Here is a 256,096-nt window from a genome sequence, read left to right as displayed (position 1 = left end):
CCTCGCTACCGCCCATGCCTAGTAACATGACCCATTGCGCCCTTTCTGTGAACCCAACATTCCTGCCATCCTAGATGTCTTCCATTTCCCCAAGGCCCAGATTCTGGCACCACTCAGTCCCTGCCTTTGTGTGCACTGACAGTCCCTCTACCTGTAATACTCTGCTCTCTTGAGTGTATTTATGATTGTGACTGAAAGTCTTCCATGAAACCTCTGACCTAGATGATCTGCTATTGCTCCCCCTGTCAGCTAAAGACCGGGGTGGGGGGTGCTAAGTGGCCATGTTTGAATCTTCTGCATCCTCCCCCCACCCCCACCCTGGCCCTCCTACTGACCCCTAGCCCAGCCAGGCTAACATCTGGCCCACCAGTCTGTCCTGAGCATTGAAGTAAGACCCAGGATGAGAGTCTACAGTGGGCCTGATGAAGGTGGTACTGTGGTCAGCCTAGGTGACAAAGGAGCAGAGAAGCTGAGAATGGAGCAGATGGGTAGAGAGGCCAGAAGAGAAAAGGCCATAGGGCACCAGAGAGGACCCAAGACTTTCCCAGATGGCTTCTGTCCCTTCCCTGGTAGGAAAGTCTTGTAGTAAGCCCCTTTCCATCAGTCTGCCTTGAGTAGGTTCTGCCTTGTGCCATTGCCAGCTCCCTGACCCAAACCCCATCCTCCCAAGTTTGGCTTTCCTCCCCTGTGTGGCCTCCAATCTTGGCAGCACCTGGCCTGTGTCAAGAGGACGTGGGCCCCTCTCAAGCATCACTCTTTGAGGAAGTGGCCTAATACCAACATTTCTGTGGTGCCAGCAGCAGGGGCGCCACCGTGTGGCAATTATGACAAGCACAGTTCACAGTGGCTCTGCTGCTGGCTCAGAATGATGTGATTATTGATGGACGTTCTAGGATTTACCTAGAGGAGAACACAGGCAACACCCTTTTTGAACTTGGCCACAGCAACTTCTTGCAAGATACATCTATGAAGGCAAGGGAAACAAAAGCAAAGATGAATTATTGGGACTTCATCAAGATATAAAGCTTCTGCAGAGCAAAAGAAACAGTCAACAAAACTAAAAGACAACCTACAGAATGGGAGAAGATATTTGCAAATGACATATCAGATAAAGGGCTAGTATCAAATATCTATAAAGAACTTAATTAAGCTCAACAGCAAAGAAACAATCCAATCATGAAATGGGCAAAAGACATGGAGAAATTTCACTAAAGAAAACATAGACACGGCCAACAAGCACATGAGAAAATACTCTGCATCACTTGCCATCAGGGAAATACAAATCAAAACCACAATGAGATACCACCTCACACCAGTGAGAATGGGAACAATTAACAAGACAGGAAACAACATATTTTGGAGAGGATGTGGAGAAAGAGGAACCCTCTTGCACTGTTGGTGGGAATGTGAACTGGTGCAGCCACTCTGGAAAACTGTGTGTGGGTCCCTCAAAGAATTAAAAATAGATCTGCCCTACGACCCACCAATTGCACTGCTGGGGATTTACCCCAAAGATACAGATGCAGTGAAACGCCAGGACACCTGCCTCCCAATGTTTATAGCAGCAAAGTCCACAATAGCCAAACTGTGGAAAGAGCCTTGGTGTCCATTGAAAGATGAATGAATAAAGAAGATGTGGTCTAGGGGATCCCTGGGTGGCTCAACGGTTTAGTGCCCACCTTCGGCCCCGGGTTTGATCCTGGAGTCCTGGGATTGAGTCCTGCATCGGGCTCCCTGCAGGGAGCCTGCTTCTCCCTCTGCCTGTGTCTCTGCCTCTCTCTCTCTCTCTCTGTGTCTCTCATGAATAAATAAATAAAATATTTTTTTAAAAAAAGAAGATGTGGTCTATATATACAATGGAATATTACTCAGCCATTAGAAACGACGAATACCCCCCATTTACTTCAACGTGGATGGAACTGGAGGGTATTATGCTGAGTGAAATAAGTCAATCGGAGAAGGACAAACATTATATGGTCTCATTCATTTGAGGAATAAAAAAAATAGTGAAAGGGAATAAAGGGGAAAGGAGAGAAAATGAGTGAAAATATCAGTGAGTGTGACAGAACATGAGAGACTCCTAACTCTGGGAAATGAATAAAGGGTGGTGGAAAGGGAGGTGGGTGGGGGGTTGGGGTGACTGGGTGACGGGCACTGAGGGGGGCACTTGACGGGATGAGCACTGGGTGTTATGCTATATGTTGGCAAATCGAACTCCAATAAAAATATACCAAAAATGTTATATGATTTATATTTTTCAGATTTACTCACAAAGTGAGAATTTGCTAGCATTCACGCTCACCAGGTGGGTATATCACACTAAACACTATTCTAGGTGCTTTGTTATTACTCTTCACAACTGCTTTATGCCACAGATGCTTTTACTCTCATTCAACAGATGGGGGAACTGAGGCACAGAGAGGTAAAGTAATTTGCCCAGAGTCATGGCTAGTCAGCGGCTAAACCAGAGTGAGAACCCAGAGTCCAAGTTCTTTACCACTATGTTACACTGCCTCTTATTTTTTTCTTAAAGATTTTATTTTTAAGTCATCTCTGCACCCAATGTGGGGCTCAAACTCATAACCCTGAGATCAAGAGTTGTACATTCCACCAACTGAACTAGCCAGGTGCCCCCACTACCTCCTAGTGATAGTTTTCTATTGTCCCATTTCCCATTCAAATAATCCAAATGTCCATAAAACCAACCAGCCAGTAGCTTACCAGACTCATAGTAAGTCACTCTCAGCTTGTCTCTATGACTGGAAGCTGAGTGCAGGAAGGAACCTGTCTGACTCATCTCCACATTCTCAGTTCCTGACACAGAAGACACAGTCAACATTTGATGCACCCTCTAGAGATAAGAAACTGCTGACATACTTTATAAGTTTCTGTTTATTTTCATTATTCCCATGGCAAATTCTGACACCTCTCTTCCTGGATACTGCAACAAAAGTCTTTGAATTATTACATATAAACATCCCACACAGTCTACCCCAGGGCAGGTTTTGGAGGGAAAGAAATGGGCTTCCTTGTGGACCATAAGTTTATCACAAGCCCACAATTTGGTGGCAAGGATGTGAACAAAGCTCATAAAATACCACATTGTACTGTGGAAAGCTAAAACTTCCTTATCTAGACTCCCTTGGAGCTCGTATTCTGGGTAGGAATTAGAATGCACTAACTGGAAGCAATGTGGAAGAGAAGATGAGGTGGGGACCCATCTTCTGGCTACCTTTGAGCAATGTGGGCCTTTTTCCCCCAGGATGGTCCAGTGCTCAGTTTTTAACTTTCTGAGTATGTATAGGCACATTCATAGTTGATGGTGGTGACTTTCTGATCCTGGATCACAACCACATTACTGTGTTCCTAAAGCCAACAGCTTCTTGAACCACCTCTTAATTCTCTACTTTCTAGACAGTGGTGGAAATAGAGGCTCCTCTGGCAAGGCAGTTTTCGTTTTTGTTTTTATTTTTTTAAATGTTATTTATTTATTTTAAAGATTTTATTCATTTATTCATGAGAGACACAGAGAGGTAGAGACACAGGCAGAGGGAGAAGCAGGCTCCATGCAGGGAGCCTGATGTGGGACTTGATCCCCAGACTCTGGAATCACGCCCTGAGCCAAAGGCAGATGTGCAACCACTGAGCCACCCAGCAGTCCCTGTTTTTATTTTTTAAATATTTTATTTATTTATTTGAGATAGAGAAAGAGAGAGAGAGAGAGCACAAGTGGGGGCAGTGGGAGGAGCAGAAGGAGCAGCAGACTCCCTGCTGAGTAGGGAGCCTGTTGCAAGGTTCCATTGCAGAACCCCAGGGTCATAACCTGAGCTGAAGGCAGACACCCAACTGATGGAGCCACTCAGGCACCCCTGTTTTTTTTATTTTTTATTTTTTATTTTTTTATTTTTATTTTTTTTAATATTTTATTTATCCATTCATGATAGACATAGAGGGAGAGAGGCAGAAATACAGGTAGAGGGAGAAGCAGGCTTCATGCAGGGAGCCCGACGTGGGACTTGATCCCGGGTCTCCAGGATCGTGACCCCGGCCAAAGGCAGGCGCTAAACCGCTGAGCCACCCAGGGATCCCCTGTTTTTTTTTTTTTTTAAGAGAGAGAGAGAGAGAGACTAGAAGGGAAGAGGGGGAGAGAGAATCTTAAGCAGACTGCATGCCCAGTGCAGAGCCTGACATGGGCTCAATCTCACAACCCTGAGATCACGACCTGAGCGAAACCAAGAGTCTATGCTTAACCGACTGAGCCGCTAGTGCCCCTGGCAGGCTAGCTTTGTAGCATTCTCAGAGTCATTCCTTGCATATCCAATCCACAACTGCTTCTCCAGTCCTTCTAACGGTATTATAATTGCTGGATTCCCTAAATTAAATTCTATTAAATTCCTTTCTGTTTAAACTACCAGAATAGTATCTGTTTCCTGTGCAGGTGCCTGATCGGTATCCTTTTTGTTCCTTTCTTTGTTAATTTCACAAGTGTTTCTTGAAAATAAGGCACAGAGGAGGCAGTGCGGTGGGTGCTCCTGCCAGTGAAATGGTAGACACAGCTCCAGCCCTCCCAGAGGCTCAGCCTGTGCTAGTCTCCCAAGCTGCGTGGTCCCACCACACTGGGGCACTGTGTTCAGGTTAGCTCTGAAGAGGACACCGTTGATTCTCTACTCAGATTGCTTCCCGTCCCGCTTACTGGATCCGTCCTTCTAGGCCCAGCACCTGCAGCCTCCTTAGGAGGATTGGAGTTTTGTCAGCTGCAGGAGTGGAGAGCTGATTTTCGGCCTCCCCTCCAGCTCCAGAGCAGCCCATACCAATGATGTCCTGTGCAGGAGTGTGAAAGCCCACTTCCCTCAAGGACAAACTCACACCCTGGAGACCTCTGTTGGGATAGGCTGAGACTGAGACTTTGCTGGAAATCCCATTCTTGCTTGTTTCTGCCCCTTCCCTGACCTGCTTCCCCTACACCCTTCCCAGTTCTCCTGGAGCACTTCAGTAGCATGCTGAGGCTTGCTTTCCGGTATGCTTTGGCAGAACCTGACCAAAGACAGCACATTCATTTAAAGGGGCATCGAAAAATAAAATAAAATAAAGGGGCATCAACTGACAGACTAAAGTGGCCAGTGGGGTCTTCGATCATCAGACTGTGTGAATAGACAAGGCCTGGAGAGAAACAACTGAGGAGCTACTTGCCCATTGTTCCGGAACATCTGAAGTGCAGGCCTGTGCAAAAGCAGGCGGGAAGTGGGAGGTGCCTCCGGAAGCCAGAACCGCCCTGTGGTGGCTAATTTTATGTCTACTTGGCAAGGCCATCATGACCAGTGACTTAGTCAAACATCAGTCTAAATGTTGCTGTGAAGATATTTTTAAAGATGTGATTAACATTTAAATTGGTGGACTTTGAGTAAAGTAGATGATCCCACATGATTTGGGTGGGCTTTGTCCAATCAATTGAAGGCTAGAAAGAGACTGAGGTCCCCTGAAGAGGAAAATTCTGCCTTTGGATTGCCTTTGGGCTCAAGGTTGCAACATCGACTCTGCCCTGGGTCTCCAGCCTGACGATCTGCCCTGCAGATTTTGGACTTGCCAGCCCCCAAGTCTCTATCTCTAGATGCTTAGATCTAGCATTCTCTCTCTTTCTCTGGCTCTGGCTCTCTCCAGTCTTCTCTCTCTATCTCTTTCTCTCTGCGCGCAAACACACACACACACACACACACACACGCACACATAACATGGGAGTTAGGGACACTGACCTCTGTGTAGTAAAAAATCCACATATAACTTTGGACTTCCCCAAATTATAACTAACTTGCTGTTGACTGGAAACCTTACCAATAACATACATAGAAGAGAAAAGAAAACATTACCAAGAAAATCATAAGGAAGGGACACTTGGGTGGCTTAGCGGTTGAGCGTCTGCCTTCTGCTCCTGGAGTGATCCCAGAGTCCTGGGACTGAGACCGGTATTGGGCTCCCTGCAGGGAGCCTGCTTTTCCCTCTGCTCTGCCTGTCTCTCTGTGTCTTTCTTGAATAAATAAATAAAATCTTTTAAAAAGATTAAAGATAGGGCGCCGGGTGGCTCAATTGGTTAAGCGTCTGCTTTTGGCTCTGGTCATGATCTTTGGCTCCTGGTTCAGCGGGGAGTCTGCTTCTCCTTCTCCCTCTGCCTCTCCCCCTCACTGGTGCTCTCGCCCACTCTCAAATAAATAAATAAAAATCTTTTTAGGGAGGAACACCTGGGTGGCTCAGCGGTTGGGTGCCTGCCTTTGGCTCAGGTCGTGATCCTGGGATCCAGGATCGAGTCCCCCATTGGGCTCCCTGTGAGGAGCCTGCTTCTCCCTCTGCCTCTCTCTCTCTCAGTCTGTGTCTCTCATGAATAAATAAAGAAATCTAAAAAAAAAAAAATTTTTTTTTTTAAAAGACAGAGAGACAGAGACAGACACAGGCAGAGGGAGAAGCAGGTTCCATGCAGGGAGCCCGATGTGGGACTCAATCCTGGGACTCCAGGATCACACCCAGGGCGGAAGGCAGGGGCTAAACCGCTGAGCCACCCAGGGATCCCCCTAAAAAAAAATCCTTAAAAAAAACAAAAACCTTTAAAAAATTAGCATCTCAAAAGAAAAAAAGCGTTCAAAGAAAATAATTGAGAAACCCGATGGTCCCGAAGATTGGGCAAACTAGCTCTGCCCGGGCACAGGGGAGAGCACTGGACAGACTGAGGAATGAAGTGGGGGGGGGGCGAGGCGGCCAGCCATTCAGTGCCATTGGTGGGCCAGAGGGCGGCTTTAGGCTCCCCATGCCATCCAGCAACCTTCTCTAGTCACCCAAAGAATAGCAGGAATCAAGATCATATGCAAAGAAGGGAAGACTACTAATTGGTCAAGTACTTTCTGCTACTGTGATCATCTGCTACTGTGTGTCCCCAGGCTGGGACTGTGTGGGTTTATTCACATCGTATCCTCCATGCTTGGCACAATTCTGGGCATGTAGTGGCCATTCCCTCCTGCCAGCGTCAGCACTCCACATTCTTTTTTTTTTTTTTTAATTTTTATTTATTTATGATAGTCACACACACAGAGAGAGAGAGAGGCAGAGACATAGGCAGAGGGAGGCTCCATGCACCGGGAGCCCGACGTGGGATTCGAGCCCGGGTCTCCAGGATCGCGCCCTGGGCCAAAGGCAGGCGCCAAACCGCTGCGCCACCCAGGGATCCCAGCACTCCACCTTCTGGAAGAGATGGTTTTTGCCTCGGCTGCCATAACAAAGTGCTACAGATGTGGTGGCTTCAACCACAGAAACGTATTTTCTCCAAGGTCTCGTGGTGTGACCAGGTTGGTGCCTTCTGAGACCACCGTCCACGGCTGCTAGGTGGCCACCCTTGTAGCCGGGGCGCAGGGGTGTGAGAACACGCAGCTCCAGGGCTCCCAGATAGACCAGGCTTGGCCACTCACTGCTGACGGAATCCAAAGGCAGAGAGGTGAAACAGGAAAGGCGTTTGTTTCCATAAGAGCAACAAGGGGGATGTGGGACCAGTGTCTCTTAAGACTGTCTCCAAAGTGCGAATGATACCTCCAGGTTTCTAGAAGGACAATGTAGGATGAAGGTAGATGGGCCCGCGCTGCATCCTGTGGGCAAGTGAAGGACAAATCTGAGAGTCAGTCACGGGCAGGGTCTTGTGGGCTCAGGGCAGTCCTTGTTGCTTGAGGGGGGTAGTTTCTGTTTTCATCACTGGGTGCTTTGCCCCTCAGGGTCTTCCACCTTCGGGGATCAACCATCCGGAAAGAAGAGCCCAACTAGCAAGTTCATGGTCAAAATGGAGGCAGTAGATGTCCTGTTTCATCTCCTTCTGGGGTCTTCACATGGTCTTCCCTCTGTGTGTGTCTGTATCCTAATCTCCTCCTCCTCTTTTATTTTTTATTTTTTTTAAAGATTTTATTTATTTATCATGAGAAACACACACACAAAGAGAGAGAGAGGCAGAGACACAGGCAGAGGGAGAAGCAGGCTCCATGCACGGAGCCTGATGCGGGACTCAATCCCGGGACTCCAGAATCATGCCCTGGGCCAAAGGCAGGTACAAAACCACTGAGCCACCCAGAGATTCCCTCTTTTTTTTTTTTTTTTTTTTAAAGTGATTTGTCCACCCAATGTGGGACTTGAATTTACAACCCTGAGATCAAGAGTCACATGCTCCACCAACTGAGCCAGCCAGGCGACCCTCCTATTATCCTCTTCTAATAAGGACACCAGTCAGATTGGATTAGGGGCACGCTAATGACTTTATTTTGACTTAATTATTTCTTTAAGGATCCTTTATCCAAATACAACAACATTCCAAGGTACTGGGAATTAGCCATTTCAACACATAAATTTTGGGGGGACACAGTTTAGCCCCAGCAGATGGGCTACATCCCAATCCCATTTCCCACCTTGGCTGGTGGACTCCAGCCTATCAGGGCTAGTATGGATCTGGGGTGCAGGTAATGTCCTTTTGGGAATGTAGGTGAGGCTTGGTGGGGAGAGGTCCTGAGTCTTTGATGCAAAATGGTGGTGGTTTTATGAAAGCACGGGGAGACAGGACGGGTGGGCAGGAAGAGCTGCTGCCTCAGGGTTGTTTTTTTTTTTCTTTTTTTCCTCAGGGTTGTGAGGGGTGGCTAAGAGAGCCTGCCGTGGGACTCGATCCAGGGTCTCCAGATCACGCTCTGAGCTGCAGGCTGCGCTAAACCGCTGCACCACCAGGGCTGCCCAGAAAAGGAGGTTTTAAAAGAACTTTTGTATGCTAAAGAGGACCTACAAGATACTGGAGGCCTGGCCATTGTCAAGGTTGTTTTTCCTTCTAGTAAAGTATTAACATTTAAGATAGTTGGGAGCTTCCTTCTGAAAGTTAGGCTGTTTTTTTTTTTTTTTTAATTTTATTTATTTATTCATGAGACACACACACACACACACACACACACACAGAGGCAGAGACACAGGCAGAGAGAGAAGCAGGCTCCATGCAGGGAGCCTGACACAGGACTCGAATCCGTGTCTCCAGGATTAGGCCCTGGGCTGGAGGCGGCCCTAAACTGCAGAGCTACCCAGGTTGCCCTGAAAGTTAGGTTGTTGATAAGAATTCTTTTTTCTTGTAAATCACTAAGACATTTTGTAAACCGAGAGAGACTCCTGTCTTTAGGACTATAATCTCTATAAGTTAACTATTTGTTTTTCCTTGCCTTAGCTTTAGGGCAGCCTGGAGTGCCTGAGGAATGTCACAGGTATCCCACCTGGGGGTGGGGGTTGTAGGGTGTCAGCTTCTGCTTTGTCCTCAGCTAGCTTCCGCTCCCTCATCATGGAGATCGTCATAATGCAAAAACAATTCCCCTCTGTGTCCCAAGGTTTATGGTCTTACCTGGTCACTGGGTCACCTTCACCCTTCCCTGAAGTCTGGTCCCTTGCTCCATGGAGAACCTGCTATCCTGTCCTGGTCCATACATGCCTATCCCCACCCCGTCACATACTCCAGAATCTGCCTTTGGCTTCTTATGTACCATCAAGTTCTATTTTCACCCTGGACACTGGGACTGCTCCAGATTGACACTGGCCCCGATTACAGCCTGGTTGCGGAGGGAAGCTCCGTTCTTCTCTATTTCTCCTGTCCTGTCCCTGCTCTGAGGCCAACAGTAGACACTATCTTATCCCAAGCTACAGTTGATCATAATGCCCATCTCCCAGATGAAAATGCCCCATTTTCATCTGTCCAAAGCCTGTTTGTTCTAGAGACAGGCTGGTTCTAGATCGTGAGGGATTTTGTGCCATAAATCAAGGTCATATTCCCAGCAGCCTGTGCAAGTGGCATCTGTTTGTATCTCAGCTAAATTGAAACATAGTGACGCCACCCTTCTGTGCCACAGGGGCGGCTCCCCGCCCTGCAAACCAGTTTGTCATCACCTCAGCAAAGCCCACAGATCCACATAAACCATCTGGAGTGGGGAAGACAAGTGGAAAACAGCTGAAATGTCTGGGCAGTCACAAACACTGTGTCAAGGGTTATGTGTAACCACGGAAAAATAATCACTGTGCAGTGTCAGGTGTGTGGGTGTACAATCAGAACTCCTATATTAGGAATATAGCAACATCGTGAAGTACGCCCACCGAGATGTTAGTGACTATTTCTGCATGATGCGTTCATGGAAGGTTTGAATTCTTTTTATCCATATGAGGGGTGGTGGTCAGGGCCAGTTTGGGTCTAAATGGGACTCGGGTGGCTGAGTTAGTTAAGCGTGTGATTTTGGCTCAAGTCATGATCTCAGGGTCCTGGGATAGAGCCCTAAGTCGGGCTCCCTACTCAGTGGGGAGTCTGCTTCTCCTCTCCCTCTGCTCTTCCCCCAGCTTGTGCTCTCTCTCCCTCTCAAATAAATAAATAAAATCTTAAAAAAAAAATGAGATTCACATAGTCCATTTGCGCTGGCCTAGTGACTCATAGGACTTGGAGCCAGAAGGCTAATTTCATGTTACCCTCGGGAACTACAGTTCTGTACTACTGTCCTACCAGCTTGGATTCGAATCATCAATTTTGATGTGTGTAGGGGGTTTCCCCCACACCACCACCAATTCTCCAACACCAGCTAGGTCTTCTATAGTTCAACTCATTTCATCTTTTTTAAAGATTTATTTATTTATTATTCATGAGACACACGGAGAGAAGCAGAGGGAGAAGCAGGCTCCCTGTAGGGAGCCTGATGTGGGACTTGATCTGAGCACCCTGGGATCATGACCTGAGCCAAAGGCAGACGCTCAACCATTGAGCCACCCAGGTGTCCCAGTTCAACTCAATTCTGACACTGTCTACCTAGAGACAGCACCAGATCCCACAGGGTAAGGCTCACTCCCACAAGACAGCCCCCACTTCAGATGCCAATTGCAAGTCCAGATTGTTACCTGTGCTTCTGGCCATTTGGCTGTGAATCAGAGGTTCCCATGAGCCCCTCCTTAGGCTTGCTTAATCTGCAAGAGCGGCTCACGGTGGTGTTCTCACTAAATGGCTGGCTTATTACAAAAAATATTAAAAGCTATGTATCAACAGCCAGATGAAGAGATACATAGAGTGAGATCCAGAGCACAGTGCCTTCTGTCGCTGGAGTGGTTGGGGCCACACACAGTGGCACATAGAAACCTTTGGGTCCACCATCCTGGAAGCTCTCTGAACACCTGCCTTTTGGGTTTTTATGATTTTCTTTTCTTTTAAGATTTGATTTATTTACTTGAGAGAGTGCGAGAGAGCACAGAGGTTGAAGGAGAAGCAGACTCTCCACTGAGCAAAGTCCAACACAGGGCTCTATTCTAGGACTCCAGGATCACGATCAGAGCCAAAGGCAGCTGCTTAACCAGCTGAGCCATCCAAGCACCCATGACTTTATTTTCTTATATAAGATTCAGTACATAGGCTGGATTGATTAAATCATTGGCCGTTGGTGACTGAATTTCCAACGTCTCCTCTTTGGGGGGGGTAATTAGAGGGTGGGACTCCCACCCCTCTCTTTGTGGTCTATTCCCCTGGCAACCAATGCCTACCTGTCTTGAGGGGATTTCCCAAAGTCCTCTTATTAACATAAGCTCAGCTGTGGTTGAAAGGGGCTTGTTATGAATGACAAGACACCCATTTCACCTTTATGGTTCTTTTTTTTTTTTTTTTTTTTGCAGAATGGATTTTTAAAAAATTTTTTTTAATTTTATTTATTTATGATAGTCACATAGAGAGAGAGAGAGGCAGAGACATAGGCAGAGGGAGAAGCAGGCTCCATGCACCGGGAGCCTGACGTGGGATTCGATCCGGGGTCTCCAGGATCACGCCCTGGGCCAAAGGCAGGCGCCAAACCACTGCGCCACCCAGGGATCCCACCTTTATGGTTCTGAAGTGATCTCAGGAACTGAGGACTAGAGACCAAATATTCAACCAAAAGATGCTCCCATCGCCTTTGTTGTTCAGGAAATCCCAAGGGTTTGGGATGCTGTGAGCTGAATCCTGGGCCAGATATATATATAAGATTTCTTATAAATCTCAATATAGTGATGAAGTTTTGGAATATAGGTGAGGTCCGGAGCTGATGACCAAGAAATGATTCTTTTTTATTTTATTTTATTTTATTTTATTTTATTTTATTTTATTTATTTATGATAGGCACACAGTGAGAGAGAGAGGCAGAGACATAGGCAGAGGGAGAAGCAGGCTCCATGCATTGGGAGCCTGACGTGGGATTCGATCCCGGGTCTCCAGGATCATGCCCTGGGCCAAAGGCAGGCGCCAAACCGCTGCGCCACCCAGGGATCCCCAAGAAATGATTCTTGAGACATCTTTGGTGCAAAATGGTGGTTTTGTGCTTGGTTTTGTTAAAGCACTGGGACAGGATCTGTGGGCAGGAAGAGCTGCTGCCCCAGGCCTGTGGGGGGTGGCTGATTATATACCTGGGAGTTGGGAGGGGTTTGGGGATAGGTCCTCTCTAAGGAATTTTGGAAGCAAAGTTTCCAGGACCTTGAGGGGGCTAGCTATTGTTGGGGCAAGGTCATTTTTACCATCTAATAAAACCCGAGTCATGAGACCCTTCAGATGTGTATCCGTGAGCCATATGCTTGGGGGATGATCGCCAACAAGTATCTTGGGGGGTAGAGATAAAGGAAATTTCTAAAGGAATTTTTATATGTTAAAGTAGACAGAGGATCCTGGGGGTCGGGCTGAGATTGCCTTTTGCTCTTAGCAAAGTATTAACATTGAGGCATTTGAGTCCATAGAGGAGTAGAGGAATGTCCCTCTGCCTGTTTCAAGGACTTGTCAATGTGCTGCCCCAGGCTTGTGCTTTGTCCTCTGCTAGTCCTCTGTTCCCCCATCAATAGGAACCTTCTGAAAATTTATAAATTCTGATAGAACAACAACAATAGCTAACCTTCATAGGGTCCTTTCAAAGGGCCAGGTATTTGGCAAGCAGTTTGCTTTGATTTTGATACATAGGCACCATTGGTATTCCCACCTTACAGATAAGGAAACTGAGTCCAGGAGAGCTTAAGTAACTCATCACATGTCACACAGTGTGACGAACCCAGCTTTTATTAATTAATTAATTAAAAAATATTTCTTTATTAAGTGATCTCTATGCCCAACATGAGGCTTGAACTCATGACTACAAGATCAAAAGTCACATGCTCCCCCAGCTGAGCCAGCCAGGCGCCCCAAGAACCCAGCTTTTAACTCCTTCCCATGTCCACTCTTCGAAGTTCCCTGGGATATTAGGAATAACAGCCCTCAATTTTTCCAGGAGAGAAGCCAGGCCATTGCCCCACTGGCGTTCAGACAGGCCTCAGTGGTTGACAAACTGTGCCACTCGAACTTGAACCCAGGTGGGAGGTCCCCAGCAGGATCTTGAGGGTGTGGGCTGGGGTCAGGGACATGAGCGAGGATCACTAATGTCACAGTCACTCCATCTGTATCCATGGGTGGTACCACCCAGAGGAAAGGCCCCCAGCAGGCAGCAGTTCCAGCTTTTTTTCCTGTTGTATGAAACTTCTAAAAATGACAAAAGTGATACACGCCTCTCATAGGGATGCAGAGCAATGGAGAGAGAAGAGACGTCATCATCCTCCCTCTCCTTGCTCATCTGTCCTCTACCCGGGGAGGCCAGGTTGCTGCCTCCACTCTGTTCTCCATGTTCCAACAAACCTAGAACACACACTTGGAGGGCTTTAAATATATATATATTTAAATGAACATGGCATTTTATATATATATATATATAAATCTTTGCTCAGTTTTTTTGTTCGTTTGGTTTTTGGTTTTGTTTTTAACAAAAGTGGGATCATCCTGTCCCCAGTGCTCTGCAACATTCGGCTTTCATTCATTTTTTTTTTTAATTTTTATTTATTTATGATAGTCTCACAGAGAGAGAGAGAGAGAGGCAGAGACACAGGCAGAGGGAGAAGCAGGCTCCATGCACCGGGAGCCCGATGTGGGATTCGATCCCGGGTCTCCAGGATCGCGCCCTGGGCCAAAGGCAGGCGCCAAACCGCTGCGCCACCCAGGGATCCCTCGGCTTTCATTCATATGAGGATCTCAATCATCCCTCCAGATTAAGGGATAGTCCAGTCTCCTTATTCGCGGTAGTCAACTGGATAAAGTTGTGGAGAGCACTGAGTTAGCAAATGCTGCATCCTTGCTCCTAGGGCAAAAGAGGGTGAGGTTCCTGTGAGCCTCTGGTCACAACAGCTTTATCGATTGAATCAATACATAACTACATAAGCTCGTTTTATGTGTGTTTCTACCTAAAGACAGCTTATTTAATAGATATTGCTGGTTCATTAACTTTGAACTCTGGGTCAGCAGCACAATGACTCATGCCTGAAGGAAGCGTATCTATCCTGTATTTGCTCTGTAAGGCACATCTTAGTCTTGGGCTTAGCAACACCAGATAGCACATTAGCACCATGCTTGGGGGCATTTTAAACAGCAAAATCACATATAAAGAGCATAAAAATAGGAAAAATGTGGCTCCTAGTAAACTGCCAAAAAAGACACTTGTTTGTGGTGTGAGAACTGAAGCAAGAAGGCAGAGTGTCTGTCACCTTGTTTCCTGGTGGCCATACCACTGGAAAGGAGTAGATTTCCTTCTCTCTTCTGGGAGGCTGTGGCTAGAGACCCTGAGGATATAAAGGTCCCTAAAGAGCGGCAGACCTTGCAGCACAGCCGAGTGGAGGTCTTGGAAGGAAACGAGATTGGATCCTGGCTCCATCTGTCCAAGCTATGTGACCTCAAGCAAATCATACTGGATCTCCCTGGGCCTCAGTGTCCTCATCTCTAGAATGGGAGAGTAATGGCCTCCCAGGAAGTTTGTGCACTTGAGTCACTGTGATATGTACTAATTCCCTACTCACAGGAGGCTGTGGTTGTGTGCCCACCTGCCCTGAGCTGGCTGGCCTGGCAGCAGGGCAGGTAACATCAGGATAGGGCCAGAGAAGATGACCAAGTAAATGCCTTATCTTCCTTTGGCCCAACCTCCTGAATGCAGTGTTCCAAGACAGATATTCTGCTTGACATTGAGAAGAATGGTCTATATTGAAGTCCCTCTGCCCCTGGGTGGGGACAGTCACAGCCAGGCCAGGCCTCAGCTCACTCCAGTGTACAGAGGTGGGTTTGGGGCAAGGGCTTTGCCCCCCAGACCAACCCAACAGCCCCTTTATTTACAGAGGGGAAGGTCAGTCACTCAGAATTCTTTTGGCCACAAGCACCAGAAACCTGATTCAAGCCAATTTTGGCAGACAAAGAGGGAATTTATTGGCTCTTATTGTCAAGCTGCAGCAAGAGAAGGGACAACAGGAACCCGATGTCATTGAGGTCTTGTCCAGCCCTTCTCTTTCCTGTCTGAAGATCAGACCAGCTTTCTCCACATCCTAAGTGCATGGCTGTAGCAGCTCTAATTGTACATTCACCAGATTTGAGACCTGGCCCCCTCTTCTAGCTATGGTTTAAAACAAATCCCAAGCAGAGAATGATGGGCGCCTTGTTTGGATCACCTGCTGCTCTTAGGTGCAACCAGAGTGGCACCTGCAACTCTTTTCAGGCCACCTATGGGAGGCAGAGGTGCATATCGGGGTGGGTGGGGAGCAGTGATATAGGCCTGCCCAAGTAATCACAGTGACCTGAGTGCCCCTGCCCCTGAATGTGTCAACTATAGATGTGGATAGTATTTATTTATTTTTTAAAGATTTATTTATTTATTTATGATAGAGAGAGAGAGACAGAGAGAGAGAGGGAGGGAGGCAGAGACACAGGAGGAGGGAGAAGCAGGCTCCATGCCAGGAGCCCGACGTGGGACTGGATCCCAGGACTCCAGGATTGCGCCGTGGGCCAAAGGCAGGCCCTAAACCGATGAGCCTCCTAGGGATCCCTGTGGATAGTATTTAGAGATGGAAAAATCACTGTTTTTTAAAAGTTTTTATTTATTTATTCATGAGAGACACAGGGAGAGGCAGAGACTAGGCAGAGGGAGAAGCAGGCTCCCTAAGGGGAGCCTGATGCGGCACTTGATCCCCAGACCCTGGGATCATGACCTGAGCCAAAGATAGATGCTCAACCACTGAACCACCTGAGTGCCCCTCATTTTTTCTTTCTTGAATAATATTTTAGCTTAATATTCAAATATACATTATTTTTGAAGAGGTAAGAAGTTCACAACTCACAATTCAAAAGCTGCAACAGAACTGAACTAAGAAGTCTATGTCGTCATCCCCTGGAAGCATCATGGTGCCAGCTCTTTGCATTTCTGGGGAGAGATGGAGACTTGGTGCTCCCTTTAGGACTTCCAGGGTGGAGGCGAGGCCACAGGTTGGCTGAGAGCCAGCCTTTGCTGCACCCATCTGACCCTGGGGTCGCACCTTCCCTGATGGACCCAGCCTCCCCTGCCCAACCCTGGGCTCCCAGCTAAGCCCTGGGGAAGACCCTTCTGAACCACTGCCATTCCTGATCAGAGCTGGAGTGTGTCAGCAGCTACCACAGGTCCTCCCTCCTCTCTTGGCCCCCACCTGCTGGATCTTAGATTCCCCATCTCCAGGTCTCTTCATAGCCCATCAAACCCAGAACTGGTAGAAGGCTAGAGAACCTTGACTGGGTGGGCTGCATCTGCCCTCTGTCAGGTATGGGTTATAGAGGGGACCCAACACGTGCTCACGCCCTCATAAGATACTGAGTAAGGATGAATCAGAACAGCCAATTACACCAACTTATAGTTGAGGGGTGAGGAGCCCCATGTTGGCAGGTCAAGGGAGCCATTATGTTTTCTCTGACCCTTGCATAGGGACTCAGTCCTCTTTGGGTCCCTGCCTCTCAAGCACTAGTCACAGTTCAACGGGCTTTGCTCACATCTGGGGGCTATGGAGGTTCTCTGCAAACCCAGAGAGGGAGAGCTGACCCATGTCTTCTCTTCCTGTGGACTCCTGCAGTAATATGTCTTGCCCAGGCCTCCTGACACTGGGCGTACCCCTTGTCTGGAGCCACCAGGCTTCACTGGCAGGGTTCCCAGCTTCCTCTTTCTATCTGGTCCAAGCCTGACTTCCTGCCGGCCCATGCCCTCTGCTTTCCAAGATGCTGCTGGTCCCTGAGCTGAGGGGGTACTTGTCCCAGGCCCTGGTGCTCAGCAGCTCCTCTGTTTGGCCTCTTGATTCCTGGGAGTAGGGGGGAAGGTGGGGTGGTAGCTTGCTGGCAATTTTAAGGGGTAGCCAGACTCTGCAGGATCCTAATCTCTGGGAGCCCTCAGAAATGGATGGAGAATTTGGCCAGAAACATCAATAGAGCACTTTTTGCCTTCAGACTGTGCCTGGTGCCGGAGGTCCAGGGTGATGAAGAAGCAGCCCATTCCCTCAGTGCTGGGAGCCATGCACATGCTCCCAGGTCCTGGGCCAGGCAGAAGATGACACATGTCATAGTAGAGGTGCAAATACAATGGTCCAGGCTTGTCTGCTAGATCTTGTCTGCTGGAACGTGGCCTCCATTCCCATGCTCTTCTCTGTTTCCCAGAGAATTACAGGGGGTAGAAGGCTAAGAACTACACTTCCCACATGCCCTTGCAGCTGGGGTTCTGGTTGGGATTTATTTATTTTTTTAAAGATTTTATTCATTTATTCACGAGACACACACACACACAGAGAGAGAGAGAGAGAGAGAGAGAAAGAGGCAGAGACACAGGCAGAGGGAGAAGCAGGCTCCATGCAGGGAGCTCAATGCGGGACTCAATCCTGGGACTTCAAGATCACACCCTGAGCGGAAGGCAGACACCCAACCACTGAGCCACCCAGGGATTCCCCTGGTTGGGATTTATATTTTGCCTATGAGAGATACACAGGAGAGATTTCAAAGGTCACAGGAGGCAGGAACCATCTTTCTGTGGTATTGGCACAGACCAGCAAGCTCTGGCTGACAAGACTTGTCACAGCCCAACTGAGTGTGTCACCCTCCAGTCACCCGCTTTGCATTGTGGTGGCAGGAAAAGTGGTAGCCGTGGCAACAGCAGCCTCCTTTCCTCCAGAATCTGGCTCCAGATCACAGCTGTGGTGGTGGTGTGACCTTGAAGCAAGTCACCTGCTGGCGGCTGCCCCTCCAGCCCTCCCAACCATCCTTACCCACGTGAGTAAAGCCCTGTGTCACATCTCTTTTTGCTTTTCAAAACAACCAGACTGTTTCCTAGTTCCTGCTCTGAAATCTGAATGATACGACAGCTGTGGAGGTGAAAAACTTCATTGCCACTGGGCAGAGTCATTGGTTCACACAGTACATATGGAGTGGGCACCTTCTCTGTGAGGGCACTGTGCTATGTGCTGGGGTATAGAAGAAACAAGATGTGGCCCCTGCCTTCAGGGGGCCCATGGTTGGCAGGAAGGAGACATGAGATCCATACCACAGGGTGATGGGAGTCCAGAGGAGGGTCCTGGCATCAAGCAATTTTGGTTTCAGAAAGTAGAGACCTTTCCAGAATTGTAATATGAAAGAGACTTAGAACAGGAAATTAGATACCTAAAACTTTTTGGAAGGGCTGGAGGATGGTCTCCTGGCTGGGCCTTCAGAACAACTTCTAGAACTGGCCCTCTAGCAAAGCGACCACCTCTGCCACAGTCATGGCCATGCCTGGAACTGCAGACTCTGCTTCCATACAGTTCTCCAAGCAATGTGGGGAGAGCAGGCATGGATGCAGTGGTGGTTCTAGTGGCCCTGGGCATTTTGTCTTCACAGATAAAAATGGCCATGGTCCCTTTTCACACTTCCTGAAAGAGGATGCGATCAGGATGCTTTGTCACCATCAAGTTTGGATCACCCCTATTGGCTGAGCCCACTTCATTGACATTCAGTCTGGTCTCTCAGACCTGGTTGATTTATGGCTACACTGGCTCAGGTACCTGCCCGGGTCCAGCCAGTGTGGCTAGGATAGCACAGCCAGGTTCCTGAGGAGTGTGGTGTAGCAGGCCCTGGTGAGCCTCTTGGCAGGACCCCAAAGCTGCTGACCCTACCAGATGCCAACCTGAGCTCAAACGGTAATGATGATGTGGTCACTACTAACCTCTACCACCTGAAAGTCTTTCTGGAACAAAGCAGGGAATAAATAAATAACTAGACCAATCCAAACTGAATGATACTTTACAGTTCCCAAACCTGTTCATCATTTTCCCTGAAGGGTAAAAGGCAGCATCTTCTCCTGAAATCATGACAGTTAAATGCCAAAGCAAGGTAGCTACTTTCTTCCAGATACAGGATGTTGAAATGTTCCTCTCCCTACACGCAAACGCCTGTTGTCGGAGTCTGGCTCTCATTTTACTCCATGTGAATGGATGACTTAATCCTTTTTTTTGTTCCTGGGATAGGATTCGGTCTGTTCCGTTTTAACAGGAGAGCAAGACTATTTCTATGAAGGTTCTTGGTGCTTAGAGTTTTAGCCCAATGTACTCCTTAAAGGAAATGTCTCTGCAGAGAGAGTGATGCCTTTCTTTTCATGTTACAGCCTATGTTTTGAGCTTAAAATCTTTTGGACAATTTGCAAGAAATCTAATTACCAAAAAAAAAAAAAAATTATATAAATAAAGAAACCTATTTACCCCTCCAGTGGGCCATGCCATGTTCATCCCAACAGAGGGTGTTGCTCTGCAGGCTGGGATCTAATAGGTAAGGACATGGGATTTGCAATTTTGCAGCTGGCAAAACAGGCCACACGGCCCTAGCCAGGGCTCGGAGCCCATGGAGGTCTCATCTCTCAGGAACTTAGGGTTTTGTCCTTCTGTCTAGAAAGATATGGGACACCTGGGCAGCTCAGTGGTTGAGTGTCTGCCTTTGGTTCAGGTCGTGATCCAGGAGCCTGGGATTGAGTCCTGCATCAGGCTCCCCACAGGGAGCCTGCTTCTCCCTCTGCCTGTGTCTCTGCCTCTCTCTCTCCCTCTGAATAAATAAATAAATAAATAAATCTTAAAAACAACAACAACAACAACAAAGAAAGACAGATTAAGCTGATGGCATGGCCGGCAAGATGGGTCCCTGTGTGCAAGCTCCACTCTTATGGGGACTTTTTTTCAGTAGTTTGTATGAATGGCCACATCAGAAATTGACACCTGTTTACTATGTGAAATATGTGTAAATATGCAAAAGTGTGTAAGAGAAGGCGGTACAGTACCTTTTGCCTTTCTGGTGACATACAAATGTGGATTGAAATTCCTGAGGCTGATTAACATCAAACTTTTGCAAATGAAATTGTCTTATTGATTTAGAACTTTATCTGAAACTAAGAGTCATCAACTATCTCCATTCTAACTACTGTTCATACAGTTTCATTCTTCTTTTTTTTTTTTTTCAGTTTCATTCTTCTGATGGAGGAATTTATTTTCAGGTTTTCAGGTATGGATTTTTGTAAACTGGTTGAATTTCTTACTGGTATTTGTTATTTTAAGATTTCATATGTTAAGTTGGGCAGCTCCGGTGGCTCAGCGGTTTAGCATGGCCTTCAGCCCAGGGCTTGATCCTGGAGACCAGGGATCGAGTCCCACGTCAGGCTCCCTGCATGGAGCCTGCTTCTCCCTCTGCCTGCGTCTCTGCCTGTCTCTCTCTGTGTCTCATGAATAAATAAATACAATCTTAAAAAAAAAGATTTTATACATTAAGATATGTGAAATAGTCAATGTGTATTTGATATATCAATATGGTAATATGTAGTAGTATATATTATTATTTTTTAAAGATTATTTTTTCATTTATTCATAGAGACACAGAGAGAGAGAGAGAGAGAGAGAGAGGCAGAGACACAGGCAGAGGGAGAAGCAGGCTCCATGCAGAGAGCCTGACATGGGACTGGATCCCAGGTCTCCAGGATCACGCCCTGGGCTGCAGGTGGCGCTAAACTGCTGTGCCACCCGGGCTGCCCCTGTAGTAGTATATATTAAAATTATATTTATAATGTGATAGTTTTCAATTTATGGTAGAAATATACCAAGTTTTCTTTTATTTTTATGTTTATTTTTTTAAGATTTTATTTTTTAATTGAGAGAGAGGAGAGAGCACAAGTAGGAGGAGAGGCAGAGGGAGAGGGAGAGGGAGAAGCAGACTCCCCGCTGAGTAGGGAGCCCAACTGCAGGGCTCATCCCAGGACCTAGGATCACAGCCTGAGCTCCTGGCCTGAGCTCCTGACCCAGCTCCTCATCCAAGCTGGAGGCAGTTAACCGACTAAGCCATCCAGGTGCCCTTCAAGTTTTCTTTTAAAATACTTACCTGTGTCAGAGACACCACCGGTATCATAAATAGTGGGGGAGCTAAGGTGGAATCATAAGGGTTTGCAAACTACAAACTGCAGAGCACTTTGCAAGTTAAGAATCTTATGCATAGTCTTGTCTCCTCTCAGGGAAATTCACTTCAGTGGAATTTAGAAAAAGACATGAAATAAAAAGCTCACTCATTTGTTCAGCAAATATTTAACAAGCACTTAATCAGTGAGAGCTCTTTCCATCACAAGTGACAGAAAATCCAACCCAAACTAGCTAAAGCAAAAAGAGGCTCTTGCCATTGGAAATTTCAACATTCACGGCTATTAGATGATATGAAGGAAATAACTGTTCATTTCTTGGTGGAATGCCTGATTGGCTCAGCTCAGTTAATAAGCCCCGTGTCTGGCTCCAGGGACAGAGAGCTCCTCAGCCGTTGGCCAGAAGCCAGAGAGGGACACTGGCGGTGGGGACAACAAGCATCTGCTTCTGTGTGCCAAGTTCCATGCTAGGAACAGAAAAATGGATAGGGCACAGTCTCTTCCTGTCAGGGAACTTCTCATCCACAAAAACAATGGTTCTCGTTTTCATCAATTTCCTTTTTTCCTGCCTTAGACTACACAGGTCTGACATAATCAAATATCCACCTGAACTACAAAGCTTAATGTGAAAATAGCCTATTAACTCTCTCTCTTTTTAAGATTTTACCTATTTGAGAGAGAGAGAGAGAGAGACTGAGCAGGGGTAGGAGGGCGGGGGGGGGGGGAGAGAGAGAGAGAGAATCCCCAGTAGACTGCACTGAGCACAGAGCCTGACATGTGGGCTCGATCCTAGGACCCTAAGATGATGACCCAAGCTGAAACCAAGACTCAGATGCTCAACCAACTGAGCCACCTGGGCGCCAGCCTATTAACTCTCATCCCGAATTTCATATACATGCCAGTTTGATCCCATATGTGGTAGATGGAGACCCAGCATGGCATGAGCTGACCCCCCCAAATGAGCCCTCCCTTGCCCTTATATTTCTGCTAGAAACAGCTCAAAAGAGATTGGTGCCTGCTGCCTTCTGAAGCCAGGTCAGGCAGGTCTGGTTATTTCAGGGACAAATGCCCCGGAGGTGCTCAGCCCAGGCACAGCTTTTGTAGAGATGCTGACACAGAATAATCATACCTTACTTTTTTTTTTTTAAGATTTTATTTATCTATTCATGAGAGAGAGGCAGAGAGAGAGAGAGGCAGAGACACAGGCAGAAGGAGAAGCAGGCTCCATGCAGGGAGTCCGATAAAGGACTCGATCTGGAACTCCAGGATCATGCCCTGGGCTTAAGGCAGGTGGTAAACCACTGAGCCACCCAGGCGTCCCTATACCTTACATTTTGTGAGCAATTACTCTGAGTCAGGCATTGTTCTCAATACTTTTTTTTTTTTTTGTTGTTTTGTTTTAAGATTTTGAAAGACACAAGAGAGGCAGAGACATAGGCAGAGGGAGAAGCAGTCTCCTGTAGGGAGCCTGGGATCACCACTCAAGCCAAAGGCAGATGCTCAACCACTGAGCCACCCAGGTGTCCCTCCTTGCTGAAGATTTTAATTCTGGGGTGAGGGCACAGAGACTGGCCTGAACCCGCCTTGTGATGGGACAGGCATCTTGATCGACGACATTTCCTGGCACTGAACCTAAGGGGAGGGTTGTTCTACCAGGGGATACCAGGCAGACCCAAGGAACAGTATCCCCTGGAAATGCCATTTGGTTAGGCCAGGGGTCTGTTCTTAGCTTTTTGTGTGTGTCATAGACACCTTCCTAGAATAATGTTTTTAAATGCATAAGAGACAGGATTACAAAGGAATGCAAAGATGATGAAATATTAGAATAGGTTAATATGCATTTTTTAAGATTTATTTATTCATGACAGACACAGACTGAGAGACAGGCAGAGTCACAGGCAGAGGGAGAAGCAGGCTCCATACAGGGAGCCCAATGCAGGACTCCATCCCAGATTCCGGGATCATGCCCTGAGCTGAAGGCCCAACCGCTGAGCCACCCAGGCGTCCTGGTAATATGCATTTTTTAATTAACTCATTAAATGACAAGCTCTAGCAGTGACCTAGTGATATGGTTATTTTGAAGTACAGATGAGGATAAACAGTATTTTGAAAAATCTGCAGCAACTGGAATGTGTTATGAAAATATCTGTGATTGCTATTGAGAACAAAGTCTCAGGTACTGCTACTAGGACCGTGGCTGGTCATCTAACCTCACCAGTGAAGGAGAAGCTAAATTTCGGTAGCAGATTACGAGAAATAATGCAAGCATTTTCCTCACTCAGGGACTCCCTGATTTAAGCTGAGATCCTCTCTTGGCATCTTGCAAAAATGTGAACAGTATAAGATTAAGTGGAAAAAAAACCCAACCAAAACCAAAACCAAACCCAACAACAGATTACAATACAGTGGATTTGCAGTTGATTGTATTTTCCCCCCCAGGAGAAAATCAAACATTTGTGTGTTTATGAAATACACCCAGAACGGTTTATGAAAAATATTTCATACTTCAAAATAAAGAAAGGGGAGATATATGGAGAAACCAAGCCTCAGCATTGCCTTCCCAAGCCTTGGCCTGGGGCTTCCCAGGGCCTCTTTGGGGGCCACAGCGTGGGGGGCCGGCGCGAGGAGGGTGTTTGCCTGGGTATCTCCCCACCCTACCCTTGAACAATACCGAAGTCAGTTTGTCAAATAAGTTCAGGGTGTCCTGACACACGCATAGGCTGGAAGGTGGGGAATGATTTTCAGCGAGGCCTGAATTTGGTCCATAATCAGCGCTGTGAACTCAGGTCGACCTCAAATCTCTCTTGATCTCAAATCCGCGCAGCTGGGTCTCCGGGCTCCAACCTCCAGGCTCTTGTTATTCACATGGGCCTTATTCCACCAGGTACTTTACCGTCTATCAACCTCGGACCAAGGAGCACGGAAAGCAGAGCTGCTGCGGCCCCTGGAGCAAGAGGAGGTGGATGGAGAGCGGCAGGAGACCGCAGAGACTGGAAGGCTCCGCAGGCGGGGGCTTGCGACCAATGCTGATTCGGGTTCCAGGAAAGAGAGCACGTTGTCCCATCAGGATTGCCCAGGATGGAGACAGGGAGCACGGGGCGGGGCAGGACGCGGCTCCCTTCCAGTTGCGAACCCTTGTCATTCCCACGTACCAACCGATTGTAAAGTGGGATTTCCGTAAAAGACGCCCCTCGCCCTCCTGGCTCCTCCCCCTGCGTCGGGGGTACGATTTAGAAACGAGCCCCCGCGCCAGGAACACAGTTGAACAACTTCGCTGGGGCGTGTAGAGCCGCAGCAGTTACTTCCGAGGATCGGGGTAGTCCCAGGTCTTTTGTGGGGTGGAAACAGACGTTAACATTTCCTAGGTCCCGACGCTAACCTTCCTAAGGAGGACTGAACCAAAAATTGTAGGCAGACTCCCTTGCGACCGCGGCAGGACTCGAACCTGCAATCTTCTGATCCGAAGTCAGACGCCTTATCCATTAGGCCACGCGGCCGCCCGACGCCTAGTCCTCTTCGGGCAATCTGAAAAGTAGCATGACCGCCCACCGGCTTGCCTGGGACCAATCCACTTGTTGCTTGGGCAGGGGGGAGTTTGGACTTTGGCTCTCAGAGTTCCGTAGGGAGAACCCACCCGGAAGTTCCCCTCTCCCCCCTGCGGCCGGACCGGTCCACTTGCGGCCCTCCTATTGGTCGCGCCGGGAGTCTCCCGCCTGCCTCTCGGTAGCCGCGGGACCGAGCGGGGCGCAGACGGGAAGTTGCGGCTGCCAGCGAGGCGCACTGGTCGGCTGGAGGCCACACGCCACCCCGAGGCTGCGTAGGCCGCGCGGAGAGGGACGCCGCGCGGTCGGCCTGGGGTCGGGAGCCGCGGCCCGGGAAGCACCGGACGGACCGAGGTTTCCGGCGGGTCGGCCCGGGGAAGTGGAGGCGGGGGAAGCCGGGTCGCCGAGCGGCGGCGCGGCCCCTCCCTCTCCAGTCAGGGAGCGAGGCCCGGAGCTGGGCGGAGGCTTGTCCCAGGGCGCACCGCGGCGCCGCGGGGCTCGGGCTCGGGCTCGGGCACGGCCGGGCGCGCGGGGGCTGCGGGGAGCCCGAAGCCGCGGGGCCGCCACCGGGGGTGGGTGGGGGCCCGGGGGGCCGGCGGCCCGCCCTGCGGTTTCGGATCCGGGCCTGGCACCTGGCGGCGTAGGCCCTCGGGGCCGCGCCGGTCGCCGTCATGGCAGCCACCGTCTGCCGGGCGTTCGCCGGGGGTCGGGTCTCGCGACTTGTTCGCCCTGAGTCCCTCGGACAGCGGTCTCGTGTGACAGGTAGAATCCGTACCCCCATTTCACGGAGCAGGAGACTGGGGCCTTAGGGAGCTCGCCCAAGGTCACGCATCTCCTAACAGCCGGAGCCGGGATTCAAACCCGCCGCCGCGCCTCCTCCCGGACCATCGCTCTTAACCGTGCTTCCCCCCCTCCCCGCCCGCCGCCAAGTTCACTGATGAACCTGCTTGCACCTCCGTGTCCTCAGGAGGGCTCTTGGTAATTGCCGTGGTTGTCCGATGCTCCACGGAGAACCTGCCCCTAAAGCGCCTGGCACGCTGCCTGGGACGCAGTCAGTGCCGGAGGAGCGAGGGCTTAGCACGGAATGCGGGCCGCACGCGTAAGAAATAACACTTGCTGTCGTCTGTCTCCTTCAGAATTTGTGGGTGGAAGGCAGGCATGGTCAGACCCATTTCACTGACTGGAAAACAGAGACAGGACGTGTCTCCCTCCACGTCTTTCGGCCAGTAAAAGCAGCCAAGCTGGAGCCCAAAGCCAGGTGTCCTGACTCCCAGCGGGGGGCTTCCTGCACCCACCATGAGCCGCCTGCTCTGGAAGAGGGTGGCCGGCGCCACCACCGTCGCGCCAGGGTCAGTGCCAGCTCCGGGGCGCTGGGTCTCCAGCTCCGGCCCCGCCCCCGTCCCCAGCGACGGGCCGCCGCCGCCGCCGCCGCCGCCGCCGCAGCAGCAGCAGCAGCAGCCGCAGCCAGCGCGGTCCTCGGAGGGCGGGCAGCTGCGGCACAACCCCTTGCACATCCAGATGCTCTCGAGAGGGCTTCACGAGCAAATCTTCGGGAGCGGCGGGGAGACGCCCGGCGAGGCCGCCGTGCGCCGCAGCATCGAGCACCTGCAGAGGCACGGGCTCTGGGGGCAGCCGGCCACGCCCTTGCCGGACGTGGAGCTGCGCCTGCCGCCCCTCTACGGGGGCAGCCTGGACCAGCACTTCCGCCTCCTGGCCCAGAAGCAGAGCCTGCCCTACCTGGAGGCGGCCAACTCGTTATTGCGGGCCCAGCCGCCCCCGCGGCCCCTGAGCTGGGCCTGGGTGGAGGGCTGGACCCGGTACGGCCCCGCGGGGGAGGCCGTACCCGTGGCCATCCCCGAGGAGCGGGCCCTGGTGTTCGACGTGGAGGTCTGCTTGGCAGAGGGAACTTGCCCCACATTGGCGGTGGCCATATCCCCCTCGGCCTGGTGAGTAGGGGCTGGGCGCTGGGGACTTCACATGTGCAGGAGGTGGGTGGGGGGTGTCCCAGCTTAGTAGTTCCGTTCAGTGAATTTTACTGAGCTCCCAGTCTGTGCTACTCGGGTGCTCTCCTAGGGACTGCGGATTCTGTGGTGAAGTCCAGTAAAATAGGCTTGACCTCAGGTTTCACAGAGCTTACTTTTTGGCGGAAAGACACAGGCAGTAAACAAATATCCAAGCACAAGTCAGGTGGCGAAAGGGGCTGTGTGGAGAACAACAGTAGGTTGTTCTTGGGACTGTGGTGGGAGACCACTCGAGGTCACCTTGATTTGGTGCTTTCCCCCCTCCCCTAAATGCTTCCTGAGAAGTTAGTCCAAGGCATTTGAACAGTGTCTCTATTTGGGAATGCTGTTGATTATTGTGGGCAGAGAAACATCCCTTTCCTGGGGCTGTCCCTGATGTTATGAGACATTTAGCCTCCCCAGCCGCTCTCGTAAACGCTGGACCAAGTATCTCCCCAGTGTCGCCAAACACACTCCCACCCCGAGGTAGCATTCCCCCACACCTAGCCTATTGCCCCCAGTTGAGAACCATTGCTTCCTGCCCCCAGCCTCCCAGATGCATTTTGGTCCCAAACAGGTGTATCCAAATCTCTCTCTCTCCTTTTTAAATAACTTTCTAAGTGCTACCCACGTTTCTTTTTCAAACAATGATGGCAGTCCTGTTTCTCCCCTTTTTTTATTCTTCATTCCAGGATTAAAATACTATTTACAACCTTAATGCTTTCAGGCATGGCCAGCACAAAAGTTAGCAGTTTCTTTAATCCTATTGGAAGCTACATCTTTGTAAAGAAAGCTGCGAAATGTTAAATATGCAGTTGAAAATGGTGAAAACATGGCTAAATAGATAAGGTAGGCATTAATGGCTGCAAAGAGCAAAACCAGGTTCCGCATTGATTTAGTTCCAGTTGAGATGAGAATCTCCGTGCTTACTTTGTAACTTGATGGTCAAAACAGAGGGAGTACCAGCCACCGATTGAGAAGGTGAAGCAGGCTGTGGTGGCTGAGGGAAAATTAGGAGACCAGTGACAAGAAAGCCTTGTATTTTGATCTCTTGGTCATTCTTGGCCATTTTACCTGAAGTCCACCTTTTCTCTTCCTCCTCCTCCCTCTCCCTGTCCTCCTCTCATCCTCATTCCATTCTCACCGGTATGGGGGGTGGCGCTGTTCAGTATATGCCTGGTGGCACAGGGACCTTCTCCTGGGGAGCCTGATTGTGTAGGGGGGTGTGCAGGGTACCGGATGGGGCCATCAGAGCAGTCCGCTGTGAGCTTGGGCACGTCCCTGCCATGGCTGTGTAACCTTAAGTTCCAGGCCAGCCCAAGATTTCAGGGCTGCAGTGGAGGGTTCAGCTTCCCAAAGGCTGTGGCTGAGGACTTTGGTTGTCACCCTAGGGGACATCGCACAGGGGCCAGCATTTGTCTGAGATTCACAGGATGAGCGTAGAGTTTTGATGGCATTGATCTGGTTCCTCTTAAACGTACTGAAGGTGTTTGCACATTGGCTTCTTTTATCACAAATGTGTAGTGAGATGGCTCTCATGCGCAGCTGTAGACCTGGATCTTGCCACCAGTCTAGCCTTTTATTGCACCTAGAGTTCCTGTCGTCACCATAGCCTCAAATATTTGACATCTTCAGGCCTCTTCTACAGTGTTGTTTTTAAGGGCTCTAAATGGGGAGGATGTTTCAACTTGAGTCCTTGAGTGTATCGCCACCACTTGGAGTGTGGGTTAGATTTTAGCAGGTTTAAAACGAGGAACCCCTTTTTGCCGGTAGCCCCCTTCCCTGCAGAAACCACTGTCTGTTGAAACTGGAGGCAGATGCCCCCCCACCCCCTGCCAGGGTTGCCTGGAGCTCTGTGCACAGCTGTGAGGGCCCCATGTGGCCCCGGCGCTCATTTGATGCTGAGTGGCTCTGACCTTTTGGCATCACCTGTGATTTACAGTGGGCTTTGGCTCGGCAGCCATTTCCCCATGCTCAGCCTTGTGAATCTTGGGCACCCTCCAGCCTTTCCCTGCGTCAGGGTCCGGCACCCACAGGCAGTGCTCCTACTCTGCCCTCAGTCCACCCATTATGTGGGCAGGTGGTCGTCCAGTCCAGTCCCCTCCAGTCCTAACACTTGCCCTTGGCTCCCCCATGGGGGGCTCAGGCCCAGCACCTGCTCCGAGGTGCAGGACATTCTCTTGGGCCTTTGGAATCTCTCCAGCTGTTAGATGATTCATCCTGTACGTGTGTGGCATTTGTCTTTTTTTTTTCTATTGCTACCCCCCCCACCCCCCCAATTTGCCACTTGTAATCGTCTCTTTTACTGGCATTTTGAATGCCTACTGTTTTGTGCTTATGGACCTGAGGAGTTGACCGTGCTTGGAAACGGCACAGACTTTGTGAGTGCCGGACCTCACACACACCTTGGTGGCCCAGGCCCTGGTGCCCTTGTAGGACATCCAGTACCGTGGCATTTAGCTCCATCTGTATCTGTGGATGCGAAAAGTAAAGGAGTTTTTCTGGCCTCCCCCCACACACCCGCAGCCGCTCTCTAGCTCTGTGAGGGTCGGGAGTACCCCCCTGGTCTTGCCTACATCCCAGCTGCTAGCATGGGAGCTGACTTGCGACGGTACGTGTGCTGTGGGTGTCGTGGAGCGGAAGTGTCATGCCTCCTGCCGAACTTGCTGCCTTTCGCCCCCCTCAGGTATTCCTGGTGCAGCCGGCGGCTGGTGGAAGAGCGTTACTCTTGGACCAGCCAGCTGTCGCCGGCTGACCTCATTCCTCTGGAGGTCCCTGCCAGCGCAGGCGGCCCCACCCAGCGTGATTGGCAGGAGCAGTTAGTTGTGGGGCACAACGTTTGCTTTGATCGAGCCCATATCAGGGAGCAGTACCTGATCCAGGTGAGGTTCCTGGGGCTGGGATAGCTTCTGGTAGGGGATGGCCTAGCTCTGACCTCAGTGGCTAGGGAAGGCGTTGCTTTTCCTGGCCAGGTCTCCTGTGTCTCTATAGTGGCTGTGGGGCCTCCTGCTGGCCAGCCCTGCCCCTGGTCCCTGGGCCCAGCTGTTCATTCCCCTGGACTTGCCTGGTACGGGACCTGAGTGGTCTCAGAGTGCGAGTAACCCTGCTGTCTGTGTGGTGTTTGAGAGTTAGCATGGGTCTTTGGAGAGTCTGGCCACATGGCCTGGGCTCATGGCCTGGGCTCACGTCCTGCTTCTGCCAGGGACAAAGTGGTGTGAGTGCCTTCATGTTCCTGAGCCTCAGTTTCCTTATTTGTAAAGCATGCTTGTGGCATTCTTAATATTACAAGAAGTGCTCTTCTATCTAGTCCTCACAACTACCGCAGCAGAGAAGCAGGGCAGGTGTGAGCAGCCTTAGCGTATAGCTTCAGGTCAGCCTTACCGATCTGAGCAGGAGCTGCAGTTTGTGAGCTGCAGGCTGGGGCTGGGGGCTAAGTCTGGGAGCTCAGATGGCCTCGATTTGGCTACCCTGTTCCCAAGGCAGCCCTCAGAGCTGTTGCTGGATGCTGGGAAGGACTAGTGTGTTGGAATTGAGCCAGGCCTGTACCTTCAGGGGTAGCTGGGATTTGGGAGGGCAAGCCTGTCATGGCTGGAGGGGAAGCATGGGTAAGCATGAGGGGATAGTTTTAGTGTTGGAAGGCTGTGTGATGGGAGGGGGCTGAGGTGGGTTTGGGGGGGGGTGACGGCACCAAAGCAGGGCTGAGTGGCTTCAGCTGCAGCCTCTGTCCTCAGGGCTCCCGCATGCGCTTCCTGGACACCATGAGCATGCACATGGCCATCTCAGGGCTCAGCGGCTTCCAGCGCAGTCTGTGGATGGCAGCCAAGCAGGGCAAGCGCAAGGCCCGCCACCCCACACAGCGAGGCCAGAAGTCCCAAAACAAAGCCAGTGGCCCGGTGGTGAGTGCTTACTGTGGGGGGCTGGAGCCGGGCGCTTGGGACTGTCTCACCTGCCTGTCTGTCCCAGGGCTGAGCTAATCTGCTGTATTCCTTGGTCTGTCCCCCGCCAGATCTCCTCCTGGGACTGGCTGGATATCAGCAGTGTCAATAATCTGGCAGATGTGCACAGCCTCTATGTGGGGGGGCCTCCCTTAGAGAAGGAGCCTCGAGAACTGTTCGTCAAGGGTAGCATGAAGGACATCCGTGAGAACTTCCAGGTATAGTGCTGGGGAGGGACTCTGGGGAGGTGAGTGGGAGCAGACCTAGCTGACCCCGGGGAGTATAGCGGCAATACCTGACCCTGAGACCGGCGATGGTAGTGGGACAACTGCCCACCCAGCGCCTTCCTGTCACCTGTGCCAGGCTCTGATGCAGTACTGTGCCCAGGACGTGTGGGCTACCTATGAGATTTTCCAGCAGCAGCTACCGCTCTTCTTGGAGAGGTGAGGGGGAGCCCCTGGGGGAACCCCTGGGGGTTGGCAGTGTCCTAGTATCTGGTCCTCTGTCAGAAGGTGGTACTGGGTCTTTCTCAGCCTATGGACCTTAGCCTTTCTGGGTTGAAAGAACAGAGCCATTCTGTATAGTGGTGGCCACCTGGGTCCTGGACTCTGGTTTTCTAGAGGCCCTGGAGGGGGGAGCCAAGGGCTGTGGTTATGTTCCATGTGTGTGTTCCCGGGTGATTCAGCACCCTCTCTCTATGTACCCAGATCCTGGTCATGTTTGTTAGTGAGTCACTCTTGTGGTGTGGTCAGTCACAAGTATCCCCTAGACCAAGTTTGAATCTTGACTGTCCTCCCTCACTCTTTTGCCCTTGGGTAAGTCACTTGGTTTGTCAGAGCCTCAGTGTTTTTGTCTGTGAAGCAAATAATACTTGACCACTCTGGTAGTGAGGTTTGTCTGTGACCTAGCACAGTGCCTGGCACATGGTCGTTACTCAGGAGAGGGCACCCGTTTTCATTTTCACTCCTAACTCCTAATAGGAGTAACTCCTATTTCTCCTGGGGACGGGATGGTACTTTAGATACTTTATAGATAAAGGAACTGAGGCTCAGAGAAGCGGAGCCACTTACTCAGCCAGTGTCTCACGGCTCCAAAGTCGTTGATCTGGGGTCAAGCTGTGGTTGAGACCCTGGTCTCCCTTCAGAGCTATGTCACATGGGTAGTTAGGTTGAGGCTTGCTAGACGGGCTCAGGGATTGGGCCAGAACCTTGCTTTCTGTGGTCATTTATGACCACCCTGGTGTTTGTCCCCCCCCCCCCAGGTGTCCCCACCCGGTGACTCTGGCTGGCATGTTGGAGATGGGGGTCTCCTACCTGCCTGTCAACCAGAACTGGGAGCGGTACCTGGCAGAGGCACAGAACACCTATGAGGAACTCCAGTGGGAGATGAAGAAGTCGCTGATGGACCTGGCCAATGATGCCTGCCAGCTGCTCTCAGGGGAGAGGTAGCCAGGCCTTGGGAGTGTGGGAGCTAGGTGAGTACGGGCAGGCCAGAGGCCTGCCTCTGGATTGGCCTAAAGCTTCTCTGGTGGACTGGCTCTGCAGGTACAAGGAGGACCCCTGGCTCTGGGATCTGGAGTGGGACCTGCAAGAGTTTAAGCAGAAGAAGGCAAAGAAGGTGAAGAGGAAGGAGCCAACTGCAGCCAGCAAGTTGCCCATCGAGAGGGCTGGGGACCCCAAGGATCAGGAAGGTGGGGAGCATGGGCGGGAGGTGGGGTGGGGATGGTCCTTGGGAAGGTTGGAAGGGATCTCTCCAGCCTTCAGAGATGAGTCGGCTGGGAAGGTCTTCCTGAGAGACCCTTCTTCTGATTGTCATGCCTACTGTGTGCAGACCCTGGCCCTCCCAGTGAGGAGGAGGAGGTTCAGCGAGATGTCACGGCCCGCGCCTGCTTGGAGCACCTGAAGGGGACTGCAGAGAGCCTGCCAAAGCGGCCCCAGCACCTTCCCGGACACCCTGGGTGAGCCCTAGCTCCTCATATATGTAGAGTCTACTCTTCCCCTGCCTTAGGGCTTCTCTGTCACTGGTGTGTGTGTGGCCCTTACTGACCTGCTGCTGTTCGTTCTGTCTTCCAGTCACTTGCTCACTCTGACCCCTGGCTCCCTGGTCTCAGTACAACTGCACTGAGCACCTGCTGTGTGCTCGGCCCACCACCACCACCACCTCTGGGGGTGCAGATAGGAACATAGCTCCTTTCTAGGAGCTGCTGCTCCCTGGGAGGAGCTAGGCGTGAAGACCAAGCAGTGCAGCTGGCCTTCATATTCATGATGAGAAGGAAGAGTGAGCAGTGTTGAGGCAGTACCTAAGTTTGCCTGGGGAAGTCAGGGATGGCTTCCTTAAGGGAGGGGATTTTTTTTATTTTTTATTTTTTATTTTTTATTTTATTCGATCCCGGGTCTCCAGGATCGCGCCCTGGGCCAAAGGCAGGCGCCAAACTGCTGCGCCATCCAGGGATCCCAGGGAGGGGATTTTTTTTATTTGAGCCTCATAGACTGGCAGAGATGAGAAAATAGGGGCAGCCAGGGTTAAGAACAGGGTGTGGACTTGGCACTTGCAGGATCCTGAGAGTGAGGTCTCCTTAAGCTGTGTGCTTCAGGTGCCTCCCTTGGCTCCCCCTCGGGTTGGCCCTGGTGAACAGCATGTGAGAGATGGAGCTCTGAAGGCCCTGCTGTGTCCCTGGAGCAGCGGTGTGGCACTGTCTCCTGGCCAGTTACCCTGTGTGGACTGGAGCTGGGGAAGGAGCCCGGTGCTGGGACATCCTTGTAGGTCCTTGGCTTCTGATGAGGCCAGTGGGCCTGACCTAGGATGTTCCTTTTCAGATACTTGAATTATTCTAGGGGAGCTCATGGGGATTATGGGTGTACGCCCGAGGGAGGGGCCTGTGGCTATAGGCTGAGGTTACTGGAAAGCCTTGGGGCTTTAAAGGGTGGACAGGTGGGTCAGGTCATGGGAGAGAGAACCTGGCTTGTGGTCACATGCTGTCCATCCCCAACACTGTGACACTGCTCTCCTCTGGCGGGGCATAGGTGGTACCGGAAGCTCTGCCCCCGGCTAGATGACCCTGCATGGACCCCGGGCCCCAGTCTCCTCAGCCTGCAGATGCGGGTCACTCCAAAACTCATGGCGATGACCTGGGATGGCTTCCCTCTGCACTACTCGGAGCGGCATGGCTGGGGATACCTGGTGCCCGGGCGGCGGGACAACCTGGCTCAGGCACCAGCGGAAACCGCCCCAGCCTCAGCTGGGGTGGCCTGCCCGTACAGGTGAGGCTCAGGCTCAGGGAAGGAAGGGGTGGATCTAGGGCCCCCTCCCCTTGCTGGAAAACCCAAGCCCAGCTCTGGTTAGTGGAAGAGTTAGGGTCTGAGAGTTCTGGTGGGCGTCTTTTTTTTACCTTTGGGTCTCAGAGCCCTCCGCTTGGGTCCACTGGCACAGCTGCCTTCACAGGACTGTTGCAGAGCGGGGGCTGTCAGGGGCAGCCGGGGATATGGGCTGTCTTTCTTTTTTGTGTGTGATTGATTGAGCACTAGTTATATTCTGTGATTGGAAACCTTTTGTAGTGCTCTCTCATTTGTTTCCAGGCAGCCACGTGACATAGAATGGCTATCCCCATTTTAGAGTTGGCAAAATAAAGGCCTAGGGAAATCCTTTGACTTGTCTGAGATTCTAAACCTCAGGCTTTTGACAGGCAGGTGTGGGGGACAAGCCATGGCACTTGACGTGGCCCAGGTTGGGAGCCCTGGCTCTGCAGGATAGCCTGAGTCACCTGTGGGGCCCTTGGGGACAGAAGGGGCTGGAGCCTAGTGGGGACGGCTGCACAGCCTCCAGAGCTTTCCCAGGGAAGGCAACAGCTGAGCTGGTGAGGAGCTTAGATTTGGGTCAGAGCAGCCCCTGCATCCTCACCTGCCACCGCGTGGTGTTTTACTTGTGATTTGTCACTCCCTGTCTGAAAACCAGGGGAGAGCACTGCGCACCTCTGCCTCAGAGCTGGTTCTGAGGCCTAAGCAAAGGGAATTGTGCAAGGCCCCAGTGAGCTCCCTGGCCCGGAGTGGGCCCCCAGTAATCAGGGGCTGCTGCTGCTGTTCTCTGCCCAGAGCCATCGAGTCCCTGTACAGGAAGCACTGTCTTGAACAGGGGAAGCGGCAGCCGGAGCCCCAGCAGGCAGGCCTGGCGGAGGAGTTCCTGCTCACCGACGGCAGCGCCGTATGGCAGACGGTGAGGGCAGCCCGAACCTGGGCTCTAGAGTCTCTGCTCCCTCCCAAGGATGGGGGGCCTCATGGGTGTGGGTGGTAACCCAAGGGCACTGGGTGGCTCCCCCTGGGCCGGCTGTCTGCGTGTGGTGGGTGGAGCTGGGCCAGCCAGTCCCCCTACTTTACTTCCTGTGTACCTGAGCCCATCCAGGTGGAAGAACTGGGCTGCATGGAAGCGGAGGTGGAGGCGGAAGCTGAGGTGGAGGCCAGGGTGGAGCGCTGCGGAAGGGCAGGCCTCAGTCAGCCCCTGGCTCTGGTGAGCAGGGCTTCTGCTCTGGGGTTCTCTGGCTCTTGTGCCCAGGTAGCTCTCTCCTGCCAGAGAGTTGCCAAGGTCCTGGGCAGGGGGTGGAGGCTTGGGGGTGGAAGGCAGCATGCATGTTGCTGCCTTCCCTTTGGGTGGCTCTGTATTTGTTGGAGTCCAAGGAGGGAGCCTGAGGCCATCCTGCCATTTCTCAGCACGCTGTTGGCCACTTCAGGCCCATTTCCCACACCCTACCCCATGGCCCTCGCTGAATGCAGGTGCTGGAGCAGGGCCTCATCTAGGTGTGTGGCCCCCACAGACTGCTGCTGGTGGCCCCAGAGCCAGCCAGCCAGCCTATCACCATGGCAACGGACCTTACAACGATGTGGACATCCCTGGCTGCTGGTTCTTCAAGCTGCCTCACAAGGTATGTGTCCTGACTCATGCCTGTCCCATGCTGCCCTGTGTCTCAAGCCCCCAGGCCCCAGAGTGACTCAGCCCAGAACCACCCTTGCACGGGATCAACATGCGTAGTGGAACAGGGTGTGCTCCTAGGCAGTTCTCTAGGACTCCTCCACCAGGCCTGCCTGCTGGGGCCCCATCTTTCCCAGTCTTTGCCTCCTGGAAATGGGGTAGTGAGGGGTGTGGTGGTGCGATTAAATGACGGGGCCTGTCGGTGTCTGACACCACTACACGATGGGCTCTGTCCACCACCCATGACAGTCTGTTGCTCGGGTCACCTGTGGTTCCAAAGCAGATGACCTTCCTGCTGGTGTGTCCTCAGAGGGTCACTAGTAGGCTGACACTGCTTCACTCGCCTCACTTCATTGCTTTATGGGAGGCGTTGTATCCGCTCATGTCAGGGTAAGAAGAGTGAATACAGTATATGAGAGATTTAGAGAGAGAGGAGCCAAGTTCACTAACTTATTACAGTTTACTGTTACAGTTCTCTTTACTAGATAGTAATAATTTATCATAGATACACATAAGGATCAGCACTCTCTGCACTTGGAGGCATCTGTGGGAATGTGGAAACACCCACCCTCCACCCCCGTGTATGTCTCTGTGCTGCATGTGTGTTGCAGTCAGAGGTGTGCCCAGACTGCTCTGCTCAAGGTTCTGGGCTCAGTGTGGGCAGAGCTGAGGAGCATGGGGCACCAGGGGGCTCCCTGGCCAGGGGTCTGCGCCAGCTTCCAGCCCCTGATGCTTTTGCCCTTTGCAGGATGGTAGCGGCTGCAATGTGGGCAGCCCTTTCGCCAAGGACTTCCTGCCCAAGATGGAGGATGGCACCCTGCAGGCCGGCCCAGGAGGTGCCAGTGGGCCCCGTGCCTTAGAGATCAACAAAATGATTTCTTTCTGGAGGAACGCCCATAAACGAATCAGGTGGGCTGCTGTGGGAGGGCAGAAATGGGACCCCTTTCCTGCACCTCTCCCACCCAGGGCCCCCCGACCCCATCTGTGCTGTACTAGAGGGACAAGCCTGTCCAGTCTGGCTGCCTGTGGTTCTGGTGTCATGTGACTGTGGGCAAGTCCCTCCGTGGCCTCTGTTTCCATGTCTGTGTGGAAAATGGTGCGGTAGGGCCCAGATATGGCGTAGCTGCTGAAGACCTGATGTGGCTGAGGAGCATAGGGGGCTGCCGGCCTGGGAGCTAGGGTTCCCCCTGCAGGGCTGGCACTGGGGGGCCGTGGCTCCAGCAGCATGCATGCTGCTGCCAGAAGGGCGCTGCCGTCACCGCTGAGGTCCACTCCACGTGTGGCCGAGGCGCTCATGGCAGGGCTGAGGTCAGATGCCTCACAAGCACTATAGTGCAGAAGCTATTGGATGGCGTATGACCCTGGATGGCAGATTCTGGGGCCCCAGGCCTTGGCCGTGTCACAGCCCACCCTGGTTAAAGTCAGTGGGAAGAGCGTGAGGCTGGGCCAGGAGGGAGCACAGTAGCCCCGAGTTGGGTGTGGGGGTGGATTCTGCTCCTTGGGGCTGCTCTGAGCCTTAGTTCCATCTGTCCCCACAGTTCCCAGATGGTGGTATGGCTTCCCAGGTCGGCTCTGCCCCGTGCTGTGACCAGGTATGGGCTGCCTAGTGATTGTGGGGACAGGAGAACTGAGCAGGGTGGGACATAGGACCAAAGCTGCCAGGACTCATGTGTCCTGCCCCCGGCCAGGCACCCAGACTACGACGAGGAAGGCCGCTATGGGGCCATCTTGCCGCAGGTGGTGACCGCTGGCACCATCACCCGCCGGGCTGTGGAGCCGACGTGGCTCACCGCCAGCAATGCCCGGGTACGTGCCCTCTGCACCTCCGATCCCTGTTCTTCCTCTCCTCTGTCTCTAGAAACTTGGGTGTGGAGGGCTTTCCATGAGGAGCAGGAAAAGGAACCTAAGATCAGGGGCAGGCAGGACTCAGGCCAGAAGTAGCTCTGCTACTTGTCCATTCCTTCAGCCGACTGGATCTGGGCCCCCCTCATTGACAGACATTGAGGAGGCACGAGGGGTGTGCGGCTGTGGTGGAGTGGAGGTGGGGTCCAGAGCCAGGCAGGTGTGGAGGGAGGAGTGGTTTCCTCCTGCCACCAGGCAGCCGTCCCGGGGTTTCGGGCAGTGCTTGGCAGTTCCTGGACCCCAGCCCCCCTCAGGAGAGGCCCAGTGCTCTCAGTCCAGTCTGGCTTCAGGGAATGCGGGGGCGGGAGTCTCCCTGGGGTGTCTGGGTAGGGCCTGACCTCCCTCTTCTGCAGCCTGACCGAGTAGGCAGCGAGTTGAAGGCCATGGTGCAGGCCCCACCTGGCTATGTCTTCGTGGGCGCCGACGTGGACTCGCAGGAGCTGTGGATCGCAGCCGTGCTGGGAGATGCCCACTTTGCTGGCATGCATGGTGAGCAGGGGCCAGGGCTGGGCCAAAGCAGTGGCCACGTTGCTGGCAGCGTGTTCCCGAGCTGCTTTTCTCAAGCCAGTCTTCCCCCACCGCCCCACAGGCTGCACGGCCTTTGGCTGGATGACCCTGCAGGGCAGGAAGAGCAGGGGCACCGATCTGCACAGTAAGACAGCTGCGACCGTGGGCATCAGCCGTGAGCACGCCAAGATCTTCAACTATGGCCGCATCTACGGGGCGGGGCAGCCATTCGCTGAGCGCCTGCTGATGCAGTTCAACCATCGGCTCACACGGCAGGAGGCGGCTGAGAAGGCCCAGCAGATGTACGCCGTCACCAAGGGCCTTCGCCGGTGAGGGTCCCTCCCCCCATCCATAGCACCCTCTGCGTGTTCTGCTCCCTGTAACAAGGGCCCCTCTCCCTCTAGATCTCTGACCTGGCTCCAGGATGCTGGTCCTGGGGTTGTGGAAATTCCTTACTTAATTATCTTAAACAGTTTCTCTCACAATTAAGGCTGCACCTTGACATTGCCACCAAGCTAGCAGGTCAACAGCTGCAGTGGTGCGGCGCTGTGAACACGCTTGCAGGGAACACATGAGGGCAGGGGCAGGGGTGGGACGGTAGTGTCAGCAGCAGGTAGCCGCCAACCCCAGAGACCTGGGACTGACTTTGCTGTAGGAGGATGCCTGGGCCTGCTCCGGCCTCTTTGTCCTGGGAGTACCACCTTGTGGGCTCCTAAGCAGCCGTGAGGGAGGGAGGTGCATGTCTACCTTCCATGGGGATGCTGTGCAGTGGCTGTGTTTGCTTAGCTGGCCTCCTCGAGGGAGACTAAGGGGGGGTGGTAGCTGAGCGAGGGTGCAGTGGTAGGTGTGGGGGACTGTGTGCTGGGGGCAGGCAGGGGAGAGCCGTGAGGACAGGGGAGGTTGGGCCTTGGTTGGAGGCCTCTGAAGGGGTTCCAGGGGAGTCTGGACGGAGGGCGCAGGTCGTGGGGAAGCCCTGGTGCAGCTCTGAAGGGGGTACACCGGGGCTGTGAGGCTGCACCGGAGCTGGGAACCGATGTGTCCGCCCGACCCAGCTGTATGTTGTCTTCCCCAAGTGCCCATTCCCTTCAGGGAGTAGCCCATAGCCTACCGTCCCTCCCTTCTGGGCTGGGAGCTCTTTTGTGCCTCCTGAGCTAAAACGTGCCTGTGGGGCACCAGGCAGTTCCGTGTCTGGGGGTCAGGACGGTAGTAACCCTGCTGGCTCTCGTGTTGGGGGTATGGCGTTTACTGGGCTACGGAGGCATAGCCCACAGAAGCCTGGGGTCCTGTCTGCTGTCTGGGCTTCGCCTCTTCCTGGCAAGTCACTTGGCTTCCTGCAGCCTATTCCCTCTTGGGAACGGAGCCTCCGGGGATGGTCATGAGTACTGGGCTAAAGCACTACCACGGGAGTGACGGTGGTGACACTGCCCCCAGGTATCGGCTGTCGGAGGAGGGTGAGTGGCTGGTGAGGGAATTGGACCTCCCCGTGGACAGGACTGAAGATGGCTGGGTTTCCCTGCAGGATCTGCGCAAGATCCAGAGAGAAGCTTCGAGGAAGTGAGAGCCTTCTGTGTATTAAAGATGGAGGGAGGGTCTGGGCTGGTCCCTGGAGAGCTGGGATGCTTTGTTCTTCACTCTGAGAAGCTGAAAGGCAAAGCTTGCCTCCCCCTGCTTTTTTGTTTTGGTCTCCAGGTCACGTTGGAAGAAGTGGGAGGTGGCTGCCGAGCGAGCGTGGAGGGGGGGCACAGAATCAGAAATGTTCAATAAGCTGGAGAGCATTGCCATGTCTGACACCCCATGTACCCCGGTGCTGGGCTGCCGCATCAGCCGCGCCCTGGAGCCCTCGGCTGTCCAGGGGGAGGTAGATTGCTCTCCTTGGAGGGGGGAGATGGGTCACAGGGAAGGGCAGGGCTCCCTTACCTCCCAGCCCTCCACACTGCCCAGAGTGAGCCAGGGTGTGGCAAAATCCCTAACCTGTGCCCCCTTCGCCCCCAAGTTTATGACCAGCCGTGTGAACTGGGTGGTGCAGAGCTCTGCCGTGGACTATTTACACCTCATGCTCGTGGCCATGAAGTGGCTGTTTGAGGAATTTGCCATTGACGGGCGCTTCTGCATCAGCATCCACGATGAGGTCCGCTACCTGGTGCGAGAGGAGGACCGCTACCGCGCAGCCCTGGCCCTGCAGATCACCAACCTCCTGACCAGGTAGGTGGGGGCCTGTGGCCGCTTGGGCCTTTGGACCAGGCTGAGCATGCTCTTTGCGTTTTCATCTTCCTAGGAATGAGTGTTTCTTTTTCTATTGCTCGTTGAAAAAATTTTCAAAAAGACAGGCTTCAACTTTAAAATTTCTCGGGTTTGAAAAGATCATAAACCCAGACTAGATGAGAGGTAGTGAGGAGGTCAGGTGTCCCAAGAGTAGCTGCCGTCTTGTACTCCCCTAGATGCATACCTTTGTTTTGAAAATCAAATGGAAAAAAAAAAAACGAGATTTTTTTTAAATCCCTAAGTTCCCTAAGTGCCAAAATTTTGTAATTCAGACTACCACCAGAAGACGTTGTGAATGAGAAAATTCATAGTAAAGTTCCTAATTTACATGTTTGAATTCAGTAATTACAGTTCTGTGTGAGTCTGCCATCTAGAACTAGTTTGGGAAGCAGATCTCTCCTAATGGGTAGACGAGGTCCCTCTCCATCTTCCCCTGGGGGGTCGTGCCTGACAAAGCTAACAGAGTCCTTGGGCCACTCGATATTCAAATACACAAAAAGTCAAATGTTTTACATCAATAGTGTACTGAACTGCAGGACAAGAGGTGTGTCTGGAGTCTCTCACTGCATTTTGGTGTGCCAGGGGGACGGGGAAGTGCCGGGCCGCGCCTGAGAGGAGGTCGGGTCTCTTGCAGGTGCATGTTCGCCTACAAGCTGGGTCTCAATGACCTACCCCAGTCCGTCGCCTTTTTCAGCACAGTCGATATTGACCAGTGCCTCAGGAAGGAAGTGACCATGGATTGTAAAACCCCTTCCAACCCAACTGGGATGGAAAGGAGATACGGGATTCCCCAGGGTGAGCTCCACACATCTGTTGATTGTGCATGGAATGTATGGTGGATGGGCTGTTCAGTGGACAGTGCCCCAGGTCCAAAGAGAACGTAATCACATGGAGGAAGAAACCAGGACTCAAGTATTCCCTCTGTACTGTTTATTATTCCTTCTTCAACCACAGCAGAAACATATTTTAAGATTTCTTGTTTAAGGCTAAAGTGCATTCTTAGGTGAGAACTGTGCAATGAATATCAAACAAGTAAAGCAGAAAGATACATTTAAAAAGAAAATAAGCTTAGACAAACTTATTTATACAGAAAACGGACAGTCCCAAACATAGCATTACCGTCCCTGACAGGTCCTCTGCTTGCTCGCTCCCGGACACGGGTTCCAGTCCTGGAGGAAGCGTCCTAACCCCTCTACACTGTCTTTCAGGTGAAGCGCTGGATATTTACCAGATAATTGACCTCACCAAAGGCTCCTTGGAACAGTGAAGCCAGCCTGGACCCTAGCTCTGCCTGGAGGTGCCCTGTATTTGCTCCCGTGGAGCTTCATCGGGACGGTGTGGGCTCCCACACCCAGGCTTTGCGCTGTGCTTGTGCAGAAGGGCTTGCGGGAGGTCAGCCCTCCTCGGTAGCAGGACCTGCCTAGAACGGACTGCCTCCGAGTGAAGGTGCAGTGGAGCTCCTGGGTTCAGAGCCAAGATGCCACTGCTGGTGCAGGCTGTAGGACAAGGGGGTACTGCTGCTTGTTGGGTAAAAAAGAAAGCAGAAGCCCCAAAGTTCACATTAACTCAGGCATTTCATTTCTTTTTTCCTTTTCTTCTTGGCTGGTTCTTTGTTCTGTCCCTCGTGCTCTGATGCAGTGCCCTAGCGGGGGAGAGAAGCAATGCTCAAATGTGATAAGCCTGCTCAGAGGCAGTGGAAATAAAAATCCTTTATCTTCTCATCTAAGCCTGTGGTAGTCCTGCTTTCTCCCCCTTCCCACTCCTAGGTCATTCCGTCTGGATGAAGAGGACCGCCTCCCAAGTGGCCGAGCAGCAGCACTATGGCCTTTCCTGGGAGGGGGCAAGGAGGGAGAGGACAGCTGCCTCTGTGTAGTTGAGCCCCTTGACAGCTCTGTGACAGGCCAGGTGCCTTATGGCCTGGAATGTGATCATTCGAAGCACAAAGGTTCGGAATGTTTGAGAAGCCAGACATGAGGGTGTCTCACGTAAACTTCACTGACTTCCATCTCAGACAAACCCGAGCTCCCTGGCTCTCCTGCTGCAGCCATACAGCTAAAGGGTGGCAGGGAAAGGAACTGAACTGGTTTTGGAGCTGTAACTCTGGGGCTAGTAATTTCCTAATAGTTCAGAAGGTCACGGGGGAAGACCCACAGTAAGAACTGGTGTCCTTGCCCCCTTTCTAGAAAGGTCTACCCCAAATGTGCACCACTCTGGGTGACTTCTGTGACAGGCCTTGGTTCTGGCCATGCCTGACCGTCTCAGCCTTCTCCATGCTGCTCCCAGCCAGGCTTTGCCATCAGGCAGGAGAGGGGTCAGCTTCGAAGCAGGCACTGACCTCGTTGTCATCTTCGTCCTCTCGAAGAACCACATCCAGGATGTTTCCCTTAATCTTGAAGTCCCTTGAGGTGCTGAGCTTCATGTGCTGCATCAGGTTCACCTAGGACAGAATCGCAGGTGTGGGCACGTTTCCCTCTGGCTAGGACAGGCCCTTCAGCCTCTCCGCCAGGCATGCACACCCTCCTGACCTGGTTTTCCTAGTTCCTACATGATGTCTGGATTCAGGTCATCAGGTCACAAACAGAGAACAGGGTTCTAGTTTCTTCCCCAGTTCCCCAGAGGCAGTTGTGTTGCCTCTGGGCTGGGACCCCGCCCAGGTAAATGGAAATAGTAACAAAGAACAGCAGGTTTACCTTGGACTTCTTTGAAAGGTGGATGAGGAATTTTTCATACTGTTCAATGGCGAAGATGAGATTAGGGATTGGCTTGGTTTCCCGAAGGACTCGGGCCTATGGGGCAAAGAGGAGAAAACCTAAGTTTCAGGTTCAAGGGTTTTTGGAGTTGTCCTCTGAAGCATTTAGTAGCCTTCCAAGCAAAGGGGGATTCCCTATGTTCCAATACTCTAGGATTTCTGGCAGTCAAATCTCAAAGGACCATAAGGATGGCCCTGAATCCGGTTTGTAATTTCTCAGTATTTAGTGTTTATAGGCTGGCTGACAGAGAAGGACCATATCGAGGATGTGAGGGAAAAAAGGGATGGGAATGACATTATCTTGGAGAGAATTGTGTATGTGAACATTTAAATTTGTGTGTTCCTCTTGCCTCTGTCGTATTCTACAGTATAAATCCACTTATTTTAAATTTTTTTTAAGTTTATTTTTCTAATAAATGCATTTATATAGCCGGTTTCGCCAGTCCACTTAGTGTGCATCTGAGGCCTTGCTAGGCCCATCCTGTACACAGGCCTTAGTCTCCACTCCCTGCAAGCAGAACTGGAAAGTGCACCAGGGCAGCTCCTGAAATCCAGTGGTTATTGCCAAGCTGCCGAGACTGGACAGCCACCTTTGCCAGCAGCGTCCTAGAACACCCTGGTCCCTGCTCTTGCCTCACCTCTTCCATGTCCTCTCAGGAGCATCTTCTGGGCTCATTAACTTTTCCTAAAACAATTCCTTCCCAATGAGAATCCTAAGTCATTTTTAAAGAAAGCTTAAGATCATCAGGTGCTTACTGAAAACTGTGTGGTTTTTGGTTCAGAGGAGAAAGATGTTCCCTCTGAACACAAAACCTGTGAGCAGAGAAGCAGCTCCCCCACTTCTGTAAAATCACAGTTGCGATTACAGTGCACACGTGCCACAGTTTACCCATCGACACTGCACGGCTTAGTGGTCAGTACACAGAGTTGTGCAACCACCACTCTGATCAAAGGACATTTTCGTTACCTCAGAGGAATCTCGGACCATTTCAGCAGGCACCCCCCAGCCGCTGAGCCACGCTGTTTCTAGCTCTGCCTGTCCCAGGCCCCTTCTATAAATGGAATCCTGCTGCACGTGGGCTCTGTGTGATCAGCCTCTGTCCCTGCCGTTTCCACAGCTCCCCGGGGCTGCTGTGCGAGCAGCGGCTGCTTACCATGGCCGTGGCAACAGCCGGGGCTTTCCCCTTCTTCTCTCCTGTACATGTTAGGCTCTGACTCTTGTTCTAAAAACACAGAAACAAATTCTCTCATTCCTGAAGATGCTGTTGGTAATGTTCTAAAAAGGGGATTGCAGCAGAATATGGGGGCTTGTAAAGGAATCAAGTCTGCGTGAAGAGAACGGACGGCAGATGCTGGAAGATGGAAAACACTCTGACATTTATGATCCTCAGATGTTCTGGGGTTTTTGCTGGAGGGAGGTTTACAGTCTTGGTCTTAAAAACTAGCACATAGGGAGGGGGCAGTTGGATGGCTCAGTGGTTCAGCATCTGCCTTTGGCTCCGGTCATGATCCCAGGGTCCTGGGATTGAGTTCTGCATCGGGCTCCCCGTAGGGATCCTGCTTCTCCCTCTGCCTGGGTCTCTGCGTCTCTCATGAATAAATTTAAAAAATCTTAAAAAGAACTAGCGTATGGAAGGCGGGACTGACTGTTCTTATACCAGAACAGCCAAGGGACTGGCGAGGTCCAGAGATGGTCACAGTGGGGACGGTCAGGATGGTGGCAGGAATAGTGATTTCCCAACTGGCAGTTGGCTCAGAGGGTTTCCATAAAGGAGAGGAAGCCAGAGAGTGCTCCCAGGGCCTGCTATCTTCTCACTTAAAGGCAGACACCAGACAGGTCTTGTGTGCCAGGTGGTTATGTACTTGAGAAAGGTTTATAGGTCATAGGAACACGTCCCTATGTTGTAACTATTGCAGACTAAAGAGCTCCTGGAGAAAGAATAAAGGGAACCAAGGATAAGGCAGATGAGAGTCAAGACCCGTGCCACAGGAGGGCTACACAAAATACAGGAGACTACCTGGAGGGATGTGCTGTGCCTGCTAGGAATGAACACACCTGCCCCATGGGACAGGTAAGAGGATCAAAAACAGAGACCTGGAAATAGGGAGAACTGTACCACTGCAACCATGTGAGTGGCAGGAGGCTTAGTCCACGTGGCACGTTTTGGAAACTGAGAAATGACAGGGATTCCAGAGGGCCTGGTGTGAAGAAGTCTACTACTAGCCAGGCTGGAGGGTGGGGCCCTTTTAAGAGAGGGTCAGGGAGGCACCGTAGAACCCGTGTGACCAAATGGGAAGCGAGATGTCTCCAGAGGTGGGACCCACGATGGAACCCTGCTGAAACTCCTTAAAGCACTCCCTATCCACTGCGGGGACTGCCCATTCCTGCTGGGTCAGGAGGGCTAGAATCCTAGCCAGAAGAGGCATCTTGGACAGGTGCACAGCTCTGAGCAGGATGCTAAGGGTTTGAAAGTACCAGTTTTCATTGCTTTCTTCCCATTGAGAGCCAAGGCTGGGGTGGGAGTGATGGTGGTGGTGGTGAAGGGGCTCTAAGAGAATAAATAGCTCTCTGAAAGATGTGACAAATGCAATCCTGGTTTCTAGATAAGAACTGTAATTAATGGAACCATTCATTAGTCTTTTAGGGTTGCTCGTGAAGCACATTTCACAGAGAACAAGGTCTGTGCACAACACATAGGCGGAAAGCAAGTAGGGCATTGCTATAAAAGTGGTTATAATCGATTGCTTTAACAAGTGGTTCTAGACTCTTGGCCCAGGTTAACCCATTAGTGCACATCTGATTGATTCCTTGACAATCAGTAACTGCCCTGCAATCCTCTTCACTTCAGGGACTAAGGGACCTCGGGAGACCATGTGTTTTCATGCGTTTAAGCCAGAGGTTCTCAACTGGGGGTGATTTTGCCCTTTTGGGACATTTAGTAATTTCTAGAGACGTTTTTGAATGTCTGCTACTGGGGCCGCTACTGGCATTTAGTAGGTGGAGGCCAGCAATGCTGCTAAATGTTCCAGAATGCACAGAAGAGGCCCCAAGTCAAGGAATTATCTGGCTCAAGAGATGTCAATAATGCAGGGGCCTAAAATCCCTGGTTTAAGCCAACGGTAACAGTGTCTCAGGTATCACAAGAACCTGGTGGTATTTGCGACCAGAGGATATTTAAAATTTCTCCTAATCCTAAAAGACCCTACTACCTTATTTAGGAGAACTTCATTAATTTGTCTGGCAGAAACAGCCCACATGCCCTCCGCTCCTTGAAAGGGCTGCTACTCCCACATACACTGTGCCATCTGGCCCATGGGCTCGCTGCTACTTTACTCACACACCAAAGGATGGCCAATGGCATGAATTTAGAATCACCCAGAAATGAACTAAGTCACAGCTCAAGCATGCGTGTTCCTTCCCTGCTCCAAATGCAAGCCTATCAAACACTTTCTCCAAATTAAGAAAAACTTTTTTTCTTTGTATAATTAAAGATTTCTTTGCTGCAAAAACCTCAAGCCTTGGCTTGGTCCCAAGTGGGTGCCTTTAGCTTATGGTAAGTAGGAAAGAATCTGCCTGGACGCTGGGCTCAAGGGGTCAGGCAGTCCCCTAGGGACACAAGAAGTCCTTCCCTACCGGAAGATCTATTGGGATATTGACTCTGAATCGCTTACCTGTATGTAAGAAATGAAAGAATAGCACAGGGGGGTCAGATGAGAACCGGACAGTTTCACCTGCAGCAAAAGAGAAGGAAATCAATTTAACTGTAGGAACAGAAGGCTTCCCCCATTCCTAGGAAAGGAATTTTCAACTCACCAGCTTTTCCATATTTTTCAGAATTCCTCCGGAGCTCTGACATACCTGCAGATACTAAGATACCAAAGATTCCCAGATTTAGCCTAGGTCCTCTAAGAGCATCACGACATCTACAGGTGAGTCAGTGAGCTAGGGGAGTGGGATCTGCAGCTGACAGGAGGGGGGAAAAGGAAACAAGCGCACACACGTTTATGGGGAATCCTAGCCACAAAGCTTCCTCTGCCCCTCCTCAAAGCTCCTGAGCCTCCTAGACAACAGGCAATGAAGGGTTTCTGTTTCTGACTGGTTCAGCTTACTGCTTTAAAAATCCTTCAGGCTGATGGCCCCTGCATCTAAAAAAACCAATGACTTTGCTGTCTTTTCCTTTAAACAATGACAGTAAAGAGAAGAGGCTTTTAGTATTTCCACTACAGAATTTTAGGAGCCACATCATGTGGCCAGAGCTGTACCTTCTCAGAGATGGCTGCACTGCTGTTTGGGGACATCACACGGTAGTCTACCATCTTTCTTGGGCTGTCTATGCATTTTTTTAAAAATAATTTTATAGTTTTTTTATAGTTTTATAGTTTTTATAGTTTTTTTATAGTTTAATGTATTTTAATAGCAAACTTACAGGAACAGCACAGAAGACAGACAACATTAAAAACATGTACTTGCATGTAGGACAACTCAGTTAGAAAAGTATAGTGAATGGATGGAATCTACTGTATGATAAAAATGCTACAAACACCATTTAGCTGCCATCAATAAGAAATTTACTTGTTTTAAAAAAATCCAAATGCTGGCATTGTTCAGAAAAATTTAACAGGTTTATTTATAATTGTTATAAAGTTGAACTGCTGAAACGTGTTCACTGAAACATTTTGACTTGCATTAATGCTTTATGTCCCCACATTTTTATTAAAAATTCACACACAAATGAAAATGGAAAAACTGCCAATACCTGATTTCTGTCCCCTATTTTTCCACTTGCAATCATATACTTAGGTATCTTTTGACCCCATGGAAAAAAAAATATCTAACGTTCAGAGAACTACCAATAACAGGAAGAAGAGAAAAAAAAAGATGGATCACTGCAAGAATCAGAACTAAGTCACTTAGTTCTCATCATCACCTTCTGAATGTCTGCTGAGGACTAAAAACACTGCAAGAGCAGAGGTCCTTGTTAATAGACACCAGGGAGCATTAGCTCAAACTCAGGGCAGCGTATGCCTTGTATTTAAAAAAGAAAAAACAAAAACACCTTTCTCCCACCCAAGTACCTGACCTGTAATAAGGCATCTAACACTGACTTTTTTTTTTTTTTAATATATATTTTTTAATTTTTTATTTATTTATGATAGCCACAGAGAGAGAGAGAGAGGCGCAGAGACACAGGCAGAGGGAGAAGCAGGCTCCATGCACCGGGAGCCCGACGTGGGATTCGATCCCCGGTCTCCAGGATCGCGCCCTGGGCCAAAGGCAGGCGCCAAACCGCTGCGCCACCCAGGGATCCCTAACACTGACTTGTTAAAGAACAAAAGGAGGACTAAACACCTCTTTAGTGCCCAGACTGGTTTGAAATAGTGTAATTAAGGGACACCCGGGTGGCTCAGGGGTTGAGTGTCTGCCTTCGGCTCAGGTTGTGATCCCAGGATCCAGGATTGAGTTCCACATTGGGCTCCTTGCAGGGAGCCTGCTTCTCCCTCTGCCCGTGTCTCTGTCTCTGTCTCTCTCATAAAAAAAAAAAAAAAAAAAAAAAAGGTAGTGTAATTTTGTGTGCAATAAGGAGTTGGACTGAATTCTATAGCTGTAGATTAGATTAAGTCTCAGAAGCATTGAAGGAGGTATTCACCATCAATTAGATGCCATATACTTACACACACACACCTGTAAGTGTAATCCTCTTCACTTCAAGAAGTGAAACACATAAAGAAGCCAAACACATAAAGAAGCCCCCCCTTCCCCCCCCCCCCCACCCAACGCCAAGGCGTCTACAAGCAGATTTAGAATTATGCCATCAACTTGGTTTTTTTCTGGCCTGTTGAGACATCTGCCACCTACTGACCAAACCAGAATCAAACCACAACTTGCCCAGGTGGTAGAGCTCTATGCAGGGGCGTTCCACAGCAGTAAGCTGCTGCCCTGGCCTAGTCTCCAGCTGGCTAGGGCAGCACAGCAGCAGTGACTCAGGTCATCTCTGATACTCACGTATCTGACAAGTGCCGTGAGAATGGTGTACATTTTGCAAAGGTCCTTTAACAAGATGTCCACGCAGCTGCCCGATGGCAGGGCTGTCTGCACCAGCTCATGGAAAAATGTAAGCAGAGTTCCCAGCTGCATGATGATGGCTTTCTCCACGGGATGATTTGGTAGGGTTGCCTGAGAAGAGGCTTCTTCTGAAAGGAAATGAAATTGGTACATTCAAACCCACTGACCTTATTTCCTAGTTAAAGTGAAGAAGATTTAGAAATCAGCTATCCATGATTAAATGGAAACCTGTAGGGACAACGAGCATGCAATTCATCGTGCAGAGTGAATCGATAGCCATTCTATCATAAGTCACACTATGATCTGCTTTTTTTCCATCACACTGGAAATCTGGCTCAAACTGAGAAACAAATTGAGCTGCACTTCTATGCAGCAGTCCAATTTGGATTTTGGTGGGCTCTCTCTTACCATAATCCTTGGGATTCTACCCCGAATGCATCTTACCTGATAAAATTTCTTGGCTCACTTGTCCCTTAAGCTTGGTGATCAGCCAGTCTACTTCTTCCAGGACTTTCTCAGCCTGACTCAGAACAAGTAACTGTGAAAGAAAAGAAGGCCTGGCATGGCTCCTGTGCACAGCTACAGGACATGCACAGCTAAACGTAACAAGCATGGCGACCTGCGAGCAGGTAACAGGCCTCAGGACTTGAGCCACAACCATTTACTCTTTACGTGGAACGAAATGGAAGGAATGGCAAGGCGGCTTCCCATGGCTTGGGGTTCCACACTTACACAAACAGTAGGGGCAGCTGTTCTCAAATTCACCATCGCAAAGTGGTTTGTTTTCTCCACCTCTATATCCTAAGGAGGCAGAGAGAGATGTGATTGCAGTAAGGCTGGCCCCAGGCTCCTATCCCCACTCGGAGAGTTGTGGCGACAGCTGTGGTACCTACCTGGTCTATGTCTCCAAGATGCCCATGGATATCCTGGGACAAGTCACGCAGCAAGGTGACAGGACTCTTGTACAAAACATGGAGGCTGAAGAGCAAATTCATCAAACCCTTGCAAAATGAGGCATCCTCTAACGGTGGGAAGGAAAGAAAATTAAAAGGTTAAGTTCTAACCCTGTCAGTCTTCAAGGTACAAGATGCCAAACCAGAAACACAGCTTGCCACATCCTATATATACTATCCCAGTGCTGGACACAGTCCACCTAAGGCAGCTCTCCCACAAAGGTGCATCTGTCCACAGGCACAAAGAAAGCAGAGGTTTCCTGTTATTCACCAGTCACTATCACTGGGAACTAGCACCCAGATAAAGAAACACAACACTACCAACACCCCAGAAATCCCCTTCTACCTCACTCGCCCCAGCAAGGAATCTGCTATCTTGACTTCTACCATCACATCTAGTTGTGTCCGATTTTGAACTTTATCTAAATGGAATCATGCAGGAAGTACTCTTTATGTGTTTGGCTTCTTTGGTCCCACAACATGTTTGTGCAATTCCTGCATGTTGTGTGTTGGTGCTTTACCATTCTCACTGCTGCTCAGTGTTCCACTATGTGTGCACACTGTCACTCCCTCGCCCCCTCCACTGCTGACAGACACGTGAGTCTGTCTCTGCCTGCAGAATTTGTCCCTTGTGTCCCCATGGTGGTACTGCTGGATGTAACTGGACGCTGCCAAGTCTTCCAGGGTGGCTACATCGTGGCCTTCACCCGGTGGTGAATGAGAGGGCCAACTGCTCTGCACTTGGTATTTCAGCTTTTTCATTTTGGTCACTCTGGTGACTAGGTAATGAGTACCTTTCCATCTTTAAATGCTATTTGATAATGATGATTTTACATAAAGCCTACAGGGAAACAAGGAAGGAAACTTACCCCAGCTGTTCTCCTTACAAATCTTCAATGTCCAGGATAACATCTGCACAAACTGGAGATATCACAGGTATTAAAGAAACATGTGAAGAGACAGACAGAGCTCAGTGTTCAGATTACAAGAGCTCTAGACCTTTCCAATTCTTATCACCTGCCCAAACATGTGCTTGGATCTAAAGTGGTCATTTACTAAGATCAGCATTAAAAATAGGTCCAAAATTATGAGAATTACTGGTCCTTCTCTCCTAATATAATACCATATGACTCAATTCTCAAAGTTCACAGCCTCATTAAGGACTGAAGGTCCTGTCATTTGGGTTCTTGTCCCAAGCTTCCTCTCCCCTCCTGACCACAGCCTGGGGTTGATGAGCCTCTTCCTTTTCCATGCCTCACACTCTCCACAACTGCCGTATCTGTAAGAAGATCAGTCTAATGGAGATCCCTGAATCAGCTTCTAGGAGCCAAAAGGCCAGAGGTTAGAAAGGAGTAGGGAAAAAAAGGAAAGGCAAACAACCAGCTGGAGTTTTCTCAGGTAAGGATAGGAGGCCTAAGGTCTTGGTGGCAGCGTCCTGCGCTGCAGATACCTGTTCCAGCTCAGCGCTTTGGCAGTTCCTTGGGACAGGTTTTCAGCTACAAAGGCAATGAGAGGTAGTATGCCTAAGTAAAGAGTGACAAGTAAAAACTCAAATTTTGATCTACTGGGGTAAAAAATAAATTCAGAAGCTAATTCTGAAAGGTCTCTGTGAACGATATAAAAAGGTCTTTATAATACGGTGTTAAATGTAATAAGCAGGATGCAAACAGACTTCTGGGTGAAGACGGACAACAGGGTTGGGAATAAAGATCTATATTTGTTTTTGCTTCTGTAGGAATAAAGAACTCTTGAGGGATACACCAGAAACTAAAAAAAGGTTATTCACTTATTTGGGGAAAAGACTTGAACAGGTGGAGGTGGACAGTTAAAGGTGGGGGACTACTCACTGCAAAACTAATAATTTCCAGTTTTCAAATCATAGGACTTTATTACCCACTCAAAACCAGATTTTAAAAAATTGGAAAGAGATTATCTGAAGTTATGGGGATGGTGGGTGATGAGTTTTGAATTAAAAAACTTTCCTGTCTATATGAGCCTTTTAAATCTGCCTATTTTCCCTCAGATCTCCCAGGCCCCATTTCCCTGTGGCTGTCTCCTTGCTAGTGCTCTGTTTGCTGCAGCAGTAGCAGCACAAAAATGACAAGCAGAAAGTAAGGTGGGGAGGAGCAGCGTGGTGCTAAGACAAAGGGAGTAGCCAGCAAGGGGGGCTTTGTTTGGGCTGCCGGGATCTCCAATAGGAAGCTCAGGCTTGCTTTTCAGCACTGGGACACACTGCCATTCTCCCAGGCTACTAGCTCTTCCTGAAGAGAGGGCTCACACAAGGAGCCAGTCTTCCTCACAGATCAGGAAGCAGATGTGGTAGGAGCACACGGCCCTAGGCATCAAGGATGTTCTTTGTCATCCTCTGAGGAAATCACCCCTGAACAGAACAGACCCACAAAATGCAGCCCTTCTCTTCTGTGTGTGAACGCTCATGGGGTCCACATTCCTACACATGTGTGCACACTGACATGCATATTCACACAACCCATCCCACGGAGTTGTTTCTGCTTTGGGACTGTAGACATGCTTTCTGACTTAACCACCTTTTGTTGAATTTCTCCCAAACTCCATACCAGCTACCCTTGCTAAGAAAGTCAAAACTGCTCGATGTCAGCTACCTTCATGATAATGAATACACTTTCATGTTAGAAAGGAGCAAACACCAAGAGTGAGTAAACATACAAGCTTAGAAGGTTGGATGCACCAAAGATAAACATGATTTTTTTTTTCTATAGTGCTTACTGCTGACAAGGGTCAGGGCAATAGCCAAACAAAAAGCAGTATGTTTTTGTTCTGTATGGCTGCAGATAATTATGTCATGGTAGAAACGCTATGTAAGAAAAGGAATACTACCCAGATCTTATATTACTTAAAAATGAATTTGAAAGAAGACATTGAAAAAAAAAAAAAAAGAAAGAAAGAAGACATTGAGATATATACAGTTGATTCTTAAAAAATGCAGGGGCAAAAAAAAAAAGCAGGGGCTGGGGGCGCTGACCCCTGGCCAAGCCAAAAATCCATGTAGAATTTCCTGACTCATGAAAAACATAACTACTAACAGCCCCCTGCTGACCAGAAACCGGACTGATGGTATAGTCGATCAATGCTTATTTTGTATGTTTTAGGTACTACATACTGTATTTTTACAATAAAGTAGGCTAGAGAAAAGCAAGGTTATTGAGAAAATCATAAGGAGAAAATACATTTACAGTTCTGTACCGTATTAGGAACAGTCCATGTATAAGGGAACCAACAATCCATGTATAAGGGAACCACACAGTTCAACCCTGTGAGGCAACACTCCTGGCCTTCTGAGGGCTGCTGGTGGGACTGAGCTGGGGCTTCTACCTGAGGGGAGGATGGCTCCAGCAGCCTGGACAAGTTGGAGAGAACAGTGACGAGGAGGAGGGCTTCTTTGCTGTCAAAGTCTTCCTCTTGGCTAAGTAAATTCAACAAACACCTCTGGGAAAAAAAGGAACACAGAGACATCAGCAGGTATGTTCCTGTCATGGAGCAGAGACATATAGCCAGAGATTCCTAAGGCTGGGACAGAAAGGATTCAAAGCTACCAAAATTCAGAGCACAAAATCTGAAAATAAACCTGGATTGAACAAGCAGTTTCCTACCCCGTTCCTGACCACAAATCCAAGTGTCCTCTTGAGAACTGTGGACTCTAACTTCTTGCCAAACATGTTAGGAATGAATACTGCACCCACTCTTGAGGGTAGCTCATGACATCCTGAGGCCTGTCTACTGACCTCCGATTTAGCTCCAGCCCCAGCCCCGCCTGCACACCTTCCCCGATTCCCTTGCCCAATTCCTCTCTCACCACCTGAAATACTCTTCTATTTTGTGTGCCAGCTTCTTCCCCATTCTGTAAGCTCCCCAAGGATAGGGATTTTGTTTCTTTTGTTTCCTGCTACATCCCCAACACCTAGAACAGTCCCTAGCACAGAGCAGAAACTTTAAAAAAAATTATGTGTTAAATACAGAAATCCTCTGTGACAGAAAATCCTGATACTGTGACAACTACTGATTAGAAATGAACAGGCTGGGACGCCTGGGTGGCTTAGCGGTTGACCATCTGCCTTTGGCTCAGGGCGCGATCCTGGAGTCCTGGGATTGAGTCCTGCATTGGGTTCCCTGTGAGGTGTCTCCCTCTGCCTGTGTCTCTCATGAATAAATAAATAAAATCCTTAAAAAAAAAAAAAAGAAAAAAAAAAGAAAAAAGAAAAAAACAGGATTCACTGTCCAGTCTGTGCAGTTTGACTAAGTCAAATATACCACGCACAGAAACAAAGACACACTCCATACCTTAATGGGCTCCTGGCTATCTCTTCATATCGATTCAAACAGTAATTCTTGGAGGCAACAGTGCTGCAGGTTGGGGTGGCTTTCACACCCATCCTCCCCAGAATCCTTTTTTAAAAAATATTTTATTTATTCATTCATGAGACACAGGGAGGGAGAGGCAGAGACACAGGCAGAGGGAGAAGCAGGCTCCCTATAGGGAACCCGATGTGGGATTCCATCCCAGGATCCCGGGACCACGACCTGAGCTGAAGACAGACACTCAACTACTGAGCCATCCAGGTGTCCCCTTCCCCAGAATCCTTTTACAGGCGTTACCTTCCACTCAGCAGAGTTATGTCCTGTGGCTTAGATGATGACCCAGAAGAAATCCTGTCCTACTTGCGTTCTGTCTGCCCATTCCCACCAGCTGGCCCAGCTAACAGTCCCTCTGCAGGGGCCCTCAGGCAAGCAGAGCGTTTTGCCAAGGCTACTTACCTGAAACTGCCGGATCTGGAATGCTGCTCTGTGACTGACGCTGCCTTCCGCCTCTTCTCCCTCATTATCTGTGACATCTAGGAAAGGGAAAAGAATGTGTTCTTTGAAATGGACCGACTCACTATGCTTTTTTGGCTTTTTAATATTAAACTAAAATTTTAGAATGCCAAAAAAAGGTCTGGGGGCAGAATTAAATATATTCCTAACATTCTGCAATTTCTTAGCACTATCTTCCAATTTCCAGTCACTATTTGTGGTCATGTGTAAAATCCAGTAAATGCTAATTCTGAATCCACTAGATGTCACTCATTAGCAACACTGGGACCTGCTCTCAGATGTCGTGTGGTAGATTAGTAAATAGAATCAAGAGGTTTGGTTAAGAATAAGAAACCCAGATGAAGCCAATTTATTCAAAACTGAAAAGCTCACCCAGAGCCCTGAGAAAGTGGTGAATCTTGGGCTGATAGAACTGTTGCACAGCACTGAATATCTTCTGCAAACCCTCCAAGCACAACAGTGAGATGCTCTTTCCTTTTTCTTTCTTTCCCAAATCTTCCACTGAAGTAGGAATGGAAGTATATCTCCAAAGTAAGACCCTGAAAAGAAGAAATGTGATTATTTATTAAAAGATTTTATTTTGTAAGTAATCTTTACACCTAACACGGGGATGGAACTCAAGACCTCAAGATCCAGAGTTGTACACTCTACTGACTGAGGCAGCCAGGTGCCACAGAAAAGTAATTTTATTAACGTCAGGTTCACTGAGGTAAAATTTTATATATTGTAAAATTCACACCTTCCCCTATTCCCTTGCCCCATTCCTCTCTCACCACCTGAAATACTCTTCTATTTTGTGTGCTGGCCTCTTCCCCATTCTGTAAGCTCCCCAAGGATAGGGATTTTGTTTCTTTTGTTTCTTCCCCGAAGAAACTGTCCCATTCAGACAGAACGCAAGTAGGACAGGAAACTTCCCCGAAGAACTGAACATGTACAGTTCAATAAATTTTAACAAACTTATACAATCGTGTAATCATCCCCATAATCAAGATATTTCTATCATCCCAAAAGTTCTCCTACATTGCTCTGTAAGTTAGTTCTCTCCCGATTTTCCAATCACTGATCTGATTCTCTCCCTATGGTTATATTATTTACAAAATAGTATATAAAAATGGTAGCATTCAGTATGTAGCCTTCTGAATCTAGCTGTTAATTTAGCATATGCTTCTGAGATTCCCCTCTGTTGCTACATGTATGGTAGATAATCTCATTTTATTGCTAAGTAGAATATTTCATTGTATAGATGTACCAGTTTCTCCATTCAACTGGATATGGATGTTTGGTTTCCAAATTTTGCTATTACAGATAAAGAGGCAATCAAAAACCTTTATTTATTTATTTATTTATTTATTTATTTATTTATTTATTAATCAAAAACCTTTATATGGATATATGCTTTCATTTCTTTTGGGTAAACATCTAAGAGTGGAATCTGTAGATAATATGGTAGGTGTGTGCTTAACTTTTGAAGAAAATGCCAAACTGTTTTCTCAAGTGGTTGTACTGTTTTACATTCCCATTGTGTATAAGAGTTCAAATTTCTACACATCCACATTTTGGTATTGTCAGCCTTTTTTAAAAAGAATATTTGCTTATTTTTAAAAGTTTCTAGTTATCTCTATGCCTAGAACTCACAATCCCAGAGTTCAAGAGTCATACGCTCTTCTAACTGAGCCAGACAGAGGTGCCAAGTATCATCAGTCTTTTTACTTTCAGGTATTCTAATAAATATTCAGTGATATCTCATTGTGATTTAATTTGCATTTACCTAAGAACTAATTATCCTATCCTTTTGTGTCCTTATCAGCCATCTATTGGTCAAGTATCTGTTCAAATATCTTACTCATTTTTAAATTTGGTTGTTTGCTGTTTTAAATTTAATTAAGCTTGAGTGTTCTTTATATACTCTGGTTACCAGTCCTTCATCAGGCATGTGCTTTGCAAGTATTTCCTCATCTATGGCTTGTCTTTTTAATCTCCTTAAAGCGTTTTCCAAAGAGCAGAGTTAAACGTTTTTTTTTTTAAATATAGCTTGTGCTTCTGGTACTCTAAGAAATCTTTACCTAAAACATGATCACAGAAATTTTTCTAGTTTCCTGTAGATATTTTACAATTTTTGGCTTTATTATTTTGTTTTTTTTAAGATTTTATTTATTCATGAAAGACACACTGGGAGAGGCAGAGACACAGACAGAGGGAGAAGCAGGCTCCCTGCAGGGAGCCCGATGTGGGACCTGATCCTGGGAACCAAGTTTTGGTTTTACATTTTTGTCTTTGACCCATTTCAAATTAATTTTTTGTTTATGACATGTAGAGTGAATAAAGGTTCATTTTTTCCCCACATAGTCAACTGTTCCAAAACCATTAAATTATCTCTTTTGTAAAAAATCAAATGACCATATTTGTGTAATCTATTTCTGATCTATTCTGCTCCAATGATTCTGCCAATACCACGCTATCTTAAATAAAGTAACTTTATCATCTGACTTGACAGTGTGAATCCTCTTTAAGTCCTCTTTGTTTTTATTTCAAACTTGTTTAATTATTCTAGGTCCTTGTCCTTTACTTTTCCACAAAAATTCTAGAATCATCTTGTCAATTACTAAAGTAAAGCTTGATAGGATTTTGATTGAAACTGTGTTGAGGGTGCCTGGGTGGCTCAGTCAGGTGAGCATCTGCCTTTGGCTCAGGTCATTATCCCGGAGAGTCAGGATCAAGCCCTGTGTTGGGCTCTGTGCTCAGTGGGGAGTCTGCTTCTCTTTCTCATTTATTCATTCATTCATAAACAAATAAATAAAATCTTTAAAAACAAAAAGAGAAACTATTGAATCTATGGGTTGATATGCGAAGAATTCACACCTTGACGATACTGAATCTTCTCTTCTGTGGACACTGGGTACCTTTACATTTACTTGGGTCTTCTTTGATTGCTCTAATGTTCTGAGTTTTCATCACATAAATCTTACATGTTAGACTTATTGCAGGGAAGTTCGTATTTTATGATGCTACAGTAAATGGTTCTGTTTTTAAAGTTCTTCCAATTGTTCACTGCTAGCATGTACATGAAAACACAATTTAAAAAATACTGTCCTTGTTTTCTGTAGACAATTATAATATCCCCAAAGACACTTATTTTTTCCTTCCCAATTTGGATGCTGTTTACTTTTTTTTTCCTGTCTTACTGCTTTGGCTACAACCTCTAGTATGTTGTTGAAGAGCAGTGGTGAGAGCACAGGGAGGGAAAGCATTCAGTCCACTTAATCATTAAGTATGGTGCTGACTATAGGTTTTTTGTGGATTCCCCTTATTGGATTGATCAAGTTCTTTTTATTTTTTTAAAAATTTATTTATTCATGAGAGAGAGAGAGAGAAAGAGACAGAGAGAGACTGAGAGAGAGAGAGAGAGAGAGGCAGAGACACAGGCTCCATGCAGGGAGCCTGATGTGGGACTTGATCCTGGGTCTCCAGGATCACACCCTGGGCTGAAGGTGGCACTATACCGCTGAGCCACCCGGGCTGCCCGATAAAGTTCTTTTATTTCTACTTTGCTAAGACATTTGATCATAAATTTATGTCAAATTTTCTGCATCTTTTAAGATGATTATAGGGTGTTTCCTTTTTCTTTTTAAGATTTTTATTTATTTGTTCATGAGAGATACAGAGAGAAGCAGGCTTCATGCAGGGAGCCTGACGCGGGACTCAATCTCAGGTCACCAGGATCACACCCTGGGCCAAAGGCAGGCGCCAAACTGCTGAGCCACCCAGGCGTCCCCCTAAGGTGTTTGCTTTAATCTGTTGATACATGCTGAATTATATTGACTGATTTACAAATTTTGAGCCAATTTTGCATTCTTGAGAAAATATTCCACTCAACTCCATCATCCTTCTTACAAACTGCTGGGCTCAATTTGCTAATATTTTTAATATCTATATTCATAAGGGAAATTGGTTAGTAGTCATCTTATCATGTCTTTGACTGGGTTTGGCATTAGGGTAATGCTGGCCTCATAAAACGATTTAGGACATGTCCTTCCTATTCTATCTTCTGGGATAATTTACATACATTAGTATTCTTATTTTTAGGGGGGTGGCAGAGAGAGAGGGAGAGGGACAATCTTAAGCAGGCTACATGACCAGCGCAGAGCCTGACACTTGATCCTAAGACCCTGAAATGACCTCACCTGAAATCAAGAGTCAGATGCTTAACCAATTGAGCCACCCAGGCGCCCTGGTATATTATTTCATCCTTAAATGTTTGGTAGAATTCACCAGTAATTCATCTAGGTATGGAGCTTTCTTTGAGGCAAAATTTTGAACTACAAATTAAATTTCTTCTTTTTAAAAAAATTTTAATTTTAAGCAATCTCTCTACCCAACATGGGGCTTGAATTTACAACCCCCATGATCAAGAGTCAATGCTCCACTGACTAGCCAGCCAGATGCTCCTCAATTTCTTTAAAGAGTCACAAGATTATTCAGGTTGCCTATTTCTTCTTGAGTTTCAAAACCTTTGTCAAATTTAAGTAATCCAGTTTATTGGCATAAAGTTGCTAACATTCTATTATTATCAATTTTTATAGACTGTAGAATTAGTAGTGATTATCTCCTCTTCCTCATATCTGGTATCAGTACTTTGTGTCTTCACTCTTTTCCTCATCAGTCTGGCTACAATTTATTGCATTTCTTGATTTCCAAGAATCAGCTTCTGGTTTTATTCTTTTTTCTCTGTTGTTTCTTTTTTCAATGATTTTATTTTGTCTTTATAACTTCCTCCTGCTCACCTTCATCTTAATCTTTTCTTAATGTGGAAGCTTTGAGATTTTTTTTCTTATATAACCATTGACAGTTATAAATTTCCTAAGCATTGATTTACCTGGATCATACAAATTTTGAAATGCAGTGTGTTCAGTTTCATTCTGTTCCAGGTATTTTCTGATTTCTAACTTCCTCTTGGACTATGGGTTATTTAGAATGCATCTAATTTCCAAATCTACAAGGATAATCCAGTTGTTTAAAAAAATATATTACAAAATAAAAATATTTTTGTTACTGCTTTCTTGTTTAATTCTGTTGTGCTCAGGGGCATCTAGGTGGCTCAGTCAGTTAAGCATTCAACTTGTGATTATGGCTCAGGTCATGATCTCAGAGTCAAGAGATTGAGCCCCATGCTGGACTCCATGCTAGGCGAGGAGTCTGCTCCAGATGCTCTTTCTCCTCGCTCTCCCTCTGCCCCTCTCACCTGTGCTCTCTCTAAACTAAATAAATAAATCTTTAAAAACAATTCTGCTGTGCTCAGAGAACATACTGATTTCTATTCTAAAAATGTGTTCAGTTTGTTTTATGGCCCCAAATATGGTCAATTTTGATGAATACACCATGTGCACATGAAAAAATGTGCATTTTGAAACTGTTGCTAAATTTTGTATAAATATCATTTAAATCAAGCTGGATGACAGTGTGGCTCAAGTCTTCCATGTCTTCTTGGTTTTCTACCTACCAGTTCTCTACTGATTTTTGAGAGAGGATGAACCACTTTTTTATTTCTCCTTCAGTTCTATAGGTTTTTGCTTCAAGTATTTTGGTGCTTTGTTGTTAGGTGCTTATTCATTTATTTATTTATTTAAAGATTTTATTCATTTATTCATGAGGGACAGAGAGAGAGAGAGAATGAGAATGAGAATGAGGGGCAGGGACACAGGCAGAGGGAGAAGCAGGCTCCATGCAAGGAGTATGACGCGGGACTCGATCCCAGGACTCCAGGATAACACCCTGGGCTGAAGGCAGCCACCAAACCATGGAGCCACCAGGGATCCCCAGTGCATACACATTTGAAGTTGTTATGTCTACTTGCTGATGAACTGGTCATTATGTAATATCCCTCTTTATTCCTGGTAATAGAATAACATTTTCTATGTGGCTAATATTCCACATCAAAGCAGGACAAGAAAAAAAGGCTCAATATTAATGATTGTACTTTTACTGTAAAGGCATTTCCAACTTCAAACTGCCTTCATTTCTACCCCCAAATTTCCCCTCTTAGAGATTCCACAGCAAGTGGAACAGGTTTCTGAGGGTGAGAGTGACTTACCGAGTTATATCACAGAGATTCTGAAAGATCTTCTCAGGGTTTTGACCATCAGGGCCACTCACATGTCCGGTTTCCTTTAGCTGCTGTACCTTTTGTAGAGCTACACTCACTGCATAGCGCATAAACTCATTGCTGGACCTTAGAACAGACAGGCTCTCTTCGTGGCTTTGGGTACTATCCCTAGAGAGAGAGAGAGAGAGAGAGAGAGAGAGAGAGGGAAAGAAGAGATTCTCCTATTGCTACTGGGATCTGGAATTAGGTTTTCTAGGGACTGTTTAGAAGAGCAGGACCTATGAAGCTCTTAATGACAGACCCCAGGCAGCACATCCAGTCACAGCAATAACTGCCCTTCTACAACCCTCATTCTCTATGTGACCTCATTTTATTCCCTCCCCCAATCCCTTTGCTTTGGTAAGACTTAAATTTCAGTCTTAGTTTCCCATGTTTTTTGTTGTTGTTCCTCCTTTGTTTTTTCAATTCAGGTTTTTCTTTCTTCTCTTTTTATACTGTTATAGTAGCTAGAACTTAGGCAGATTTTCCTATAATGCCTTATTGCAAGCCATTCCTATCTTTTCTTCAGTAGTCCATTGTTTCTGAATTTTCCATTAATAATTCAAGATAGTTCTTGAGTGCCTACCTAGAATTATCCAGATTTTTTTTTTAAGATTCTATTTATTCATGAGACACACACACACACACACATGCAGAGAGAGAAGCAGGCTCCATACAGGGAGCTCGATATGGGACTCAATCCCGGGACTCCAGGATTATGCCTCGAGTCGAAGGCAGATGCTTACTGCTGAGCCACTCAGGTGTCCCAAATTATCCGACTTTCATTTCAAGAAACCTACAAACCTCTTACTTATTATATATACATTAAGCATTGTGAATAAAGGGATCCCTGGGTGGCGCAGCGGTTTGGTGCCTGCCTTTGGCCCAGGGCGCGATCCTGGAGACCCGGGATCGAATCCCACGTCGGGCTCCCGGTGCATGGAGCCTGCTTCTGCCTCTGCCTGTGTCTCTGCCTCTCTCTCTCTCTGTGTGAGTATCATAAATAAATAAAAATTAAAAAAAAAAAAAAAGAATTGTGAATCCAAACTAGATAATACTAGTTTATTATAGAAGCTGGTAGCTGTTAATACCTTTATTGCACAAACATCTTTAAGCACTCCATCACAAACTTACCTGAAAAGAGCAGTGAGAAGATCAGATACAAATTTCATGGACAAAAAACTATCCATTTTGTTGGCTGTTTTAGCTTTGCCTTTACCAGCTTTTTCATTAAGGATGTCAGAGAGTTTCTTGTAACACATAAATAAGCTCAGAACCTCCTCAAACTTATTCTTACTGTATAAAAAGAAAAAGAGACCACTAAGGACAAGCATCAGAATATTGTGGTTTACTTTCACACCCAATAATAAAGATATCAATGTTTCTTTAGATGTTCTATTCTAAACACAAGATTATAAATGAATAAATCTGCATTAATTTCCAGATCACTCTAATCCATCTGAGTTACTTTTTTTCTCCCTTATTTATACCAGTCAATGCAGAGCACAAAAGCTCAAAACTACCAACCAAACAAAATTTCCCTACTGAAACCAGAACTTCTTGAGTTCAGGGTCTGGGAATTTTGAATAAATGAAAGCATGCTACTCCTGTGGCAAATGTTTGGTGCTCTCTGGTAGAAAGAATATAATCTGGTAGACTAGATATTCATCTAAGAGGCAGTGTCATGACCTGTGGTATGTTCACTGCCTAGTACAGTTAGAATTAAAAACAAAACAAAAAAATAAAAATAAAAAATGGAGTATTCATCAAATTGCAAGGAGAGTAGTAGCAATACCTTACCTAAAATTACTTATGGAGAAATTGTATTCTATTAGAACCTCACAAATTCCCATCACAAGAGAAGCACAGATATTATTTTTGATGCCAACACCACTGTTCTGAGAAAAATCTGCTGATTTATCCTAAAAGACACAAGATAAAAATTAATGAGCTACTGGGAGTCAGTAGAGCAAGCAACTCTTGATCTCAGGGTTGTGAGTCTGAGCTTCACAATGGGTGCAGAGATTACTTAAAAATGAAATCTTGAAAGCAAAACAAAACACCCTCCCCCATGAGGTATTAACAACCTCTATCATTCTATACAACTGAGATTTAGCAATTACCAATTCAAAGTCCTCTAGTTCACTCTTAATCATTCTACTAGTAACAGATTCCAACATATCCTCTAAGTCTTGGTAGAACCCTTCTTCCTCCTCTTCTTCCTGCTGTAGGGGCATCACTCTACTCTTATACCAGACCAAACAGTGCTGGACACAACACAGCAGATAATCCTGTAGAAGAAAACAGTAAACATTTTTGAGGGCTTAAGGGGTAACCTATGAGGCTGTTGATAATCAACAAATAATTCTTATCTATAAGGCTAAATAAATTAAGTTATTCATTACCATTACAAATTAAGTCAACCTGAAATAACAAAACTGGAAAAAATGAATTGAACCAACAAAAGCATTCTTTCCTGACCTTTCCCAGAAACTGGCTTTGTAAGTACTGGACAACATTAGAATGCAACATCAGAATGTATTACTTCTGACCTAATAAAAATACCACAGAGCCAGGTTGTGAAGTTAAATCCTTTCTGACTCCTCAGTCCCAGATGCTGTTCTAAAGGTAGGGGTTTATGTCGAGGGAATCTTTGGGAGACCAATAGAGCATCTCCACCTCTAGGCACAAGAAGGGCTATTTATGAAAGCAGAATCTGACAACTTAAAGACCATTTCCCTATCCCCTTCATGAGCTCTAGTTACTTGGGGTAGTGAATTTTAAATTTTTATCTTTTCTCCATTTTTCTGAGGCTAGAGCACAAGAACAGAAAAACACCTGTCCTAGTTGCCCTGAAGATTCAAGAGTGCTCGGTATATATCATATACTCCCTCTAGACTAATTAAGTAGGTTCCCTGGTTCGTCTGCTACCAGGTGACCTTCCTTCCCCATTCCAAAGTATATTTTTACTTATTTTTGTAAAAATTTTATTTATTTATTCATGAGAGACACACACACACAGAGAGAGAGAGAGAGAGAGAGAGAGAGGCAGAGACACAGGCAGAGGGAGAAGCAGAATCCACACAGGGAGCCCAATGCAGGACTTGATCCTGGGACTCCAGGATCATATCCTGGGCCGGAAGCAGGCACTAAATCGCTGAGCCACCCAGGCGTCCCCCAAAGTATATTTTAGTATATTATGTAGCCAAAGAGCCATAAATGGGAGACAAATGATCCTTGGAGGAAGTCATGGATGCCTTGATTTAGTAAAGTGCTGACACGGAGATACTTTTAATAGATCCAACATAATGATTGGCCAGAAAAGACAAGGAGGGAAGATTTAAGAGTAAAATTTCATTGGGAGAACCAGAAGAGTGCTTTCAGGAAATATCTCTCTTCCTGAAGACTAACTCTATCAACAGGGTTGATGTTTTTACTTAACAGTAAAAATAATGGTTTTAGGAGGAATAAAGTCTCACCAGTGGTTCTTGTAGAGAGATCCGATCTCCTTGGGTCAAAATACAAGCTTCTAACTTCAGAGGCGGCAGCACATCAGGTTCTGGCTCATAAAACTGTTTTAACTATGTATGGTAAAGAGAAAAAGACACCAGTGCTCATGAATGCTTTTTACTTCTTTAACTGGTCAAACTAATAGCGCCTTTAATGTCTTATGTCTTCTAGGACATATGTCTCAAGTGTCCAAAGAACAATGCAACAAAATTTGTGTTGTTTGGGCTCACACACATCTTTTACCCTTGCTTCAGATATCATGTTGAGCTCTTTCCTACTCCAATTTTATTAACTCTCCCACAAAACATCATACTCTCTCATACCAATTCCTAAACTTGTACAAGTAATCAGCCTTTCCAGTATAGCTTGATGGTTAACAATATACAGGATTCAGAGTCAGAATGGCTGAGTCCAAGTCCCAGTATGACCACTTATTAATAATTCTGATAAAGGCATCCATGCCTTGGTTCCTCATCTGTGATAGAAGATTATTAGTATTATAAACATCTAAGGCTGCATAAGGATTAAACATGTCAATATATATAAAGTGCTAAAAACACTACTTAGCACAAAATAGAGCTCAAGAAATGTTAGCGATTACTTTTTTTTTTTTTTTTTACTTTTAGCATCTGAACAATTTTACTGGTCCACATACTAACCTGAGTTGAGAAGCACTGCTCTATGCATTCAATCACAATTTTTTTATGCTTGTTAAGTGTGTGAATGTTGATGAGCTGATTATTACAGTTTGAAAGGTCCACTATACTTAATAGGATATAAATTTCATATAGGATCATATAGGATCCGCCTGAGGCCCAATGGAAAGCTTTTGATAAATAGTATAGGACCTTCCAATAATTTCTACACATCTGAGATCTTAACTTCAAATGTAGCTTCTTCAGCAGAATTATAACAAAGCAATGGCATACAAAAGGGGAAGAAGAAGAGAAAAAGAACTTCCATTTTTAGCAAAGTGGTGGACAAGGGGTCTAGAGAAACTCTCCTGGTAGAGAACAATTTTAAAAATGCATTAAAAAATTTAAAAACATAGCTAAGACAATGGGAAAGTAAGAAAAGTCTTCAAATATCTCATTATATTAGAAAATGTTATAAAGCATGAATCTAGCAACTACACGAGCAAATGAACTCTGAAGCCAGTGTTTATTCTGGCAGCATCTGCCAATCCTGGAGGCCTAAAGCTACAGTTGTAGAGCTCATGGACCTGAAGATAAAGCCTAAGGCCCTCATGGGGTGAAGGCTGAATCAGAGAACCTCACACAAAGCTGGACTTCTCAAAAGGAGATACACTTTATGGATAAACCTAAAAAAAAAATCTATTACATGGAGAAAACTAAAAGGGATATGTATCAAAATAAGCCTTGACTTTAAGTAGAAGAGGAAAAAAGCGTCTCCTGGGAATTTAGAACCATAAGCTAATCTCCAAATGTAATTTGGGCTAGAATTCACATCACTTGTGTGGCCTAAAGAATCAAAAGCCAATAATTTAAAGTTTAGATTAAAGAAATAGCATGTATCTTCCAAACAAGGGAAGAGAAGGAAGAGAAATAATTAGATCATTTCAAATTTTACACAAACTAGAAAAAGTGGGAATATTCCCCAGTCATTTTTTAAATTTTTTTAAAGATTTTTTTATTCATGAGAGAGAGAGAGAGAGAGAGAGAGAGAGAGAGATAGGCAGAAGGAGAAGCAGGCTGTGGGGAGCCCGATGTGGGACTTGATTCCAGGACCCTGGGATCACACCCTGAGCCAAAGGCAGATGTTCAATCACTGAGCCACCCAGGCGTCCCACCCCAATCATTTTAAGTCACATTAATCATCATTTAGCTCATATTAAGCCAAGAAGTTGAGTATGAGAAATAAAAACTATAGGTTGTTCTCTCTTACAAACATATACATAAAAATTCTAAATGAAATATCAGTAAACTGAATCCAACAATGTACAAAAGGTAATATATCATAATCACTTGGGTTTATCTCAGGAGTGCAATGTTGGCTTAGAAGATCAAATAATACAACTCACCACAGTTAACACATTAAAGGAGAAAAATCATATAGTTGCCTCTCAATAGATACAAAAGTGCATTTGCTAAAATTGAAGACACATCCATAAGTAAAACAGATCTAAGATGGCAGAAGAAGGGATAAGTAACCTGAAGACAGGGAAAATATCAAATCTGAAAGGTAAAAAATACTGAAGAAAAAATGAATCAAATCGCAAAGATCTGCAGGAAAAAAATCAGGCACTCCAATATATGTACAACTGAAGTCCCCGAATGAAAGCAGTGAGGGGGGGAAATTGATGAGATAATGATAATTTCTAAAATTTGGTGAAAAGCATCAATTTAGAGTTTTATGAAGTTTAATAAACTCAAAATAGAAACACAAAGACAATCCCATGTAAACATACAGTCAAACCCTTAAAACCCTAAGACAAGGAGAAAAATCTTGAAAGGAGCAAGAGAAAAATGACATAGAAAAAACAGAAAACAAAGACACAATAATTGGTTCACTCAGGAATCAGCAACTTGAGAAACAATGAAACCAGAAGACAATGGAATGACATACTTAAAGTACCAAAAGAAAAAGCTATCAACTAAGAATTCTGTATTCAGTGAAACTATCCTTCAAAAATGAAGGCAAAAAGATATAGCTCTATAGAGATGAAAACTGAGAAGTCACTGGCAGCAGACCTATACAACAGACATACTAAAAAAAGGCTCCTCAGGCTGAAGAGAAGTTATTGAAGATGGTAAACCTGAACCCACAGGAATGAAGAGCATTGGCAATGGTAAAAAGTTGGTATATATGAGAGACTGTGTCTGTACACTTTTTTCTTTTCTTAATTTCTATGGAAGACATACATATAACTATTTAAAACAAACGTAACACTGGCTTGCTGGGATGTAACATGTATGACAATATCATAAAGGCGGGAGGATGGATCAAAGTTCCTATATTTTACTGGAAGTACCTCAGTATTAACCTAAATATATAGTGATCAATTAAAAATGCATACTATAATCTCTAGAGCAAATTAAAAGTACAACAAAAGAGGCACATGGGTGGCTCAGTGATTGAGTGCCCAACTCCTGGTTTCAGCTTAGGTCATGATCTCATGGGTCATGGGTGGTGCCCCATGTCTGGCTCTGTGCTCAGTAGGGAGTCTGGTTGAAGATTCCCTCCCTCTGCCCTTCCCCCAACTTGTTTTCTCATTCTTGCTCTCTCTCTAAAGTAAATAAATAAATATTTAAAATAAAAAAAAATACAAAAAATACAGTTAAAGTCAATAAAGGAATTAAGTAACAAAACAGCAGACCTAAATCCAACCATAACAATAATTACATTAAATGTGAATTGACTAGACATTCCCATTCAAAGGAGGGTGTCATATTGGATTAAAAATGTTAAGATCTCTGTTTTCACTTCTTTTGGGCAGATACCTGAAGTGGAAATGCTGGATCAAATGGTAATTCTGCTTAATTTTTTTAAAGAATTGCCATACTTTTTCTCATAGTAGCTGTACCATTTACCACCATTAATGCACTAGGGTTCCAATTTCTGTATACACACACCACCACTTATTATTTTTCACTTGATTGTAGCCATCCTAATGGGTATGAAGTTGCATCTCATTGTGGCTATATTATTTGCTTTTCCCTAATGATTAGTGATGTTGAGCATCTTTTCATGTGTTTATTGGCTATTTGTGTGTGTATATACATACACTTACATATATATGTATATATATATATATTTTCGATGAATGTCTATTCAAGCCCATTTTTTTCTATGCCCATTTTTTAACTGGGTTGTTTTTTGTTGAGTTGTAGGAGTTCTATATATTTGCTAGATATTGATCTCTTATCATATATATGATTTGTAAATATTTTCTCCCACTCTGTGGAGAGTGCTTTTTGCACAAAAGTTTTTAATTTTAATGAGGACAATTTCTTTCTTTTTTCTTTTATTACCTGTTCTTCTGGTTAATGTCCAAGAAATCGTTAAAAAATCCAATGTCATGAACCCCTTCCCTTGTATTTTAGGAGGTTTATAATTTTGCTCTTAATGTTTTGGTCTTTGATCCATACTCAGTTAATTTTGTACACCGTGTAAGTTAAGAATCCAAATTCATTTTCAGAATGTGAACATCCAGTTTTCACAACATCATTTGTTGAAAAGATTCTCCTTGTTTTTAATCTAGTGCTTTTTAATGAAGCTTTTCATGCTTGGGATCTTGAGCCAGGAAGACGTGAGTTCATATTCCAGCTTTGCCACTTCCTAACTATGTGACCTTGGACAAATGAAATTACTTAACCTTTCAGAATCTAAAATGGAGGTAACAATTTTTAGTTCACATAGTTTTGTAAGATCAAATAAGATCACCCACATAAAGTGTTTCATAAACACTTGGCTCTCTCTATAATAGAGTAGGTATTGTTATTTTCAGTACATAATAGCATAGCATCATGAGCTCTGTTGGGAAGTTAACCAAGATGTCACCAGTTTACTCATGACCAGACCTGGGGGATCAGAGGTCCTCACCATTCCCTCCCCTGTCCTTGGAATGTGAGTTCTGCTTGCTTTCCCTGCTCCCAGAGGCTGCTCCAAGGACATGGCCTTGAGATGGTGATGTGGTGCTGAGAACACCTACACAGTCTATGTGATTGAACCCAGTTAAGGCCTTTATTTAACCTTTTACAATGTAGCAGATGAGTGTGGAGATGCACTAATCTTGCTGCTGTCCAAGACAAGTTCCTTTGCTTCTTTTTTTTGTTTTTTTTGTTTTTTTTTTTTTTTTGTTCCTTTGCTTCTTAAAACTGCTACCTACCAACCTGGAGTGGCCTGCCTCTTTTGCTGGTGTCTCCCTGCCCTATGAGTTTCAGATTATACATGGGAAGCTCTGACAGGGTTATGAACAGACAAACTCTCAATATATAAAAAGATTCAAACAGTATATAGTAAAATATTATTTAACTGTAAAAGGGAATGAAGTATTGACAGATGCTACAACATGGATAAATCATGAAAACATTAAGTGGAAGACATCAGGCACAAAAGACCACATATTTATGATTCCATTTATATGAAGTGTCCGCAACAAGGAAATCTATTAAGACAGAAAGAGATTAGTGGCTGCTTAGGGCTAGGTGGGTAGGAGAACGATGAGAAAATTAGGGGGTGGTAGCAGAGGGGTGTAAAGCTTCTGAGGTGATAAAATGTTCTAAAATTGCCTCTGTGTCCATTAAAGATGAATGGATAAAGAAGATGTGGTATATGTATACAATGGAATATTACTCAGCCATTAGAAATGACAAATATACACCATTTGCTTCGACATGGATGGAACTGGAGGGTATTATGCTGAGTGAAATAAGTCAATCGGAGAAGGACAAACATTATATGGTCTCATTCATTTGGGGAATATAAAAAATAGTGAAAGTGAATAAAGGGGAAAGGAGAAAAAATGAGTGAAAATATCAGTGAGGGTGACAGAACTTGAGAGACTCCTAACTCTGGGAAACGAACAAGGGGTGGTGGAAAGGGGGGTGGGTGGGGGATTGGGGTGACTCAGTGACAGGCACTGAGGTGGGCACTTGACGGGATGAGCACTGGGTGTTATGCTATATGTTGGCAAATTGAACGCCAATAAAAAACAAATAAATTTTTAAAAATGTTCTAAAATTGGCTGTGGTGATGATCTTGTACAACTCTGAATACACTAAAAACCAAATTAGTTGTACACTTTAAATGGGTGAATCATATGGTATGTAAATTATATCTCAATAAAGCAATTTAAAAAAAGATTCAAACAATGCTTAATGAATAAATGTTCATGGTAAAAGGTCTTATTTATGCCAGATATTCTACAGCTGAATTCTTTTCATAGTGATAATCCTGTGAAATATTTCTTAATTAAAAAATCTTATTTTAAACTAAAAAGTACAGAAAATAACCTATAGACACCCATGCATCTGTAACCCAGATTTAACATGCCTATTTTGCTATATTTACTTTAGATCTCTCTCTTTTTTAAAAATATTTTATCTATTTATTCATGAGAGACACAGATAGAGGCAGAGACACAGGCAGAGGGAGAAGCAGGCTCCATGCAGGGAGCCTGATGTGGGACTCCATCCCGGAACTCCAGGATCATGCCCTGAGCCGAAGGCAGATGCTCAACCGCTGAGTCACCCAGGCATCCCCAGATCCCTCTTTTCTTTTAGAAGTAAAACAGACAGACACAGCTGATAGCCCTTATACAAATGGTTCTTTAAAAGGTTCTTCTGGGGAGCCTAGGTGGCTCAGTTGGTTAAGTGTCTGCCTTTGGCTCAGGTCATGATCCCAGGGTCCTAGAATCGAGCCCCACATGGGCCTCCGTGCTTAGCAGGAGCCTACTTCTCCATCTCCCAGCTACTCTTGCTCCCTCTTGCTATCTTCCTCTCTCTCAGGTAAATAAATTAAAATCTCTGCTCAGCAGGGAGTCTGCTTCTTCCTCTCCCTCTTCTGCTCATGCTCTTTCTCTCACTCTCAAATAAGTAAAATCTTTAAAAATTTTTTTCAAAAATTTTTGAAACCCTTCTGACCTAGGGTGCACACCTTAACTGGGAGGATAACTTAAGATGATGGCAAGAGGGTGGACAGGTAAGTGGTAATAAAAATAAAACAGCAGGATAGCATACCCAGGTTATGTTCCCAATGCACCAACCACGATATTATTTGGGAATTAGTTTATATTTTGAAAAGTCTGGAAAATGTCAATCATCTCTCCATGCCTTATTATCTGTTCTTTATATCCATAAAATAATAAAAATATATTACCTGTGAAAGTAGAGTCTGCATGATTGAATTAGCCAGCTGAGAGTTCCTTCGAAGGACATCATAGAACCCCTAAGAGGAAACAAACAATAAGCTCTTTAACAGATATACTAGTGATTTGAAAAATCATAACTTTAAAACAATACTCTCTCTTTACCCTACTCTCAATTCTTTGGAAAAGACTAAGACCATATTTGCAGAGGAAGAAATAAATCAGGAAGTTTAGGTTATTTCCATAAGAACTAAAAAGAGATCTCTGATCACTGAGAACTAGATTAATAAACTGACCATAACTGTTACAATTTTTAAACAATAGGTCACTTCTGGCTTTGGAGTACTTTGCTCCTTTACAGTTAAGAATGTCTCAGGCCTCATTCTTTTCTCTCATCCTCCATTAACAACCTTCCCTTCTAAGACATTCTGTCCACTTAGTTTCCAGTGCTTCAAAAGTGTCTCCTGGCCCAAAGCACCCTAATGTAAAGGACAATGATAGTTCTTCCCATCCAAAATTTCCCAGTCATAGTTTAAAACTATTGAAATTAAAGGGCACCTGGGTGGCTCAGTTGTTTAAGCATCCCACTCTTGATTTGGGCTCAGGTCATGATCTCAGGGACATGAGATAAAGCCCCATGTCAGGCTCCACACTGGGCACAAAACCTGCTTAAGATCTCTCTCCCTTTTGCTTTGCCCCTTTGCTCCCCCAACCATTAAAATAATCTTAAAAAATATTTTTCTCTATTTTTAAAATTTCCTACAAAAAGCCTGAAAAGTTCAGCGCCTGGCAACTACTGTAGCTCAATAAATGCTATTTTAAGAATGCTGAATGAAAGTATTATAAAAGCTGCTCTTTTTCTTAAATTTATTTTTAAAAAATATTTTACGTATTTGAGAGCGAGCAAGAAAGCACAAACAGGGAGAGAGAGCAGCAGAGGGAGAGGGAGAAGCGGATTCCCCACTGAGTAGAGCCTGACACGGGGCTTGATTCCAGGAGCCGAAGGCAGATGCTTAACCGGCTTAGCCATCCAGGAACCCTAATATAATAGCTGCTCTTTGAAATGACTTCCATTTAGTATACTTGCTAGATTATCTGCTATTCTCCATCTATATATGAAACGTTGTGTTTTGAAGTACATGGTCTATTAAATGTCTGAAATGGTAGTGTATCCTCCCTGATGGCATACTTTAGTCCCACTGGCTGGAATTATATACTAATCACAAATCAGTAGTTATATTTGCCTGACTCATTCTTGCTAATTGTACTGGTCATTATGAGATTTAATCAGGCATCCTGTAAATTGTTAAAAATCAAACACAAAAAGAAAAAGAAGCTGATTTATAAAAACTAGGTTAAATGTTTTGGAAGGAATAAGTAAGTTTCTAAAACCAGTTTCTAAAAAACAAAAAAATAAAAAATAAAACCAGTTTCTGATAAATTAAGGGTAAGAAAATTATAAAAAATTAGGGAAAAAACCCTAAACTTATCTAAGACTGTATCTGAAGTATCTTGTATTTCTCTCACTTTAGGTAAACAAAACCTTGAAATTATAGTCAATAAATTAAGGTTCTGGTTTGAGAGACAGGAAGTTCTAAATGACAGACTCATAATCAAAAAAACAAACAAAAAAAGGTTTGGCCCCACACAATGTACCAGTATATTTAAATATTTCAAATTAAGGGGCATCTAGGTGACTCAGTTATTTAAGCAGCTGCCTTTGGCTCACGTCATGATCTGGGGGTACCTGCGATCCAATCCCACATTGGGCTCCCTGCTGAGTGGGGAGTCTGCTTCTCCCTCTCCCCCTTCCCCTGCTCATGGTCTCTCTCTCAAATAAATAAATCTTAAAAAAATATTTCAAATTAAATTAAAACAAAACATTCAAGTTGTTTCAAATATTCTTTATGATTCCTCACCTTTAACAACCTTTTGGCTAACCATCACAAACTACCAATCTTAACTGCATCAAATAGGAGTGAACTATACTTTTATAATCAGAAAAAATTTATTAAAATAGAAATGGATTATTAGTTGCATTCCTTCCGCTCCTGACTTACCTCATAAAGCATGAGTCGAACATCAGCCTGCTGGCCTAAGCATCTCCTCAAACTATCTATGATCTCGAGGCAAAATGTTTCATTGGCAACAGAATTGTAACGGCTATGAACATCCACATGGACCTGAAAGGAAAAAAGGCCAGTTCTTATGTATTCTGCCAAATCAATTTTCATAAAGGAGTTAAAATGAGCCTATGTTCTTGGTCAAAGAATCTTAGACTTAGCTTTCCCCACATGCCAAAATCCAGGACTGGGGCTGACATTACAATCATCATGAGGCTATGAGAAGTGTCACTCTTATTCTGGTTTGAGATAAGAATTTTCAAGTATTTTAACAACATTAACTTTTCTCCAACCCTTAAGGTCTTCCTTGACAATGTCAGTTGCTGAAGAAGGCACACAGATGATTTCATACCAGTAGAATCCGGGAGTCATAATATACTTGATTTTACTTGAAAGGCCTAAGATGCTTCTCTTAAAGGTCTTCAGAATCTAGTTTTTGTATCTATAAATTCCTGGTTTAGAAGGTTTAGAAGTGGGTAATTTTTAGTTTAGAAATGACAAGACATTTAGTTTAGAAATGGACAAGACAAAGAATAATAGCCCTTGTTTGATTTACATCATAAATCCAACAACTGTAGACCAAGATGCCTAACCCTTACTACAGGCCTGTCCATGAGGTAGTTCAAACTGAGCAAATTCCCGCTCTGCCCATAGCTGTTTGTATCACCCTGGGCAAGTTATTTAACCTTCCTGGGCCTTAGTCTCCTCATCCTTAAGATGGGAACACTGATAACAATACACTAAGATTCCATGCTCCTAATATTTAATGTCCCATAAGTTATAAACAAAAGTTTTGTATAATTACACTAGATCAATAAAGGGTTCCTGATAGGGGTGCCTGGGTGGCTCAGTTGGTTGAGTGTCTGCCCCAGGCTTGGATTGTGATTCTGGAGTCCTGGGACTGAGCCCCAAGTTGTGCTCCCTGCTCAGTGGGGAGTTGGCTTGTCCCACTGCCCACCCCCAGCTCGTGCTCACTCTCTCTCAAATAAATAAGATCTCAAAAAAAAAAAAAAAAAAAAAAAAAAAAAAGATTCCTGATAAAGTCTGGATTACCAAAAAATTGTAAAAAGTTTTTTTTTAAGATCTATCTATCTATCTATCTATCTATCTATCTATCTATCTATCTGACAGAGAAAGAGAGGGAGTACAGAGGGAGTGGGAGAAGCAGACTCCCTGGTAAGCAGAGCCTGACACAAGGCTTGATCCCAGGACCCTGAGATCATGACTTGAGCTGAAGGCAGACATTTAACCACCTACTGTAAAAAGTTTTATTTTCTCAGATTACTGGGCTTAACAGAAGTTCATGTGCAAAGTAAATAAACTATTAAAAATGAGGATAATAATAGCATCTAGATTCAGACTCTCAGTTTCAGGATCATTTGTACAACCAGAACAGGAGGGAAAAAGCACAGCTTACACATCATCAACTCCTGCACCGAAGCACACTACAGTGCTGTGTGAACAATCTGTGGTGCCATGTGTTACAATGCTTACCTGGCTAACACCGATGGACTGACTGCATTGAGAGGACGACAAGCTGCCTAGAACCTTAAAGTTCTTCAGGAGCAGCAAAAAGCCTGCAACTGCAGATTTTCGGGCATCAAGCTGGCTAGCTCAGGGACAGAAAGAGTAGTTAACAAATAGTACTAAGTTCACAGGAACAGGCTTCTGCATCAGAAAAATCCAGTTGGTTCTGTACAGGGAAGGAATAAGCCATGAAGCACAGAGCAAAATAAAATGAATTTATGTACTCAAAATAAGCCATCAGCTGTTCCTGGCAGTTTTGTGGTAGAGGAATTCGGCTGACTCTGCACTATCTACTCAACCTCAAGACACTACCTATACTTTCTTCTACATGGAGAACAAGCACAGGAGTACAGAGAAGCTATCTGATGGGCCAATAACTCAAATATAAATATGAAATAGCAAAGGGAATTGTTGATTTTCTGTGTCTGAAGGACCACTTCCCTTCTTCACAGAGGAGTACAGTGTTTGAGGCTTTGTCAACTCTCCATCCAGAAAAATGATATACTCATCTGAGTGAGGCTCTGATTAATTCATGGACATACTACGACATATACATCTTGGCCTCTGGGTAAGGAAGGAATAACAAGTCAATTCTAGAAGAGGGATAATGGCATATGGTTACTTACTAGCTGTTCCCCTGGATATCCACAAGTACAATGTAATAGAGCCAATGTGATACTGATCATCTTTTATTTAAAGTACCAAATGCTTTCCACCTATTAGTGGGCTCATAATACTTTTTAGAAGGTAGTATCATCATCTCTAGCTTATACACTAAGAAATAAAGGAAGGAGGTCAGGAGGCATTGGCTAAACCAAAAAACCTCAGACCACTTAACAGTTAATATGGTCTACACTCACTAGACCACAGTTTTGATGTTCACTAGATTGAGTTTCCTGAATATTTTAATTAAGATGTTTTCCTCTTCAGAACTATCGCCAACTGGCACTGGAACCTTGTCCTGATGATTACTGTAGGGGCAGAGTACATGAGATCAAAAGCTTGAATTATAGCCCCACCAACCTCTGTTTGACTTCTGGAAAGTCACCTATATTCTCTAAGTCAGAGTTCCTGATCTGTATGGTGGAAACTATAATAATCCTGGTTTTATATGTTTACTCTGAAGATTGAATAAGACGATTGAATGAGGAAGCCTGTACTTGGCACAAGGCCTTATTGATGAAAGCTGTTCTGTTGGGTCGGACATGTGCATGACCACTATTAACAGGTTGTACAAGAAGACGGCAGGGAGGACAGTGAGTAACATCAGAAGGCATTACTTGCGAGGGTCTCATGAGATGCTCCATACCTAGCAAACATGGCTTTCCGGAGGACAAGTATCAAGGAGTCTCTCACGGACATGCTGACTTTGAGAAGAGGCTGAAAGACAAAGAATAAGTGGGAAAAATAAAAAGAGACAAAGAATAAGTGGGTAAAAAAAGCCTTAGCTCATTTCTACCTAATACTGCTATAATTTGGCTTATAGGAGGAAATTTGGTTGTTTTTAAATACATGTTTCAGTATGACACTTAGTAATAAGGACAATAGCATACTTTTAATTATTAAATTTAAACTGATTGTGAATGCTTTTAAACCTATTGTCCTCAATTAAAAAAATATTTTATTTATTTATTCATGGAAGACACAGAGAGAGGCAGAGAGACATAGGCAAAGGGAGAAGCAGGCTCCATGCAGGAAGCCTGATGTGGGACTTGATTCCAGGACTCCAGGATCACGCCCTGAGCCAAAGGCAGATGCTCAACCACTGAGTCACCCAGGCGTCCCTGTCCTCAATTTTCTAATCACTTCACTGACTTGAAAATGAGTCAAAGGAGAGAGCATTGTGCCAGGAAGAAGGGGTAAACTTGGAAACATCGAGTCCAGCTCAGGGTTCCTGCCCTTTTAAAACAAAATTTTATGCTTTAGTATCAAGGGATATAGAATTTATCACATTTATGCAGAATTCCATTAGGTAGAGTTCAACCTCAGTTTTGTCAAGTTCCTAAGGAGTAAGAAGACTTACCTGCACTGCCTTCAGCAGCCCTTGTACAGTTTGAAGGGGCAGAAAGGATAAATAGTCAAAAGTTTCTGTGACTTTAGAAGAACAGCTCTGAAGAACTAGGGGTGCATACATGATGATACTTGAAAGCAGATCTGAAAAACAAAATCTATAGTAAGTTGCCTCAAAGCATAAAGATATTTCTTTTTCTTTTTTTGGTATTTTTTTATTGGAGTTCGATATGCCAACATATAGTATAACACAAATAAAAGAAAAATAAATATGGGAAAAGAAATGGTAAAAAGTTTTTGGTTTCTTTTCCCAAGTCAAATATATCACAAAATAAATTTCTCTGATCCTATATAATTTTTCTATGGTCAGTGTAACCAGAATACTTCAAACTTTCTTCTGTGATAATATTAAGACTACAAAAATTAATCTAAAAGAAGGGAAGAAATCCATTAGACTGACAAGTAGCAGATGTCTTCCTATTTCCAGGCTAAAGTAAATCAAGAGATATCTATGAACTTTTATTATGTGTAAGCACATATACATATACATATATAAATAAATATATATAAATATGTATGTAAATATACAAAATATAAATATACAAAACCATAAAGCATGGTTTCTCTTCCTTCAAGAATTTTAATTTAGTTTGGAGTCAAGAAAAATATATCTTGAAAGAATGAAAGAGGTAAATAACAGATCAATACCAGATATCTAATAATCCCAAATACAGTTTATTTCCTAGCAAATGTTAAAGAGAGAGTCTAAGAGGAGCTCAAAGAAGAGGAGATCATTATGAATTGGTGTGCTTTAGGAGAGTGAAGAGGAGAAGAATTTAAACTGGATTCTGAAAGAAGGAATGCTAAGGAGAGATGGAAAAATATGAAAATGATACAAATGTCTCAAGATGAAAAATTTACTGGACGAGAACAATAGCAGAAAAAAAGATTTGGGAACTTCAAGTTATACTAATACAAACGATTTAAAACAAAACAGTAAAAAAGACTAAAAAAGAAAATCTATGAGCTACATTAACAATGTGGGGCAGCCTACTATATACATAATGCTGTGGGGCTGAGGGAGATGTGGGGAGTGTGTGCTGGTGGGAAGGAGATGACAGAAAAAAATTTTTTAAGAAATAATATATCAGGATGTGAGGGTGATCTGGCTGCAACATCTGTCACCCCATTGATTGCCAGGGTTGATTCAGCTGATCTGGCTAGCTAGGCGGGTGCCCCTTCCTCCCTCACTGCTCCTTGTGCATTCCTCCCGAAGCTGCGTGCTCGGTTGAAGAGGACGACCATCCCCGATAGAGAACTATTCTTTGGTCAAGGGTATATGAGCAGCTGTGCTCCCCTGCTAGAACCTCCAAACAAGCTCTCAAGAAATAATATATCGGGATCCCTGAGTGGCGCAGCTGTTTGGCGCCTGCCTTTGGCCCAGGGCGCGATCCTGGAGACCCGGGATCGAATCCCACGTCGGGCTCCCGGTGCATGGAGCCTGCTTCTCCCTCTGCCTGTCCCTGCCTCTCTCTCTCTCTGTGACTATCATAAATAAATAAAAATTAAAAAAAAAAGAAATAATATATCAAAATATGCCAAACTTTTTAAAAAAAATATATACATTTTTAAAAATTTTTATTTATTTATGATAGTCACAGAGAGAGAGAGAGAGAGAGAGAGAGAGGGGCAGAGAATCAGGCAGAGGGAGAAGCAGGCTCCATGCACCGGGAGCCCGAGGTGGGATTTGATCCCAGGTCTCCAGGATCACGCCCTGGGCCAAAGGCAGGCGCCAAACCGCTGCGCCACTCAGGGATCCCCAAAATATGCCAAACTTAATGAAAACCAAAAACCTACAAATCTAAGAAGCTTGACAAACTCCAATCACCGGAAACATGGAGGAAGCTACACTAAAGCACACATAATTGCTTAAAACCACCAATAAAAATCTGAAAAGAAAAAAATTATATAGAGAGGAACAAGGATATTAATGAAAGTTGACATTAGAAATGATGAAAACCAAAAGAACAGTAAAGTAACATCTTTAGAGCACTAAAAGGAAAAAACCTTGTCAATTTATTTATTTATTTTTTAAAAAGATTTTAAAAATTTATTATTTATTCATAGACCTGGAGAGAGAGAGAGAGAGAGAGGGGCAGAGACACAGGAGGAGGGAGAAGCAGGCTCCATGCAGGGAGCCCGACGCAACTCGATCCTGGGACTCCAGGATCGCGTCCTAGGCCAAAGGCAGGCGTTAAACCACGGAACCACCCAGGGATCCCCAAACCCTGTCAATGTAGAACTCTATACCCAGCAAAAATATCTTTCAAAAAGCTAACACTAAATGAAGACTTTTTGTGACACACAGAAGAATCCAACAACGGTAGATCAACAGTATAAGAAAGTTAAAGGTAGTCGGACAGAAAATGATACTGGATAGAAATCTGGATCTAGGGGTGCTTGGGTGGCTCAGGGGTTGAGCGTCTGCCTTCAGCTCAGGACATGATCCTATGGTCCCGGGATTGAGCCCCACATCAGGCTTCCTGAATGGAGCCCCTGCTTCTTCCTCTGCCTTTCTCTGTCTCTCATGAATAAATAAATCTTAAAAAAAAAAAAAAGAAAGAACGAAAGAAATCTGGATATACACAAAAGCACCAGAAATGGTAAATGCATGGGTAAAAATAAAAGATATTTTCTTATTTTAAAAAATTTGAAAGACAACTGACTGTTTAAAGCAAACATAACAACAATGTAGATATAATTCAATAACTAAAGAAATAAAATGTATGAGAACAGCACAAGTCACAGGAGTGGAGGTAAGAAATGGAGGTATACTGTTGGGGTATACCACTACTTAAAGGTATTAACTATAGTAAGTTAAAGATGTATCATAAACACTAAACCAAACACAAAAGAAAATAAAACAGAGGTGGAGGCAATCAAATTAGCAAGATAAAATGGAATTAAAAAAATTTCAATCCAAAAGAAGGCAGAAGAGGAGGAAAATGGAAACCAAGTACAGAAGAAAAAAGAGCCAGATGATAATCACATTAAAAAAATCATATTAAACGTAAATGACGTGCCCTGATTTAAAAAGTCCAAGATTATCAAAAAAGATTTAAAAAGACGCAATTGTATGTTTTCTATAAGAAACTCATGCTAACTAAAAAGATATAAATAACTTAAAAGCAAAAAGATGGGGAAAAGAAAACCCATGCTATCACTGATCAAACAAAAACTGCAGAGGAGAGTCTGGATTGTACAGTAGGTTAGGCATCCAACTCTTGGTTTTGGCTCAGGTCATGATCTCAGGGTTGTAAGATAAGCCCTGCATTGGGTTCCGGGCTCAGCACAGTGTCTGCTTAAGATTCTCTCTCCAAAAAAAAAAAAAAAAAAAAAAAAAAAAAGGATTCTCTCTCCCTGTCCCTCTGCCCCTCCTGCTCATGTTCTCTCTCTAAAACAAACAAATAAATAAATCTTAAAAGAAAACTGGAGAAGTTATATTTATATCAAGGTAGACTCAGAACAAATAGTATTCCCAGGAACAAAAAAGATCATTTCTTTCTTTTCTTGTTCTTTTTTAAAAAGTTTTTATTTATTTATTTGACAGAGAGAGTGCATGACAGCACAAGGGCAAGGGCAGAGGGAGAGAAAGAAGCAGTCTCCTGGCAAAGCAGGGAGCCTGATGTGGGGCTCAATCTCAGAACCCTGGGATCAGGACCTGAGCTGAAGGTAGAGTCTTAACCAACTGAGCCACCAGGCACCCTAAAAGATCATTTCATACTGATTAATAGGTCAATTAAGCAAGACGACATAACAATCCTAAACAAGTATGTCTCTAATAACAAAGTTTAAAAACACATAAAGCAGGAAAGGATAGAACTAAAAGAAACAGACACATTGATAATTACAAAGCAGATACCTCAATACTCTTTTTTTTTTTTTTAAAGATTTTATTTATTTATTCATGAGAAACACACACAGAGAGGGGCAGAGACACAGGCAAAGGGAGAAGCAGGCCCCATGTAAGGAGCCCGATGTGAGACTCAATCTCGGATCCCAGGATCATGCCCTGAGCCAAAGGTGGATGTTCAACCGCTGAGCCACCCAAGTGTCCCTCAATACTCCGCTCTTAATAGTTAACAGAAGTAGACAGAAAATCTTAAAAGGACATAGAAGATTTGAATCATCTGATATAATTGAGTTATGGAAAACTGCACCTAACAACAGCAGAATACATATTCTTTCCAAAGTAAACAGAACATTTTTCAAAATGGACCATATTCTGATAATTATAAAGCAAGTCACAATAAATTTTTAAAAATTTATGTCGTAGGGGTGCCTGGCTGGCTCCATTGCAAAAGCATGTGACTCTTAACCTTGGGGTTGTGAGTTTGGGCCTCACACTAGGGGTAGAGATTACTTAAATAAATAAACTTTATAAAAAACCATTCAGTTGGAGGCAGTATGTTTTATAACCACAAACCAGAAATGAACAACAGAAAAATATCTGGAAAATTTTCAAATATTCAAAGACTGAACAATATACTTCTAAACGACAGATAAGTTGGGATACCTGGGTGGCTCAGCGGTTGAGTGTCTGCCTTTGGCTCAGGGTGTGATCCTGGGGTCCTGGGATCAAGTCCCACATTGGGCTCCCTGCATGGAGCCTACTTCTCCCTCTGCCTATGTCTCTGCCTCTCTCTCTGTGTCTCTCATGAATAAATAAATAAAATCTTTAAAATGATACATAGGTTAAAGAACAAATCACAAGGGAAATTAAAAAGTATTTGGAACTGAATGAAAATTTTAAAAATTTATGGGATGTAGCTAAAGCAATTTTTGATGGAAATTTATAATTTAATGCTTGCTTTGGGATAAAAAAAAAGTCTCAAATTCATGCCCAAGCTTCTAACCAAAAACACAGATTAAACCCAAAGTAAGCAGTAGAAAGGCAACAAAAAAGAGCAGAAATAAATGAAACTAAAAACAAAAACAAGGAGAAATCCAGTGAAACCAAAAGCTGTTTTTTTAAGATTAATAAAATTGATCAATCTCTTGCTTCAGTGAAGGAAAAAGAAGATGCACATCATGGCTATCAGGAATAAGAATACTGATGTGCGTCAATACAGAACATACAGTCATTAAGAGGAACACATTCTCAACAACTTCATGGTAAATTTGATAAATCATATGAAATGGTGAAATTCCTTTAAAGACATAAACTACCAATGTTCACCCAGATTTAGAGAACTTGAACAACAGTTTTTATTAAGCAAATGTTAGTTAAAAAACCCTTCACACAAACAAAAGGAAACTTGAAACATCAGGAAGGAAGAAAAAGCAATGCACACATCCAAGTGAATATAATAGACTACAAGCTGGCATACTTTTTCCATAAAGGGCCAGATAGTAACTATTTTATGCTTTATTGACCACATGGTATAAATGACAACTATGCAACTCTGTTAGTATATTGTAAAGGCAAGATAGATAACACACAAATGATCGAGCTTGGCTATATTCCAATAATACTGTACTATAAACTCAAATCTACATTTTTCATAGGACATGAAATACCCTTCTTTTGATTTTTTTTTCAATCACTTACAAGACTAAAATAAACCCAAAGCAAGCAAAAAATAAGAAATAAGAAGCAGAAGGGCATCTGGGTAGCTCAGTCTGTCAAGCATTCAACTCTTGGTTTTGGCTCAGGTCATGATCTCAGGGTCATGGGATCGAGTCCTGTGTCAAGCTCAGTGCAGAGTCTGTTTGAAATTCTTTCCCCCTACCCCTCCCTCTGCTCCTTCCTTGGCTTGTACTTTCTCTCTCTCAAATAAATAAATGAAATTTTTACAAAAGAAGAAGAAATCAAAGAAATTGTAAACAGAGAACACTGGAGAGCATCTAAGCCAGAAGGTCATTCTTCAAAAGATCAGTAAAACTGACAAGTCCCTAAGCCAAACTGATAAAGAAGATGAAAACCACTGATATCAGGAATGTTTTGATTTATAGGTGACATGATTTCTATATAGAAAATCCTAAGGCATTGCCAAAAAGCAATTATAACTAATAAAGTGGGTTTAGCAATGCTGCAGGATATAAGATCAGTATAAAAAAGAAGCCGTTTCTATTTCTACATGCTAACAGTTAACAATAAGAAATTGAAATTTTAAAAATACCATGTACAATAGCATCAAAAAAATGAAATAGGGATAAAGCTGAAAGATATGCAAGATTCACATTGAAGTTTACAAACATTGCTAAAAGAAATTAAGGAAGGTCTAAATAAAAGGAGATCTCTACTGTGTTCATGGATGGGTTGGAAGACTCATATTATTAAGATGTCAACTGTCTCCCAAATTGATCCATAGATTCAAGGCAATCTTAATCAAAACATGACCAGGTTTTTAAATTTAATTTTTTAAAGTTTTATTTATTTATTTATTTATTTATTTTTAAAAAGATTTTATTTATTTATTCATGAGACACACAGAGAGCAAGAGCGAGCGAGTGAGCGAGCACCAGAGACACAGGCAGAGGGAGAAGCAGGCTCCATGCAAGGAGCCCAATGTGGGACTCGATCCCGGATCTCCAGGATCAGGCCCTGGGCTGAAAGCAGTGCTAAATCACTGAGCTATCCGGGCTGCCCCTGCCCAGGTTTTTATAATTAAAAAAAATTTTTTTTAAAAGATTTTATTTATTTATTCATGAGAGACAGAGAGAGAAAGAGAAAGAGAGAGAGAGAGGCAGGCAGACACACAGGCAGAGGGAGAAGCAGGCTCTATGCAGGGAGCCTGACATGGGACTCAATCCCAGGTCTCCAGGATCAGGCCCTGGGCTCAAGGCGGTGCTAAACTGCTGAGCCATCCGGGCTGCCCTCTGACCAGGTTTTTTAAAATAAAAATTGACAAGCTAATTCTACAACTTATTTGGAAATGAGATTTTCCAAATAGAAATTTGGAATTTAGATTAACCAAAATTATTTTGAAAAAGAACAAAATTGAAAGATTTACACTATTTCATTTATTACAAAGGTATAGTAATCAAGACAATAACAGATAACTGGAACAGAAGATTCCTAAAATAGACCCATATTTATATGGTTGGTTGATTTTAGCCAAGGTGCCATGGTAATTCAATGAAAACAAGAAAATCTTTTTAAAAAATTGTGAAGTAACTGGATAGCCAAATGGTGGGGGGACGCTGTTACTTCACATCACACATAAAATTTAACAAAAATGGATCACAGATCTAAGTATAAGAGCTAAAATCATAAAGCTTCTAGTAGAAAACATAGGAAAAAATCTTAGTGAATCTTTGTGATTTTATTTGGCAAAGATTCTTTAATACATGACATAAAAAGCAGGAACTATAAAAAGAAACTGATTGATAATTGACAAGTTAAAAATACTTGCTCTTTAAACAACACTGTTAAAAAAATTAAGTCAAACCACAGACTAGGAGAAAGTATTTGCAAAACACATATCTGACAAAGGACTTGTATTTAGAATATGTAAAGAAGTTTTACAACTCAGTAATAAGGGGGCAAACAATTCCATTTTTAAAAATTGACAAAAGATTTGAACAGACATTTGAAAACCATGAGATACTATCATGCACCTATCAGAATGACTAAAATTAAAGACTAACCATACCAAGTATTAGTTACAATGTGGAGTGACTAGCAACATCTGGTAGGAATATAAAATGGATTACCACTTTGGAAAGCAGTCTGGCAGTTTTATTAAACGTAGATCTCCCATATGATGCAGCATTCCACTACCAGATATTTTCCCAAGAGAAATGAAAGCATATTTCCTCAAAAGATTTACACCTGAATGTTCACAGCAGCTTTATCCATAATAGCCCCAAACCAGAAACAACCTACATAACCTGTCCACAAGTGAATGAATAAAAAAGTCGAGATTATATTCTCAGCAAATAGTGTACTACCAACAATAAAAAGGGATCAACTACTGATACATGCAACAACCATGGAAAAATCTCACAAGAATTATGCTGAGTGAAAGAAGCCAGACAAAAAAAGGAGTGCATACAGTAGGAGTCCATTTACATACAATTCTAAAAATGGTAGCTGTACATGTCAAAAGTCATCAAACTGTTATGCTTAAATATGTATATATTACTGTACTTCAGTTATAATTCAATAAAGCTGTAAAGAAAGAAAAAAAAGTAGAATAAAGTGTCAAGTACTGAACTTTGTAAAATCTTGACACTTAAGTATAGAAGGAAAAGAACCATTAAAGGAGGAAGAGAAGAACTGATCACATGCAGGGTAAGAAGCAAACTGTTAGTTATCAGAGAACCTATCTAAGCAAGTTTCAGGGGAGTTATAAACTGTGTTGAAAGAAGAGAAATTAGGAAAGTCAGTGGCTAAGAAAAGACCAGTGGATTTGGCATTAGAAGATATGCATCAAACTACAGAGAGGAGAATTGAAGCCAGAATGTCAAGGGTTAAAGGAACGGGAGGTCAATGAGATGCAGTGTAAGGACAATACTCACTGGAGAAATAGTAAAACTGAAGAGACTGAGCTGATGCAAGATAGAAGTTTCACTCATCGGTTATATGCTCCTTTCCTTCTTGATGACCACAAACAATATAAATACACTTATGGCTCATTGGCATTATAATCAAAGATATTGGACTAAGCTACTGCAACATTAAATTTTTTTTTCCAGGACCTGGGCACCTGGGTGGCTCAGTCGGCTAAGCATTTGACTCTTGATCTCCACTCAGGTCTTTTTTTTTTTTAAAGATTTTTTATTTATTTATTCATAGAGACACACACACACAGAGAGAGGCAGAGACACAGGCAGAGGGAGAAGCAGGCTCCATGAAGGGAGTCTGACGTGGGACTCGATCCCGGGTCTCCAGGATCCCGCCCTAGGCTGCAGGCGGCGCTAAATCGCTGCACCACTGGGGCTGCCCCATCCACTCAGGTCTTGATCTCAGCATTGTGAGCTCAAGCCCTGCGCTGGCTTCTATGCTGGGCACGGAGCCTATTTAAATAAAAAATTCCAGGGCCAAAACAGTATATTTGCATGAAAATATTCCTTAGAACTTTCACACCTTTTCACAGTTCAATACCTAAGTAATGACTGATGGGAGAGGATGCTCTAGTAACAACCCTGTTGAGTACTTGCTCCAGAATTTCTTGTCTGATCATCTCATGGATCTAAAAAAATAGAACAGTCAATAAAATATTCCATAGTGACCTTCAGCTTACAATTGCATCAATTCATGTTAGGCAAAACTTGACTATTTCAAAGACAAATATAGTGTGAGTCATCTGGAAAGACAGAATCACTTAATTCTATCCTCATTCTGTTCTCAGAAGATTCATTAGCAGGGTGAACTACCATGTTTATTAGCCTAAGAGAGAGCTCACACAAAAGTATTGCCATGTCTTAGGTTCAGCATCAAAAAGGAAAACTTCTACTTAAGGTATCCATTACATGCCAATACTCATTATCTGACAGTATGCTATGCATGACTTTCATCTTAAAATTTAAAAGCCCATGAAAACTTCTGGAAATCTCAAAAATCTTAACCAAACCCTTCCTCAGTTTCTGGAAGCACAGCAGTCACCTAAAAAAAAGACCTGTTTTAAACTTTCACTCAAATTTTCATTAAAATTCTTACCTCAACTTGATTACTTCAAGGTACAGACTAATTTCTTTCAGACTTCAGAATAACAATAGATTATTAGTAAATTATATGCTCTACAGATGCTTTGACAAAGACAACATAACATCTGTGTGAAAGCAAAGAGAACCTCACTAGTTTAAAAAAAACATTTAAAATAAAAAATATTAAAATCTCTTACTCTTTTAATCAGATTACTATTAAAAAGGGCCGTTTATATCATCTAACACACAACAGTCAAGGACTATTATATGCATTCGCTTCATAGTTCTGGATCAGAACACTAGATTCACATTTAAATTAGTCTCCAAATAGTATATTCAGCACATACTTTTGGCATGTAGCTATATTAATTCGATGTCAAGAAAATGACATAGAGGAATCATTAACAGAGTTGTTTGGCCTCAGACATAACCTAGCTTTTGTTTTAGTTGAAAGGAAATGCATTTTTGAAAGCTATTTCAGAAATTAAGATTGAGAGGACAGTTGTTATATAGCAATAGATTTAAAAAATATAAGAATTATTTTGGTTTCTTTAAAAACAATGAACCAATAAGCATGATTCTTCAAGCTTGATGTAGCGACCTAAAAGATTATCTTTTATATAAAGTAATAGCATCCAAAAGCACCCCCTAAAACAGAAAATGATCAAAAATGATTTACTACTAGAGGAAGAAGAGGAAATCATGGAAAGCTAATTTATATTCAAACTTCTAAGAAGCAGAAAAAAGGAGAAATTAAAATAAATGAAGAACTCATATAAATAAAGGATGAAAAAGTAAATATTCCAGCTGGATCTGTCATGTTTTAATTACTATCCCAACCTCTGTTCCTGGAAACTGCTGCATACTCAAATATCCTTGTCCTCCGAACTCCCAGACTAATGTCATGCCCTGTTGATAATATAATTTTACAGAATTAACTGGAGACTCACCTTAAAAGTTTCCAACAGAATATTAGCTCCCAGCTTACATGCATGCTGGTTTGGTATTTTAGAAAGACTTGAGCTGGTTTCAATAGTCTTTCCATCAAGAATCTTCTTTGGCCCATATGAATCCATCAAAATGAAGCCAAATTCTACCAGGCCCTGAGTAACATGATCCCAACTATGAACACTGCAAGAAAACAAAGCTTAGTTAAAAAGAAAAACCTTCACATTCACTGCCATATTTACACATTTCTCAAAACTTGATCTGGATCACCAACACTCTTCACATGAACCTTTTTTTTTCATGCGTACTTATCTGTTGGATTTTGGAATTCCTGTCAGTATTTCCACTGAGAGAACACTGGGAAAATCCAGAAACTACAGAATATTCAAAAACATACAGATGAAACTAGAATATTTCAGTGTACTAACCATTACATGTTTCCATTCAGGATTTCATGACTCAAGTTAATTGTTGCTTCTTCTATTTCCCCCATGACACTAACAACACTTATATTCTATCCATGCTTTAAAGTTTGCCTCTCTCCCTAGACTGAGTTTCTACATGGTAGAGACCCATCTTGTAGTCATATTTCTACCCATACAGCCTGGCTTAAGACTAACATTTAGAAGGCACACAGTAAATATTTATAGCATGAATATTTACATTCATATTTATATATTTATATCACATGCACACTTATAGTACAAATCAATGTATGATCTGGTTTCAAAAACATGAGGTAAACCTACAAATAACCTTTTGCACAGCAGCAGAATCCTTGGTGATTTTATAACTTTTAATGTTACCCACAGTACTGGAAATGATACGCTTACAATAACCTCTATATTATTATATCTACCTGCTAAACAGCAACAGATTATAATATAGGATTAAAGAATAAAGGCCACACTTGTGAAAATTCTCATAATATTTTGACAGATTTTAATAATATTCATACTCTGGAAATCTGGGATCAAGATAATAGACTGAGCTCATGCTCTATTTTTCTTACTCCCAATACCTATAAATGATGGAAAAGATACACATCTGTATGTATGTGGCTATATAAGGTGCACATACACAGTCCATAATATGGAAAATTAAGATGTGTTTTTGACTGACGAGAAATTATAAAGAATCCTTAAAAAGTGAAAGAAATGTAACACAAGAATGAAAGATGAAGCCACAGACCACATGGTGCAAAATGAAGGGGTAGTTCCCAAAGCAGATACCTAAAGTAGATATGCTGGGAACTGGAAGGGACTTTAGGGCAACTGGTGTGAGGACTAGCTGGAATTTCCCAGCACGAACAGTTAGGTACACAACATTCTTCTCTACCTTCTTCCCCAACAGCCCACTGCACCCCCAGTTTATGGTAAGAAGTGAGCAAAAATGAGGCCTGTCCTTAGGTGGGATCTGTGAGTAGAGGAGCTTGGGCCTCAGTGGTGGAGAAGCACTCTGAGAGTATGGCAACATGCTGGAGAATTAGGGAGGTCAGCCCCTGGCATATCCCACCACTATCTTCACATCAGAGGTAAACCGTATTAAACAGTACAGCACTGTCAGACAAACTAACGGTGAACACCAACAACGAGACAACCAATAATCACCAAATATAAGGGAAAAGAGCACGTTGAAAGAGAAGCACCAAAATTCAATGAACACCTGAGGGAAAGGGTTAATGGAACAAAAAGAAGATTTTTAAAAGTCTAATAAATACCCTTAAGTGATATTATAGCATGAAACAAAAAACAGACTGTTATGAAAAAAACAATTGGAAATGTTAGAAATGAAAAACATGATTGCTAGAGTGTAAAACTCAACAGATAAACCTAAAGGTAAAATAAACAGAGCTGAAGAACAAATTAATGAAATAAAAGAATCAAGGGATTTTTGTAGAATTTCACATAAAAAGACAAAAATATGAAAAGCTTGAAAGAAAAATTAAGAAACGCAGCACACAAGGACATTCCAACAGCTAACAGGAGGGAATGGAGATAAAAAAGGGAGGGATTAATTAAAGAAAATAAGGAGAAAAGCAGAGTTTAGGACATGAATCCTTATAATTGAAAGGGCATGTATCAAGCAGGAATGAATTAAAAAGGAATCTATGTAAATTGTGTTAAATTTCAGAACATCAAAAATAGAAATGAAGTCTTGTAAGTGCCCATGAAGATTATCTGCAATAGTACAAAGAATCAGGTAATCAGACTTTCCGTCAGTAATTCTAGATGCAAAAAGACAACAGAAAATGATTATAAACCTAAAATTTTACGTCAAACTATTGTTCAGTGGGAGGGCAAAAATCAAAACATTTTCAGATATGACAATACTCAGATTATTGCTTAACAATCTTTATAAGGATTATTGAAAGAAGTGGATAAATATGTGTACTAAGGTTCTTTTTTTTTTTTTTTTTTTTTTTAAAGATATTTATTTATTTATTCATGAGAGAGAGAGAGAGAGAGAGGCAGAGGGAGGAGAAGCAGGCTCCATGCAGGGAGCCTGATACGGAACTCGATCCCAGGACTCCAGGATCACGCTCTGGGCCAAAGGCAGGTGCTCAACTGCTGAGCCACCCAGGTGTCCCAAAATAGATTTGTTTAGGGGCACTTGAGTAGCTCAGTCACTTAAGTGTCTGCCTTCAGCTCCCTGCTTGACAGGGAGCCTGCTTCTTCTGACCCTCTCCCCAACTCATGTTCTCTCTTTCCAATAAAAAAATCAATCAAATGGATTTGTCTAAAACTGCTGATTCAGTTTCATTCCACCGGCCCTAAACTTCAACAGTTAAAGCAAATAAAACTTTTAATGTGTGTGTGCGTGTTTTTTTTTAACTCACCTAAAAAGCCAATAAAGACTCAGACCAAGAAAGAGTTGTAATATCATGACAGGGTCAAAGGCACCTAGTTTAGTTTTGTATTCTTGCTATCAAGGTGGCCAAGAAATCAAATCTTGGGATTTAAGGATTTTTTGATACAGGAAAAGTTTGCTTGACCAATTTCAAGGGATTAAACCTCAATGTGTGAAGACAACAGCCACCATCATCAGTTCTCTCTGCTGAGCCCCACATATGACATCATGGTGCATTTTCTAACACTAAAATACCTTATGAACCTACTGGGGTTTGGTTCAGGAACTCACCTATTCTTTACGACTTCCAAGATCATGGTTGAAACACAAGACCTTTGAGTGACTAGATTCTGAAGAAATTTTGAACCTTGAAGAAGCTGAAGATCTTTAAAGCTTTTTACAACTGAAGCTTTTAAAAGGTCAAACACCTAAAATAATGAAAGAAATAGGAAAATGAAGCAAAAAATAATAGCCCATGCTTTAGAATCTTTACTTTGTTAACTTCCTACTTGCTGCCATATACTGGTGTCCCTAAGATAGCTATTTTACTAGCTGAATATGATACAAAAATCATGACTTTCAGTGGGTGTTTAAGAGTTGAAGACAGGTAGGCATTCCTTAAGAGAGAAAAGGGCTGGAGCCCCTGAGTGGCCTCACTTCGTTATGTGTCTAACTCTTGATTTCAGCTCAGGTCATGATCTCAAGGTTGTGAGACCATGTCAGGCTCCACGCTGGGTATGGAGTCTGCTTAAGATTTTCTTACTCTGGCACACCTGGGTGGCTCAGTCATTTAAGCATCTGCCTTCAGCTCAGGTCATGATCACAGGGTCCTGGGATGGAGCCCCACATCGGGCTCCCTGCTCAGTGGGGAGCCTGTTTCTCTCTCCCTCTGCCCGTCTCCCTGCTTATGCTCTCTCTCTCAAATAAAATCTTAAAAAAAATTTTTTTTCACTATTATTTAAAAAAAAAAAAGTTCTTTCATTCTCCCACTCCTTCTGCTCCTCCCTACCTGCCTTGCTCTCTCTTCGAGAGAGAGAGAGAGAGAGAGAGAGAGAGAAGAAAGGGGTAAAAATCAGTATCAATATTACCCACAATCAGGGAACACACATGATAAAAAAAGGGAAAGTAGTTTATATTTCCATATTTGCAACGAAATGGTTCTCATTAATTTCAACTCAATCAGGGACAACTTCTTAGAAAGCTGCAACATCACAGACCGCAAGTGAATTCCCAGCTAAAGTTCCCATCTCACCACCCGGACTGTGTGATAAGCTTCCACTCTGATTCCCATCTTACCACTGGGCTTATCACCCACAAGAAGTAAAGGTATAAACCAAGAACCTGAGACATCTCCAGGCAGCTCCCAGGAAACAGAGTGGGCCTACACACCTTACAGAGGACTTTTCTGCCAGCAGAAGGCTAATAAAGGGTTCTTGTACTCCATATCAACTACAGAAAGAACCAAAAAGTCAGTAATGAATACCTGTTCCTCATATCTTTGTATTCTTGTTACAGAGAGCAGGAGGGCAATGCTGAAGGGACATATGTTATTACTGAAATCTTGTCCTGCCTACAGAGAAACCAAAAAGGAGTCATTATTTACATCTTAAAAGAAGAACAAAACCTACTGAAAACAGGTCCTTAAATGGATCAGAAACCTGAACTTAAGACCTAAAACTGTAAAACTTTAAAAACAAAATGTATTGGAAAATCTTTAAAACTTTGGATTCAGTAAAAATTATTTAGATACAACCCAAATGCATAATTTATAGCAGAAAAAATTGAAAAACTGGACCCCATAAAAATTCTAACTTTAGTGCTTCAAAGGACACCATTAAGAAAACAGATGAGCCACAGGCTGGGAGAAGTACTTGCTAACTATATACATGATAAAGGACTTAGAATACATAAAAAATTCTTAAAATTCAAGAAGACATACAATCAAAAAATGGGCAAAAGATTTAAATAGACATTTCCCCAGAGAAGGCGAAACACACAAAAAAATGCTCAATTATCAGTCATTAAGAGACTGTAAAGAAAAACAGTGAGATACTGTTTCACACACACTGAAACAGCTATGATAAAAAAGACAGTAACAAATGTTGGTGAGGATGTTCAGAAATAGGAACTCTCATACAGTGCCAGTTTGGGAATGCAAAATAACCACTTTGGTGGTTTCTTAAAAATGTAAACATATATTTATCACTTGTAGGTGTCTGTTCAAGAGAAGTGAAAACACATGTCCACAAAAAAGACCTGCATGTGAATGTTCATAACAGCATTATTCGTAACAGCCCAGAATTGGAAACAGTTCAAAAGTCCATCAACTGGTGAACAGCTAAACCAACTGATAGATCGACACGATAGAATACTATTAAACAAGAAAAAGGAATGAAATACTGACACGGGCTACAACACATGGATAAACTTTGAAAACTTGATGCTAAACAAAAGAAGCCATACACAAAAGATCATATACTGTATGATCCCATTTATAGGAACTGTCTAGCAAAGGTAAATCTATAGAGACAGTAGATTAGTGGTTGCCTGGGCCTGGGACGGGAAAACTGGGAATGGGACTTCACAATAAATGGGCTGAAGGATCTTACAGGGTGATGAAAATGTTTTAAACCTGGATGACGGTGATGGTTGCACAACAAGGTAAACTTATGAAAAATTACTGCATTGTAAACTTAAAATGGGTGAATTTTATGTTATGTAAATTATGTCTCAGAGAAAGACAAATACCATATGATTTCATTCATATGTGGAATTTAAGAAACAAAACAGATGAACATAGGGGAAGGGAAGGAAAAAGAAGATAAAAACAGAGAGGGAGGCAAACCCTAAAGAGACTTTTAACTCTAGGAAACAAACAGGATTGCTGGAGGGCAGGTGGGTGGGCAGATGCAGTAATTGGGTGATGGGCATTAAGGAGGGCACTTAATGTAATGAGCCCTAGGTGTTATATGCATCTGATGGATCATTACATTCTACCTCTGAAACTAATAATATACCATATGTTAACTAAATCGAATTTAAATTTAAAAAATAAAATAAAAATTAAAAAATCATATCTCAGTAAAATTTTAAAAATAGGTCTTTGAGGCCTAAAATAAATGATAACCAAAAGACAACAACACCCGAAGACAAAACAGAAAACCAACAAACAAAAATACAGTGGAGTAGACCAAGAAACACAAAACTTGGTGAGTGGTGCCTGGGTGGCTCAGTACATTAAGTATCTGCCTTTGGCTCAGGTCATGATCCCAGGGTCCTAGGATCCTCCTCCTGTTTAGCAGGAGCCTGTTTCTTCCTCTCCAGACTGCTTGTGCTCTCTCTGGCTATATTTCTCTCTCTCAGGTAATAAATTAAAAAAAAAAAAAAAAGAAAATCTCTGCTCAGCAGGGAGTCTGCTCCTCCCTCTCCCTCCGCCCCCCCCTTGTCCCTGCTTATACTTTCTCCAAAATAAATAAATAAAATCTTAAAAAAAAAAAAAAGAAAGAAATACAACAGAGAGCCCAATGCGAGGCTCCATCCCAGGACCCTGAGATCATGACCTGAGCCAAAGGCAGACGCTTACCTGATTGAGCCACTCAGGTGCCCCTGATTTCTAACTTTTAAATGATCCCCCCTCCAAAAAAATTAATAATAATAATAATAATAATAATAACATATGCAAGAAAGTGAAATAAAGTAAATGTGGCAAGATATTTAAAAACTGGTGAACCTAAATGAGAGGCATATAGATGCTCACTGTGCTACAGTGTTTCAAATTTTCTGTGGGTTAAAAATTTCTAAATAAAATGCTGAAGGAAAAAATAGGTCCTTTATCTGTATACTACTTTTCTTTAAAAGAGTTTGAAACACTTCTGGTTTTTACCTTACCATTTCACAAATACTTAATGATAAATGACTTATTTTCATAAAACCCCATAATATACTACTAAAAATAGGCAATATCCCAATTCTTAAATGGGGAAACAGAGCTCAAGGTTGAAGCTCACATAAGAGGGGATCCCTGGGTGGTGCAGCAGTTTAGCGCCTGCCTTTAGCCCAGGGCCCGATCCTGGAGACCCGGGATCTAATCCCACGTCGGGCTCCCGGTGCATGGAGCCTGCTTCTCCATCTGCCTATGTCTCTGCCTCTCTCTCTCTCTCTGTGACTATCATAAATAAATAAAAATTTAAAAAAAAAAAAAAAAGCTCACATAAGACGACAATGGAACTATGATTAAATGTTAAGCTTCCTGCTGAACAGTCCCCATTTTTTTTCTTTTTAAACATCAAAACATTTAAGGCATAGTTTTAAAATGGAATTTGCTTAAGAATGTAGTGACATATATTTCCTACTTTCTTTTTTTTAATTTAATTTAATTTTTTAATTTCCTACTTTCAAAGTAAAAGGCACCCTCTAAATCCAGGGTCATCGGCCCCAGGCGTCCCCGCCCGCGTCCCTCCCGCCGTGGCCGCCCGGGACCTCCGACCTGAGCCATGTTCACCCGCACCCACGCCCGGGGGCCGCGCACGGAGCCAGGCCTGCCGCAGGGTCCCTGCCCCGGCGTGGAGGGGGCGCCCCGGAGCCCCGCGGAGGACAGCCCCGGGCCCGCCGCCCCCCAGGCGCATATACCATGATAGCACCCAATGAAAACCGAAGAAGTCAGATACAAAGGATTGCTGAGCAAGAGCTGAAGAATCTTGAGAAGTGGAAGGAGCAACATAGAGCGAAGCCTGTTAACCTGGTGCCAAGGCGGTTAGGTGGAAGCCAATCACAGGCTGAAGTCAGGCAGAAACAACAACTCCAACTGATGCAATCTAAATACCAGCAAAAGCTAAAAAGAGAAGAATCTGTGAGAATCAAGAAGGAAGCAGAAGAAGCCCAAATCCAAAAGATGAAGGCGATTCAGAGAGAGAAGAGCAATAAACTAGAGGAGAAAAAAAGATTTCAAGAAAACCTCAGAAGAGAAGCATTTAGAGAGCACCACCAATACAAAACTGCTGAGTTCTTGAGCAGACTGGACACAGAGTTGCCAGACCGGAGTACCCGTCCAATTGCTTTTCCTGACCCACAGTCTTCAACTTGGGCCAGAAGCCGGGCTTATAAGGATTCTCTAAAGGAGGAAGAAAATAAAAAATTGCAAAAGATGAAGGAGGAACAACATCAGAAGAGGGAATTACTGGAATTTAACCAACAGCAACAGGAGGAAGCAAGAACCAAAATCCACCAAGCTGAACACAGGAGGGTAAATAATGTTTTTCTGGACCGGCTCCAAGGCAAAAGTCAACCAGGTGGTTTGGAGCACTTTGGAGGCCACTGGAATATGAATAGTGGTAACAGCTGGGATGTGTGAGAAATATTTACTTACATCTGTCCTTTGTCAACTGACCTTGAAGGACCTCACTTGATGCTTTTCCTTAATGCTACTTTGTTTACCCTTGCTATTTTACCTTGACTTCAAATTGCCCACCTACTCAGCTGAACAATTGAGGATGACCAGTTTTTCCCTATCATTATTTATGGGTGTTCGCAGGAGCTGCTTGCTAAGCTCATATTAAATTTCTACTACCAGTGGAATTTTACACTATTTTCCTCATTGGTTTCACATGTTGTTGGAAGCATAATTACAGCAATGTTAGTATGATGAAAAAGGAGGGAATCATTTGATAGTCTCACGCTTGCAAGAGCTTTGGACGCTACATGCTTGTCTCTTTAAGCAGCTAATTCTTATGTAATTCTCAGATCAGGTTTGGGGAAGCTTTGGCATTTTTTAGATTTTAAGCTCTATGTAATCCGGGGTACAAACTTGGGCAAAAGAAAATGATAAATCTTTTATACTCTTTTAAATACATTTACAAATAAATTTTGAAATACTTCTAAAAATAAATAAATAAATAAATCCAGGGTCATCGTACAATGCTTCCACTTGTCTTCTATAATTAAGGGATATCAGAGAGGCTTGAGTTCAAATATCCGTTTCATAAAGAGATCCTAGATCACCATAAGTCTGTAGCTACCTTTAAGTGCTTCAGGAGTTCTCTGCCTAGTTCACAGTCCAGTTTGATGGCAAACACGATGTGTAGGATAACGGTGCCTTCAACATGACGAAGTTCACCTGATGGCACAGTAACAAGATCCAACAGCCTAAAAGATTCAACAGAAAAGGATGAGCTACAGTTTGAGCAAGAGACAAAAGTACAGACAGTACAGTTGTACAGTTGGTCAGCTGAACAAGCAGACCAACTCAAGGTGAATTCATACTATCACTGGAGGCAGCAAATAGAAATTCTACTGCTCTATTCCTGCTCCTTTATAACAAAACTTGACAGAATTGTCTATTGTCATTAATTACACTTTTTTACCTCTTCTCAGTTAAATCCAATTCAACCAGGCTTCTGCCCCTCTCCACCCACTCTCCTCAAATTGACTATTCTTGTAAATTACAAATGACCTCTATGTTGCCAAAACCAATAATCTAGTTCCACCTTAACACCTCAGCAGACATGAAACAGTTGACAATTTCTTTCTTGAAACACTCTCTTCTCTTCTGGTGTACTGTCACTCAATTCTCCATTTTTTTTTTTTTTCCTGCTGGCTCATCCTCGCTTTACGTGGTGGAATGCTCCTGAGCTCAGTCTTGATTTTCTTTTTCTTCACAATTTCCCTAGGATTCCCCAGTCAGTCCTGTGGCTTTAGTTCTTTCCAATCTCTTATTTCCAGTCCTGACCTCTCCCTCTAACTCTAGACTCTCTGCTTAATACCTCCATATGGGATGCTAATACACATCTGAAACTTAACATGATTAAAACTGAGCTTATTTTGTCTTACATCTGCTTTTCAGTCTTTCCTAACTCAGTATATAAGACCACCTTCTAATCAATTGCTCAAGCCAAATAACAAAGTTACCCTAGAGTAGAAGCGGTAGGCTGCAATTGGATTAACAGCATGAGCTCTGCAGCCAAACTGCCCTGATTGAACTCTCAGCTCTACTACTATATATAACCTTGGGATATTCCTTAATTCCTCTGTGCCTCAGTTTCCACATGCATAAAGTAGAAGCAAAATAGGGTTCTTGTGAGGTTAAGGTGCTTAGAACAGCACCAGGCACAGGTGCTTCAGAAAAAATCTTTTTCAGACACGTTAACTATTCCACTAGCTGAGAATGTTTTCTCTGATTTATATATTGTGGTTCTTATCATTCAGGCTTCAGTTAAAGTGGCACGCTCTCCAAGAGGTTTCCCTTGACCACTCAATCTTAAGTAGCTACACTGTCACTATCACTTCATCCATTTGAGTTACCTGCATAGCACTTCCTAATATTTTTATTTATTTCCTGTTCTCTTCTCACCAATACTTAAACTCCTGGAGAACAGGGACCTTGCCTGACTGGTTCATCATTGTAGCCCCAGGGCCAAAGAGTTTCTGGCTCAGAACAGATAAAAATAGCTTATTAACTTGCAATTTACACAACAATTACTGCTCTGCTCCTGAAGAGCTGTAAATGAGCAAGGCGAAGAGGCTGCTTTAGTACTGAGCAGCTCAGAGAGGACTAGGGAAGTTCTGTGCTGAGGTGAAGGTAGGGACTGGAAGGTTAAATAACAAGGGTAAAACACACATAAGATGCAACTGTAAAAAAGATTTTATTTCTGTACTGTATTACTCACTCATCACCACTCTGTTCCTCATTGTGCTGCTTATCTAGCTCGCTGAAGAAAGTTATGATTCCTTCCAAAGCCCTCCTTCTGCTTCCCTAAAAAAATACAGAACAGGTAAGGTCTCCTCATAAAAGACAAGATCACCAAGTTGAACTTCCTAAATAGGTAAATTACAACCTGAAGTCACACTAAGCATTTATAGAATTTTTTTTTGTTGTTGAAATTGTGTTTGAAATGCATCATAGTGTTAGACTTAGGTTAAGGGGCCGTTAGCCCACCCTCTTTGAGATCTTCATCCCTTCTGCTACCACGCATACACAGATTGTGAGAGTACAAGAGTCATATAGGTTTTCTGAGGCTGAGAAGCATGATCCTTTTACCCATCATATCATCAGACATGAAATGAAAGCATTTATGCCTTAGTATGTAAGCCAAGAGTATGAAAAGCTGAATGGCCCAACTGATCATTCCACCAGAGATATAAAAAACATCTGTATATTTGTTATTTATACCTTTGAGGAGAGAACCAGAAGCTGATAGACAAGAGGTGGTATTTCTTGAAGATTCAACTTGGAGAACATTCTCAACACTTTTTCCATCACAAATTCCACCTCTTCTGCAGTCAGAGGGACATCCCTGTGGATCAAAGACTCTCAAGGCCAGAGCTATGGCCTAATTTGGGAGATACCAGAATATTATAACTGACCTTTGGTTTTTATCAAAGAGAGAACTTTATTTATTTTTTTTTAATTTTTATTTATTTATGATAGTCACACAGAGAGAGAGAGGCAGAGACACAGGCAGAGGGAGAAGCAGGCTCCATGCACGGGAGCCCGATGTGGGATTCGATCCCAGGTCTCCAGGATCGCACCCTGGGCCAAAGGCAGGCGCTAAACCACTGCGCCACCCAGGGTTCCCCAAAGAGAGAACTTTAAAGGGGACCAAAAAACTTACATAAGCAAAGTCACATTGGAAAAGAAACCATAGTTATACTTTAAATAAGCAATTAAAGTAAAAAGAGGGGAGAAAATCTTAGAAAAGAGAGGTACAAATACTCTTAATTGGGGGAAAGCAGTGTGTGAGTTTCCTAAATTTCAATTTCTAGCAGGCAAGTTCAAATAGCAGGGTATAAAGAGAAAAGGGAATAATGATACTTACTTGAACATGGAAGTGAGTTGGATTACATATTGCCGATCCCATCTGGTTAAAGAAAATGACAAGTATGAAAATTTATCTCAATTTAACTTATTTGCATATTACTTTGAAAAAATTAATAAGGAGGGAAAAAATTAAGGCCATTTCAAGTACCACCGGAAAACAAGATAAAATAACCAATGAAATAACAGCTTTTAACCTCTAAAACTATAAAAATAAAAGTCTGGTGATAGTACTAGGAATTTTTGGGAAACAAATGCTCTCCACATACTGTTTTAGATAGTATATACTGATATAACCCTTCTGGAAAGACAAGCTGACAATACTTATCAAGTTTAAAAATGCAAATAACCACAGATCCCCTAATTAGTATTAGAAATATATCCCAAGTACATGCTTATATAAGGTCACCTAGATATCTAAGGATGTTCATTGCAACACTTTTTATAGTAGCAAAAAACCCAAATTACCATATATTATTTGTTGGGAAAAAAAAAAACCCTACTCTTAACAACTGGAGATTAGCCACTTACAACAGAATAGCATGGAACTATTAAAAAGAATGATGTAGAGTTGTATATACCGACATGAATAGATGTGTTAAATGAAAAATGCAAGGTGGGATCCCTGGGTGGCACAGCGGTTTGGCGCCTGCCTTTGGCCCAGGGCGTGATCCTGGAGACCTGGGATCGAATCCCACGTTGGGCTCCCAGAGCATGGAGCCTGCTTCTCCCTCTGCCTGTGTCTCTGCCTCTCTCTCTCTCAATCTGTGTGACTATCATAAATAAATAAAAATTAAAAAAAATATTTAAAAAAAAAAAAAAAGAAAAATGCAAGGTATATTACAATGTGTATTGAATAAACTCTTTAGTGTATTAAAAACAAACAAGGGGAGCCTGGCTGGCTCTGTGAGGAACATGTGACTCTTGATCTCAGGGTCGAGTTTAAGCCCCATGTTGGGTATATAGGGATTATTTAAAGCTAAAACTTAAAAAAAAAATCTTTTTTTTAAAGATTTGATTTATTTATTCATGAGAGACAGAGAGAGGCAGAGACACAGCCCTGCAGGGAACCTAATGCAAGACCCAATCCCAGAACCCTGGGATCATGACCTAAGTTGAAGGCAGAAGCTCAACCACTGAGCCACTCAGGTGCCTCTCTTTAAAAAAAAAAATTTTTTTTAAAAATATTTTATTTATTTATTCATAGAGACAGAGAGAGAGAGAGAGAGGCAGACACAGGCAGAGGGAGAAGCAGGCTCCATGAAGAGAGCCTGACGTGGGACTCGATCCAGGGTCTCCAGGATCACATCCTGAGCTGCAGGCGGCGCTAAACCGCTGTGCCACCGGGGCTGCCCGTTTTTTTTGTTGTTGTTTTTGTGTTTTAAGATTTTTAATTTAAAAACAAATAGATAAGCACACGTGAGCTGATACATACTTATAATGTCATAAAAGCTGTTACTTCTGATTTACATAATCTTGTGGGCTCCCTTCTGTTTCTTTTTAATGTACCCAAATTTAATCATTCTATTTTACAACCAAGTATTCTCTTTATTTCACTGACTATATAGCAAGAAGTTTTCATCTTTGGTGGTTTTGTGCATCTCATTTTTAATGGGTTTAAGTTTCATGGAGTGTTCTATCTTACCTAACATAGGTTACACACCATAACCTACATTTCTCTATCATTGTAACGCTTAAGCGGGTCACAAAGTTCTGGGTTGAACATTTGTATGTATGAGTATTTTCTTATTATGTTGGAATCTTTCCTTAAAGTAGATTCTCATATTTCTGGTTTAAAGATACAACCATTATTTATATATCCCACCCATTCAAAAAACATATAAAAGATATACAGCAGCAGAGTGACTTCCCAGCCTTAAGGACCTTGGGAGTCCATAAAACACTGGAGGACAAAACTGCTTTAAGATGAACAATCAAGTAAAGAGAAACTATATTGTAGTCTTAGAACAGAAAATATAGGTATTTCTCAAAAATTCATCACAGACTAAATGGTTTTACAGTTGTACATTATAAACAAACAAAAAAAGACTAAAAACTTAATGACACAAATTCCTGATATAAACAATAATCCTGTTTTTTTGCCAATTGTATGTCTGAGAAAGTGCTACACATTTTAAGACTTACCTGCCAGAACACAGGGTGTTAATCAACTGCTTCTTACATTCTTCCCCACTCAGTACACCTAGAAATGCAAAATACACTGAGAAATAAATCTGATTAAGTGACTAGCTGAAAATGCCACTAAAATTCAAAGAAAATTACCTTTTCCATAAGCGAGATTTTCTTTATTGGCAACAAGGGCAGTGAGAATAATGGGTAACAACTCCAAAGATTTTCCATTCGTTAAGCTGCCCTCTTCGATAGCACCAACAAACTCCCTGGCTAATTCAACCAGCAATGGTCCTGGAAAATTATGAGCCTAAAAATTCATGGGATAAAGAAAATGTTAAGCAGAAATCTAGAGTCTTGGTATCTCTTTCCACAAAGCAGTGTCTTTTGCTGAATTAATAGAAGTGGCACTAAAACCCAGAACTGGTCCTATAAGGGATCCAGGAAATCGTTCTGATCTAGAGAAACTTATAATTGTAAAAGATTTCAAAGGTCAAAATCCTAAATTAGTTCTCCAATGTTTTCTTTTTTTCCAATGTTTTCAAATACTCTTCAAAGATATCAAATACCCACAATATCAGAAATTAACATAAACATGGGTTTATGGCTCATCCATCAACTATTCTTTTTTTTTTTTTTTTTAACAGTTCTTATTCATAGTAGGAACTATGCTATGTTTGGCACATTTAAGTTTTCCCACCCTTAACAAATTACAACCCTCCCTGCCTCCGGCCAATTTACCCAAAACCAAAAAAGTTTTTGTTTTCTATCTTACCTCTAGCATTAGTAATCCTATGATCTCGGATGCTACTTCTTTCTGCAAATCCCCTGATTCCACCAAGTGAATACCACAAATGTATATCTTAAGTCTCCTAAGAGCTCCAGCTTCCTCAGAGCAGGGGGAACCTTATTGTTTTAAACGAATGGTACAGAAACAAAGAAAGAAGAAAAGAAGAAGTCTTATAAAGTTGAAGGGCAAATAGGAAAAGCGAACAGCATTATAGTTTAATATAGAAGTAGAATTATCAAACTACTGATTGCTATAGTGTTTAGAACAGCAAAATTTAGGAGCTTTACAAAAGTACTTAAATTAGATAACTCAAATGTCATCTTTTCTTCCTCTATCTATATCATTAATTTTTATTTATATCATTAAATTTTTAACATAAGCTTATAGTACAAAAGGGGAAATACCTTCTAAGATACCTCAGAGCCTTTTTGGGTCCAGTAACACAAATTAAATGTCTTTACATATTCCACTTCAAAACATCATCACTGAGTAATGTCAGCAGGAATGGCAGAATAATAATGACCTCAGAAAATCCTTTCCTCCATAAAAGCAGTAAGAAAACTGACAGAAATAATGAAAACTATCAAAAACAACAATCCTAAGAGAGGAGAGTGGTTATCTGATTTCCAGAATTCTCACAAAATATCACAAGAGGGGGCACCTGGGTGGTTCAGTGGTTGAGCATCTGCCTTTGGTTCAGGTCGTGATCTGGGATCCTAGGACTGAGTCCCATATTGGGCAGCCTGCGAGGAGCCTGCTTCCCTCTCTGCCTATGTCTCTGCCTCTCTCTCTGTCTCTCATGAAAAAATAAATAAAATCTTTAAAAAAAAAATGTCCCAAGAGTATGGCCCGTAAACAGGAAAAAGGAAAAATCAATAGAAAACTGTCCCTGACAGAGCTTAGATGCTAGTTTACAAGATTTTAAATCAGCTGTTTTCAGTATGTTCAAAGAAGAGGAGGAAACCATGCCTAAAGAACTAAAGGAAATATAAGAACAATATCTCACCAAGTAGAGAATATCAACAGAGACAGAAATTATAAATAAGTAGGGACGTCTGGGTGGTTCAGTCAATTGAGCATTTAATTCTTTTTTTTTTTTTTTTTTGAGCATTTAATTCTTGATTTCAGCCCAAGTTATGATCTCAGGGTCATGAGCTTGAGCCCCACTCCAGGCTCTGAACTCAGCATGGACTCTGCTTGAGTTTCTCTCCTTGCCCCTCCCCCCACTCATGCATACATGTATGCACATGCATGCATGCTCTGTCAAATCTTTAAAAAAAGAGAAATTGTAAATAAATAAATTAATTAAAATTCCGGAATAAAAAAAAATAATTGATCTGAAAAACCTATGATAAGGTCTCAATAGGAGATCTGACCTGATGGAAGAAAGGACCAGAGAACTTAAAGATAGGGCAACTGGGATTATCATCTGAGGGACAGAAAGTGAAGAAAAATGAACAGAGCCTCAAAGTCCTGTGGGCTATCATCATGAATGCTAACACAGACACAATGAAAATCCAGAAAAGGAAAGAAAGAAAGGGGTAAAAAGAAGAAATCATCAGCAGCCTTTGAGGAGGGGCTCCTTTGGCAACCCCCGGTGCCAGGGCTTGTGCCTGAACCTTTTTCCCTGCAGCCACTAGGCAGCTTTTTAACCATCCCGGAGCCCTTTCCCAAAACGTGGGCCAAATGGAGACAATAAAGCTTTTTGCAGAAGAAAAAAAAAAAAAAAAGGAGAAGAAAGAAGAAGAAGAAGAAGAAGAAGAAGAAGAAGAAGAAAGAAGAAAGAAGAAAGAAGAAAGAAGAAAGAAGAAAGAAGAAAGAAGAAAGAAGAAGAAGAAGAAATAATCATGGCCAAAAACTTCCCAATTTTAATGAATGCTAATTTACAAATTTAAGAAACTCAATAAATTCCAATGATAAACACAAGAGAAGTACACTTAGACATACCATAGCAAACAGTCAAAATCAGAGACACCTCATCATAGCAAAAGCCATATATGAAAAATCCACAACTAACACCATATCCAATTACTAAAGATTGAAAGCATTTCCATAAAACATGAAAACTATAAGGATGCCTACTCTTATCACTTCTATTCAACACAGTATTAAAATTCTAGATAGACTAATTATTGTATTTAGGGCCACTGAACTGTATACTTAAAAAAGGTCAAATACAGAATCTTAAAAGCAATAAGAGAGAAGCAAGTCATCTGGAAAAGAGATAGTCAATATAATTAACGGCCAATTTCTCAAAAACAACAACAGAAGCAACAAAACACCTCCCTGTCCCCCCCCCACAACATGGAAAGGCAGAAAAAAACATAGTAACATAGTCAAAATGCTGAAAGAAGGACTATCAACCAAGAATTCTACAACCAGAAAAAATGTCCTTCAAAAATGAAGGAGAAATTAAGACATTCCCAGATAAACAACAGAAAGAAAGAATTTGCTGCTAGAAGACTTACCCTACTGCCAAAGGGAATCCTTCAGGCTGAAATGAAAGAATACTAGAAGTAACGTGACTCCACATGAAATAGCACCAGTACAGGTACTACATAGGAAAATACAAAAGGCAATAGAAATGTACTTCTTATTTGTAAATAGTTTTTCTCCTAGCTAATTTATAAGATCTGCATAAAGTAGTGATTATAAATCTGTGCTGATGGGCATAAATGTGTAAAGATGTCATTTGTATGACAATAACAACACAAAAGAGGGAGGAAGAGAAAGAAGCTACATACAGAACAAAGTACTATAAACTATTAAAACTAAGCTAGTATTAATCTGAACTAGACTGTTATTTAATAAATAGTATATTAGAAAATAGTACACTAGAAAATATTTAAACAGAACAGTTTTTTTAAAAAGGATTTTATTTATTTATTATTTTTAAAAAATTTTTATTTATTTATGATAGTCACAGAGAGAGAGAGAGAGAGAGAGAGGCAGAGACACAGGCAGAGGGAGAAGCAGCTCCCTCTGGGGAGCCTGATATGGGACTCGATCCTGGACCCCAGGATCATGCCCTGAGTCAAAGGCAGATGTTGAACCATTGAACTACCCAGGTATCCCCAAAACACATAAATTTTAAAAATACATAAGACAAAAAAAGCAGAGGAACTTGGCTAACTCAGTTGCAGAGCATGCAACTCTTGATCTCAGGATGTAAGGCTGAGCCCCACAGTGGGTGTAAAGATTACTTAAAAAAACAAAAACAAACACACCACTTAAAAAAAGACATAAAGAGTAAAATGGCAGATGTAAACCCTACCTTATCAATAACTACAATAAGGTGATTAGACATTCTAACCAAAAGACAGAGATTGGCAGAATAAATTTTTTAAAAATTCAGTTATATGCTGTTAACCAGAGACACAATTTAGACTCAAAGGTATACAGTTTGAAAGTTAAGGGACAGAGAAAGATTTACCAGTCAAGCAGTAACCAAAGAGTTAGATTGGCTATATACATATTAGAAAAAAGTAGACTTTAAGACAAAAATTACTACTGGAGACAAAGGACATTTTATAATGATTAAAAGATCATCAAGGTATGTACAATTACAAATATATAAGTACTTAACAAAAGAGCTCCAAAATACACAAAGTAAAAACCAACAGAACTGGAGAAATAGACAATTCAACAATAATTAAAGACTTCAATATCCTGCTTTCAATAATGGATAGAACAATTAGAAGATCAACAAGGACACACACATAAACAACACACTAGATCTAACATATCTATAGAACACTACACCTAGGGCACTCGGGTGGCCCAGTAGTTGAGCATCTGCCTTTGGCTCAGGTCATGATCTCAGGGTCCTGGGATTGAGTCCCACATCAGGCTCTCTGCAGGGAGTCTGCTTCTCCCTCTGCCTATGTTTCTGCCTCTCTCTCTCTGTGTCTTCTCATGAATAAATAAATAAAATCTTAAAAAAAAAAAGCCTACTGCATTTCTATACATTAGTAATGAACAATCAGATGATTAAATTAAGAAATCCCATTTACAATATAATAAAAAATAGAACATTTAGGAAGAAATTTAAGAAAAGTATAAGAGTTGTATTCTGAAGATTATAAATATTACTGAGAAATAAAGAGAACCTAAGTAAATGGAAAGACATTCCATATTCATGTAATCAAAGACTTATGCTAAAATAGCAATACTTCTCAAATTCATACACAGACCCAACACAATCTCTGCTAAAACTCCAGCTTTTCTTTTTCAGGAACTGATAAGCTAATCTTAAAATTCATATGGAAACACAAGGGACCCTGAATATCCAAAATAAACCTGAAAAAAGAAAAACAAAGTTGGAGGACTCAAACTTCCCAGTTTTAAAACGTACTACGAAGTTACAGTGATTAATAGCATGGTCTTGCCATAAGGAGCCACATAGAGTAAGGGACTAGCACTCTGAGTCTAGACACAAACCCTCACATTAATGGGCAATTGATTTTCAGTTAAGGGGCTACTGAAAACAAGAAAGGATGAAGTTGGATTCCTACCTCACACCATACACCAAAATAAACTTAAAATGGATCAAAGATCTAACTGTAAGAGGTAAGCCTAGAAAACTTTGAAGAGAAAATAGAAGTTTAAATCTTCATGACTTTGGATTAAGCAATCGTTCCTTAAATAAAACACCCAATGCACAAGCTACAAAAAACAAAACAAAAAAAGGACATCAAAAAACTTTGCACTTCAAAGCATACTATCAAAAAAGTGAAAAAACAACCCAGAACGGGATAAAATTTTTGCAAATCATATATTTAATAAGGGACATATATCTAGAATATATAAGAAATGATTATAACTCGATAATAAAAAGACAATCCAATTTTTAAAAGTGCAAATGATCTGAGTAGACAGTTCTCCAAAGAAGATACACAAATGGCCAGTAGGCACATGAAACGATGCTCAACATCATTAGCCATCAGGGAAATGCTTATCAAAACCACAGTGAGATACCACTTCATCTTCCCTAGTATGGACTGCAATGAAAAAGACAGCCAGTAACAAATGTTGACAAGGTTACAGAGAAATCATCATCCTCATTCAGTGCTGATAGGAACATAATATAGAAGTCACTGAGATATTCCAAATCATGAAACCCCAACGCTCACTTGCCCCCTGTTAAGCACAGATTAAATACTCAATGTTGCTGTTCTCTACCATTTTAAAAGCACAAGTAAACCAAAGTGGATTTTAAGATGTGCGTCCTTTATGGGCCCCCAAACCAGCAATACAATCTCAGGTACCCACTTGAACCTCCTTCAGTAAAATTATTTCAATCCACAAGACAAGAGACTGCTGCTGTAGTTGATTTTGTAAAATCCTGAAAACATAGGAAAGCTTCATTCAAACAGTAAAAAAAAAAGTAGCAGTATATGCACCCAACCCAGGGGGGTAGAAGTGGCATTTATTATTACCTTTGAAGATGGCTCGCAGGAGTGCTCCGGCAGCTTTTCCTTTCACTGCCTGATTCTGAAGGAGATTAGCCAACTGCAATCAAAAAAGGAAAAAGCTACAAGTCTCTGGCAACAATTTCTCTACTCCAATGACTTAAATTCCCAATGTGAGTCATCTGTCAGGTTCATACCCTTCAGAGACTTCAAGTATCACAAATAACATTGATTTAGATAGAGCAGAGTAGATTTTTTTTGTTTTGTTTTTGTTTTTATTTTTTTTTAGCAAGGTGGATCTTAACATGATGCAGGGCTGTCAGACTGAAATTTATTCCTATCTTCATTCTGTAATTGTCTAAGTACAACAGAACTTGCTAAAGAGAGAAAAGAGAAGAGTGAAAGAATGTTTTCAAATAGATCAGTCTTGGGATCCCTGCGTGGCTCAGCGGTTTAGCGCCTGCCTTCGGCCGAGGGTGTGATCCTGGAGTCCCAGGATCGAGTCCCGCATCGGGCTCCCTGCATGGAGCCTGCTTGTGTCTCTGCCTCTCTCTTTGTGTGTGTCTCTCATGAATTAAAAAAAAAAAAAAAAAAAAAAAAGATCAGTCTTGCTCCTTATGTAGAGAATGGCTTGTGTGGGGGGGGGGTTTAAGAGTGAAATAGGGATATGTTAGGAGACTGCTACACTGTTCAAAAGTGATAGTGGTATAGCCCAGACAGCAGGGGAGATGCTACTGGTTGAACTGTGCCCCCTCACCCAAATTCACGTTAGAGTTCTAACTCCCAGGACCCCAGAATATGACCTTATTTGAAAAGAGGGCTGTTGCAAATGTAATTAGTTAGGTTGAGGTCATTAAGGTTGGTGCTAATACAACTATCCTTATAAAAGGGGGAATCTTGGACAGAGAGACACATGTATAACAAGTGTGCCATGTGAAAATGAAGGCAGAGATCAGGGTGATAGAAGTTAAGGACGTTAACTTCTATCTTCTTCTAAGAAGTTAAAGATAGCCAGCAAACCCCTGGAAGCTAGGTTTCTCACAGCCTCAAAGAAACCAACACTACGAGCACTTCGATTTTGGACTTTGAGTCTCCAGAACTCTAAAAATAAATTTTGTTTAAACTACTGTTTGTAGCGCTTTTGTAATCGGCAGCCCTGGCAAACTAATAAAGATGATGAGATAGACTGAAGATGTATTTGAGAGCTCAAATCAATAGGACTTTGCTGTGCTCTGAATGTTTATGTTCTCCACCCTCTTCCCATTGGTATGTTGGTATCCTAATGCCTGATGCGATAATATTTGGAGATAATTAGGTCAGGAGGGTAGAACTCCCATGAATGGGCCCACCGAGCTTCCTATCTCCTTCCACTGTGAGGATAGAAGATGAAGTCTGCAACCCAGAAGGGAGCCTTCATCTGACCATACTGGCACTCTCATCTCGGACTTCCAGCCTACAGAACCAGGAAAAATAAATGTTCCTCATTTACAAGCTACCCTGTCTGCCATAGTTTCTTATAACAGCCTGAATGGACTAAGATGGACTTCCTCATGGGTGAGCAGTGAAAAGAGGGTGTGATGAAGAAACAGAAATCAAGAAGGATTCTAACATTTCTAGCTTAAGCAACTAACTGGGTGAATGGTGGCATGAGCCATTGACATGGTGAAAATTAGGTATTTAGCATCTAAATCACCCAGAGTTTGTTAAAACGAATTGCAAGGTACCAGTTTCTGATGCGGGGCTCAGAGCTACTTCTTAGTTCAAGTGGAAATGCCAAGTAGTTAACAGGATAATGCCACAATGAAGCTTGAAAAGAAAGAGTTCAATGAGACATACAAGATCATTCAGAGAAAGATGTAAAAAGAGAACCACCAATATTCAGGGATTTAAAAGGAGCAGCAGCCAATAAACACTGAGAAGTAAGGTTGTCAATATCCAGAGAAATGAAGTGTCACAGAAGCCAAGACTAATAAAACGTGAATTTGTTCTCTTCCACAACTACATCTGCCTGGTCTTTTGGACTGGAGTCCATCTCCCCCTTCCTAAATACATAATAAGGAAGTACCTGACTGCTTCACCTGAAACCTCCAACAGAATAGTCAGCCCTTGACACAGCCCTCGACACAGCCCTCAGAGAAGGGGAGTTCTCAACAGACTTAACCATCTTAAGTCTCAACCAATCTTTAAAAAAAAAAAATCCTACTTAAAAAGTTCATGGTTTATTTGTATTTCTCCCTTCAATCCCCTGCCCAGGGCTGAGGGCACAGAGTCAAATACTTGGATTAGTTCCTTTTTTTTCCTCTTCCTCCCCACCTTCAGTATGGTTATAGAATTCTTCCTGAGTTTCTTTATTATAAGGATACACAGATACACGTATGCTTTATTTCCTTCTTTCTTATGTAAAAGGTAGAATAATACACATTTTTCATCTTAAGTTAATAATATCTCCTGGAAATCAAAATCAGTCCAGAGTGAACTTCATTCTTTTTCACAGATTCAAAGAATAACTGTGTGCATAATATAACTTCGTATTGCTGGAAGGCCATCTTTAGGGTATTCCTAGAAGTGGAGTGAGTGGGCTGAGGGGAAATGCAGTTTTGTTAAATAGCATCAAATTCTAATCACGGTCTTACTATTTCTGCATTCCTACCAGCACTGTATGAGTGACTGTTACCCCAGTCTCACCAAGAATGTATAGAGGTGTTCATTTCTTTTCCTAGTCTGACAGGAAAGAAATAGTAGCTGTTTCATTTTATTTTTTATTTATTTTTTTAAAGATTTTATTTATTTATTCATGAGAGACACAGAGAGAGGCAGAGACACAAGCAGAGGGAGAAGCAGGCTCCATGCAGGGAGCCTTACGCAGGACTCAATCCCAGGTCTCCAGGATCAGGCCCTGGGGTGAAGGTGGTGCTAAACCGCTGAGCCACATGGGCTGCCCTCTTTTTAAAAAAAAAAAAAAAAAAAAGATTTTACTTATTTACTTGACAGAGAGACTGAGAGAGCATAGGCTGGGGAAGCACCAGAGGGAGAGGGAGAAGCAGGTTCCCCAGTAAGCAGGGAGCCCCATGTGGGGCTTGATCCCAGGACCCTAGAATGACCTCAGTAGAAGGCAAGCACTCAACTGATTGAGCCACTTAGGCACCCTTCTACCTTGCTTCTTGTAGATGGTTTGATCACAGATTCTTTCTGGTTTTCTAGGAATACTAGTAGGACATCTGCAAAGACAGATGACTTTATATCTTTTTTCCTATTCTTCTGCCTTTGTTTTCTCTAGGTTAACTGCACTGGCTAACACACCAGGACAATGTTGAACAGTAGTGGAGACAGTAGGCATGCTGCCTGGTTCTTGGTCTCAGTGGTCTCATTACCATGCCTCTAGGGTTTCCCATTAAAATGCTGACTTCAGGGATGCCTGGGTGGTTCAGCGGTTTCACACCGCCTTCGGCCCAGGGCCTGATCCTGGAGACCCGGGATTGAGTCCCATGTCAGGCTCCCTGCATGGAGCCTGTTTCTCCCTCTGCCTGTGTCTCTGCCTCTCTCTCTCTCTCTCTCTGTGTGTCTCATGAATAAATAAATAAAATCTTAAAAAAAAAAGTACAGTAATTTGTTTATATATACACAGTTGCACAAATGTTTAAATGTCATATAGCTGTATATAAACGTTGCCTATTTGTTGTCTATCTCTCTTCCTTTCCCCCATTTCTTTACATCTGAGTTGTTATTAACTAACCTTGTCTCCTAAGAACAGTTAGGGGTAGACCAAGTGGCAGAATAATTTTTTTAAATGTCCTTTGAATTTGTCATCATCCTTGACATTCGCTTTTAGCAGAACGTGCTTCCTAATACTTACATCATTATCTTTCAGGCTTTGAAGAAATTCCTGCAGTCGGTCTGCTGTTTTTTCTGCTGCCAGAGATATTATTTTCTGGTCCATCGTTGCACATATCAGGGAACTGTAAGGGAAAGTGTCAGAACTGGATGAAACTTCCAGCAGTAAACAAGCCTGTTTTCCTTCCCTACTTGTTAACTGAGTATTTCATACATATTATAGACCATGTACACATCAGGTACTCATTAGGCTAAGGATTACTAACTAGTATGAGTAGGTGATTCTTTTCTAAACCAAAATAATCTGGCATTTCCATATTAGAAATCTGCCCTCTAGACAAGTAGTTCCATAATTTTTGCCCCCATTTTAAATATTTTTTAGCATCTACCTTGCACACTACCTAGACAAAGCTGCCACTTAATAGTGTATCAAAAAATAATTATTTCATTTATTTTTAAAGATTTTATTTACTTATTCATGAGAGACACAGAGAGAGAGAGAGACAGAGAGAGGAAGAGACACAGGCAGAGAGAGAAGGAGGCTCCATGAAGGGAGCCCGATGTGGGATTCGATCCTGGGACTCCAGGATCATGCCCTGGACTGAGGACGGCACTAAACCGCCGAGCCACCCGGGCTGCCGTCAAATAATAATTATAAGCATATACACAAGAATATGTATCACAAGCACATAATAAAGTGATATTTGATAAAGTAACATATCAACAACACTGTAAATACAAAGTGCCAATTAAATGGCATAAAACAAATGAGAAGTTAATAAGACTAATGACATAAATGTGTGCCCAGAGGTCAAAAAGGCTTCTTAGCAGGGAGCTTGAACTGGAACTTAGAGATTAAATTTAGATAGTCAAGACAACCAGGTGGTGTACTTAATATGCTACCAGGAAGGAAAATGTCATGAACAAAGGCCTTTGTAGGAGAATTTGAAAGACCTATTAAGAGAAAATGAGGTATAGAAGTGTGAAGTTCAAGTATGGAAGTAATGAGTAGGAAGGCTAGAAAGATAGGCTGGGAATAAACCATGTAAAATCTTTTTTTTTTTTTTTTAAGATTTTATTTTTAAGTAATCTCTACACCCAACAGGGGCTCAAACTCAGAACCCCAAGATCAAGAGTTGCATGCTAAACCTACTGAACAAGCCAGATGCCCCTAAACTGTGCAAGATTTTAATGCCAGATTAAGAGATTTCGATTTTAATCTGTAAATAATAGCAACCAAAATTTCTGGACCAAAAAAGAATCTGCCTCATTCAATTTCTGCCTGTTTCAGACTGAACAAAGTGTTTGAGCAAACAATCTAGCACTAACACCTTGATTAAAGTGGGGAGAGAGTAAGGACAAAGAACAGAGACTAGGAAGTTAATCAGGGCTATTTTAGTGATGGACTCAAAGGCCCATATTAGGGTGGTGATTCTGGGGCATGTAAAGGAGATGAAATAAACTTATACCAAGAGGCAGGATTTAGTGCACAGCTATTATGCACTAAATTATGGGAAGGGGGAAATGCAGACTGGTGCAAAGACCTACTCCCCCTCCTGTATTTCTTCCTGTTTCCCATCCCCATGAAGTGTACCATTCTCCGCCCAGCTACTGAAACTAGACGCCTAGACAACATTCTTAACAATTTCACCTTCATCCTTCCCATCCACTACAAGTCCTGGCAATGTTACCTCCTAGACATCTCTCAAATCTACTTCTCAGATCCACTACTGCCACATCACTCCAAAGCCACCGTCACCTCTCACCTGAACTACTACAAAAGCTTCCTAACCTGTCCCCCACACAGCAACTAATCTTTTTGAAATACAGACCAGATTATGTGGCTTAAACTCCCTCCACCTCCATTTCATCCTCACCCTAAAATTCTTCCGAGCCTTTCCACTGCTCTACCAGTGCAATATCCAAAAGTTAGGATAATGAAGTCCTGCAGGGTCTGGCCTACACCTAAATCCCCTTCATCGCTATACTCCCCAGCCACAGTGAATTGCTTTCAGGAACCTCCAAGTTCTCCTGCCATAGGTCCTTACACTTGACTTTTGGTCTGGAACCTTTATACATACCCCTCCTTTCATTCCCTGCCCCTCAATTCCTACAAATCCTTCAGATCTCAGCTCAATCTACACTTCCCCCAGAAACTCAGTCTAGGTTAACTATGCCCTGCGTTTGGATTTATTTATTTAGACAGGAAGAGAGTGAACAAGCAAGCAAGGGGAGAGGGAGAGAATCTCAAGCTGACTCCCCGCTGAGCCCTACCAGGGGCTCCATCTTACAACATGAGATCCAGACCTGAGAAAAAAAATCAAGAACCCAAAGCCTGACGGAGCTACCCAGGTGCCCCTAAATGCTCTCCTGTTATATCAAGACAACAGTCATTTCTCTTACCATCTGTACACCTTTATCATGCCATTTGTAATTACTAGATTAAGGACCATCTCCCAATGGACTATAAAGTCCATGGCTGGGGGGAGGGGGAGCATGTCTGGTTTTGTTTATTACCATGAACCTCCACTACCCTTTTCTCTTTTTTAAAAAGATTTTATTTATTTGGGAGGGAGAGAGAGAGAACACGGGCACAAGAAGGGGAAGCTGCAGGCAGAGGGAGAAAGGGAGAAGCAGGCTCTCCACTGAGCAGGGAGCCCCACTGGGGCTCGATCCCAGGGTCCTGGGATCACGACCTGTGCAGAAGGCAGACGCTTAACTGGCTGAGCCACCCAGGCGCCCCTGAACCTCCACTATTTAATCACAGTACCTCTCTAGTAATAGGTGCCCCATAAATATTTGCTGAGCAAACGAATTACTGAAGTCCCTACAATGAAATGTCAAGCCCCTTGGCCCAGCCCTTTACATTCATTAATTCGATCCTCATACCAACCCTATGAAGGAGGGGTTATTACCCCAACTTAGATGAAGAGCTTTCAGGATTTGGGGAGATTAAATAATTTCTCCGAGGGTTGGAATCTGGCCCGCAGTGGCAGAGGCAGAAATGAAACTCAGGTCTGTCTGGCTCCAGACTCCCAAATCCCATGCTCTTAGTACCCCCCCCCCGCCCCCGGCAGGGCCTCGGCGGGGAGGATTGAGAAAATGCAGAGAGACGTGCAGCCAGAAGGAGAACATGCTGAAAACTAGCGATAGCAGCAGGTGCATCTGCTAAATTCGGCGGAAAACCAGAGCTGAGGAATCCCCAGGCGGCGGCGAAGCGCCGCAGCGCGCGCACTACCCCGCCCAGAGGCGCTGAGACCAGCGCGGCTCCCGGACCAGCAACGCGCGGGTTTTCGCGCCGTCCCCATCCCCCACCCCCACCCCCAGCAATATGTAAACACAAACTCGGAAGCAAGGCGGCCGGCGATAGCCAAGGAAGGGAGACACGGTGACACGTCCCAGCCCCGGGAGCTGAGCCCCGACGGAGAGAATAACCTAACAGGAGAGCGGAGAGTGCAGCACGCCCGGGAAGCCGAGGGGCGCGGCGGGAGACAGGCCGGAGGAAACTCCAGAACGCCGGCTGCAAACTACAGCCCTCCAGCCCTCCCAGCCCCGCGGCCTCCCACCCCGGCGCCGAGTCCCTGCACCCGCGCAGCCAGCGAAGCCCCTCCGCACGGTCCCCTCGGCCTCACCACAACAAAGTTCCAAAAGCCCGCTCTACCGCACGCAGCCGCGCTTCCGTCACGGGACACGACAGGCCCCGCCTCCCGCCGCTTAGTTCCGCTGCCCAGGCGCATGCGCGTGGGGTGTACCATTAAAGCACAAGGGGCAGGGAGTCCTCGGACGTTCCCACTCGCAGTCGCGGGGAGGCGCAGCAGGCAAACTCGCATTCGGGACTGCGGAGAGCGTGCGCAGTGTGGCTGGAACGTTGCGGTTTTTTTTTGTTTTTTGTTTTTTTTTAAATTTATGATAGTCACAGAGAGAGAGAGGGGGGGGGGCAGAGAGAGAAGCAGGCTCCATGCACCGGGAGCCCGACGTGGGATTTGATCCCGGGTCTCCAGGATCGCGCCCTGGGCCAAAGGCAGGCGCCAAACCGCTGCGCCACCCAGGGATCCCTGTTGTGTTTTTTTTTTTTTTTTTTTTTTTTAAGATTTTATTTATTTATGAGACACACACAGAGACAGGCAGAGACATAGGCAGAGGGAGAAGCAGGCTCCTTGTGGGGAGCCTGATATGGGACTCGATTCCAGGACTCCGGGATCACCCCCCCAGGCCCCCCAGCCAAAGGCAGATGCTCAACCACTGAGCCACCTAGGCGTCCCTAGCGTGTGGTTTTGACCGGGTAACACTTCTTGGTTACTGTTTGGTTAGGAGTCAGTGCTGATAGGGACCAAATCAAAGGATGGCCCCTACAGGTCTGCATTGGAAACACCTGGAAGGCAGATGAAAGTGTCCTACTCCTTGTGCTAGGGGACGTGCCCTAGCACCCCTAAGATGTCAATCCCACCTGGCCAGTCCCACCTGGTTTTGTTCTTCCGCCTACAAAACCTCAGCATTTAACGCATAGCTTAGCAAAGCGCTTTGTGTTCAGTAAATATTTGTTAAATGAACAACCAACAGTACAGCAAAAAGCAATGGAGCGGCAGATCTAGAGTCTATTTTAGGTTGAAGGAGCAGCTTGTGCAAAGGGCCTGAGAGCAACAGGTGAGCAAGCCCCTGGCTAGTTGGGGAGGTGAAGGTGCTTGGGGTAAGGGGGTGGGAAGGCAGGGGCTTGGAAGTCCTTTTCATACCAGTGGTAGCAGAGAACAGCTGAAGTGGAAGGACGTGACTATATTTACATTGTAGAAAAATCTCTCTGGCAGGTGGGTGCCCTGGAGTCTAAAAAAGAGGTGATGGGAGTGGAGAGGACTGAAGCTAGGACCCTTTAGGGGGCTATAAGTTGCCCTGGAAATAGGTGGTTGCAGTGGGGACAGGAGGAAAGAAGTGGACCACATGTGAGAGAGATTAGGAAGTCCAGCTAGTGCACCAGCTTTGGGGAAATGTGGGAGGAGCTGAGGAATATTCTGGCTTGAGTGACAGATGAGGGTGGGTCGATACTGCCAGGGAGCTAACCCAGGGAATACAGGGAAAGGTGCAGGTTTGGTGGTGGGGGAATGGTGATGATGAGTCCTTCAGATTTGGACCTTGCCAAATGGCATGTGAAAGAATGATAAGATCAGAGGCATTCAGTCTGGAGCCTGACCCTCCTCACACCGCCCACCCCCCAGGTCCCCAGGGTGGTATGGGTCTACTTGGCCAATTCTGGAAGAAACAGCTGCTGGAAGAGAATGATGCCTCTCAGCTGTCCAGACTGGCTCCTTGCTTATGACACTTCTTTTTTTATTTTATTTTATTTATTTTAATTTTAAAAAGATTTTTATTTATTTATTCATGAGAGACACACAGAGAGAGGCAGAGACATAGGCAGAGGGAGAAGCAGGCTCCATGCAAGGAGCCCGATGTAGGACTTGAACCTGGGAATCCGAGATCACTCCCTGAGCCAATGGCAGACACTCAACCGCTGGGCCACTCAGGCGTCCCAATGCTTCTTTTTTTATTTTATTTACTTAAAAAAAATTTTTTTAAATATTTTATTTATTTATTCATGAGAGACACACACAGAGAAAGAGAGAGGCAGAGACACAGGTAGAGGGAGAAGCAGGCTCCATGCAGGGAGCCTGATGTGGGACTTGATCCTGGGTCTCCAGGATCAGGCCCTGGGCTGAAGGCAGTGCTAAACCACTGAGCCACCCGGGCTGCCCGCTTCTTTTTTTAAATAAGATTTTATTCATTTATTTCAGAGAGACAGCATGATTGAGCAGGGTGAGGGGCAGAGGGAGAAGCAGAGCCCCATGCAGTGCTTGATCCCAGTACCCCGGGATCATGACCTGAGCTGAAGGCAGACACTTAACTGACTGAGCCACCCAGGTGCTTGCTTATGACCCATCTTAAGCAACTTTTACTTCTATCACGTTTCTGGGCCAATATCAAGCTATTATATGTGCTTAAAACACAACAGCTGAATTGAAAGATGACTCCTGAAAGGGATCCTTTAGCTTGCCAAGGAAACAGATGACTTTACCTCATCTTCTCCCCACGAAGCCTCCCTTCTGGGCTGCTTATGGGACTGACTGGGCCATACAGCTACAAGTTTATGTGTTTCTGTAGTCAAACAGCCCACTTGCCTTTTTGAGTCTCCAGGTGTGCATCCCAGGTGCACTTACTGAACTGCCTGAGTGTCTACCCAGTGGCATTGACAGTACAGTGTCTTTTCTCCTTGTTGCATGAATATAGCATCTGTGTTTTCCATTAGCACTAATGAGTGTTACATATGCAAAGGAAAAGAACAGACTCAAATTAATAACAATGTTTTCCACCCTGGCGCAGGCTTCCTTCCTAAGCAGTGAATCTTACTCATCTGCTTCAACCAACTACACTCCTACACTGGGCAGCTAGTTATACCCTGACTTTAGAAAACACAGCCAATTAGGGATGCCTGGGTGGCTCAGCGGTTAAACGTCCGCCTTTGGCTCAGGACGTGATCCTGGAGTCCCAGGTCCTGCGTCGGGCTCCCTGCATGGAGCCTGCTTCTCCTCCCTCTGCCTGGGTCTCTGCCTCTCTCTCTGTGTGTCTCTTGTGAATAAATAAATAAAATCTTAAAAAAAAAAACCGCACAGCCAATTAAAAACAGGTTTACAATAGCAGAACTAAATGTTCTCCAGACCTTGTCAGTAGTTCACATTTGTATGTGATAACATTATAACTACTGATATTTGCAAGAGTCCAGAGTCCAGAGAAAAGGACAAATGGAGGCCTCCTATCATTCAGGATAGTGGGTCCTGTAGTATGAGGGACTTCATATGCTTGCATGTAAACAAACAGCCTGAAGATCCATTCACACCATGCTTCACCCCTAGAGTTGACATTGGCTACCCTTTGGGCCTATGTGCACTCTAGCTGGCCTACCCAGGAGAGGGTGGACCTAGGAAGGGGCTTGATAGGGCAAGGAAATGAGTTTGGGGATGTTTTGGAAGGTACCCAGAGGGTGGTCTGAAGGAAGGCATGTGGGTTTTGGTGGGTAGAAGAAGCCTGTAGGCTTCTTGATCTCATCATCTAGGAAGGGAGCTAATAGGCCCATGGAGCTACCCAGCCCATGAACTCCAGTTGCCTGGATTTAAGGGTGACATTGCTTAAGAGAATAATCATGGTAGCACATAAGAAAGCCTAGCACTTAGAAACACACCATAGTGTTAGTTTCCTCCAGCAATCCCATATTTGGGTATACATATATGGAAGAATTGAAATCAGGGTATTAAGCACATATCTGTACACCCACACATAGCAGCATAGTTCACAATGGCCAAAAGGTGGAAACAACCCAAATATTCCTGGAAAGTGAATGAATAAACAGAATGCAATATATCCATACAAAGGAATATCTTCAGCATTAAAAAGGGAGCAAATGCTGTCAGTTACTACAATGTGGATGAACCCAAAGGACATTACGCTAAGTAAAATCAGCCAGTCACAAAAAGACAAATATGTATGATTCCAGGAGGTATCAATAAGAGTGAAATTCACAGAAACAGAAAGGCTGCAGAAGTGGGGTGGTCATCCATCTTACACAGGGCCTCTGGGTTGATTCTGGCCCTATCTCTCCATTTGCATCCAGGTCACCTGAGCCACTCACACTCCTGGCCCCATCCTGTACCACCTCCCAAGTCACAACTCATCAACATCCTGCCGGTCCTCCCATCCCACCCACCTGGCAAACTCTGCCCCTTTATGAAGCCAGCCATTCCCTCCGTGGGAGCGACACCTGGGCTGCTGGGTTGTGTTGGACAGTTTGCATGGCTGTGCTCATGGGTGCCTGCAAGAAGCTACTGTAAATGATCTCCAGGGGGCCTTCAACATTTCTACAACCTTCCCTAGTAAGTTTATCCTTCCTGCCTTCATGAGGATGATTTCACTCTTCTCTTTTTTTCACTCCTGACCAATGACCTCAGCTTTACTACCAAATCTTTTTTTTTTTTTTAAGATTTTATTTATTTATTCATGACAGACACAGAGAGAGAGAGGCAGAGACACAGGCAGAGGGAGAGGCAGGCTCCATGCAGGGAGCCTGATGTGGGACTCGATCCGAGGTCTCTAGGATCACGCCTCAGGCTGAAGGCGGCGCCAAACCCCTGGACCACTGGGGCTGCCCTTTACTACCAAATCTTTAAACTCAACTGTCACCAGCACCAACTCTTTCCTTCAGCTCCCTGTAGCAATGGGAGAGTGTTCAACCACCCAGGCAAGGGCTAGTACCTCTACTGAGGCATTGAGTCCCGCCCCCTCCCACCTTCTCAGTAAGGACCTCACTCTCACTTACCCCTCTCTGACCTGAGTTTTTAACTTCTCTCTTTCTACAGCTTGCCTCCTACAAATACTGCCACAACAAAATACCACAGACTGGGTGGCATAAACAACATATACCTATTTTCTGGTCATTCTGGAGGCTGAAAGTATGAGATCAGGGCACCAGCGTGGTCAGGTTCTAGCACAAACCCTCCTCCTGGCTTGCAGATGGCCACCCTCTCAGGGGCTCCCCTAATGAGTCTGTGTGAAGAGAGCACTCTAGTATCTCTTCCTCTTCCCATAAGGGTACGAATCCCATCACAAGGGCCCCACCTCCTCTAAATCTATTTACCTCACTAAGGCCCCACCTCCTAATACTATCATATTGAGGGGTAGGGCTTCAGTGTGTGATTTGGGGGTGGGGGGGGTGGACACAAATTCAGTCCACAGCAAACACATCCTTTCCTTGGGCGGTGGGAAGTTAAAGCCAAGTTCCTACCTGACAGCACTTGTTTGTTTTAACTCATGTTGTTAAACCTTATTTAACTTATAATATGTTTTGAATGGGCATACTGATAGATTTTATTTATCCTTACTGCTTTCATCTCTGGCACTGCCTGGTCCCCCACTGCCACAGGGCCAACCCTTCTTTGGGGAATGAGCATGGCTCTGGGAGACCTGCAGCATTTTAGCTTTGTGGGAGAGTCAAGGCACTCTCATTACCATGGTGAAACTTTAGGGAAGGTACAGAATGTCCCTCAACTTGGGTTTTCCCATTTTCCAAAGGAGAAGTTGAGGCCAGGGCATTCCATAGGGCCCTCCTTTTTTCCAGGACAATTACTGGCCAAAAGAGAATGGCAGTGACCAGACTCTGGCCCATTGGGGCTGTTTCCAGGAAAGTGAGATGATGTCACCTCCCCCAGAAGCTAGGAGGAAGTAGCACCTGTGTCATTCTCCCTTCTGGAGGAGGGAGAACAGCCTTGCGTGTTGAATGGTAAAAGGGCTTTAGAGTGACCCGGGACCCCACTCCCTACTGACCAAGTAGCTCTGGGCAAGGCCTCCCACCTCTCTGATTTTCAGCTCCCTATTCTGTAAGGGAGAACATTCTCTCTCCCTCACATCTGGGAGGACTGGATGAGAGATACACAGGTCAGGCACCCGTCACAGCACAGCCAATCTGAGCCCCCTCCCTGCTTGCCTCTAGCCTGGGAGAGAGAGCCAGGGAGCCCACAGTTTCTGCCAACATGGTCAGCACAGGTGTCTGAGCCAATGAGGGCATGTCTCCCTTCACACAAGGGCACTATTGTTCTAGCACAGGAGCTAGACAAGAACGTGACTCTTGGGGGTGGGGGTAGGCAGGGTAGAGGCAGGGCTGGGAGCAGAAAATAATGCCACAGAAAGCTCTGCTTCCTAAAAAGGGCCTCGTGGCCTGCAAGCATCCATAAAAGCTCTGTGTAGACCTCTCTTGTCAGGTCTGTGCCATTAACCCACAAGTGTTCTTGGTGCACAGGAGTGTTCCTCATGATGCACCCCATCAGCTGGCTTTAAGTAGCTTGTGCTGGGCCTTCTGCGGCTCCTTCGTGTGGGGCAGCCTGAGCTGTCACCTGTCCCCCTGGTCTCCCACGATGCTCACATTCTGTGAAGTACCTGGGGGCATATCCTCTAACACATCTACATTAGTTTGCTAAGGCTGCTGTACAGAGTACTACAGACTGTGTAGCTTATGCAACAGAAGTGTATTTTCTCACAATTCTAGAGGTTAGACATCCAAGATCAAGGTGACCACAGGACTGGTTTCTCCCGAGGCCTCTCTCCTTGGCTTGTAGATGGTTATCTTTTCCCTGTGTCTTCACATCATCTTCCCTCTGTAACTGTCTGTGTCCAAAATTCCTCTTCATATAAGGACAGCACTCACATTAGATTAGAGCCTCTGCTGAGGACTCATTTTACCTTACGTACCTTTTTTTTTTTTTTTTTAAGATTTTATTTATTTATTCATGAGAGACACAGAGAGAGAGAGGCAGAGACACAGGCAGAGGGAGAAGCAGGCTCCATGCAGAGAGCCCGACATGGGACTCGATCCTGGGACTCTAGGATCACGCCCTGGGCCAAAGGCAGATGCTCAACCACTGCACCACCTGGGCTGCCCTGAGGTACCCTTTAAAGGCCTTATCTCTAAATAGTCGCATTCTGAGGTCCTGGAGGATAGTATGTGAATTTGGAGGAACACAACTCAGCCCATGACACTGTTTTACAGATGTCCAGCAGAGGCCTGAGAGCAACTGTCGCCTAGAATCAGGTTAGGATCCCCCATTCTGTCCTCCTTTCTCTGCTTCCTACACCCTCAACCAGTCCACCATGGGCCTGCCCAAAGAGGAAGAGGATGGTGGCAAGGATAGTCCCCAGTTTACTTCCCTACCAATCCTCAGAGCTGATGGGACATGAGAGGTCAGGCAATGTACTATGCTGGGCACAGGCAGGAGGGGGAGATGGGCAGAACCTTTTAAATTTTTCTGTGTGTAGGAATCACAGGGGTTGGGGGGCGGGGGGATGCAGGGGAGGGTCCTTGTTAACACGCAGATTCTGATTTAGCCTGTCTGGGGAAGAGTCTGGGACTCTGCATTTCTAACAAGCTCCCAAACAATGCTGATACTCCTTGGTCTACAAGCTACACTCAATGAGTATCAATGTTTTGACCAGCACTGTCCATTAGAAATACAACGGAAGTCATTAAAATTAGAAAAATGTTAAATTTTCTAATAACCACATAAAAAAAGGAAAAAGAAACAATTAAAATTAATATATTTTCAACCCAATATATCCAAAGCACTATCACTTGAGAATGCTAAGTCATGTAAAAATCCTTAATAAGAAAATTTTATGCTGGGGTGCATGGGTGGCTCAGTTGGTTAAGCCTCTGACTCTTGATTTTGGCTCAGGTCATGATCCCACAGTCTTGAGATAAAGTCCTGAGTGGGTTCTGTGCTTAGCAGAGAGTTTGCTTAAGATTCTCTCTCCCTCTGCCCTCCCCCTGCTTGTGCACACATACTCTCTCCCACTCTTTCTCTAAAATAAATAAAAATCCAAAAAAAAATTCATGCCCTTTTTTGGTACTCAGTTTTCAAAATCCAGTAGATATTTTATATTTACAGCACACCTTATGTTGAACTTTTTATCAGAAATAGCTGATCACAGTATTTATAGTTAAAAAAGTATGATCATACACCTAAGTTATTCCAAACGTACTTAGCAATTTTCCAACAACTGGACCTAGTACCAACTTTTTAATTTAAATTTAAGTTCACTAAGATTGTAATTTAGTTCTTTGGTGCCATTTTCTAATTTCAGATGCTAAATTCCTACATGCAGCTAGTGGCTTCAGTATTGGATAATGCTCCCCCCAGGGAGCAGAATGATAGAAATGAGGGGTTCTCCAGCTCCAGGAAGGACTTGGGAGGGAAACAGCCCAAAAAGTGAGACAGCACCCCAAGCAGAAGCCCAGGGAAGGGGCTGTCACAAGGAAAGAGCTCAAGGTTACTTAGCTGCACCCCAAGATCCAAGCCCAGGCATTGTGGCCTGCTCTAGAGGAAGGGGTCTAGAGAGACAAGTGGGAGTCAGGCACTGCTCCCAGGGGCTGCCCCTCAGTGACACTCTCATAAGCCCCAGGACGTCTGGAGAGGGCACAGGAGAGTGAAGGGATACCAAACCCATCCAAGTAGGAATGGGTTGAAAACTAAGAACTATTTCTGGGGAAAACCAAAAAGCATTTCTGGGAATGGATTCTGGAAAACATCCTGTGCACAGAATCTTGACCCTGTCCCAGATGCCCCCAGGAGGCAAAATCAGGACCAAGGGTGACATTAGAGAAGGCTGCTTGGGGGTCAGACCAAGGATGAGTTTTAACACAAGGAGGGTTGCCCAGTAGTAAAAACAGGGAGCTCCCTGCCCTTGGAATCCCAGAGGAAGGATACCCTAAAGTAATCATCTCACATCCTCCCTGACCCTGAGCAGAGAAATACCAAAGCAGAGACTGGGAAGTCACTTGCTGAGGGGCAGTAGAGGGGTTTCTGGTTTTACAGAGGGTTGGGTTGAGGGTTGGAAAACATGGGTCCCCTCCACCCAGATGTATATCGATTGTGTATTTGGAGTAAATGCCAGCATTTACTGAGCATTTACGTTTACTAAGCATCAGGCGCTAAGCTAAGCTCTTTCATCCTTACTAAAGCCATGAGCCTGTCCTCTTATTATCCCTACCTCTCAGAGAAGGAAACTGAGTCAGGGTGTTGAAGTTAATTCTCACAGCTAGAAGGTGCTGGAGTTAGGACTTGAAAGTGGGCAGTCTGATTCCCCAGCAGAAGGTGGCCTAGAAGGTGGCTTGGCTTGTCTTGCCCTCTTCCCACTCTGCCTTAACCAACTGGCCCCACTCACTGTGGAGGTGACACCTACCACGACAGCAGAAGAGTGACAGGCTACCACAGCTGCCACTGCATCCACAATCACATGTAAAATTTCCCTCCATCTCTTGCATGTCTTACCCTGGGATGTGCTTTCTCAGACCCCCCCACCCCCCACCTCGCAATGAGAGAGAGAGCGCAAGGAGGAGGAAATGCAACTGGCCCAGATCCTCCCACCCCCACTGCTGGGCTTCCACATGGCTGAGCAGGAACTTGGGAGCAGAAGTACACAAAGGAGGGCTTTGAGGTGGCTGCAGCCAGGCCCAGGCTGATCCCCTCTCCCCCCTGGTGCTTCACTTGCCCCAATCTGGGCCTCCCTGTAAGCCTGATTTAACAGGAAATTGTGGGCCTTGAGAACTTCCTTGTGACATACTAATCCCAGCCTGCTGATCGGACCACGCCCCCAGTGGAGGCAACCTCCAGGCTCCCCAACAAGGAGGAGGAGGAGGAGGACACAGGCACCAGGTAGCCCTAAGGAGGAGCTGGGAGGTAAGTCAGTGGCAGGGGTCTGCCGGGCCAGGGAGCCCAGGACTGGGGTGAGGAGTTGGGGGTGGGGAGACCACATACCAGGCTGCTTGTAAAACTGACACCAACTGGCCATTCTCCAAGTTGTGCTAGATCAACCCTGATGGCAGGTTTAGCAAATAAAAAATATGGGACATCCAGTTCAATGTGAATTTCAGATGAATAAAGACTTCTTTTAGTGTAAGTATGTCCCAAATGTCTCATGGGACATACTTATACTTCCAAGGTTTTTGTTGTTCATCTGAAATGGATGTGGGATGGGGGCTTTCTGTATTTTATTGGGCATCCTTAGATGGCACGGAACAGCCTCAGTATGCAATGGAGGGGGGTAAATGTTTTTTCACTGTATACGGTTCGTAAATCAGTATTTTAAAAACTCAAAATTAATTAGATTGGGCATATTTTAAAAAGAGCTGCTGTACTGATTTTAACCATCTATTTTGTCCTAATGATCGCCTTAACTGGCTGAGGGTGTCTAGCCACTATCTCTCTCATCTAAGCTCAAGACAATTCTATCAGCTTTTCCATTCCTGTTCCAGCAAAACCCAAGTAAGAGAGGCCACATCAGTATTGCAGTCCATCTCTGCATCCACACATTTGGAAAACTTCCTGCCAGCCAGAGAGAAAGCTTAGGTTTGGTTCCTGTTGGTGGGTTCCCTGCCCTGGCTGGGTTTGGGAAGTGGGAGAGACAGGGAATTAGGAGATCCTCAGATATTCCCTGGGATCCTCCAAGTCTCTCTGGGCACACTAGGGTAATGATCAATCTGATGCTAAGAAAGGGAAGGGAAGTCATATTTTAGAGCAAAACACTGTGCTAGGTACCTTATAAAAATGGTAGGATCTTCATTACAACTTTATTTGGTAGGTACAGTTTTTATGACCAATTCTGAGGCTCAGAATGGTTAAATAACTTGTCTAAGGTCATACAAGTGGTAAATGACAATTCTCGGTTCAAACCCAGGTTTCTCTGACCCTAAAGGGTTTTCTGCAACACCCATTTCCCTAGGGAGTTTGTCTGGAGAGGTCTTGGCTCTAACTGTCAAAGTGGTGGTTCAAGTCCCAACTTTGCTGCTCATCAACAGTGAATAGGTGACAGAACTGACACCAGTGGAAACCTGGTCAGAGACAGGAGCAGGGTGGTGATGGCCCCTTAAAAGGGATGTTTAAGCAAGAGAGGGAAAAAAATCTGGAAACAGGAGAGCTGTCTCCAAAATTACACAGTGGGTTGAGCAGGTTGTCATGTGGGCAATGGGTGAGATTTGTTCTGGTGGCCAAGCGTTGCTTCTGTGCACAGTATTTAATTTAACCTTCATTACCCTCCTTCCACCTCCCTTTTACAGGGGACAACCAAGACTCAGGTTAAATTACATAGCTTGCAAATGGAAGAGACAGAATTTGAACCCAGGTCCAACTTATGCCACAAAGAACTGGGTCTCAGTGCTGATGGGAAGTCACAGCCTGGGCTCAAGGCCTGATCCTTGGCTATTTCTGGTTGTGTGACAGTGGACAACTCACTTATTCTCCCTGGGACCTGCTTCTTGCTATGTAATATGGGAAGAATAATGCCAGCTCTGGCTCTGAGATATGGATTTTTTTTTTATTTATTTTTTTTTGAGATACGGATTTTAAGTTACCCAGTACATCACAAAGCACAGAACACACACTCAGTAATTGTTTATGTGACTAGTCATCACCCCTCCTGAGAATGAATGCACTGGAGAAGGGGCCATCCACTAGGCTGGGAAGTTTCTGAGATCCCCCTTTGGGAAAAAGAAGGAAGGCCACAGACAGGAGGAGAGGGATTGCCTTACGCTGCAGTGATCATGTAACTTCAGAATAGAGGCCAAAGCTAGTTTTTCCCTGGTTGGACCACCTTACCTTAAGAGCAAAGGTTTGCAGTATTTTTGTGTGTATTCCTTCTCAAAGGAGTGTTTCCCAAAGTGTAGCCCAAGGATCATTTTCTTCAGGGCCATCTGGGGGTCCTGCTTTAAAATACAGATCCCTGGGCCCCAGTTCAGACCTCCTGACTTAGAGTCACAGGGTGCAGGCCCAGGCACCCGCATTTCTACCAGATTCCTCGGGTGATTCTCATGAACTCAAAAGTTTGAGATCTACTGTTCTGAGACAATAACGGAATGGTCTGTCCAGACCACTGCAACCTTGACTTCTTGCCCTAGGGAGGAGGCTGCCTGGAGAGGCCAGGACCAAAGCGGGGCCCTTCTTTTTCTGAGGACTCTGAGTCTCCCAGAGGCAGCATGTCAGAAGGCGTGAGTATCCCTGTGCCTTGGTCTCCCCTCCATCTACCTTCCCACCCTCCCTACCTCCCCTTTCTCTATTGTTTGGTCCACTCGGGTTATGTGCACCCATTCATACAACCTTTCTGTGGTCCATGACCCCACCCAAAGGGAGAAGGCTTAACAGTGACCTTGCACAAAAGTACTAATTTAAGGTCTGAGCAGGCCCATTTAACTGGATTGATGGGGGCTCTCCCTGCTTCTTCTTGACTTCTCTCTGCCTAGGTGGGCACATTCCGTGTGGTCCCTGAAGAGGAACAGGAGCTCCGTGCCCAGCTGGAGCGGCTTACAACCAAGGACCATGGGCCTGTCTTTGGCCCTTGCAGCCAGCTCCCTCGTCATACCTTACAGAAGGTGAGGTGGCCCATGGTGTGGGGAGGGGTGGCTAGGGCAGGCTAACAAGGGGGGGATGTTGATAGCATCCTCTCTCCTGTAGGACGGGTCCAGTCCCAGCGCTCTAGGCTATCCTAGACCTAATGGACTGGCTTATTCTAGGGGCCATCCTGGAGGCCAGGGCCATGACCTCCTGGGCTGACCAGACATCCAGGCCAGCCTAATCCAAGACTACAGCACCAACAGAGTCCCTTGTTATCAATGCCAGGATGTAGGGCCTCTGGACAAGGGCTCATCCTAGATTCAAATATGGGGAACATTGGTTTGCAAGTGGCCCAGGGGAACAGGAATCTAGCTGCTGCCCTCATTGGATAGGCAAGAGGCCGAGTTCTAGAATCAGACCTAACTTTCAACTTGCTGTATGACCATGAACAGGTTGCTTTTCCTCTCTGGGTCTTGCCTAATGTACCTCTGAAAGAAGGTTGTTTCACAAGCTCAGAGAGGATCAGACTGTGCTCTGTGGAAATTGGCAGAGCTGTCTTAGGGCTTAGCTGAGCCTGGGCTTTTAGGTTCCATCTCTGCTAACCTATGCATCTCAAGGGAAAAGTGCTGAGTTCTCCCAGACCTGAGTCCCCCTCCTTGCCTTCTCCCCTTTCATGCTGCCCAAGGACAGAGCTGCCTGAGGCCTGGGGAAGGGTTCTTCAGGCCCAGCCAAGGGAAGGAATATGAGGCTCTAGGGCAGGGGTGGGTGTCAGGCTACTGTTTTTGGGGGTATCTTTGTTTTTGAAAAGATCAGAATCAAGCCTGGGAAGCTGCAGAAAGAAGTGATTGAAAGTCCAACCTGAGTGTGAGCCTTAGCTCTGCCCCTTCCTGCCTGGGTCACCTTCCCCCCTATGTGTCTTAGTCTACTCACCCTGAGAAATGCGACGTAAATAAGCACTTTATGGTGATAGGTTGTGGCCTGAGGTATTTAAAAGCCTTAGCAGGGGATCCCTGGGTGGCGCAGCGGTTTAGCGCCTACCTTTGGCCCAGGGCGCGATCCTGGAGACCCGGGATCGAATCCCACGTCGGGTTCCCGGTGCATGGAGCCTGCTTCTCCCTCTGCCTATGTCTCTGCCTCTCTCTCTCTCTCCCCGTGTGTGACTATCAAAAATAAATACAAATTAAAAAAAATAAAAATAAAAGCCTTAGCAGAGGGCTATGTAAGGGCTCCAGGAAGTGGAGGCTATTGTCGTTGGAAACGTTTACACCTTTGGAGGTCTCTGGCCAACAAACCCAGGATAGGCAGTTTGACCCAATTTTCTGCAAATGTAACTGGTGGCCTGAGGTGCTGCCAGTGCAGATGCTGCTCTTGGGGGCCAAGGAGCGATGGCCCCAGAGGCAACCCTCCACCCTGTGGCCAGCCAGCCTGTGCGTCTTGCTCTGCACCCGTGCACCTGCCAATGACTTGCTGCCTCCATCCCACCCTGTTCCAGGCCAAGGACGAGCTGAACGAGAGGGAGGAGACCCGGGAGGAGGTGGTGCGAGAGCTGCAGGAGCTGGTGCAGGCACAGGCTGCCACCGGGCAGGAGCTGGCCAGGGCGGTGGCTGAGAGGGTGCAGGGAAGGGACAGTGCCTTCTTCCTGCGCTTCATCCGCGCGCGGAAGTTCCATGTGGGGCGTGCCTACGAGCTGCTTCGAGGTGAGGCTGGCACTGAGGGAGGGCCTCCTGAAGGCTGGAGGGCGGGCGCAGAGGTGGTGGGAATGGCGTTGACTCTCACCCAGGCACTGACCAGACCGTCCCCTCCATTCCTGCTCATTCCCTGCCCTGTGAGAGTCACTTTCTCTGAGCCTCCCTATCCCTACCCGAAACATGGATTGTGAACTAAACAGCCTCCACATTCCTAGAGGTCTGGCTCCCTTCTATCTCCTGGTCCTGGAGAGCGGTCCCCACCCCGCTCCTGCCCAGCCTAGGCTTTGGCTGGAGTGCTGCAGGAAAGGCAGTGTGTGCCCAAGGCCCTGCGGGTACCTAAAACCTCATGCAGAGTGAGACTGGAGATGGTGCCAGCCCTGGGAAGGAGCCCTGAGGACAGATTTGCCCAGGCCCTGCTGTCTGGCTGAAGACAAGTTTCCTGAGGAAATCCAATCCTTGGTGCCTTGGTGCCGGGGTGAGAGAAGGGGTGTCCGAACAGGTCTTCCACAGCCTAACGATTCTCCTTTTCTTACTTCTTCCTTCCTTCCCCAAATGTTAATTCACAGCCAACCTGTGCCAACCACTCTTAGGTCAAAGGATGCAGCAGAGAGCAAAGCAGACAACAACTGCCTGCCTTCATGGACTTCATGCACTAACGGCAGAAATAATAAACCAGAGAAATAAAATACAATTACATAGACTGTTTGGTAGTAAGAAAGGAGGGACACCTGTGTGACTCAGTGGTTGAGCATTCGGCTCAGGTTGTGATCCTGGGGTCCTGGGATCAAGTCCTGCATCCAGCTCCCTGCAGGGAGACTGCTTCTCCCTCTGCCTAGGTCTCTGCCTCTTTCTGTCTCTCCTGAATAAATAAATAAAATCTTAATTAAAAAAAAAAAAAGGAAGGATAACAAGGAAAAATAGAGGAGGTGGATGTAAGGAACTGAGAGGTTGGAGTTTTAGGTAAAGTGGCCAGGAAGGCTCTCATGCAGAGGGAACTTCTGAAGAAAAATGCAAAGGAAATGAGGTATCTTGAGGGAAGAACAGTAGGGCAGAGGGAACAGCAAGGTGATGGGGGTATACCTAGAGTGCAGTAGGAACAGTGAGGAGGTCAGTGGCATTTCCTAGGCAAAGGCTCCCCGAACACCTGTCCTGGGCCTGGTTCCTCTAGAGTTCAAGGGTAGAGAGGCAGCAGACTTGTTCAGGAAAGGTAAGGGTGGGTTTGTAGGTGATAGAAGTGCTTCTGGAATCAGGAAGGGCCTTTGTGTTCTGCTTCGAGTTGGGGTTTTATCTTGGGGTCTTCTCACCGCTACTCAGTTAACCCTGTGCCCACCTGGGGAGCCCGCGCCTCTGCCTGTGGGCAAGAGAAAATAACAAGTAATAATCATCCTTAGACTTAGGATTACATTTCCTGCATGCACAATTTACAAATGATGTTCATACCTAGAACCTCATTGATTACTGCAGCAATTTGGTGAGATAGGCCAATAGTATCCTCCTGTGTTTTGAGAAGTGACAAGGGGCTCAGAGAGGTTGCGTATCCTGCTCAGTCACGATACATAGGATGCATGTGGAGGAGCCAGGCAGGAGCCCAGGTCTCTGGAAGTTCACCCTGTGCCACCCCCAGATGGGCTGGCTCCCTGAGAGGTTCCTCTGCCTTCCTCCTGCCAGGCTACGTGAACTTCCGGCTGCAGTACCCAGAGCTCTTCGACAGCCTGTCCCTGGAGGCTGTCCGTTGCACCGTCGAGGCCGGCTATCCTGGGGTCCTCCCCAGTCGGGACAAGTATGGCCGAGTGGTCATGCTCTTCAACATCGAGAACTGGGACTCCGAAGAAATCACCTTCGATGAGGTCAGTGGGGGCTGACCTTCCCAGGCAGGGAGTTCCTAGGGTGAGCCAGGGCGGCCAGAAGACCCAGCAGCTTCACAGGGGGGCCACTGGCCCATACCTGGTTGCTCCCTGGTACCCCCGCCAGGTGGAAGTGAGGTGTGGGTCAGTCCTGCCAGTGCTGAAGGCTGAGAGTGACACAGAGCCCGGGGATTAATAGACGGTGGGTTGGGAGAGATTCTGGAAAGCCCAAGTTTCAACCCATTAAGCAGCCTGAGTTCTCTGTATATATTTATTTATTTGACCATATGACTTTTTTCTTTTTTTTTTTTGTCATGTTATTTTTTTTCTTCATGGTAAGTATACTCTTTAATCCCCATCACTTATTTACCCCCTCCCCTATGGTGACCATCAGTATGTTCTCTATAGTTAAGAGTCTGTTTCTTGGTTTACCTCTCTCTCTCTTTTCTCCCTTTAGCTCATTTATTTCTTAAATTCCACATATGAGTGAAATCATATGGTATTTGTCTTTCTCTGACAGATTTACTTCATTTAGCATTATACTCTGTAGCTCCATCCATGCCACTGCAAATTTCATTCTATTTTATGGCTCAATAATATTCCACTGTGTATCTACGTATCTTCTTTATCTATTTGTGTATCGTTGGACACTAGGGCTGCTTCCCTAGGTTGGCTATTGTAAACAATTCTGCAGTAAACATAGGGGTGCATGTATTCCTTTGAATTAGTGTTTTTGTATTTTTTGGTCTCTGCATTTAATTTTTAAAGAGATTTTATTTATTTATTTGAGAGAGAGAGAGAGAGAGAGAAAGAAAGAAAGAAAGAGAGACAAAAGAGCACAAGCAGGGAGAAGGAGAAGCAGGCTCTCTGCTGAGCAGGGAGCCAGACACAGGGCTCAATCCCAGGACCCTGAGACCATGACCTGAGCCAAAGTCCATCTTTTCCCCCAATGACTTGAAATGCCATCTTTATCATAGTCTATATTTTCATATATATTTGGGTCTATTTCTGGATTTGTATTCTGTGCCATTGGTCTCTGTCGATTCATGCTCCAATATCACACTGTTTCAATTACAGAGATTGTGTAGAATGTTTAATATATTAGGGTTAATTCTATTCTTATTATTCCGCTTTTTCAGGGCTTTTATAGCTATTTTTATTTGTCCACTTTTTCCTATAGACTTTTCTTTTCCCTATAGACTTGAGAATTAACTTGTCTAGCTCCAGGAGAAATGTATTTTTATTGGGAACACACTGGGGGGAGGTTAGCATCTTTACGAATGCAACATCCGTGGCCAGCCATGTTGTCCACAGACGAGGGGTGCAGTCCCTCTTATAAGCCTACTTTTGAACTTTTATTTTTTTATTTTATTATTTTTAAAATTAAATATTTGTTTAGGTAATGTCTTCACCCAATGTGGGGCTCAAAGTCATGATCCTAAGATTAAGAATTGCATGCTCTATGCACTGAGTCAGTTGGTGCCCCCTACTTTTAAATTTTTAGAAGCCTTTAAAATTTTCTTCACAAACATTATGTATATTTCTCCTTAAGTTTGTCTTAAGTGTAGCTGTAAATGGGGTTTTCTCTACCATTGTATCTCCTGATTGGTTATTGTTGGTATATATGAAAATTATTGTTTTTGAATATTGATTTAATATCCTGAATTATTTTGTTATTTATGTTAGTTTTATAGTAGATTCTCTTGGGTTTTCCAAGAATGCTAACATATTATATAAATATAAAAGGCAATTTTTCTTTTCCTTTTCTACTTATGCCCTTAATTAAAAAAAAACAAACAAACAACTTGGTTGCATTGGCTAATATCTCCAAGAGAGAGTTAAATGGTCCTGGAGCTAGCCAACATCCTATGGTGTTTTACACTAAGATACTGGCGTTAGGACTGAGGGGTGAGTGTGTGCATGTGTGTGTTTGTGGAAGAGACTTAACAATATTTTTTCTTGGGGTACCCGCCTGGCTTAGTTGGAGCAAGCACCTCTTGGTCTCAGGGTTGTGAGTTCGAGCCCCACATTGGGTGTAAAGATTACTTAAAACTAAAATCTTTAAAAAAAGAAACAAAACTTAAAAAAAAAAAAATTAGGCTCCATGCACAGTGTGGAGCCCAATGCAGGGCTTGAACTCATGATCCTGAGATCAAGTCCCGAGCTAAGATCAAGAGTCAGACACTTAACCAGCTGAGCCACCCCCAAAAATAAAATCTTAAAAAGAGATTATTTAAAATATATTTTTGGGGTACCTGGGTGGCTCAGTGATTGAGTGTCTGCCTTTGGCCCAGGGCATGATCCTGGGATCCTGGGATTGAATCCTGCATCAGGCTTCTCGAAGAGAGCCTGCTTCTCCTTCTGCCTATGTCTCTGCTTCTCTCTCTATGTCTCTCATGAGTAAATAAATAAAATCTTAAAAAAATAAAAATATTTTTCTTATTACATAAGTGGTATCTGCTTATTAGAAAATGCAAAAAATCATAAATTAAAAATCATCTACAATTCTACTACCCAGAGATTTCTACCATTGACATCCTTCCAATCCACTCTTTTTAAGAAACCTGCACATACGTGCACACTACACATATTTTTTCTTATAAAAATGGAATCATACCCTACCATAGTATATCATGAATAAATATTTTCCTATATCATTGTATAGATATCATTTTAACTGTTCCAGAATATTCCATGGCATGAATGTACCATAATTTCACCAGTCCCTTATTGTTGAGCATTTAGGTTGCTTATAACATTTCTACTATTATAAGGGTACAGGGATAAACACCCCAGCTTCTAACCATGGATATGACACTCAAGGTTATTTTCTTGGGGCACATCCACAGAGGTGGAATGTCCCAGTTTAAAGAGTATGACAAGTTTCCTCCAGTAAGGGATGTACTAGTTAGCTCTCCCCTCAATTATCTTTGCATGTTGAGTCTTACAACCTGTTCACTCTGTATCCAAGATCTTGCAGGCATATTGTTTCATCCTGGAGAAGCTACTAGAGAATGAGGAAACTCAAATTAATGGCTTCTGCATTATTGAGAACTTTAAGGGCTTTACCATGCAGCAGGCTGCTGGACTTCGGGCTTCCGATCTCAGGAAGATGGTGGACATGCTCCAGGTGAGGCCTTAGCACTCAGTTCTGTAGGAGCCTCTCACAGATCAGGAGGCTGGGAAGCTGGGCCCAGGTTCCCGGCTTAATGGTGCTGGCAGTGACCCGAGAAGCAGACCGCCGAGCACCATAATGAGCAAACCACAAACACTTGCATGGTGATCGACAGCGTGCCAAGCATTCGTATTCATTGTTTAATTCCTTGAGAGCAGACTCTCCCCTCTTCCCTGCTTCATTTTACAAACCTTGGCTCAAACCGTGGCTCAGAGAGTTGAGTGACTTCTCAAGGTCATAAAACTAAAGTGGCAGAGGTCAGACTTGAACCTGCCTACACCTTTTTTTTTTTTTTTTTTTTCCCTGCCTACACCTTTTGACCTGGAATCCTCTTCTCTTTGAATGTGAATTTGTCTCAGGAAAGGGATTATAGCTAACGTCCCTGACTCACTCCTGCATATACTGATGTGTCAGAAAGTCTGCTTTAAGTATACCTGGGAAAGGAATGTGAGATGGGTGTCATGAAGGGATGTTGGAGGACAGTGATGTGTGACAGTAGTGTCCCTGGGTTCTATAATAATTGTAGTCTAGTCAGCAGGCAAGTTGGTTTGAAAAAGCTCTATCACCTAAAAACCAAGCAAGGCTCCCATTTCATTTCCTCACTGTACTTAATGGCGAGGTATTAGGCATCGGCAGGGAGAGGGTTGGGCTGCTTGGCCCCTGGGGCTTCCTCCCTGCAGTTTGGAGCCTTGGTGAAGCCAGAGCTCCCCAGTTGCTGGCCCAGGGATGGAACTCCTAATGGGCTATCCTTTGGGGCAACCATGTGAGGAGACAAGTGTGTCCTGGAACCATGGGGAGAGGCAATGGGGGTGTGAATGGGAGCCTCTGAACCCACAGGGGCCACAGGGTGGGGCACTCTCTGTCCCTGTAGGATTCCTTCCCAGCGCGGTTCAAAGCCATCCACTTCATTCACCAACCATGGTACTTCACCACCACCTACAACATGGTCAAGCCCCTCCTGAAGAACAAGCTGCTCCAAAGAGTGAGTGCATGGCCACACCGGGAGGGTGCTCAGTGATTATCTGGCCAGTGGGGGGCATGGGAGCGTGTAAGAGGAAAGAGTTCGTGAGACAAGGAGGGGATGATGGTGAAAGGAGGAAGGGACCTCACTCAGGCCCTCCTCGGGCTCTGTCCATGGTTCTGAGCGGAGTGACAGCACAACATGGAGGACGGTGGAGATGGACACCACCAGGCAGATATGGCATGCTGTGGCCTTCCCCTCCGTCCCTCTTCCTCAGGGCACCCCCCACTCAACTCTGTCTCCCTGGTTTCCTTCCCTGCAGGTCTTTGTCCATGGAGATGACCTCTCTGGCTTCTTCCAGGAGATTGATGAAGACATACTGCCCGCTGACTTTGGGGGCACACTGCCCAAGTATGATGGCAAGGTGGTTGCTGAGCAGCTCTTTGGCCCCCGGGCCCAAGCTGAGAACACAGCCTTCTGAGGGTGTCTCCTGCCATCACCCTGTAGTTAGCATCTCTAGGCTCTCCTCAGTCATCCTGGACCAGAAGTTGGGAAAAGGACTGCCTAAGGTGGCTGTGGCCCCCCTGAACGTCCCTACGCTTGGATGAGTTCAGGTGTCCCTCTCCTCCCAAGTCAGTGAAACAGGGGGAGTTTTCTTGAACAAGAATAATTGGGGGCAGTTATATTCCTACTGCCTCGAGGTTTAGGACAGTGACTTGTGTGTGGGATTGAGTTTCAAAGACTGTCATCTTCTTGATTTCCTCTCTAGCAGTTTTAGCTCTTAGGGTCTGTGAAAACAGGCAAAGAGATTGATTTAAAGGTCTCTTCCCTGCCAAAATAAAACACAATAAAATACAATAAAAGGATAAAAGAGAGTGGCTACAAAATGATCTGGCAAACACAATAATTTTGGCAGCCAGCAGGCAGGGGAGGGCTTTCTCACGTGGCATTCTGGGGTGGGAGTGGCCTCGAAATGGCTCCATTTTGGGGTGACCTGTCTTCTCAGTTGGGCGCAGTGTGATTTGTGCAGCGATGGCCAGGGGCTTGGACCCATTCCTAGGGTGGCGGCTGTGTCCCCTCCTACCTGGGGTCTTTCCACCAAAGGCTCTCTCCTCTAGACCCCTTTCCTTGACTGGTAGCTTCACTTAGGTGTACAGATGACATCTCCTAGCCTGCTCATCCTACTGTCAGCCAGGGAAAGTTTTGTCTTCAGTCTTTACAGTGATAAAAGTTGACTTTCCAGCTGTACATGTTTCTTTTTTAAAATTTTATTTACTCATGAGAGACACACAGAGAGAGGCAGAGATATAGGCAGAGGGAGAAGCTCCCTACAGGAACCCTGGGAACATGACCTGAGCCAAAGTCATGTGCTGAGCCACCCAGGCCTCCCTGAGTGTGCTCCTGTTTGTGAGACTCCTCTCAGAGGCCTCTGGGTGCTGAACACCCTTCTCCCTCCTGGAGAAAGGTTGGCTGCTGGCCCTGGGCTCGTGGGCATTGCCAGGGACTTCTCCCAAGATCCTCCACTGCCTTGCCCACCTGGGGGCACACACTTGTTCCTATAGCCTGGCTAGTGTGGTGGTTGAGGGTCGGCTGGCCTGGCTACACCCATCCAGATACCTCAGTGATCATCCTAGGTGGGTGTGAAGCACCCTTGATATTGCATCTACTTTTTGGGGCAGGACCTTCAGCTATTTTCCTGGGCTGTAGATTCAATCAGACACCATCTGTTTTCACTCCTTCAGATATTTTTCTGATTCACTCAGAGTCCTCGTATTTGGTTTCCAGTATGGGTCTGTGTGTGTACACGTGAGTGTGAGTGTACACACAGGTGCATTTATTTCTTATATCCTTTCTTTCATTTCTAGGGTTTGCAGTGTATGCTCATCATCCAGGTAGCTGCCTTCTTTTTTTTTTTTTTTTTTTCTGCCTTCTTAATAATGACCACAGTTGACAGTCCATGGTCATCAATGATATTTACATAGGGCTTCCGAGCTGGAGGAGGAATCGAAGCAAATTATCGTGGGTGGAGGTGTGGGAGGCTTGACAGTGAGGATTTCCCTCAAACTCTTTCTTCAAACCCCTTTGAAAGTGAGGGTCCCCTTTTCCAAATCAAATCTTACATGGAACTCTTGTATTTAAGCCTAAGAGTGAAGCTACTCTGGTTGTGCCCCAGGGCATCTCCTAGAACATCTGGAGCTAAGAAGATACTTCAAGTATGAGGGCATGAACCACCATGCAGTGGTGCCAAGGGGTCAAGTGATCAGAGAATGGAGACTTGCACTGGCCAGGATGGGGAGCACAGGTGACCCTACGGTCAAGGTGTTGGTAGACTGAGGATGGGGCTATGCTTCTAATTGTCTTGTATAAAGAGTTGCATCCCAAATCTAAGGGAAACAGAGGATGATCCCTCTTGAAAGACTTGTCTTTCCAGTCATCCCCAATTGCCAGGAGCCCTTGTAAATGCAGCGCAGGCCCATCCTCTGATTGATGGAGGCTCTAATTTACTAATAAGATCAGGATGTGGAGAAAACTGCAGGCAGATGCTGACCAGGATGCTCTTGCGGAGGCTTTGCCTCTCAGATGCAAAAGGGATGCTGAGGTCTCCCCTACAGTCAGTAGGGCTAGAGCTTCAGCTCAGGGTAAGGGTCTGGCAAGAAAGCCCAGGGGCTTTCTGAGGAAGAGGGTGTGGGGTTGGGACCCGAGGAGTCAGCTCTGATTGTGGGCTGGCATTGCCCTCTGCTGGTCATGCCCTGATACTGCTCCTCCAGGCACAGAGACAAGACCCGCAGGAAAGAGGTGGGGGTGGGGGAGTGGGGGTGGGGGTCAGACCTTGCCCGGAAAGGTAGTGCCACCTTTGGGAGAATGTGTTTGAAGACCTTGAATGTTAATATTAAAATCAGTCAGGACACCTCGGTGGCTCAGTGGTTGAGCGTCTGTCTTCAGCTCGGGGTGTGATCCCGGGGTCCTGGGATCGAGTCCCACATTGGGCTCCCCATAGGGAGTCTGCTTCTCCCTCTGCCTGTGTCTCTGCTTCTCATTCTGTGTGTCTCAGGAATTAAGAAAAAAAATCTTAAAAAAAATCAGCAATGCTCAGCCTCACAAAATCCCGGCTGCCTATATGCTGGATTCCTGTAGGTGACCAGTGCCACGTTAATGAGAGAAGAGGGACAATAAAATACTCCTTTGAAAGCCACCAAGTATGGGAAGGGGGACAACGAAACATGAGTTTTATGATAGCTGTCTGCTGCCCTGAGTGGCTTTCTTGCTGGAGACATTTGGGATGAGGTGAGGATTCGGCCACATAGAAGTAATTTGAACAAAGTGAGGGTTTGCAAAGTCACAAAGATGAATTTCTGCCATCCTCATGTGAACCTTTGGGGAATATTGTCAGCTATCAGATAAAGGCAATTGGTTATCAAGGTGTGGATGGAGGTATCAGTAGTGCAATGGGCCACCAGCTTCAGAGAGCCTTGAACGAGACTGGCCACACTGCACAGGATGCTGGAGGAGTCTAATGCTACCTGTTGGTCTGCATAACTTCCTGGAAGAGGAAGCCAGGGTCAAGCCAGCTAGGAAAGGGCTAAAGTCATCAGAGGGGGTGAACTGGACCATCTTTCAATCCCAATTACCATGGTGGGAGTAGCTCTGGTATTGGCTCCAGTGCAGGGTCTGGAAGCTCACAGGATCCCCAGGAACCTCACTACCTACCATGAGGTCCCAGGATGGTGGTGTCTGGCCCACTTGGGAGCTTGCTAGTAGTGCAGAATCTTAGGCCCCACCTCAGATCTGCCAAATTAGAATCTTTATTTTAAAGAGATCCCTGCAGGCTGGAATTCCCTGGGGAGCTTTAACACTACAAGGGCTGGGCCCCATCCTCAGAGACCCTGATGTACTTGGTCTGTGTGGCCTGGGCATCAACCTCTCTCTAAGCTTCCCAGGTGGCTCAAATATGCACTGCTGCAAGTCCTGTGTGTTGACATAGGGAGGAAGTGAGGATGTGGAGGAAGCCACTCAGGCATGTTTTAATATCTAAGGATTTAAAAAGCAAACTTTGCACTTGGCTCTTTTCCCTGAGCAGAGAGGACAGAGAAGCAGGGCTGCAAAAGCCGCTGTGGGAATGCAGCAGCTGATGCTGGCTATCTGTCTCAGAATGAGAACAATTTCCTCCTTGGGGGCTGTGCCCAGAAGTTGCCCTGGCTTCAGGCAGGAAATGTGTAGGCGGGTATACTTGATTCCTGAAGGTGACCATATTAAGGAAGGAAAAGACTGGGATCGGGGCTTGATGATGCACACACATGGCTGGCCGGCACTGCCAAGCCCGGGAGTGTTTTTGAAAACCATATCCAAGCCCACTCAGCTCTCCCGTGGGCCCAGCAGTTAAGACATCCCAGTTGGAGCCACACATTCTTTTCTTCTGGTTTCTACACTGTCCCAGGAGGTGATTCATGAGTGGGAACCAAGCAGATGAAGCCAAAACCACTGCCCAAAATAACACTAGCATGTTGAAAAATATTCTTGTATTTGAGCCTCTCAATATCCAGAGATAGGCATTCTTCTTATAATTATTCCCTTCTTACAGGTGAAAAACAACCCCCCCCCCCACCCCAAACCCTGAGGTTAAATCTAGCTCAGGGTCAGAGAGCTGGGAAATGGCTAGGATGGGACCTTAACCAATAACTTTGGCTCTAAACCCATCTGGCCCCATCACTACTCATGCTTTGCATCAGATGTTTATTTCTGGAGATGGGGGAGGTGTGGGTAGGAAGGAGAAGAGGAACAATGAAATCAGAACTTCATTTATTCCAGATCTGTTTCACCAACCATCATCAGATAAAGGAGGAGGTAACCTTAAGAGGAAGCCATACAGTCTTTGCTAGGGATGCTGGGCATTTATAAATGGGATAGAGGGCATGGATAAAAAGGAAGTTTCTGGGTGCGAGTAGGGGGGTTTAACTTATTTCTTTTGAGGAGAGATTCAGGAGTTCAAGGCCAAACTGCCTGTAATGCAGTTTGGTCCCTACCATGGGAAGGTACTCCCCCATAGTGCCAGAGCAGAGGGGCCTGTTGATGAAAAGTATAATAACAAATAGCACCATTGGGATGGTGAGTGATTCTATTTTTTTAAACATGTTATTTATTTTAATTTTTATTTATTTATGATAGTCACACACACACACAGAGAGGCAGAGATATAGGCAGAGGGAGAAGCAGGCTCCATGCACCAGGAGCCCGAAGTGGGATTCGATCCCGGTCTCCAGGATCACGCCCTGGGCCAAAGGCAGGTGCCAAACTGCTGCACCACCCAGGGATCCCTGGTGAGTGATTCTAAATGTTACAGAGCACAGATGTACAGGGTTGCCTCAGGAGATGCTCAGCTTTGTGCTGACCACCTTGGCAAGCTGCTGTCGTCAACCAACCCAACACCCTGGACCTGAAATCTCTTCCATCTGGCACTTTCCATAGGTAGTCTTCTTTACAGGTTGGTTTTCTTGGATCAAAAGAATCTGGCTATTTGGTGGGGGAAAGGAATTGGCGAAGCTTGCTTACCAGAGAGGGATGCACTGTGAAATTTGATTTTGGGCATTCTTAGGTCACGTTAATGCACATCCTCCAAAACCAACACTGCCTACTCCACCTAACTTGACAGAGGTTTTACACAGCCCAGGAGGGAAGAAAACTGAGTGCAGGGGTGGGAGAGCATGGGCAGTACACCTCTCCTGGTGGGGCCAGTCCCGAAGACCCTTAGCTTGGATTCAGACAGATACAAAGGAGAAGAAACCATCACCACCAATCAACCAACCCAAGATACTCCTTTTTTAAAAGATTTATTTATTTGAGGGGTGCCTGGGTGGCTCAGTCGGTTAAGTGTCTGCCTTCAGCTTGGATTGTGATCCCAGGGTTCTGGGATCACGTCAGGCTGTCTGCTCAGTGGGGAGACTGTTTCTCCCTTTCCCTTTGCCTCTCCCCCTGCTTGTGCTCTCTCATGGTCTCTTCTCTTTCAAATAAATATATAAGATCTTAAAAAAAAAAAGATGTATTTATTTGAGAGTGAGTGAGTGAGAGAGAGCATGGAGGGGGGAGAGGGAGAAGCAGACTCCCTGCTGAGCAAAGAGCAGGATGCAGGACACAATCCCAGAACTCTGGGATCACGATCTGAGCCAAAGGCTTCACTGACTGAACCACCCAGGCACCCCCAATCCAATATAATCTTGATTTGGGTCATGTTCACTCAGTCTTTTCAAAGAACATCCTTAGGAAAGCATCCAAATCACGCATGGCAACTACCATTTACATCTGGCCTTACATTTCATCTGTAAGGTTCGCTTTGGAGAGCAGGTAACTCCAGTGCTGGTATCTCATGCCCAGGCTTTCTTGCCTGGAGACGTTGGGTCTGTGAAGACACCTGTGGGCTGGTCATTTCTTTGGCTGGGACAAAATCACTTGTGATAAGAACTTGGTGTTTTGCCTTCTTCTTTTTTTTTTTTTTTCTTCTCTTAAAGATTTTAGTTATTTATTCATGAGAGACAGAGAGAGACAGAGACACAGAGACACAGGCAGAGGGAGAAGCAGGCTCCATGCAGGGAGCCCGATGTGGGACTCAATCCCGGGTCTTCAGGATCAGGCCCTGGACCGAAGGCAGGTGCTAAACTGCTGAGCCACCCTGGCTGCCCTGCCTTCTTCCTTTGAGCTCACATTTGGTGCAGGCATAGGAAGACAGAAACTCCCACTGTACAAAGGACACGTGGCCATGCCACATTTTTAGCTTTTTATTTATTTTTTTAAGTAAAGAAATTCCATGAATCAAAGATAATAAAATTACAGTTTTTGTTTGTAATGATCTTCATTTACCACCACACAGAATCAAAATAGAGCCAAAAGTAGTATGAGAATGTAACATGATCAAGGACACTGTTGTTTTGTATAATTTCTTAATAAAGGTAAATATCCTCATATTTAGAAAAAATTGCATTGCTAGTTGCAAATCTTAAATGCCTCTGTGCTGGAGGATCCTGTATCCCCCCCCCACCAAAATCCGGCAGCACGGAGGCTTTCAGAACACAAACTCAAAAACACATGATTTTCAGGGCAGCGTTGTATGTTTCAGAAAAATCAAAACAAAATCAAACAAAACAAACAAAAATTAGGAATGTGAAAGTGATGGTTCTTAAAAATCAATCTGGAAGCAGATCTGCCAACAGAAGAACGTGGTTGAGCAAGTCCAACCAGGAAAAGGAAAAATGGAACCGGCCTCCCATGCCGCCCCCCAGCCCTGGTGTTGCTAAGGCAGCTGCAGTGGCAGAAGTCAAAAGCTCAGGTACAGTGAAGGTCTTCCTGAGGCAGTGGGAGAGACCCAGATCATCTGGAACTGGTGTGGAGAGGCGACAGGATTCTACATGGACTTGTGCTTTAGGAAAACTGAAGAGGCCAAGAAAAAAAGCCAGACAAGACCTAAGTCCTACACTCAGATAGACCAGGTCCCCGGGAACAGTCTGCGAGAGAAGTGGCTGGCGCTGGACCCAGGGGGTCAGCAGTTATTCTTTATTCTCAGTGACTGGGGACTCCCCAACATGGGTGGTCAGGAGGGAGCATGCCCATTGAGATGAAGGCTATTTCTGCAGGTGCTAGAGGTGAACTGTCCCCAATTTATGGCGATAGATTTCTTGGCTAGTGGGGACTGGAATGGGGAGAAGGTAGGTCCTAGATTTTATTACCAATCAACCAGAGTTAAGGTAGAAGATTTAACCCACCAGTTAGAAATGGACTCCAGCTTGTTCATTAGAGATACACGAATGCTCTCCCCACATACATGCCAGGAAAGACAGTTCAGAGTGGCAGGGGGAGGCTGAGTCTTCCAGAAGGGGCAGCTGTCTACTGTCTGGGAGGCTGAGAATGGCTGGTGTGCTGGACTTTGCAGCCTGCTTCCAAGGGCCATCTGGGGATGACTCCCGGGGTGCAGTACCTAGAGGCAGCAGCAGTGAGGCAGGGAGAGGGAGCAGCCTTTGTTCTGGATAGCCTTCCAGTTCTCACTGCCAGCAGGGGCCAGTTCCCCTTCCCTCAGCTTCAAGTACAATTTGGCAAAACCAATCCCAGTTTATGAAGAAGGGGGTCCCTTCCTTCTGCTTAGATAACAGAGGGAAGAAAATAAAATCCTTCTCCTCGACTGCTAGGCCTCTAAATGCCACAGACACACCACATTTTGTGGCTTTTTGAAGCATCCAAATAATTCGAAGTGGCTTTGAACCACAGAGCAAGGCTGAGAAGGGAGAGAGAGGCATCAGGGGATGAGACATTTGGCCAGTTCTAAGTTGAGGGGTGAGGGTGCCTAATAGAATGAGGCACACACAGGCCACAAGAAGAGATTCTCTGGCTTTGCTGCGGCTTTGCTTTAAACTTCCACAGCTTTTGAAGTCTGGTGCCACAATATTGTTGGAATACCAGAGGATATGCTATAAGTGAGGCTTTCTGGGCACAGTGAACAATTCCAGATGATGCTGCGTGTGGTGCTGCAGTGAGAAACGCTCTTTAATAACTCTCCTGTCCTGCCTGGAGGACAAAGCCCTGAGTTCTTTTGACTCCATGTGATGTTTCAGGGATCCTGACTTGAGCTCTAAGAATCAACGCTGCAGGAAAAGAAAAGCCTCTCACATCTCAGACATCTGCTTGCCTGGCAAACATAAACAAGAACACAAGCCTTGTTTCCCTGGAGCTGGCCAAAGTGATCTCAAAGTCACACAGTTACAAAGAAAGCTCTCATTCAGATGCCAGGCATATAAGCTCAGCGATCCAGAAAGTTCAGCTTTAATGAAGACTTGTAGTTTCAGAATGAAAGGCTGGGCGGTAAGGATTTCTGCTCTGGGAAATATGACTATGAATCTCAATGCTTTGCCTGAGTCACACAAAAAGTTGGGACATTCGCCTTGTTCCCAATGTTCAGCACCTGTCCCAGTCATAAGACCACCCTCGGGACAGTGAGGATATTGAGAGGACAATGGAAATTCTAAAGAGAAGTCAGTCAGAGATACAGGGCTTTGGGCAATATTGTGGATCTTCACTGGCAAAGACTTAGTGCCGAAGCTCCCTCGTCTCCAAGTCCCCCCAAGATGAGGCTGGAGCCTTGACACAGCCACTGCCACTCGCAAGGGCTGTGGAAGGCAGTGGGGAGTGCTTGGGCAAATGATGTGTAAATAGATTAGCGGTCTTCTAGGTGGCCTAAGGTGAGGGCACTGGGGCTCAGAGAAGTGGGTTGCCTGCAATCCAACCTGAATTAGAGACAATTGGGATGAGAACCCAGGTCTCTTGAACCCTGGTTCCATAACATTAGCTCAAGAAAGGAACGCTCCTCTTTCAGGTCTATTTCCCCTATATGGTATGTCACAGGGTCCCCTGCAAGGGTATAAAGCTGCAGAGGGGTTCAAAGAATCTAGCGACAACAAACAACATTCTGCTTTCCTTGTGCTCTGGAATCACTGGTGCAAACTCGCAGCAGGGAAAAGAGGAGCTTTTCCTGAAGTCTGCTAAACTTCCTTCTAACAAAATGTATGAAGGAAACTTGACATCATTTTCTAGGTGATCTTAAGTTGACTGGAATCCATTACTCATTAGCTGTCTTCAAATTGTTTAAGAGGCAGGGAGCATTGCCAGAAGAAATATGGGTGCTTTTCCTCCTTGGTTTTTAATGTGTTATCCCTGTGATAGGATTGTCTAGGTCTATGCAACTTGTATCTGTAATTCTGATTTTAGGATGTTCAAATGCTCTTTGAAAATTCGGCCCTGTGTTAGGCCAGACAGGACCTTCATAGCAAGAAGAGCACTCCCATTGTCATCAGACCTGAATGACTTCAGGAAGAAAAGCAAAGAAAGCTGGAGGAAGGAAAAAGCTGACCTACATTTAAAATGCTGCTCCCGTTTATTAGGCAGGTTTGCATCTCTGTAAATTCAATGCCTCTGTGCTCTCATTCAGGGACAAACAAGAATTTTCCTGTAAGACTGCTGCGGTCACATTCTCATTTCCATGCCGGAGAGCCTGAAGCCTGAACAAAGGACTTCAGTTGATTTCATGTGAGCCAAAATGGAATGTGAGTGCCATTCAGAGTCCACACACTAGAAAGATTTCAGCTGGGAAGCGGCCCCCACAGGCCTGTGGGGTAAATCCCGGTCGGTCGTGTGGCGACAAAGGCCAGGCCCCACGCCCTGCCTCACCACCACCAGCACCACCACCACCAGCACTTCTGGTCCCTTGCCAGCCCCCCTGGTGTGGGACAACAGGACTGTCTTTCCTCTTGCTGAATGGAGCTGGTACCTGGCCACTACTTTGCCAGAACAGGTCAAGAGATGTGACCTAAGGCAAAGGAAAAGGCACCTCTTGCTTCCTGGAATGGTGATCTGGCCCCACTCAGTTATTGCTTCGTTTACCTACTTTCACACAAAGGGTCTTGAGAAACAAAGGCAGTAGTAGGAAGCAGGACTATGAATCTTCTAGGTTACAGCTGTGTTACTGGGTGGAGGGAAAAGCAACAGAGGAGAGGGACCAGCTTCCAAATTGAGGGAGTAGATGATAAAGTGCCAATGTGTGCTAAAAGAACATGGGAAAGGAAATGTACTAGAAAAATACCAGTTGGGGGCGGGGGGGGGGGTGTCACAATAATGAATTTGGTGTGTGTGAGGAATTACAACAAAGCAATGTGGAGACCACAGAAATCTCAATCTTTTGAGACAGTGGCTGTTCTTGATGATATTAGGATGATTTGGTGATTGTCAGAAAACTTCAGGTTACAGACGTTATCGTCAGAGTCACGTGGACTGACACCCAAACAATATCCACCTGCGGCTATGAGGCGTATATCCAGGCCCTCATAGGGCTCCCTTTACCCCTGAAACATCCACACACACCCACTATTTATAATCCTGTCCTGGAGCAAAGGAGATGAAGCAAGGACATTAAAAAAAAAAAGTGTATCCAGGCAATTTTACTTAGAGTTCAGTTTAGTTCCAGATAGCAACTGCTTTTCAAAGTGCAGGGTTTTTTAGATATTCAAGTACCACAGGACTGGGAAAAAGGAGTACTTGAAACCTTGAATGACATTTTCATTTGAAAAGACACACTTTGGAAAGATCCATCCACCAGACTATAAATATGGGCTATTAAATTAAAAATCTGGTTTCAAAATAACACCCTTTTCTGTTTGAAAGATCTTTCTCCAAACTCGGATCCAGCTTTTGAATGGTTTGGGCACCAAAAGCCAGAGCTAGAAAGACTTGGGTTAAAAAAGTAAAATTACCATTAAATGTTTAAAACAAACACCTCTTTATATGAAAATGAGGGACAGAAAAAAAAAAAAAGGCAAACAGTGACATTCACAGGTGTAGACAAGGAGAATCACTTCCCTGGAGGGATGTTCTCTCAAACCTCAGCAAGCTGAGTTTGTCATGGATCTTTAGAACTGGCAGTGGTCTCGGCAATCCACCTGGTCCAAGTCCCCTGTTTTACAGGTGAAGAGACTATAAAGTTCAGAGGGACCTTTCCAGGGTCATACAGCCAGGGAAAAGCAGAGTCTGGCGTAGCCCAAACTCTTCACTGCCCACCAGGCCCTCTCCTGAGACATCACACTGTGACCACACAGGGGCAGTTGGACGTGATAGGTGCCACTGCTTTTGGAGGCCCCTGGGAACTAAGAGCCATATCTACCTATAAATTTCCATAAAATTAGCTACCAAGATGTTTCTAATTTAAAGGCCCTGCAAAAAAACGTGTTTCCCAAATTTGCCTGGTGATGAGGATCACCGGGGGCACTTGTCAAAAATTAAAATCTCCAGACCCCTTCCCAGACCCACTGAATCGGCCTCTTCCAGGGAAGGGACCTGGGAGGCTGAATTTTTAACCAGTGCCCCAGATAACCCTCATCATTGGCAAAGGTGTGGGGAGACTGTCTTAGAAGATTGGAAGGGAGAAACCTGGCTCAAGTTTGGCCATGTAAGGAGCTACACTGCAGCGTGGGAGGCCCAGGTGATTAGGCTCCCAGGCTGACCAGCCTCTTCAGTGTTGGCTTATGTTGACAAGGGCTTTCCAGGGCCTACGTAAGGACACACCCGACCACCACAAAATAGCACACAGCCTTCACTGCTCTTGGGGGCCAGCCTTTTGATTGGCAAAGCAAAACTGCTGTTCAGACACATTTTTAATAGGGAAACTAGATGTAATTGGCTGAAAAGCAATCAAATGCTGAAAGTGGACAGGAGGGTGAGGATCCTGTCACTTGTCACCGTGGATAACAATGCAATGGCAAAAACCAGTAACTAAGCACAAAAATAGCCTGGAGCTCCCAGGGACAGCAGCCTACTCCAGCATGGGTATGCCTGGTGGGTGGTCCCCGTAGATGGTGTGAGGTCAGATCCAGGTCACTGAGGGAGATGGGGGACCTGAAACAGCCGGTGAGGGACGCGGATTCCAGGGGAGGCCGCTGGACCGCGCCGGAGTCTGGGAGGCCTCACTCTGGGTCGGCCTCCACCTGCTCTGTGTCAGAGCACTGTGACTTGTTGCGCTCCCACTGGCAAATGGCGTTGGCGTACTCCACCACCAGCTTATCCATCCACGTCAGGGGCTCGGGGAACAGCACGGAACCCTCAAAGAAGCCCAGGTGGCCCCCGTGCAGAGGCAGCACAAACATGACGTTCTCCCGTTTCTCTGCAGGGAAAAGGCAGTTCAGTGAATCACTGTCTGGTCAGCTCCATGGCAGGCGGTGCCAAAGCGAGCTGGCCAGGGTGGCCCAGGCTTTCCCCACAGGTAAAGGTCACCAAAAGAGAGCATTTGACTTCTACGCATTCTTCCTCCTTCACCAGAGCAGGAGGGAGATTAGGTGGGCTGGGCAAGGCTGTGGGATCTAGCAGGTATTGGAACAGCAGCTTGGCTTGGGGGCGGAATGAGCACCAGCTAAAGAAATACTTTGAAATCTAAGTGGTTCTCAAATTTGGATGTGTGTGTGTGTGTGTGTGTGTGTGTGTGTGAGAGAGAGAGAGAGAGAGAGAGAGAGAGAGAGAACGAACCCAGGCATTGGTATTGCTAAAGCTTACCACATCATTTGATTATATAGCCAGATGTTTCCCAAATTTCACCATGCCTCCAAATCATTGTGATATCAGCTTAAAAAGCAGATCCTGCTCTAACAGGCCCAGATGAGGAGCTGAGATTTTGCATTCCTAACAAGCTCCCAGGTGATGCCAATGCTAAGGGTGGGGACCAGGCTTTGAGTAGGGATTCCTCACATTTATGCTATTATTTACTAGGGAACAAGTTCAATTCAGTGGAATCAATGTTTTTTAATTACACTTATTTATTTTTTTTTTAAAGATTTATTTATCCATGAGAGACATACACAGTGAAAGAGAGGCAGAGACACAGGCAGAGGGAGAGGCAGGCTCCCTGCAGGGAGCCCCATATGGGACTTGATCCGGGATCCCAGGATCACACCCTGAGCCGAAGGCAGATGCCCAACCGCTGAGCCACCCAGGCGTCCCTAGACATTTATCTTTTAAGACTAAACCAGAACTTGGGTGTCTGGGTGGCTCAGTGGTTGAGCATCTGTCTTTTGCTCAGGTCAGGATCCTAGGGTCCTGAGATGATGTCCCACATTGGGCTCCTTGCAGGGAGTCTGCTTCTCCCTCTGCCTATGTCTCTGTGTCTCTCATAAATAAATAAAATCTTAAAAGTTAAAAAAAAAAAAAAAGACTAAACCAGAACTTAAAGCCACAGGTTGTGTTGAAGATGCTCAGTGACATATACGAAATGGCCATCCTGAGCACCGCTGACCTGAAGCCTGGCTTCATGAGTCCACGGGTGGGTCAGCCCTGCATGCCCTAGGAGAAGGCATTGCTGGAGATGTGGCCAAGGGGCAGCCGTGTGCAGCCAGGGACTGCAGGACATGTCTGTCTTCCCAGGGGACACACCGAGAGGGGCCTGGCTGCTCCGGGCCTCGGAGGGATGGTTCTGGCTCTGTGGGGCTCTTTTCTTGTCTGACCCCTTTTATTATTCCTTTTCAGTTATTTCATAAATTCTACGTGACAGCATGAGAGCTCTAGGTGTTGCCTTGGACACCAGAAGGAAGCAGCACTGTTGCTCTCACTGCTGCATGTGGCTGAGCGAGTTGCTTTTGTGCAGGGAGCCTATGGCTCGATAGCAGTTGGTGAGAGCCAGCGTTTATCACCCAACACACCTGCATCACATGCAACTTCCACTCTGGGCAGGGCCCTGGCTGGGTCTCTGCCTGCCAGATTATTTACTTGTCTAGCTTGGGGTTGGAGAGAATCAGACGTGCCCCCTGCTCTGGTTAATGCAGGATATTTACAAAAGAAATGTAACCACACAGGGCTACAGAGGGCGGGCAAATGGGCCCCAGGGATTGGAACTGCAGTGCAAAGTGGCATTGGAATTCCCATGTGTCTCCCTCCCTGGTGTGCAGCAAGACCCAGCCGGCCTGATGCACAGCCATGCTCCCATGAGCTACAAAGTACTTTGCTTTCTCAGTTGCTTATATTTTTATCTTCAAAGCAGATGGAGAAGCTGTCAGAAGAGGTAGGAGAACTGGCTTTTTTGTTTTGCTTTCATATCAGTTTTTTTAAAAAAATAATTAATTGACAGAGATAAAGAGAGAGCACAGCAGGGGGAGCAGGAGAGGGAGAAGCAGGCTCCCTGCTGAGTAGGGAGCCTCATGTGGGCCTCCATCCCAGGACCCTGGGATCATGATCTGAGCCAAAGGCAAACACCCACCCAACTGAGCCACCCAGGCACCCCTCATATCAGGTTTTAAGTCGAAATCTCTCTTTAAGTCAAACACTCAGACTTAATGGAACCATAACCTTGGAATGATAATTTCACAGACCACGAGGGGACTCCCCCAAACCCCTCTTGGCTGTGGATATAAATGATACTCGTCCCTGGCCCCAGGACAGGACATGAGAAGGCTCTGCCCAGACCCCATCACAGCCCCAGGACTATCAGGCCAGGCTGAACGAGAACTCTGCCAGGGGATGTCCTTCTCCATAGAGGCTGGCCTTCAGGAGATGACAGCAGGGTGAAGGTGACACAATTTACCAAGGCAATGTGCTGAATGGCTGGGGGAGCGGCAGCAGGAAGGAGTACTTACCTGAAAGAGATTTGGGAATGGTTAAGAGGCTCTCGTGCACCAATGGATCATCAGCTGCGTTAACCAGCATGAGAGGCACATAAATCTGCAACCAGAAAATAAGGCAGAAATAAATGATCGATTCCCTTTTTTAGACCTCCTTGATTCAAGGTTTAAATTCACTACCAGACACGTCACTGATAAAAAGGGAAGGAGGTCACGACTCAGTGTGTGGCATGGGTAGATTAAAGGCACTTTGTCTTCCTGGGCAGCAGCCTGAATTATAACTGCTCTCATGGCAGCCCTGGCAGGTGTGCTGGGGTTCTAGGTGACACACATGCTCTGAGTGAGGGTGCGGCTTGGTGGGGCTCACTGGCAAATGTCTCTGATGATCTTCACAGTATCTCAAGTTAGCCCACCTTCCAGAATGATGACCTTACAAAGAGTTACATACACGTTCATTCCATTTCTATTGTGGGTGGGAAAAATGGGAGGGTGCTCCCCTCCAGACAGAGGAGACTTTCTAGAAGAATCTGAAGGCAAGAAACAGGAGTAGGTTGGTGGATATTGGGAAGCATTCAACAGCCATTTTTATAAAATAGGCCTCTTCATTTTAGTGGAGACGGGCTGATGGGAGGCGGGCACTGAAATACTATTGAACAGCCATGCCCAGACAGCACAGCCTACTGCTTGTACTAACCTGGAGGTCTCTAACACTGGCTCTAGGCAGCTCAGCATCTTCGTTGCGGCTTAAATGAAGATGCCCAAAGCCTGGGGGATGGTGCTAAGTGAGGAGGGGTGGCCAGTATGATAGGGGGCAGAACTGCAATTCACAATCACCTGCTTCAGCTGCACGAATGGTGGACCAAACCACCAGGTGGACATTGATGGGGATTAACGTGAAGTCCTGTGTTTGAGTAAAAGGAGCAATTGTACAAAGGCAGAATGAGAAGAGACTGGTTTGGTGGGAATACAGGTGAAAAACAGGGGGCTTACGGTCAGCCACAAACTTCACTGAGTCCACGTAAAGTTTACTGCACCTGCTAAGAACTGTGTTCATATAAACCCATCTACCTTGTCACCAGACCTGTTTCCTCACCATTTTGATACAGAAATATATCTATTTTCCTCTGCGTTCACCAGATCATGGCAGGAACTTTGAGTTTAGCCCTAGTCACCACACTAAGAAAATGCACAGTGGCCAAAGACAGGTCTACGATTGTAAGAAACCTACACAGATGTATGAGGAGTTGAGGCAGGAAGCCAGCAAGATTACATTGCCAAAGGAAGACTAAGAAAAACATGGTGTGCAGTAACTTTAAGGGCTTTTCCCCAGATACGGGAGCAGACTGGTCCCGCTCTGCCCTGAAGGCCCACTCTGGGATTAATATCTGGAGGTCACAGGAGGATAGGGTTTGGTGCAAAAACAAAACCCAAGTCAACAGCCACAGATGTCCAAGCCCAATTCCAGCTGAGCCTCCACCAGGGAAGTTGAGGAACATGCTTGGTGCACCATGCATGAAGCCAGAGGACAGGCCACTGATTCTGAGAGGCTGCTACCTCTGAGTTCATGCTGCCACTCACCCTGTGCAGGTATCGCATGCAGCTTTCCTCCTCGTAATATTCCTTCAGGGAGTTGTAGCCATGGAACTTCCTGGGACACAGACACACAGAAGAGGAGGACAAAGCAATGCTTGTCATAAGATGGGATGCTGAGTGGACTTTATTACCCCGCTCCAAGCCCACGCCAATGTGTCACATCGGTAGACTCTACAGAGGTGTCAGAGTTAGGGCTTGAGAGCTCTGGCTCTGGCACCTAGCTTCAAATGGTGACTTTGCCACCTCCAGGCTCTGTGATTGTAGGCTAACTCTTCAAACTCTCTGAGCTTCTCCCTCTGTAAAATGGAGCTAGAGATGATACTTTTGCTAATAGTACTGAGATTCATGGCATTAAAGTGCCTGGCTTAGGGTAATTACTCAGTTAAGTGCTAGCTACAGTACTTATTAGCAGATGTGACACCTGCGAGTCAGTAGAAAACCAGATGTCACTGCAGATGCCAGGAAACTGACATTCAAAGGCAGTTACGAGAACTTTTCTCTTCAATAGAATTCTTCCTGGCTGAGTCACCCAGACGACTGTGAACTACTGGAATGAAACCTGTCTCAGGTAATGGATACGAGACAGAGATTCAGAGTTACCAATTCTGTCTACCCATGGAGCAGTAGTCAGAGATAAATTGACATTTAACAAAACCTTCCGTGTTCCAGCACGAAGTGCAGCACGTCTGCTCTGCCCTGTGCTCTGTTGAGCCTGGAGCTCTGACACCAGCAGGCCGACTCAACCCCAGGCCAGAGGATCTCTGGAAACTCTCTGGAAACCTCTTTCTGAGACACACTAGTGCCTCTGGTTTTTCAGTGGTGGTTTTGTTCTATTCTGACTGGGGTCTTGAAGATACCATGCCTCCCCTGGCACTGTGGATCTCTCCCACTGCCAGGCTCTGTAGATGTCTCTGCCCAGGAAGGACCCAGAGAGCTCAAGCTGCACTGTGAAGGTTCACATGACAGGGAGTGGCCAATAGCAGTGATCACCTCTGTGACATCAGTCCTTTTGTGGTCTTAGGGGGCTGGGGAAGCACTCCCATCCTCCAGTTAACTGGTGACGAGTTAATGAGGAGGCTGCCCAACTGGCCATTTTCATGGAAACTGCTATGATCCAACACTATTCAAAAGGAAGAGCTTTAGGAAGAGTTGAAGAACTTCTCTTTGGGGCTTACACAAAGTCCAAAGATGGTTCCTTTCTCGTTAGATACCACGATAAAGTCACACGATACAGTGAGGGTGGGTATCCATTCTCACCTTCTTTTTTAAAAAATTTATTTATTTATTCATGAGAGACACAGAGAGAGAGGCAGAGACATAGGCAGAGGGAGAAGCAGGCTCCCGGGACTTGAACCCGTTCTGGGGATCATGCCCTGAGCCAAAGGGAGATGCTCAATAGCTGAGCCACCCGGGCCTCCCTCCATTCTCATCTTCTTAATGTACCAGTGATTTTCTGGTTTCTGTTCTCTTTGCCTAACCGTTAACAGGCATATTTCAAGGCTACTTGGTGTAAGAAAGCTACTAAAATCCCATAAGGAAGGTAAATACCCTCAGGTCAATATCTGCCTATCTATTGGATAAACACTAGCTTGCTTTAGATCATGCCTGAATGGTCACTAAGTAAAAAGGATGAGGTTTTTAAAGAGAATGGTGAGGTCAGAGATCAACATTATCTTTTCTAGCTAAGGCTAAGCTCAAGCAGATACTATGCGTACCAGGAAAGAGGACGGTGTCAGGGTCTCAGCCTCAGATGCCTGAAGGGGGCAGGCAAGTGAAAGATAAAGGAACAAAGTGGGTGGGGTTTGTGTATGACACTCAGAGAGGCTTCTCGCCCCCAAAGAAAGGCTCTGCTTTCTTGCAACACACAGACCTCTTGGTCTATTTTTTGTTTTTAGCTTTTGATAGAGACATAGGCAGGTACAAGAAATATTTCCTTTTCCTGCCAATGCAAATTATCTGGCCCCTGATCCCTGCCCCTGTGTCAGGGCACAGCAGGTAGGGTAAGGACTGAACAAAGAGGGTGTACGCACCCCCCATTTCCCCAGTTCAAGCCCAGTTATGCCACATAAGATCGTGGAATGAGTAGTGAGATCCTCTTCTTGTTTTCTAAGAGCAACTAGAAATTTGGATTTTTCTGTGCAGTCTTCAGTTTAAAACCCTAGACATTCAAAGAATAAAAAAAGCCCTGGGGCACCTGGGTGGCACGATTGGTTAACTGACTGAATCTTGGTTTTAGCTCATGGTTTGTGTGATTGAGCCCCATGTCTGGCTCTGTGCTCAGCTTAGAGAGGAGTCTGCTTGAGTTTCTCTCTCCTTCTGTTTCTGTTCCTCTCCCCTGTACTCACTCTCTCAATAAATAAGTCTTTAAAAACAACAACAAAAACCCCTTAACACTAAGGTGGGAGTAGAAAGCCCTCGTGCTGGGCAGTGCTGGCTTGCTACCTCCCACCTGGCACCCCATCCCCAAGCATGGGCACACCTCATCACGTTGTCATCGATCTGCATCAGGGACGTGGCTGTGTAGAGACGGCTCAAGTCTGTGTCCTCCAGGCTCTGGGGTTTCTTAACATGGTCTCCAAAAAGAGCTTGCCTAGAATGTGACAGAATAGTAAACAATAAAAAGCAGATGATAAACCAAATCCGCATGTTGTACATTTGAAACATCCTACAATTTTGTCAATTATACCTCAAACTGAAAAACATTTTAAGGAACAGATGATAAACCACCACAGCAGAGCCCGCTTCCCCACACAGACGCAAGCCAGGAGACAAGTCTTTGAGAAGGCATGTGGAGGCAAGTTAAAAGTAGATGCCTTCGGCCTTCAGAATGTCCCAGAGGATGAGCTTGCAATGTTGACTTTTCAATAACTGAAGAAAGATGACTGCCAAGATCTTATTTTCCTTTTCCGGGACAGCTAGACACACTAAAGATTGGGTTTGAGCCTAGGCGAATACAGTTGGCCCTTGAAAAATGTGGGGGTAGGGATGCCAACTTACAGTAAAAAACCCACATAGAACTTCTGATTCTCCCACAACCTAATATCCCACTGTTGACCAGAAGCCTTGCCAACAGTATTGTCGATGAACATGTATTTTGTGTGTTACATGTTTTACATACTGTATTCCTACAATAAAATATGCTACAGAAAAGGACACATTATTTAGAATGTCAAAGGAAGAGAAAATACATTTACAGCACTGGCCTGAGAAAAATCCATGTATAGGTGGCCCACGAAGTTCAAATCCAAATTTTTCAAGGGTTCGACTCTATTACAAATCCTTTGTTGCAGGGGAGGTCTTAGGATGGGCTCTGTGGTGAGTGGTAAGTGGTGAACCAAACTGTGGGGGGGCCTGTCTTTACACTGGTGACACTGCCCCTTTCTCTTTGGAAGTTGTTTCTGTCATTTAATGAGGAAGACAGTGGTAAACTATCTAGCATTGGGGCAAGTCAACGGCTCTCCAATGTGTCAGCTAAAAAAGCTTACGTATACCCCGAAGAGTCATTATTTCTATTAAGAAAAAGATTTATCTTGAGAGGATGATAATAAAGGTAGAGAGCAAAATGTACACATTTAGACTTTCATGTCCTGTGAGGTCTCTAGCACACAGCTGAAGGAGGAGTTTGTGGTCTGGCCCTATGGTGAGAAAGGTCATCATGGAAACTTGACGTTCTGGAATCTCCTCACAACCTCTCTCAAAGAGGAACACATTTCTTTAGCATTTTTTCCCCCAAAAGACTATTAGGAAGATTATATATTTTGAGTTTAGAATCCACAATTTGAAGTGGTCCTAAAATTTCTAAATGTTTGGCTTTCTGTAGTAGATTTTTAAAATGTAAATACACCTAGAGCATATTCAGAGGGCTCAATTTGTTAAGAATTACATGATGGACCTTTTGGACTAATTAGTGGCAAGATTGGACCTGTAGTAAAACAAACGTTCCCTGGGAGGAGTCCATCCATTCCAGAGGTGGAGAGGCAGAGGACCTGTACTTGGTGTCAGAGGCTTGGCTTCACCCCTCCTGGAACCTCAGCAAAACTCCAGCCCCATAGGAACCTCAGCGAAGCCATGGCTGACTCAGGGCCCAGACGCCATGAGCTGAGTGAAAACAGTTTACATCCAGTCAGCCCAGGGGACCTAAGTCTCCTGTCCTTCACCTGCCTGTCACCAGGGCCCAGCAGCTTGGTGGTCTGAAGGGCCCACAAGCACAGCCTCGCCCAGACTCCATGTAAATCCCGCCAACAGGAAGCCCAATCTGGTGTGCTCAGCTGGGATGGGCAATACCATATTTTCTTTTAACCATTGAAATAAAGAGAATAAGAAATGGATCATTCAGTCAGATTGTCTTTTCCATGATGACATCAACCCCTCCACCTAAAATTGGGTGCCCCTGAGTGCCCATAACATGCCAGGCTCTCGGGGAAATCAAAACGAGCCCAGGGATACCTGGGTGGCTCAGTGGTTGAGCATTTGCCTTGGCTCAGGTCATGATCCCGGGGTCCTAGGATGGAGTCCTGCACTGGGCTCCCCATGGGGAGGCTGTTTCTCCCTCTGCCTATATCTGTGCCTCTTTCTGTCTCTCATGAATAAATCAATAACACCCTTAAAAACAACAACAACAAAATGAACCCAAGCCCTCCTGCACTTTACAGTTTAGTTCAAGACACAGAATTCACCCCGGGGAAGCAACAGAAGAACAAGATGGGGGTGAAAGAGTTGGCTTCATGGAGGAGAACTGAGATGGACCTAAAGAACAGGCAGACATGATGGGAAGGGCCTTCTCAGGAAGGCCCTAGTGGTGTGGGAGTGGGAGAGGCTAGAGGGCGCATGAGCCTCCATGTGGCCCAGTCCAGCTAGAGGGAAGGCAGGTGTGTGGGAAGAGGGAGGGATGGCATCCATTATAACAACTGTAACAATAAAATCATTGCTAATTATTTATTGACTTCTACTGCACGCCACTGGTCTAAGCAGTGGTCAGGGGCTACTCTACCGAAGTATTCTGAGCAGGAGTGAGGCAAGATGAGCATGGGGAATGTGCAGACGTGTGACCGGGCGGTGTGGACACTACGTGGTGCCCAGTGGTGGGACTCTTGTCGTGCAGCTGCTGGTCAGAATCCCACAAGCCAGCAGAGAGTGATTCCTGATTCTTAAGCCAAGAGCAGCCCAAGAAGGAAGGTTCCTACACTATGACAAGCCACCCTGAGGATTGCTCTAATGTGGGAAAGAATCATGGGATGGGTTTCTTATCTCGGATATAGTGGGAATCACGAGGGCAAGAAAAGGATTAGGTGAATATGGCAGCTTGGGACAAGTTTGTTTCTAAGCAAGTCACAGAGCAGCCAGCAGAGAATCTGCAACACCCCTCCCTGCCTTTATTTTATTTTTTTGGAGAAACAAGAGTTCTGGCTTTTAGTGACTCAAAAGTAAGTGTAGGTGTCATACCTGTGCGAGAGGATGATCTTCTTCATGTTGTCTGCCATGAGGAAGTTGTAGAAGCGCCGGCACTGATCCCACTGCATGAAGGTCTCCTGGGCCCTGAAAAAACGGCAGGCCAGAGTGAGAGGCTGTGCCCTGGAGGGATGCACTGGCTCCCGACCCTGGAACACGGGTCTCTGCACATGGCCTCAAACTCTCGCTTAGAGAGATCTTGTGGAGACACCAAACAGCCTTGCTGAACATGCAGTCCCAGCGAGAAAGCTCTGTAGTGGCACAGGCTTTGTGGGGGACAGTCCCAACACCCTCCTCAAGCATGGCAGCCTTCTCTTAGTCACAGAGCTCGCGAGTACTGGCATTTGAACACCTCTATTTGGCTTTCTACCTTGCAGGAAGACTTTCTTGGTTTAATTACAGGTGTATGTAAGGGGAGGGTGGGTATGGAGAGGCAGAGTGCAGGGCAGAGCCTAAAAGAATCTCTTTTGTTGTTGTTTGAGAACCAAAGGGAAATCATACCATTTGAGCTCTCTTGATTAGGCTTAGAACATTCAAGGGGCAAGGAAACGGAAGGAGAGGTAGAGCGGCAATCCACTCCTTCTGGACATGGCTGTGGGGGCTGGTTCTGAGGAGCTAGTGTGTGTAGTTAGCACGATCAGGCCTACCTGACATGAGGGTCACCGCCTAACCCCCCAGCAGTGGCACTAGGCAGATAATATTATCCCTCCCTAGATCAGGAGACCACAATGGACTCAGAGAGGTCAAGGGACTGGTTCTGGGTGACACTAGGACAGTAAGGGGCGGCCTTCTCTATGCGCCAGCAGGGTGGATTTCCTCCCTCCAGCTGGTTTAGCCCTTCCTGCTCTGTGCCCTCTTCCCTGTGTGTAAACCCAAACGCAGCTGCCACAGAGTCCATGCTAACCCCCACCTCGCAGATGTCTGAGTCTCAAGGCGTGCTTCTACCCTGGAAGTGAATCTGGGTGTCACCATTCTCACACAGAATCCCTTGGTGCCAGATGGCTAAAGAGGGGACTGGGGAATTTTTTTTTCCCTAAAAATCCAGGGGTTTATGAGGCAATTTCCACAAGGCTGCCACACTTCAGTTTTGGAATGGCAAACATTTTCCATAATACTGTGGTTAAAAAAATAAGAGGTAGTGAGAGGTTAAAAGTGAAAGGGTTTGTGGCTTTAATGGTCTATGATGTGCTCCTGAGAGCCAGGGCTGAGGCTCAAGGGGAAAACCAACACTGCCTTCAAAGGTCAAAAGACCATTCTGTAAATGTATGAGGGGCTTCCCAAATGTTGCAGAAATAGAAAGGATGGGTCAGATCACTGTGCGCAGGACCCCGAGTAAGGCAGGGATCTGGACACTTGCCTCTTGGTCTGAGTGAGGAGGGAGGAGGGAGTCACCCAATCCATGAGCCAAAACCTGCTTCCTCTGCCAGCACCCCTCCCCCCGACCTTGGACCCAGCTGCCCCTTCCTCAGGCAGCCAACTGTCCCAGCTTTCTCTGGCCCTTGGCCATTTCTGCCTTTGCTGACTTCCTAACTGCTTCGGTTAGTATGTCCTGCATATTAGAGGGGATGCAGAGGGAAGGAAGTGGGGGGTGCCGGCCAGACACATAAGACATGAAAGCTGCTCCAGCCCTGCAGAGGATCTTGAACTAAAAAACAAGAGCCACGCACTGAAAGGCTCCGGGGACCCCCAGGGGCCCAGGGTCGAGGAGGACTGGGATGAGGATGCTGCAACCACCATCTCCCCCAGTCTTGCTGGCTGACACAGATTCCTAGCATCTCTGCTTTACCACTCAGCATCCATGGGGGGCTTTCATAACCTTTGGGTATAAATTATGGAACTGAAACAATTTTAGTATATGTGCTGCCGAAGCGAGCACAGGAACTGAAACAATTTTATATTGGCCTAATAAAACCTAATCAAGAGCAATGTATTATAAATACATTCATTCCAAATATTTTTTTAAAGGACTAATTTCTTCAATACCACCATGACCACCACCAACATATGGAAAGAAATCAGGGCGGGGAATGTAGAGACTCAAACTTACAAGACAGATCAACAAAAGCAATGCATGGGCATTATGTGGATCCTGATTCAAATAAGTCAACTGTTAAAACACTTCTGTGAGACAATCAAGGAAATCTGACCCCTGGGTAGAAATGGGCTATTAGAGAATCATTCATTTCTTGGTATGATAATGATATTGTGGTTATATTTTTAAAAAGTCCTTAGAGTTTTTTAGTGTGAACTAATGACATATTTTCAGATGAAATGATATGATGCCTGGGATCTGATTTAAAATAATCCAATTTCGGGGCAGCCCCGATGGCTCAGCAGTTTAGCACCGCCTTCGACCCGGGGCATGATCCTGGAGACCTAGGATCGAATTCCACGTCAGGTTCCCTGCATAGAGCCTACTTCTCCCTCTGCCTGTGTCTCTGCCTCTCACTCTCTGTGTCTCTCATGAATAAATAAATAAACTGTTTAAAAAAATAAAATAAAATAAAATAAAATAAAATAAAATAAAATAATCCAATTTTTAGGGGAGTGGGGTGTGCCTGAGGTGTAGAGGGAGCAGAACAGCTATGAACTAAGCATTGCTGAAGTGGGTGATGGGCACCCAGGAGTTCAATATCCTACTCTTTTTTATATGTGCCTAAAATTTTCCATAATAATGAAGGAAGAGGAGGAAGAAAGAGAAAAAAATAGAAAATCATTTTGAGTTATGAGCTACTGAAAATGATTTGCCCCACTGAGGACAGTCAAAGAGTTACAGAGAAGAGTCAGAGTTAGTTTTAACTGCTTAAACCCATGAGACTCCACAACCATTTCCAGGGACAGTAAAGAAGCTGGCAGGTTATATGGAACCATGACCCACAAAGCCCCACCAAACCTCACTCATGCAGTTCCCACCGAGGCCAAACTCCCATTGTCTTGTTTTTGCAGCGAGAGGAGGCAGGAGACAGGACCAGGTTGGTGTGGCAGATGAGCCTGGGGCCTTTGGGTAGGCGGTGATATGAAGGTCTTACAAGATGTCCAGGCCACCCTGGAGGCAAGACACGGACCTGAATACAGCCCATCTGACCCCACTGCAGACTCTAAAGGCCACTTCACCTCGCCAAGCCTCAGCTTTTTTATCTGACAAATCAGGGGGTTGAACAAGAGAATCCATTTCACACCCAGATTGTTCTACGGCTGGGGTTTCTAGATAGCTTTAGCACAGGCTGTGCAGAGCCCACCCTGGGGGACCTCAGTGGTGTTTCTGCTGCTTCTCTTAATGGTGGATGTGGGGAAGTGGGAGAGCTGGCCGGCTGGTGGTGTTAGGAAGGAGTCTGGATTCTGGCCTCAGCTGAGGAGACCTGGGGTACAGGCTCCTGGGAGAGATGCCTCGTGTGTCTCCTAAGGATGGGGCAAATGTCTGCCTGGAAACCAGAGGAGTCCGGCAGGAGGTTTAAAAGGAACGGTGGTGATGTGGGGGGAAAGAACACTCAGCTGAAACCCTGATGACATGGTGGACTGCCAGCAAATGGGAAAGGCAAGGGAAGGAGAAACCATCATGGTTCCTGATGGTGGCAGGCCACTGGGCAGAGCATGCACACGGTGAATGTCACTCAAGAGAGGATACAAGATCTCGCAGCCGTCAGCAGGACATGCAAAGATGGGACCAGGACTGGAAGAAACTGGTCTTCCTGTGGAGGACCCCGGGTGGCTACTCAAAATGAGGGAAACTTCTAGAAAGAAAAGCAGAGAAGTCTTCTCTGGCAAGAAAACACACTCCTGTGTTGAGCTCAAAGTCTGAGGTAAAAAAAAAACATGCAGAGAACATTTGGATGAGACCTGGCTGATTCAATGGAAGAAACGAATTTTAAGTTGCTTGAGGCATGCCACAAAATGGGCACCAAAGTCAGGGAACTCTGGCTTTCTGGACACTGAATGAGTCTCTTCACTTGGCCAAAGAGTAGAACCTCCATGTTCCTGACTTGTCTCTAGACATCTACATCCTCCAGAAGAGAGAGGAGACAGCAGGAAGTGCTCCCTGGGCTGAGCCACTGAGAGGGTCTGGCTGAGGACACAGGAGAGACATGTGGAACCCAGGAGAACCCAGCCAGGTCATAATTACAGGCAGGGGATGGCTTTGAATTCTCCAGGAAGGCCGGTTTCATCTACTTCAGGAAGGCTCAGGATGACTCCGAGAAGGCTGATGCCTCCTGAGAATTGCAAAGACCTCAGAAAGTGATTCTGTCATTGAGGATGCAAATGAGAGGAAGAGAGTATCCCCCAAATCAGCAGGGGAAATATACGGACTTTTATTTTTAATTTTTTAATTTTTTAATTTTTATTTTTTTAAGATTTTATTTATTTATTCATGAGAGGCACAGAGAGAGAGAGAGAGAGAGAAAGAGAGAGAGAGAGAGAGACAGGCAGAGACAGGCAGAGGAAGAAGCAGGCTCCATGCACGGAGCCTGATGTGGGACTCAATCCCGGGACTCCAGGACCACACCCTGGGCCAAAGGCAGGCGCCCAACCGTTGAGCCACCCCCTATATACGGACTTTTAAAGAACGCTATCCCTCCATCTGTCTACCTATCTATTATCAAAACAAATAAATGCCTTTATGTCTGATCAATGTAACATTAAATAATAAGATACTATCTGTACTGGTTTCCCAGCTACCTGGTGAGTGATTTCCTTTGGAATACTTACAAGAGTTTTAAAGAGTTTTAAACAAGAGTTGTGGAAGGAGATGGATTTTTTTTTTTAATTTTAAAGATTTATTTGAAAGAGAGAGAGAGAAAGAGAGAGCATGAGCAGGGGGAGGGGCAGAGGGAGAAGGAGCATCTCAAGCAGACTCCTCGGTGAGCATGGAGCCCCATGCCAGGCTTGATCTCACAACCCTGAGATCAGAACCTGAGCTGAAACCAAAACCTGGACACTTAACTGTTGGAGCCACTCAGGTGCCCCAGGACATGGATTTTTAAATGCATAGAAGAGGGTCCAAACGAATGGGCACCTACAGTCATATGCAGGGCAACCTACTAGAGTAAGGAAGAGCCGAGCTGACTGCTTTATGCCGCTGGAGGGCTTCTCAGAGAAAGCACAACTTCCCAACTCCTTCTTTGCACAATGAGGGGACCAAGCATTGACTAAAAGGAACTGAAGTCAGAAGAGAATGAGCTGGGGAAAGAGGGCACCTAACACCTAAAGGAATTCAAATCTCCTGACTCACATAAATAAGATCTCAGAGTGCTGAGAGGCTGTGAGAGTGATCAAAGTGCTTTCCTGGGGTCTTCGAGAAGACAGTGGGAGAAAGGTTCTGTGAGACTGGGAGCCCGTGATTCTAACAGGCCAGAAAAGGACAAGAAGACAGGTGTGCTGCAAATTAAGGCAGGTGATGAATTTACAGGGTGTGGATGTAGGCAATATTAAAACACACCTTAAAAGTAATATGCTAATGAAACTGCAAAATCATAGTACCTTTTCCCAGAATGCTACCACACCAATGTAAGAAAATTGTTCTTATTTGGGGAGGGGAGTTTCTCTTCCAGACTTTGCCCGTCTTTAATCTTAAAAAAATTTTTTTTTCAAAGATAAGTATTTTATTTATTTATTTTTAAAGATTTATTTATTTATGATAGAGAGAGAGAGGCAGAGACACAGGCAGAGGGAGAAGCAGACTCCATGCCAGGAGCCTGATGTGGGACTCGATCCTGGGACTCCAGGATTGCACCCTGGGCCGAAGGCAGGCGCCAAACCACTGAGCCACCCAGGGATCCTCTTTTTTTAAAAATTTTTAATCATGGTGGTAAAAAACTCATAAGATTTACCTTAACCATTTTTAAGTATACAGTTCAGTAGTGTTAAGTCTATTTACACTGTTGTGTAATAGATCCCCAGAACTTTTCTATCATGTGAATATAAAAGTCTATACTCATTGAAGTAGGACTTCCCATTTCCCCTATCCTACTATCATAATTTTACATAGTTGCCTTCCTCACTACGTTTTTTCCCCTCATTTTATTATTTTATTATCATTATTTTTAAGTAGGTTCCGTGCCTAGCATGGAGCCCAACACGGGGCTTGAACTCACAACCCTGAGATTGAGACCTGAGCTGAGCTCAAGAGTCAGACACCTAGCCAACTGAACCACCCAGGCCCCACCCCCACTACTTTTAATATATATATTCTGTAATGTTATAGATTTTCTTGATTTTTTTAAAAAATAGAATCTTCCTTGTTTGCCACTGTAATTTGTAGGTCATAATTTACAATTCTCTCTCATGCTGGACTGGTGCTGGTTACCTCTAGCTTGGCCCTACAAGAGTCATACTGTAGTGGCAGCAAAGCCAAGACCACCCTTGAACAGTGTGGCTTCTGGGAGGAGGGATGGTGGAGCCTCTGGACCTGAGAGACCCAAGTGAGAGGGCTCCAGGCTGGCCACTTGTTCCGGGGCAGGGCTGATCTGCAGAGACGTCAGCTTGAGAGTGCAGGCAAAAGAAAACCATCTCTGCACCCCTCTATGCACTGGGGAGTGGGCCCAGAGTCCTTCATTCCAGCCTTGCTAGGCTTTGCAGGGAGGATGGGGCATGAAGCTCAGACAAAGGTAGGGATGGCCACCCACTAACTGCTCTCTGCCTGGTCAGAATGTTTTCCCTTAGGATGTACTTTTACAGGAATGTGATTACTAAGTGAAAGGGGCTGTCCCCCTCATTTTTCTGATAGAAAAAAATTAGCAATAAAAAGTAAACAAATCCCCAAGATACTAAGGGCAAGCCATTTGGTCAGCTTCACAACCCACTGGTGGAGAAGCCAAGCTGTTTCCTAGGTTGGAGTTCTGCCCACAGAGTTTTGTCTAAACTCAGTAGATTTTCCCCTTTTGCTTGGCTCTGATACAAAACTACCGATCGTTAAAACTGTCATACAGCTCTTGCACTATAAACACAGACTTGATGAAGGGACAACTCTATAGAAGGACTTTATAGAATGAAAGCCCTCGCTCTTGCCATAAATGCATCCATAGTCTGGAGGTTGCCCATTCAAAGCAAAAGAGAGAATACATACACCATTTGCCAGAAAGTGGTGCTTACACACCCATTCAGCTAGGGGCAGGACTACACTTAGGGAGATCTGCTCACTCTCTATTGTCCTCCAAGGGGCCCCTGACCCTCGCCTGGGCCCTGTACCACTGTCCTCTCTACCCTCACCTGCTGCCCAAATCCCTCTCCATTGGCCTTCACTTGACTTAGGATTTCCTTGCACCATATGCCTAGTGGTAATATTTTAAGATAGATAGATAGATAGATAGATAGATAGATAGATAGATAGATAGCTGATAGATTTATTGATTGATTGAGTAATTGATTGAGAGGTTGAGGGGGAGGGGCAGAAGGAAAGGGAGAGAGAGAATTCCAAGCAGACTCTAGGTTGAGTGCATAGCCCATTGTGGGGTGTGACCCCATGACCCTGAGCTCATGACCTGAAATCAAACGTCAGACATTCAACCAACTGAGCCAACCAGATGCCCCACCTGGCATGGTGTGTAATCTATTAGTGATATTTACTCGTTGGTTTGCTACTTTGCAAACATCATAAGTGCTGTGATGTCCTCATACACAGACTATGTCTCATACCCAAACTGCAATGAAATACTGGTATTTTGATCATAGTATGATTGGCAGATCTGCAATGCAAGATTGTTGAGGGCTTCCTTAGGAATGAAGAATTGATTTTACCTGAAACCAGTCCAAAAAAGCCTCCCTTCCCTTTTCTTTAGGCCCCATGAGGGGCCTGTCTTGTTTGGAGGCTGTGTCCTCATTACCTAGAAGGGTGTCTAGCTGAATGAACCAAATGAATCAAGGGATGAATTAACCTGCAGGTAACCTGCTGGTACCACTTCTTTTCCCTCTCACACTCCTGGCTGGTCACTACTCATTGGATGAATTTATAATCACGAGTCTTCATAAGTAAACTTCAAATGATTAATTCCACCAGAATTAGACTGAGTCTGACCATACACATTTCCAGGACTAGTTAGTAGCTCTCTGTGTGGAGGGAACGATGCTAAGTTCATAAGCAGCAGGTACTTTTCGGGTACCCGTGCGCCCCTTTGAGCGGTTCAGCACAGCATAAATGTGAGCTTCTCTAGCAGCAGCTAGGCTTTGCTAACTACGGCAAGCGGGTGCTGGCTTTTGGGCCTTGGGTGGGCTCTGGCTAGAGGGATGGTGCGCTATCAGGGTGAGAAGCCAGCAGGAGGGGATGGGTCACTGACAAGCGGTTCTCAGGACTCAACTAGGGGAGATTTACCGGTGGAATGGACTCCTGTGTGGCCCCTGCAGAGGCAGCCGGGCCCTCCCTGCTCCACCTCGGCGTAAAGGAAACATGGCTGCCATCGTCCCAGTGCTGAGAAGGCTCATTGCCCTCAAGCCTTGGCAGAAACAAAAGGTGACACTTGTTTAAAGTAAGGCACTGTCCTTCGGTGAGTAGATCTCATTAGGATGTTGAGGGCACCCGAGCCCCAGGCAGCACCTGCACACACAGGGTGATGGGGTCTCCTTGACCAGGCACCACTTCGGTGTGTGGGGTCACAGGATCTGAGCCCTGGCATTATTCTCTGTGCTCCATGGGATAAAGCTGCCTCTTTCTCTCCTCAGTGGACGGGGTTGATGTGACAGTACGTGATTAGAGTCTGAAGAGCTCTGAGGTCACAAAGAGGGGTGGTATACACAGTGCCTCACAGATTCTAGAGTCCCTGTTTCCTAAGTTTGCACAGATTTCCTGCGAACACCTTCATTCACCCAATGCAAGGATCACCTGCTTTTGCCAACAGCAGGTGGCGTTCACGCAAGCAAAATGAAATGCAGATGCTGTCACTTAAGATTTTGTGCTTTGGGGGAAAAAAATGAAAACAAACTTGTCCTGGATCCTCCTACTTATCAAACGCTGTGCTCTCTGAACACAAAGTGTGTGCTCACAGTAATTTTGCAGGTGATAGAAGGCTTGTTGAAAACTGTACCATTTGTCAGGTGTGAGCAGGCAGGTAGGTAGGCCCTTTCAGTGACTAGGCAGGATGGGACTTCGGTTAACTCCAGCTCCATAATGGCTATGAATTGGGAATTGGGTATTTCTAGGCAAGCCAAAATAAAGGGATGTGTCCTTTCATCTGGCTCTCCAGAGCACAGAGGAGGACTGAAGGGGAGGATTCCCAGCAGGAGCATTAGGGGATCAACCTCATCCTGTGACAACAGAGCTGGAGGGGCCCACTCAGGTCCCTAGGCCCAATGACTGCTAAATGTGGCTATGTATCATTAGTTACTTGTGAAATGTGTCCAAATGCAGAGTCCTGGCTCTATACCCCAGATCCTTGAGTCCAAATCAACAAGACTGGGGCCCAAGAAACTGAATTTATTTCTATGATCCCCCAAGTGACTCTTAAGTGAAACAGCAATTCACTGGACTGGTCTCTATGACCCAGTGGCCTAACCTACACTTCTTGACTCACAGTGACTGACAGTAATTACCAGTTCCGGACCATACACGCCTGTCCTGCATACGTGTGTATGCCTCTGTCCCTCACAATGGTGCTGTGAGGTAGGTACTATGTAGTATTACTGCTGTCCCCATTGTGCAGGTGAGGAAAATGAGAACCCAGGCCTCGGCCCTAGAACTCAGGAACGGTTCCTTCAGGGATATGTTTCAAGTCTTCTTTCGGGCACGTTTAAATCCTCCTTTTGGGCCAACTTTATGCCTCGTGGGCAGAGCCTGAATTCTGGGCCTGCATTTGCCCTTTGGATATGCTGGCTTCAAATTCCAGTAATACATATTTGGAAATAACAGGCAGCCTCTATCCCTCAGAAAATGCTGCAAAAGGTTGAAACTATACTATGAGATAGAGGCAAGGCCAAAAGGCAGGAATCATTTATTAACTATAAGGACTGTTGGGCATTAGGTTGGATCAATAAGGGAGACTTTTTAAAACTTTCTTGTGCAATTCTGGATTTCTTCAAGAGATCTTTAATAACTGGTCACATTCATTTGAAATACAAAAGACATTGTGAAGAGGGAGTAAGGGAAAGATGTGAGTGCATTTCAAGAGTCTGGAGAAGGTAGTGTGTGAATGAGTGTGTGTGTGCGCGCACACACGCACATGTGTGGTGACCCTCAAGAGATCTGGGATGAAACATCTCAGAGCAGATGAAAATGCCCTCCTAAGGGCTCATCCTGCAGGGCTCTGTTGGCAGGACACTAGGGGCGAGATAAACCTTTACCAGCCAGGTCGTTTCCCTTGTGGTGACGTCTGGGATGTCGATAGGAGATGGACACTGTGAGGGCACAGATTACGTGTTTCTACAGATCGCTTCCCCATGCCATCTGAGGGTCAACTCTCCTGTAGGCAGGAGGGATCTGGGATCATAAGGCCGAGGTCTCAGATTCTGGCTTGCCAGTCTCTTGTGTTCTTCCAATAAACTCTCGGTTCTACAAAACTCTTAGAGCATTAACAGACTAAGTCACCTCACAGAGACTCTGTAGGGAAACCACAGCTATTATGGGGAAAGCCCTTATTCAGTTACAGATCTGATCCCCAAATACAGCTGTAGATCGGTCTTAAGGAGTCTGGTAAGACAGCGTATGATATGAGAGCAAAACCCACATGCTTCTGCTCAGTCTGGTCTTCACAGATATGTACTGGTGTCCTGGGGCATCCCCCCACACAAGTGCTGACCAAAGGAGGGGACAGGTGGGAGCATGCAGTGGACATCACTCACCTCAGTGCGCTGTACCCCTGGCACACGCTGACACAGCACAGGACCTTATCTTGGTTTGCCTGAGTCTCTCCCAAGTATTTACACACGATGTTACCACCTAGGCTGAAGCCCACAACGACCAGCTGGGTCTGGGGATATGTCTTCTTGATGTAGTTTACCATTGCTCCAAACTCCCAGGTGCAGCCTGTGGGCAGAGAGGTGAGGCCAATCACTGTGGGTGCAACAAAATGACTGAGCTGCAGAGAGCTGGAAGGTTCCTGCCTGAGCGCCAAGATGCTGACAGACAGGTATGTGTGTGTGTGTGTAGGAAAGAGAGAGAGAGAGAGAGAGAGAGAGAGAGAGAGAGAGAGAGAGAGGCATATATACACACACTTTGGCGACCTGGAGAAAAGTTTCCAGATGTTCCTCAGGACAAGAGGAGAACCAGCCTTTAGTGGTGCCCATGATGCCACTCATCATGGGCAGATGTGCAATGCTCCCTGAAGGGGGCTTGTGGAAAAGCCTGTCTAGAAGCTCATGGAAATCAAAATAGATATTCAGAGTGTGTGCGAGCATGTCTGTTCACAAAAGCAACAGCAAGACCCTTTGGGATTAGCTTCTTTGGCTGCAAAACAGGATGCTATACCCCTGTGTATGATGACTCATGGTGTTAAGAAAAGTACCAAGTGAATGTTATTTACGGGATCTTGTCAGTGTGGGGGAAGGAAGGAAGGACAAACTTCAGTCTGGAGGGACGGCCAGGACTCTCTACGGGATTAGAATATTAAACTCTTGATGATGTAAGGACAGAGTGCCAAGAGAGGCAGGCTCACTGAGAAGCACACAGAGGAGACCCCTGCGCGGAGAGGGCCTGGTTTGTCTAAGAGAGATGATCTCAGTTGGTCCCACGCGGAAGCCCGCAAAGCCATGTTCTGTTCTCCGTGGCTTTGCTAAGAGGAGGAGGTTAGTGCCGCGCATGGGTGAAGGGGTCTGTCACACCCTTCTAAGACCCAACCCCAGGCTCCTCAGGGAGCCAACTTAAAGCCCAACAGGGAAAGTCAGGGACATTGGCAAGACACATGCACGTGACAGGCCAGCATGAGGAGACTCTGGATTTACAGTCGAAACAGGCCGCTGACCTAGGCAGCGGTTCAGAGGTTTTGCCATTCCTCGCGGGGGTTGACCGGCTGCTTCTCACACCGGCAAGGCACAGGAGATGCTGCCTTTGGAGCCTGGGGCACGCGCCTTGTATAGCTTCCTTTCATAGAGGGATGCGGCCCACGCCAGACCAGCACAACCCCAGGCAGAGGGGTTCTCAGACTACAGGGGGTATAGGATCACTTGGAGGGGCTGTGAGATAGGGGCAGCCCTGGGCCCCACCTCCAGACCAGCTGTCTGGAGACTCAGTAAGAGGGGGGCCAGGCCCAGGAACCTGCATTAACATTTTTTTGAATAGGTAAAATCTGCATATGGCCCAAAATTCAAAAAACATTAGAGATGTGGTAACAGGTAATTTCTTATATTCTTTTAAAAAATGTCAGTGGTAGCATACAGATTATTTAATACCTTGTTTTCTTTGTTTTTCTTATTTTAACACTATGTCTTGGAAACCACTATGTAACAATACACAGAAATCTGCCCTATTCTTTTTTTTTTAAAGTCATATCTACTCCCAATGGGAGCTCGAACTCACAACCCCCAGATCAAGAGTCCCACTCCAACCAACTGAGTCAGCCAGGTACCCCCACTCTATTCTTTTTTATTTTTATTTTTATTTGATGAGGCATAATGTAATAGGAAAGTGCATGATGAGTTTATACATGCTTACACCCATATAAACATTGCCCAAACCTTTTAAACTATTGTTTAAATTATTTTGAACAGGTAATTATAGCTTAAGACTTGAAAAGGCCAATCTAGGCTTCTAGATTTTTCTCCCAAAGCAGTGTTCTTCAATCCAACTGCATCGATCTGACAGCACATTAAATCACCTGGGGATCTTGAAAAACAGTAACACTAATGCCTAGGCTGTCCACAGGCAGTCCTCCCAGGCCTGGGAGGTCCTTTACAGGATCTCCAGGTGCCTCCAAAGTACAATCAGGGCCCAGGACCACTCATGTGAGGAGAAAGGACCTCTCCAGCTCCGACAAATACAGGAAAGTGGTTTCTGAAGCATACTCTTGCTCTGTCTCTGGGCCATCCCTTTACAGACTTCCTGTGCCCTTCAGTAAGCAGCCTTCACACGTGGAGGCGCTGCTCTACCTTTTGGAAGCTTCCAAAGTGGGTTGTTGGCCTAGTAGCAGCTTTCCGAATATATCCTCAAAGCCAGGTTTCACTGGGTGTTATTCTGTATGTTGGTAAATTGAACACCAATAAAAAATTAATTTATTTTTTTTTAAAAAAGCCAGGTTTCTACAGCAGGGGTGAGTCCCCACTCTACACCACCAGGCACCTTTTCCAGGTCCACCAAATGCCCAATCTTTAAAGCCTTGAATACAGACAGGTGCTTTCTGGTACTCTTTCTTGTAAAGAGTGAACCAGAAAAGTAGCATCAAGGTTAGATCACTGTATGTTTTAAGCACTAGCAGTGGCCAGTGGTTCTCAAAGTATGGTCCCTGGGCCTGCTGCATCAGCACTGCAGAGCTGTTCAAATGCATGTTCTCATGTTGCACCCCATCTCCTGAATCAGGAACTCTAAGGCTGGGGCCTAAGCAAAGGGTTCAAACACAGATTGCTGGGCCCTACCTCCAGAATTTCTGATTCAGGAGATCTGGTCTGGGTGGGCTAACAATTTGCCTTTCTAACAGGTTCCCAGGCAATGATGTTGTTGCTGGTACAGGGACCACACTTTGAGAACCATTGTCCTAGTTGACAAAAAAAGTGGAGGATATCTTTGATTTTGTTTCTTTTGTCTTTCAAATAGGCAGTTCAAAAAGTTGCTTCATGTCACTCAGACTTAAATGCAAGTTTAAAAGATGATTAGGAATCATTTTCCATTGCCCTTGCTAGAAAAGGTCACCAATGCCCCAGATCAGAAGGGGGTGTGGGTATTTGGGCCACTGGCCTGTCCACTGATGTAGGGAGTGTATGCTGGCACAGCCTTCAGAAGGCAACGTGGTAGCATCTATTAGTGCTGGTCTAAGTACAAGTGGCCTAGCAATTCCACTTCTGGGGGCTTTATACTACAGGTGTGCAAAGAGGTATGCACGTAAGTGCAAAGATATGTGAGCAAGAATGTTCACTGCAGCATTGCTGGTCACAGTAAAGGAGTAGAAATTCCCATCAGCAGAAGCCCAGTGAATTCGCTATGAAAAAGAATGAAGTTGAGACCAAACTGCTGACATGGAGTGCCTCTGACCACCTCATGGATCAGGGTGGGAGATGCCACCATCTCCAGTGTGTGCCTGGGCTTGAAAGGGCTTATAGCACAATCTATCTGACTGAATATTCACTAAAAAGCCACAGCAGATACTGACTTCCTGGAGAGGAGAATTGGGGATTGAGGGTGGGAGGGAGACACAGCTTGACTCATGGTATATAGACTTTTGCACCGCTGGAATAGTTTTACTATGTACATACACTAGTTTTTCTTTTTAAAAGATTTTATTTATTTATTCATGAGACACACACAGAGAAAGAGAGAGAGAGAGAGGCAGAGACACAGGTAGAGGGAGAAGCAGGCTCCCTGCAAGGGGCCTGATGCGGGACTCAATCTCAGAACCTCGGGATCAGGACCTGAGTCAAAGGCAGACGCTCAACTGCTGAGCCACCCAGGTGCCCCTGTTTTTCAACAAAAATCCAGCTAGTTAAAAAAAACAATGAAAATAAAGAATAAAAAACAATAGTTTAAATCCCTTTAGACCAGTTTAACCTAGGTTTCAGACACTCAGCACATCCCTCACACTGGAGCAGAGGTTTGTGCTGCTTGCAATGGGAACATCATTTGCCTACATAAGAAATGGGACTTATTTTAAATTGTTACTAAAATCTTTACTTTTCTTGGGGTTCTACCTAATTTCGTTTATCCCTTGACTATCTACAACCCTATGTTTTGTTCTAATATGAAGGAACCTCTATTAGGTGGTATACTCTTTATGGCAAAGATGCTCCTGGTCTTGTTTCTCACTGTATCCGTGGGCCAGCCACTGGGTGGCCACTCAGTCAGTATGACCTAAATGAATGGATGAAAGCCAGCGTGCACTGTGCCCCAGGCCCTGTCCTGGGAATACCAACACAGCAGAGGAAGTAGATCCGAAGGGATGAAGTGACTTGCCTGACCTCACAAAGTGAGCCAACGGGAGCGCTGGACTTTGGACCTACATCTAACCCCAAATCCCAAGTCCTTTGCCTCATAGCACAAACCCACAAAAGTAACAGTACTGCAGGGATTTATTTTTTCATTATTAAAAGTCTTTGTTTTTTCATCATCTGATTCCTTTTAGACTTGTCTTTTTTTTAATAGTATTTTTAAAAGTTTTTTAAAAAAAGTTTTACTTATTTATGCAATCTCTACACCCAATGTGGGGCTCGAACTCACGACCCTGAGATCAAGAGTCACATGCTCCACTGACTGAGCCAGCCAGGCACCCCAGGACCTGTCTATCTTTATTCGGCTTTGAGACTATTTGAGACCTAGAGCAGATGTTCAGATGTCACTGTGGCAGTTACAAAACTCAGATTTGCTACACTACCGAGGAGCAATTATAGCTAATCGCATAGGCACCTGGGGAGCCTCAATTTAATTAAATCCAAATACACCTGATCTGGATAAAGGGCCAGCCTCGCCTACTGCTGGACAAGCTGTTGGTTGTTGTGTGAAGAGCTGCCATCTCTCCCAGGCAAGGGCACAGTGTTCTCAGCTCTAGGATATGTCTTCTACTAGGTGCTGGGTCCTTCTGGGATTTCCACCTGATGACAGTTTACCAAATGCCCTCAGTGACTGAGAGCTGCTCCCTGAACTGTTCTACTAAAAGCTACAGGGACCTGTTCTTTCATACTAGAAGGATTTTAATGAGGCTCTGTGTGTTTAATCCTTATGGGATTAGCACCGGTAATAAGATTTGGGTATCTAATCTTGCTGCAGCTTTTAAAGGCAAGATGAAACATAAGACACTAACCTGGCTTTGGAGAGGTGAATACCACAGGGCCATCTTGGAAAGGGAACCTGCTGAGAACAGGAAAGAGCTTTTCTTCAACCTCACACCCCTAAAGAAAGACAAGGCTAAGGCTACCCGGAAACTACTCTCACAAAAGCCATTTCCAAGAGGCACTAACGTGACTAAGTAGGCTCAAATATGGGGATGCAGAAACTTGGTGCTCCTTTTGGATGGAGACTGAGTCATCTCCACGTTCCCCACCATGCCAGGCCTGGGCTAGAACGTGGTGGGTGTGCCACACGTTAGCTGTGTAAAGAGGTTTGAATCATGTAGCACGAAAGCACACATCACTGGCCAGCGTGACTGTGATGACTGTATTGGAGACAGGAAAGGCGTACCTAAATATCTTTCCCCCTGAGAGTAATCCAAGAGAATGACCTGGACAGGCTAACAACATGGCTCCTGGCAGGCATCTGGGGGCCAGCAGCCCCTGTCGTTTCTCAGAGCTGTGATAGCCACTGCACAGCTGTGTCACTCAAGAGGAAAACAGCTACAGAAATAAAATGAGAGCCCCCTTTGTGCAGCAGATGAGCTGGTCTTGTCCTTATCTCTGAAACAGATTTTCACAAAGGAAAGCTTTTAGCTTTGTTTGCCCAGGTACCAAATACCTAAACCTGCCTTCTTTGGGCTGAAAGGTAAGCATCCAGGTCTGATCCCAGAAGCCAGAACCTGTCATTGCTTCTCCACAATTCTACTCTGGATATTTACTGCCCCCATCACATTCCCTAATGCTGGCCGCTTGGCACCATCTTGATATGCAGTGACTCCCAGCATGTGATCTCACCAGATGGTTTACCAAGATGCTTGAGCTTCTGCAAATTCACCACCTTCACAGTCATGTTCTCTCTCTCTCCACCCATCTCCTCCTTCCCCCTATCTTCCCACCGTGTCCTCCTGCCATTGTAACACTCAACTGTTGTAGAGGCCATGCGACTCGTGGTTGTCAATCTGGAATCATGAATACAATTCAAAATTGAGTCTGCATCAATCAAAATGCTACGAGAATCTTATAGAAACATCTATGCTCATGACCTAACCAAAGATCTTCAGGTAGATTGAGCAGTAAAAACAAAACAGAAGTTCCTTAAAAATCACTGTTTGTACCCCCTTATGGCAAAATGTCTTGGATCCTGGGTGATCTCTACAGCATGCCAAGCAGGGTGGTCTTACATTCTAGTTTGCCTGGGAGATTCCTGGAGTTTGTCATTCTGATGCAGTCATTACTAAGGGCCTCTTTCACACTCAAAAGTAATCCTGTTGGGATGCTAAATTATGGGGTCCCCCCAGGTACAGGCTCTCCCACTCTTCTAAGACTGAAATGCCACCTTCTAAGCAAGGCAAGGCAAAGTTTTCTGGCTTTCCCTTGTGGTTCCAAAAGATAGTTTAAAAAACAAAAATTTCCAGTATTTTTTTTAAATTTTTATTTATTTATGATAGTCTCACAGAGAGAGAGAGAGAGAGAGAGAGGCAGAGACACAGGCAGAGGGAGAAGCAGGCTCCATGCACCGGGAGCCCGATGTGGGATTCGATCCCGGGTCTCCAGGATCGCGCCCTGGGCCAAAGGCAGGCGCCAAACCGCTGCGCCACCCAGGGATCCCAAATTTCCAGTATTAAACTCAGTTGGACATTATAGAACTTCTCTATGCAACAGAAGACAGTGCTGGGATCCCAGACACCTCCTCTCTGGTGCCAGATATTCAAATGTTTTGAAAGAAGGGAAGGGCCCACTTCTGTGTGTAAATTCACAAGGGAGGCAATTTAAATCTTTTGGGACAGCATTCAATGCCACAATACCCGCAGCTCGGTGTTTGGTCAGAGATGACTACTAAGTTCTCAGGAGGCCTGTGATCCTAAGGACTTGGTCACCTTGTGGGGGCCAATTCCAGGCTGTTTTTATTCCTTTCATCTGATATAGAACTGACTTTAAAAATCTTCAATTTTCTCTCTTACAGTCAAGATCAGACTCATGGTCTCTTTGTCACTTGGCTCAATTTCAAGAAAAACAGAAGTCAGAACAACCACAGCTGGGTGATTCTGGTTTTCAGTTCTTTCCTTGGGTGATGGACTTGATGCCACTGTACTTTGCTCTGAACATGAATCCTGGAAGATTGGGAGAAGGCATTGAGCCAAAGACACAAAGATGAAACAAAATGCTTCCTTAATTTACTGGTCTCCTGCGTCACCACTTGACAAAACTACTTATATTCCAAACAGTGTCTGCATTAAAAAATCAATTCAGTCAATAAAGAGGAAGCCATCATGTCCACTGCTATAGTGATTCAATTAAAGATTAGGCTTTTTAGAATAAACACACTTCAAAAAAAAATCTTCAAGACTCCTATATCTTCTATCATTTTTAAGTGTTATTTATTGACTCATCCATGACAAGGTTGGGTACTTGGTCTGATCCAGTACAGTACTCAAGCTCAATAAGAAATTTAAAAGACTTACACATTTCACTCTTGTGGGTTCCACTTGTCATCCTAACAGTTTCACATTTTATTTATGGTCAGATCAGTTAATGTCATTCAATTTAATTTAATTCATTTAATCTGTCACAAAATAAATATTTAATATTTTCTAGCTTAAAAAATATATGAAAAAAAATATGAACTATAGAGGCACTTCAATTGGTTAAGTGTCTGACTCTTAATTTTGGCTTAGGTCATGATCTCAGGGTCATGAGATCGAGCCCAGCCTTGGGCTTTGTGCTAGGCGTGGAACCTATTTAAGATTCTCTCTCCCTCTTCTTCTGTTCCGTAACCCCTACCCCTCACTACTACTTGCACTCTCTCTCTCAAAAAAAAAAAAAAAAAAAAAGAAAAAAAAATATATATGAATTACACTGCAGCAAGTGGAATTTTTTTAAGAATGAAAAGAATTTTTAGAAGGCTAAAATACAGCAAAAAGAGCAGGTACTACAATAAAAATGACTTGCCCACAGTGACTGTGAGAGCTGACTGTGCCCTCAGAAGCCAGTAGTGTTGAGCTGGAGGTGTGTGACCCCAGCCCTGGGGCCCAGTGCACTGTGCAGGGCCAGTTCTGCAGGCCATGAAGTCAGAAAGAACAGACTGTATCTTTCGAGGTCACCACCAGGGCCAGGCTGTCTCTGTACAGTCATAACTTATAGCATACTCAAGACAGGATTCTCTGCTTAGCAAGCACAGCTTCTCAATGAATCCTTGCAAAAGTTCACATGCAGTTAACTGCATGAGGCTGAGGCAGAGGTGAGATCATTTGGCTGCTCAAGTCACCTTTCACCTGTTCTCCCTAGGTTGGTTCTCAGAAAACAAGAGTGGAAAACATAAAGACAAAAGTCACTGCCATTTACTGCCAATTGCTGGACTCCATGCTACACACTTTTGTTTATATTAATACTTTCTCGACAACGTTGGTGAACTAGGTGTTCAAACCCCCATCTGTTGGACTCGAAAACCTAGGCTCTTTCCTTATGCAGGCATTTCCTAAGCATCTCTCTCTAAGTGACATACCACCTGTAGGAGATGAACGTGAAAAATTACATACAAAATTGAGGGATCCCTGGGTGGCGCAGCAGTTTGGAGCCTGCCTTTGGCCCAGGGCGCGATCCTGGAGACCCGGGATCGAATCCCACGTCGGGCTCCGGGTGCATGGAGCCTGCTTCTCCCTCTGCCTGTGTCTCTGCCTCTCTCTCTCTCTCTGTGTGACTATCATAAATAAATAAAAATTAAAAATAATAACAAACAAACAAACAAAAAAACCAAAATTGAAAACCAAGATCTGGTCCCTGTCCTTGAAAAAGACAATGCCTGGTCAACGTTCTTTTTAGACAGACTCAGCCAAGAAGCTCAGACTGATTCTGACTGTGCCAGGGGGAGCAGCTCCTTACTAGCCTGGTAGCTTCAGGATGGCAGGCACTCTACACGCTTCCTGTTTTCCCCACATGGGGGGTGCTGGCTCCACAAATGTCTCTGGGATGCTCGATGAACAAAAGAGCACCAGACCCATTGTTGTGGCTCTGAGAAGCTCCTGGATGCACTTTTGCCTTAAACCTAAAATGTGTCTGGGTGGGAACAATCTCCTTGCTCGTGAAATGTATGGGCAGGATGCAGTCTCTCACACAGAGAAGGGATGTAGGCCATTGTTCAAAAGCATGAGCTTCAGGGCTAGACTGTCTGGGTTGGAAATCTGGACCACTCACTCATCAGCCTTGTGGAGCAAGTTATGCAACCTCACTGGGCCTCAGGTTCCTGGTCTGTTGAAGGGAGGATGTCTCATTTAATACATCCTATCAAGTACTCAGCACAGTGTCTGCCACACAACAAATGCTATGTAAGTGATACTATTAATGTAAACAGTAATAATGATCACCGCCACTACAGTGGGGGAAAAGTCTTTTTTTAATGCTTAGCCATCTCCCTACTCCTGTGTAGTCCTCAGGAACAATATCCTGCATAGGAAGCATGCACCACCACAGAGCTGGTGCTAATTGGGGTTGAGAACCATACGATCCGAATGCTGGTTCTGTCACGTACTAGTTGGGTGACCCCAGGCAAGCCTGTGGCATGAGGACACTAGCACCTACCTCTGGATGTCAGTGAGGATCGGGCTAAGTAGAGTATGCACATGCTTGGTGTGCCCTGGCATTCGTCAGTGTGAAATAAATGGGAACTGCTGTCATGCAGGATTTTCCTTAATGACTTCATCCTTCAAAGGCAGCATGAAGGACTCTTAAGTCACAAGAATGCGTAAGTATCCATTTAGGAAATTCTTCTGTTTGAGAGAGATCTGTTTTTAACAATTTCTAATTACACCAGCAAAGATGTCCAATGGCGAGGGATTGGTGCCTATGTGGTCTGGAACAGTCTAAGTGGGGCAAGGTCTTTTACAATGTTCTCAGATCTAAGGTGGGTGTATAACAGGAAAAGAAGAATGGAAGGCTTCTTGTTCACACCCTGTTTAGTTTTCCTCTGGTCAAGATCAGTCTCAAAAGGCCCAAAAGGGGTATTCACGGTGACTTGATGGCCTGCCATCTGCTCAAGAGCAGTGCAGCTTGCACAAGGGAAGGCTCTCGTGTTTGAGATGTGGTTTGCCAAATCACTTTACAAACGATCATTTCACATCTCTCACCTCAGTCCTCAGTCAGCCCTGGCAGAGTGAGCATTTTCTAGAGGATGAGCAGGATTCGGGGCATGGGGAGCCACACCAGGGAGCATAAAGACTGCTGGCTCCCATGGAATAGAGTCGGGGAGACACGGGATTAGAGAATGATTAAGGGGTGAGGGCAGGGGACAAAGACTCTCCGAGAAGGTGACATCTTAGCCGAGACCCAAACGACAAGATGCAGCTAAGTGAAGACCAGAGAAGGGCTGTCCATACAGAGCTCAGGCCAGTGCCTGGTGTCGGCATACACTCTGCAGCATGTCCTGGGAACCAGAGCCCCCACAATGTCTCATCCGGTCCTCCCTCATGGACGAGGCTGACTTGGTTGAGGGATCTATGAAAAGTGCAGGGAAGGAGATTTAAAAAAGGCTTAAGATGGCTCTGCTTTCTTTTTCCTTTTCTATTGAAAAGTAGAGGAAGGGAAGAAAGAGGGAGGGACAGTAACACTAAAAAAATAAGTAAGAGGCTCAAGAAACCTACCATCCAACAGCAATGTATGGAACTGATTTTGATCCTGAACCAAGTAATTACAAAAGAAAAAAACAAAGAAGTCAGCTGGAGAAACAGAACTGCTATTAAGGAATGCTGGTGTCTTAGGTGTGATGGTGGTGTTGTGCTTATGTTATTTTATGAGTTTAACTGTGTCCACCACAAATTCATCTGTTGAAGTCCTAGCCCCGCTGACTCAGAATATGACTGTATTTGGAGAAAGGGGCTTTAAAGAAATAATTAAGTTGAAACAGGGTCAGTTGGGTTGAGCCCTAATTCAGCCTGACTGGTGTCTTTATAAGAGGAGACCAGGACACAGATAGAGGGAGATACACACACATGGGCATATAAGACAAGGAGGAGACGGCCACCTACAAGCCCAGGAGGGAAGCTCAGAGAAAACCAAGCCTGCCCACACCTTGACCTTGAACTCCCAGCCTCCAGTGCTGTGACAAGACAAACGTCTGTAGTTTAGGCCACCCAGACGGTGATATTTTGTTAGAGCTCCTAGCAAATTAAAACAGTTTACAAAGAGTCCGCGTCGCTTAGCATCCTACACTAAAATAGTCGCAGATGGAAGGAAGGGCTCTCTAGGACGAGCTCCAAAATAATCTCTGAAAAGGAAGGAAAGGGCAGGAAGGGGGTTATGGATGAAATGAGACTGGCTATAAGTGGAGTAACCGTTGATGCTGAGTGGTGCGCACACAGGGGTTTGTTTGGGCTCATTTTACTGTTCTCCCCACTTTTGTATTTTGAACATTTTCTCTAACAGAAAGGTTTTTTTAAAAACTGCAGGGGAAACATATCTTCTAGAACATAGAAGATCCGCCTTTCTGGACAAATACAGGAATACAGCAAACTATAGGAATTCTCTTCTAAAATTCTGATGGAACAAACAGTAACAACAATAAATGAAAGGAAGCAGTTAACTGACTGCAAACCTGTGGGGCTGAGCTCTCCCTAGAAGGGCTGACTTGGCCCAGTGGGTTCTCCTCGTTGGGAGTCAGCTCACCAGCCTAGACATACCATGCTCTTAAGAGGCAGCTGTGCATGCCGACCACCCCCAGAGCCCACTCCCTTCTGTTTATGAGCTCCAACCCCTGGGACCCTGAGGACCCAGTTCAAATACTGTTTCCAGAACAATCCTACCACAATACCACTGCTTGCCTACGGAGACATGCTGGTTTCCCTTCGCTGCCACCTCACCCACCCCACTGTGGTGTGATTATTTACTGAAGGAACATATTTATCTGGGCCACAGAGAGCATGGCTCATCCCTTGCTCAGATCTGCAAGTATCTGGATAGGAACAGATCTGCAAGTATCTGGATAAGAATAAACCGAACATTTAGTGAACAGCTACTATATGGTAGGCGCTCAGCTGCTTGCTAAGTCCTTAGTAACCCATGTTTAAGTGTAAAATTGTAAACCCCCATTTGGGGCTGTTGAGGAATCTGGAACGTTAAGTAAGCTGTTCAAGGCTAAACCACCAGTCAGCAGCAAGGCCAGGGTCCTGTCTCTGTGACCTTGTGCCACACTGAGCCTACTCTTCTTTTCTCCTCACCCAATTTCCCTGGCGTGTGCGCAGATGTCTCCCAATCTACTGTCCCTTCCCCCTGGGGTCCCTAGCACAGCATTCCCAGGGTGGGGACCTGGGCCACACACACACAGAGCTTCTCCCAGCTCTGAGATGGGAGCCAGCCCCAGGCTCTCATCTTAGCTCTCCTGCTCCCTGGCTCTCTGCCTTGCCCGATGATTTAACCTCTCTGTGCCTCTGTGTGCCTTTTCATCACAATTTCACTAAGTGTCTCGCTGGTTGCTGTGGAGATTAAAGGGATTATGTCTGCACGAGACATCAGCTTTGGTTCAGGCACACATTAAGTGCCCTCACTGGCATTTCTTGTCTTGTTTTTGGTATATCGTGCTATTAGAGAGCCCTCCCAAGTCTGTCTCTGTCTCAGGTCCTAAGGCCAAGCCATGTCTCCCCATCTTCAACTTGTATAGATGGATTTTTATATCCAAGTTCAGGACCTTATAATCATTCCCCACATTGTTTTCATTTTTGTAAGATTCTGCCCATGTCTGCCTTTTGGACGTAATCCTGTCTCCCACATACTCACAATGTGCCTGACTTATCTGTAAATCTGGATCTTCACCTATATCTTCGGGCCACTCACCAAACTGTTGAACAGAAGAGTCTGTAACATGGTGTCTTTAGTTGTGGGAGTGAGTGCAGAGAAGCAGCAGGGCGCGAGGCAGCCAGGCTGGCACGGAGCAGGTACCCCCGCTCATGATTCCCTATCTGTGCCCTACACATCACCAGTAGCAGCATACACCGGAACAACCTTGCTGGAGTACAATGTGACAATATGTACAAATATGCATCCAGAATGTTGCCTTTGAAATTCTAGCCCTGGAAATTCAGCCCAAAGTAGTCATTAAAGAGAAAAACAAATTCTATGCAGAAGATATTTATAGCATCATTATTTAGAATGCTGAAAAACTCTAAATAAGCTAAATGGACTCCAAAGAGGAATGGTTAGATAAATTATAATGGGGGAATAACAGCAATGTGGCTCTTAAAAAGATTAAATGTAACAACTATGCACCTTTATGCTAGTGAATATAAGATTATTTAAATTAAGCCATCACAGATATACATACTATGACTGCATCTAAATAAAAACTACATACACACAGATAAAATAATGGGAAAATAAACAAATAGAAAATTATAGTTATGGTGAGATTATAGATGTGATTTTCAGTTGTTTCCCATTAAAACTCATAATAATTTATCTGGTTATAAACAACCCCAATGTTTGTGCATACTCACATATTTTATGTGTTTGTTATTTATGTGTGCATGTATAATATGAAGGGAAACTTAAATAAGAATCAAGAACCGGCAGTCCAGAAGACAGAGCTAATGCAGGACTTCAATAAAGGCAAGAAGCATTTGTCTCAATTATGAGATCCAATTCCTCTCTTGAAGGAACTTGAAATCCTATGAGTTGTCGATGTGCCAGAATCCCTTCCCACAGACATGCACGTGCCTCCTCACGACCCTTGCTGGCCAGTCACAAGAGTTCTGAGGATGGTGCAGTGTGATACAGGGCACTGGCTATGGGGCTCCTGGTCCTGCTCTGACACCTCCCTACCTGCAGGGGGCGGTGGGGAAGACCCGCCCCTGTTACTTGCACTCTGTCTCTTGGAGGCATGATGAGCTGGGCATGGCTCAGGTACCCATCTGAAAGGCTAATGGGAAGTATGGCATCATAAATCCCAGTACCCACTGGCTGATGGTATAACCATGTGCCCCACTGCCTCCCTACATGGGCATAAATTCTGAACCCAGAAAGGGAAAGCAGAACAGAAGTAACAGCATGCTTGTACTGAAGACAACAATAAGGGGGATTCCACTTGGCCATGCCTGTACTTACCATACGTGAACATGCGCGGTGAGGTCAGCTCAATGTTGGGCAAGGCGCCCAGGTGGTTGAGCACGGCGCACCGGTAGCCATTTTTCTGGGCGTAGTCGACAAAGGTGCGGATGTATTGCTTCTCACTGTGATTGGCGATGCCAGGGCAGATGACCATGGTAATGTCATCTACAGGGTGAAGAAAGAGATCCCAACATATCCAATGAATAGTGAAGATAAAGGGCCACAATTATACATCACTGGCGGAGAAAACAGTAGGAGGGAACCTGACATGCATCTTTTCACTCAATTCTCTGGGGAAGAGCATCTTTCCCTTCCAGATGGAGTTGTCTGGATCAGTGGTTCTCAAACTATTTATGGTGAAGGGTCAGTTTTTAAAATATCTGATCGTGCACAGCTAATTTTGAAAAATATGATAAAAATTACTAGAAAGATGAAATGAAAACAATTTAAATCTCAATTTTTTTATTATTAGATTCAGCAGGTTTAAAATTACCACTGTACAAGTTTCCAAACCTTACTCCTAATTTCTGTATGAATGATGGAATGAACAAATAGAAAAATGAAAAGTAGTGTCTACACAGGCTTCTTTGATCAAGGAATTTCACTTCCAGGTATTTGTCTACAGATACACCTGTACACATACAGAACAAGATGTGTACAGTAGAGGTGATAATGGCAAAAGAATGAACACATGCTAAATGCCCAGAAACAGGGGTCTGGTTAAATAAATGATTGCACATCCAAGTGATGAAATGTTATGTAGCCCTTAAAAATAATGAGAGACATCTTTGCATATACTGACTGATAGGGCAAGCTCTCTAACATGTATTAAGTGGAAGAAAAGCAAGGTGCAGAAAAGGGTTATGATATACTGCCATTTGCAGGGAGGGGAAAAGATATCTATATTTAGAAATGCATCCACTAGCTCCAGAATAATACATGAGAAACCGAACAGTGGATACCATGGGGGAGGTGCTTGGGTAGGGAGTAGGAGTAGAAGAAAGACTTAGACTTTCTCTGTGTATCTTAAAGGTAACTTTTGAATTTTCTATCATGACCATGAACTACCTTCCAAGGGAGTGGCAGGTGTCATGAAGAGCTAAAGCAGGAAGGTGTGATGGATTTACTGGGAAGAGAACACTAGTGAATGGAGGCAAGGGCCATCCCTTTGAGGAGGTGACATCTGAGTTGAGACCCGAATGACAAGAAGGAGGCAGCCATGGGGATGAGTGTTCTAGGCAAAGGGAACATCAACTTAAACCTTTGTCATTAGCTAATTGGCAGTGCTGATTACTGTGAAGAACTGAAAGGTGCAAGAGGTTTACTGGAATTCCTCCCAAGTAGTTACCAAGCTCCTGTAAAAACCAAAGTGCCTTGGGGCACCTGGGTGGCTGAGTCAGTTGTCGTCAGACTCTTGATTTTGGCTCAGGTCATGATCTCAGGGTCGTGAGATCACGCTCCTCATTGCGCTCCATGCTCAGTGGGGAGTCTGCTTGAGATTCTCTCTCTCTCTCTCTCTTTCCCTTTGCCTTTCCCACCCTACTTGTGCATGCATGCATGCTCTCTCTCTGAATAAATAAATAAATAAAATCTTAAAAATAAAACCCCGAATCCCCCCAAACCTTGGTGCTTTGCATACTACAGAACTGAAAAGACATGTCCTCCTCTTATAAGAGCAGCAGAGGCAGCTGCCATCCTAACTCTACTTCCTCACTGCAAAGCTCTTTATAACAGGTGCTCACTATATAGAATGGACAGAGCAATGCCAAATTCCAGCAGCAACAGTAATCAGAGTGGTTTCTGACAGACAGGTATCCCAAACCCCTGCATAAATGGGCCCAAATGTGTCTTTTCATCCATGGAATGTATGCAGAGGGTACCTGAGAGCCTCCACCATCTGCTATTACCAACAAACAAGATTGGCCTATCCCGAATTTCTGAGCTTTATCTTCTTTATCAGTAGAGTCAGGATAATAAGGCATCAACCTCTCAGGGTTGCTATAAGGCTTAACTGGGATAATAGTATCTACAAAGCACTTAGAAGAGTCTGGCTTCTATTGCTGTCATCAAAGCAGAGGCCTGGTCCTGCAGGACCTGGGCTCCACATTCTCCCTCATCCCCTCACACCAAGCTTCTGTATGTCATGGGAGGACTAACTACATTCAGCAATGCTGTCTGAGGGGCCCTATGTAGTGACTGGCAAGCACATGATGGTGTGAATCCTTGCGGGCTGTCCCTGAATGATGTACCTCAGGAGGCTTCCTACCAGCCCCTGGGTGTGATGCTGAGCCAGTGACAGGAGCATGTACACTGTGCTCCCTCACTGACCAATGGGCCACATTGTAGACCTAGAGTAGCTTACCTCCAACACAGTGCTCGGCCAAGGGTTCAAAGAGGTCAAAGGTTGAAGTGGCTCCGTCGGACATGGTGATGAACTTGCGGTGCCCGTACGGGTGTGGTGACCTCACCCTTCCCATCTTCCCATACAAGGCTGTTTGGATGTGTCCACTTTTCCCCCAGATCAATGGTGGAATGTATCTAAGAGAGGAGGAGAGGAAAGGTCAATTCTCCCACACTCCTTGAACAACACATGGAAAAATTTTTGAGCCAAAATCTTTCAACCTATTTGAGTTTTTTTCCTGACAAGTTTTGCATACTAAAGTATAAATATGGGATTTTCTTTACCTTACATTCATGCCATGATTTACCTCCTTTCCCCATTTACTAATACACCCCGTATCAGACTAGCGTTAGAAATCATCAGGACATGCTTATTCAGGCAGGATTTCAAATTTACAGTGTTAAGCAATTCAATATGGGTTGTTGCTGTAATGTAGATTAAAAAGAAAGCAAGTTATACATTTTGACCACATGCTACTTGACGGGGTTAGCCTCATTATCAAATGAGCTAATGTATATAAAACAGCTATCACGCTGCCTACACTCACTAAATGTTCACTTTTTTGCCTTCCTCTAACAAGACAGGCCCCAGCCACAGTGGTCACCATGTTAACCAAACCACCTGCTCTCCATTACACTGGGAAGGGCAGCAAGCTTTCCCAAGAGCCTGTAGGTGCCTTGTGTGTGTGTTATGAGGTGCTGTGTACCCTCTGGAGAATGTCCTGGAAGGGAAGCAGTGTAAATATTTGTTGGGTTAGATGAAGGATAAAGGCTTGTCTAGTTTAAGCAAGTCATGACACCACCCTGACAACTGTCCTTCATGAACACACGGAGTGACGCTGGTTCCTGGGAGTAAATGCAAAAACCTCAAACTAGTTAATTACTGGGAAAACAAGGCATTCTGTTACAACTAAGAAATGATTCTAGTTCACAACCACAGTGCAGGATGATCCCATTTCCTGAACTGCCACTGGTTGCTCTTGCTCAGCTTGGAGGCCCAGGCCTGGTGGTTGGCCAGATTTGTGTTCTGCGTACACTTGAGTCATAGAACATAAAATATGGTAATGACATCCATCCTACATCTCTGTAATCTGTAGATAATACAGATTTTTAAAAAAGATTTTTTAGAAGATTTATTTATTTTTTTGGGGGGTGGGGGAGAGAGAGAGAGATAAAGAGAAAGAGCAGGGGGAGGGGTTGAGGGAGACAAGTAGACTCCCTACCGAGTGGCGAGCCTGACACAGGGCTTGATCCCAGGACCCTGAGATCATGACCTGAGCCTAAACCAAGAGTCAGAGGCTTAACTGACCAAGCCACCCAGGCATGCCATGGTGAGCATTTTCTTAAGGGTTTACCTTAACCTGCTTCCCAATTCATGCCTATTATTTCTATCATACCAGTTGATCCTAAAAACCTTCCTTAAATTCTACCAGATTTACTGTTTTTTAAAAATAATAAGTCTCCACAAATTGAAGAGAAGTGATCATCTTAAGCAAGCCAGTTCCCAGACGAACTTCCTCTGTGAGTGTAGGGAGGAGAGGAAAGAGTATTTTAAGACCTTGGGACATGAAGCCATTTGCCAGCATGACACCACAGGTGCAAATCTTAGTGCAGAGGCCATGGCATTTGGAAAACAGAAGCATTTAAAAGAGATGAGGATTCATTTGGGGAATATAAATAATAGTGAAAGGGAATATAAGGGAAGGGAGAAGAAATGTATGGGAAATATCAGAAAGGGAGACAGAACGTAAAGACTGCTAACTCTGGGAAACGAACTAGGGGTGGTAGAAGGGGAGGAGGGCGGGGGGTGGGAGTGAATGGGTGATGGGCACTGGGGGTTATTCTGTATGTTAGTAAATTGAACACCAATAAAAAATAAAAAAAAATAAAAGAGATGAGGAGATTATGAGAGCAACAAAAAGCAAGCCTATAAAAATAACATCAACTGGACAACCCAGTATTACACAAGATTTAGATGTAGGATTTATAAAGGGTTTTGGTCAAAAAATTATGCATAGGGGGAGACAAGTGATCCAAGAAGCCAAATTCCTGGTTGCTCCCAGAGGGAAATTCAAAGAAAATTTAGTTTATAATATAAATTAAAAATAGAAACGTGCTGAGGTTAAACAGAAGAAATATGAATTCAGTCTCATATATGTATCTTCTGATCTTGTTTTAAATACAATATAATCTCAGAAAATGATGGAAGAATAAAATAAAATAATAAAATAAAATTTTTCTCTGGGCTGGTTACAGACTTCCCATGGAATGATGACACAGGTGGTTATCCAATCAGGCTACTAGGGGAGCTGCCCCACCTCTGTGTCCCCTGGCAAAGGACCCCTCGGCAGAGCTCTATCCTGGCAGCCAGAGGGCTTGATTGACATGAGGGCTCTTTTCAAGCACATTCCTTCCCATCACCTGCAGGAGCCAGGCTCATTTATCTTTGTGTCTCTCCCAGGGTACTCCACACACTTCCCCTTAGTAAATCTGAGAAGGCACAGATACACTTAAAAAATAATATACATCCACTTGACGGGATGAGTACTGTGTGTTATACTATATGTTGGCAAATCGAACTCCAATAAAAGAATATACAAAAAAATATACATTCTCAAATGAGTTGGGCTATAGCATGACTGCTGTTTGGTTACTGTCCTCTTTCCAGGTGATCCAGCACCATTCTCAGAGAAAATCCTGATGGTGCACATGTGTCCGTGTGTGTGCATGCACGTGTATGCATGAGAATAAGTGACTGTCTCAGGATTACCTGGCATATTCTCACTTCGGTGTAGGGTCAGTTGTGCATAGTGGGCATTTTACAATCTTTAATTTTATGACAATACCACCTACTGATAAAGCACTGTTTTCAATCAACTTTACAATAACACAACACCAGTGTTTATCGCATCGCATTTTTAGACACTTTTTACCATGGTGAAGTTTTGCTGTGTGTTTTCATTTGTTTATGAGTTACCTACAGATCACATGAAAAACTAAAAAAAAAAAAAAAAAAAGAAAAGAAAAACCAGTGGGGCGTCTGGTTGGCTCAGTCAGTTAAGCCACTGCCTTTGGCTCAGGTCATGATCTTGGGGTCCTGGGATCGAGTCCTACATTGGGTTCCCTGCTCAGTGAGGAGTCTGCTTCTCCCTCTCCCTCTGCCCCTCCCCCTGCTTGTGTTCTCTTTCTCTGTCAACTAAATAAAATCTTTAAAAAAAAAACAATTAGAATGAGTGGAGTTAGTTACATGGTTTAGGTCAAGGAGGAAATATGGACCAAAACAATAGGGTATTTTGAAATTTATATAACCATATAAGCACTTAAGAGATGCTGGAAAGTGAACATGGAGGAATCTGCTTTACTCTGGGTCTGGCCTTTCAAGCAGAGCCTGGCAGCTTCCGCTTTTATCTCCTTAGAAGCCTGGTATCATGCTGTAAAGGAGCTAGGGCTCAACTACCCAATGAAGAGAGGTATCTCCTAGGGGGCCTAGAGACATAGAACTGAGCACTGTGTGCATTTTAAATTAGGGCACCACCAAACTGTCTTTCAAGACAGATGGACCAATTTACATTCCCAACAGTTTTGCATGGAAGTACCTGTCTTCCTCACCCTCATCAACAATTAGCATTGTCAATCTTTTACATTCTGGCCATCTTGATGGGTAAAATATGGGTATTTAACTTCAATTTGTGTTTTTAAAGATGGATCCAATCTGCGGTAAGCAAGTTTCTTACTTGAATTTGCATATTCTTGATTCATAGGTTTACTAGTCATTCATTTCTCTTATGTAAACTGTACCCTTTGTCCATTTTCCTGTTACATTTTTATCTTTTTCCAATCGATTTGTAGGTACTGTTCTTATCACTCCTACACCCATCATTTTCTATTATATGTTGCAAAGGCTTTCTCCCAGTTTATTGTATATTTTAATTTTATCTTATATAACTTTCTTTTTTTTAATTTATTTTTTATTGGTGTTCAATTTGCCAACATATAGAATAACACCCAGTGCTCATCCCATCAAGTGCCCCCCTCAGTGCCCGTCACCCAGTCACCCCCACCCCCCACCCACCTTATATAACTTTCATACCTTGTGGTTAAATTTGTTAGTTTCTCTCTCTCTCTCTTTTTAAAAGATATGTTTTTAAAAGTAATCTCTCCACCCAGCATGGGGCTTGAACTCATGGCCCCAAGATCAAGAGTTACACATTCCTCTGAGCCAGCCAGATTTAGGTGCCCCAAATTTGTTAGATTTTTCTACTAAAAGCTTTATGTTTTACATTTTGTTTTAAAAGGAGTTATTCTAGCACCTAATCTTAAATATATTCTCCAATATTTCCTTCTATTATGCCTCTAGTTTTAAAAAATGTATTACCCTTAAATCCTCTTATTTTGTAAAAGGTGCAAAGTGAAGATCTAATTCATTTTTTCCTGACAGCCACTTGACTTTACACCATAAATGGTTCATCCTTTCCCTACAGATTTCAACTGTCATCTTTTATACCACGTTCCCAATTAAATATTTAGATATTTTTCTTTTCTTTTTTTTAAAGATATTTTTCTATATTTTCTTTTCTTGATTCATTGATCTATTTGTCTATTCTTGTGCCAATATGACTCTGCCTTAATTAATATAGCTTTATGGACTATTTTGAGCATTGGCCCACAGTGTGGGCCTCCTTTTCTTTTTCAAAATTTTCTTGCCAGATTTTTGGCATTTTATTTTCCAGATGAATTACAGGATTAGCTTGTTCTGGGAAAATTTTGGGATTTCTAATTGGAAACACACCAAACTTATACATTATCTTGGGGAAAAATTGACATCTTTACAGTTTTTACTTATCCTATTAAAAAAACATGCTTTATCTCTCTGTTATTCAGGTATTTACATCCTACAGTAAAACTTTATAGCTTGTTTCACATTTTAATACTCAGTTTTTACTACACTAATTTGCATGCATCTCTACATTTTTAAAAAAGCTATTCTTAAAAAAAAAAAAAAAAAAGCTATTCTTAGAGTTAGCATCTGGTCATGTTTTACTCCTAACTCCCTGAAAGCAGAGGCGATGTCTTCTGTACTAACACATATACTAGTTTATCCAATGTTGTGCCATGGCCAGTGATTAATAAATGGTTGTTATAAATAAACAAATATTACTAAGAAAGAAGCTAGACCACAACAAAATGTAGAGGCCAGCAGGTCCTTACCTTCTGAATCTATTTGTAACACCTGGCTAGCCTAACAGAATTGTCCAATGGGAAAGCCCACCAGGGAAAATCTGGACCTCCCTCTCACTCACGTCCCTACACACACACACACACACACACACTCACTCACTCACACTGCCTTCAGGCAGACAGAGCTCACACTAGCAAGGACAGATGGTTGGCAGGCTGTTTACAAAAGAGCTGGAAAAAAGCATACTAACGCTTATCTTTGCCCTCAATCTGTGGGTAACTAATCAATTCTTTCCTATGGGACCTGGGTTTTTAGATGATGTCAAACTACTTTATAGCCACTGAATCCAGACTTAGCTGTCATTCCCTCTGATTCTCACCAGCAGCCCTCCAGCAAACTGGCACAAGGTTGGCACACATATGGCATCAGAGACTGAGTCCCACCGCCACCCCTCCTTCCTAGCAGGTCCCTTCCAGTGAAACAGATGCTCAGCAGCAGTTACTCCTTGGCTAAAATTTTATGTTTGTTTCAGACAAAATGTTTTGGTTAAAGTAACACAATCCACCCCCCAACTAACTTGAGGAGGGACAATGCTGGGGTGCTCGCCAAATGGACAGGAGGTTGGAGGACCAGGCTCAAAGAGGTCAGGTTCCGGGAAAGAAACTGGGGCTGCTGCACAAATGTGCTGTTTACGCAGTCAGCAGCTCCCCAGGAGGCAATGCCCCAGGAATGGGCTGTCTTGAAGAAGGTAATTATGGGTGGGGTCAGGGCATCTCCATGCCATTGCCTGCATGCAATGGGAGAGAAGGACTTTCCCAAAAGGAAATGTGTGTGTGCTTGGAGAGGAAGAATGGATGTGGGGCACCAAGAAAGTGACAAATGTTCCCTACCAGGTCTTGGCCTAGCCTCATCTTTGCTTCAAGAGGCTTCTTCAGTGCCCCCGATATCCCACAAGCCTCTCCAAACTATCATATTCCCACCTAGTTCTTTCAAAGTCTCTTCTTTCTGTCCTTGGTCCCACCTCAGCATTTCCCATAATTCCCAAATGCATTAACTTTGAAGCTTTCGCTTCTCCTGTAACACAGTATAGATCACAAACAGGCACCTTACTTGCTCAAGTGGTGTTCTCTCTCACACACCCAGCTTTCTGAATGTAAACTTCATCACATACAAGAGTTTGTGCTGTTTCCTTTAAAAAAAGAAATCTAGAAAAGTAGAGTTTTTATGACTCCTGGTCAATGATTTTTACTGGCCTTACAGTAGCACATTTTGTGCAACCCATCACTTTGCCTCACTATTTTTTTGACGTAAGATTCCCATAACAGGAAATTAACCATTTTAAAGTGCACGATACTATGGCATTTGGTACTATGGGAATACTGCATAGTCATCACCTCTGTCTGGTTCCAGAACATTTCTTCATTCCCAAAGGAGACCTCATATGTGTTAAGCAGCCACTCATCATTCTTGCTTCCCTGTGGCCCCTGGCAACCACTTACCAGCTTCCTGTTCCTATGGAACTACATATTCTGGGTATTTTACATAAATGGAATCATTGAATATGTGACTATTTGTCTTGTGATTTTTCACTTAGCATAAAGTTTCAAGGTTCATCCATGTTGTAACATGGACCAGTACTTCATTCCTTTCTGTGTCAGAATAATATTTCATTGTATGCCTTACCTATCACATTTTCTTTATCCATTTATTAGCTGATGGACATTGGGTTATTTCCACCTGTTGGCTATTGTGTACAGTGCTGCTGTGCACATTTGATTACAAGTTTTTGTTTGAATACCTGTTTTCAGTCCTTTTAAATATATATCTAGGAGCAGAATTTCTGGGTCATGTGGTCATTCTATGCTTAAGTTTTTGTGGAACCTCCAAACTCTTTTTCATAGTGGCTGCACAATTTTACATTCCTACCAGCAATACACGAGGGGTTCCAATTTTTCCACATTCTCACCAACCCTTGTTTTTTTTTTTTTTTTTTTTTAATTTTGTTTTGAATTGTTATAGCCAGGGATACCTGAGTGGCTCAGTTGGTTAAGTGTCTGTCTTTGGCTCACCTCAGCTCAGGTCATGATCTCAGGATCCTGGGATTGAGCCATGTATTGAGCTCCCTGCTCAGTGGGGAGTCTGCTTCTCCCTTACCTTCTGCCTCTCTCATCCACTTGTGCACTCTCTCTCTCAAATAAATAAATAAAATCTTAAAAAAATTGTTATTACCATCCTAGAGATATTGAATATCCCTACTATTTTGACTCTAGGCCATGTCCTTCTACTGTATCTCTACTTCTGTCTTCAACATTTATCATAATTTATTTTTTATTTTTTTTATTTTTTATTTTTTTTCATTTATCATAATTTAAAAAATGAATTAGTTGACAAATAAATACATACAATCAGTCCTGTTCACTTCACCATGGCTATTACGGATGGAAAAAATCGTATCAGAATAAAACTGCAACAGTCAAAACTGCCTGTAGTATAATTTAACAAAATTATTGACAAAAGAATCCAGGTTTTTTTTTAAAGAAGAAGATGAAGAATCCAGTTTTCATAATGGAATTTAGGCTTGCAAATTTAACCTAGAGAATTGCATTAGTGGCAATAACAGGCACAAAAGAACTTGCTACAACAGAAGCTATAGTCAGTAGCACATAATATGGACAAAAAACTGATTCCAAGCTTTGTTGTAAAATTTAAATGGAAAACAAACCTGATGAAGATAAGATCTGTGTAACAGTGAAAAATCATCATGGAATCAAATTGCTTCAGTAAAATTGTTCCAGAAAATATTCTCTGAAATGATTTAATGTTAGCCTAACTTTGATGAAAATATTTATATTTTATTTTATTTTTATTTTTATTTTTATTTTTATTTATTTATTTATTTTTAAAAATATTTGTATTTTAAATGTCCTTGGGTTCAGCCCCTCCTGACTTTTCCCAATGGGAGTGCAAGTGGTTAGAAGTCAGCTCACACTCTCTTCCTGTATGTTCCTCCTTCCTGGGACCAACAAAGAAGATGGTATAAGCTGGGGGATAAGAAGCTGGGGATAGGAGAAGATCCATAATGCAGGGGCCACTCAGGGTCTGTGGAGGGGTGGCTGGGCAGACCACTTGCTGAGGAACTCCAGGGAGGACACCTGAGCAGTCCTGCTTTTACTCTATAAGAAGGAAATAACAGGGCTCATGGTTTCATGGAGACAAAGGGAATGCAAAGGAAGAGTTACCATGCTCCAATTATCTGCAAAAATGAGATATAGGCCAAGGCCAAGGCTGCTGGAATCTTACTACAGCACAGAAATATCACTTTGAGTGAAACATGGACCTCTCCGTTAGTGACTGTGGGCACATCAAGGAGGTTCAACTGGGCTTTTGAGCAGAGGAAGTCAGGGGTGTTTGAGATAGTCACCGTGGCTCTATCACCACGAATATATTGACCTCTTTCTTTGAACACAGAACATGATAAATTAAGCAGCCATTTTATCTATCTACAACACTTCACAATTTTTCTTTTTTTTTTTTAACTTCACAATTTTTCAAAGTTCTTTTTGTTTATGATCTCATTTGCCTTTGATTAAGGTTTGTGAAATGGTAGATGTTGTTAGCCTCATTTTACTGCAGGGACTCAGAGGCCAGAGAGGTAATGGCTTGGCCCTGGTCACTAAGCTAACCAAGGTAGAGTTAAGACTTCAGCTGGGTCCTTGCCCACCGTGTCCAGTGTTTACTTGGATGATAAAATAGCCATGATGGGAACAAGTAGATGTTGTCATTACAGAGGCTCCTATGACTCCATTAGTCATCCTTTAAAAATATTAGAGTTATCTAGAACCAATAGGTTATTCACATATCTTAAATAGTTAACAGCCTCTAGCTTTAAAAATATATCAAATTATATATAATTTGGTATAATTGGGTGGCTCAGTGGTTGAGTGTCTGCCTTTGGCTCAGGTTGTGATCCCAGGGTCCTGGGATCCAGTCCTGCATCAGGCTCCCCACAGGAAGCCTGCTTCTCCTGCTGCCTATGTCTTTGCCTGTGTCTCTCATGAATAAATAAATAAAATCTTTAAAAAAATAAAATAAAATAAAGTAAAATAAAAATAAAATATTACCATTAGTGAACTCAGTACCAGATGGGAAGCCTCACAAGTCCACAGGCTTTGCCTTTGTTCCCTATGCTGGCTGCTTCCCTACAGGTGCAGGTCTGCCATTTTATATCTGCCCTTCATGTTTCCCTCTCTGTCAGCAAACCCCAACCAAAGGGACACTTCAACGACAGAGCCAAAAACAGGAGTTACACTGTCCTGGGAATCTCATCTTCAAGTTGATGACAGTGTCCTTGGCTGGCTTTGTGTCAAGCACCAGCCAGGAGCAAGACAGGTGCTGGGATAACTCAGGAGACATGGGCTCAGAACCCTTCCTCAGTTTCCATAGGAAATGCCCATCTCCAGCAGCCCTCCACTCTGCTCAGAGTACACACTCAGATAAAGAAAAACAAATTTTCCATTTCAAGAAAAATATTTGTTCCACCAAGCAGAAAGATGACCTTTACTCAGGCCAAGAGATTTATTTTGAGAGGTCCATCCTTCATGGACCAGAAAGGCTTCAGGGCTGGCCTCTGGGACCCAACCAAAGACCCGTGACTGGGACAGCCTGGCCTTGGACTATGCATTCTTTTGGCTCTTAGATATTGAGTTTGACTCAATAGTGCCTGCCCTTGTAGGGTTCACAATCTGGGGGTGGAAGCACGTGAGAACAGACAACTACTGTCATGGAGAAGAGCAGGCACTGGGGTCAGAAAGTCAGAATGAGGTGATCTTATGAGGAGGTTTGGTCATGTGGCTGAGAAATACCAACTTAACTCAGTGCATGATGGGGAGTGTTGAGGACTGAATGTGCCCCCTCAACATTCACGTGTTGAAGTCTTGCACTGCAATGTAAAAGTGCAGGAGGGACCTTTGGGAGGTAAGCCAGTGTGGACAAGGTCATGAGAGTAGAGCACTAAGATGAGACTGGTGTCTCTATAAGAGGAGGAGACACCAGACACCAGAGCTCTCCTCTCTGCCTGTGTTAAGACAGGGAGTCTAAGGCACTCAGAGAGTAGGGACGTTTCTGAACTTCTAATTCTAATCTCTGTGTCAAGGACAGAACGACATAACAGCTCTGAGTGATGACATCGCCCCCATTGTATAGATGAGGAAAACAGAGCCTTGATTTGCCTGAGTCACAGTGTCGGCACTAGGGGACAATTGTCTGGCTTCCTTTCAGAGCCTTTCTTACTGTGCCACAGCAACTCCCTCAACCAGAGGCTAAAATAACAAACAGTTTTGAGCCTGGTTTTTCCTGTTTGAGCATTTGTCTGAATGTTGTATTAAATAATGTTTCTCCCAATTGAGAACTGAATTTGTTAGAACTTCTCCTAGGTTTTCTTCACATACATTAGGCAAAAAACTGTTTCTTTGATTTTACAATGTTTTTCACAACTGTAACTGACTCCCTAATGTTAGTGAAGTTTTTTTGTGTGTGCAGGATATCCATCTGGAGGGTAATTAATTTGAATATTCACATTTGATTATTTCTAAGATGAGGCCAGGATGTTAACAAAATCATACTGAATGTCTCCCCAGAGGTAATGAGACTCAGGAGAGAGGATGGAGGCACTGTGGAAAGGCGAGAGGTGCCTGATTTGGGGAAGCATTTTTATCCTACATTAATGAGGGAGAATAAATTAATTAGGATGAGCATCAGTAGGCATGGGGGAAGGGCATGAACACAGGGAACAAAGCTTTGTGGCAGCTCCAGAAATCAGAAAACTGAGTTCCAGGCCTTCCTCGTGTGTGTGTGTGTGTGTGTGTGTGTGTGTGTACACAAAAGGCAGATAAAGAAGCAGGGAAGGTGTAGAGCCCTCCGGAGATAAGGGGGACATTTCATAGATACTTATCCTGAATCCTGACTGCCAGAGCTTCCCCTTTACAGGCCTTGAGCCCAGGACCTCCCACTGCTTCTACCACGGACCCCCACAATTCCCTCTGTGCCCTGTGTCCCCTCATCCAGCCTGGCTGACCGGAAGCCAGCAGATCTGCATGAGCCCACCTCACTGGGCCTCAGCCTTCTCCAGACACAAAGCAGACTGTGCACTACACCGCCCTAGTCCTGCTGGGGAGGCAGGGAAAGGATTTCATCATTTGCTTCGGGCCTTTCATCTCAAAGTGGCAAGTGGCATATTCAGCTTCCCAAACACCCATTAATAGGCTCATCAGAAATCTGCTTTGTACACAGCATTTTCCCCCACTGGCGGCAAATACTTCTTCACAGCTGTCACACATTACATTTTCACTGTTGTTGCTAGAAATGTTCTATTCCTGAATTGCAGGATTCTGCACAGGAAAAATCCAGTGCAGAGATGTTTTGTTTCTGCCTGAGATGACCAAAAGTGGCCTGAGGAAACAAGAGAGAAGTCATCTTCTGTTCCTGGAACTGGTTTTTAAACACAGGACAGGTGCCAGCCACGGTGGCATATCGATGACCCACCCTGTGTCCTGTGTAAGCTATAAAACATGAATGTTAGAGAGAATAGGCACAGGAGTTACAGTCAAACCACTTAAGGAGAAATCACACTCTTTTTGCTTCAAGGAAAAATAAACTCAATTTTAAAGTTCAAAGAAAAGCAGTGAGAAACCCTGAGAATTGTATTCACATGTCAAATGCATCTGATCTCATTATTTTTCTGCTCCACAAACAGCTTCTAGGACTGGCCACACCCCTCCCTACGAAGATGAAAGCATGATCTTGTCTATCTCAGTCTGGTCTTGACACTGCTTTCAGAAGGTTGGTAGGTTGGTAGCTTATTAAGAGGCTCCAGGGTTCTACCTAACAAATACTATCCATGAAAGAGCTAGTTCTGCCAAGAGCCAGTAGGAGATTGTATTGTAGACTAGCTTGGCTCACCCACACTTTGCCCAAAATCTGCTCCTCCCTGGCCTCACCCTTCCTACTGCTAAATTATGGATTTGGAAAACTTGCTTGTGCTGAGTGAACAGGACATGTGCACAACATACTGAACACCTCTGTTTTGTCCCTGTTCCCCTACAGAGACCCCTCTCCTTTCACCCACACAGATGTCAACCATCTGCTCTTTGCCCAATCCAGGACAGCTTTTTTTTTTTTTTTTTTTTTTTTTTAGATTTGATTTATTTGAGAGAGAAAGAGAGAGAGAACACACACAGCAGTGGGAAGGGGCATAGGGAGCTTGATGCAGGGCTTGATCCCAGGACCCCGAGGTCACAACCTGAGCCCAAGACTGACAGACTGAGCCACCCAGGTGCCCCCAGGATTGCCTCTTGTCTGGCTTCTCAGCCCAAGGCCACTTTAAAATCTGTGCCAGACCCAGGCAGGAGGGATGATGGAGGCTGAAAAGTCACATTGTATTTCCTACTATTCCCAGTTGGGGGAACCCAGACCATGTAATGTGAAGATCCACCTGGAATGCTCTTGACTTCTAAGAGTTAAAATGCTGGCATGCAAGTGACCCCAAGCATGTATCTTGCTTTACTTTCATATGCAGATAATAATTCACAAAATGGAAAGCTGTGACATTTGAAAAAAGAGGGGTTCTTAAAATATTTAATAAAAAATACGTTTCTTTTGTCAGTAATTATTTATATAATTACTAATAACTTGCATTTGAAACCTGACTCCATTCCTGTTCCCAGGGAGTTTATGATCATGAGAAGGTAAGAAAGAAATCATATAATGCTCTTCGGGCTCTGGAGATATTGGAACAAATAAACTTGCATTGGAAAACCCAGCACCAGACATGTTAATTCTCCCTAAATTCTCTAGAAGTTTAACAGATACACAGAAAAAAAAAATCATATTTGGAATAAAACAAGCATTATAAAGTTCATATGGAAAACTGAACAGGCTATAACTGCCAAGGAAAGCATGAAAAAGCAGAGTAGTGAGGGGGGATTAGCACCCCCCGCACTGCTTATAGTAAAACATATTTAAAAACTACAAATCTGCGAACGATATATATTCAGGATTATCGACAGAATGGAACAGACTGGAAATGTGCCTAAATACATCCAAGAAACTTAGCAAGAGAAAAAGGTGGCATTTCAGTAAGTGGGGTAAAGAGGGATTGTTCAATAAAGGGTGCTGGGTAAAGGATAGCCATCAGCAAAAAAATTAAGGTGGAGCTGCACTTTGCGCCAGGATACCTTCCAGAGAGACCATGCATTTCAAAACCAAATAGTACCATACATGTGCTAGAAAAAAGTGTGGAATTAAAAAAAGAATCATACAATGAAGGCCTTTCTGAGAAAAATTGAAATCCCCAAAGCCAAAGGAAATAATAAAAAAATTTGGCTATGCAAACATTAAAAAAAAAAAAAATTCTGCATGGCAAATACCACCAGAGGCAAAATCAGAAGAAAAAGGACAAACTGAGAACAAATATTTGCAACTCAGACCACAAAGGGCTAATGTCCCCAGCACATAAAGAGCTCTCCCAGGTGACTGGGAAAAAGACCAATGACCATCAGGAAAATGGGTGGTGGCTACCAATAGGCAGTTAATATGAATGGAAATAAAAATAGTTCTTAAATGTAAAAAAGATGTAAAGCCTCTTTCATAAGAGGAAACACAAATAAAATTCACAGCAGGATTTTTACCTACCAGACTGGCAAATATAAAAAAGTAGAACCCCTTCTGTTGGCAAGGTGTTGGGGAAAGAGAGGCGGGGCTTTCATGCAGGGCTGGTGGTGACAAGCTTGGGGGCGCTAGCCAACCATGTCTTCCAGGTACATGACCCTTGCACTCAGCAACTGTGTTTCCAGCTTATCCTACTTGGACACATGTGCATCATAACATAAACGTAAAATTATCTGTTATAGCATTGTGAAAGTAAAAGGCTAGAAACCAGTGAAGCCTCCGTCAGCAGACTGATGAAACAAACGGCTCTCCACTGTGGAATAACAAGCATCCAAGACGTATGTGGTGGAAGCATTTTGTACACTCATGTAGAAAAATCTCTTGGTGCTATTTCATCAAGAAAAGCAAGGTGCCCAAGAGTCTATGTATAGCATGCTACTCTGTGCAATGAAATGAAAAGCAACGTGTGTGTGTTTGTGTGTGTGTGTGTATAAGTGCTGTTTTTGCATGGAATAATCACAAAACTGTGAACACAGGCTAAAGGGACACTCAAGCCCACCGTCCACGAGGACAATGCTGCAGGAGAAAACCAGATCACACACTCTGCTGCTTGGGAGAACTTCCGGGAAACAGCTACTGCTGCTGCAGCAAGGTGAGCCCTGAGTTGAAAGTAAAAAGGAAATGATGGAGCTGCTCTGGAGCTCTCAAGGAGAGGAACACAGCTTCAAAAAGCTGAAAGAAGCCACTGTGGGTGGCTGTGCTTGAGCTCTGTTGAAATGGCCACCCTCTACAGCATGAGGATGCAGAAAAATATTTCCTCAAATATCAACAACTCCACCCTTGTGAAGACAACCTTTGTTCTTGTCCATACAACAAGACAGAGCACCACAAAACCATATAGGTGAGCATGTTCTAGAGAGTTCTGCTAAAGCAAAGTATCTCTTTGCAGGTGAAGGGAAAATGTGAAAGCGGCTGGCCTTGCTGCTTATAGTTATAACTGGACTATACTTATAACACATGACTTTGAAAACTGTGAAGGATGAAATGCATGTTTGGAGGCCTCTTGATTTTATTTCATATCAGTTTGAAACAGCTAGAAGAAATAAAGAGTTGAAAATTCATCCACATTCTCACAACCCTTATGAAACTAATAAGGGTTTCATTGCTGTTTCCTTTTTATTTTCCCTTCTATCTATTTGAATATAGGATATTTATATAGTCATAATAATAACATACAGATATATAATTTTGTCTTCTGCTTTTTTCCCCACTTAGACCCTGCTTTCTCATACACATGGTCACTACCCTAAGTTCTAGATGACCATACAAAATTCTACCCTGTACATCTACCCTGTACATCAGGGTAGAATTACACTTTGGGGAGCAAACATCTGTGTAGCACCTTCTATGGGCACATTACATAATCTGACTCACCCCTTACAGCAAATCTTACTGTTTGGAACCACCCCTTTGTTTATGGACCAGGAAACCCAGTGTCCAAAGATATAGTAAGCAGTAGGCCCTGCCTTTGAACCCCATGGTGTGTCTGACCTGACACATCCTGCATCACACCGCTGGTGCCTCCAGCATGTGATGTGTCTGTGCCCATGTCTACTACCATAAACAATGCTGGTGGAATATCTCCCCATATTTCGTTTTTCCCTTTCCAGATTTCTTTTTTCATTTTTGTCAACCTATGTGTCCAGAGTCCAACGAGATGCTCCCTGACCCCTCTCCCCTCCCAATTCCTGCTTCTGAGAGACAAATATTTTCAAGTCTTTTATGGTCCCTGTCATCCCACACCTGCCTCTATATTTCTGGATGCCATGTGTGGCCTGCTGGTCCTTGCCTGCCAATTTCTGTATCACCTACTGCATCTCCCATTATGGAGGCTGTTGGCTCTTTCCCACTGCCCAGAAAACACACATTGTTTCCTCCTTCCCTCTTCTCAACCTCCTTATGACAATACCTTTGGTTACGTTAATGCCTGGGTGGCTCAGTGGTTGAGCGCCTGCTTTAATGCCTGGGTGGCTCAGTGGTTGAGCGCCTGCCTTCCTGGATTCCTGTGTTCGAGTTCACTGCATGGAGCCTGCTTCTTCCTCTGCCTGTGTCTCTGCCTGTGTCTCTGCCTCTCTCTCTCTCTGTGTGTGTCTCTCATGACTAAATAAATAAAATCTTAAAAAAATTTTTTCAGGGTTCAGATGATTCTGTAAATGTCAGTCACAACTAAGTCATGTGCTGTACCTGTTTTTTTTTTTTTTTGTAAAGCTCTGTATTTCTTCCAGGTTATCACTTTTGCATTCCCTCATGAGCTCAGCGTCCCAATCACCAGCTTATTTCCAAACTCTGTGGGACACAACGTTTCTGCACAAAGGCTTCAGGCCATCACTGATTTCACTTTCTCCTAAGGACACCGTCTGGGGAGCCCTTCCTCTATCCTGTGAGGCCCCTCGTCTTCTTCCTGCATCTTGGGCCCCATGGCCAATCTTCCTTGGCTTCCTTCCTTCTTGTGGTGGAGGATGGCTGGCTTTTACTTAGCCTCTTGAGAAAAAATGAATTTGGGGATTAAGAAAGGCTTTTTTTTTGAGACCAACTCCCCATATCTGCAAATGCCTTTCTTCTACCTTCACACTAACTAGGGTGAGTTTGGCTGGTATGGAATTCTAAGTGAGAATCCATTTTTACCTCAGGATTTTGAAGGCCTTGCTCCACTGTCCCCCAGCCTCTGGTCTCCTGCTGACATCCAGAGTCATTCTGACGCCTGATCCTCATGTGTCTCCTGACCTGAGAGTCTGGCGATCTGGCTTTGTTGTCAGGATTCCAAAACATCACCAGGAGCCTCTGGTGGGTCTTTTTCATTATCTGGGCTAGGATTTCAGAAGCTCTTTCAATCTGGGGTTTTAGGCCCCACACCCCCAGGCCAGCTAGGGGATGTTTCTCTGATAATTTCTTTTCCTCTGCTTTCTCTAGCCTCTTTCTAGAACCACTATTATTTGCATATTAGATTTCTTAGGACTGACACTCTGATTTCTCTTTCACTTGCCATCTTTTGTCTGTTCATTCCACTTTCTAGAAGAGAGCCTCAATTTTATCTCTAAATCCCTCTATCAACCTTCTTCATTTGTGCTCCAAGAGCTCTTCCTGTTCTTGGAATGCTCCAATTTTAGTCTCTTCTTGCCACGCAGATGTGTACCTTCTCTGCTCTCCAAGTATGCTCATTACAGGTTTTCTTAACTTTACTTTGGCTCATTTCACTGTGTTTCCTCCACTTCCTTTCTTCTGCGTGCTTTAGATCTGTCTCTCATGTTTCTAGGCTCTCCTTCTATGCCCAGCGACTCCTGGTTGTCTGCTCCTACCACAGGGTGAGGCCCTAAAAGTAGATCCACAGCTAGCTGACTACATAGACCCACATCCTGCCAACCTGTGGGTTCCATCCTCTCTGTTAGAGGACCCTCAAATAATAGTGACTCTGGGACTCTTCTCCTGAGCACCGTGGTCAGTCTTCTCAGAGGGGAAGCCTCCTATCTCCTTGGGGAACCTGGTCATGGCTGGGGCCTTCCACATGCGTCTTTATGGCCCTGGTGCCTCTCTCCCACTCTTAACCTACCCAGGCAGAGGCAGAGCCATCACCTGGCTGTGTGAGTGGGGAGGAGGCTGGGGGCCTTCCCACCAATCTGTTTGTTTTCAGATATGTTTCCCACTCCATCCTCACAGGTACCGGGAACCTCTGGTTCCTGAGGCCTCAACTCAACTCTGTTCTTGTAGGGTTCCCACACTGCAGGTCTGGGTTTCCGCCTTCTCTGCTCTTCTATGTTAGTTTCTGCTTGTTCATTTGCTTTCCACCTGCCTGCTCTTATCTCCTCTTCTGTTCTCGATGTTCTTGAGAATTTGTGCCTTTCTACTCTTTGGTATCACATTAGTGAGGATTCAGGAAGTGGTGACTATAAACGTGTGTTGAATCTACTGCTTTTAATCAAGGCTTTTAGCTTTTCTTTGTGTTTAAATGATTCCTTTGGCTTAAATTCATCATAGTGGAATCAACATTTTTGTTCCTTTATTTATGATCTGTGTATTCATCTATTCACCCAATAAGCATTTATGAAACACCTGTTATGTGCTGGATACTACACTGGGCAGTGAGGACACAGGTATAGGGAAAAGAACAGGGATTATGGGATCAGAGGAAGCAGGGTCCAGTCTCAGTCCTGACACTCTGTGATGCTACTCTGCGATGCTGAGCAACTCAACTCATTTTGTTGAGTCACATTTACTCATTAGTTAAAAACTGAAACACGGAGGTCGGGTGAGGAATAATGACACCTATTTCTTTCTTTCTTTTTCTTTTTTTTAAATAGCTTCTGTGTTATTTTATTTTATTTATTTTATTTTTAAGATTTTATTTATTTATTCATGAGAGACGGGGGGGGGGGGGGCGGTGCAGAGACACAGGCAGAGGGAGAAGCAGGCTCCATACAGGGAGCCCAATGTGGGACTCGATCCCGGGTCTCCAGGATCACACCCTGGGCTGAAGGCAGCGCTAAACTGCTGAGCCACCCAGATGCCCCACAAATGTGCTTCTGTTATGGAAGTCCCATATGCAACGAGACAACACAGAAGAGACAAACAATTTTGTCTCTTCTAAAGAGAGAGACTTCCCAGCTAAGGGACAGTAGCTGAACTTCCCAGCTAAGGGACAGTAGCCACCCAAGTAATGACAGTCTTTGTTATTATTGTTGCTGTGAACAGTAACTTAGGTCACAATTTATCATGGGATGCAGACTAATTAAAAATTTTAATGCAAACGAATGTGCTTATTTTTTTAAGATTTTATTTATTTATTCATGAGAGACACAGAGAGAGGCAGAGATACAGGCAGAGGAAGAAGCAGGCTTCCCGTGGGGAGCCTGATATGGGACTTGATCCCAGGACCCTGCGATCACAACCTGAGCCAAAGGCAGACCCTCAACCACTGAGCCACCCAGATGCCCCACAAATGTGCTTCTGTTATGGAAGTCCCATATGCAACGAGACAACACAGAAGAGAAGCACTGACTGAGTATGGAGGAGGACATCCAGGGAGGCTTCCCCTCCAGAGGTGCTATCTGTGTGCTCTCAAATAAGGAGGCTGTACAAAGGTGTAGAAGGACCTCAGATAGAAGGATTGGCAAGTGTTAAGACCCAGGCAGGAGAGAAACATAGGGTGACCCAATGTGTTTAGAACACGAGGCACAAGGACAAGGAACCAGGCTGATGCTGGACCTCACCCTACAGGCAGCTTAAAGCGGGGCCCTGACATGCTTAGATTTGTGCTTCAGAGGATATTTTAGCAGCCTGTGAGGTGAACTAGAAGGGGCAGAGAATAGAGATGAGGCTATGGTGTCAGTCCAAACAAGGGATGGAGGTAGAAGCAATGGAATGAGGACAAGAGGCAGATTGAGAAGGTTCAGCTTAGGAGGCAGTGACTTTTGTGGCTATTCCACCGACACCATCACCACCACCCTACCACTACCCCAGACACAGGGTATGTCTTCTGAAGTTAGGCCTAGCCATGAACCTTGCTTTAACCAATGAAATGGAAATGAAAATGACCCAGTGTCACTTCTGGGTAGCAGCCATTAAGAGCCAGCATGTGAGTTGTCTCATTCCTTTTCCTGCCCGCGGATGTACATGCTGAGGTGACACCTCCATCGGCTGGGGCCTAGTGAGAATACAATCAGCAGAGCCCTCCCACCAGTCAAAGTAAAGGTGTAGCATGAGTGAGAAGTAAGTGTTTGTGGTTTTAAGACACTGGAATGATTTAGGATAGATATTAGCCTATCTTGACTAATACTGTGTCCAACTTAATTTCATGCTAATAATATGAGAATATTGCCAGATTTTCCTCTGAGTATCAAATAATACTTCATTTTTAGAAATTTCATTGTTACCAAGGCTGAACATTATTTGGTGTTTACTGATAGTATTTCATCTTGTGAAAATTATCTAGGTGTATCCTATACTCACTTGTCCCTGGCAGTCTCATCAATATTCAAATATACTTGCATGAACTCGTATATTATGCCCTTTGTCATTTTCACCACCAATCTAGCTATTATTAGTATAAAATTAGCTCCAGGGGTGCCTGAGTGGCTCAGTTGGTTAAGTGTCCAACTCTTGATTTCAGCTCAGATCATAATCTCAGGGTCTTGGGATCCAGCCCTGAGTTGGGCCCTCTGCCCTATGGGGAGTCTGCTGAGGATTCTCTCTCTGCCTCTGCCCTTCCCCACCCCTGTTCGTGTACACACACGTGCATGTGCTTTCTCTAAAATAAATCTTTAAAAAATAAAAATAGCTCTGATAATAGCAGCTATGCTTACTGAAGTCTTACGCATGCTCAGCATCCTATAAATCATTTCATATGCTGTCTCTCCTTATCCTCATACCAAACCTATGAAGTACTATAACCCCCATTTTACAAGTGAGGAAGTAGAAACTTGGTAAGGTGGGGTCGCCCAGCCAGTGGGGGGCAGAGTCAGAGCTCCTGGGTGTGGCGGGGTCGAGGGAGGCTAACTTCCCCTCCCCAAGCACCTCTGCCGTCCCCTTCACAATCCTGGTACAAATTTCATCCAGTCTGGTCTTCTCAGCCAATTCAATCAGTTTCCTGTCTTCCTCCTTCCTTCCTCAGCTCTTCTGTTCTGGTGTGGACCAGTTTCTTTGGTGGCTCTAAGCTGACTTCTTTCCTCACCCTTTGCAACAGTCAGCCTCAAAGTCCCCTTGTCATTCTGGTGCAGCTCAAAGGCCTCTGGTTGGCCCTCACCATTCCTTTCTGTGGTTGATGCCTTCCTTCTCTGGCTTCTATGACACTCAAGGCTCCTGCTTCTCCTCTGAACCTGTCTTACTGCCTGTCTCTGGCTCCCTCACTGGCTCTTCCTCCTGCCCTAACCTGCCATGGGCCACCAATCCTCAGTCTCTCTCCTGCTCTCTGCTTTCGTATCCCGGGCTGGCAGCTGATCTGGAGCCTGGCCTTCAGCTCATACAGGAGCTCTGCTGCCACATTGATGCCTGCCCACCTGCACATCCCACAGAGTGTCCAAAACTAAACCACTTTCTCTCAGAAAGCAGCTTCCCTGTGACTTCTCTATTTCTGTTCACCAATCTATTCTCTCTGCTGTTCAGCAACCTTAACATTATCTGTGATTCAGCCCTTTTTGCCAACACCCAAGGACATTCCATTATCCACCACACCTAACTGATTCCCATTCTTTCCTAATGACACAAGTGCTTATGGGATCAAATCCAAACTCTTCCTTTCTGGAAATTTGAGCCCCCATGTGATCCTGACCTCTTTCTCTCCCAAAGACCAGGGCTTTCTGCTATAATCAGACAGCTCTTGTCACACCACCTCCTGACATAGGGGCTTGGCAATGGACTGGCCAGGAAGCAGCTGTGGAGACCAAGCCAGTGATGGGGCTAGAGCACAGAAGCAAACAAAACCAAGGGCACAGTGAGCAAAGGGCAGAGAGGGTGGCAGGTCCAAAGGCCACACAAAGAGCATCAAGAAGATCTTTAGGAATCACAAGAGAGCTGGTCTGAGTCCAGCCACATGAAGATCTGAGGATCTGGGGGCATGGGACTAGGAGCAGAGTGGCTTCGAGGTCAGGGCAAACCAGTGATAATGAGAACATGTGCCAAATCCTTACCCAAGCAGGCTGGCTGGAAGGCTGACAGGACAAAGAAAGAAAAGTGGGTAGATGAGAAGTGCTGGCCTGGAGAGCAAAGTTGGTTTTCTATCAGAAGTGTTGGCTCTTGCTCACACTGACCTCTCTACCTTTACCCATATCGCCCCACTCATCCAAGTCAACTCATCTCACAGGGTCACTCAAAACCTCAACATCCAAGCCTCCACAGTACTATCTCCCTTTTTCTCTAAATTCTTTTAGCGTTTAACTGAATTGTTCATTCTGACACTTCATCACATGGGTTCCTACCAAAGGTATCTACAAACATTAGTGTACACTGAGTGTGTGCAACATAGCAGCCATAGAGAATTCAGAAAATCTTAAGACAGTCATCCTCCTTAAGCCTCTCAGAATAGAGCTGATCCAAAAAGAAATACACACATGGAAAGATATTGTTTCTCTTCCTGTCGTCAGGTAGGAGCCATAGGGACAGCACAGGGTCAGGGCTGGAGAGTTATGGGAAGAGCCAGCATATGAGGCAACCTTGAGGGATGGACAGGATTTTGATGGACATGGAAGGTGGAAATATGAGAAAAAGGATTATGTGTGTATGAGAGGGGATGAGTGTGATGGCCACATGTGAAGAGACTGGAAGAGCAGGGTACTAAAGATTAATTGTCTAAACTCAAAAAATATAGAGGTCTACTTATTCACTGAGAGGAATTTCCCTTATTGAAATGCTGAGGAAGGAAAAGTCCCAACTGTTATGGCTTGGCAGATTTCAAAAAAAAAAAAAAAAAAAATATATATATATATATATATATATATATACACACACACATACACACAATTTCTTAGTTCATATTAGTAAGGAATTAGTTTTCAAGCTTTTGTGATCTGGCTGAAAACACCAGTTCAGGGTCTTGCCAGCTGGTGCTACAAGTCACAGAAATGTCAGGTTGGTTGTGGCAATGGCATTAGTAGCCAGCAGAAAGGTGGAAAAATACACAACCTGCTGCTTCTCATGGATCTCTCCCTTCCCAGGAGGCCACAGATAGTTCTGGATCAACCACTGTCCTCCAGGCAAGAAGGCTTCCCAAATGCTCTGGGTGATGGCCTCTTTTAATGGTTACCTCAGAAGGGAAGCTGTTTGGCTGACCTAGAGCCTTCACTCCATGATTAGAAACTGGCATGGGCACAGGTTTGGGGTGGTTCAAAAGCTGCCACAAGAGCTGACTCATTTCCGTGGATCATGGAGAGACTGCACCACAGGCAGCCATGCTGGGCAGATGAATAGTTCATAGGAGCACACGGCCCTGGTGGCAACAGGGAGGGCACTGCATCCAATCACATGAAACATCAATTCGTCAAGGATTATCTTTTTGTAGCAGTAAAAGCTTCGTTTCCTAGGACTTCATGGAGGGGCAGATCTCCTTTAGAAACCCCAGAAAATTCCTTCCTTGAGTGAATATTCTGCTACCTGGTAGATTGTGATCCTAAGGCCCAGTGCCCTGGACAGACTCCATCTGCAGGGAGGTTATTCTTGAGGCTGCTGAGGAGGAGCAGACTTCCTGCATTTGTGCCTCAGATGAGGACAAACTGCAGTCAGCTCGCTCTTCACCACAGTGCTGCATGGAAGCAGTGATCCCACTCACTCACCCTCTAGAAAACAGTCCATGTTACTGTCCTAATTATACTGTATCAGTAAAGTAGACACTGTTCTGGGACACCTACGTGGCTCGGTTGGTTGAGCATCTGACTCTTGATTTGGGCTCAGGTCTTGAACTTGGGGTTGTGAGTTCAAACTCACATTGGGCTCCACATGGAGCCCACTTAAAAACGTTATAAAAATTAGATATTGTTCTATAGTATAAAGTGAACTATCTGTCATAATGAAGGGAGATGTGCCAGGCAGGCAGTGGGCAGAGAAAAAGAACAGCTTAGAATTTCTCCATAGCCTCGGCCTGGTCATCTTAATTCAATACAAGTGGCCTCAAGGATGATAGCACATTCCTCCTGGCCTCCTGCTGGACAGGTGACCTGCTAGGGCAGAGACCGTGCAGTTGGGCAACATTTGAGAGTTAAATTAAACCTGGATCCTGGTGAACTAACTACTTGCACCTAAATGCATACCCATTTATAAAAACCTCACTATCTGAGGGCAGAAGACAGTGAGTAACAGACAGAGGGACCAACTCACCCCTGTTTGGTACTTCCCTGGTTTTAGCACTGAAAGCCCCATGTTCTACAACCCATCAGTTCTGGGAAAACTGGGTTGTTTGGTTAGCGTAGGCACGGAAGACAGTGTCCTGGGCTTAGTAATTCTCACCTTGACAATTTGGGTTTGGGTCATTTCATTAGAAACACAAGCAATTTTAAGACGAAGTTGTCTGAAAACGTGACCTCATTCATGCTGACCATCAATAATTGGTCCTAGTAAAGATGATTTTGAATATTTCATCCTTCAAGAGTTCTTTTACAATGTAGATTTCCAGGTGAGTGTGCTCTGAAGGTTTGGTGCCTACAGAAGGAGCGCACTGGGAGCACTACAGATCGACTTATCAATTGTTAATGGCTCACCACAAGTATCTAAGGAAATACTTGCACAGTTCTTACAATGGGTAACATTAGGTCAGTGGAATTAAGACACTTGGCAATTAGGAGTTTATCCTATAAAAAGCACAAAGCTGTAGTGTTCAGCCAAGGAGGAAAGGATCAAAATCTGATCTGGAATGTGTCTGTGAACAAGAGGGAATTAAGAGGAATTTAAGCCCCAAATAATGAAATTCTTCTCAACTTGAACTCACTATAAATAAGCTGCTCTGGCTCCAGAATTTCCCAGAAGGGGCCCAGGGGCAGCAATCTGACTGGAAGGGAGTGTGTGAAGCTGCGTTTACACAGTGTCTTGTTGAAGACTGCACACATCAGTTGTCTGTACCCAAGCCCCTCACCCTAATGTCTCCTCTGGCACTGCTGCTGCAAATGGGCAGCCTTACAAGAGGAAGCAAGGAAGGAAAATGCGAGGAGTGGAGGGTCTCCAATAACTCAATATTGCACTATCAGAGTGATCTGAATTAGTGCTTTTCTCTGTAGTGTACTTCTAATTAATTAATTAATTTAAAATATTTGATATTTTAATATTAAAGTCATTATTAGATATTTAAAATATTTAAATATCAATAATATTAAAATATTAGATATTTAAAATATTAGATATTAGATATTTAAAATCTCTCTCTCTCTTTTAGAGAGAGAGAGTGAGAATATACTCGAGCAGGAGGAGGGGCAGAGGTAATGGGAGAGAGAATCTCAAGCAGACTCCCTGTTAAGCATGGAACCCAACGTGAGGCTCAATCTCATGACCCTTAGATCATGATCTGAACCAAAGTCAAGAGTCAAGACTCTTAAATGACTGAGCCACCCAAGTGCCCCTCTAATTATTTAATACATCCTTGGTACACAAAAATTGTGTATCTTGCACATCTGTGACAAATACAGTATTTTTATATATAGAATCAGGCTTTTATTGAGAGAATAAAAGAAAAATGAATATTTACTGTTAGGAAGTAGAAGATGTAAGAAGCAAGAGGGATGGAACTGATACCGTTTGAGAGAAAAATCAAAAGCAGATCTGCTCTGCTGTCTCAGAAATAATTAGCATAGTTGTGCAAAAACCAACAAAAAAGTGCCTCTAGAAAGTACCTCTTTTTCTATAATGAAAAAGTTTTTAGAAATAATCCTTTTTGGGGTACCTGGGTGTCTCAGTTGGTTCCAAGTGTCTGACTCTTGATTTCGGTTCAGGTTGTACATGATCTCAGGGGGGTGAAATTGAGCCCCGAATTGGGCTACACAATGGGAGCCTCTTAATATTCTCTCTCTCCCTCTGCCCCTCTCAAAAAAAAAAAAAAATCCTTCTTTAATACCTCCAACAATGGAACCAGAGGAGTAACTCCTCAGATGTTGGTTAACCAAGGCTCATGGCAGGAAACCAAACATGGGAACTAATTATAATGAGCGCAACAGTTCAGCAAGATTCTTGTTTGGAGTTTGTACTCTGGTGAGTGCAAAGAAGAAACTGGGAAGAGCATAGATCACAAACCCATTAACAGTCTATGGAAAGGTCATGGTGTTTCTGCCATTCTCTTCCCGAGTATCTGAAGCAGCTTCAGAGAGGAAATGCACAGAGAGGGCACTATGCATGCAGCGTCAGCTATGGTTTTTGATTTTCAGCTCAGTTTGGAATGGGTGGCACCCTCATCTCCAAGTCTCCTATACCTCACACCCCACGGAGAACAGTAATACCCAGGTCTTATGAGTACAGGTGGCAGCTGGGTGCAGAAGAAAGCTGTTATGTTTTAGTCCAGGAAAGAAAGAGCCTACAATCATGTGGCTGTGGTTTTGATCACACTGCTTCCCCTCTCCAGACCCTGAAGGGGCTCCTGGTTGTCTCTTATGCCCAGTGAAAGCCCTTCAACTGTCTGTTTCTAGGCTGGTCTATTAGCTAAGCACTCCACCACACTCCTAAATACCTCCATCTTTAGCTAGACTACGACCCACACAGACAGGCTTGCTAATGAGTGAAAAACCAGAAGCCTGGCTTCCCACAAGGAATATATAAATTTCAACAGCAGGCTTCTAGAGATGGGGAACCTGCTTCCTATCTTCACTTCCAAACCAGGGCTTGGTGATGGAAACTTTGACAAGGCCCAAGGGAAGGGTAGAGGCTGCAAGCTGCCTTTAGTCATATATCTGGAGTTGCCCTGCTTTAATTTAAGACTGAAACAACAATCCATGTCTTTCAGAAACAGGGTAAGTGACTCCCCACCCCAAATAAAATTCCATCAGAGCTCAAGATACAGTCAATTCCCTGGAGCGCCTGTGCCCCTGGGCAGGGCTGGTTGCGTGAGCTGGAAGCAGAAGTGTGGTTTCTCCTGCCCAAGCACACATGGCACTCACCAAAATGGGAACATCCCAGACCTATGCCTGTTGAAGGAAAACAAAAGACAGAATGGCATTATACTGAAGATCTGGGAGCACTACGGATCCTGTTCTGTCTCATCAAGAATGTGGCTCTGCATTTGGGATATACCTACTTTATTGATAAAGAAAAGAGATAGATATGAATTCCCATAAAACAAGGTGGAATGTGATAAATGGACACCAAAGCTACATGCTGAGGAAACACACAGGCAGGAAGAAGGAAGGGGGGCTCATTCTGACTGAAGAGGAGTGGGGAGAAATCGGGGAAAGTTTCTCAGAACAGATGCTAAGGTTTTCTTACAGGGTAAGAAGCAATTTGGTGGAGAGAGAAAGGAGGAGATATGGGAATAGCCCAGGGCAGGAGCTCAGGAGACAGGCACTCAATGGGCAATGGGAGAATGCTGAGGTGATGAGGTGCACAGGTAGGTTGGGGTTACCCTGCAGCATGTGTAGGGTGCTGGTGTGCTTGAGGAAGCCAGTTCAAGTGGTATTGTGACACATGGGTGGGGCTGAGGCAAGGATGTGACTCAGGGCACTCATGTAAAAGCCCAAGGGAGTGGTAGTTACACAGGTGGATACATATGCAAAAGGTCCTGAACTGTATACTTAAGGTTTGTGTATTGTACTATAGGTAAATGATAGCTTAAAATACCTTTCTATTTAGAGCACATAAAGAAAGGGAATGCCCCATGCCCCTCCTTGATGTAACCCCCCTGGGTTTTTCTGGGCCTTACACAGAGCAGGCTGGAAGATCTGGGAGGGAGAGTTGTTATTTACGATTAATAAGGCATGTGGAGCTTTCAGGATAAAATAGATAAATAAGAGATGCAACTGCATAAGCTGACTTGAGTTCAGACTCTTGTATTTGTACTGAATGTAAAGCGATTGGCTCGATGTCTAGCACATAAGAAGTCAGTGAGGGGGGACGGGAGAGAATCAGCAACTCCAGGATAGGCTGAATGAAGACACAGTAAGACACAGAATAGCAGGTTATTGGAAAATTCTCCACCAGGACCTTGGAACTTCAAGCTTCTAATTCTTTAAATAAACCATTTGCAAATACTATTGCAATCAGTTTTCCTAACAAGCCTAGGAAGTGGGAAAGAATTTTATTGTTATATTATTATTATTATTCCTGTTTTGCAGATGATGAAACAGAGGCAAAAATATGAAGAAAAGAGAAACCAGCAATGTTGCTGAGATTATAACCTGTGAAAACTCCCCCAGAAGACAGTTTGGCAATTTATGTAAAATTCCTTAAACAGAGCACATCTTTTTATATAGCAGATAGATTAACAAGAATTCAGGAAGCAATCAGATCCAAATATGTATCCACCACAGCAATGGTTATAATTACAAAGATATAAAAAGGGAAAAACAACTGCCCTATAAAATAGGAAACTAGTTAAATATGTTATGATGCTTTATATGATGAAATGGCATTAAATTTAAGTTCTCGATGGAATTTTTTATGCAGTATGTATCTAATTGAAATTTTCAAGTTGCTGAACAGTTTGTATGGTATCAGTCAATTTTGTTAAATAATAAACATGAATGCACAAAAAAGACTGGGGAAAAAAGTGTTCTTATGAAAACAAAAGTCCAAGTGGGCTAGTGCCAGCCCAACATAGAACGCAGGGGTGGAAACAATCAGGAGAAGGCAGATATACAAGAAAACCTTCTCTTGGGTTCTCGTTCTTACTCTGTAGCCATGACCCTCACCCCTGGGTCTTTCATCTAAGAGGACTTCTCTGATGCTTAGTGACAACAGTGGTACTAGACTTGGTTGCTAGTGCTAAAAGGCATCATGGGAATGCTGCCTGTTTCATTTTATACAGGAGGAGCCAGGCGGGCTGTCACCTGGTCCACGTTTCTGTGGCTAGTTTAGAAGCAGAAGATGTAGGTTGCCATTCTAGTCCAAATTTCAATTCAAGGCTTTTTCTCTACACCACTGCTGCCAACAGCCATTAGGAAATTTGAATGATTGACAGAATTCTGCAGCTGTTAGATGCATGTTAGAGCATACATAGCAGCGTGGCAAATGTCCATGGCACACTCAGTATTAAAGCAGGCCACCCAACACTATATAGATCCCTGATTTTGGGAGGTGGGGGAAGTATTTGCAAAAGAAAAAAAACCCACAGGGATATTCACCCAAGTAATAATGGGATATATCTCTAAGTAGGAGAACTATAGATGATTTTCATGTGCTTTACCTTATTTTTTGTTTTTAGAAAATGAATATGTATTAAATTTTTAATTCACAAAAAAAGTGGAGATTTGTAGCATCATGTAGATCTTCTCAAAACTCTGAACCAAGCTTTAGTCTGCTCATTCTACTGAAAGCAAACAGTTCTGGAGAATAAAAAAAAAAGTGAATCACTAGATAAATATTGATCTGTTGCTAAGTGAACAAGAGACACATCATCCCATGTAAGCAAAGTTTTCCTCTAGACATTAAAAGATGCATTTCTAATGTATCTTTGGCTAGATTAGCTTAAACAGATTCAAAAGTAAACTTTAATGCTGAAAGAAAGGAAAAAAACATTCTCATAACATGCTTTCAATCTTCACCTTTCATCAGCTTTTTTTTTCTCTACCAGAACAGCAGGAGGATGTGCTCTGATTCCACACAGAAGTCATAATAACCATAATAACCTGCCTTCTGTAAGGATTACCGAGTAACACCATTAGCTTGTGGTAAATCAGTTAACTGAACTTTCTAGCCCAGACAATTGTTTGTGAAGGCTGCAGACAGGCTTCCTCTAGGAAAAAAATCTTCAAAGTCTCAAGAGAAGCACTTTTACCCATAACAGACATGTTTCCTGCCCTCAGCTTCAAATATATGGAGGCTGTTACAGAAATGTGACACAGAGAAAGAACATGAAGGACAGTGGCTTCTGACAGAGGGATTAAAATAGAAAGAGGGTCACGTGGGAATTCGAAGGCCACTCTGGGGCCAGTCCTGCTAAAGGCTCTCATCTCGGGCCGGCCCCTTATGCTCTCTGCTCACTTCTTTCCTCTGTACCCTGGGAAGAGTCTGTCCACTTGTCCACAGATAAGAGAGGGATCAAGACTGGATTCAGTTACCCTCTCTGCTCCTGGGAAGTTTCTTCAAATGAGAGGAAAAATGAGTCTAACGTCAAAGTCATTAAAAAGATTAAAAGCAGGCAGCCCCGGTGGCTCAGCGGTTTAGCACCGCCTTCAGCCCAAGGTGTGATCCTGGGGACCCGGGATCGAGTCCCGCATCGGGCTCCCTGCATGGAGCCTACTTCTGTCTCTGCCTGTGTCTCTGCCTCTCTCTATGTGTCTCTCATGAATAAATAAATAAAATCTTAAAAAAAAAAAAAAAGATTAAATGCTGGGGCACCTGGGTGGCTCAGTGTGTTAAGTGGCTGCCTTCGGCTCAGGTCATGATCCCGGGGTCCTGGGATTGAGTCCCACATCGGGCTCCTGGCTCAGTGGGGAGTCTGCTTCTCCCTCTCCCTCTGCTGCTCCCCCTGCTTGTGCTTGCTCTCTCTCTTTCTATCTCAAAGAAATAAATAAAATCTTAAAAAAAAGAAGATTAAATGCACAATGTCTATGAGACACACTCAACAAATTCAAAATGCATGAATGAGGATAAAAGGCAGTATTGTAAAGACATTCTCATGATAAGCTACATAAGTGCAGGATATAGTTATTCCTAAAATTAGAACCTAAATAAAAAATAAGAGGTTAGTTGGGGCACCTGAGTGGTTCAGTCGGTTGAGCATCTGACTCTTGATCTCAGTTCAGGTCTTGAGCTCAGGGTCATGAGCTTGAGCCCTGCGTTAGGCTCCAGTGTGGAGGCTACTTTAAAACAATTTTTTTTTTTAAAATAAGAGGTTAGTTAAAATAGAGGCTAAAAAGAGGTTAGTGAATCCTTTTGTTCTTTAATCATTTGTCATGGTCAAGTCAGAGAGCTCGGATGTTTGAAATTTAGCTGTTTAATGTGCCAACATGCTCTAAGGAGGCTGGTTTTCTTCTCAAAGGGACAGATCTTGGAAGGAAACAGTTTCTGGGGAACTTGTCCCTTTGCTATAGGGACATAGCTAAGTAACTGAGGCTGATCTCCACTCTTTCCTAATTTGGGTTTTACCAGGATAGATCAGGCGACTGGTTAATGACAAGGGTAGTACAGTGGTAGACACTGCCATGAGGTCCAAGGAGATCTGTGGCCAGGACACACTTCCACACCAGAAGAGTGGGCAGGGCCATCTCAACAGAGTCACATAATGCCACATCAGCACCTAAAGCTCAGAGAGGGTATGTGCCAGGGGGGAAAATGGGAAAGAGAACAGTTGGACTTAATGTTTTGCTTTTTTTTTTTAAACGAAAATATGAAAAGAGGTAAAAACCTGCCATGTTGAACCTTTTTTTTTTTTTTTTTTTACTTTGAACAATTAGTACAGGATCAAGTGATCCATGGTGTCTTTCTGGAGCCTAGACAATAGTAGCTTTTCTGTGGCTTCTTCTGGTTACTCAGGAACCAATGCTGGGTAGAACTTCACATTCATCTACATTATTCACTTACATATTGACTTAATACTTTTGTTTTCTTCTCTAAAAATGAGATGGCTGAGAGACTTGGGTCTAGCTGGGTCCCACTCAAAATGAGAATAGGTGCAAATGTTACTTGTCAGACCAGACTGGTGAATCCTCTAAATTCAGGGGTGAAGAATGATGCCGGCCGATGCAGAAAGCATACAGATTCTGTGCACACCTGCTAGGGGAGGCGCTTTTTCACTGCATACACTGCTGAATAAGATTGCCTTTTCTAGTACCCAGTTGTGGGGTTACTCTGCTCCCACAGTGACATGAAGCCCCCTCCAAAGTCAACAGGATGACATTTATACTGTATCTGGCACTCAACACAAGTATTAGGCAATGTGACTGAGTTATAGGTCACTCTTAGGTGATAGGAACTTTTGGGTCCTGGCATCATTGTTAAAAGTGAGAAAAGTCCATGCAAACACTGCAAACACCCAAAGCTCACAATGGCAGCACTTTGCCCTTGGCTGAGAGCATATAAAAATCAACTAGACAATTGCACAAGACAAAGCAAGAACCCAAACTCTCAGATGTGTCGGCTGCTCACTTGTCCACTCTTAGAAGAAAATCATTTACCCAATTGTCCCCAACTCCAGAGACGGTGAAAGATTCTATCAGGAGAGGGGGGAAGCTCCCACTACTATCTACCGAGTATTAGAAACTTCACTGAGTTTAGTCCTCATGCTGAGGGGACACAGTGTAGTAAGACAGCTCTATAAGCAGCTCCCCTTTTAAGGCACGCTTGGCCGAATGGTATCAGTTTGAAGAAGCATAACAGTGAATCAGCAATAATGAGCGAGGATAAAGGAATTCAGATCCAGGAGAGCAGAGAATGTTTCATGCTCCAGGCTTGACCGGAGCCCTGAAGGAAGACAGAGTTATTCAGAGGACATCAAGAGGGGAAAAATTTAACCACGCACCTCTTGAAAATAGGGGATGACAGGGAATGCAGATTCCTGTTACTTTGCCACTATGTTTCCCCTCGCAGAAACAGGAGGCACCCTTGCCACCTCCAAAATATAGTCCTGGGGCTGACATAGGGAAACCCCGGTTTATTCACAATGCAAATATTCTCTTAGACGATATTCAGTAGATTTTTCAAGAATGCGGATGGAGAGTACCCAACCAATCTGTGCTTTTTTATGTTTATTAATTATTTTAGGTAAATGGTTCCTCCATCCTAAGACTGGCAACAGCCTACTTGATAAAGGCCTAGAATACTATCCAAGTTTTCTGTATCTCCCTAAAAATGACTACTGCATTCTGCAAAGCCCTTATCATGGATGCTGACACCACAGTGTGGAGGAAGGGATATTTCCAGGCAAAAAAAAAAGCTGACCCTGTCCCCTGTCCTCCAGGATTCAAACACCAGGTTTGTATTGAGACCGTGGCTATTTTAACACTAATGACACTACTTTACATGGATGCCATAAGGACACAACATGAGAAGATTCTTCTTTGAACACTGTACTAGCCAAACAGATCAGCGGTTGGGCATACAGTGGGGTGTGCGATATACTCACTCTTTGGTCAGAAGAGGACAGGACTTGAGCAGAAAACGCGAGAGCCCCGAGTCCTGGAAGTAGAGGTCAGGTGGGGCTGTGGGGCTCTTCAGATTCAAACACCGGACGATCACATACAACACGGCAGCCACTGCAGCCAGCTTCACCCCATCAAACACGGCCGGGAGCTCAGGGGTCTCTAGCATGGCATTCATCTTGATCTGGGGAGCAGAAGCACACACATAGGGTTAGGAGCACAGTGAGGAGGGGTGAAGCCCACCACACTAAGAGGCAAATCTAGCGATGACATGTCACAATCCAGATATGTCCATAGGGCCACTCAGGGCAATTGCCATCACGGCCTTTAAGTCACCAATGAACTGGCACGAACCCAAATCACAGTCTTGAGCACTGATAAACTGTTTGTTTTTTTTTGTTTTTTGTTTTTTTTTTTAAATCTAATGAGTACTTCTAAGATAAGCAAATTAGAAAATGCTGATCTTTTGGATCTTTTGGGAGCAGGAGAAAGAAGTCCAGCCAAAGAGGCTCCAGCTGGACTGGAGGTGGCACACGGAATTCCACAAGCAGGCAGCCTTGAATGGCTCTGCACCAGGTGTGTGTAAGGCATCATGTTTACAGTCTGGGACAGAGATATGGGAGGGATGATTACTGTTCACAGGTACCATGGTCTGGCCTGCTGGCCCCACCCCCTACTTTTAGAGCAAGAGGAGACAAAACAACTTGGGCCTGACTGCCATCTGCTCCTGGGCTGTGGGGGGTGGGGGGTAGGGGTTGTAGAGCTGGAATCAAGTCTGGACTTGGTCCAGGGGGTCAGTGATCCTTGAGCCTGGGGGTTTCAGGCAGAGTGAAACAGAACTCCACTTATTTCTTTCCCCATTGAAGGTACCTGATGATAGCCATTAGTCCAAAATCCAGACCAAAATTAAAAATTGGGAGTGCAGGAAATGTGTATGCAGGTCTGGCTTTTCCTCAAGCTCTCCTAATATTTTAAATTTTAAGGTAGCTTTACCTTGTATATAACACACACACACACACACACACACACACACACACATCCCCTCCAAATACATAAAATGAAACATCAACAACAGCAACAAAAATCCAGTCTTTTCTTTGCTCCTTGGCAGGAAAACAGAACATTAGCTGTTACCTTAAAAATCAGGGAAACCACGAGCTGTTAACTCACAGCCAAGGTAGCCATGGCAACAGCTTCCCTGGAATGGTGTCAAGTAGCCTCTGCTAAAAACAGTCAGCACGAGGACTCTGGTGGCCAACAGTGCAGACAGAACGGGCAAGACAAAACAATCTCCCGAAAATGTGTGTGGGGCATGACCGAATGAACTCTCCAGAGATCTACAATGAGGCCAAAGAGGCCTGAGAGACCCTTTTCTAAAGTCAGGGTGATGTTGGCAAACACAGGACCTGAACACACAGCTGATGACCTCTGGCAGGTGTGGTGTTCCAACTCAGTGAGGAAAGGCCATCATAGTTCAGGACTCAACTAGCCTTCCACCATCAGAACAAGAAAATAACTTAGAAAAATGTATCCAATATGATTTTGAATCAAAATATACTTCCAGGGAATCCCTGGGTGGCTCATCAGTTTAGCGCCTGCCTTCGGCCCAGGGTGTGGTCCTGGAGTCCTGGGATCGAGTCCCACGTTGGGCTCCCTGCATGGAGCCTGCTTCTCCCTCTGCCTGTGTCTCTGCCTTTCTCTCTTGAATAAATAAATAAAAATCTTTAAAAAAAAATACTTCCAGCTGCATCAACCGTTGAACTTTTATGACCTGAGAGTTGCCTTAAAAACCTAACTTTAGGAGACGTATAATCTCATTCCTAGGACCATTGTCCCTTAAAGGCTGGCTCTTTATAAACCCCTAAAAAAGGATTCTTAACTTGGGGTCTGTGGGTTCCCTATAGGATTCTAGGGTCCAGGAACCCCCTGAAATTATATGTGAATGTTTATATGTGGTTTTCTGTGGTAAGGATCTGTGGATTTAAAGATTTATTTATTTGAGAGAGAGACAGAGAGAGAGAGAGTGCAAGCATGTGCTCTGGGGAGGGTCAGAGGGAGAGAATCTCAAGCACACTCCTTGCTGAGCCTGGAGCCTGACTCGGGGCTTGATCTCACGACCCCGAGATTGACAATCTGCAGATTTAATCAGGTTCTCCAAGGGATGTGTGGCCTAAAAATGCATACAACACCACAAAGTGTGCTATAGGTGGGAGCCCTGCCACCTAAGGCAGTCAAGCCAGCAGGAGACAAATATCCAAGAGCTTACTGTTCATTAATATGGATTTTTAAGTCTAGTGAATGAAATGCCCCAAATAAGATCCAGCAGGAGTTCCAAAGTTTCTCTGACATGGTGCTGGTAACATGCTCTTTCCTGTCCCCTTTAGTGGAAAGAGAACAGAGAAATGCAGCAGGTGGCTTTACCAGTTTCTTTGTTCATCAAGGAGTGTAACTTAATTGAATTAAAAAAATAAGTCCCTCCCTTCCCACTTCCTCTCCCTACTTAGTAACATAAGGGGAAATGAAGAAGAGAAACAAACAAAAAGTCTGAACCATACATACCTATGTCCCTGGTTCCTCTCTACTGCAAATATGAACTGTCCTTGAAGAGTTGTACAGCTGGGCCACTCAGGTCAGATCTCTTATTCAAATTAACCTAAAAGCTGAAAAGATTAGATGGTCACATTCTAAAGAATGAGAAAGAAGCAATTTAATTAAAATAAAAGCACCATCCAAGTCTCTTCATTTCAAGTCTTTGGGGAGAAAGACCATTTCTTTAATTAACACATGTGTCAAACTCTTGGCTGCTTGGCCATTTGAACAAACCTGCTGGGGGACTTCTTTGTGGAGCCACAAACTGACAGTCTCTCTGGTTTCCAGGATGAGTTATCCAGGATTCTGGCTAAAGCAAACCCATATGGCTTTCATGCTATATCTTATAGCGTCATCTTCAGAAATGCCTGAGAGGTAGCATCTGGGTGACCAAGGAAATAACTTATTAGCAAGGCCTGAGGTCAAGGCAGCAGTGGGTTGACTCATCCCTTGTCTCCCAAACACACAGCAGCGACAGAACGAAATGTGGAAATGTGAGCTGAGAGAGGAGGATATGAACACGGATGGGCTTGGAGGCCCAGGACCAGAAGCAGAACAGTGCTGAAGGCATGGAATGGGAAGCTACACAGCCTGCAGGTCTTGATGGGGCTGGGGACTGGCTGTGGAGGAGTGTCAGGAGTTAAAAGTTCTCTCTGTGGGTGGGGACCCAGAGCTGGGCCCACTGGGCTGCAAATGCTTTGCTTCCAAGCAGAAAAGAGAAGGGTGAGGGCAGAGAGGACAGCCAGGGTTTATACAGTGCTACCTATGCACCAAGCCCCGTCCCGGGTACTTTACATATGCCAGCCTTACTGCACCCTATGGAGCAGGTACTATTATTATCCCTTTTTCACAGACGAGGAAATTGAGGCATAAGAAGTTTGAGTAACTCGCCCAAGGCCACTTAGCTAGTAGGTGGAGAAACCAGGATTCATTCAGGTTCCAGGAGCCCTCCTCTTCACCACCACACTGTAAAAAGGAAAGTAAAGAGAGAGAAAGAGAAGCAGGCAAGAAAGAAAATGGATGGGACAAAAGACATAGAGGACACACCAGAGGCTTGCCCAAAGTCACACAGTGGTGAGAGCAGAGCTGGAATTCGAGCCCAGTGTTCTCTGATTTCACAACATCAAAATGACTTCAAAAGGAAATGAAAGCCACTTGAAAGGGAGACTCAATTAACCCTCAGAGTAGTCATGCTCAACCTCAAATTTTTATTATTTCTTCATATTCTGAGACCAATTCGCCACAGAGGACCAGGCTTTGTTGAGGTGGGGACTAAAGAGCAAAGTCTCTAGCCACATCACAAGGCACCTGACCTTTCCAGGGTTCAGCTGCTGGCTAGCATTTTAAACAATTAAGGTTATTAGCCAGCAAGTTTTTGTTTTTGTTTTTTAGCCGGCAAGTTTTTGTTTTTGTTTTTTTAGCCGGCAAGTTATAAATACCGGGGGACTTCAAATAAAAATCCAAACTTCTGGTTTTTCTTGAAAAAAAAAAAAAACATCGTAAGAGTTGGCAACACCAAGCTTGGTTCTCATCTGGCAAAATGGTTGGAGCTGAAAGGTGGCTGCCCCTCCAGACAGGACCTGTGATCTCTGTGCTGTCACGGTCCCCACCACTCCATACGGTCCACAACACTGACCACCCCCCCATCACCTGCTTAATCACCCATGGTGCTGGAGTGGTTCCTATGGGCATCAAAATATGCGACCCTTGGAGAAACCTGTGTTAAGATCCCTCTGGCCCTGCATAAGTCTGTATTGACTGAATATTCAAAGCATACACTAATCAGTATATGTATAAATAATAAATTCACAGAAAAATTATGGAAAGACAAAGCAGCACATAAGATGTGATACATTTTGTTGTTATTCACACTGTTTATCCACACCTTGACGTTTATCTACACCTTGACTTTTTCCACAAACTATCTGGGATGGTTTCAATAATACACATGTAGAACAGCCCAGAAATGTGGCAGATGGCTGACTGCTTCTCAAAAGGAAGGCTCTCCTTCCTCCCACTAAGAGACCTGTAAAATGGGCCTGCCTTGCTGGAAAAAACTATAGATCCCAGCTGCCCTCGCAGGTAGGTGAGTTCATGTGACTTAATTCTAGCCAAATCTGAAGGTGCTGGTTTGATTTCTCCGAAGCCTCCTTAAAAAGCAGGGGGTAAACTCTTCTTCTACCTTTTTCCCTTCACATATCCCTGGAATGCAGATGATGTGGCTACAACCCCAGACCCATCTTTGGCCATGAAGTAACCTTGAGGTTTCTCGAGGAGCCCATTAAGAGGACAGCAGAGTGGAAAGACAGAAGCCTGGGGTCCCTGATGATTTCATGGGTCTACCATGTCAGACTTAGACTGACTACCTCCGGGTTTCTTTTACAGAACTGAATAATCCCTTGCATGTTTAAGCCATTGTTACATCTAGAGTCTTCAAGTCTACAATAAAAAAAAAAAGATATATATTTTTTTATTTGAGAGACAGAGGAGAGTGTGTAAGCAGGGGGAAGAGCAGAGTGAGAAGGACAAGCAAACTCATCAAGTATGGAGCCCAGTGTGAGGCTTGACCCTGAGATCACACCCGGAGCTGAAAGCAAGAATTGGATGCTTAACTGACTGAGCCTAGGCACCCCTTGTCTGCAATTTCTAATGATACAGAAGGAAACACTATATATTCAAATCTTTCTGGATGCTACAATCACTGGGTCATTAGAGTACAGGTAATTTTTCTTTTTTTTCTTTTCTAAAATTCATAATAATAATAGGAAAATAGAAAATAATAAAAATCCATAATAATAATAGGAAAATAGAAAAAAAAGCCCTAAAATAGCAACTAACAAAACCTAAGAAGGAGTTACAAACCTCTACAGAAGAATACCTCTGTCCACATACACAACAATTACAGATGTGAGTAAGCCTAGAATGGACCTGAGCTTGCTGACTACAAGAGTAAAAAGAGAAACCCAAACTCTTGGTTCTCCAAAGTGGAAAGAAAGACAACGTGTCCTGTGCTCTTATCCCAGAAAGCATGACAGATATGGAAGGGAAGGAGGGCTTTTCTGGCGGAGAATCATTAAAAAAAAAAAAACCCTCTGTGGGACTTTATATAAGTGGCTCTTGAGTGATGTGATAGGCAATGTCCTCCTACAACGTTTTTTTTAATAGCAAATGCAGTAGAGAATTAATTTCCTCAACCCTCAAAAAACACCAAGGGTTTTAAATTGAATTCAGTTCAGTGAAGGGAATCCTATGAGAGATTTGTAATTATTATGGTCCAAATATGCACCCTTGATCCAAGGCTTGAACCTGACATCCCAAGAAGCAGGACAGTTCTACTACATGTCCTCAGGGTCACTTCCCTTGAACTCCAGTGGCTCAAGGACCCAGCAACCTACTGTGCACCTAGCACTGTGTTAAACATTGTGTTGGCCCACAATGAAGTAGAATTCTCATTTTAACTGGGAGAAAAGAAGCTAATCTTTAAAAAAAATTTTTATTTTAATTTTGGTTCAGTTAACATACAGTGTAACATTAGTGTCAGGTGTACACCATAGGGATTCAACACTCCCATATATCACTTAGTGCTCCTCATGACAAGTGTGCTTCTTCAACCCCATTACCTGTTTTCCCCATCCACCCACCCACTTCCCTGCTGGTCAACCATCAGTGTGTGCTCTACAGTTAAGAGTCTATTTCTTGGTTTGTCTCTCTCTTTTCCTCCTCTGTTCATTTGTTTTGTTTCTTAAATTCCACATGAGTAGTCATATGGAATTTGTCTTTCTCTGAAATTTTGCTTAGCACTATACTCTCTAGCTCCATCCGTGCCATTGCAAATGGCCAGATTCCATTCTTTTTGATAGCTGAATAATATTCCACATATATATGGAATATATATATATTCCATGTTCTTTACCCATTCATCTACTGATGGACCCTTGGGCTGCTTCCTTATCTTGGTTATTGCAAATAATGCTGTGATAAACACAGGGGTGCATGTATCCTTTTGAATTGGTGTTTTGTATTTTGGGGTAAATACTCAGTAGTGTGATTAGTGGATCATAGAATAGCTCTATTTTTAACTTTTTGTAGAACATCCATACTGTTTTCCACAGTGGCTCCACCACTTTGCATTCCCACCAGCACTGCACAAGGGTTCAAAAAGAAGCTTATCTTATGGCTGTCCATACTTTAGAAACTTGAGGATGAGAATAATTTTGTCTAATCAGAGAAGGACTTATGGAGTAGCTAGATCTACAAATGGGACTTGAGTATAGGATTTGGAAGACATATGTGTAAGTGTGAATGTGAATGTTTACAGTATATACTTGAGGTCGGGGCTCTGCAATGAGACAGATTATACACAAATACATATTTAATACATATATTAAATACATATATGTGTATGTATAAAACCAGGCATTGAGGCACCTGGGTGACTCAGTGATTGAGCTTCTGCCTTTGGCTCAGGTTGTGATCCTGGAGTCCTGGAATTGAGTCTTACATCGGGCTCTCTGCAGGGAGCCTGCTTCTCCCTCTGCCTGTGTCTCTGCCTCTCTCTCTCTGTGTCTCTCATGAATAAATAAATCTTTCAAAAAAACAACCCGGCATTAATCAACTGGCAATTTCAGAACAAAACTCTTGACATTGATTTTAACTTATCTTGCTACATTTTATTTTATGGCGTTCTCTCCTTCCAAGTTCGACCTGCCACAAAATATTAATATTCTGAATTTGTTCCAGACATAACAAAATAAGCTGCCATTGTACTATTTTGTGTGCCCGCCCCCTCCCTTTCCTGGGCTGGCAAAATCGGGTTACCATGAACATCAAGGAGCTCCGGTGGGGAAAAGGCCATACAGACCAGCCTGGGGGCTAAAGCATCATCCCACTCCACCCCACCCCACCACACCCCACGTCCATCTCCAATCCAAGGAAGGACTGGGCTTACTGCATACCTGATCCAGTCTTTCCTCAGCCAGAGAGCCACACACCTCCCCTGCTCCTACTGGTCATTTTATAAGACCAGTGAAATAAAATTCTGTATGCAGTCTCTACATTAACAAGGAAACCCAACATACAAGGGGCCCCCAAATGCCCACCCGTAATGGAACTTTAGGTCATGTCTCAGTCTCTATGACGTGCTTGCCCAGTCTTTCCACCAGTGCGAAGGCCAGGGCTTCTCTCAGCTCTCCCTTGGCTCAGGGTGTTATTTTGAGATGGAGACACAGATGCCTGGAGAGATGGGGGCCCCAGGGCTGGGAGAAGCTCCAGCCTTGGGGATCTGAGACCTGGGTCCTAGTGCCTGCTCTGCTCCTGCCTAGCCAGGGACCATGAATAAGTCAAGTCCCATAACCTTTCTGAGCCCTAAAGACCTCAGCCCTAAAGTGAGCAGATTAGGTTAGAAGTAGATGATGCCAAAGGTCTCCGACAGCTCAGAATTTCCGAGATTCTAGGGATAGAATTGCAGTCCTTGGCTAAAGAGCACAGGAAAAACTCTGTGTCCTGTAACAAGAGACAGCCCTGTCTGCCAGCTTACTTTGTGGACTATTAACAACAAAACTCCCAAGAACGACTACCTTCATGGCCTTTGTTCTTCCTTCAAATAAGGCAAACAGTTATGCCTTCTCAGCTGTGCCATTTATGCCAAAAATTCTGTCATATTCCTTCTACCTGCATGGGTGAGCCATGATTTCAGCCTCAGAATATTAATGTTCACTGAAAGTACAAAACTTACAGTGAGGAAAGAAAGAAAAAAAAACAGGTAGAGAGCTCAAACACAGACAACTCATTACAGGGTGAAGTGGGATGCACAGTGTTCCCCCCGAATTCATGTTTGCCTGGGACCTGTGAACATGGCCTCCTTCAGAAATTGGGTCCTTGGCAGGTGTAATTAAGGTAAGACGGGGCCACGCTGATTAGAGTTGGCCCTGACCCCATGACTGGTGTCCTTGTCAGGACTGGGAAGTTTGGACACAGAGACACAGATGTGCAGAGACCTTTTAAAGGTGGAAGCAGAGACTAGTGCGAACCATCGCTGAGATGAGGAATGCCAAGGATTGCTGGCAATCAAGAGAAATTAGGAACACAGAACAGACTGTCCCTCAGAGCCCTCAGGGAGGAACCCACCTTGGCAACGCCTTGATTTCAGAATTACTCAGAACTGTGAGAGAATATGCCCAAATTACCTCTTGTGACTCTGTAGTTGTCTGATTCTGTCCTTACAGGTCAAAGATACCCTTTGCCACGTCCTCCTTACCCAGACAAGCTCCAATCAATTCAGACCCAAATCAGCTAACTGACATGAACATTCACAGGCTACTTATTAACACAATATAAATGGTATTCTGTGCACAAATATTTATTGGCTTGGCTTCTCTTCCTCTTTGATTCGGCTGTCAGACCACCCTTTCCTCTCCGTGTACCAGTGACTTATGGAAGCCTTGAGATGGAGACATTTGGGGAGGGGGTGTCTCCCTCCCTGGCAACTCAAGAGGACCTGACATATTACAACGAGCTCCAATAATTCTGTGGGTCCCCTGATAAATACCTCTTAAGGAAAACCAAACCAAACCAAACTTCTAAAGAATTCCTCTGTTCCTCTTCCACTCTGGTCGGATGTGGATTTCGTTTAGTTCGAGGCTCTGCAATGAGATAGCCCAGGGTCAAATCCCGGCCCCACCAGTTACAGATCTTGTCCTTCGCCCTCATCTAAAGGTGTTGATACAGAGATGGTATTTTACAACAATCCTGGCATATGGTAAGTGCTTCCAAATATCAGCTGTACCATCACTACTGCTAACCTCTCCTCCAGTTTTCCTTAGTAAACTCCCACATCTGGCAGAAGTGATCCCAAGAGATACTCTTTCCTACCTGACACAGAGACCTCACCGACAATGAAGGAACTGGCTGGCCGACTGGTTGGACTTCCTCCAACAAGTCTGCAATTAACCCCAAGAGTCACTTTATTCTTTATTCTTCTAACATGGAACCATGGTCAACTTAATGAATCACTGGATAGTATGTGTTCTTCATCACGTTCTGTAACAGCTCCAACAGGTGTTCTTGTTTCTGTGCTAAAAGGGGTTCTGGCAGTGCACAACCTGGAGCCCTCTCCTCTCTCTCCTGCTGGGGGTCCCTCTCTTCCCAAGAAGGCCTGTCCCCTCACACACTCCCTTCCTGCAGGTAAACCTACTCTTGCTTGGCGTGGCTTTGCTGACTAACCTCTTCAACGCCCTGAAATAAAACCCTAGGCCAGCACTGGGAGCCTCTGGCAGACTCTGCTCCTCAAAACTGCCCTGTGAATAGTGTTGTGTCAAGAGAAGGATAGCAGAAGGCCAAGTATACTGACGACAAAAACCTCATGTCACCCCAGTCCATTAGCCTTGTTGATGGCAGCTTAGACAAAACATAATCGACTCTAGATGGAGGCCACATGACAGCTTTGAGGAGAAAGCAGGGAGGAAGAGGGCCAGTTTCTCCTCCACTATATCTGCGATTTAACTAAACAAGTCAGAGTAGAGGAAAAAATAAAATAAAATAAAAATAAAAATAAAATAAAAAACAACTCCACAGCAGGAGAGAAGCAAGTCCAGAGGTAGGAGAAAGCCCAGCCATCCACACTTACTGCCATGGGGCTGGAATGGTGTCAGAGGCATTGCTGGAAGGAGCCAAGGTACATCCTGGGCTACCCAGAACCATGCCCTTCTGGTAACCTGGGCTGACTCCGGCCCTGCTCTCACTCACAGTGAGGTTTTGATGCCCTGGGTGAGCCCCTCTGCCAGCACAGAACCACTCTTGGCATATGCAGGCTGGGCCAGGCCTGCCTATTCTCTCCAGGGAGAGTTAGTTCTGTTGGAGCTGTCCTCAGAGTAACCACCTCAAATCCAAAGTGATGGAGAGCACTGGCAATGGCAGGGCCAATCCTATTTCCAACAGATGCCACGAGAAGTGTATTTATTTTTGAATACTGAGCACTGATGACTAGATCTAGACTAGATCTCATTCATCAAACCAGACTGGCTGGCTGCAAGGAAGGAGGAAGCCCCTCGGCAATCTCGTGCAACATCTTTCCCAAATCAGGTGCCACAAAATGAAAGGACCGTCCAAAGTCACACACAATTTGGGAAAGAGAAGGGGTGGATCAACAGAGAACTAAACACATTGATATGAACATTATTCTCAGTAGGCCACAATTCAGGCCCTGAAATTGCCTTTGTGCAAACTCACTCATGTGGTAACTGTTAATTTTAACCATCTTCTTCCACAAAGTCATAAGGTCGCACACTCAACCTGCAGAAATTTTGGAAGATGTCCTACAAGTTCCTAGTAAGAGGAAAGTTACCCTATGAGAGAAATGTGAACCTCACATTTAAATGTCAGGAATGGCTACTAACCCACGAGTTTTCCCAAAAGAAAATCACTGACCTAAAAATATCTGGAGATTGAGTCACCGTTAAGCACGCACATTTAACTGAGTACTTTTACAGGCTCTTCTTCAAATACAGAAAGGAAGCTGGCTTCTCCCATGAGCAAGCATCCCTGCTGTACTCTCACTGGAGGATAAATGGGTAAAGCACTCAGTAAAATCACAAGCAAAGTTGTTCTCGCTATCACAGAGAGACCATTCAATCTTTACCTGAGAACAAACAAAAAATCATAAGCCAGGTGTTTCCTCTGTGGAAATCCTAGACTTTTCTAAAAAGACAGGCACTTTAATGAAGATATTTTATAGCTGTACACATGTGTTAAAGCCCCTAGACTGGGGGCACCTGGGTGGCTCAGTGTTTGAGCGTCTGCCTTCGGCTCAGGTCCTGGATCCTGGGATGGTGGGATTGAGTCCTGCATAGGGCTCCTCCTAGGGAGCCTGCTTCTCCCTCTGCCTATGTTTCTGCCTCTCTCTGTGTGTCTTTCATGAATAAATATTTAACATCTTAAAAACAAAACAAAACAAAACCCTATACTGTAGGGCGCCTCGGTGGCTCAGTCAGTTAAGCGTCTGACTCTTGATCTCAACTCAGGTCTTGATCTCAGGGTTGTGAGTTCAAGCCCTGCGCTGGGCTCCCTGCTAGGCATGGAGCCTACTTAAAAAGCAAAACAAAAAAACCCTTATACTGTAATTAAACTCTGTAATATCAAAAGCATCTCAGTTTACTAGAACCTAAGGAACCTAAGCACTTAGTTTGCTGGAATTTTTAAGGGAAGGGTACAATTGAAGAGAAGAGCCTCTCTAGATTTACTGCACTAAAGAAATTTCCTGGACCTGTCCTAGGAACAGTACAGATCTCATTCAGTCTTCTGAGTCTGCAAACAAACTGCCAGAAGGAGGAAACTAGAGGAAGTGGCTAGAGGCAAGACGTAGTTTGTGCCTGGCACAACCCTTGACTAAAGAACCATGGACCCCATGGAACTCACTAAAGCAAAGAGGCAAGTGTCACTCAGAGCTAAAACAGGAGACTTACAGCTACCCAGAAAGAGAGAAATAAATGTAACTGGGAATCTCCATTTTTGAGCATTCTGGTTTCCCAAGGCCCCCAGCGCCAGAGCAGAGCACAGTGACCTGGCTAAGACGGCCAGTGTGCACACCCCCCACAAAAGCATTGACACCTGCAGCCCACTATAGCTGTGGCATTTGCCCTTCACCCAGGCAGCTAGTGTCAAGAAGTAGATGTGTGAGAAGACCTAACCAACAGGTCAAGCCCCTTGCCTCCTTCCCAAAGGAGAGAGACTCTGCCCACAGGGCTAGCTCACCAGTTCTCTAGGTCCTCCTGGCTCTGTGGCTCTCTGATGATAAATTCTGTCACTTGTGGAAGCAAGAGCTCCTCTCGGGGCTCAGCCACCAGACCCTTTAACACAGGCTTAGAAAGCAGGAAAGGTTCTGGGCCCCTTGCCCTTCCAAGACCGAGAAGGTTCTAGAGACAAGGGTATACAATGTGCATGGCTTTTTATTTTTATTTTATTTTATTATTTTATTTTTATTTTTATTTTTTTGTGTGTGTGCATGGCTTTTTAAGGAACGTTTTACTTATTTCTGTTTTATAACCTCAGACGCTGTGAGTAGAAACAGGATCTCATGCCAGCTTAGAACAGCAGGCTTAAAGGTCACATGGATTCCATTGTGACAAGTGCCCAAGTCTTAGAAGATAAAATCCACTAGCTAAATGCTAATAGGAAGGACTGATTCACACTCGGGTCCTTGGGCTAAGAATGAAAGGAAGGGTAGTGTGAGATAGTTACCACCTGGTACTAAACAAGCCAGGTCCAGCACTGGGCCTCCATGGAGGCCCTGCCTAGCATCTGCCATCAGTTCTGCTGATTCTGGGCACTCAACAGAGCCCCGTCCCCAGCTTCTGGGTCACAACCCAAGTGGAAGGACCCAGAGGTGCAGGATTCTGGCTGTGAGAAGAGGGAAGGGATCCCATTTGTGTCTCCACACCGGTGGCTTCTCTTCTCAAAATGTGCTGTGCTGTGCAACTCTGGGTAGATCACTTGCCCTCTATGAGGATTTTGAAGCTTACCCTAGCTTCATGGAGCCCATGTTGTTCATAAATGAACAAGAGCTTTTAGAATCTGAGGACCTGGGATCCCTGGGTGGCGCAGCAGTTTGGCGCCTGCCTTTGGCCCAGGGCACGATCCTGGAGACCCGGGATCAAATCCCACGTCAGGCTCCCGGTACATGGAGCCTGCTTCTCCCTCTGCCTATGTCTCTGCCTCTCTTTCTCTCTCTCTCTCTCTCTGTGACTATCATAAATAAATTAAAAAAAAAATTTAGAATCTGAGGACCTGCGTTTGAGTTCAGATTCTGCCAAATGACCTTGAGTGACCTTGGGTAAATTATCTAAGTTTTATGAAAGTTTCTTTTTCTTCTATAAAATGGGGGAGGGGAGATTGCATACATTACAGGTTACTAAAGGGAAAGCAGTTAATGAAATTATGTAGATTTTTAAAAAGCTTTATAATTACAAAATACCCACAGATATACTCAGGATAAAATTTATAAAATGCCTTGAGCTTTTTAGAGAAAAGCTGCCTTATTAAATATTTCAAGATGAGAAAAATGTTAGTTTTAAAGCAATAGCTAGGGACTTTTAACACATGAAGAACATGGAATTGGGTCCTCCAGGCAGTCCTGAGCTTGGCTTTATCAGATCCTTTACTGATAACACTGAAATAGATAGCAAAACAAAAATTCAAAAGCTCTAAGACAGAAAGGGCTGATATATTTGGGGTCTCTGCTACCTAGACTGCTTTTCGAAGTAAACAGATAGAAGTAGGTTCACATCCTCAAATGTTCCTGTCTCCTCATCCATCCAACACAAACATCTCTCCCAGCCTTGGGAAACAAGCTTTCAGCCTTCTCTAAGGCCCAAGGGCAAGTCCCAACTGCTACCCCTCGTCACCCAGTGGCCTCCTCCTCCTCTGGTTTCTATCTAAAGCTTACCTGTGTCAGCCATTCATCTGCTCAGAGCCCACCTCCATATACCTCCACCCAACACCACAGGGGAGAGTTTTCAATACTATGCACCATAAGGCAGGTGCATCTCAACTGCTAGCTCACTTTACAGGGGTTCCTCCTCTCCTGGGCTTCCCCTACGCACACATGTCTCCCAAGAGATGAGGAGCCAGCCATCAAGAAAGACTCTATCATCAAAAATGAGGAAACTGCTTCTCCATAATGGGGAAAAAAACCGTGATCTCATTTCTCAAAAATTGATACACCTGTATACATTGGAAGCACCCTCATGGATAAAACAGTGGTTTGTAAGTGGAGAGGACAGAGCTGTCCCCACCCCAGCCCCGCCAAAAAAGTGTGTCAATATCACAGGGGTGGGGAGGATGTTATGTAAATCTACACCCTTCTTCTGATATTCCACCCAGCTCCCAAGGGTACCAAAGGCATTAGCTTCATTCTAAACTCTGTGAAGAGTATGAAAGAAGTATAATACATGGCATCCATGAAATAACTGGGAAATAGTGCAGCTCTATGAGTATTTTAGGTACAGAATCCTAAAGTACCAACTACAAATACTAGAGGAATTCAGACAAAGGAAGCAAGGAGGATGACTAGATAGCTAGGGACTCATGGGAAGAGATGGGACACAAGAGGAGGTGAGAAGCAGGGGTGGGGTGCAGACATCAGGCTGGGCTCACTGGCTGACCCAGGACCCAAGAATGCTGGACAGTCAGGAGACAGGCAGACAGGGCAAGAGGGAGGATGTAGGGGCAGAGGTGGTGATTCACTGTGAAATGAAATTTCAGGGCTTTACTTACAAGGAAAAGGTGGCGTCCCACACATATTTGGCTGTGGCTGTGTGTGCTGTGCAGACACACTGAAGGTCTGAGTGCGCATGGCAGGAGGTGTGAGAAGCATTTCTTTGGCTCTGTGTAACCTGATCCATGGGGCACTAGACAAGCGTTGTCATGCATCATTTGAATATCATTGCAAGCCCACGATGGCATTCAAATCATTTTTCTTTTTTAAAATATAGTTAACACACAACGTCACCATGCAAATAGTTTTGAACAATCTACTGATCTATATGGGAATTTTCATTTGGGAACCCATCCCCTTAAGGCCCTAAAAATCATACCATCTCCCACCTTTGCATTTTGCAAATACCCCTTTCATAACTAGAAAATGTGCAAGCCTCATTTCTACATAAAAGTAATGACTTATGTTCCTTTTGTTTCTATTGGGGATTCTGGTCTATGCCCTTCTAATTCAATCCTCATGTAAATTCTACACAAGTTTAAATTTAATGGTGTTGAGCACGCAGTGGGGCACTCAGTACATATTTATTGGCCAAGTCTGTGGGAAGGCCTAACGCATCACCATTCTGATCCCTTAAGCAGAATTTTCTCAGGAGGAGATTATTTCATTAGGCTGAGAGGTACAGATCTTTGTAACTGCCACACTCTGTGGAGCAAAAGACAAAGCTCAATGTGACCTGGGCTGTCAGCAGCTTTTGGATATTTTAAAGACCATCTCAGAATTCAGGCAAATAATTATCCATCTAAATGAAACTTTTCCCCTTTCCATCACTCAGAGAAGCTACTGTCCAATACCATATTTCTTTTACCTTTTCCCTTGTTTGTCTGAAGCGTATCTTGGCAGGTTCAAAGAGCTATAAATCAATCTACTTCAAAACCTGCTCACATAAAAAGAAAGAGAAATCAGAGCCCAAATGGGCTGTTTTAGGGAGTAGAAGGAAGGAAAGGCACCCAAAAAAAAGTTAGACAGAAAGCCACTCATTTAAAAAAAGAAAGAAAGCTACCCATTGATTGTTGGCATTCAGCTAAATACCCAAATACCGCTAGAAGACTCACAACTTCTACTAACTTCCTCCAAACATCCAAAACAACAAGATTACCAATGTATTTTCCCACCAACATGAGTTTAGGACGTAATCCAGAAAATTAAAAGTCAAATACAATTAATCCTAGGTTAGTTAACCCGGATTGAAACATTGGTGGAATTGTAACATGGAGATCCTTTCTGGCATCTAAGGAAAATGCAAAAATCCCTCCTCAAATATCTATGGTATGCGAAACAAATTTGTATAAATAGGTCAGAACAATTGTTACAAAGATTTCTACTTCATCTAGATGCTTTCTGTGGGTATACACCGATGATGTCAGGGTAGTGAGGCAACTCACGTCAAGGCGGAGAAATTCACAGGCTTTAGGGGACAGACAGACCTGGCCTAAATGGCAACTGTACCATTTATTGTGTGACTTTGGGCAAGCCTCTTAACCTCTCTGCACCTCAGCTTCCTTACCCATTAAATAGGGGGGTGGTGATAAGAGTGTCCTGCTATTACAATAAAAATGAAAAAATGCAACCCCAGTGCTAACTTGGCAGTGGTGTCCTCACTAGAGAAGGCAGGGGAGGGGCTTGCTTTATCCAACAAGGCTAGAGAATCACAGTCCAGAGCCGCATGTCCAGGGTTTCAGGTCTGGTTGGTCCTGCTTCTACACTTGCCTGTGAGTGATCATGACCAATCCAATCTAAACATCTTTTACAGGGGACGAGTGGGTCATACGCATCCACATTCCTGTCCCCACTCCAGACCATTTGCTTCTCCATCAGCCACCCAGAGAAAAAGATGAAGTTTGCAAACCCACAGGATAGAGTTTGAAGACTCTCACCCCTTGAACCCAGTAGTGCTAGTGTTCTCTGGCTGGTGCTACCAAATCACTGTATCTTGAAAATGAAGGGGCAGAACCAGATGATAGTAAAAACGCCTATTTGTGTAACTCCACAATTTATCGGATGCTTGGGAGTTAAATACATGACCTCAGTTATTCCTCAAACATGTCACAAAATGCCCTGAAGTTGACAGTAGAGACCAATTACATAATGTACTGTTTACAAAGTGCATCCTCAGACGTTATCTCATTTGGTATTTGCGATAGTTCTGTGAGTTATTATTAATGCAAGCAAGGAAACTGAGACCCGGGACCCTCCTTGTGCCACGCTGCGTGTAAGGCTCTAGGAGTATCTATCTCAGAGGCCCCTCGCAGAGCTGGATGGATCCTGACTACTCCACCCCCAGCGATGGTCTCTGAGGCCTCTCCCATCCAAAGAGAGCCTTAAAAAAAAGAAAAAAAAATCTGCATTCCTCTTAGAAGCTCTCTGGTGGCAAAGATAAGATTTCTCTGGCAATTTCCCTGCAACATTCAGCTTTCTAAGCAGAGTCAATAAGTAGTCTGATGAGTGATATTACTGATAGACCCAGGAAAGGGACTGTGTTTTCCAAATTGGGGAAAATATCCTTGGCTACATGCTACTTGGCATTTCCCATCATCTTACTATTTAGAAGGGCACATTCTTCAAGGTCATTGACAAGAGAGGGTAAGCACTTTATTTATACTATCAGAATAGAGAAAAGCATCACAGCCAAGGTATTTGGAAGCTGAGAAGTTGAAGTCCACGGTGGGAACATAGTTCAGGACACACAGGGAGCTAGCTGTGTGGAACTGGAAGCTCGGCAGGCAATGATGGACAGTAACCTCTGGGCCAAGCATGGCCTGATGGTGGGGCAAAGGGTGTGCAGGCACCACGGAAGGGTCAGAGGGCAGAGGCCCAGCAGAAAGAGGGCTTGATAAATGTTTGCTGAACAAATGAAAGGCTCTGGTGCATCACACACTCCTAGGAATACTGTGTCTCCCTCAATTTTAGAGAGAATAACGTCATCATTGGATGCCTGAGAAAGTTAATAGGAAACCACGTAATGCATATGGAAATTTACTAAAATGCATCATTCCACATTAAGTGAACAAAGCTAGGAAGGGAACATGCACAATATGGTGCCAGTTATATAAGAAAGAAAGAGGGGCGCCAGGGTAGCTCAGTTGAGTGTCCGACTCTTGATTTTGGCTCAGGTCTTGATCTCAGGGTCATGATATCGAGCCCTGAGTTGGGCTCCATGCTGGGTGTGGAGCCTGCTTGGGATTCTTTCTCTCCTTCTCCCTCTGCCCCTCTCTCCCTGCTTGTGCTCTCTAAAAAATAAATAAATGAATGAATGAATGAATGAATGAATAAATAAATAAATAAATAATACTACCTTCTAAAAAAGAAAAGTATTTCTGACATTTTAAACAATTGGAAATTTGAACACATAGTTCAAATTTGATTAGAGAGTTGATAGTAAAGAATCACTGTTACTTTTTAAAAGTGTAATGATAGTATTATAATCATGTTTAATAAAGGGATCCTTATTTTTTAGGTGATATCATAGAAATATTTACAGATAGAAGGACATGATGTTTGGAATCTACTTCCAAATTAACATGGGCTGGGGAGTGGCTAGAATAGAGGGGTCAGGAGTGGTCACTGCTGAAGCTGGTGATGGGTACGTGGGGGTTCACTATAGGATTCTATTTCTGTATATCTTTAAAATTCCCATAACAAACGCCTATAAATGAATGAATGATTATTTAGCTACATTCCAAATAGTTTCCTATAGTCACTGAGGTTCAAGTGTACGTTCAACTACAGTAACAGTCAAGACTCTTTTGTTCTTGGGATGATTATGGTAAATAATAGTCACTTATGGCAAATATGTCGTAGGCTGCTCCCACTAGTGTGCAGGTCATGCAAATCTCATTAGAAAATGAACTCCAAATTTAATTCCAAAATTAACAAGCAAAAATAACCAAAGATATTACTTTTGAAGGGCTCCCTTCCATTAATGTAGACACTTAGTGCCGGTTGCACATACAAACAGGCTCTTTATTAAGGCAGGACCCCAATGATGCAAACTAACTCTTCATTTCAACTCAACTAATATTCCCAAAGTGCTCAGCACACAGGAAGGAGCTGCACATGACACAACTATGACTGGAAACCTCTGTCTGCTCCACAGAGCTTAGGGCTCCTCCTATATTGGGATTCTTCAAACTCAGGTGCTAGATGCTCCCCCACCCCTGGAGGAAAATATAGTCCTGACAGATTGCCTCAGGGCTTTTATTCAATTCTTAGAGTTAAGTTACTTTTATTCAATTATTATTTATTATACTGTTTCTTAAAATGTAAACACATAAAACTCGGCATAAACTTCTTTTAGCACTTTTAAACGATGGCGACCAAGACAAATGTACAAATAAATACAAATAATACTATTCAAACACTGAAAGTCAGATTAACTACATTAATATAATGAGGCTGATGTCATTTTTTTAAAAACTTAAGTTTCTTTGTTTTTAGGTAATCTCTACACCCAATGTGGGGCTCAAACTCATGACTCTGAGATCAAGAGGTGCAAGCTCTTCTGACTGAGCCAGCTAGGCGCCCCTGATGCCATCTTTCAGACCTGAAATCCAGAGACAATGTCACCATGTTCCTGCCTCCTCCTGAGCAGGTCCTGTGGGTAAGCACTGGGCACAGTGTGACAGCTGCATTCTTGAGCCCCCTCCTCTCTGCTGGGAGCGCTGCTGCAGCCCTGCATGGACACAGTGCTCTGTGCTATCCCTTGGCTGCCCCAGTGCTACTCACCTTCTCCATGCTAAGTCCTTTTATACTTTTCTCTATAGCAGCTTACCTGGATCCAACTCGTGAGAAATTCACACACAAATGGGGAGCATTGGGGCCATGTGGCTGGACCCAGGTATAATGAGGTTATCCCAGTGATCCAGGGCAAGCTTTTTAAATATTTCCAATTATTGTTTTTTTAAAGATTTTATTTATTTATTTGTCAGAGAGAGAGAGAGAAAGAGAGAGAGAGAGAAGGTGAGCACAAGCAGTGGGGAGAGGCAGAGGAAGAGGGAAAAGCAGACTCCTGGCTGAGCAGGAAGCCTGATATGAAACTTGAACCCAGGTTCCTGGGATCATGACCTGAGGCAAAGGCAGACACTTAACCGACTGAGCCACCCAAGTACCCTCCAATTATTGTTAATGCAAAACCAATATGTCTGAGTGTTCTTAATTTAAGGAGAACTCAAGGAATCTCTAGAAAATATCCTTGACTTGGGATAGAATGTCATGGTGCTACTGGAGCAGAGAAAAAGTACCACAGGGACACAGATGAGAAGTCACAATCTATCTCAGAAACAATATAAGCCACCACCTGACATAGTAAATTGAGAATTTAATAAGTTTAAGCACATGATTAAAAAGATTGATGTACAAATACACTGGAGGGTCTCAATTCCAGTGAGTGGCTAGGGTCCCAATCCAACCTCCTCTTCTCCTTGTCCTTTAGAACCACAATATGGTATTTTGGCATGAACAAATCAAGACATGGAGCATTGTCTCATATCACTCTAAGGTGTTACAACTGGGATCTATACTGTATAGTCTATACCTCCCGAAAACACTGAGGACAATCTATACCAAACAATGCCACAACTAGGCCAGCTGGGCTGCATGAATGGCATGGCGTACCAGCAAGAGAACAGCCAGCACTGCTTAAGGAAACTGAAAAAGTAGAAACCTCCTTGAACAGAATCCCCTACTTCAGACACCCCCCTCCCATGCCCACCCCATGCTATGATGCCATTTCCACAGCTCAATCTTTTGATCAATCTAAATCAGTTTTTTTTTTTCAAGGTTGTTCTTTATTCTGGGACACTGACTTTCCTACATTTTTGGTGTTAAAATATCTTTTCTCAATAGATGGCAACAACAGAGGCACCTGGCTGGCTCAGTTGGTAGTGCATGTGACTCTTGATCTCGAGGTTGTGAGTTCGAGCCCTAGCACAGAGATTACTTAAAAAGAAATGAACAAGAGGGGCACCCTGGTGGCTCAGTTAAGCATCTGCCTTGGGCTCAGGTCACAATCCCTGGGTCCTGGGATCAAGTCCCATAGTGGGCTCCCTGCTCAGTGGAGAGTATGCTTCTTCCTCTCCCTCTGTCCTGTGCTTGTTCTGTCTCTCTAGTGCTCTCTCTCTCTCTCAAATAAATAAAATATTAAAAAAAACAAAAAACAATAACAAAAAACCAAACAAGGGGTGCTTGGCTGGCTGAGTCAATTAAGCATCCAACTGTTAATTCATTCAGCTTGGTTCGTGATCTCAAGGTTGTGAGACTGAACCCTGCGTTGGGCTCTGCACTCAGTGTGGGGTCTGCTTGTCCCTCTCCCTCTGCTCCTCCTCATTCTCTCTCTTTCTTTCTCAAATAACAAATAAAATCTTAAAAAAATAAACAAACAGGGCGCCTGGGTGATTCAGTCAATTAAACATCTGCTTCGGCTCAGGTAATAATTCCAGGGTCCTGGGATCAAGTCCCACATCAGGCTCTCTACTCATTGGGAAGTCTGCTTCTCCCTCTCCCTCTGCCTGCCACTCCCTCTGCTTGTTCTCTCTCTGTCAGGGAAATAAATAAAATCTTTAAAAAATATAAACAAATAAATAAAAAGATGGCAACACAGGAGATGACAAGGGTTTTTTATTTCCTTCTCTAAAAAGATGAAAATTTGGCAATCCCATGTTGGACTTCCTCCTTTGTTTTTTTTATGCTCTGACACGACTAAGGGAACGGTATACAAACACATGTTTGGACTGATTGTGCACAAATGGGGCAATTTTCAAAGCTTCTTCTTCTTTTGCCCCCAGGATACTGGATAAAACATAGCTGATAAGACTACCTCCCTCTCCTATCACATACATACCACATGGTACAACTCAGTGATAATGTGGACGCCCAGCACTGAGCAAAGACCAGAAAGTAATGACTCCAGATTAGACTGGCTAACACCTTGGCAGTTCTATTCAATTTCAAAGTGACACTAAATTAGACTTGGAGCTAAATGAAAGCATGATGCAGAGTAAGGCACATTGGAAGAAAAGAGAGAAACCGAACATCAGGCAAGATCTGGGAGCCACAGAAGACCACAAGACCATGTTTAATTCAATGCATAGAAAACATAAGCACAGCCATAGAAAATTCTTTTTTTAAAAAAAAAGATTTTAGTTATTTATTTATTCATAAGAGACACAGATAGAGAGGTAGAGACACAGGCAGAAGAAGAAGCAGGCTCCATGCAGGAAGCCCAATGTGGGACTTGGTCCCAGGACTCTAGGATCATGCCCTGAGCCAAAGGCAGAGAGCCACACAGGCATCTGCCATAGAAAATTCTAATGTGAGGAACCCCGAAACTCTCAGAACTACTGTCAGAAAGCCTGGCCATACCATGTCAGGTTCAGACCTTGGAGATGGCAAAGTGACGTAGAGAATTCGGAAAATGCTCATAAATATGACCGAAATTATATTCCCAAGTATTGGTTTAGGAGAGGGACAGGTGGGAGAGCTGGTTTTTCCTGGGCTGAGAGAGAAGAGGCGGGGCCCTTAACAAAGCTATCCAAACAGGAAGCTGGGCAGTGAGGTGCAGGGCTCCTTCCTGATGCTCTGGGGTGAGGACAAACAGGACCAGTGCCGTGGTACAGGAGCCAGGATTAGATGTGACAGAGGCACTGACACATGTATCAAGAAGGCCAGGAGACTTCTCTGGAGACCAGAGAAAATATGGCCAGCTTTCCCTGGCAATTCCAGCACATTCTGCCCAGAGGGCAAGGTGGAAGTCCCCAGTCCACTGCTCCTCATTTCCCAATGATCCTATTCTCCCTTCATAGGATGACCTTTTAAGAGAAGTGCTCTACGTCACCTGGTCTCTTCTTAGGCTTAGAGTGACGGTATGTAGAAAAGAAACATAGTTGGCCCTAAACATCCAAAAAATGCTTTAGGATCTCCATGTAAGGCTGCTGCCTAAGTAAAACTGGTTCTTAGCATTCTTAGAAATGGAAAAGAGACATTTAAAATAGACCACCCTCATAGAAAAATGACACAGAAGCTCTCTTTCCATACTGCCAAGAAATATTAAGTGGGGGAAAAAAGCAAGGTTCCAAATGGTGTGTACAGTATGGTACCGTTTGGGTGAAAGGGAAGGGGATATTCTTGGTGAATTTACTAATGTCATTCACCTGGCGTATAATATCCTGGCTGTGCACAGAACACTTCTGGAGGATGAAGAAACCAGTAACGCTGGTCGCCTCGTAAGGAACAAAACTAGGTAGCAGGAGTCAGGGGCAGACGGAGATGTATTTAATGTCTCACCTTTTGTGCCTTTCGAACATTTTCTTTCATCACATAAATGCATTACCCAGTTTTAAAATTTGAATTAAAAGCGTTAAAAGTGTTGTCAATGTAAAGTAAAAACAAAACAGGCCTTATGCAGCAAAGGGAACACTTTGGTTGTTCCTCTGGACAGCTGTTTGCCTGGCACACAACCAGATGCTCAGTTTGTCGAACTTAATGAACCTCTACTTAAAGGCAACAAAAGAGGATCAGAAACAGGGCAAACCCACATGTTCCAGTTCTTTCGTAAGCTCTTTACCTGGCTGCTACTTCACTATGACAAGAGATCGGTAAAGGGGGCCTTGCAATGGGGTCTGGTGCCCAGCCTTCACAGGTAATGATAGATCTGATCGTCTGTCCACATCAGCCATTTTATAAAAAGAAGACATTTATTTATTTATTTATTTATTTTATTGGTGTTCAATTTACCAACATACAGAATAACCCCCAGTGCCCGTCACCCAATCACTCCCACCCCCCACCCTCCTCCCCTTCTACCACCCCTACTTCGTTTCCCAGAGTTAGCAGTCTTTACGTTATGTCTCCCTTTCTGATATTTCCCACACATTTAAAAGAAGACATTTAATCCAAAAAACATGATGCCCTGGAACCAAGACAACAAAAATAAATATGCAGATATGAAAAATGATCCTTCAGGGAGATGATGTCAGCAGGTACACAGTATTAACACAAAAATAGAAGGACAGGGGGTTACCAATGTCCATGCATGGCCAAAGAAATTGGAACATAAAAAGCTGCTATATGGGCAACCCAGGTGGCTCAGAGGTTTAGCACCGCCTTCAGTCCAGGTCGTGATCCTGGAGACCTGGGATCGAGTCCCATGTCAGGCTTCCTGCATGAAGCCTGCTTCTCCCTCTCTCTGCCTGTGTCTCTGCCCTCTCTCTCTCTCTGTCTCTCATGAATAAATAAATAAATAATTTTTTTTTTTTTTAAAGCTGCTATATAAAATTCTCAAGCCAGGGGCACTTGGGTGGCTCAGTGGTTGAGTGTCTGCCTTTGGCTCAGATCATGATCCTAGGGTCCTGGGATCCAGTCCCATATCAGGGTCCCCGGAGGGAGCCTGCTTCTCCCTCTGCCTGTGTCTCTGCCTCTCTCTGTCTCTCATAAATGAATACATAAAATCTTTAAAAATTAAAAAAATAAAATTCTCCAGCCAGATCACATTAAGAGGCATTTGAATTTCCAGGGCTCCATTCCTGGGGACAATTTACCCCAAAATGGACCAGGAAGGCTTTGATACCTCATGCTCCAGTCATCTCCACTCTCAGATTGGTCAAGGAGCACTCAAAACCCACACTGCAATAAGCACCAGAATACTATTAACAGAAGATCACAGCAGAAATTCTGCCACATGAAATTCTCTTACTTTGGAAGTCTCCCTGCTAGGGTTTTTCAAAGAACCAGGATTTAGGAAAAAAAAAAAAAAAAGAAAGAAAAAAAGACAGACTCCACCCCATCTTTCATAGGATCAAAGAAATTATCTTGCATTCTGGGCAGAGGGGAACCACTATAGTCTTGGCAGGCTCTGACGGGGATTAGCAGGAAAAAGGTGACCAGCGGGACAATTAAAGAATAACAGCAAACGAGACTCCTTTCGCTGAGATGTTATAGAAAAGAAAGCAAGGTAGGGGCCCGTATGAACACACAAAGAAACTAAAACAATTATTCTAAGATGGCTGAACTCTATCGAACATCCGAGACAAAAACCCAAAACTCAAAATTCAACTCTTAAGAAGGTGCCAGTCAATAATGGTTCGTTCTAGAAAGCTCATAAAAACAGAGAAGGGAAAACCAAAGGTGACTGGCTTCCTGCCAGAAATAAAGGTAACAGGTATCTTCCAATTAAAAGAGAATTGGCCGGCAAGCTGAGAGAAGATATTTATCAAAACCATGAAGACAATAAAAGAAATGAAGCTGAAAGGAAAAAAAGAAAGGGAACTCTTCCAATTGCAACGAGAGGAAAAGCTGTTCCATTGTACTTGCCATATCGTTTATTTCAAGCTCAAGAAGAGGAGAAAAACCGGTGAAGAAGCTACATTACCAGCAGAAATCAGTCACACACTTGTGTTCCTGCCAGGCAAGGCAGGCGCTGCTGGTGCTGCCCCTGCTCGAATGACTAAGTAACTTGCTTAAATGCATTTGACACACGATCCTTGAACTTCCGAAAAGCACTTAATACAGTAGCTCATGAAATCTTAATCTAAAAATGTTCATCCATTTATAATCAAGCTGCATCACACTGACAAATGGGCAGGAGGGCCAAAGATATTTAGGAAGATGCTGTGAGGACTGGTATTACCAGGGACTTTGTTTATCACTTCGAGGGGTTTCTTTCCCCCTTTATAAAGAGAATAAAAGAGATCTGTCATCTAAAAGCAGGTGTAATTACAAGGACTAACAAAGAAAATGAATTACACAATTCAATAAAAGAAAAAAATGTTTTAAATGCAATGTGACTTAGAAAACTCCACAGACGTTTATGAGTTAGTGAAATATGGAATATGTTTAATGAACTGGGGGCAGGAGGCAGGGGAAAAAATTAGTTCCTGATAGAAAAAGACTTCATGGTAGATATGGGGGAGGGGGGAGCATAAAAAGGCAACAGAACATTGTATTTGGCAAATCGGTAGTGGTTACTGTGTGCCAGGCACTGTTCTAAATGCTTCAGCTATAGGAAGTCCTGTAATCTTCAAAACAACCTTCCAATCTAAGTACCATCGTTATGCCTGTTTGATAGGTGAGAAAACAGAGGCATGGAGAGGTTAGCTAACTTGCCCAAGGTTACAGCTTATCAGAAGTAGGGCTAGGACTCTAATCCAGGCACTCACTCCAAAATCTGTCTGCTTCAGCTCTCTGGACTCCCTTAGAATTTAAATACTGAGAGTACAAGTAAAATACAAGTCATGCACTGGCTAAATCCAGGGTCAAGAGATCATCCCTTAGTCATAGCTCTGTGATGACCAGTGAGCCCTGTGACCACTGTGGGCCTTAGTTTCCTCACCTGTCCTTTGAAAAGACAAATTAGACAGAGCTCTAACTAAGGGATCATCAGCTCTAAAACGCCCCCCAGTCCATGCTGACCACCCACAGTCTATGACCTGGTCTGCTTTCTGATGGGTTACTCAAAGATTAGTTTATCCCGAAACAGGCAGCAAGTTATGTTAAGGTTCTTTCTCTGCCTCCTGACCTTCAGAAGATTACTATGTCCTCTCCATTCAAGGCAAATGACAGACAGTAATGAAAGAGGTACTGTATGGTTTCTCTTTTGGACTCGACTTAACGCGGTTTGTAACGAAATGGCCCTCAAAAAGCTCTGGGCGCAGACCACATTAACTGTGCCAAACCTACAGTCTCTCCCAGGCCCCTCTCATGAGCCTGTTCTTGGAACCTGCCCTTGGATCTGGTTACTGGAATGCAGGTGAAACGGACACACTGGAGGGGTTAAAACAACCAAAAGAGAGGAATTGCAGGGATTAAGAAATGCGGCCCAGGGTGGTTCTAATTACAGAGTTTCATGATGGCTAAATAACCTTATCTTCTTGGTATACTCCATTCTCTTTGCTGACACCCACTCTTGAGAGTTGAAACTACAGAATTCATTATGGTGAATTCAACACCCAGTTCGGACCTAACAGACCCCCCTGAAATAGCCTTGTCAAGCTAGGCATTAAAGGTTACGCAGAGTCCATCTGTGAGTGGAGAAGGGCCTTACAGGTGGGTCATGCAGCCCTCCTTTGAGAGTCTTTTCTAAGCATCCCTGACAGGTGGCTGTCATCTGGCCTGTGCCTGGACACTTCCAAGGTCGAGGCACTGGCTGCCTCCCGGACAGCCGCTTGCACTGCTGGACAGCTCTCTGTGGGTAAGGTTCACGAAGCGCCTAGAACAGTGCTTGGCTTGGGGCCAAGGTCAATAAGCGCGCCTCCAACTAGGTCAAAAGCTGCCTCCTTACAACTTGAATCCATCGGTCCTTGGTGCCCCCCTGGAGCCCTGAAACGCAGAGGCCCCCCGGACACCCAGAGCTGTGATCAAGCCCCTCAGCCCTCTCGTTCCAGGAGCGGATCCCGGACCTCCATCACCAGGCCTGGGTCGCAGACCCCCTCCCCACACCCTAGAGGTCCCGGGAATAAGCACCGATGGAGGGATGGCCGGCATGGAGGCCTCGGTCGGGGATGTCTCCATCCTCGGTACCCGGGGCAGGAGCGGACAAAGGGCTTTCAGAAAGGCGTATCCCACCTGCCGCGGTCCAGGCTGCCTCCCTCCCCGCAGCCGGGCGAGCCTGCCCTCGGGACCCCCGCGGCGCCAGGTGACAGGCCCCGGAGGACCGGAGGCGCAGGCAGCGGCGCGATGGGCCGAGCCACGACGGGGACCTCGGGGCTCAGAGGTCTGGCCCGACGGATACCGGGCGCCATCCCGGCTTAGCAGAGCTCGCTCGGCCGTGGCTTTACCTGCGCGTGGTTGACTACCGCGGCCCAGCTTGCCCCCAGCCCGGTTCCTGCAGCTCCGCGGCTGCCGGCGGCACTCATGGAAATGCAGCCGGAACCCCTGGCCAGTGCAGCTCCCGCCGCTACCGGCCCCGCCCAAGCAACTGCCGCCACGCCCCTGACGACAGCTCCTGCCACGCCCCCGATACGGAACTCGTCCGCTCATTGGGCAGCCCAGCTGCTGCTCTACGAGCCCCGAGAGCTCTCTGCGCCCGGCGGGCAGCCCATTGGTTGGCGGAGCTGCTCCTCAGGGCGGAGGCGGAACCTTCGGCGAACAGCTCCTCCACCGTTGGTTACCTTTGACGTCTTTAGCCCGTGGGCTGAGACGCTATTGGATAAGGCCGGAGGGGGCGGGGAAAGGGGAGGTGGGCTAAAGGATCGTGCTTGATGTTGATGGGGGCGGGTGCGGAGAGGGAGGCAATTGTGACTGCGAGCTTGTTTTGGGGGCTGGGTAAGGTCAGGTGTCCTGTGAGGTGGAGAGGAGGGAGGCCGACAAGGTAGCTCAGCTGCAGTCTGCTGGCTCCAGGCCGACCCACTTACTCACCTGTAGCCCAGGATACAGCCGACGACACGGGTCGTGACCGGGGGAGACGCGAGGGGAGTGAGTCACTGAGCAGCAAAAAGAGGAAAGGATGTGGAGGCAGTAGCCCCTGACTCTTTCCAGCCCGCTTAGGGCGAAGGGAAAGTGCTGGGCAGCGTGGACCTGCTCCTGTCCCACTTCCCTGGAAGCACTCAAGATGACCCAAGCCCAGGGGAGGCAGCCTGTAGGAAAGTAGCCCTTAGAGTCAGACCTGCTGTTGACTCACACTGGTTACATGGGCCTGAGCAAGTCACTTAACCTTTCTGCATGCACCTTGATTTCTTTGACTCCTGAGAGTAACTACAGTAGTTGACGAGATTAAATAAACCTGGTAAACACTACCAGTGCCTGGCACTCACCAGGCTTTTAATCAAGACTGGTTCCCCACCCACTCTCCTCCATGGGTCCATGGAACTAGGCCCAGTTCTAAAATTCTATGAGCCTGAAACTACTTTTGCAGTGGCATGTGCTTTACCAAGAATAGAATACTTGACTGACTTGAAATGCAACCCCTTTAAGGGTAGACAGGGCCACCCTACCAGGGCACCGTTTGGCTGGAAGAGAGAGAGAGTAGGGGTTGAGATGGGAGGAGCATTCAGTGAGAGAAGGGAAGTGGTATTTCTAGCAATGTTAATTTTTTTCCAGTACATTTCAGGATTATGACAAGGAAAAATGGAGCTTTCCTCATCCTGTTCAGCCTTCCAAGTGTCCAATGGCTCAAGTTTCATGGAGCATGACCAAACAACCCTTTTTTTTTTTTTAATAATTATTTATTTATTTATTATAGTCACAGAGAGAGAGAGAGAATGAGGCAGAGACACAGGCAGAGGGAGAAGCAGGCTCCATGCACCGGGAGCCCGACGTGGGACTCGATCCCGGGTCTCCAGGATCGCGCCCTGGGCCAAAGGCAGGCGCCAAACCGCTGCGCCACCCAGGGATCCCCCAAACAACCCTTTGAAGGCTGATCAGCACTGAACTAGAAACCACTGCATAACATTTTCCAGGGACTCCTGAAACCCAGTCCCCATTCTGAAGACATGGAAGTCCTAGTGTGCAAACAGAAATAGCCTCTTTGGCCTGAATTTAGCCCCAGACCCTTTGGGTCTACTTTTGAGAGAAACTTCACCCAAGATATTCCAGGTAGAGGAGAATCCTTTGCCAATGGTGTATTTTTCAGTCAGTTGCCATGTTACCTTAAAAAAAAAAAATTGCACCTCAGCTATTTGTTCCTCTATATTATTTTCCAGCTTGAAAAAGAAAAACCCAGGCTTCAGTAGGACCCCCGAGATTCTGACCCTCGTGTTAACACAGTTTGGGCCACCAGTAAAGAGCTAGCTTGCTTTCTTCCTTTCTTTCTGTCATTTTTAAAGATTTTATTTATTTATTCATGAGAGACACAGAGAGGCAGAGACCTAGGCAGAGGGAGAAGCAGGCTCCCTGCGGGGAGCCTGATGCAGCACTTGATCCCAAGACCCTGGGATCACAACCTGAGCCAAAGGCAGACGCTCAACCACTGAGCCACCCCGATGCTCAAAATAGAGCTTTAGATCTGTTGCCAGTTGTGTGTGTGTGTGTGTGTGTGTGTGTGTGTGTATGCACGCATCTGGGTGCATGCACATGCGTGAAGGCACACTTTTTTCTGCTCCAGTTTTCCAATTCTTATGTCTTTAAATAGTGCTGCTTGGTGACCATACAATGTCTGCACAGGTGCTGAGGAAACTGGCCTGGCTCCATACAGGTCTACTCCTGCTTGTGTTTGCTAAAGGAAACTGAGATGTCATGTCAGGTCCGGCGCGGCATTAAAGTGGCTCCTGAGATCTGGGAAGATTACTCCACTTGATTCAGAGCCACAGAAAGCAGCTGTTAGGAGTAGACTGCTCTACTGGATGGATTTTTTCCTTCCAAGTCAGGGGCATAGCTTTAGCCAAGAGTTCCAGAAAGGGACATTCATCCCATTCAGGAATTCTAAAACAAAATTGCATCACAAAGGCTCAAAAAGATGCACAGGGGGGAGCCTGGATGGCTCAGTTATGTTTCAGACTCATGATTTCCATTCATGTAGTGATCTCAGGGTCATGAGGTCGGGCTCTGTGCTGGGTGTGGAGCCTGCTTAAGATTTTCTCTCTTGCTCACCCTATGTGCACCCACCCCCCAAAAGATGCACAGAATGAGCCCACTTAGAGTCTTTCTCTAAAGTGATCATTTTTAAGTCCCTCAGAAGTGGTAATCACAGAATTCAGGATTTGTTTTCTTATACACTTTATTTTTAAAATAATTTTAGATTCAGAGTGCCTGGCTGGCTCAGTCAGAAAAGCATCTAACTTTGATCTTGGTGTTGTGAGTTTGAGCCCCACACTGAGTGTAGAGATTATTTAAGTAAATAAAATAAAATAAATAGTTTTAGACTCATAGCAAAATTGGGCAGAAAGTACAGATAGTTCCCATTTATCTGTCCCCTCAGCAAAGGTAGTATGATTTTTTTTTAAGATTTTATTTAACAGTGAGAGAGCACATGGGTGGAAAGAGGGACAGAGGGAGAAAAAGAGAATCTCAAGCAGACTGCACTGAGCACAGAGCCCAAGGTGGGGCCCAATCTCACAACCTTGAGATCATGACCTGAGCTGAAATCAACAGTTGGACACTCAACCAAGCCACCCAGGCACCCAGGATTATTATTTTTTTTAGCATTTACTTATTTATTTGAGAGGCAGAGCATGAGTGTGTGTGTAGCAGCAAGGGGAGAAGGAGAGAGAGAATCGCAAGCATACTCCCCTTGAGTGTGGGGCTGTTGTGGGGGCTTGATCCCACAACCCCAAGATCATGACCTGAACTGAAACAAAAAATCAGATGCTCAACTGACTGAGCTGCTCAGGTGCCCCACAGGCAGGATTACTCTTATTAGCAATATCTACAGCTGGTGAAATTTTTCCTTTAGAATATCCTTATCAAAAGAGGAAGGTTCCCAGGACTGAGTTAAGGTTTTTGAGACTAGACCTCATCACCATAGTCTATGAGAGGGAAATGGGAATGGATTTGGCTAACAAAACAGTGCTAAAAACTGCAGCCTGGGTGTTCATGAAATATCTCAGAAGGTCTAAGAGCCTTAGCTCTCAGGAGCCAAAGTTTGCTGCTTTCTTTTTACACCCAGTGCTGCCTATGTAAAGTCTAGGAAAGGAGGTCAGAGTTCCTGGCTACCTTCTCATTGTTAATGGAGATGAAGTTTGTTTAGAAGTTCTAAGCCCCAGTATGCAATAGTTGCATCAAGACAAACTATGATGAAATTCAAGGGTTTGGCTTGTTTTGTTATTGGAAAAATCTTCCCACTGGCTGTTTAAAATAGTGATGAATATAGTAAGTTTATGTTTTAGGCTGCTTTCTTAAACCTTCATGTGAAGTTGTCTATAAAAAATGCATAGGGTGGGGGCACATGGGTGGCTCAGGCAGTTAAGCATCTGTCTTCAGCTCAGGTCATGATCCCAGGGTCCTGGGACTCCTTGCAAGTGGGGAACCTGCTTCTCCCTTTCCCCCTTCTCATGCTCTCTCTCACTATCTCTCTCAAATAAATTTAACAAATCTTTTAAAAATGCTTAGGGTGGTTTTATGCCCAGGAGAGTCTGGGTTTATGCCTATTGCTGTGGAGAATTTTTAATAGTGCGCCTCTTTCATCTCAAATAGTCTCAGTTTGGATGATAAACAATACAGTAATATTTACACTTACATACACAGGACCCAGCACTAAAAATGCTCATAAAGCGCACTCACAGCCACACAGGTGAAAAGTGGTTTCAGCCTTATAATCAGATACAGAGTATCAGACAGGTGGTTGGCTAAAGATGATTTCTTAGTCACCATGCATTCCTCTTCTTGACGTCATCCTTAATTACAGTAATAAAAATTGAGTTCTTCATGCTATCAACTCGAAAGGAATCAATAAAACCTGTGCATTAAATAAGTGGATCACACACCCTTTCCTGTGTAATTTCATGTTATTGAGCTATTTTAAAGCTGTTTACTTCCTACCAAGATCCCTATTTTGTTTTTCTATATATTCGAATTAGCAATAGAGTAAATATTTTTACTGCACAGGACATATAGTACTAATGAGATAAACAGAACAATAAATCAAAGTCCCATCTTAATATAGGACAAATACTTGAAAAGATACCAAAGAGACTGAGCAGTAAGCAATAAAGCATAATCAACAAAGTGAATAATTATGCAGAGGAGAAAACAATTTCTTCTGATTCCCCTTGATTTAGATTCTTACAGATTTGAACTAGGCCTCGAGAAGGTCTATGGGACTGAAGTTGGGGTGGGGCTGGGGTGGAATTCCCAGTAGATGAGGACAACAGGAACAGAGGCCTCGAAGTGGAAAAATACAAGTTGTTTTGTCTGGAGCAGAGTCCAAGTGGAGAATCAGCAGGAGTGAAGATGTAAAGGGTAGACAGGGCTGGGGATGAATGGTAGTTAATGCCTTCATCTGAGTTCATGCCTTCATCTCAGCTGCCTGAGTGTTTGGACATCCTACCACAGTCCATAGCATGCTCCAGGAATCTGCAGATTGCCTTCATAATTTTGAACCTATCTCTTTATCATCTGGTTGTTAATAGTTTCATTAAATTCACCCACTTTTTAAATTAAATACCTTCTTCAGCCTCATACAGAATTAGTAGTTCTCAACCAGGGGCAAGTTCACCCCCCAACCAGGGACATTGGCAATATCTGGAGACATTTTTTGGTTGTCACAACTGCAGGGAGTGCTGCTAGCATTTAGTAGGTAGATGCCAGGGATGCTGCTGAAAGGACAGCCCCCACAACAAAGAATTATCTGGCCCCAAAGGTCAGTAGTGCTGAGGTTGAAAAAACTGTGCACACCTAAGCAATAGTATCAGTGATATTACCAGCTTGATGTGCTGCTTATATTTGGTTCTACTTTACATGAAAATAATTTTACAACTATTAAATTTTAAAATGTTCTTCCCAGAGGGCACCTGGGTGGCGCAGTCAGTTAAGTGTCTGCCTTCAGCTCAGGTCATGATCTCAGGGTCCTGGGATGGAGCTCCGCATCTGGGTCCCTGCTCAGTGGAGAGTCTGCTTCTGCCTCTCCTTCTGCCCTTCCCCCTGTCTGTGCTCTCTCTCAAATAAATAAAATCTTTTAAAAAATAAAATAAAATGTTCTTCTTCGTGCTACTTGATTCAAACAGATATTTGTACACCCATGTTTACTGCAGCATTATTCACAATAGCCTAAAGGTAAAAACCCAACTGTCTATTGATGGATGAATAAACAAAGTGTAGCATATAGACACTATGGAATATTATCCCACCTTAAAAAGGAATTAAATTCTGAAACATACTATATCAGAGGGGAACCTTGAAGACATTATGCTAAGTGAAATAAGCCAGTCATAAAAGGACAAATGTTGCAAGATTCCACTTATATGAAGAACCTAGAGGAGTCACAGTCATAGGGACAGGAAAATAGAATAGTGCTACTAGGCACTGGGAGAGGGGGTGATGGGTAGTTATTTAGAGGGTACTGAGTTTCTGTTTTGCAAGATGAAAAAGTTCAGGAGCTGGAGGGTGGTGATGATTGTATAACAATATGAATGTATTTAATATCACTGAATTGTCCATGTAAAAGTGATTGAGAAGGGGGACGCCTGGGTGACTCAGAGGGTTAAGTGTCTGCCTTTCACTTGGGTCCTGATCTCTGGATCTTGGGATTAAGCCCCATGTCAAGCTCCCAGCTCAGGGAGGGAGTCTGCTTCTGCGTCTTTCCCCTATTCATGCTCTCTCTCTCTCACTCTCTCAAGTGAATAAATAAAATCCTTAAAAAAAATAAATAGTAAAGAAAATAAAAGTGGTTGAGAAGGTAAACTCACCACACATTCCTCCACAATAAAAAAGCTTTTTCTCAAGATCACCTATAATACATTTCAACCCACTTTCAAAAACATGAGACCTAGCTCACAATAGATGGTAACATTTGTTGAATGAAATGGAAAGGAGTTAGATTTATCTTCTTCTAAGTCAAAGGAAGCAATTGAAGAACATGAGCTTTAGAAGCAGAAAAATCTAAATTTAAATCCAGGCTGTGGCATTTGTTGGTTGTATTCTCTATGGAAAGTGAACTAACATTTTGAGTCTTGATTTCTTCATCTATACTATAAAGAAAACAACCTTCATCTCATAATGTTGAAAAATGACATAACGTATGTGAAATGCTTAATTACAGTACCTAGTAGTATATTGTATGTGCTCTATGAGCGATAGCTATTGCTATTATCATGATTATTTTTAAACAGCTTTATTGGGATATAATTCGCATATAATGCAATTTACCTATTTTAAAGTACGCAATTTGGGCACCTGGGGGCTCAGTTGTTTAAGCGTCTGCCTTTGGTTCAGGTTATGATCTCAGGGTCCTGGGATCAAGCCCCACATCAGGCTCTCTGCTCCCAGGGAAGTCTGCTTCCCCCTCTCCCACCATCCCCTCATTCTCTCTCTCTCTCTCACCCATTCTCTCTAAAAAAAAATAAATAAAATATTTTTTTAAAGTGTATAATTCAATGGGTTTTTGTATATTTACAGAGTGTGCAACTATCACCATGGTCAATTTAGAACATTTTTATCATCCAGAAAGAAAAACCTGCCCACTAGAAGTCACTCCCTATATCCATATTTTATTCCTTTCTTTTAAATCGAGTTATATATTCTAGATGCAAGTCCTTTATTGGATACATGATTTGCAGATACTTGCTGATGTTCTGTGAAGTGTCTTTTCATATTCTTAATGGTGGCCTTGGAAACACAGAAGTTTTTAATTTTGATGAAGTCAAGTTTATCTATTTATGTTTGTGCTTTTGTTATCATATTGAAGAAAGCTTTCCCTAATCCAAGATCTGTGAGGATTTACTGCTGTATTTTCTTCTAAGAGTTTTCTAGTTTTAGCTCTTATGTCTAGGTCTATGACTTATTTTGAGCTAACTTTTGTGTCATGTAACTGCATTCTTGTGCATGTGAATGTCCAGTTGTCTAGAACCATTTATTGAAAAACACTTCTTTTCCTGTTGAATATCACGCTTGTCAAAAATCAGTTGGCCAGAGATGTATGGGTTTCCTTCTGTGTTCTCTAGTTCTCTGATCTATATGTCTCTCATTAAGCCAGTATTATACTGTCATGATCACAGTAGTTTTTGTGGTAAGTTTTAAAAAATTAGTTAAGTGTGGGTGCTCCAACTTTATTTTCCTTTTTCAAGGTTGTGTTGCCTCTTCCAGGTCCCCTAATGAATTTTTAACTTCAGTTATTGAAGTGTCCTGACTCCAGAACTTCCATTGGTTCTTTTATAAATTTTCTTTACTGAGATTCTCTCCTTAGTGAGACACTGTCATCAGACCTTCTTTTTACCACTTTAAACATGGTTTCCTATATTTCTTTGACCATATTTGTAACACTTGCTTTGAAGTCTTTGTCTGCTAAGTCTGACATCTGAGCCCCCTCAAAGGCAGTTTCTGATATCTGATTTTTTTTTCTTGTATATAGGTCATACATTCCTGTGTCTTTGTGTGTATCATAATTTTCTTTGAAAACAGCATATTTGAGGTAACTTTCAATATAGGTTCCTTTCCACTCTGGGGTTTGTTGTTGTTGTTTGTTTGCTAACTTGTTCAGTGACTTGGCTGGACTATTCTAATAGTCAATTCCCTCATAGCATGCACTCAGATGTTACTCCTGAGAGGGTACACCCTTGGATATGTGTCCTGTCTCTCTGGGATGACAGTGGTCTTAACGAGACTTGTCTCCTGGGGCACCTGGGTGGTTCAGTCAGTTAAGTGTCTGACTTTGGCTCAGGTCATGATCTCAGGGTCCTGGGATCGAGCCCCTTGTCAGCAGGGAGTCTGCTTCTGTCTCTCCCTCTGGCCTCCCTCTGCTTGTGCTCTCTCTTTCAAATAAATAAATAAAATCTGAAAAAAACTTAAACCAACAAGACTTTGTCCCTTTACCTGATTTCTCTGTTAACTTGTCTGCCTCCTGTAGTATCTCACATCTAATTGTTAGCCTCCACCAGCTGCTGGCTGGTTATTCCACTGGGTTTAACATTGTCTTGGGTGTACACTGCTCCACAGTCTTGTCGAACTAAATCTAAGCCCCTTTCCAGGGGTAATCTTCAAGGTTTATTCCATCCAAGAGGGCTCTCTACAGCTGTCTCCTTCCCTGATTCTCTCTAATTTACATCTAGCCAGTTGGCAGTTTAACTTCTTGCTCAAATGGAGCTCCCAGACTCCTCTTAGCTGTTTACCAACAAAATTTCCATTGTTTTCAAGAATACCTTATGCTTGAAGTTCTCCACATTGTATTCCAAATAAAGTCAGTTTCCATGGAGGTGAGCTTTGGAGATCTCTGTTCTTATGGCTTGCTGCTTCTCCTAGGCAAAACCACTGCTCCAGAACATGAAGAGTGTGGGCAGGCACAATGATCTTCTTATCTTGGTGTGATAACAATGCTTTATGAACAGAGTGCTGGACAAGGGCAGTAGCCTCTAGTCTTGTCAGCTTGCCTTCTCCCCATAGAATCTCTACCCTGTGAGCAAGCTGGGGCAAAGGTGATTGAGGCCATAGTTTTTCAGCCTGTTACACCTAGGATAGAGATTATGCCTTATGAGTGGGAGGTGGGTAGAGGCAATGAGCACCAAACCTCTCAGCTAATCTTTCTTGGAATAGAGCATTTGCAACATGAAGCTGGAGGGGATGAGAATCAGGAATCAGGACCCCTCTGCAGAATAAATGTGGGGTGCGGGGGGGTGGGGAAGGAAAAGTCAGAGAGGACACCAAGGTGATTCTAATATGGAAGAGGATGGGTGAGTCTGATGTAGATCTCTTGAGACCGTGGTAACAGATCTATTTGAGGGAAAGGGCAAATAGTGCATTGTGACCAGAAAACTAGGACTGTAGAGTAGGTGAAAGGTCAAGCTTTGTAGGCAAGGAACTTTGCAGTCATACATTTTGTGTAACACTTTGCAATGTTGCCCACACACAAGATAGCAGAAGTCATGAGAATAGATAAGTTCCAGAGAGAGAGAAAAGCAGACCAGGTCACCTTAAATGTGAGAGAACAGAACTTCAAGCAGGCAGGAAAGAGGGAGATTGAAAAGTCATCACAAAAAGGTAGAAATAATGAGAGCTAACACTTATTAACCCTTACTAGGAGCCAGGCATTGTTTTTATAGCTTGACATGTTTTCTTCCATTTAATCCTCACAGTAATGCCACAGGGTTGGTATTAATTATCCCCATTTTTCAGATCAGAAAACTAAGACTAGAGAGTTGAACTAATGGGTTTAAGGTCACATGGGTGGTATGCAATAGAGTCCAAATTAAAACCTAAGCAGTGAAGAACGTAACTTTTATTCCCAAGTGTGCACCTCAGAAAAAATGTGCATACACCAGTGTTCATGGTGGTACTATTTGTAATTGCCTAAGACTATAAATCAGCCCTCATGTCCATCAACATTGTAGCATCTTCATATTCAATGGAATATTATACAGCAGTGAAAATGTAAACCCATTGCTAGAAGCAACAACATGGACATAATGTGGAGCAAAAGAAGCCAGTCACAATTTCTATTGTATGATTCTATTTATTGTGTGAGTCTACTTATATTGAGGCAAAATGAATCTATAGTGTGAATGAGTCAGGTCACCTCTGTGGGGTAGCAGAGACCAGGAGAGGGCATGAGGAGGAGGTCCAGTAATGTTTTGTTTCCTGAGCTGGGTGGGGTTACACGGGTGTGTTCACTTATGAAAATTCACCAGGCTGCACACTTACAATTCATGTGCTTTTCTGTGGCTAGCTAACACTTCACTACAAAGTCTCCTAAAACAAAAGAAAGCTGTGTGATTTGAGGAAATACCCTTTTAACCACAGAGCTGTCAAGATGGCAGCTGTCCTGTTTCCTCTTCAATGAATGAAATGCAAAGAAAAATGCAGAGAGGATTCCATAAAATTGTACATTTAAAAGAAGTTTAAGAAGCTAATTTTTTTTTTACCAAATGCAACATATGGGACTTGTGAGCATCGTTATTAAAACAACTGGAAAAAAATCAAAATAATGAAACAAAAACAAAACAAAACAAAACAAAAAACAAAATAATGAAACAATCAGAGACTTTGAACACATTGCATCTCGGATAACTTTAAGGTATTGTTGATTTTAGGTATATTAATTGTATTCTGATGGTTTTTTAAAGGCTTTATATTCCAGAGGTACATAGTAACATGTTTATGAGTCAAATGATGTAGCACTGGGATTTGCTTCAAAAAGGCATCTGCCTTTGGCTCAGGTCATGGTCCTGGAGTCCTGGGATCAAGCCCCACGTCAGGCTCCCTGTTCAGTAGGGAGTCTGCTTCTCCCTCTCCCTCTGCTCCTCCTCCCTGTTCGTGCTCCCTCTCAAATAACTAAATAAAATATTTTTTAAAAATACATTTTTAAATAAGAAGGTTTTTTTTAAGATTCTATTTATTTATTTGAGAGAGAGAGAGAGAGAGCACAAGCAGAGGGAGAGAGAGAGAGAGAAGCAGACT

At 44.6% G+C, this 256,096-nt stretch overlaps 4 protein-coding genes, 1 non-coding gene and 1 pseudogene across 14 annotated transcripts; 3 read left to right on the top strand and 3 right to left on the bottom strand.

Annotated features, from left to right (window-relative positions):
* Nucleotides 1-24,711: 24,711 nt before the first annotated feature.
* TRNAR-UCG (transfer RNA arginine (anticodon UCG)) lies at nt 24,712-24,784 on the bottom strand. Its single transcript has one exon. It is a non-coding gene; the product is annotated as a tRNA-Arg (tRNA).
* A 240-nt stretch (nt 24,785-25,024) lies between these two features.
* POLG (DNA polymerase gamma, catalytic subunit) lies at nt 25,025-42,115 on the top strand. 2 transcript variants are annotated; one of them, XM_077871936.1, is made up of 23 exons: nt 25,025-25,183; nt 25,966-26,775; nt 29,516-29,711; nt 30,561-30,725; nt 30,836-30,982; nt 31,128-31,207; nt 32,026-32,208; nt 32,309-32,454; nt 32,595-32,721; nt 33,788-34,024; nt 34,853-34,973; nt 35,160-35,264; nt 35,569-35,676; nt 36,472-36,632; nt 37,262-37,315; nt 37,412-37,529; nt 37,979-38,114; nt 38,215-38,461; nt 39,564-39,686; nt 39,822-39,990; nt 40,126-40,334; nt 41,029-41,189; nt 41,603-42,115. In XM_077871936.1, the coding sequence occupies exons 2-23, from the start codon at nt 26,126-26,128 to the stop codon at nt 41,659-41,661; spliced, it is 3,702 nt and encodes a 1,233-aa protein (XP_077728062.1). In that variant the 5' UTR covers nt 25,025-25,183; nt 25,966-26,125; the 3' UTR covers nt 41,662-42,115. The 2 variants fall into 2 exon arrangements, with proteins under 2 accessions (XP_077728062.1, XP_077728070.1); XM_077871944.1 differs by lacking the exon at nt 39,564-39,686.
* On the bottom strand, nt 41,310-115,278 carry FANCI (FA complementation group I). Of its 6 annotated transcripts, none has more exons than XM_077871919.1 (38): nt 115,202-115,278; nt 111,592-111,694; nt 107,766-107,838; nt 102,313-102,443; nt 101,691-101,847; nt 101,553-101,610; nt 99,409-99,450; nt 98,763-98,886; nt 98,260-98,345; nt 96,613-96,739; nt 92,082-92,168; nt 90,890-91,026; nt 87,751-87,931; nt 86,259-86,346; nt 77,160-77,290; nt 76,446-76,516; nt 75,104-75,218; nt 73,547-73,669; nt 71,498-71,566; nt 64,627-64,728; nt 63,271-63,438; nt 62,948-63,069; nt 62,282-62,443; nt 61,097-61,276; nt 55,381-55,547; nt 54,952-55,028; nt 53,512-53,625; nt 51,030-51,081; nt 50,101-50,228; nt 49,940-50,008; nt 49,652-49,745; nt 49,148-49,335; nt 46,958-47,011; nt 46,816-46,875; nt 44,298-44,366; nt 43,085-43,180; nt 42,730-42,831; nt 41,310-42,036 (listed from the first exon to the last, which is right to left on the bottom strand). In XM_077871919.1, exons 2-38 carry the CDS (start codon nt 111,673-111,675, stop codon nt 41,956-41,958), a joined length of 3,969 nt encoding a protein of 1,322 aa, XP_077728045.1. In that variant the 5' UTR covers nt 111,676-111,694; nt 115,202-115,278; the 3' UTR covers nt 41,310-41,955. The 6 variants fall into 6 exon arrangements, with proteins under 6 accessions (XP_077728045.1, XP_077728047.1, XP_077728046.1 ...); XM_077871921.1 differs by having other exon boundaries at nt 49,148-49,332; XM_077871920.1 differs by lacking the exon at nt 115,202-115,278 and adding an exon at nt 114,915-114,934.
* Nucleotides 95,148-96,458, top strand: LOC144297740 (epithelial-stromal interaction protein 1 pseudogene; annotated as a pseudogene).
* Nucleotides 115,279-115,681: 403 nt separating the features above from the next.
* RLBP1 (retinaldehyde binding protein 1) lies at nt 115,682-136,032 on the top strand. Of its 3 annotated transcripts, XM_077871961.1 has the most exons (10): nt 115,682-116,213; nt 119,221-119,479; nt 124,680-124,831; nt 127,045-127,134; nt 127,387-127,515; nt 128,970-129,174; nt 130,834-131,012; nt 133,981-134,139; nt 135,056-135,166; nt 135,468-136,032. In XM_077871961.1, the coding sequence occupies exons 4-10, from the start codon at nt 127,123-127,125 to the stop codon at nt 135,624-135,626; spliced, it is 954 nt and encodes a 317-aa protein (XP_077728087.1). In that variant the 5' UTR covers nt 115,682-116,213; nt 119,221-119,479; nt 124,680-124,831; nt 127,045-127,122; the 3' UTR covers nt 135,627-136,032. The 3 variants fall into 3 exon arrangements, with proteins under 3 accessions (XP_077728087.1, XP_077728084.1, XP_077728091.1); XM_077871958.1 differs by lacking the exon at nt 124,680-124,831; XM_077871965.1 differs by lacking the exons at nt 115,682-116,213; nt 119,221-119,479 and having other exon boundaries at nt 123,147-124,831.
* A 5,865-nt stretch (nt 136,033-141,897) lies between these two features.
* Nucleotides 141,898-245,055, bottom strand: ABHD2 (abhydrolase domain containing 2, acylglycerol lipase). Of its 2 annotated transcripts, none has more exons than XM_077871908.1 (11): nt 244,897-245,055; nt 219,832-219,932; nt 217,257-217,456; nt 184,643-184,818; nt 182,278-182,445; nt 168,070-168,253; nt 157,303-157,395; nt 154,340-154,450; nt 151,846-151,915; nt 150,283-150,367; nt 141,898-147,827 (listed from the first exon to the last, which is right to left on the bottom strand). In XM_077871908.1, the coding sequence occupies exons 3-11, from the start codon at nt 217,448-217,450 to the stop codon at nt 147,631-147,633; spliced, it is 1,278 nt and encodes a 425-aa protein (XP_077728034.1). In that variant the 5' UTR covers nt 217,451-217,456; nt 219,832-219,932; nt 244,897-245,055; the 3' UTR covers nt 141,898-147,630. The 2 variants fall into 2 exon arrangements, with proteins under 2 accessions (XP_077728034.1, XP_077728039.1); XM_077871913.1 differs by having other exon boundaries at nt 219,832-219,925; nt 244,897-245,042.
* Between the last annotated feature and the right edge of the window lie 11,041 nt (nt 245,056-256,096).

Source organism: Canis aureus, chromosome 2 (genome assembly GCF_053574225.1).
Source record: "Canis aureus isolate CA01 chromosome 2, VMU_Caureus_v.1.0, whole genome shotgun sequence".
NCBI lineage: Eukaryota > Metazoa > Chordata > Mammalia > Carnivora > Canidae > Canis > Canis aureus.
Note: the sequence above shows the minus strand (reverse complement) of the source record. Positions and strands in the feature narration are given on the sequence as shown.

Coding starts and splice junctions, on each gene's coding strand:
- POLG (XM_077871936.1), top strand. CDS start 26,126: ATGAGCCGCCTGCTCTGGAAGAGGGTGGCCGGCGCCACCACCGTCGCG. Junction 30,983..31,127: donor ACATCCGTGAGAACTTCCAG/GTATAGTGCTGG, acceptor CACCTGTGCCAG/GCTCTGATGCAGTACTGTGC. Junction 34,974..35,159: donor GCAGCGCCGTATGGCAGACG/GTGAGGGCAGCC, acceptor GAGCCCATCCAG/GTGGAAGAACTGGGCTGCAT.
- FANCI (XM_077871919.1), bottom strand. CDS start 111,675: ATGGACCAGAAAATAATATCTCTGGCAGCAGAAAAAACAGCAGACCGA. Junction 64,729..71,497: donor TGCAGACTCTACTTTCACAG/GTAATATATTTT, acceptor TACCATACATAG/TTAAAACAGTTTTATGAGCC. Junction 53,626..54,951: donor TCCAGATCCGGCAGTTTCAG/GTAAGTAGCCTT, acceptor TTTTTTTCCCAG/AGGTGTTTGTTGAATTTACT.
- RLBP1 (XM_077871958.1), top strand. CDS start 119,438: ATGATCTCCAGGGGGCCTTCAACATTTCTACAACCTTCCCTA. Junction 127,516..128,969: donor CTCGTCATACCTTACAGAAG/GTGAGGTGGCCC, acceptor ACCCTGTTCCAG/GCCAAGGACGAGCTGAACGA. Junction 135,167..135,467: donor AGAACAAGCTGCTCCAAAGA/GTGAGTGCATGG, acceptor CCTTCCCTGCAG/GTCTTTGTCCATGGAGATGA.
- ABHD2 (XM_077871908.1), bottom strand. CDS start 217,450: ATGAATGCCATGCTAGAGACCCCTGAGCTCCCGGCCGTGTTTGATGGG. Junction 157,396..168,069: donor CAGGGGTACAGCGCACTGAG/GTGAGTGATGTC, acceptor CCGTTTTTTCAG/GGCCCAGGAGACCTTCATGC. Junction 147,828..150,282: donor CATTCCCAAATCTCTTTCAG/GTAAGTACTCCT, acceptor TTTTCCCTGCAG/AGAAACGGGAGAACGTCATG.